Genomic DNA, 224,729 nt, shown 5'->3' on the forward strand with positions numbered 1-224,729 from the left:
ACCGTGTACCGAAAAAAAAAAAAAAACACAAACAAAATTAAACAATATGTTGTTTAGGCATATACGTAATTTTTTAGATTATTTATTTATTTATTTTTGGCTGCACCGGGTCTTAGTTGCAGCAGGTGGGATCTTCATTGCGGCATGCAGGCGGGATCTAGTTCCCCGACCAGGGATCAAATCCGGGCCCCTGTATTGGGAGCACGGAGTCTTACCCACTGGACCACCAGGGAAGTCCCTATAATTTTTTTAAAGCAAGGAAATTATAAATACAAAATTCAAAATAATGGTTAGGAAGAGATGGGGTAATAGATAATGTTCTAACTCAGATTGGATGATGACTTCATGAGTGTTCATTATATTTTCATTCTTTATAATTTATATGTAGTGTTTTATATGTATTAAATATGAACTTAAAATATTTTTTAAATAAGGAAAAAGCAGTAGAAAGGGTGATAGAAGCATGGAGAAATGAGCTGTTTACTTCTTCCTAGAAGAGAGGAGAAGTTAAGGAGAATTTCATCTAGTAGGTGTGTCAGGGGTCCCCAGGTTCAGTAATTCACTAGAAGGTCTCACAGAACTCAGAGCATAACTGCACTCACAGCTATGATATATTATAGCCAAAAGATACAAATAAAAATCAGCGAAGGGAAAGGGGGCATGGGGCAAAGTCCAAAGGAAACCAGGCACAAGCATCCAAGAGTCCCTTCCCAGTGGAGTCACACAGGATATAATTAATTCCTCCAGCATGACTATAATACCACTTGTGAAGTGTTGTCTACCAGGGAAACTTGCCAGAGCCTAGAAATCCAGGGTTTTTATCAGGGGTTAGTCGTGTAGGCACTCTCTGCCTACCATGTACCAAAATTTCAGGCTCCCATAAGGAAAGAAGGTGTTTAGCATAAACCATATTGCTAGCACAGTTTAGGCTCAGTGATCCACTCCTATATGTTAGGGTAGCTAGGAACCCTCCTGAAATCCAAATTCCCAGATGCTAGCCAAAGCCCAACCTTGAAAGCAGGACTTTCAAAGGATAGCACTCTCAGTCCTGCTTTATCAACTTTTTTCTGCATAGTAAGTAATACTGTTGCTGATATTTGAGGTGAAACTTCAAGAAGTATGTCAAATGGACAAGGTAATATGGTGGAAGGGCATTAAAGGTAAAGGTAGGAGACGAGCTCGCGAAATGGCCGCAGCCAGTCAAGGAAACTTTGAGGGAAAATTTGAGTCACTGGATCTTGCAGAACTTGCTAAAAAGCAGCCATGGTGGCGCAAGCTGTTTGGGCAGGAATCTGGGCCTTCAGCTGAAAAGTATAGCGTGGCAACCCAGCTGTTAATTGGAGGTGTCACTGGATGGTGCACTGGTTTCATATTCCAGAAGGTTGGAAGGTTGGCTGCCACAGCTCTGGGAGGTGGATTTTTCCTGCTTCAGCTTGCAAACCATACTGGCTACATCAAAGTGGACTGGAAGCGGGTAGAGCGGGACATGAAGAAAGCCAAGGAGCAGCTGAAGGTCCGCAAGGGCAGCCAGACACCTGCGGAGGTCAAAAGTAAAGCAGACGAGGTGGTGTCGTTTGTGAAGAAGAATGTTCTAGTGACTGGTGGATTTTTCGGAGGCTTTCTGCTTGGTATGGCATCCTAAAGAGGATGACTTCACTTCCTTATTCCTGGTTTTTCCAGCCAGCGGCCTCTTCACTCCGTCATAGGATAGCAAAGCCTCTCCTCTTCGTCCTCCTCTCCCTCGCCTTCCTCCCTGCCGTGGCGTATCTGAATGGCTTCTGTAGGCATCTGTTGGTACAAGTGGATAATGGCCCCACCATGACCTTGATGGCAAAGCGGCAACGGAAGAGACAGTAGACATTAACTCTTCTCCCACCACACTCCCCCCTTGACTAATCTCTAGGTCAGCAAGAATATTCCTTTGTCCCCTATGGAAGATACTTACCAGAACGTGGTACAAGATGGCTCACCGTGGAGTGTGAGTGGACCCTCAGAGGTTGTCCCAAACTTGATTAGGAAAAGAAATAGCAAGCATATAAGATACCTTACTATGTCCTGCCTGGAAAGGAACTGAATACATTTGCCTGTAAGCATGAAGAAAAAAAAAAAAAAGGTAAAGGTAAAGAGGTATGAAAAGATGCCCCAGTCGGGGAACAAACCACAGCGCTGAGGTCCTTTCAATATGGGTGGAGCACAAGGCACTTGGGAAAATATCAGAAGAAGGAAGTGGAGAGGGAAAGAGTCAGACTATAATGGGCCTCTTACACCACAGTGGGACATTTTAACTTTGTCCTGCAAGCGATGGGGAGTCATTAAAGTACTGTAGGTGAGGGAGTATAGTACAACGCCTGACTGAAACAGACTGCTTGTGTCCTCCCAAAATTAAGATGCTGAAATCCTAAACCCCACTGTGATGGTATTAAGAGGTGGGCCTGGGCTTCCCTGGTGGTGCAGTTGTTGAGTCTGCCTGCCGATGCAGGGGACACGGGTTCGTGCCCCGGTCCGGGAGGATCCCACATGCCACAGAGCTGCTGGGCCCATGAGCCATGGCTGCTGAGCCTGTGCGTCCCGAGCCTGTGCTCCGCAACAGGAGAGGCCACAACAGTGAGAGGCCCGTGTACCGCAAAAAAAAAAAAAAAGAGGTGGGCCCTTTGGGAGGTGAATAGGTGATGCGGGCGATACCCTCATTCATGGGATTAGTGCCCTTATAAAAGAGACCCTAAGAGAGCTCCCTCACCCTCTCTAACGTGTGAGGATGGAGGGAGATGGCTATCTATGAACCAGGAAAAAGGTCCCCACCAGATACCAGAGCTGCCAGCACTTCAATCTTGGACATTCCAGCCTCCAGAACTATGAGAAATAAATGTTTGTTATTTAATCTACTCAATCTATGGTATTTTGTTATAGCAGCCTAAATGGATTAAGACACTGGCACAAAATGTAGTAGGTCCTAAGTAAATCCTGTTGATTTCATGTGACTTAAACTACTATGCCAGTTCAATATCTATACAGATTTCTTGGCAATTCTTCAGCAGAGATGGTGGAACTTCATCGATCATTTTAGGCCACTCTAGATTTCCTTAGATACATTAAACTAGACTACATCACTCTGATCCATAATCAAATGCACAGACTATTAACTGAAACTGGTTCTAGGAATTGTGGGATCTAAAACTGGTTCTAAAAAAGCAGGATTTAGGGGGCTTCCCTGGTGGTGCAGTGTGGTTAAGAATCCGCCTGCCAATGTAGGGGACACGGGTTCCAGCCCTGGTCTGAGAAGATCCCACATGCCGCAGAGCAACTAAGCCCATGCACCAAAACTACTGAGACTGCACTCTAGAGCCTGCGAGCCACAAGCTTGTGCTCCGCGACAAAGAAAGGCCACCGCAATGAGAAGCTCGCACATTGCAACAAAGAGTAGCCCCCACTCACCACAATTAGAGAAAGCCCGCATGCAGCAACGAAGACCCAACACAGACAAAAATAAATAAATATTTTATTTATAAATTTTTTTTTAAAAAGCAGGATTTAGGTGATAGGGTCTTCACCAAGATGGAGACTAAAACGTAGTATCAATTTGTTAAATTACCAGGAAAATGTAGCTTTCAGAATAAACTGGTAACAACTACCATTTATTATGTGCCAGGCAAGGTGATAAGTAGTTTATAGAGATTGTTTTCGTTAATCTTCACAACCACCATTTAAGATGGGTATCATTTTCTCATTTACAGATGAAGAAACAGAGTCACAAATGTAAAATAATTTACCTACGGTCACAGAGGTCATGGGTGCAGAATGGAGCAGTTGATGTCAAGCTGAGTACCTCACAGCTTTAACTGACTGCCTGTTTTTTTTCTCAGAGATTATTGGGGTTAATCCCCATCCTGCTTGCCTCAGACATCATCCGGGTCCAGAACATCATAGCCATCCGTTGCACCTCATATGGCTCTGAATATCCACCCCTCCTTCCCCAAGGCAACTTGGCAGGGCCTAAAATGGTTGAAATCCCTAGACTGCCACTAGAGTGATGAGAAGAAGCAGTCTTATCTGTTTACCCTAAATTGCCATACAGATATGCTCATTTTTAAAGTGGGCTATTACATAGAAAAAGTTGGGAAGCTCTACTTGAATCCAGTCTAATCCTCCTCCTCTCAAAATCCTCTGGAAATCCCAATCTATGATCAGCAAACTCCACTATACCCTCAATCTGTCCTTGGAAAGTCACTTTATTAAAACTTGGCATCCCCTGAAGACACTGCTTCCCTGTATGCAGCCCTGAAGACACTGTAATAAAAATGACCTAGCCTGAGAAATAGACTAGAATTGTAGCAAAGATGTACCCCCGCAGAGTGAAGGCAAGTCGTTTTCTACAGGCAACTGTTTTCCACAATTTCCCTGAGGAGCACCCATGCTATTTTGGATTAATCTCAGGTTCGAATCGAATAACACTTGTTCATATCCTGTTAGTAAAACCTAATCTATGGCCACTTGTAACAGCTGGAGATGTGTTTGCAGAGATGAGAAGTAGAAAGCATCATATGGGGTAACCCAGAAACCATCATGATCCCCACAACTGTGGCTTCTTTGTCCCACCCTATGCACACTAGCCTTGGTTGTTGTATTACTCATGTTTTGTTTTGTTTTGTTTTAATTTTCTGTTTTATTTTATGATGCTTTGACATCTTGGGACCTTGCAGACCAGGATGGAACTGCCCCTCTCAGGGTTTGCTAATTCCTAGAGATAGAAAACCAACTGCCTTCAAGCACACCTTTCATATGCAAACCAACCAATCCAAACCAGTATCCCTAACCACCTCCTTTATGGACTCTCATACACCAAACCAATATTCTCACTACCCTAAATCACCCTAGGGCCAGGTACCAGAAAACCAGGGACCACTCCTATGGCCCAGAGCACTGTTGAAATTATTCAAACTAGTCAACCCAACCTCTTACCTTGCCTCACCCATTCCTTCCTGGGGAAACCACAATAAAGGCTCTGGGCAATGCTCTCCCCTCACACCTTCTGCCTCCTGACCAACCTTGGTGCTTCCCCATATGGCCCTGCATGGGCCTCTTGGGAACTGCACATAATAAAACTTTCAATGGCATTGAACTCCTGTGTCATCACTCAGTCACCTCTATAAATTAAGTCCTGGGCACAATCAAAACACTTGTCACTTCCATTACAGCAGTTAACATATACTCTCTGATATCATGTATAAGTAGATACTTTCATCTCCAGAATTTAATCTCCCTGAGAGTAGGAACCATATTTTACTAAAAAGCTCTGTAGGACTTGCCTGGTGGCGCAATGGTCAAGAATCCGCCTGCCAATGCAGGGGACACGGGTTCGAGCCCTGGTCTGCAAAGATCCCACATGCCAAGGAGCAACCACACCCGTGTGCCACAACTACTGAGCCTGTGCTCTAGAGCCCACAAGCCACAACTACTGAGCCCACATGCCACAACTACTGAGCCCACGTGCTGCAACTACTGAGCCCATGTACTGCAACTACTGAACCTGCGCCTAGAACAAGAGAAGCCACCACAACGAGAAGCCCGCGCACCGCTACGAAGAGCAGCCCCAGCTCATCGCAACTAGAGAAAAGCCTGCGCACAGCAAAGAAGACCCAACACAGCCAAAAAAAAAAAAAAAGGAATATAAAAAAATAAATAAAATTTTAAAAATAAATAACAAATAAAAAGCTCTGTAGTGTGGGTTTGCATGCCCAAGAACACACACACAATCACTGTTTATTCAACTGAAATGTTTGCTGAACTGTGGCCAATTTCTGTCCCTTCACAAAGCCATTTCCCTGGGATTGTTCTTCTCCCATAGCAACAATACACAGTAGAACATGTTGAGAAGTGGTTCTCATTTTCCACAGGGAAGAAATACAAAAGCCCCACAAATACAAGGCATCACCTGCACTGCTGGATCCCAATAAGGAGTCCAGGCCTGGATCAATATTAGAAGCATTTACTCAAAGCAGAAAAATGGTGACACAGGCTGTTCAGACACTCAGTGCTGAAGCTCAGGACTCTGCCTCAGTGACACAGGGGACAAATCGTGACAGCATTCATTGGAGAATAAATGGAAGTTATTTTGAGCATCTAATTGGATTGGGAGTGGGGAAATGGGGATTATTTATTATTATTTCCAATAATGTATAGCATCTTAAGTATCCCATTCTCAAGATTTGCTCCACTGTGCTTAAAAAATACATATGCTTGAGTGCTTAAAAAATACATATGCTTGAGTTCTGGGACTTTGACAAAAACGCCCTCTATCCCTTGGTATTTCTACCTGAACAATTCATGCTATGCAAATATGAGTAACTAGAAATCTTCTTTAAGATAAATAAGTAACATATAGTCATCGGTTTTTAGGCTGGTCATCTGGTATTGGCAAAAAGACATGGATTTGCAGTCTGAAGACTGGTGTGTTCAAGCACACCAGTGACTGGGCTCTGTCACTAACTAGCTGTGTGACCCTGATAAAAACCTTCACCTCTCTGTCTTTATCGTCAAATAAGAATCTATCATAAGAGACCCACCCTGAGGATTAAACGTTATAATGTATGTTAAAGGTGCTTCATAAACTATAAAGCACTCACAAACATCAGTCATCTATTGCATTGGAAGCTCCAGAGCCTGGCATGAGGCCTGACACAGAGCTGGTCCTCAGTATTTGTAGTCTAAATGAGTAAATACCACTGATGAGCTGTGTGATCTCAGGCAAGAAAAATCTCTCTCCTCCTCCTCTGATACCACTGTCCCCCTTGTTCACTGGACTACAGCCATACTGTCCTTTTTCCTGTTCCTCCTATACAGCAAGCTCAGTCCTGCCTCAGAGCCTCTGCTATTTCCTCTGCCTGGAACACTCTTCCCCAGCTCTTTGCATGGCCATCCCCTTCTCATCAGTCAGGTCTTAGGTCAAATGTCATTTCTTCAGAGGCTTTCTCTTACCACCCTGACTAATGTTCCTCCCCTATCATTCACCCAATATATATTCCTGTTTTATTTTCTCCTCCTGTTGACTTGTTTATTACACTCTCCTTCACTAAAATAAAAAATACTCTACTAGAGATTCTCTGTCTGTCTTGTTTACCACTGTATTCCAATGCCTAAGACAACATCTAGCTCATAGAAAACTCTCAACAAGTGTTTGAATAAATGAGGTTGGAATAACTTAATATCAAAAGTTTCATTCACTCAACAAATGTTTTGTATGTACCTATGAGGATTCAGGCTCTATTTCAATGTGCTGGGGATTCAGCTGAGAACAAAACAGACAAAAATTCCTGTTTTCTTGGAGCTTGCCTTCCAGTGGGGAAACAAACAATAAACAAGATAAAAAGCGAAGTACATACTATATCTGATAATAAGTGTTAAGGAGAAAAAAATAAATAAAGCAGTAAAGGAGGATATGAAGTGTGTTTGGAGGGGCATACAGAAATGCGAGACTGAGCCATGAAGCTATATGGGAGAAATACATTCCAGAAGGCCAGGGTAACTGGGACAGGAATGAAGGGATTGGAGGCTAACAAAATAGAGGATGACGTCAGGGAGGTTAAGAGAAGTCAGATTGTATAGGGCCCTGTTGGCTAACCCAAGGACTTTCTCTTTTACAAAGAGTAAGATAGGGGACCTCCCTGGTGGCGCAGTGGTTAAGAATCCACCTGCTAATGCAGGGTACATGGGTTCGATCCCTGGTCCAGGGAGATCCCACATGCCACAAAGCAACTAAGCCCTTGTGCCACAACTACTGAGCCGGCGCTCTAGAGCTGGCGAGGCACAACTACTGAGCCCACATGCCACAACTACTGAAGCCCACACGCCTAGAGCCCATTCTCCACAACAAGAGAAGCCACCGAGGGCTTCCCTGGTGGCGCAGTGGTTAAGAATCCACCTGCCAATGCAGGGGACACGGGTCCACGCCCTGGTCCTGGAAGATCCCACATGCCGCGGAGCAACTAAGCCTGTGCGCCACAACTACTGAGCCTGCACTCTACAGCCCACGAGCCACAACTACTGAAGCCCATGTGCCTAGAGCCCGTGCTCCGCAACGAGAGACCACCTCAATGAGAAGCCCACACACCGCAACGAAGAGTAGCCCCCCGCTCGCCACAACTAGAGAAAGCCCACGTGCAGCAACAAAGACCCAACGCAGCCAACAATAAATAAATTTAAAAAAAAAGAGTAAGATGGTAAAGTTTTGGAGAATCTGAGCACCGGGGTGTCATGATATGGCCTGTTATAAGAGGATCGCTGGAGCCGCTGTTTTGGGAATACCTTAAGGGTAAGCGAAGAGACCAGTAAGGATGCTACAATAACCACGCCAAGACATAGTGGCTCCAGAAGACTGGGGAAGGAGCAGGTGCGGGGTTGGAAGATTAAATTTTGGCTTTTGACAGTTACTTTGGAGTGAAGTTTAGGGGGAAGTCTAGGCTGGGGGTCAGCAGCTGGAATTCAAAAGGCAACAAATGTTGCCCTGCTAGTGAAATGAAGAAGATATTCCCACATAACAGAGCCTTCATGCGAAAGAAATGAGGTGTCAAATGCTGACCGGAGCAAGGTGAAAACCCTGAGCCAAGGCCTGCACGAGCCTGTCCCGGAGGGAGGGGTATGCGGTGGAACCGGCGACCGACTTCCGAATCCACTGCACAAGCTCCGAAGTCCCAGCAGCGTCGACGAGAAAGAACGGCAAGGGTCAGAACAGCAACGCAGCCTGCAGTACTCAAACCTCGCGAGATTTGTTGGCCGGGCAAAGCTATCCTCCCACCCACATCTCGCGAGACCAAGGTTCATGAGCGGCTATAGCCGGTTAGGGTTTGTGGAGAAGATGGAGTATTCCGCGTTGGGCACCGCGGACGCCGCGGACAGCGGCGCGGCCCGGGCGTACAACAACTCGGAGGAGCGGGAGGGCCGGGAACCCGACGGGCTGCGCTTCGACCGCGAGAGGGCGCGCCGCCTCTGGGAAGCAGTGTCCGGGGCCCAACCAGTGGGGAGGGAGGAAGGTGAGTCCGGGGACTTCAGAGGCAGGAAGACACTTGCCCGCCTGCTCCTTTCGCGGAGAGTGGCGGAAGCGCGGGGCGGGGACGCGGACCAACCCCCGGGTCTACGGTCACACCCTCTGGCGCCCGGCCCGCCCCCTGGCGTGATGCGCCCCGGTACTCCCTGACTTGTGCACCTCACCAAGAGCTGGGCGCGTTGTGCCAGCTCCCCTAAAAATCCTGGCTGTACGCCACAAGAAGCGCGCGCAAATGGTCAAGGGCCTTCTCACGCTGTGGCCGCGTGGTTCTTTACCCCGCTTTCCTCACCCGCGAGAGCTTACTTCTTCCTAAACTTGAGGACTGGAATCCTCCGGGCGTGCCGTCCACGCCGTTTCGGAGACCCTCAGAACCCTCCCCGCCAGGCTCGTAACCCCTTCACCATCCCAGTCTCCAGGTTCCCCCACCCCTAGTGTCTCTTGCCTCCCTTCTCTCATGCCCCACACTTCCGAGGGCTCTAGAAGGCCTTCTCCATACCTCAGTGTTCCTCCTGAACTTGGAGACTGAGCCCTGGCTTACCCCTGTTTCTTGGTGTCACCTGTTTCCACCACTTGAATCCCTTTTCTAATGTGGGAACCAGAAGCCCGAGAGCCTGGCCGGGTATACTATGGCTCCAGCTTGTATCCCACGCTTGACCCAAGGTTGTGGAGAACAGGATATACAAGTCTGTCTAGCGGGGCACTTCTGGGCTGAAGCTTCCCAGCTTGTTCTGCACTTGACCTAGCCCTGGGTAAGATGGAGATAGAAAGAGGAGGATGGAAAGAGCTGCTCTGACCCCGTTTTGTGACCCCCTTCACAGTCCTTAGCAGAGCTAGCTGCTTAACTCTAACCCAGAAGTACACAAACTGGACTTTTGTGCTAATCCTGTCAGGTAATCTGCAGGGAAATCAGATTTCTCTAAAGGTTTGTTTGCTTGCTGAGCAGACTAATCTTGGAAAGTTAATATGTTGCTTGTGAACTGATTGTCCTGGGATAAAATGGAATTTTTGACCACATCCAAGGAAGATATGTTTAAATTTGGGGTGGTATACATACCTATACCCTGATGTATACTTCTCCAATTTAAAAACTAGTCTAGTCTGACTCCTAAATTAGTAAGAGGCTCCTATCCCCCTCACCCTCATACTTTCAAACTTGTTTGGCACAAAGTTGCCTCTCCTCCACCCTCCACCGCCTGCAATTTTCCTTTCATTAATTTGACCAACATTCACTGACGCCTGCTCTGTTCCCAGGATTGGCTGGGCATCAGAGCTACAGAGTTGAGAATAATACTGGCCTTGCCCTGGAGGGGCTTGTAGTCTAATCCAGGAAGCAGACACCAAGACAGTTGCAGTATAATGTAGTGGGTGCAGTGAAGTGGGAAGTCTAAGAGTTGAGGGTACACAAAGAGGAAGCGGCCTTTGTCCTCAGGGGATACAGAAGGCATGCCTTGGACATTGAAGCAGAGAACACAGCAGCTGTGCTCTGGAAAGTGAACTGTTTATGTGTGTATGAATGCCCACAGTCATTTAGAACCCAGTTCACTTCCCTGCTCTCCTCACTTTGTCCAATAATTTATTTGAGGTCTAGGTAGATACCTATAACACCAAGTCCTACTCACCTTGGTTTTTTATTATCTCTTAGTTATAATTTTTGTTTTCTCATTGAGTTGTAATTTACATGCCATAAAATTCACCCATTGTAACTGTAAAATTCAATTAATTGTAGTAAAAGTATAGAGTTGTATAGCCCTAGTCCAGTTTAGAATATTTCCATCACTCCAATTTGTGCTCCTTTACATTAAATCCCCACTCTTACCTCCTGCCCTCGGCAACCACAAATCTGTTTTCTGTCTCTATAAATTTGCCTTTTCTGGACCTTTCAGTAAATGGAATCCTATAATATATAGTCTTTTTCATTTGGCTTCTCTCACTCAGCATGTTTTTGAGGTTCAGCCAAATTGTAGTGTGTATTAATACGTCATTCCTTTTTATTGCTAAATAGAAATCCATTGTATAAATCTTGCTTTCTTTATTCTCTAATAATCTCTGCCTTTTTTTTTTTTTTTTTTTTTGCGGTATGTGGGCCTCTCACTGTTGTGGCCTCTCCCGTTGCGGAGCACAGGCTCCAGACGCGCAGGCTCAGCAGCCGTGGCTCACAGGCCTAGCCGCTCCGCGGCATGTGGCATCTTCCCAGACTGGGGCACGAACCCTGCATCGGCAGGCGGACTCTCAACCACTGCGCCACCAGGGAAGCCCAATCTCTGCCTTTTGAGTGGGCTGTTTAAACTATTGACATTTAATTTAGTTGTTGATATGGCTAGACTTACTGTCCCTACTTCATGACCCTATGAAAATCAGCCCTCTATGTCACATTCTAGATCTCTCAGCCTCTGCCCCATACCCCTTCTGATTGTCTGTCTACAATATGGATACAAAATAAATCCTGCCAATCAGATGCCTTCTCGTAAGATTTGGAAGGCAGAAATGCAGTGAAGATCATATTTCTACAGCTATTGTTACTGTCAAGAAAGGTTGTGGAACTATAAGATCTTCTTACATAAGTGTTCCAGCATCCATTCTCCAGCTTCATATGTTAAGAGGCATGTTCAATGACAATGGAAGCTTCTTACTTCCAGCACGGCTGCAGTGGAGGCCTCAGAGATTATAGCTCACCTGTTGGAACAGTTATGTATTGTTCCTAGAGACATTTCTGGAAGGCTCAACCTAGTACCTTCAGCCTTTCCAATGATTTTCTAAGCACCTAATTTCCTGTATCAAACCTGTCCCCTCTGGTAATTGGTAATTGGATTAGAGTTGTATGTGGATATCTGGGAAACAGGGATTCACATTCAGGCCACCTTCTCAGAATTCTGATAATTCATATAAGTTCTTTTTCCCTCTGTGGACCTTAGCTTCCTCCAACCTCATGAATCTCTCACAGATTTTGTGAGTCAGGAATTCAAGAAAGGTTTGGCTGGACAGTTCTGACTCAAGGTCTCTTATGCAGTTGCAGTCAGGTAGTGGCTAGAGTTGAAACAGCAGTGGGATGGAACTCCTGGAGGCTGGCCGGGCATCTCTTTTTTCACATAGTCTCAGGGTCTCTCCATGTGATTTCATGCATGGAATAGTTAAGGCTTCCTCACAGCTTGGAAGAAAATCACTTACATGGTAACTGAAGACTTTAAGAGCAAATATTCCCAATTTGGTTCATTTTTATAATTTCTGTCTTCCATGTGTCTATATGTTGCTTAGTAGTCAACCAGTGATTCAGTGAACACCTGGAGCCAGTAAAGGCCTCGGTTGGATCTGTAGGTAGGTAGGAAATTACATTCAAAGTTCAGGCCATTTTAAAGTCAGCCCTGGCTTTTACTTTCTGTCAGGGCCTTTTGCATCTCTTCTGTGCATGTGTACAACCTCAGAGTTGGCCAGGAGTATGTGGCTAACTTGGGCCCTCTTAGGTCCCCACTGCCACACAGTCTCAGCCACAAACATGACACAGCAAAGGCTATAGTAGAGCCTTTGGCCTGTCCTCCTCACCTACCTCTGAGACCATCACTTCCACCAATATTATCACTAGATAGGGGCGTTGCCCACCACTCCAAATCAAGTGATTTCCTCTTCCACAGGGAAGCTATTGGTTCTCACATCCTACCTCTTCCTGGTAGAACCTCTGCACTGACTGAGTGTGGGAGGGGATGAGAGCAGTCCCACATTCCCGCTCTTCTCACCCGAAGTTCAGCAGATGTACAAGCATAAGTGCTTCCCAGATTGTTAAGTGCCTTTGGTCAATTTCCAGGGTACTGAAGGGATTGTTTTTGTCAGTTTTGTTCAATGTTTTAGTTGCCTTGGGTGAAGAGGATCTCCTCACTCTGCTATAGCCAAAGTCCCACCTCATACTCATTTTATATTCAACTACACTTCCTCTGCCTGACTTCTAAATTTGGAGGATCCAAGACTCAGTCCCAGGAGTCTCAATTTGTATCCCCAGCTCTGACCTTTCCCTCAAGCTCTAGGCCTGAATCTCTAGCTGACTACTTGATATCTCTACCCATGTATGTGATAGACCACTCATGTTTAATATAGCCAAAGGAAACGTCTTTAATTTCTCCTCCAAGGCTGTCTTCCTCCAGTTCTCATCTGTTAGTTTCTCAAATTCAAAACCTAGGAGTTATCCTTGAATGCTCTCCTACTTCACCCCCTACATCCAATCGAAGAAATTGGATGTCAGATCTACTTCTAGAACATAATTCCAAATCCATCCACTTTTCTCATCTCCATTGACAACCTGCCTAGTCCACATTTCTATCATCTGTTGCCTAGAAGACTGCAACAGCCTCTTCCCTGTTCTTCCTGTTTCCATTCCTATTCCCATACAATCTGCTGACACAACGAATAGACTAATCTTTTCAAAACATAAGCCATATCTTGTCACCTCTCATTACACTAAGAATAAAATCTGTAGTTCATACCATGGTTTATGAGGCCTTATACTCATTCCACATGATCTGGTAGGCCTCAAACTCTCTCCAACTTTATTTCCTACCACTATTCTCTCATTCACCATACTCTATCCACACTGTCCTTCTCTTCATTCCTTGCATATGCCAAACTCACCCCTGCCTCAGAGACTTGACAGTGTCTCAGGCTGGAACAGTTTCCCCCAGACCTCTTGTGGCTAACACCTCCCTAGCATGGTCTTCACTGACTATACTGCCCCAACATTCTCTACCACTTACTTTGCTTGCTTGTTTTCATAATATTTCTCACTCTCTGTCACTATCTTGCTTATTTATTTACTTTGTACTCTCTCTTATTTGTTGACATGGCCCCAGCACTAAACCCATTGCTGGCACGTAGAAGGCATTCTGAATACATAATTGTGAACTGTGTGAATGTATTCTCTGAGGCCAAAGAGGTGTGTTTCATTTATTCAGCAGGTATTCACCAAGCCCCTCCTGTGGGTTAGGGATTTTATTTTTAATTTATTTTATTGAAGTATAGTTGATTTACAATGTGTTAATTTCTGCTGTATAGCAAAGTGATTCAGTTTCATATATATTCATACATATACATGTATATTCTTTTTCATATTCTTTTCTATTATGGTTTATCACAGAATATTAAATATACTTCCCTGTGCTATACAGTAGGACCTTGTTGTTTAATCCATTCTATATATGATAGTTTGCATCTACTAATCCCAAACTCCCAATCCATCCCTCTCCCACCTCCCCCTTGGCAATGATGAGTCTGTTCTCTATGTCTGTGGGTCTGTTTCTGTTTTGTAGATAAGTTCATTTGTGTCATATGTTAGATTCCACATATAAGTGATATATGGTGTTTGTCTTTCTCTTTCTGACTTCACTTAGTATGATAATCTCTAGGTCCATCTGTGTTGCTGCAAATTACATTATTTCATTCTTTTTTATGGCTGAGTAGTATTCCATTGTATATATGTACCACATCTTCTTTATCCATTCATCTATCAATGAACATTTAGGTTGTTTCCATGTCATGGCTATTGTGAATAGTGCTGCTATGAACATAGGGGTGCATGTATCTTTTTGAATTATAGTTTTGGCTGGATATATGCCCAGGAGTGGGATTGCTGGATCATATGGCAACTCTATTTTTAGTTTTTTGAGGAACCTCCATACTGTTTTCCACAGTGGCTGCACCAATTTACATTCCCACCAACAGCATAGGAGGGTTCCCTTTTCTCCATACCGTCTCCAGCATTTGTTATTTGTAGACTTTTTAATGATGGCCATTCTGGGTCAGGCATTTTATTAGATACTGGGTATACAAAGTCATAAGTGACATGGTCCTTGCCCTGTTTAGTCTTTGGGAGTCAGATTCTGAATATCCTTGAAAGGAAACCCCGTTTCCTTTAATAAAACAAAATCCATCATCTCCATGCGAGGAGAGAATGGCTGGATCCTGACTCCTGGGTAGCATTTTCCCTTTATGGGCTTTGCATTCTGAGGAGCCTCTCACCCTCCCTTTTAAAGCTCTGGCCCAGATGTGTTCACAGACCCACTTCTGTTGATTTCTCTGAGCATGGCTGAGGCAGCCACAGTCTTTCACAAAAATTACCAAACACTGTAGGAGAAAAATAGGGAAATAAACAAAAGACCCTCAGGGTCAGAAATATAGCCAGACAACAGCCCTTCTTCCCAAAAAGGCTGGCATAAATAAATAAGCTTTATATCTTGTGGAGTAGGGAGAGGCACCTTAAAAGTTCCCCCCCAAGAACCTCCCTCCAGAGAATCTTGCCCACTTTTTGGTCCAGAGTAGAAGATAAAACACATGAATTTGCCGTCCCCTCACATTTTCAAGATTCTACCCCTGCCTCAGATTGTCGATGTCATGATAGAACTCATGCCTTGTGTGAGATTTTACTCCCTCCTCAAAAAGTAAAGCTTTGTTTTCCAGGCCCAACAATTAAGCACAGGTTAATACTATAGATTCCTATGGTGTGGAACTTGTGTGACACATTAGGTAATTTTTTTTTTGGCTGCATTGGGTCTTTGTTGCTATGAGCAGGCTTTCTCTGGTTGCAGCGAGTGGTGGCTACTCTTCGTTGCAGTGCACGGGCTTCTCATTGCGGTAACTTCTCTTGTTGCGCAACACAGGCTCTAAGCATGCAGGCTTCAGTAGTTGTGGCTCGTGGGCTCAGTAGTTGGGGTGCACGGGCTTAGTTGCTCCGTGGCATGTGGGATCTTCCCGGACCAGGGCTCAAACCTGTGTCCCGTGCACTGGCAGGTGGATTCTTAACCACTGCGCCACCAGGGAAGTCCCTTCTCACTGTTCTTGATCTGATTTTGAAATATCTAAAATTGCCTAACGGAATTCCATTTTGGCTGGCTCAGCTTTAACCTTGTTCCCAGAAGCATCTTTTCCCTTCCCGTCTTCCTCCACATGAAAGCGAAGGTTCTCCAGCAGGATGACAGACCCAGCAGCTAGGTCAGCACAAGCTTTCTAGTCCTTCAAGAACAAAACATCCTTGCCCAGCAGAGATTTGAGTTCTACAGCAACTGGCTGCAGGGAGTACTTGTCAGGCATGGGGACACCATCAGTCCAGCCCAGATGGCTCATAAGAACAACTGACTTGGCTCCAGTGTCCAAGCAGAATTTGATGCTTGGAACGGCAGCCTTGACCCTCTGGTTGTTTGTTATCTTGTTGTTCTTCCTAGGAACATTGAAGTCCACTCTCATGATGACCCGCTACCCCTTCACGTCCAGCTTGTCCAGAGTCAGCTTGTTAGAAAGTGACATCTTGGCAATTCAGTGGCAACAAGAGGCCGGGGGAAGAGACTGGGGCAGTGACAGCAGCAGAGACTGCGTTTGCCACTCTCTTAATGTTCTTTTTAGAGAGAACTGCAAGCCTCTCACACCAGTATCTGGCTAGAATTGTTTCATTTTTATTGTATTTATTTTTATTGGTATTTACTTAAGTTTATAATTTAAAGATTCCTTTTTAAAAGAATTTACTTAGTAAAGAAAGTTGGCATAGGGACTTCCCTGGTGGTCCAGTAGCCAAGACTCCACACTTCCACTGCAGGGGGCTTGGGTTCCATCCCTGGTCGGGGAACTAAGATCCCACATGCCATGTGGCACAGCCAAGAATAACTAAATAAATAATAATCATCATTTAGAAAGAAAGTTGGCGTACATAAAAGTATAAAGTAAGTTACAGGTGAGGTGGCACGAGAATATAGCGTGAGTCATGAAAGCAGTAGGGGAGGGGTGGCTGAGGTTTGCCGATTTAATAGTATGGCATTCCATTACTCAGTTCATGCGTTTGAGGCAGGGTTCAAAGACAGTGCTGTTGAGGCAGGTTTTTAACTCAAAGATTTTTTATTTTCCTCTCTGTAGTGGAACACATGATCCAGAAGAACCAGTGTCTCTTCACCAGCACCCAGTGTAAGGTTTGCTGCGCCTTGCTAATTTCTGAGTCCCAGAAGCTGGCACACTACCAGGTATGCCCTTGTACCTTTAGTACTGCTTTATTTTTCCAGACCCAGTGTCAAACCCCCACTTCTCCCTGGCTTGTGCAGTGAATTCCTTTTTAGCCACCCAGGTGTTGCCTCCATGCATGTTGGCTGTGACTTGAAGATTGACTTAATTTTTCTGAGTCTCATTTCTTCCATCCAAATCAGGATCATTATACTTACATGTTCCCATGCAGCTTGGTACAGTAGAAAGTACATGCTTTGGCTTTAAATAGACCTGTGTTTGAATCACATCTCTGCTACTCATCTTGGGCAAGAAACCTCACTATCTTCAGCCTCAGTTTCCTCATCTGTAAGATTGAGATGATGATAATTTTCTCATAAATTATTGTGAAGATTAGATTTGACAGCATTAAAGTACTTTATACAGAGTAGGAACTCAATAAACTAGGTTTCTTCCCCCACCCTCTCCTCCTCAAAAGTGTCTGTGAGGATGAATCAGATGAAAATCTAGTGTTTTTGAGTGCCTTAGATATGAAATGGCATTTAGCTATCTTTGATCTTTTTCCTGGGTTCTTGCAGAGCAAAAAACATGCCAACAAAGTGAAGAGATACCTAGCAATCCATGGAATGGAGACATTAAAGGGGGATACGAAGAAGCTAGACTCAGATCAGGTAATACAGCTGCCATGTTGAGACTGCTCACTTCCTGATGAAGCCAGCAGGCAGGTTGGTGTGGTGGAAAGAACATGGGCTTTGAGTCAGACTGACTTGGCTTCAAATCCTGGCCCTGTCCTGTGATTTGGGCAAGTCTTATTACTTCTCTGAGCCTTGATTTCTTCTTCTATAATAATGAGGATGCTAATGTCAACTACCTTTCAGGATTTTTCCAAACTAAAATGAAAGAAGGTTTATTAAAGCACCCAACACAGAGCCTGGCACATAGGGGCTCAGTAAATGGAGCCATTGTCAGTGGTTTGTTAGAGTAGGACAGCTGTCCATTCCCTACTCAAGAAGAGAAAGTGGAAGAAAGCCAGGTTGCTTGCTTTCTTGAGATCTGGGGGAAAGAGCTGAGTTCAATACTTGAATATTTGGAATAAACAAGTGGAATAAACACTTTTCCAGCATGTTTGCTTTTTGCCTTAGAAATACTGTGAGAATTATGCTGAAACAACCCCCGTCCCTCAGGTGTACCATTATTTTTGTTCCATAGCAGGCTGTGCAAATGTCATGGAATGAAAAGTCAGCAGACTAGGGCCCAATACTAGCTCTACAACTTAACTGGTTGGGTGACTTTGGACAGGTCACTTAACCTCTCTGTACTTCACCCATAAAATGGAGATAATAGTTCCTACCTCTTAAGGGTATTGTGAGGTAAAATTCCAATTCCTAGTGGATGCTCAGTGAGTAAGAGCTCACACTACAAACTGTGCCTCCCTGTCATAGGGACCACAGGTTTGGAAGGGCCTTGCTTATCCCTTCTCCAAATTCACTGGCTCATCCCCTGGTTGCCCTTCTTGTGATTTAGAATCCAGAAAGACAAGATCAACTCTGTGACCCTGGGCAAGTCACTTCACCTCTTTATATATCTGATCCTTCTACTCTCGGAGTGGCCCAGTAGTTCTAATGAGATCATGGGCCCCTCCCCGTCCAACAAAGAGTTATCCAGCCCAAAATGACAATAGTACCAAGGTTGAAAAATGCTATATTAGAATGAATACTGTATTCAGAAATCAGACATAAGAGAGAGGCTGGGAACTCTTAATATAGACTTGAAGTACATTGTTTTCTAGCCTAATCATAATCATGAAATAAAACCCAATGATCTGCTTGTTCATCGAACCCTGAACATCTGCTGTGTGCCAGACTCCAGCAGAGTGCTAAGGATAGGAAACAAAGATGAATCCAACAGTCTTTGCCCAAATTTTGCACTTTAGTTCACAGAAAAGTCTCCTAAGCTGTGACACTGTCAGTTTAGGGTGACAAGCGAGTGGTATGATAGAGGTCTATTTAATGCACTCCAGGAGTACAGAAGAAGAACAAGATTAGTTCTTCCTTCCTGGAATAATCACACTAAGTGGCTTGATAATTGTTTACTGAGTAATTTTCTTGAGTAAAAGTCTCTCAGAAGAGGTAATATTTAATCTGGGCCTTGAAGGCTAAGCAGACATATGCCAGGCAGTAAAGAAAGGAAGATCATTCTAGGCAGCAGGAATGGCCCAAGTAAAACAAGGAAGTAGCAGAGAACAAAACGGGGAATGGTGAGTAGAGCATGGGATGAAGTAGCTGGAAAAGAATCCAGAAAGGTAGGTTGGGGTTAGTGTGTGAAGGGGGCCTTGAATGCTCATTCTCCTATGGGCAGTGGGGAACCAGTGAAGATTTTCTGGCCGGGCAGTGGCGTGATCAGACCTGTGTTCTTTCTCCTAACCAGAAGAGCAGCAGAAGCAAAGACAAGAACCAGTGCTGCCCCATCTGTAACATGACCTTTTCCTCCCCTGTCGTGGCCCAGTCGCACTACCTGGGGAAGACCCACGCAAAGAACTTAAAGCTGAAGCAGCAATCCACTAAGGTGGAAGGTACTGGTTTTCCTGAGTGGTGCTATGTATCGGGACCCCTCCCGTCCTCAAGGCACCAATGCCAGGTGCTCCCAGAAATGCTCACTGGGGCCACAGACTTGAAGAGGTTGAACTGCTTTTGAGAGCCCTTAAAAATATCAAAGTAGACCCAGCTTCAGTGAAATGCATCCTCGGAGTTGTACTCACCTAACCTCCCTTTCTTTGGTTACATCAGTTTTTCTCTATAGAAGCTTCTTAGCCCTGAGCTTTTGTCCTTAAAAATAATTATAAGTCAGGAGTGCCAAAGTCCTCCAGGTTATGCACACCAGGAGAGCATTCTATCTCCTGCCTCTCTCACTTAGATTTTTCCCTCCTAGCATTCACCTGCCCTGTTGCCGTGCATTCCAAGTTAAAAAGCTATGCCCTGCTCACTTTAATCCTCAAAGCTGCCTGTTCTCCTCAAGACAGGGACTTGCCTTTCGAAGCTGAATACTTCAGTGCTGCCACTACTGCCCAGCAAACTGTATTTGCAACTGCCATGAATTCATTCCCAGTGCAGTGACTTCTAAAATAGCCCCCTTTATCTTGTCGCCACTGGGGCTCAGCCTTCACTTTCATCTCATTAACTAATGACTTTCTGGGATTTTAAACCTCTGCTAACTGCAGTTAGTCAAAACTGAAAGTTCTTTGATCTTTATTTTATTTTTTTCTTGGTAATTTTTGCTTCTGTCTTTATTTTGGACCAAGAAGTAGACTATACTATCTATAATACTTGTCCTTTTTTGAATTGCTGTATTATAAAAACAAGACAGTGATGTTTTGGAAGACTTTGAAGAGAGGGTAAAAAAATCACTCATAATTATACTCTCTTATTACACCCCAATCTAGTATTCCTGCTATGAAACGAGATAAAGTCATGGATGCCCAAGTTTAAATCCTGCCACTGCTATTTACCATCTGTATGAATGAACTTCTTTGTGCCTGAGTTTTCTCACCTATAAAATATTGATAATACTACTTCATAGGTTTTGAGGATGAAATAAGGTATACAAGGAACCTAGGATGTAATAAATGCTCAGTAAAGGACAATTCTCTTTTTTTTTGGCCAAGTGGCCTGCAGGATCTTAGTTCCCCGACCAGGGATTGAACCCTGGCCCTGGTAGTGAAAGTGCCAAGTCCTAATCACTGGACTGCCAGGGAATTCCCGACAGTTCCTATTGTTAGTATTATCACCATCATCAAGATAGCCAGTGAATGGAATCCCCACATAAAATGCAGTAGTTGATCAGGCATCCACCACCTGGAGCATGTCACTGGCTTTGCTTATGGTTTGTTCATCATTAAGTTATACTAGTACTAATTGCTTTTGTTTAAAGTCAGTGTTGGTACCATTTATGGTACCAAAAAGATTAAACATTAGACCAAGGGAAATTAGCTTAAGAACAGAACTTTATATGGTCACTTATCTTTAGGTTTATATGAGCTTAACTTTCTATAAATGGGAAAATTCCCTGGAATATGCCCGGTCCAAAGATTCCATATTCAAGGGTTTATGTTTTGTATTTACTTTTGGCCCTTGCCACATAACAGGTATGTTTTTATATAGTTATAATCATAGTGCATGTACCATTTGTATCCTGCTTTAACTTTTAATTTTGTAGTTTAAGCACATTTCCATGTTATTACATGAGTTTATAACTATATTTCTGAAATTAAACATTTTTCTAATGTAAAAGTAATACAAGCATGTTGTAGAAAATATGGAAAATATAGATAAATGGAAAGAAAAATACTCATAATTTTACCATTCAAAGATAACCACTGTTAACATTTTGGAGTACTGTTTCTCCTATAATCTTTTGTTATGTGTATGTGTGTATATCTGTGCGTATATGTGTTTTATGTATGTCTAGATTATGTATATAAACGTAAAATACTTTAACCTTATTGTTTTTATAAAAACAACGCATACTCATTATTGTTATTTCTAGTTCAAACAATGCAAAAGGTACAAAGAGGAAAGTAAAATACCACCCAAATCCTGCCACCAAGAGAGAAACACTGTTAATATGTTGGTAACATTTCAAAATACCAGTATACACATATAGATTGCACGTTATGTCTTTTAATAATGACATGATCGTATCATGTGTATAATTTTCTTTTATGCTCTTTTCACTTAATATAACATTTGTATTTCCCCATGTTATTAAAAACTTTTTCATAAACATTTTTAATGACAATATCCCATCACAGCACATTTATTTAACCAGTCCTCTAATGGTGAACATTTACGTTTTCCCCCCTCTCCTTTATTAATGTTTGTAAATAACACTACAGCAAACATTCCTGTAGAATTCTCTTTCCATATTTCAAGTTGTTTCCTGAGAGAAGACTCCTGTAGCTCTCATTTTTACTGGATGTCTATTAAGTGGTTCCTCCAACTTTACTTAACCATTCACCTTTGATGCTTCTCTTCATTATCTTTTAAAGAAAGACCCTTATGTTTCAGTGGTCATGATTATTTCTTTTCTGATATCAAGAATCTACATTCATTGTAGAAAAGTTGGAAAAGACTGAAAAGCACACTTTTACTCAATGCTTTTGGTCTTTTTTCCACACATCACCAGTATGGTTTTTGTTGTTTTACAGAAACGAGGACATAAGAACCAGTTTGCTGTATAACCTGCTTTTTTTTTTTTTAACTCAACACCACATACTGAATATTTTCTAATATTATTGAATATTCTACAACATGTACCTTACTTTTCCAGTGACTTGCTGAAACAATGGCTAAGGAAAATCAAATAGCCAGGGAAATTGAGATTTCCTATACTGGAAAACCATTGTGGGAAAAGCCAGCAAGTTACTTCTGGCTTTTTGAAAATCCTCAAAACTTCCCGCATTGAAGTAGTACAGAGATGAAAGAACATCTGTCAGTGAGTGCTGCTGAGCCCCACCTCTCCTCCACCATTGGTGGGGGTTCTAGACCACATTTTTAAAGCAGTGGTTACTAGATTGACACCATTCCAGCCACGTGGACTCATTAGTGAGTCATGACATCCACTTTATAAAGCAGCAGTGCAGCCTGCAGTCAGCATCAGGACATTTGTTGGCCCACGGGAGGCTTACATACATGCCCATACCAGGCTCTGATTAACTGAATTCATGGACCACAGCCAGGGATGTTTTCTGAAGGTGAACACATGGACTGTAGCCTTCAGATCTCCCTGCCACGCTCTGGCAGCCTGGCATAGAGGAGAGGGCATGGTCTTTAGGGTCACACAGGCCTGTATTCACTCATTAGCTGGGTGATCTTGGGTAAGTCATTTCACCCATCTGAGCCTCGGTTTTTCTCTGTATTGTGGCAAAATGACACCTACCTCATGGCATAGTTCTGAGGACCAAAAGAGAAAATATATATACAAATCTCATAACTAAATGTCAATGTCATCCTCCGCTCCCCCACTCAGCCTAGAAGGCAGTGTAGCCTAAAAGGCCCCCCTAGTATAGTGCCTTTTCTAAATGACCCTCCAGGCCCTCAGGCCCTCAGTTTCTACATCTGTGCATTGACTTCCAAATCTATAACTGGATACTTTGAGGATGGGAGTTAAACACCCAAACTTCTTGTCCCATTTGCTGTGAAGTTCTGGGGAATTCTGAGGGATGAGAAGATTGCAAGCATGTACGTATCTAATCTGTTGTAATTTGGCAACTTGATAGTAGAAGTGCAGATCCCTCTCTGAATATAAGAAAAGCAGGATTCATGTGCCTGAAGTAGTTAAAGCTGCCGAACAAAGTAGGTGGTCTTTGGGCTCCCCATATCTTCTCAATTAGAGAAGATTTTCACTGTGTGATTCACACAGGCAGTGCCACGCCTGCAGGTGTGATTAACTAGTGACCCAGCCTTTCTTTGCATTCAGCATACGCGAAAACCTGGCACCTTCTGGGTTTTTTCATTGTTTCTGTTTGAACTCTCTCACCGCAGCTCTGTCGAAACGCCTTACAAACCCTTTCCTTGTGGCCTCCACCTTAGCCTTGCACCAGAATAGAGAGATGATAGACCCAGACAAGTTCTGCAGCCTCTGCCACGCGACTTTCAATGACCCTGTCATGGCTCAGCAACATTATATGGGCAAGAAACACAGGAAACAGGAGACCAAGCTCAAACTTATGGCACACTACGGGCGGCTGGCCGACCCTGCTGTCACTGACTCATCAGGTAAGGGGCTCAGCTCACACCCAGAGCTAGATCGGGGCTTGACTGCTGGGGTTCCCTGGACCACCAAGGCTATGCTTTTCCTCCTTAGGTCTTCTGAAGCAGGCATTGCAAACTCAAATGCCTGCAGAGGCTGGACAGGAAATTTCAATATGTGAAAGAGCCAGTAGGGGATATGATCAGCTGAGGGTATGTGCCTCTCCTAGACAGCTCCAGCCAGTTGTTACCATATCTTCCAGTTTTTCAAAAGAATCTAGAAGCCAGATTTGAATAAGAATTCTCCTGATTTTTAAATGTGCAACTAAATTTTTAAAAGTTTAAACCGTATGTGAGTCAAACCTGCCTGCAAGCCAGATTTGGGGCAAGGGCCACCAATCTGCAACCTCTGATTTAAACTCCCTGTCATCCACATTTCTTGTGTGAGGGCCTCAGCAGCCTCTGCCAGATTTTATAATGTCCTCAGAATCCCTCGTCTCCCAGCAGCTAAGGCCCACCTGTGTCCCTGGGATAGAGTGGTGAAGGAGACCACTCTGACTCAGAACATTAGCTACTGCCCTGACCTCCAGATACCAGTCAGCATCACAGGAGTGAGCATTCATAAAAAGTTAGGAGCCCTTCCCATCACAGTAACTACTCACAGCTTATAGTAAGGGTGGGGAGGGGGAGGTTATTATTTTCTCTTTCAGTCAGCAAATATTTATTGAAAACCTGCTGCATTCCCTCATTGGGGTATAGTAGTGACCAAATCTGATACAGTCTCTGTCTTGTGGAGCCCACTTAAGCATTGGTGTGAGTCCCCAGGGCTTCTTCCCCAGGCCATGGAGATGCAGCACCAGACAGAGAGCACCATGGCATCCAGGTGCAAGGAAGCTCTTGCTCAGAGCCATCTGTGCTCTTCCCACAATCCTGGAGAGGTGAACACCCAGATGCCATAGATGTTCCAGACCACATATGGGCAAGGGGAACAATCATGCCTCTCTAACAACCCCCCAAACCCCAAAGCACCATACAACACAGGCCGTCCTTGGGCAATACTGACTGATGAGAAGGTGCAAAGTAGTGGCTATGCAGCAAGGGGGAGATTCCTTTAGCAGGGTGCCAAGGATCGCCTTTCCAAAGCCTTTGAAAGACCCTCTTTTAGAAACCTCTTCAAAATCAGAAAAGAATGACTAATATTTATTTACTGGTCCTACATATAGGTAGTGCCTTTCCCTTTAACAGGATCAATTCCATATGCTGAGGCATCTGGAAACTTCAGAACCAAGCTCCTCAGAGCCCTGCTTCACGACATAGCATCCAGCTAGCACAAACCAGTGTTCTTTTGCCGCTAACCCTCTTTTGCTCCAGTTCCTGCCCCAGCTTTACTTGGTCCTGCCCTGGTCGTTCCCTCATTATCTCTTTTCCACTGGCAGGACTGAGGCACCGCAGTGTTTCAGGCTGCTTATCTTAACTTGTATCCATTCTTTTCTTTTATCTCGAGCCAAAGCCTCCTTCTTGTATTTACCCTCCTCCATTTGTCTAAGCTAAATTACCATATTTAATCCTAGAACTGTATCCTGGATCCTTTTTTCTGGCTTAAATCATTTGACTTCATTACAGATCAACTAAATTCTTTCATGAAAATCTAGGTGGGGGGAAGGGGTATCACATCCTACTTTGATATTAATATATACATTATAATTTGATCCCCACAGCATTCCTATAAAATAGTTGTGATTTTCCCACTTTACAAATAAAGACGATGAGACTCAGAGTGACTTGCTCAGGTCATACAGCTGATATGACCTGATGTTAATAAGTGACAGCATCAGTAGGGGTCTGTAGCTCTGTCTGGTTCCAAAACGTACACTCCTTCTCCCTGCCTTCAGTTCTGAGTGTACTTTGCTGTAGGCTCTCTAAGTCCTGGATGTCAGCAGAGACACTGAGCTCTCTCTGACCCCGTTCTTACAGAGGTGGGATGTTGACCTAGGGTATGCAAGCAGTGACTTCTGCTGACAGGGGTTCTGCCCTAGCAAAGGATTTAGGTTGTTAGCAGCTTGGCTTTTCCCTGCTGGCTTCAGTCGACGCTTGTTCATTTGTTCTTTCAGACAGTCAGTCATCCTGCACTTACCAATGGCTGCTGTAGTCCAGGCCTTAGGCTAGATGCTCTCACACTTAATTACCTGACTTAATCCACACAACAACTCTGTTGTGCACATTTGATTATCACCATTTCACAAATGAGGACATTAGGATCAGAAAGATGAAATGATTTGTTCTGGGTCCCACACTAGGCTGTGGCAGCCAGCATTGAAACCCAAGTCAGGGTTCTGTGTTAGGTACAGAGAATAGTTTCCATGGGGCTCCTGGCAAGTGTCTCATGACAAGTATGGGTCAAATGTGAGATGTATCTGATCCAGAGTGTCCAGATCTCTCCCACCAGGGGTGGCTGCAGCATCTACCAAGCAGATTAAACAAGACTTGGAGTTTGCTTTATACTCCAAGCTCACCTTCCTCTCATTCTCTCAAGAATGTCAAAACTAAAACCTGCGTATCATTCAGGTAGCCAAATCCTTCCAGCCGCCAGAGCTCTCAGCATCCCCTCTGGGTTACATAAACAAGACAGGTATTGTCCATATTCTTGTGGAGCTTAGAGTCTAGCAGAAAAAAACAGGCATTGAGCAATGAACTACAAGTGTGGCAAGCTTTAGAAAAGGAAACAGACAGGATGCTATGAAGATAACTTAAGATGGGGGACCAGGGGCAAGAGAGATAGTGTGGGGCAACATGCTGCTGGGGAGATGAGCAAGTATCTAGTCATGGCATTGTGGGTCATGTTAGAGATTTGGACCTTTATCCTAAGAGCATTGGGAAGCTACTCACAGCTTCAGCATTATTAGATCATTCTAGCTACAAAGTGGAGAATGGCTTGCAATTAGGGAGGAAGGGTAGTGGAGAGAGACCAGCAGTGAGAATATTGCAATAATTCATACTGGAGAATATGGGAGGCTGGACTAAGATAGCAGTGGTAGAGGTAGACAGGAATAGATAGATTCAAGAGGTATGTAGGAAGTAGAATTGGCCATCCAGTGTGGGAGATGAAGGAAAGGGAACAGGCAAGGATGGTGCCCAGGTTTAGTCTGAAGCCATTAGGTGAATAACCAGGTTTTGGCAGCTTGAGTTTAAGATGCCCACGAGATATCAAAGTAGAGATGTTCAAGAGTCAATTGGATATATAGGTCTAGGCCTAAAAGAGAGGTCTGGGTTAGAGATATTGCCATTTTGGTAGGTCAGAAACTGTTAAATATTGGTAGTTTCATATGTTTTAAACTAATAAGTGGTCATTGAAGTCAGAGAAATGAAAGAGATCCCTTAGAGTTCAGAGAGAAAGGAGCAAAGGATCTAAGATTGAGCCCCCTGAAAATTCTGGCACATGCTACAAACCTGGATGAATCTTGAGGACATTCTGCACAGTGAAATAAGCCAGTCACAAAAAGACAAATCCTCTATGATTTCATTTGTATGAGATATCAAGAGTAATCACACTCATAGAAACAGAAAGAATGTGGTTTGCCAGGGATTAGGGGGAGGGAGAAATGGGGAGTCTAATGGGTGTAGGTTTTTAGTTTTACAAAATGACAGAGCTCTGGAGATTGGTTACACGACAATGTGAAGATACTTAACATGATGAAAACACAAATTTCTCTAACCCAGAACTGTCCTTTACAATTACTGAATTGTACACTTAAAATGGATTAGATGGTAAATTTTCTGTTATTTGTATTCTACCACAATTTAAAATAATAAAAAGAAATTTAAAGAGAGAAAGAAAGAAAACCAAGATTGAGCCCTCTGGAACTGCCAGTATTAAATGGTGGAGGTCAAACATGAGACAGCAAAAGAAACTGAGAAGGAGCCACCAGAGAAGAAAAATCAAGAGTGCGGCATGCTGAAAGCCAAGGACGGGGAGACTTTGAAGAAGGAAGGAGTCACCAATTCTGTCAGGTGCTGTTGAGAGGTCAAATATGAAGAGGCCACATAAGCATTCATTTTGTCCATTAAATTCAGATACAGGGAAGCCTCCATTGGCCTCAGAAAGACTGCGTGTGTGTGCGTGTGTGTGTGTGTGTGTGTGTGTGTGTGTGTGTGTGTGTGTGTGTAGGGGGATAGGTTGCAAAGTAATTGAGAGACAAGGAAATGGAGAAGTAGTTGTAGACAGGGCTTTCAAAAGTCTTGGCAGTAAAGGGGAGGAGATACAGGTGCTTTTCCAAATAAACCAGATGTTTAAAAATCAACTCTAGTGACTTATACTTCATAAAATCACAGGGGTAAACCAGAGTATCAAACATGTAAAATGAAAATGGATTAGTGTGGGTACTGGACAAAGCTGGTTTTTTAGAAGCACCAATGAATTATTCACTTGCCCCAAATGATGATTTGAATCTAGCTTACGGATCAGTAAACTGTGTGCTGAGATGTACCTCGCATAGGAGAGTCCGGAGACCTGTGGTGCAGAGGGAAAAATGGGAGCTTCACAGACCAGAGGGCAGATCCCAGCTCTGACCCCAGGTCAACCACTTAACCTCCCTGAGCCTGTTTCCTGCTCTGAAAAATGGAGCTAATCACCTATCTTGCAGCACTATTGTAAAAATCCAAGGGCATAAGTATCCAGAATTTTGGCATGGTGCTTGGTTGCTTAATAGATGGTAAGAGTGGGCTGTTGTAATCTGGGCATCAGTGACCCCACACCAGCTTCAGGTTCAACTCTGGACTTTGTGGGGAGGGTGATCCTGCTAGTCCATTATGCATCTTTTCCCTGTTAGTATTGAACCATTAATTCTGGCCTTCAGTGTCTAAAAAAAGACCTGAATTCTGATTGCAGTAATTTTCCCCTTAAATGCTTTAAAGGGATGTGTCTTCCAGGAAATACCTGAAGATACAAGAGAAACAGATGTAGCTGGGAATGTCTGCTAGTTTATTGGATTAGAGGAGATCGTTGGTGTTCTCAGTAGCTGCAGCTGCCATGGAAGGCTGGTTGAAAGATACTCTCCACTTCTTTGCCAGCATCACTCATGGAACTCGTAAGAGTGATGATAAGCCAAAAGTTCACATTTATTGGATACTTACTAGGTCCCAGTTGCTTTTATTTGAATCATTACAATAACCTTATGAGGTTGATACTAGTATTAACCTCATTTTATAGGTAAGGAACCTAAGTCTCAGAGAAGCCCCACTTTTACAAATGAGGAAACCAAATCCCAGAGAGATTAAGTAACTGGCCTGTGGTCCTACAAGTAAGAAATGATAGAGCTGGGATTTGAACCTAGATGATCTCACTCCAGAGCTGTGAGACTTTAGGATGGCAGATGATTCAAAAGGTGTCAGAGGGGGGGCTTCCCTCGTGGCGCAGTGGTTAGGAATCTGCCTGCTAATGCAGGGGACATGGGTTCAAGCCCTGGCCGGGGAGGATCCTACATGCCGCAGAGCAACTAAACCCATGCGCCACAACTACTGAGCCTGCGCTCTAGAGCCCGTGAGCCACAACTACGGAAGCCTGCGCGCCTAGAGCCCACGCTCCGCAACAAGAGCAACAAAGAGTAGACCCTGCTCGCCGCAACTAGAGAAAGCCCACGTGCAGCAACAAACACCCAATGCAGCCAAAAAGAAATACATTTTTTTTACAAAAAAAAAGGTGTCAGAGGACTCTTGAAGTCATGTGTACGGTTGCCTGTCTCGTGCAGCTAGCACCTGGCATGCTGAATAAGTACAGCCTTGGCAGTCAGCCAAGCCTGCTTGCCATTTACTAACTCTGTGTTCTTGGACATGTAACCATGCCTTATTTTCCTCATCTATAAGAGAATAATGATAATCGTTTTCACAGAATCATTATGAGCGCCAATGAAAATTATATGAAGTGCATGGCCTATATCAGGCACTTGGTAAACAATGGCTGCTTTTTATTGTAAGTATGATGGTTGTGGTATAGTTGGTTTATTGTTGAGTAAAGCTGAGGATCAGAAAGGGAAGGGATTTTGCCAAGATCACGTGAATGCAGAGCCAGGAGTCCAGCCCCATATCTTGGTTCCTGGCCCATGCTGTCTCTGCTAGACCATGTGAAGAAAGGCCACTTTGTCACTGGAGCAGCCCTGGTAGTGAGACAGGGTGTCTGTGAGCCCCACGGTAGAGAGAGAGAGAGATTGATTTTGCTAACAGGCCTCATAAATTACTGTTACTGCAAGCCCAAAGAGAGTGGCACCTTCCCAGAGATCTCTTAGCTAAAGGCATCCTTAATGAGGCTACTTAGCACAGTCAAGGTGGAAAAGACAGTTACACCAAATGTCACCTCTTTGTTCTAGCAATCTTTTATTTACTCAACAGACAGCTACTCTGGACCAGGCTCTGCTGGGACTGAGGGCACAGAGGGGAACGAGAAGGTTCCCAGCCCCAGGCATACATGTGCCCCCTGAGCATTGGGGCCACTGGGATTCTTATCAGGGCCAATCACCTAACCTCACCCCACCCATCCATCCTCAGAAGGGCATTTGCACATACTGTCGAAAGCAGCAGTCCCCAGGTCCCTTCTTATTGGATAACTAAGCATCTTGACTTTTATGTGTGTTTCAGCCGGGAAGGGCTACGCCTGCAAGACATGTAAGATAGTGCTGAACTCCATAGAACAGTACCAAGCTCATGTCAGCGGCTTCAAACACAAGAACCAGTGAGTAATCATACTTTGAAATTCAAGAGCCTGCAGCAGGAGCTCAGGGCTTTGGAAGCAGAACAAAGCCAAGGTACTCCTTGGCTAAAAGGGAATCCTGGCAGTCTTTTCTGCCAGTCAACAGAAGCTCAATACGTTAACAGAAAGTTCTTCTCCCATCAGCTTCTCCCCAGCCTTTAGACCTGTTGGGCTGAAGGTTTTAGTAGAGAAACATAAACAATTCCCTTGGTGGTCTCCTAGATTTTTTGGCTGTCAGCAGTCTGACTAGGGAAGCTCTCCTACCCCCACTCACCACTGGCCTGAAGACCTTAGTCTTCACTGCCATCAATTATTTGGCAAGAGCTCCCTCTACTGGTTATTACCAAATATGACCAGGTTCTTTCATCAAATATTGAACACCCTCTGAGCGGTAGCCAAGACAGACCCAGTCCCTACTCTTGTAACCTAACATTCTGATGGGAGGAGACAAACAGCAAGCATATAAACAACCAATAATTACAAATTGTGATAAGTTCTTTGAAGGGACGAGATTAGCAGAGTCATCTGTTCATGATAATCTTGAAAATGACTAACGTTCTTTGTTTGAGCTCCTGGTCTGTTGCAGGCCACATGCCAAGCAAATTCTCTCAGGTAATCCTCACAACAATCCTGGGAAGAAGGGGTTATTACTCTGATTTTACAGATATGGCAACCACCGTTCAGAGTGGTATTATGAGGCAGAGCCATAGTTCACAGTGAGGCTTGTCTGCCTCACAGCATGCTGCTCCAGGGCGTCATGCTGACAAGGGGGTTGTGGCGCCAGATGATATAAACAGGTGAGGTCCTGCCGGGGAGGGCCCACATGGTTCTGTCCCTGCCTCTCAGAAGGGAACTGTGCAGTGTGGGCAGTGTGCCACAACATAACCTTCTGAGATAGGAATTATCCCCGTTTTACAGATGAGGAAACAGTTTCAGTCAGGCAAGTCTGCTAAAATGATTGCTTTGACTTTGGCGATTGGTTCTGCATTGCTTACAGAGCCGAATGAATAAAAGTGGTAGATGTACAGAGTGTTGGGGTCAGAATATCCCTGGTCCTCTCTGCTCTGCCTGAAGTCTCCTCTCCCACACTGCAGCTTTATTGATAGATATGTCTTTAACTGGGAGGACTCGAGGTTCCTCTGAGATATGGACTTAAGACAAGCCCTAGAAACCTGGCCTGCATCTCACTCCTGTTTCAGCATACCTCCCTTGCAGCTTGGCTGGTGGCAATTTTGTCAGATAACGTGGAACCAGTCAGAGCCCTACCCTGGGACTACCCAGACTTGAAAATGCTAGTGTTGTTTACTGTTTTCTTCCTACACTTCCCAGCTGTTTGACCTTAGGTGAGTCAGTAAACCTCTTTGAGTCTCCAATTCCTTTTCTGTAAGATTATAGTACAATTTGTTGGACACCTAATTCAAGCTCATTAATTTGCACCAGCAGCTCCAAATTAGGACCCCACACACACACTTTACAACCCAAGGAAACCGAATGTCAGGTAGATTAAGTAACTTTGCCCAAAATCTCATAGTTACTTGGAGTCAGACCCAGGATTCAAACCTCTGACTTCAAAGCCTATTCATTTTGCTCTGCTGTTTCCGAATGGAGCTCATTATCCTCACCTTATGGGATGACATAAGGGTTAGAGATAATATATGTGAAGTTCTAGTCCTGATAAGGGGAGCTGTTAGAGATAAGCTTTCACTCATTCAACAAAGATTTATTGTGTATCTATTATGTGCCAAGCCCTGTTTTGAGCACTGGGGCTACAGTAGGAACCAAGACCAGTGCTGTTCCCTGATCCTTTGGATCCCCCTCTGGTGGTAGAAGCAGATCCTAAACAAATCCATAAACACATAAGACACTATCAGGTGGTGCTAGTGGGATAGTGATAGAAGAGCCACTTTACATTTCATTCCATGTGTTGGGGAGAACGGTCATTCTGTACCGTCCAGGTCACGTAGGGCCCTGTAGGCAGAATAAATGATTTGGTATAGAGGAAACACATAGGCTGCAGTCCTGAATCTACCACACTTAAAAAAAGCTTACTGTGAGCAGGTCACTTATACTTTCTGAACTTTAGTTTCCTCATATGTAAAATGGGGGTGCTGGTCCCCCCCTTGCAGAATTAGCATGAGAATGAAATAGGATACTGGAAGCAAGACACCCGGCCTTGTGCCTATCATGCAGTGGCCCTCAGTAAAGGAGAGCTGCCTTGCTTATTACTCCATGCCCTGGAAGAGCTGTACTACCGTTGGAATAAGCTACCTGGAATACCATCACAACCACTACAAACTAACCCTGTGCCTTTGTTCCTTCTCAAATTACAGGTCACCAAAAACAATGGCATCACCTCTGGGCCAGATTCCCATGCAAAGGCAACCCATTCATAAAGACTCAGCCACCTTGGAAAACTAGAGGTGTTTCTGTCCAGCACTCCAGGTTGAACCAGCCATGAGCCAACTTTCTGGGACTATGGTCAGCCCTTGGCTCCTTCTTCCTCCTTTCTTACACCTGGAGAATACACAGGCCTGAGGCAGGAGTAGACCACAGAGAGCGTCTGATTGGTCCAGGCAAATCCACCCCTGCTCCTCCCCTTTTTGGAATGGGCCCTGTAGGTCAGGATGAGGGAAGCAGAGATCTTGACAGGACTTGGGGTCTCCCAGAATGGTAGTTTGGAGGATGGCCTTTCCCCTTCCCCAGCTCCTCTGGGCTATATGTCCTGAGGCCCCAGGCCTGTCTTTCCTTTGCAGGTCAGTTTTGGACCAGTCCCTGCAGCTGAAGAACTGAGCTCTCCCTGGGCTCTAGGTATCTCCAGTGAAACCTGGAGCTTTCACGCCAGACCTTGGCCTAGGCAGGAAAGGGCAGATGGAAGTGGCTGCCGCATGGAAACTTGGAGTTAATATGACACTCCCTCTCCCCCAAAAGAGTGCAAGCTTTCCTGAGCCTGGGATCAGATGCTGGCCAGTTGTACAGATTTCTGCCGACTGTGAAGTCTCCTCCTAGAGCAATGACACAGTCCTGGCAGAGCATTGCTATTCCTCTTACCCCCCATTCTCCACAGTTCCTGAATGGTGCTAAGAATCTGCAGCAAGTGAGGACAAGCTAGAGCCGAAAGAGGCCTCAGTACCCAGTGGGATGGGTACTGGAAACCTTCAATAGAGGCCTTTCCCCTCCTCCATCAGAGGTGCTCTGACACAGGGTCATGTGGGAAGGTCCCCACATGCAAATTTCCTTGATGGTTTTGTACCCTTAAAAGGAAACTGCCTTGTGCCAGCCAGCTCAGAGGTTAATTGCTGCCCTTCAGCCCTGCTAGCCCTCTCCTTCCCCTTGTGCAGCAGACCATGTGCCCAGGTTGCTGTGGTGCTAGTCCTCCCCCATCATCCCCCAGGAGATTCTGGGGACCGAGGAGCAGGATGGGCCCCTAAGGGAAGAAAAGAGCTAGTGTAAGTTTCTGCAGTGAGGAAACAGACTTTTCCCTGACCCCACACCTAGATTTCTCTAACACTGCTGTGTTTTATGGCCTGGGACTTCACTGGGAGTGGACTTTACCTTGTAGCTTTCAAACAGGAATTCCAGGGAGAGTTACCATCTGAGGTCCCTCTTCACTGGGTCAAAGAAGCCTGCAGCTGCTCTCGTGATCTCCTCCCCACACTTCCTGTCCCTGCGCCTGTAAATGCCTTTATGTATCGTGTGTGGGCGGGGGCGCGGTGCTTATGCTCTATCTCTTGGTCACTGAAGCATCTAAATAAACAATTTCTCCAATGAGCCAGACTGCAACTTAACAGACCTGGGATTTGGATCTAGTATGTGTGTCTTTACCTTTACCCTCACCCTGCTCAGACTTCCCAGCACCCTAAATACTGATTTGAAGACTTGGGACAGAGACAGGCATCCAGTTGCTTGGCAGCTCTGTAGAAAACTTGCAGATGCCCTAAATTCAATACAAGCTCACCTGCTCATCCACCTCCCCCCTGTCCTGGAGGGCCTCATAGAGGTCTTTAGAAGGTTTAAGCTGGGAGTCTACTTTGTTCGAGATGCTCATGTGGCTGCTGTGTGGAGAAGGAATGCAGGGGAGCAGGAAAGGAGACAGACATACAGGGAGGCCAGAATGGCAGCTGTATCCAGGATGGCTCTCTCCAGGCTAACTCCTTCAGGACAGAGACCTAGCCTCATTCATCTCCATTCCTCTAATGTACAGAGTGGTGTGTCACACAGTTTGTTGAATGAAAGAATGAATGAGGATGCATAAGAAGAGATGACCTTTTCCCGCTCAGCTAATACATAACAGTAGGTTTGTTCCATGGGACTTATCATAGCCCTGGTGATTCTTGGAAGAACCTTTTCCATGACCCAGAAATGAGCTGGGAAAGGAGTGCATGTGATGGAATCAGAAGCCCTTTGTACAACGTTTGTTCCAGACAGCCAAATTTGAGGAAGGTGCCCAGGCAGCCTCAGCTCCCATCCTTCACTCAGCCAGCCGTTCTTGGGCACCTGCTCTTCGCCAGCTGGGAAAGACCCTACACAGCTCCCAGCTTCCAAAGCCTAGACTGCCTTAGCAATTTCCCCAGAGTCCTTCTACCCCACCCAAGATGTCACAATCAGCCCCGTCTACCAGGCAAGGAAGTGAAGGACAGAGAGGTGAGTGAACCGCCATACTATGAGCCCTTGACATGCAGGACCTCTTAGTCTAAATTTTTTTTTCTTTTTTTTTTTTGGCCACGCTTCCCATGGCATGTGGGATCTTAGTTCCCCGACGGGGATCGAACCTGCACCCCCCGCACTGGAAGGGCGTAGTCGTAACCACTGGACAGCCAGGGAAGTCCCAGGACCTCTTAGTCTGGATTCAGGAGTCCCTGCCAGCTGTGTGCCCAGCCCTGTTGGCCTGGGGATGCAGGAATGAACACTCTCTTGCCCTTGGGGAGCTGATACACTGTTAAAGATGATTATGGCAATAATTAGAGGGTTATACAGGGTGCTGTGGGAATGCATAAGATGCAGGCACTAACTTAGCCAAGGGTATGAAAAAACTGAAGAAGTTGGGAAACTAGCATTTGATCTGTATAACAGCATTTTGAGCTAGGTGATGACATTCCATTTTATAGGAAAGGAACAAAGCTCAAAGAGGTATACTGATTTGCCCAAGGTCTTGCTGCTAAGAAGCAACAACATAGTGGAATCTGGTTCTCTAGATTCCTAGTCAAGAGCCCTTTACAGACAAGGACAGAGTACTTCCCACATGACCCCTGGGCCTGCCTCACTCATCTGGCATGGCCATGGTCTCACAGAGCAAGTAGCCACTCGGCAGGGGCAGCAGCAGAACCCACAAAACAGATTGGACAGGGCTCAATGGTTATTCTATATTCCAAGCCCCACACACACCTCTCATTATTTTACCCAAGATTCCTGGTATATTAGACTCTAGTTATAACTGTAAGAAACTTAGGACTATCCTGGTGGCGCAGTGGTTAAGAATCTGCCTGTCAATGCAAGGGACACTGGTTCGAGCCCTGGTCCAGGAACATCCCACATGCTGCAGAGCAGCTAAGCCCGTGCGCCGCAACTACTGAGCCTGCGCTCTAGAGCCCAGGAGCCACAACTACTGAGCCCGCGCACCACAACTACTGAAGCCCACATGCCTAGAACCCTTGCTCCGCAACAAGAGAAGCCACTGCAATGAGAAGCCCGTGCACCGCAACGAAGAGTAGCCCCCACTCGCTGCAACTAGAGAAAGCCCACGTGCAGCAACAAAGACCCAACATAGCCAAAAATAAATAAAAGAAAAAAAAGATAAACTCTAAAACAAAAAACATATACCAAAAAATAGGCCAAAAGCAGAGCACCAAAACTCAAAGAATATAGAAGAAGAAATATAGTGAATATAACAGAATCTAATAAAATTCAACTCAAAGCTATATATAAGAGACTGTGTTATAATAAAGTGATCCAGAATGGCTGAAAATGAATGGTCTAGAAGATAATGGTAATCACCTAAATCTGAATCTCTCCGCATATCATCCCAGAAAAAACCACAAGACCAACAAGGACCAGAAATAACACCATCTATGACCAATGTCTTCAGCATTATTAGGAGACAAAACACCACAAACTTCAAATGACCAGTGAGCAGAGAAATAAACAACAAATTCTAACAGAGCTCCCACTGCTGCTGCAAGTCTGTGAGTACACAGAACAGAGAAAGGGAAGGCTTAAGAGACTGCATGAAAAATAAGAAAAAGAGATGAAAAATTTAAAGCACAGACAAAATCATCTTCAGAATTAGAATGTCCCACACCAAGTAGCCCCCACTCGCCGCAACTAGAGAAAGCCCGCGCATAGCAATGAAGACCCAACGCAGCCAAAAAAATTTTTTAATTAAAAAAAAAACTTAAAAGCAGTTACCTAAAAAAGGAAATTTACTGATTCACCTAATGAAAAATCCTTGTACAGGGACGGCTTAGATTCAGGTTCTGACACCATCATCAGGAGGAATTTAATCTCACTCTGCTTTCCTGTGTGGCCTCTTTCCTGGGCAGACTTTCTCCAGAAGGTGGAGATGGCCACTGGCAGCTTCCGGTTTATATCCTGATAGATTGGTAACTGCAGTGGAAAGAACATCTTTCTCTTGGTTCCAACAAAAAATTCTGGAATTGACTCATTAGCTGGTTTGGATCTGTTCCCATCCCTAAACCAATCGCTGCAGCTAGGGGAAATGGTGCTCTGATTTGGGGCCTGGGAAGGAGTATCCTCCACCTAAAACACATTGAGTGAAAGAGGGAGAGATGTGCATCCCTAAAAGAAGAAAGTGTGGAGCTCCTTCTGTACTAGGGGAGAAGAGTGGGTGTGGGTGGGAAAAAATAACTGTTGTCAGCCGTACTCAGTGATTATCTTGACCATTTCTTTAATTTTTTGAGATACAGCATACATTCAGTAATGTGAGGCAATTTTTCGAGTACAGTTTGATGAGTATAGTGTATACACCTGGGCAGTCGCCCTCCAGATCAAGATATAAAACATTGTCAGTTCCACAAAAGGTTGCCTTGTTTCCCTTCCTAGTCAGTATCCCACAGAAATAAACACTGTCTTGACCTCTATCACCATAGATTAGTTTTGCTTGCTCTTGAATTTTATAAAAAGGGACTCATACATACATCCACTTTTGCTCAATATTATGTCTGTGAGATTCATCCATGTTGTGTGTATCAGAAGTTCATTTTTTTTTTTAAAGTTCATTTCAGGGACTTCCCTGGTGGCACAGTGGTTAAGAATCTGTCTGCCAATGAAGGGACACGGGTTTGATCCCTGGTCCGGGAAGATCCCACATGCCGTGGAGCAACTAAGGCCGTGTGCCCCAACTACTGAGCCTGCGCTCTAGAGCCCGTGAGCCACAGCTACTGAGCCACGTGCCACAACTACTGAAGCCCACGTGCCTAGAGCCCGTGCTCCGCGACAAGAGAAGCCACCACAACGAGAAGCCCACACAGCACAATGAAGAGTAGCCCCCGCTGGCCGCAACTAGGGAAAGCCCACGCGCAGCAATGAAGACCCAGCGCAGCCAAAAAAAAGAAATAAAAAAGTTCATTTCTTTCATGCTGTATAGTGTGCCATTATATGAATATACCACAATTTATCCACTCTACTGTTAATGGACAATTAGGTTGTTTCTAGTTTTGAACTATTATAAATAAAGTAAAAAATTTTGTATGCGTCATTTGGTGTGCATGTGCACGCATATACCCTGGAGTGGAATTGCTGCATCATAGGGTAGGTATGTGTTTAGCTGGACTAGATAATGCTGAATACTTTTCCGAAGTGGTTCTACCAACTTACATTTCCACCTGCAATGTAGGAGAGTTTGTGCTCCACATCCTTGTCAGCTCTCGGTATTGTTGATCTTTCTAATTTTGACCATTCTGGTGGCACCCAGGAATTTGAATCCAAGGGTCTTGTCTTCATATCAGGGCTCCTCTTACTCTGAGCACCCCTGAGATCAGGTTTGAATTTCTGTAGGCTGGAATGTTCTCCAGTGTGGCCCAAGACCCACAATACACAATCCAGAAGGTAAACATCAGAGGAAGCTCCTGCCCATGGTTCTGTGTCCAAGGGAGTTCTCACAGAGGGAAAGGCATCAGCCCTGGAGAGGCAGCCCAGTGCAGTGGCAAAGAACTCAGGCTCTGGAATGGGGCAGCCAAGGTTCAGACCCCAGCTCTGCCACTGCTGGGCTGTGTGATCTTGGTTAGTTGATCTGTGCCTCGGGGTAAAACATTAGTACTTACCTACCTTATAGGGTTACTGAGAGAATTAAAAGAATAGGTACATATGAAACAATTATAGTGACACATGAGAGATGCTATGTAAATGATGACTACTGTTTCTGTCATTGGCCTGGGAAGGTAAGTCTATAGGCAGATGTCATCTGGCTCAGCCCCCTGTATTAAGACTCAGTGATTTATGAAATGCCAGAACCTAATTCAGTCTGATTGAGGGAGGAAAAAAGGCAACATGTTGACCAAAGGCAGTTCTTCCCTGGGCTCCAGCAAGAAGTCATCTTCCACTGATACGGAACTTCAACTTATCTCAGGCACCCCAGGTGCTGCAGCCAATGACACCTGAGGAGAAGATGAAATGGAATCGTGCAGGTAAAGCTCTTAGCTCAGAGCTGGATGCACAGCAAGTGTTGGCAAGCAACTGCCCCTCAATGTGTATGTACCCATATAGCTGCCAGGAGGAATGTCATGGAGGACACTGGTCTGGGATTCTGGATCCCTGGGCATTGGTCTGAGCCCTGTCACCAGCTTCATGTGACCTGAGGCCTAGGTATTTTCTTGTGAACTAAAAATTGGAAGAAATCACAGTTCTCAGCCAAAGTCCTAAAGAGGTGGTGATGGGCAGGGGTTCTTCCCAGAGATGGTAAAGAAGAAAGACCTTCCCTCATAGCAGCCCCTGTCAAATGAGCTGCTCCAACCCCTAACCAGGCCTTCTGATGGGCAGTCAATAGTGTCAAAAGAATAGGAAAAAAATTTCTCCCTCTCACCATCTGTCCACCTAACAACCTCACCTACTCTGCCCTGTGCCAAGCCCATATTACAGAGAGGGCAGACACGGCCCTGCTCTGGCACTCCCAGTCTCGTTGTCCTCCATTAATGCCTCTTCGTCCATCCAGGAGCTTCAAAACCCTGAAGAAACCTTATGGTTCTGTAAATGGGTCAACTCTATAGTGCAATGACCCCACCAGCCACTAGGTGGAGAAAGCTCCTTTTTTTGGTGGGACAAAGTAAACCAGCCTCAGGACCCTACGGTTTGTTTGTTTGTTTGTTTGTTTATTTTATTTTGGCTGCATTGAGTCTTTGTTGCTGCGCACGGGCTTTCTCTAGTTGCAGAGAGCGGGGGCTACTCTTCGTTGTGGTGCGCAGGCTTCTCACCGTCGTGGCTTCTTTTGTTGTGGTGCACGGGCTCTAGGCATGCAGGCTTCAGTAGTTGTGGCACGTGGGCTTAGTAGTTGTGGCTTGCGGGCTCTAGAGCTTAGGCTCAGTAGTTGTGGCACACGGGCTTAGTTGCTCCACGGCATGTGGGATCTTCCCGTGCTAGGGCTCAAACCTGTGTCCCCTGCATTGGCAGGCGCATTCTTAACCACTGCACCATCAGGGAAGCCCCAGGACCTGCTGTTTGAATTAATGCCAAAGAGCATAGGATGACTTTTCCTGAGCCCCTGTATTTGATATTTCATTTAGCTCTCAAGACTACTTGGAAAGGTTCAATTTAACAGGAGAAACTCAGAGGCAAAGTCTTGCAAAGCTTACACAACTAAGACATGGCATGGCGAGATAATGACCCCCCATGCTCCCAAGTCTTAGCATAACTTACCAGGTGTCCCTCTGGAAGATACCTCTGAGGACTGTAATTTAGTCACCTGCCCGGGAGTACACCTGATGTCTAGCCAGTTTATCAGCATTTCTTTTACTCTTTTCACTTGAGTAATATCTCTGCTCCATTCTTAGACCCTGTGGTTCTGAGAGACTAAAACTACGCCCTGTTTGCAGGGATGAACCTGTGGCCCAGACCTGGGCAATCAGAATCATAAGTCTGGAGCTGTTAGTAGCCATCTTTGCCAACACATAAGGATAGTCTGCCTGATAATTAAGTCAGCACAGAGGAAAACAGAGCTGAGAGATGAGAAGAGACTGATTTTTAATGAGCACCTGGATCCAACCATGCCTGAAGCTAATACTCTTGGGACTTTTTAGTTATGGGTCAGTCAGTTTAAATTGACTTTCTATCATTACAACCAAGAGTTCTGCCTAATACACGCTCCAGCTCCCCTTATCAACCTAGAGATTTCTACTCATCCTGAGAAGCTTTTTCAACTCACCCCAAGGCTGAGTTGGCTGCCCTTCTGTGCTCCCAGATGCCCTGTGCCCCCTCTAGCATTACTTTTAATATTCTGTGTTATGGTCTGTTTAATTCCCTGTCTCCTCTTTTAAACCAGAAACCCTCTGAGGTCAGGAACTGGGTCTTATGCATTACCCTGGGTCCCTGGTGCTCAGCATAGGACTGTGATTATCTTAATAACTGCTTGCTGATTGAGTAAATTAATGGATAAGTGAATAAAAGTGCATATGGGTTGGTGTGGACCATTGCTGGAATTTTCCACAAATATATATATATATTTTTTTGGCTGTGCTGGGTCTTGCTTGTGGCATGTGGTATCCAGTTCCCTGACCAGGGATCGAACCTGGGCCCCCTGCACTGGGAGCACAGAGACTTAGCTACTGGACACCAGGCAAGTCCCTACACAAAGACTTCTTGAAGGAGCTGAGTCTCTAGTGATTATCAGGGTCAAAGGAACCAGGCTGCTGGGTGGGAAGAAAGTGAAAGGACACAGAAGTTACGGGGTATAGTAGATTGTTTCCATAATGGTCTCTCATGATTCTTTGCCTCCCTGGGTCTGTGCCCTTTTGCAATGTGACTTTGTCACTCTAGGCATCAACAGGGGAGTCCATTTCCCAACCCCTTGAATCTAAGCTGGCCTCGAGACTTGCTTTGCTCAGAGAATGCAGTAATGTGACATTGTGCAACTTTCAAGGCTAGGACTTCGGCCTTGCAGCTTCCACTCCTGCCACCGTGCAAAGAATTCTGGGCTAGACTGTATGGAAGTGAGAGACCACGTGGAGAGAGAAGCCAGCAGTCTGTTCCACATATATGAAGGAGACCATCTTAGACTGTCCAGTCTAAGTGGAGTCACCAGCATAGGCGATCTCAGGAGGTACCAGCAGAACTGCCAGGCTGAGTCCAGCTAATCCACAGACTCATGAGGAATAATAGTGTTTTAAATCACTAAGTTTGGGGATGGTTTATTGCACAGTAAAGGATCACAGAATCACCAAGTATCCATACCTTGTTTTGCCCTCCTCTATCTATTTATCTGTCTTCCTATAATAGGATTTTCCTGGAGGAGCCTCACCCTCAGCTCCTGTGGTCTGGGTGGGGATGACCTCTACCCTCCTGGCTTCTGCTAGAAGCTTTGGGAAAGAGTTGCCAAATAGGAGGGTCTTGAGCCCAGAGCTGTTGGTAACCTTCTTTGTCACCTCTTGGGGAGCATCTGCTGGAGAAAGGAGCCCTCAGGAAGAAAAGAGAAGAGAGAATGAGTCATGATCTAGCTGTTCCTGAAGACTGTCCACCCCTGGACTTTAAAATGCAAAAGCCAATCAATTCACTATTTTGCTTAAGCCCATTAGAGTTGGGATATCTGTAACTTGCACCTGAGGGCCAGGAAGTTGGATAGGAGCTGAGCAGTTCCTGGCAGAGGGCTGTTAGGGTAGGAGAGAGGTCTCTGGAGCGTATGGGAAAGGGAATTTATTTTTCCTCAGTGCCTGCTATAGGCCAGGATCCTGGAATGAGACACAATCCCTGTCCTAGAGGACCTAATGGGTACAAGTGACTCATTACAATTGTGGTAAAATGCTGGGAAGGAAAATGCCCATACAGCCAGAGCATGTAATAGGGGGACTGAGCCTGGACTGGGGGTGGGGCAAGGGAGATCTCCCTGAGGAAGTGACATTCACGCTGAGACTGGAAGGTTTGAATAGGAATTAGGCTGTGGGTGACAGGGGAGAGGTGCCGGGGAGGGGTACGTGATGTTCCAGGCAGAGGGAACAGCATGGGCCAAGGCACTGAGGCAAGAAGACGCTTGTCACCTTGAAGGAGGGAGAGTGTGTCACCAGGTGAGGGGAGAGACTAGCAGGAGCCACGTCCCTGAGGATGTATCCAGATTTTCAGCAGAAAGCAGCAAAAATAAACTCTAGCTAGTTTAAGTTCAAGGAACAACCAAGAGCACTAAAGAACTGGGCTCGGGCTATATAAACAGCATCCTGCCCGTATCACATCACAGAACAGGTACAGAGAGGACAACGTTGTCCCCACCAGTACTAAGCACTGGACACTGCTGCCTGTGTCCCTAGTCCAGCTAGCTCAGACATGGGACAAGATTTCACTGCCCTGTGCCCAGGAGCTCAGTCTTGTCACCACAGCCCCCACCAGAGAACATTCCTCCTGGGGCTCCCAAGCCCCACTTGTGGGTATCACTGGCTCTCTGGAGCGGATGGCGCAAATTGGCAGAACGTGGGCCTTAGCTGGAAGAGAAACTGGGGGAATAGCTAGCAATTTCTGCTCCTGTTCTAAGAGGTGAACTCTGCCACAGAAAATGGGGGTATTGCCCAAACCTTAGAAAAGGGTTCAGATGACAAACACCAGAGTAAGATCTGATCTTATGGTGGTTCTAAAATATGTCCATGCTTTTTTTAAAATAGTCCTCTCTTCAGGAAGTCAAGTTCAATTTCCTCTCCCCCACCCCAAGTGGGCTATAATTAGTGACTAACTTCTGACAATTAGAATAACGTAGGAATGACGGAGTATGACTCTGAGAGTAAATCATAAAAGACATCAGTCAGTCTTTCTTGGATCATCAGCTCTGAAGAAAAACAGCTGACATGTCCTGAGGACACTCAAGCAGCCCTGTGGAAAGGCTCACATGGAAAGAAGTGAAGGGCTCCTGCCAACAGTCAGCCAAATGTTTGTTATTTTAAGCCATTAAGTTTGGGGTTAATTTGTTATGCAGTCACAGATAATTAATACAGGTCTTCATTCTAAAAGTAATGGGAAACCATTGAAAGGTTTTAAACAAATTGGAGCAGTGACATGAATTTGCTGACATGTAAACAGATGAGTAGTATGGCCGAAGAGCCAACAGAGGATGGTGGAGACACAAAAGGGAGAGGAGAAATTTCTACTGAGGAGGATATTTATTAGGAACCTCTTATTTATAAAGAGTTTTGAGGAAAAAGAAGTCAAATTAGGGACAAATTAGGGACTGGTGGCGCAGTGGTTAAGAATCACCTGCCAATGCAGGGGACACGTGTTTGATCCCTGGTCCGGGAAGCTCCTGCATGCGGCGGAGCAACAAAGCCCATACGCCCCAACTACTGAGTCCACGTGCCTCAACTACTGAAGCCCACATGCCTAGAGCCCATGCTCTGCAACAAGAGAAGCCACCACAATGAGAACCACATGCACCACAACAAGGAGTGGCCCCTGCTCGCCACAACTAGAGAAAGCCTGTGTACAGTAACGAAGACCCAACGCAGCCAAAAATAAATAAATAAAAGTAAATAAAATTTTTTTAAAAGTCAAATTAACTTAAGAAAAAAGTATTTGGCTCACATAAATGAAATGCTCAAAGAGGTAATGGCTTCAGGCATGGCTGGATCCAGGCATACTTCATCTTTTGGCCCTCTTGTTTCCTCTGTTGGCTTCACTCACAGCCAGGCTTACTCAAACAGCTCTAGGCTTCCATATCCATACTTCAGTAACCTCTGAGAGTGTTAGTTTCCCATTACTTCCAATAAAAGGCCCAGATTGGCTCTTACTGGCCCTGTTTGAGTCGCATGCATGCTCACCCCAACCCAGTCACAATAGGCTGGGATGGAATATTCTCATTGTCCAGGTCCAGGGGCACATGCCCATCACAGGAGCCAGCAAGAAGTGTTGGCTCTACCCAAACATCTCATGAATTCAGAGTAAGAGAGGGCCAGGACCTCGAAGAAAATTAAGAGGCTGTTTCCAAAGAGAAGAAAAGGGTTTAAATGTCCAGATCAGCATGGTCAGGAAATGTCTCAGAGAAGAAGGAATGCTTGAGAGGAGTTCAGAAAGCTGAATGGCAGGCATCTGGTGGGATAGCTGGAGGGAGGGAAGGAGGGACAAGAAGGACTCAGGAAGGACAATCCCAGCAACAAGAACAGCAAGTGCAAAGGCACCAAGGTGTGAAAAATCGGACCTGTTCAAGAGGGCTTGCCTGGAGCTCAGTGCAGCTGGAAAACAGAGAGGGGAGATGGGACAGGAGAGAGCAGTAGACACCAGTTTTGAAGGGTCCTGAGTGCCAGGCTGAGGAGCTGGGGATGCCAGTGGGTGTTGGGGAGAGAGTAGTTGAAGCTGAGGAGTGACTTGGTTAGGTCTGTGTTTTAAATAAGTCATTGTGGGGCTGATGAGGAAATTGGTGATACAGAGGCTATTATGTGCTTGCCCAATGCTCAAGCACTCCTTTTTAATAGACCCAGGTTTTGGGGGCTTCACTGGTGTGCAGTGGTTAAGAATCGCCTGCCAATGCAGGGGACACAGGTTCGAGCCCTGGTCCGGGAAGATCGCACATGCCACGAAGTAACTAAGCCCATGCGCCACAACTACTGAGCCCACGTGCCACGACTGAAGCCAGTGCACCTAGAGCCTGTGCTCCGCAACAAGAGAAGCCACCACAATGAGAAGCCCGCATACCGCAACAAAGAGTAGCCCCCACTCGCCGCAACTAGAGAAAGCCAGCGTGCAGCAATGAAGATCCCAATGCAGCAAAAACTAAATAAAATAAAATTTAAAAAAAATATTAAAAAAATAAAATAGACCCAGGTTTTGTTAGGGGAAACAATGTGTCCACCAGAATGAATGTATGTACTTCCCAGCCTCCTTTGCAGCTAGCCATGGCCATGTGTCACTGTCTGGTCAAAGAGATAACATCAGAAGTTTCTTGGTGCAGATTCAACTCTTTGGGTCTTCTTCCTTCCTCCTGCCTGAACACAAATGTGATGGAAGGAGTTGAAGGTACCATTTTGCAACCATGAGGGAAAAGTCTAGAGAATTGAAGAGACCAAAATCCTAATGACTTCAGAACCACCTTCACCCACCTCCAGACTTGGGGCTAAGTGGGGGATGAATAAACCCTCATTTTGTTTAAGCCCTTGTCATTTAGGTTTTCTATTATTTGTGTCGAAACAAAATCCTACATGGTCTAGGTGGTAATCAGGCAAGGTAGGAAAGAGTGAGGGTCCCTCTGGGACTTGTTTCCTAATTCCCTTCAGACCACCAACCCTCTAACCCTTCCTGCCCAGACTCTGCCACTTTCCAGCTATCCTGGCCTCCTCTTTTCTCCAAACAAATGTTCATTCCAAGACCTAGAGGGTGTACACCCAAGTCTATAAAGACCTGAGTCTGGCAAACCATGAAAACTCCCAGACACTCCATGTCCTAATAAGCCAGGACACAGGCTCACAGTATCTGAGACCAGGAATGAGGGACCAGGGGTGCTGCTGAGATTCGGGGAAGTAGCAGGACTAGCCCAGAGAGAGCCTCAGATCCCTCGTAGCCCATTCCCCTCCATCGCACTTGGTCCAAGGGGGCCTTCCTGAGAGCACTCCCAGACTGCCAACATCAAGGGCAGGCTCCCTGCTTCCACCACCAAGGGCCTGGGCAGCCTGCAATTCCTGGCTTTGCTGTCTCCAGAGTAGAAATTGGATGTAGATTCTCCCACTGGGTGGGGAATGAGGAGATATGAGGGCTGGAGGAGAGGTCACCTTCACAGTCCCTCCCTTTTGGTCACAGGAGTGTATTTCCCATACCTTGGAGCGGGTCCTATCTAGGCCCATAGCTGCTAGTATTAGTATCGGCTACTCTTTCCTGAATACGGGCTGTGTGCATGACAGTTTAGACACATCCTTATCACACTGAGTCCTCACATAAGAGCTGTTACTCCCATTTTATGGAAAATGAAACTGAGGCTTAATGTTAAGTGACTTATCCAAGGTCACAAAGGTTTCAGCATTCAAACCCTCATCTGTCTGGCTCTAACACCCAGCCGTTCACCACTCAGTTTCTCTCAGTGTCACCTCCATTTTGCAAGCCACGCCAGACCTCCCCAGAGCCTGTGGGAGAAACCAGAAGAGAAAAGGGTTGGAAAAAATGGCAAAGTAATAATAATTGTCAATTCTGAGTAGCAACTGTATGCTATTACCCTGTGTGCTTTTTCTGTATTTTAAAACGTCCTCAAAATAAAATTTGTTTTAAAAGAAAGAAATGAAGGAAAGAAGGGGTCAGAGGCTGGGGCCAGGCCTGTGCTGGAGTGGGGCCTGGTCAGGGGCTCAGGGCAGCCCTTCTGCACAAGAGCCCCAGTGTTCACTGGGCCCGGCTGCCATCCAAGAACAACAAGGTCGGCACCAGGCAGTGTCTACCCCCTCCCCACGACTCTGCTCCTAGGCAGGTGGGGGGTGGGGCCTGGCCTCAGGAGTCCCTCCTGGCCCAGCCTTGCAATCCAGGATTCCAGAGCCTGCCAACCCCTGCCTTGTGCCTGGTACTTCATAAGTGCCCCATCAATACTTGGCCAAATGGGCAGAGGGAGCAACACCCAGACCTATCACCCACAAACACACTCACCTTCAGGTGAATCTCCACCTTTCTGGGCCACAGTTAAGGATGGGGACAGAAAGTGGGCTGATGTGTTAGCACCAACCAGCCCAGCTCTGCAGAGAGTCACCCTGAGCTCTCCCTCCCCTTTTTGTTCCCAAAAGAGTAGGGTTCAAGTCTCACTTCCATTGTTCACTTGCTATGTGACTTAGGGCAAGTCATTCCATCTGCCTGAGCTTCTGTTTTCTCACCAGCAAAAGGGAGCTAAGGATTCCTACTCCCATTTGGCTTGAGGGAAGGATCAAAGATACAATGAATGGATAACACCTAGCCTAGCCTGTTTCCTGGCATACAGTGGGAACTCAGCCAAGGTGAGGACTTCTTCCTTACTTCCTGTTCTGGTGAAACCCATTCTCTTAATTCATTCATTTCCTCCAAAACCCCTGAGGAAAAAGAAGTAGGGGGACTTCCCTAGTGGCGCAGTGGTTAAGAATCCTCCTGCCAATGCAGGGGACACGGTTCGAGCCTTGGTCTGGGAAGATCCCACATGCTGCAGAGCAAGTAAGCCCGTGTGCCACAACTATTGAGCCTGCGCTCTAGAGCCCACAAGGCACAACTACTGAAGCCTGTGCACCTAGAGCCCATGCTCCACAAGAAGTGAAGCCACCACAATGAGAAGCCCGCACACTGCAACAAAGAGTAGCCCCCACTTGTCACAACTAGAGAAAGCCCGTGCACAGCAACAAAGACCCAACACAGCCAAAAATAAATTAATTAATTTAAAAAAAGAGGAAGTAGGGGTGAGCCCAATTTTCTGGATAAAGAAACTGAGGCAGAGACAGTTAAAGACAGGATCACAGGATGGCAGGCTGCTGGGCCTCTGTTAGGAGTGTGGTGTGTGTGTGTGTGTGTGTGTGTGTGTGTTTGAAAGTCTTTGAGAGAGATTGCAAATGTAACTGGTGATAGATTGTTTGCAAGAGAGTGAGACCATGAAAGCAAGACAGGTTTGGATGTTTCTCCCAGACCCCCTCCGCATGTCTCCTTCTGTTCTCTGTTTACTTATCTATCTTTCCCCATTACAATGTCAGCCCCTTTATCCCGGAGACTTAGAACAGTGTATGCCGTATAATGAACCTTCAATAAACGTTTGGTAAATGAGTGAATGAATGAATGAATGACCTTGTGAGAGACGGTCAAACTCTGCAGAGGGTCAGAGTGAGAGGTTGTGTGTTTGGGAGGGGGTCTGGACAAATGTGTGCAGATGCGGGGGGTAGGGGCAGGATTGTCAGTCTAAAGGACTTGGGCATCTCAGGGGACAGAGATTGCACAACTTGGACTATGGAAGCCTTATTTTACTTTTGGCTCAGGTAAACCTGGGAAGTGCCTGGAAGCTGAATGAAAGCTATGTGGCTGCTCACCCCATCCCGCCAATAACCACATTCACTGAGGAGCCAGCAGAGGACCAGCGGTGGGGAGCTGAGTCTCTCCAGGAGTCTGGGAGGTCTGGTGAGGCCCTCTCTGGGCAGGAGGCTCCCACTTGCTGGGCATCCCCAGTGCCAGGAGCCTCATCTTTCCAGGGTGCTCCAGTAAGGAAGGAGGGGAATCAGGACAGTTTTTAAAAGATAACAAACTATTTTCTTGGAACTCTGCTCAGTATTCTGTAATAATCTAAATGGGAAAAAAATTTGAAAAAGAATCAATACATGTATATGTATAACTGAGTCACTTTGCTGTACACTTGAAACTAACACAACTTTGTTAATCAACTATGTTCCAATATAAAGTAAAAATAAATAAAATAAAATAAAAAATAGGGCTTCCCTGGTGGCACAGTGGTTGAGAGTCCGCCTACCGATGCAGGGGACACTGGTTCATGCCCTAGTCCGGGAAGATCCCACATGCCGCGGAGCGGCTGGGCCCGTGAGCCATAGCCTCTGAGCCTGCGCGTCCGGAGCCTGTGCTCTGCAACGGGAGAGGCCACAACAGTGAGAGGCCCGCGTACCGCAAAAAAAAAAATAAATAAATAAATAAAATAAAAACTAAAAAGATAACCAACTATTTTCTGATTTATCTTTGGGAGGAGACCATTATTTTGTTTGAGAAGGAAAAGGAAAAATATAACTTTAATGGGCCTTTTAGTTATGCAAAGGAAAAGCCTCTATCTTATTGGGAGTAAGGGCAGAGAGGGCTAGACTTCTCCGCATAACAAAGGAAAAGGAAGATGCTTCCCCTAGGGCAGTGTCTCCACCAGCCAGAGCACTGACCAGGAGGCGTGCAAGAGACCCCAGTTGAATGAAGGGTTTCCTTTCTCCTCCAGAAGCCTTCAGAGGAGCACGGGGCTTGGACTTAATGTGAGGGTTGGGTAGAGGTCAACGGTCGGCTAACCTAGGACATGCTCAGCAGAGATGTGGGTGCAGGTGAGACAGACCTGAGCCTAGAGGACCGCGGTAGAGCTATTCCGGGTGCACCTATTGTGTACCAGGCACTTGAGATATAATGGTATGGCCTGCAAGCAGTTCCTGCCTTCTATTTACAGAATTAACTGTTTAGTTACAATTTTGGAACATGTGATGAGGAATTAACAAGTCCTAAATAATCACAGCTAACATTACAAAGCAAGTGCTATATGTCAGGTAGTGTTCTAAAGGCTTACACATAAGAACATGTCTACTTTATTTTTTCTTTTTATTGAGGTATAGTTGCTATACAATCGAATATATATATATATATATATATATATATATATATATATATATATGCCACATCTTTTTTATCCATTCATCTGCTGATGGATGATGCTTAGGTTGCTTCCATATCTTGGCAATTGTAAATAATGCTGCTATGAACATTGGGGTGCATGTACCTTTTCAAATTAGTATTTTCATTTTTTTCCATATACACCCAGGAGTAGAATTGCTGGGTCATATGGTAGTTCTATTTTTAGTTTTTTGAGAAATCTCCATACTGTTTTCCACAGTGGCTGCACCAATTTACATTCTCACCAACAGTGTGTGAGGGGAACATGTCTACTTTTTGCAACCACTTCTTGAGGATGATACTATCATTATACCTGTTTTACTGATGAGAAAACGAAGACACGGGCATGGAGTAACTTGACAAGGCCACGTGTGATGGTGCTGAGATTTGAGTCCTGCAATTAGTGATCTGAATCACTTCACTCTCTGCTTCTTTCCCCATGCTCACAGGAGAGAAGACGTGGAAGAGGAACTGGCAAGTTAAGAGGGCTTCTCTGGGGACATGAGCTGAGACCTAAGAATGAGGTGGAACTATCCAGACCTAGAGCGGAAAGCTCATCCCAGGAAGCGGAACCACATGTGCAAGGCCCAGAGGTAGGGTGGGAGCAAGGAAGAAGTGAATGAAGGCTTCATCTGGAGGCGTGGGCGTGACCAGGTCATGCTAAGAATCTCTATAGGAAACTATTGGGAAGTTTTAAAGAGATGGTTGTGGTCAGTACAGCCAGATTTGTATTTTAAATATCACTCTGAAGGTTGTGAGGAGAACGGATGGGGGTGGGGGCAGAGGGGGTGGTCTTATGACCATTGCGCAGAAGACAGAGGAGCCAGGTTAAGCCAAGGTCTGCGGAGGTGGCAGCTCTGGACTGCTGGGTCTTGTTCCCTGGGAGGTGAAAAGCAGGGGATGGAGCGATGGACTAAAACTTGGAAGCCAGGCCTGGGTGGGGCAAAAGAGGCGGAGTCTGAAGGGGTGTGCCAGCCGGGATTGGGCTGGCCTCCTAGGGTGCTCGGCGCATTTGGGTTTGAGGAGTGGCCTCCAGGTGAGCGAGACGCTGTGCCACCCGCTGTCAGGAGCTGATCTAGGCCAGGCGGGACCAGAGATGGGCGGGGCGCTGGGCCTTTGCAGGCCAAGCAGCTGTCAGGATAGAGCTGGTCCAGGAGGGGCGGGGCCCGAAGTAGGTGAAACCCGAGGTGGGCGGGGCGTTGGGCCGCCCGCGGCCACGCCGCTGTCGCGGGTGCATTCCTGGCTCTCTGGCCGGGGGCTGAGCAGCTCCAGAGCGGAGTCTTCGGTCTCCCTGGGCGCGGGGGTAGGGGCTGGCGGGAGCTGGGACCGGGGCCACGGAGGACCCAGGTGAGTCGGAACCTTGTGCCGGGAGCGGGGCCATCTAGAGGTTCGAGGTGAGCCGGGACCCTGTGCAGGCCCAGGCCGCGCTCTCAGCCGCCAGGGGGCGAGCGGCGGCGGGGCTCCGGGAGCTGACCCCTCCCAGCACTGGGAACCTGGGCGTCCGCTCGGCGAGGGGGTGAAGGGGACGGTAAATCAGTAACCCAAAGCGCACACAAGGGCCTTTTGTCCCGCTCCGTCCAAAGAGCACCCTGGCCGCGGAGCTGGTTACTCATTGCCCACCGGGGCGGGGGCGGGCCAGCTGTCCCTGCAGCTCCCTTCAGGACCCGCTGACAGGCACTTCCCCTCAAGGTGGCCGGGTAGGGCTGGAGGAGGAAGAGCGCGCTGGTCCCTCTGCTGCTGGACCGTGTGCGCGCCCCGAATAGAAATGAGCAAGTTGAGACTCCGAGAGGTGCAGTCATTTGCCCAGGCTCCCCAAGCGCTTGAGTGCGAGAGGCTGGAGAACGCAGGACTACTTGATGCCAGGGTCAGGCCCTTCGACCCCACGTGCAGGGCAGTCAGTCGGTCAGCTGCGGGCAGGTGACCCGACTAAGGTTCTGAGGTCAGGGTAGCCTGGGGGTGGGAATAAAATCCCTGGGCCTCTCACTCCACTCCCAACCCAGAGAACTGCCCTCCCTGCAGAGCAGAGCGGAGTGAGGGGATTTCACAGAGACGGGGCAATGGAAACCGGGGGTGGGCACAGAGACAGTGGCATCTGAACCAGCTGGAGAAGTGGGGGCAGAGAGGTATGGGCAAGAGAGAAGACATGCCCGGTTTGGAAAGCCAGTGGCTTCCCAGTGCTGAAGAAGCTGACTGTGCAGCCAATGAGATTGACAAAGGCAGGGAGGGAGGCCTTGGATGCTGGATAAACAGTGTGGACTGGATCCATTAAGGGCTTGTAAGCACACAGGCAGCCATTAAGGGCTTGTAAGCTGGTGGGTGTTGGGCGGTGGGGGGCGGAACATGGCAGACTTGTAACTTTTAAAACACTGCTGGAGAACCCGGGGAGACGTTTGCAAAGGCCCAAGCTAGAGATGACCATAGCGTGCTCTGGGTTCAGGCAGGGAAGGTGAGATGGACTAGAGGGAGATTGGACAGGTTGTGCTCCAGCTGTAGGGGCAACCCAGGGAAGAAGCAGTTCAAAGAGGGAGATAATGGCTTTGGCCAGGACAGGCTAAGTGTCCCCTGCCTCAGAACCAGAGCTGGACAGGGGGGCAGTGGCTGAGGAGAGAGTGTGCAGTGGAATTCCCGGGCAAGGTGGATCCAGAGACACCAGTGCCACCTGACTGTTACCCTGCCCCAGGTGACAGCCAGTAAGCCCCTGGGACTACACTAGTCACCCTCTTCCCCTGCCAGCTGAGGCTCAGTTTTGAGTGTTCCTTTCAGAGGATAGAGACATCGTTGGTGGCATTTGGAGGAGGGTAACTAGATGGGGTGGGAGTGTACATCACACCTGACAGGAACAGCACCCGCAGCGAAGGTGACTGGCCGAGAGCTGAACAAGGGTGACAGTCATGGGGACGGGGAAGGGGAAGAAAACATTCCAACATTCTGTGTGCCCAGCCCTACATACATTCTCTTTTCTCCTCAAAGCAGTCCTGTGAGGACAGCAGCCCAGAGAAGGACAGGGACTTGCAAGTTGGTAAGAGTCAGGATTTGAAGTTGACTCTGTCAGACACTGGAGTCTACATTCTTTACAAGAGCTTGTGTGCCTCTGACGGAGCTGTGGTGACACAAAAAAACAGAGGTAACCCCAGAATGCAATTCTGGTTCAGAATGAGGAAGAGCTTTTGCTTGCCGTAGAATGTACTGCCTTGTTAGTAGTGAGCACCCTGCCACTGCAGGTATCCAAAGCTGGTCATGGAAATGTCAGCAATGCTGTAAGGAGTGGGGGTCAGATCAGATAACATCCAGATGCTGAAGTTTGGCCTTGTATTATAATTCAGATTTTTTTTCAGTAATAAATTCATTTATTCAGCAAAAAATAAATTATGTGTGCTGAGAGAGAGCAGAATACGTGTCTCCATTCTCTGCTTCCTTCCAAGGAAAGAATCCCAAGCCTGCCCTTTTTGTGAACTTGTGCCGGGGTCTCAGCAGGACCCAAGGAGAGCAGGAAGCCCAGCCCCGGCTCCGCACCACACAGCCTACCGTGGGGAGGCCTTGGGCTCTGACAACAGCAGAGCTGGTTCTAGTCTCTGCCCTGACGCTGCCTAGCAGGGGCTTGAACAAGTTGGCATTTCTTGTCTCAGTTTCCTCATCTGCAAGATAGCGGCGTAGCGCCAACAAAGGTGCACGTCTAGCAGGAGTTCTTCGCCCTTTCTGTTTCAGGAAGGCAGTCAGTGGGAGGCCCAGCCTGGGTCCCTGCGAGCAGCAGGAAGGAGATGTGGCTGCTGTTGGCCCTGTTGGGGTCCTGCTGGGGGCACCTGGGGCTCCAGCTTTGTCCCTTGAGGCCTCTGAGGAAGCGGAGCTGGGTATGGCCTCTAACATGGGAGAGGGTGGCAGGGGTGGGAAGAGTGGGCATCAGGAGGGGGCTGCTGGCTGAGCAAGGCTGGAGAGGATCCTGGCCCAGGCTCTGAGGAGGTGGCAGCAGGGCAGGACCAACCACTGAGACTCAGTGTCTGGCTCCCAGCAAGCATCCACCTATCTCTGTGTCCACAAGAGAGACTGGACTTGCAGGGTGCAGGGCCCTGAGGTGGGCCGCAGAGCTGGTGGTGAGCCCCTTGGCTGTGTGTGTGTGTGTGTGTGTGTGTGTGTGTGTGTGTGTGTGTGTGTTCTGTGCACTGGGTGTGTGGCTTGGGAGGCCCAGCCAGCATGTGTGGTGTATGCACTGTGAGTGTGATGTGCCCCAGAGGTGTAGGCGTGTGCCCTATATGTGGCACCTGTAGCATGTGCCTTGTGTGTGTATGTGTCTCTTGGGACAGTGGCATGTCCTGTCCAGCATGTGTGCCATGCACCATGTGTGTGATATGCACCAGAGGCATGGCATTTGCCCTGCACATACCGTCTGTGGTTGTGCATGTGGTTGTGTGTATGTGGAAGAGCAACGGTGTCCAGCATGTGTCGAGGGGTTGCTCCTGCCATGAGTGTGCAGCAAGTTCTCTGTATGCAGGGGGCTGACTCAGCTCACTGACCTCTGCCCTCGGCCCACAGAGCCCTGCCTGGCCCCCAGCCCAGAGCAGCAAGAGCAGGAGCTGACTGTGGCGCTTGGGCAGCCTGTGCGGTTATGCTGTGGGTGGGCTGAGCGCAGTGGCCACTGGTACAAGGAGGGCAGTCGCCTGGCACCTGCTGGCCGGGTACGAGGCTGGAGAGGCCGCTTGGAGATCGCCAGCTTCCTACCCGAAGACGCTGGCCGATACCTCTGCCTGACACGAGGCTCCATGCTTGTCTTGCACAATGTCACCTTGGTTGTGGATGGTAAGGGGGTCTGGCAGTGGCTAAGGGGTCCCTGGGGAGAGAAACTCTGTCCTGGGCCTCAAATGCCTCCCTCTGTCCCTGACATAGACTCCATGACCTCCAGCAATGGTGATGAGGATCCCAAGACCCACAGAGGCCCCTCGAATGAGCACGTTTACCCCCAGCAAGGTCAGTGTGACTCCTCAAGGACTCATTCCCCTGTCTTCCAGCTGGTCACTGAGAAGAGATCTGTGTGTAAACAGGTGGTCCTCCTGAGGGCACTGAGTTCTCCCTTCCCCTCCCCGCCAGCACCCTACTGGACACACCCCCAGCGCATGGAGAAGAAACTGCATGCAGTGCCTGCCGGGAACACCATCAAGTTCCGCTGTCCAGCTGCAGGCAACCCCATGCCCACCATCCGCTGGCTCAAGGATGGACAGGACTTCTATGGGGAGCATCGCATTGGAGGCATTCGGGTGAGTCTCCGGGTTCCTCCACCGGTCCCCTCAAGTCAAACCCACAGTTCTTTCTCTACTGAGAAAGGCAGCTGCAGGGCCCCAGAAGGAGCACTAGACTGTGGACTTGGACAGCTCTGGTTCAAGTTCCCACTCTGCCACTCTCTGGCAAGTGACTTAACCTCCCGACCTTAGCAACTCCATGTGTAAAGTGGGAAGGATCACTGACCAGCAGGTATTAATATGTTTTAGCAGCTCATTCTCATAAGACCCTACAGGGTCAGTTCCAGGCTGTAGTCTCAGAGGAAGCTGAGACTCAGAGAGGGCAAAAACTGGTTCAAGGTGGCACAGCTCAGAAGAAGTAGAGCTAAAACTCAAGGACTTGAACTCACGGCTCAGATACTTCTTGGGGCCTTCTCCTTTGTTCCAAGGTCCCTAGCCTTGGCGTGGCCTCCCCAGGGCCTAGAGAGCTTGAGAAGACCCCCGCGGGCAGAATATAGCCTCCTCATGCTCTGGTCCCCTGGATGGGCATGGTTCGGTGGCCCCTCATGGACACTTCTCCTGCTCCCAGCTGCGCCACCAGCACTGGAGCCTGGTGATGGAAAGCGTGGTGCCCTCGGACCGTGGCACATACACCTGCCTTGTGGAGAACTCTTTGGGCAGCATCCGCTACAGCTATCTGCTGGACGTGCTGGGTGAGCGGGCGGGCGGGCAGGCGGGCAAGGCGGTGTCAGGGTGGGAGCCCTGACCCTGCCCTCAGGTGGGACCCAGTCTGGCAGGCAAGATGGACTTTTAGATGACTCACTTAAGCTACTCAAATTATCCAGGTGGGTCCAAGAGAAGCACAGGGGATAATGTGGGCTTGGAGGAGCAGGGTTGGGCTGAGGAGAAACATGGGAAAGACATCCAGGCAGAGGGCACAGGCTGAGTAAAAGCCCTAGGCATAAAGAACACAATGCATTTGTGGGGACGTGTATGCCTAGAGTGTGGCATTTAAGCAGAGAGCCAGGCCTGGAGGGTTTTTGAGTGCTAGGCTGAGAAGTTGTCCTTGACCCCAAAGGCAATGGGGAGCCATGGAAGGTTTAAACAGTGTAAGAAGGGGATGAACAAGGTCTGAGCTGAGTATCAGGAAGGTCCTTCCCTTGAGCTGGTGGGGGGAGGCTGGAGGCAGGTGACCAGGGTGCTTCTGTGGGTGCCTGGTCAGGGCTGACGGCCCGGCCCCGCCCCAGAGCGGTCCCCGCACCGGCCCATCCTGCAGGCGGGGCTCCCAGCCAACACCACAGCTGTAGTGGGCAGCGACGTGGAGCTGCTCTGCAAGGTGTACAGCGACGCCCAGCCCCACATCCAGTGGCTGAAGCACATTGTCATCAACGGCAGCAGCTTCGGTGCCGATGGCTTCCCCTATGTGCAAGTCTTAAAGGTCCAGTCCCTGCCAGCACCTGACTCTACCATTATCCCACGGGTGGTAGGGAGTGGTCCCCAGCTCCCTTCCTGGCCGCAGTGTGGCCCCAGGCCCTTCTGTGACCCCTGAATGTGTCCCCCTTCCCCAGACAGCAGACATCAATAGCTCAGAGGTGGAGGTCCTATACCTTCGGAATGTGTCTGCTGAGGATGCAGGCGAGTACACCTGCCTGGCGGGCAATTCCATCGGCCTTTCCTACCAGTCAGCCTGGCTCACAGTGCTGACAGGTGAGCTCCCGAGGGGGCCAGGAGAGGCTGCGGGATTCTGCTGTGGTTCCACAGTGGGCTGTGACCTGTTGGGTAGATAGTCTTCCTTGGCCTGTGGGGTCTGGATTTGGGATGAGGTGTGTGGATTTGTGTGTTTGATTCTGCTTGTAGCAGTCCCTCTATGCGTGTCCACATGTGACTGTCCGTGTGACTCTCTGGGGTGTTGGTATGAGGGACGGGGTGTAAATGCAGTTTTCTCGGTGTGTGTCCCTATGTATGTTGGGAGCTATGAGGGCCTCAGTTAGAGGGAATGGGGCCAGCCATCTGATCACTGACTGGTCAGTTTCTGTCTGTCTGTATGTCTCCCTGTGGGCAGAGGAGGATCTCATGTGGTCGGCAACAGCGCCTGAGGCCAGGTACACGGACATCATCCTGTACACATCAGGCTCTCTGGCTTTGATGGTGCTCCTGCTTCTGGCCGGGCTGTATCGCAGGCAGGTGATCCTCGGCCGGCACCCCCGGCAGCCTGCCACTGTGCAGAAATTGTCCCGCTTCCCTCTGGCCCGACAGGTACCAACCATGCTGTCCCCCACCTCTGTGTCCCCGTAGTGAGGCTCTGGGCCTGCTTTCCTGCCTCAGCTTGGCTTCAGCCGACAGACCAAGTCTCTCACTTTGCAGTTCTCCCTGGAGTCAGGCTCCTCGGCCAAGTCAAGCTCATCCCTGGTGCAGGGTGTCCGTCTCTCCTCCAGCGGCCCCCCCTTGCTTGCGGGCCTCGTGAATCTAGACCTACCTCTCGACCCACTGTGGGAGTTCCCCCGGGACAGGTATGCGGTGCTGAGTGAGGGTGGGGATCAGACTCTGGGCAGGAATGATGCCCTGAGGGCTGAGGCCTCATCTCTCTCATCTCCAGGCTGGTGCTGGGAAAGCCCCTGGGCGAGGGCTGCTTCGGGCAGGTGGTGTGTGCAGAGGCCTTTGGTATGGACCCCGTCCGGCCTGACCAAGCCAGCACTGTGGCCGTCAAGATGCTTAAGGGTGAGTATGGCAGCCTAGGGGAGATCCAGTGGCCTTGGGAGTAACAGACGGGGCTCTCAGTGCTAGCAGGTGAGCACTGAGGGCCAAGAGAGGCCACGCAATCCCACCCGAGGGCCTGGGGCCCAACTCTGCTACTGATCCTGGCAAGTCATTTCTGAGCTTCGGTTTCCTTACGTGTCACGTGGAGTAAATAATAGTCCCTGCCTCCCAGCCCAAGGTTTGTGGGAAGTGCCTGGTGCCTAAAGTCTTAACCATTGGGATGATGATGACTACAAGGGTTTAGGGTGATGGGTTTGATACCCCGTGTCAGCCTTGGCCTCAAATAACCTTGTCAGCCTTGAAGGCCTCCACCTCATTCCCCCGCGATTCCCCTGCAAATTGCACCCTCAGCCTCCCCCGGGCCCTGTCGCCCTGAGTTCACCACTGTCTCGGAGAACAGCCCAGGCAGCAACCCCAAGGGGCTCAGAGCACACCTGGGACCCACCATCGGGGCCTCTTGCTGCTGTTCCCCAGCCCCCTCTTCAAGAGCAGCCCAAACTGCTGTTCTGCTTCCCCCGGCCCCTCCTCTCTGCACAGCTGGGGCCACCTGGCACTTTCTGGGAGGCAGGGATTGAGAAATGTGCATTGTGAGGTCTGGTGGGGAGAGTATGTCATTGGCCCAGGGCCACAGGTCAGCCCCAGGGGCTCAGCCCCTGGTCCTTAGCCTTCTCAAAAGAAGCTGGAGCAGTGTCTTCCTGGCCTCCCCGTCTGCACCCCACTGGCAGCTCCCTGAATTCCCAGGCCAGATGGACGCCAGGCCTTGGTCAGACAGACCTCAGGTCTCCAGCCCACTTCCCGCCCCCAGGAGTTCTCACCCCATTCAGGGAGTAACACCAAGCCCTCCAGACAGAGCTTCCTTCCTGTTCAGAGCTCTTCCCTCTCTCTCCTGTTTCCTGGTCCCACTCACTGGCAGGCCTACCACTTTTTTCTTTTTTTAATTAATTAATTAATTTTTTGGCTGTGTTGGGTCTTCGTTTCTGTGCGAGGGCTCTCTCCAGTTGCGGCAAGCGGGGGCCACTGTTCATCGCAGTGCGCGGGCCTCTCACTGTCGCGGCCTCTCCCGTTGCGGAGCACAGGCTCCAGACGCGCAGGCTCAGTAGTTGTGGCTCACGGGCTTAGTTGCTTCGCGGCATGTGGGATCTTCCCAGACCAGAGCTCAAACCTGTGTCCCCTGCATTGGCAGGCAGATTCCCAACCACTGCACCACCAGGGAAGCCCAGGCCTACCACTTTTAGATCCTTGATCTTGTTGCATCCTTGCAACTGCTATGGGAGTAGGGCACGATCCATTGTCCCGTTTCATACAAGATAATCCTGAGGTTCAGAGAGGTTAAGAGCTTGTTTCAAGGCCACACAGCCTAGCAGGAATTCAGGCCCAGACCTTCCTGACTCATGAGTCCAGGGCTCCGTGTCCTGTCCCCAACCCAAAGTCTCGCTTACGTAGTCACCCTGGCTGTCATCCTTACAGACAATGCCTCCGACAAGGATTTGGCAGACCTGGTCTCTGAGATGGAGGTGATGAAGCTGATTGGCCGACACAAGAACATTATCAACCTGCTGGGTGTCTGCACCCAGGAAGGTGGGGTGGGGCAGGGCTAGGGACGGGGACGGTTGGGATGCAGAGTCACAGCCTCAGTAGCTTCCCTGTCCCCCCTCGCCTCTGTAGGGCCCCTGTACGTGATTGTGGAGTGTGCCGCCAAGGGAAACCTGCGGGAGTTCCTGCGGGCCCGCCGCCCCCCAGGCCCTGACCTCACCCCTGACGGGCCTCGGAGCAGCGAGGGGCCACTCTCCTTCCCTGCCCTGGTCTCCTGCGCCTACCAGGTGGCCCGGGGCATGCAGTACCTGGAATCGCGGAAGGTACAGGCAGCGGGCAGCACTCTGGACCACTCCAACTGCCCCATCCCCACACTTTCATGCCCTGCATTAGATGCCCCAACTTCTCCCTCCCCTTTTTCATTAGCCTGTGTCCCTGAGTCCTTCTGTAACCCTTCAGTCCTTCTGTACACAGTTGAAACTGCATATCCCCATTCCTTCCTCACATACTCCCTACCACACAGGTAGGAAGAGGCAGTGCAGGAGAGAGGGTGTGGGCCCTGAAGTTAGTTGGCTTAGGTTTCCTCTCTGTGACTCTTGACTTCCTCTTCTGTAAAATGGGTGGATGATCCCTACCCCGAGGGTTACTGTGAGGTCCTGTGTGCCCAGCTTCCTGCTCTGTCCTCATAAACCTAAGACCCCTGCCCTGCCCCCAGTGCATCCACCGGGATCTGGCTGCCCGCAATGTGCTGGTGACCGAGGACAATGTGATGAAGATCGCTGACTTTGGGCTGGCCCGCGGCATCCACCACATTGACTACTACAAGAAAACTAGCAACGTAAGGGAGGCAGGGCAGAACTCAGTAGGGGCGGGGCACCGGGACCTGTGGGACTTAGCAGCAATGTGCCCTCTTCTCCCCTCCAGGGCCGCCTGCCTGTCAAGTGGATGGCACCTGAGGCCTTGTTTGACAGAGTCTACACACACCAGAGTGACGTGTGGGTCCTAGAAGCTGGGGCCCGGGGGTGTCTGCAGGCGATCACAGAAAGGGCAAAGCTCTTGCCCCGGGTCGCACAGCCCTGGGACCTGAATGGGACTAGACTCTAAAAGAAACCCTAATCCTGACCCCCATGGTGGATCATAGCTGTGGGCTCCCCCATCCTAGTCCCAGGGGTAGGGAGTGAAGCTGTGCCCTGCTGAGCCTGGGTTCTGCCTCCAGGTGGTCATTTGGGATCCTGCTGTGGGAGATCTTTACCCTCGGGGGCTCCCCGTACCCTGGCATCCCAGTGGAGGAGCTGTTCTCGCTGCTACGAGAGGGGCATCGGATGGACCGGCCCCCACACTGCCCCCCAGAGCTGTGAGGCCTCACCCCACTCTCCCGCGCTTTCCAGTCCTTACCCTCTGCCCTGACCTTGACCTCAGGGCCTGGCCATAGAGAGTGGTTAGCACTAACACTGTCACCACCTCCTCCTCAGCCCAGCAGGGAGGTCCTGGCCTGGTACCCTTCCACTGAATGGCCTCACTTACCCCACATCAAACCCTACCCCTTCCTCACACCCCCCCAACCCAGGGCCATGAGGTCCCCGCTCACCCAGGCCTGAGGCTCCTTCTGACCCTCCCCCACACCTCTCCCAGGTACGGGCTGATGCGTGAGTGCTGGCACGCAGCACCCTCTCAGAGGCCCACTTTCAAGCAGCTGGTGGAGGCACTGGACAAGGTCCTGCTGGCCGTCTCTGAGGAGGTACTGTGCCCCTATTGTCCCATGACCCCCCTGTGCCCACTGCCCTCTGGGCCTTGTCCCACCTGACCACCAGGGCTGACCAGCACTGTTCCCCATAGTACCTCGACCTCCGCCTCACCTTTGGACCCTACTCCCCTGCTGGCGGGGACGCCAGCAGCACCTGCTCCTCCAGCGACTCTGTCTTCAGCCACGACCCCCTGCCCCTGGGGCCCAGCCCCTTCTCCTTCCCTGGGGTGCAGACATGAGAGTGGCACAAAGTTGTATGGGCAGGCCGGCCGTCAGCCTTGGGCCTCCTGGCTGAGCTGCAAGCTGGTGGTGCTTGACCTTGGCACCCCCAGGCCCTGACCTAAAGGTACTGTCCCAGATCTCTGGTTCTGCTTTGGGGAAGTCTGTATTTGGTCCTGGGGTCCCCAGTTGAGACTCCTGCTCTGGCCTCTGGGTCTCAAGCCAGAGTTCAACCCCAGTCTCAAGGCCTTGCCCTTGCCTTGGAGTCATGGCCCCAGTGTTCTAATGGCTTGTTAAGGTTCTGCTTGGCCTCCTGGGCCTGGGCACTCGGTCCTTGTTCCAGGGCTTTGGTTGGTCCTGGCTGTAGGGCTGTCCTAAATCTCCCCACTTCCCTACACCAAGAAAGGTCTTGGGCCTCTGAAGCCCATGTCCCCAGACCTCCCCTGCCTCCCCTCTGCTGCTTATCCCAGCATCTCGGCGGAAGGAGCACTGGCCCCTTTGCTAGCTGAGAGGCTGGAAGCCTGCCAAAACACAGAAGCAAATGGCCTTTTATAAATTATTTTTTTTTTGCAATAAACCACTGTGTGCCTGCCTGGTGACTTCCCTGCAGCGGGTGGAGGGGGAACAGGGTGGAGAGATCCCCGAGCTGGGAGTTTTGCCTGGGTGACACAGACTGAGAGCTCCATGCCCGGCCCTGGGTTTACATCCACCTCCAGCTGCGTCAGGGTGGACCTAGGAGCCTGTGTGAACCTCTGTCTTAGTCTGTCTGTCTTACCAGCACCATCTTGTATATGTGATAGTGTGAACGAGTGCTAACGGGCAGAGGAGTCCACACGGCACCATCCACTTGGCAGGACTCCTGTACCCTCTGCATATGCGTATGTGTGTGCGTACCCTGGGACTGTCCCCAAGGGAGCTGGCAGCACCCCTCCCCCATCTGCTCAGCATTAACCAAGCTGACCGTTAACACAGCGTGAAAGCCTGAAACTCAGCTTCGAGGCTGCTGCCCGCTCCCACGCTCTGCGGCTCAGGCTGGGGGCTTGTGGGGGCTGTGCCCGCCCCGCCCCACCCTGGCCAGTCTCCCAGGCAACAGCTGGTTGCCGCCTGGCTGGGCTGCAGCTGTCTCTGCCTGCCTGGTCCTCGCCTGGGGAGGCCATCATGGCCCTGTTCTCAAACACCCTCTGGGGGGTGGAGGGATCAGCTTCCCAGGGCTCTGAGCCTGGAACCCTCTCCAGCTCCATCCCAGTGGTTACTGCTGCTCTTCAGCCCCTGAATCACAAGGAAGAGGTAGGTACCAGACCCAGTGCCTGGTGCTCTCTTCTGCCCTGCCCTGCTGGAACAGGGATGCTCACCAGGACACATCATTTGTGGAAGCTGCCTGGATTGCCCCCATGGCCTCTCAGCGGGTGGTGGCTGAAAGTACATACAGGGTCAGAAGGGACTGGATATAAGGATTTGGGACTGGGGCCGTCCTGGAAGACTAAGCAGCAGCTCATGGCCATGCTTCTCTTCCTACTCCAGGTCTCCTGACACACCCATTGTGCCCTCTTTGCTTCACTGTGTCCCAAATTGAACTACTCATTTTCCCCCCAAAACTGTACCTCCTCCAGGATGCCCCATCTCAGAGGAAGCACCAGGCCTAAACCCAGGGAGTCATCCCTGACCACTTCCTTTCCTTTAAGAGCCCTGTTCCCTAATGGATGGAGAGAACACTGGACTTGGAGCCAGGAAGTTCAAAGCCTGCCACTTCCAGTGTCCCAAGGCCAGTGCTCTCACTTCTTTGATTGTCACTTTCTTTGCCTATATGAATGGGGTGCTCCTGCCTTGCCTACCTCCCAGGGCTTAGGGTTTAGGATGAAATAGGTCTTGGATGAGCACATGTTTAGGGAAGGACGCCCTGAAGAGTTCACATGGGTCATGCCAAGTGTTTCGCTAAGAAAAGGTGCTTGGGGCTTCCCTGGTGATGCAGTGGTTAAGAATCCACCTGCCAATGCAGGGGACACGGGTCTGAGCCCTGGCCCTGGAAGATCCCACATGCCGCGGAGCAGCTAAGCCCGTGCACCACAACTACTGAAGCCCTTGTGCCTAGAGCCCATGCTCTGCAACAAGAGAAGCCACCGCAATGAGAAGCCCGTGCACGGCAACGGAGACCCAACACAGCCAAAAATAATTAAATTAATTAATTAATTTAAAAAAACCAAACAGGTGCTTGGCCTTTGCGGCGGCCCTGAGTGTCCCCCTCCCCGCCCAAGGTCTCCTCCATCCCCTTCCCTCCCATTCCCTTGCAGGTGGCTCTACAGGCAGCTTCCAAAAGCAGCTCTTGGCTTATGCTCCCCCTGCACTCAAGAACCCCCTCTGGCTCCCTGGAGTCCCCCAAACTTTCTGACTGAGCCCCAGTCCCCACTGGGGTCACTGGCCAGTGACTGTGTTCTTCACCAGCCTAGCCCATCACAGGAGAGGCAGATCCCTCACAGCCTGCCTGGGGAGGAAAAAGGTTGGGAGGCTACAGCAGTGTGTAAGGTCAAGAGGGTGACAAATGAGAACCCCCACTTTCCACTTTCCCAGTGTGAGCCCACTGCTGTGCAAGGCTCAGCCACCCACCACTCTCCCTCACCACAGCCTCGCCAGATAAAGATTTGTATCCCCAATTTAATGGTAGAGAAACAGGATGTGATGGGCACAGGGTCACAAGGGTTAGGGTCTAAGGAAGGAGATGAGTTGATCTCCCCACCCCAGGTTCCCGGCAGGTCCTGTATACATGGGAGATTCATCAGAGTGACAGGAGCAGCTGCCGCCTGGTAGATCCTGGGGTCCAAGAGGGGCTCAGCTGCCCACCCTGTGCCCCCTCCCTGCTAGCATCCCTGGCAGGCACGTGCTTACTGGGGCCTTTCCACATTCCTCACAGCCCATGTCAGAATGAGACAGATGCTACTAATTCCCCCGTGCAAGCTTTGCCGCTCCATCTCCCCTCCCCCAGGCCTGCTCTGGGCATCATGGCAGCATGTGGAGCCTGACCCCCTTGGTCTGCCTGGGTTCTAAGCAGCTTCCTAGCTAGTGACACCCGCCTCAGGAGCCTTTCCGAAAAGCACTGGGTCACCTCCGGACTCTACCACTTGCTGGCTGCTTGTGTCACTCAAGGCTCTGGTGGGAGCAACAGATAGACAGCCACTCAGATGTCAGAAGCCAGAGCCAAGGGGCAAGAGGCTGCTGGGAGGGAATCAGCGCCTGGGAGGGAGGGGCAAGATGGCCACAGTGTGTGTGTGTTGCTGTGACTGAAGTTACCCTCTCTGAGCCTGCAACACAGGAATGACAACATGCCTTGAGGAGTGGTTGTAAATGTTCAGTCAAAAATGGCTGTTGCACGGGGATTAGGAGGGAATGGCCCCCAGGCCTGGGTTGCCATGATCTCATGCCCTTTCCGTGGTAGCGCTTCCCAGGAAGGCATTCTTGTCCCCATTGCCCAGATGAGGACACTGAGGCTCAGGAGGAAGTGACTGGCCCAAGGTTACATGGGGGCAAATGGGAGAGTTGGTGCTTGGGACCAGGTGCCTATCCCACTGCGAGGATCATTCCCAGAGCCCTGGTGGCCCAGCCGTTCTGAGGACCAGGAGAAGCTCTGGATTTCCATGGAGAAGAGGATACCTGTTAATGGAATATCCATGCACACTGGTGGATGGTCATTCGTGACACCCAAGCACAGAGTTGCTTGGTCCAGCACTTTGTGCCCCAGCCCTATGGCCTCCATCCCTGCCACCTCAGGGGCCTCACATGGGCTGTTCCTTCTGGGGGACACTCCTCTTCACCCCCTCACCTGGCTAAGCCCCACGTGCCCTTTAGATCTCACTTAAACCTCATTTCTGGGGTCAGCCTCCCAAGGGCCCCTTCCAAGTTGGGCGCCCCCTTCATGCTGAGCCCTCCTATTCAGAGGCTCTCATTGCTATAGAGAAGGATGCCCACAAGAGTCTCCTCCCCACAAAGTGTGATCCCCGGGAAGCAACCACTGTTTTGGTAGGTTTTTTTGTTTTTGTGTTTTTAGAATAAATTTATTCACTTTATTTATTTTTGCCCGCGTTGGGTCTTCGTTGCTGTGCACGGGCTTTCTCTAGTTGCGGCGAGCGGGGGCTACTCTTTGTTGCAGTGCTTAGGATTCCCATTGCAGTGGCTTCTCTTGTTGGGAGCACGGGCTCTAGGCGCGCGGGCTTCAGTAGTTGTGGCACGCAGGCTCAGTAGTTGTGGCTCGCAGGCTCTAGAGCGCAGGCTCAGTAGTTGTGGTGCACAGACTTAGTTGCTCCGCGGCATGTCGGATCTGCCCGGACCAGGCCTCGAACCTGTGTCCCCTGCATTGACAGGCGATTCTTAACCACTGAACCACCAGGGAAGCCCGCTTTGGTAGTTTTTTAATCAGTAGTTCTAAAATTTTAGCATGTATCAGAATTACCTGGAGAGGTTGGATTGCTGGGTCCCACCCCAGAATTTTGTATTTGGTAGGTTTGAGGTAAAGCCTGGAAATCTGCATTTCTAACAAGTTCCCAGGGGATGCAGATGCTGGGCTGGGGCCACACTTTGAGAACCACTTTTTTTTTTTTTTTTCCGTACACGGGCCTCTCACTGTTGTGGCCTCTCCCGTTGCGGAACACAGGCTCCGGAGGATGCGCAGGCTCAGCGGCCATGGCTCACGGGCCCAGCCGCTCCGCGGCATGTGGGATCCTCCCAGACCAGGGCACAAACCCATGTCCCCTGCATCGGCAGGTGGACTCTCAACCACTGCGCCACCAGGGAAGCCCTGAGAACCACTTTTTAAAGAGGCATTCCGTGTTCATGGTTTAAATAATTGAAACAAAAACTTCAATGGCACAAAAAGTTTTCAATGAAAAACTACCCCCTTGTACCTACTCTCTCTCTCTCTCTCTCTCTCTCTCTCTCTCTCTCTCTCTCTCTCTCTGCTCCCCAGGGAAAACTGCCCCCATTTTCCAAGTCGTCTTGCATTGCCCCCCTTCCCCTGCCCATGTTCATGTAGCCCTTGATCCAGGTTAGCGGTTACTGTCCTTGCCCTCCCAACTCCCACTCAGGGCAGCACCAGGCAGAAGTGAGGCAAAGTAAAGAGTTGAAGAAAGGGAGGGATGGAGGAGACCCACTCTCAGGTACAGACACAGGTGTGCGCTGCCACTGCCCGCCCCTTCCCACACTCCGGAACCCTAACTGGGAGCCCCCCTCCCACCCTGCCACCTGCTATTGGATTTAGCCTAATCCCAGAGTATGTGTGTGAGGCAGCTGCAGCTCTCTCTGGGGGGAGAGGGCCCCCCTCCAGAGGAAATCGCCTTTTATTCTCTTGCTACCGAAATCTGACCTTCATCGGCACCTGGGCCCCGAGGCTGGGGCCTGTCCGCAAGAAGTGGCTAAGGAGATGGCGTGAAATTGTCAACAGCTGAACTCACCCTGCCTCTCCCTGCTTCCTCTCCTACCCAGTCGCAGCTCACATGCCACAGCACCAGCCCCTTCCAGGCCCCCTAGTGCCAACCTCATGTTCTTGTGCTGGTACTTGGGGCCCAGCCTGACCTGGCCCTACTGATCGCACCCGCTGACCCTGCAGCATATGGCTGTAGGCTTCTCGCAGCTTTTGAACCTCTAGACCATCCTTGTTCCCTTCAGGGCTTGGCTCAGCTATCACCTCCTCCAGGAAGCCCACGCTAATCTCACAGCACTGCCTAGGCATTCTGCCTCTATGCACAACTGGAATGACCCATTTATGGCTCTCTCTGTCTCACTCAGGGCAGGGGCCTCATGGGCTCCCCCTTTAAGTCAGGTCCAGTGCAGGGCAGGCCCACAAAGTTTTGTCAAACGACTGAATGACCTGGTAAGGGCGATGACAAGGCTCCTGGTCAGGGAGGCCCTTTCCTTTACCAGCTGAGACCCCTAGGAAATCAGGTTCCGGGAGAGGAGGGTTGGCTCAAAAGGCTGAGATGGCCAGACCCATATTGGACAGCACAGCTCTACAACCTTGTAAAAGGGGTAGCCCTTGGATCCTGGGGGACTGAGATTATTATAATTGCTGGGGGACCCACTGCATGTGCTGAGGAAAGCTTCACCTCACATAGCTGAGCTTCTGCCTCTATGGTGTGGCCCCTTCCAAGCCACCCCCTGAAGGCAGACAGGCTAGAAATAAATGATGGACAGCATGGAATTCTCTAGAGCAGCACTGTTCAGGAGAACCGTCTGCAGTGATGGAAATATTCTCTATCTGTGCTGTCCACTATGGTAGCCACTGGCCACGCATGGCTATTGAGCACTTGAAATGTGGCTTGTGTGACTGAGGGATTATTTTATTGCAATTAATTTAAATATAAGTTTAAGGAGCTGTGTATTGACAGGACAGCTCTAGAGCCTTCACAAAGGGGCTCTAAGTGTTCTGATGGGGAATTTGCTCTCCGTTACACTACTGAGGGGAAAATTCAAGATGAGGCAGGGCACGCAAGTCCCTGTGAAACACGTACCTGCAGTTGTAGGGATGCAATCGCTTGGGAAGGGTGGGCAGGTGGTCACCATGGCTGCTTCTGGGGAGGGGAACTAGGTGGCTGGGGTCAAGGAGGGAGGAGACCTTTGTTTCTTTTGATTTTTGTACCTGATACGTGTATTATTTATCTACAAAAATTGAAATTTGAAATTTTTTTGAAAAAAAAAAAAAGCGGTAATTCCCTGGCAGTCCTGTGGTTAGGATTCTGTGCTTTCACTGCTGTGGGCCCAGTTTCGATCCCTGGTTGGGGAACTAAGATCCTGCAAGTTGCACGGTGTAGCCAGAAAAATAAATTAATTAAAAGAAAAGAAAAGTAAAAATACCAGAGGAGAAAAGTATCCCCTCTGAGTACACACCAGTTTCCAAGGCTGCCTGGCCCAAACCTCAGGCTGCCCCAGAGCCAGTTTCAGAGTTTCCAGGGCCCAACACCCTCCTACACAGCCACACTGTCCTCCTGCCACTTCACACACCAGCCCAGGCTGAACCCAGGCCCACGGGACGAAGCCTGAACTGACCCCTGCCCACTCCCCAAACTCCTCGCATACCCCTCCCCCATCGATTCTCCACCTCCAGTGACCTTCTTTCTGTTTTTCCACCACCCCAAGTTCATGAGAACCTCCGGGCCTTTTACTTGCGGGTCTCTGCTTGGAATGCTAGTCCACTGGTGTTTCTGGCTAGCTGTCAGAACAAAGGTCATCAGGACTTCCCTGGTGGTCCAGTGGTAAAGAATCAGCCGTCCAATGCAGGGGACGCAGGTTCGATCCCTGGTCAGGAAACTAAGATCTCACATGCCGTGGGGCAACTAAGCCTGCGCACCACAACTACTGAGCTCTTGAGCCTCAACTGGAGAGCCTGTGTGCCACAGCTACAGAGCCCACATGCCCTGGAGCCTGTGTGCTACAGCTAGAGAAGAGAAAACCTGCATGCCACAACTAGAGAGTAGCCTGCATGCCTCAACGAAGAGCTTGCACACCGCAACGAAATATTCCACATGCCTCATCGAAGATCCTGCGTGCCGCAACTAAGACCCGACACAGCCAAAAATAAATAAATAATAAACAAATTTTTTTTTAAAAGTCAAACACAAAAAAGTGATATAGGGCTTCCCTGGTGGCGCAGTGGTTGAGAATCCGCCTGCCGATGCAGGGGACACGGGTTCGAGCCCTGGTCCAGGAAGATCCCACATGCTGCAGAGCAACTAAGCCCATGCACCACAACTACGGAGCCTGCGCTCTAGAGCCTGAGAGCCACAACTACTGAGCCCGCGTGCCGCAGCTACTGAAGCTTGCGTGCCTAGAGCTCGTGCTTCGCAACAAGAGAAGCCACCGCAGTGAGAAGCCCGTACACTGCAACGAAGAGTAGCCCGGCTCGCCTCAACCAGAGAAAGCCCACGTGCAGCAACAAAGACCCAATGCAGCCAAAAATAAATAAAATAAAAATAAATATTTTTAAAAGTGATATAAATTATTAAAGAAAAAAAGAATGAAAGTCATCTCCTAAGAGTGGACTCTCCTGACCGCTCTGGCCAAAGTACCCACCCCGTTATTCCATATTTTAGCCCCTTGTTTGTTTTCTTCTGTAATTATCTTATTTGCTCACTCTTTACTGGCTGCCACCTCACTAGAAGACGGGCTCTGAGAAGCCGAGGGACTGTCCCATTCACAGTTGTACCTGAATGTCGACAACGGGGCCTGGCGCATGGTAAGTGCTCCCTAAATGTTCACAGAATGAATACCTGTTGAATGAATTTCTCAGATTCAAAATTTAAATTCCAGGCTGGTGAGCTGATCTCAAAGAGGCTTCCCAGCCCCTTTAGGAGCTAAGACAGTGCCCCCCAAAGTACACACATAGTCTTGGACCACAGTGATGAGCCCTACAGTGTCCACCGAGGGATGGTCGACCCTCCTCTCACCCTCTGATGTGGGGCTGGGAACCCCAAGAGGGCTCAGAACCATCACTGCCCTTACAGCACCTAGGCTCAGGGTGTCTGCCTATAAGCCAGCATTCTCCCACACTGTGTCAGGACAGCATGGGGCACCTAAGGAGGGCCTGCAAATCCACAAGGAAAAGACACCTCAAAATACTACAGGGACTTCTCAGGTGGTCCAGAGGTTAAGACTCTGTGCTTCCACTGACCGGGTTCGATCCCTGGTCAGAGAACTAAGATCCCAGCAGCCACACGGTGTGGCCAAAAATTAAAAAAAAAAAAAAAAATTTTTATGGTGAGGGTATGATGAGGTGATTGAATGACAAGGAAATCAGAGGTTAGCAAGCTTATGAAGAGACCCTGAAACTCAAGAATTATGCAAGAGATGCTCTCATTTTGCACTTATCAGACTGGTAAAAGTTAGCAAGCTAAAGAATGCCAGGTGTTGACAGGGATATGGGGGGCCCACCTGGACTGTGGGTGCAGCTATCCCAGAGCCACCTGGGAGCTTTCAGCTAATTATATAAACGAATGTTCTATGATCTAGCAATTTTTCCCTGAATATATACCACCCCCTTCCCCAAATCCTCACACAGGACCACATGGGGAAGTTTGGAGGAGGGATTGGAGGCAATCTGGAGTCCATCACTGGGAGATGGATGCATTACATGTGCAGAAGACCCAGTGGATGCGCAGCCATGTGAAGGGACCTCAGAAGCCAGTGCTGAGTGGAATTCCAGGGTAAGAAATGTAGTGAGCTCGAAAGCATAAAGCCATTTGCACAAAAGAAATGATGACACAGAGAACACACATGTTACAAGAACACACACAAAACCATTAGCAAGGCTGCCTGGGGCGCAGGGAGATAAGAGTGGGGAATGAGGCCCAAAGGGAATTGAAAAGCAAACAAAGGAATGAAGCCCGGAAATGAAGCCCAGGAGCAATGTACGCCCAGGGCAGGGGTCAGTGATGCTTTCCAGAGGAGGTGACGTGGGTGACCAAGCTGAAGAAGAAACCACAGAAGAGGGCTGGAAGGCACAGTAAATCAACAAACGTTTATTGAGCACCTACTATATACCAGGTGCCATTCTAGTCAGTGGTTATACCCTGTGATGAAGACAAGCCCCTGCCCTGAGGAGCTGGAAATCTAGAGGTGGGGACAGACATTAAATAAACACCCATGGGCTTCCCTGGTGGCACAGTGGTTGAGAGTCCGCCTGCCAATGCAGGGGACACGGGTTCGTGCCTCGGTCCGGGAAGATCCCACATGCCGCGGAGTGGCTAGGCCCTTGAGCCATGGCCGCTGAGCCTGTGTGTCTGGAGCCTGTGCTCCGCAACGGAAGAGGCCACAACAGTGAGAGGCCCGCGTACCGAAGAAAACAAAAAAAAACACCCAGGAAAGCGTTGACTATAATTAACACAGACTCTGAAGATCGATTGGCTGCAGCTGTGAATGTCTACCATGGGGACTGATCCTGGTCCGACCCAGGGAAGGGCTCCATGAGGAAGTGTTATGTGAGTTGAGGGAGGGGAGCATTTGGCCTTGTGATAACTGTACAGAAAAGCACTCCAGGCAGAGGGAACTGTCGGCACAGAGGTTTGGAGGCAGGCAAGAGTGGGGAGAATCTGAGCCACTCCAGTTCAGCCAAGGGACAGAGCACAGACAGAGTGAGGGAGGACATGCTGCCGGATGAGGCCACACCACAGAGTGCCTTGCAGGCTTCGGATTTCACTCCCAGAGGAGTGTAGAGACCAGAGAGTGAGGGGCTGCTAGCGCAGATGTGGGGAGATGGGCGAGTGGACTTTTTTAGTTCCTGGTTAGAGCTGGAAACTGGGACAGCACCCCCAAAGGACACACGTGGTCTCCCAAGGTGACGGAAGTAATGAGTCCCAGAGCATCCACAGAGGGACTGTCCATTTCCCCTCCCATCCTCTGGCCTGGGACCAGCACCATCCTGCACAGCCACATTGCAGGCCCCCATGGTGGCCAGGCTATGGGAAGAAGTGGAAATTGAAGGATGTCTTTAGAATAAGAGGGCTTGCTAACGGTGGCGGGGGTGGGGGGAGAGGAAGGTGGTCAAGAACTTGGAGGTTCTTGGGCAATGGCCAGGAGCTGGGTGAACAGGCTGGGTCCCTGTGAGTGTTTCAGGGGCCTGACAATGGGCTGCATGGAGGAGGGTGAGGCACACAATGGTGAAAATCTAAGTCAGACTAATGTAACCTGCTTGACCCTGAAAAAAATCAAACGGGAGCCAGTACCACCCCAACTCTCCTGTCCTGTGACTTGCATCCCAACCACCCCTTGGGCCCTTGGCCTCCTCCTCTCCTTTCCTCACTCACCTCTTCTTTCCTCTTTGGTCTCTGCACCCTGGGAGGGGTCTCCAGAGCAGGGAACAGGGTGGAGGGGACATGCTGTGGTGATGGTGCCACCTCCTGGAGGCCACAAGAAGTGTAGCATCCCACTTCAGCCTCGTGTTGGGTGTGGCTGGGGCCTTGGGCTGTACCCATAGAGGTTTCAGGTGGGGATCCTGGGAAAAGATGACTTTCCTTGCTGGTGATCACGTCATTCCTGGAGGACTGTTCAGTTCTGGGTGCTCCATTTTTCAGAGCAGTGCTGATATGCCCTCTCTACCCTACCCAGGGGAACCGCTGTAACCGTCCCTGCTCAAAACCCTCCCACTGCCCTCGGAACTGGGGTAAGGATTTGACCCTGGCCTTAGGCATGCCTTGTTCCTATTAGCTTCAATCCCTACCTGTTCCCCTCCCCCAACACATGCAGCTCCATCCCTTTACACAGGTTGTTCTCTCTTCCCTACCGGTTTTCCAAACTCTACTCCTCTTTCAGGTCTCAAACTCTCCATTCCTCTCCCCACCCACTAGAACTTCCAGCACCTCCACATTAACTACGCAAAGAGAGGAGGGAAGAGTGTTTCAGTCTATGGGAACAGCATTTGCAAAGGTCTAAGGTGGCTTCAAGGAGATGGGAAGGGCCAGAGACCAGAGAACGTGACAGAGCTGGTAGGGCTATAGCAACTGACCACACATGGCTCACGGGCAGTGGTGAGGGGCTGAGTCCCCAGCGAGCAGTGGGAGGACAAGATCTTCAGCAGCAAAGGACATGATCAGATGTGTGTTTGGAAAGGTCAACACGAGGTTGCCCAGTGAGAAAGGCACTGGAAAGCCTAGAGTGGGTGTTAGGAGAACAGGTAGGGGTACATAGGTGATAGCTGATGGGAGCTTGGTCCCCTGAGCCCCTACTTTTTGCTGGCCGGGTCCTGAGTTGGGGCTCCCAGTCATTGATTCCAGCCTCCCTAATGGGACCCCGACTTACCCCAGTTGTGTTCCATACCAGCTCTGACTGCCAGCTGTGATACCCTCCCCACTTCTCATCCCTGGTGTTATGTCCCCAAACACTGCCTGTCCCCTGGAGCCAGCACCTGTGCCTTGTGGGGGCTGCCATCTCATTTAGAGGAAGACAGGATGCTTGAGCTCAAAGTTGGGAAGTCAGTAGTGAGCAACAGAGGTGGGATTTGAAGTGAGGTCTGTCTGCCTTCTCCACCATACTAGGTGTCCTAGCAGTTATAGGCAGGGCTTTGTCACCTGATGGCTGTGCGACTTTGGGTGGATCACTTTACCTTTCTCTGCTTTGGTGTCCTCTTCTATAAAATAGGGGCAATCATAGCAAACTGCCCAGCAGGATTTGTGAAGAGTATATGGAAAAAATGCCCATAAGGGGTCCAGCACCAGACACACAGTAGGTGATCAATACATGGCTGCTGTTCGCGTGAATACAGTCCCAGGAACTTAACATGCTTACTGGGGAAATGTACTTCAGGGTCCCGAATCAGGGGGAGGACAAAGGGAGCTCAGGAGAGATGGGAAGGGAGGAGAAAACAGAGGGATCATCTCGAGTCAGGTCTGGAGCTAGATGGCCCTGATTTCCAAGCACAGGGCAGGTGTCAAGGGTACCAGCTCTGAAAAGGCTTGAATGACACAGTGCAGAACCACCAAAAGTTCTACAGTTAGAAAAGGCACAGCCAGTGTCCTAAACCTGGGTGGGATGATTTCTCCTCCACAGGTGATAGCACTGACACTGGAGGCCTGACGGAGCCTAGACAGCAGAGCACTGGCAGCAGGGAGCAAATTCTCAGGTTTCAGAAAGCCCAAGTCTAGGTAGCCCTTTTCAGGCCGAAGAATCTCCCTCATGTAATTTCCCATCTCGTCACACGGTGGCGATAGTGCACCACTGGGAAAATCATCTTTACCTGCTGTCTCTGGGCCAAAACAATAGCTAAGTACCAATGCCTGCTAGGTGCCTCTAAGAGCTCTGGGAAAATCCCTACAAATCTCTATGAGGTAGAGTCTATTCATATCTCCAACTTACAGGTAGAAATGTAGGCTCACAGAAGTCCAGTAGGACCCATATGATCACCCGACCAGGATTTGAACTCTGGTCTGTATGTCTCCCAGTCTGCCTGCAGCAGTTGCCTGTCCTAGGATGGCAGCTCCTGGTTCTCTCTCTTGCCCCGTCACTGAGCAGTGCTGCCTTTGTGGAGTAGACTGCCCTGGGAGTAGAATATTAGACAGGACAAGGAGGACTTTCACTTCAGCTCTTTCTTGTTTACCTTGTTTACCTCACTTATGTAGCTTTTGCATTGAAGGTGAGGTGATGGGACAGTTCCCATTCCTGGCATAGAGAGGAGCTAGGCTGAGGGATGAGGCAACTAACACTGAGCACCTCCTCTGTGCCAGGCACCATGCCAACATTCATTCCTACATGAATTCAGCACACAGTAATGAAGAACCCACTGTGTGCTGGTCACAGGTGACACAGTACTCCCAAGCTTTTGGCACACAGCAGTAAATACTTACATATTTATTTTATATGTAAAGATATGTTTTTAAATATTTATACTGTAAATGAGCCCTCAGCTTAACAAATATTTATTGAATGAAACACCTGCCTTCAGCCTTAGGTACCAGTGAGACATTCAGGTAGCAAGTTTGGAGCTGAAGGACAAATCCAAGCTAGAGGCTGAGGCTCAGAAATTACTGGCATTTAGGAGATGCCAGTGACCAGATGGGATCCCTCAGGGAGTCTGGGTAAACAATCAGCAAAGACAGGGAAAAGGGGAGGCATGCCCATGATGGGGCGGCACAGAGGGCTTGGGAAAGAGGTAGGAAGGGACCAGACAAGAGTGGGAGCTCCAGGAAATCTTGTCGGTTCCAAAAGGGTCAACAGAGTCAAATGCTGCAAAGTGGAGCAACAAAGATTATGAAATACCACCGGTTGTGGCCAGAGTGGGACTGCTGGTGATCTGAAGCCAGACTTAAGTGGGATGAGGAGGGAGATGAGAAAGGGAGGCCAGGGTCAGTGGAGGCAAAAAAAAAAAGGCAGAGTCTGGCTGTAGAGGCGTTGAAATCTTTCTCTTAACAGGGGAAGAGACTACACGGTTTGTGGGCGGCCAGGAAGGAGCAAAAAGACAGGAAGGCTTGGAGCTCCAGGGTAGCAAAAGGAGAAAGATGCACAAAAGCGGGAGGAAGCATTAGGGCGGGACCCAAAGCCCAAGAGGAAGGCTGGTCCAGTCCTCTTTTCTATCTCTGAGCGATGGGGCAGGGCTAGGGGCAAATTCTGATAAATAGGCGTAAAAGGCAACCGCCGGCTGGAACTAGGTTACGCCAGACATTGAAAGCCTTTCCCCAGCGCGGCCCCACGCATGATACAACCTTTTCTGAGGCTCCACGCAGGCAGAGCAGATCGCCCAGCCCACCTCCTGGCCTCTGGTGATTGGCCCGCGGGAGACACCTGACCGAGCCGGCCAATCAGAGGCGCTCTCCCAGGAACGAGGCCCCCACGTGTGGGGCAGAGCGGAAGATGAGCTGTTGTGGGACCCCGGGGCTGTGCGGGTGGCGTGGGTACAGCCATTCTCAGCCCCTGCGGAACTCATAAGTTGAGGCCCGGCCTCCCCCAACTCCGCCCGGTTCCTGCCTATCCGGCTGCTACGACCCCAAGTCCTTTTTGCTAAATCTCCTTCTCTCCTGCCAGCTACTGCGGCTAAGCCGCGGTATGGTCATCCCTGTACCACTGCCTTGACTGGTCCAAAGTGGTGATTTGGCGGAAGACAGACCCAAGTTCCAGTCATCGTGTGACCTACGACAGGTGTTTAACATTGCTGACGCTCATCTGTAAAATGGGATTCTTAATGCCTACTGAGGTGTTTTTGTGAGGATTGTAAAGCCCAGTGCCTGTACACCGTGAGCTCCCAAAAACATTGGTTATATTTTTTATGATTGTTGATATTCCTACCTTTCAGGAATTCACAATCCTCATTACACATGACCTTGTGTTAAGGTTATTTTTTATTCCTCTTCTCTTATTAGAATGTAAACTGCTTGTCCATGGGAATGTGCCTGTATGCCTTTTTAGTCTTCCAACTCCATTATCCCTTCACTTGGTCTGACAAGGGTAAATTTAACCTACAGAAACAGTAGCGGGACAAAGTATACAAAATCATGGAATATATAGCACGGAAAATCTCAGCAGTTAGCTGGGGATATTCATAATGCAACAGTGATGTACTGGAAAAAAAAATCTTAGAAAACTGCCAAGTACCAGCTCTGTGAGCTCAGGCAGATCTTGACCTCTGCACCTCGTGAGAAAAATAATCATGACTGTAACAACTGCAGGACTCGCCATGTGCTAGACACTATTTGAAGCTCATATTAACATTTCAACAACATCACTTGACAGAGGACACACAGGCACAGAGAGGTTCTATTACTTAAGTTCACACAGCTATTAAAGCGGTAGAGCAGCGGTTCAAGCGAGGCTTCTGGGCCAGAGGCTGTACCCATAACTTCACTGTGTGCTACCTCTCAGGCACCAGCACAGGCAGCTGGCACACTGAAGACCCACTACACAGAACTATGGAGAGGGCTAGGGCTAACAGGGCAAAGTTTTCTGCATCCAGGAACCAAAGGAGGCCAGTATGGCTGAAGGGTGTAGAGGCAGGGGAACAGAGTAGACAATGAGGCTGGACTTGCAGGCAGGTTCACATCTTGCACAGTGTTCTAGGCCACAGTGAGGAGCTGGTGTCAGCACAGTGGAAGCATGTGACTAGGTGTTCCGAGGGCATTTCAGACCCCTTGTTGCCACAGACCCGAGATGCAGAAGGCAGCAAGGGCCTCTCTCTTACTGTTAGCTTCAGTCCCTGCCCAGCCTGGAGATCCAGGGCCTATCATATCCCTAAGTCACCTGGCTGTCCTCCAGGGTCCCCTCCCTGGGCAGGGCTAGAGATGCCACCACCTTGAGGCCCCCTCAACTCCTCCCCTCTGGTCTCTTAATTGCCTTAGGCTCATTAATATGACTAATTAGATAGACCTTCTGAAATCACCTGCATCCTCCCATTGGCTACTATACAAACCCTGAGATGCCCTATTATTTAAGGCCTCTGCAAGTATCCCTGGGGCTTATTATGAACTCTAGACACATCAACTGACTCTCCAGGCAAGGGGCCCAGGTTTTGTGGGAGCAGGGAAGCGCTTTTGTTGACTGTCATACCTTAGTTGTTCATCTCATTGGTTCTGTCTTATCACTGACTCCTCTGGAAACTCCCTGGCATTCTCCTCAGGAAATGTTGCCTGTGGTCAGGGGCCCTGTGCTATGGCTTCCCTCCTGCCTCCGCCAGCCTGGGGCCCAAGGCCAACTTCACATGCACCCTCTCTAGCACTTCCCCCCTTGACCTTTCATCTGATAACCTTTTCACCCTAGAACCCTGGAGGGGATCCAATCATGAGTGGAGGGTGCCCACTGGTTAGGCCCAAGATGGGCTCCAGCCCCAAGGTCACTCAGCTGTCCTCAGCTTCCTTGAGCCTGCAGCCCCTCCCTTCCCCTTCACTTCCTATCTCTGGAGAAAACAGAGGTACTGGGTGGGACCTCTCTCAATTTCCTTCCCTTCCCACTTAAAACATAGCTGAGGCCCCTTGCCTTTCCCTACATGTCCTCTGCTCTGTGGTCCATCCATCCACCTATGACCCCATTCATACACCCTGCACCCCCTTGACCTCAGTGACTTCTCATTATTGTACCCTCAACTTTCCCCTCTCAACTGGCTTCTTCCCAAAAGCATTGTACTTATTAGAGGATGTATTCATTCAATCCACAAATATTTATCAAGCATCTACTCTGCACCAGGCCTTGTTCTGGGCATTGGGAACAGAGCAGTGAACAAGTCCTAACTTCTTGGTACTTCCATTCTAGACAGTGAGAAAGATGGAGGTGTGGACCAAAAAAAAAATCAGGCAATTAAGACTTTGTAAGTTGGGGGGAGGGATATATTGGGGGTTTGGGATTAACATGTACACACTGCTATATTTAAAATAAAATGCCTCTCCATAAAAAAAAAGAAAAGACTTTGTAGTACTGGCATAAAGATAGATCTATTGATCAATGGAATAGATTGAGAAATAAAAAAGAAACCCATGCTTCTATGGTCAATTGATTTTTCGACAAGGGTGCCAAGACCATTATTCAAGAGGAAAAGATGGTCTCTTAAAAAAATGGTGCTGGAACAAGTGGATATCCACATGCAAAAGAATGAAGTTTGATCCCTACCTCACACTATAGTAAAGTAACTCAAAATAGACCAAAGTCCTAAATATAAGGGCTAAAACTACAAAAGTTTAAGGAGAAAGCATAGGGATAAATTTTCATGACCTGGGTTAAGCAATGCTTTCTAAGATATTACCAAAAAGCACAGCAACAAAAGAAAAAAATAGATAAATTGGACTTCATCAAAATTAAAAGCCTTTGTATTTCAAAGGATACTATCAAGAAAGTGAAAACGGGGCTTCCCTGGTGGCGCAGTGGTTGGGGGTCCGCCTGCCGATGCAGGGGACACGGGTTCGTGCCCCGGTCCGGGGAGATTCCCACGTGCCGCGGAGCGGCTGGGCCCGTGAGCCATGGCCGCTGAGCCTGCGCGTCCGGAGCCTGTGCTCCGCAACAGGAGAGGCCACAGCGGTGAGAGGCCCGCGTACCGCAAAAAAAAAGAAAAGAAAAGAAAGTGAAAACACAACCTACAGAATGGGAAAAAATATTTGTAAATCTTATATCCAAAAAGGACTTGTATCCAGAATACGTAAAGCATCCTTATAACTCAACAACCAAAAAAGACATTACCCAATTTAAAAAATGTAAAAAAAAAAAAAAAAAAAAGTGCAAAGAGGGGACTTCCCTGGTGATCCAGTGGTTAAGAATCCGCCTTCCAGTGCGAGGGATGCGGGTTTGATCCCTAATCAGGGAACTAAGATCCCACATGCCGCAACTACTGAGCACACAGGCCACTAGAGAGAAGCCTGCGCACCGCAATGAGGAGCCTGCGCTCTGCAGTGGAGGATCCCACAAGCCGCAAAAAAGATCCCACATGCTGCAACCAAGACCCAACACAACCAAAATTTTTTTTAAAATGTGTTCTCTTTTTTTTTGCGGTACGCGGGCCTCTCACTGCTGTGGCCTCTCCCGCCGCGGAGCACAGGCTCCGGACGCGCAGGCCCAGCGGGCCCATGGGCCCAGCCGCTCCGCGGCATGTGGGATCCCCCCGGACCAGGGCACGAACCCGTGTCCCCTGCATCGGCAGGCGGACTCTCAACCACTGCGCCACCAAGGAAGCCCTAAATGGGTTCTCTTTAAAAAATAATAATAAAAGATCAAAAAATGTGCAAAGAATCTGGATAGACATGTCTTTTTAAAAAATAATTTATATTTTTTGGCTGCGGTTGGGTCTTTGCTGCTGCACGCGGGCTTTCTCTAGTTGCAGCAAGCAGGGCCTACTCTTCCTTGCGGTGCACATGCTTCTCATTGTGGCAGCTTCTCTCGTTGTGGAGCTCTGGCTCTAGGTGCGCGGGCTTCAGTAGCTGTGATGCGTGGGCTCAGTAGTTGTGGCCCACCGGCTTGGTTGCTCAGCGGCATGTGGGATATTCCTGGACCGGGGCTCGATCCTGTGTCCCCTGCATTGGCAGGCAAGTTCTTAACCACTGCGCCACCAAGGAAGTCCCTGGATAGACATGTCTTAAAAGGAGATATACAAATGGCCAATAAACACAAGAAAATGTGCTCAACATCACTAGTTGTTAGGGAAATGCACACTGACTGCTAATGGGTACAAGGGTTCTCTTTAAATGATGAAAATGCTCTGGAATTAGATAGTGGTGATGGCTGCACAACTTTGTGAGTATATTAGAAACCACTGGGGAATTCTCTGGCAGTCCAGTGGTTAGGACTCTGTCCATGAAAAAATTTGTACACAAATGTTCATAGCAACATTGTTCATAGTAGCCCCAAAGTGAAATCATCACTGATAAACAAAACATCAACTGATAAATGAAATGTATATCCATAGAATACAGTATTATTCAGCGATAAAAAGGAATGCAGTACTGCTACATGCCACAACATGGATGAGTCTGGAAAACATCATGCTCAGTGAAGGAAACCAGACATAAAAGACCACATACTGTATGATTCCATGTATATGACATATCCAAAACAGGCAGACCTGTAGAGACAGAGAGTAGATGAGTGGTTGTTAGGGCCTGGGGGGAGGGAGGGAATGGGGAATGACTGACTGCTAATGGGTACAAGGTTTTTCTTTAAGTGATGCAAATGCTCTGGAATTAGATAGTGGTGATGGCTGCACAACTTTGTGAGTATATTAGAAACCACTGGGGAATTCCCTGGCGGTCCAATGGTTAGGACTCTGCCCTCTCACTGCTAAGGGGCTGGGATTTACTCCCTGGTCTGGGAACTAAGATCCCACAAATGCAAGGTGTGGCCCAAAAAAATTTTTTTTTTAGTTAATTTAAAAAAAAAAAGAAAGAAACCACTGGATTGTACATTTAATTTTATTTTTAAAATTTTATTTTTTGGCTGCACCACATGGCTTGTGGGATCTTAGTTCCCCGACCAGGGATTGAACCCCAGCCCCCTGCAGTGGAAGCTCAGAGTCCTAACCACTGAATCGCCAGGGAATTCCCAGATTGTACACTTTAGAAGGGTGAAGTTCATGGTATATGAATTATATCTCAATAAAAAGAAAATAAAGAAATAAGTAGGGAAAAATCAGATCATTTCAGAGAATGGTAATTGCTATAAGTTACCTCGACAGGAAGATGTAATAGAGTGACCTTGGGTCAATTAGCGGTCCTCAAGGTGAGGGAGAAGCCAGGTGAGCCTGTCTGAAGAGGGACTCTTGAACTGATAGATGGAAAGAGCCCTGGCAGAGCTGGGAGCAGAATCTTCCAGACATAGGAACACAGGCCCTGAGGTGGAATGGTTTACACAAGACCAAGTCCCTTCTGCCTTTAAAAAAAGCCCTCCCTCCTAGCCCCTCTCCAACAGTTGCTGCCTCCTGTTCTACACAGAAACATATTTTCCAGTCATGGTTTTTGCCTAAGGTCTTCACCTGGGGGATGTGAAGACTTTCTAGATTGTTCCAAGCATAGTTGGAGTTAAGGGTACAAATTCCCAGACCTTTAACTTCCATCTGAACTCCTTGATCTGCCTGAGAAAACACCTCTCTCTAGTTCTTTCAGATGGCTTCCCACTCATGAGAGAAAAGCCACATCTCACCCAGATGAATTTCCCTGAATGGGCACCTCTGGAGAGGAAGGTGCTGGAGAGCCCTCAGAGCTTCCCAAGGACTGACTTCACCCAGTAAACTCAGGGCAAGGCTTTGGCCTTGTCTGTCAGTCCTAGAATTAGAACCCAGCAGGGCTGTCATGGGGAGACATATTAACATGCTGGTTTTAATTGAGAAGTGGAGTCAAATCTTTTCCGATTGAAAGTCAGAGTGCTGCTTCAGCAACACATATACTAAAATTGGAACACCACAGAGAAGATTAGCCCGGCCTTTGTGCAAGGATGATATGCAAATTCATAAAGCATTCCATATTCTTATATTAAAAAAAAAGTCAGTCAGTTGGCTGAGGGATTTGATGATGGGGCCTGGTTTTGGCATTTCAGACACATGAGAGACGTTTTCTATAAATTGATAGAGTTGAATCTACAGCCCCAAGGTTTTGATTAAGATATACTTAAAGCACACATATAGTACACCAAAAATTATATTATTTAAATATATGACTTAAAATTAGATATCGACTTTCAAAGATGAGTGGGTATATACATATTCTCTTAAAATTATTTTCTTATAAATTTATTTACTTATTTATTTTTGGCTGCATTGGGTCTCTGTTGCTGCGTGCAGGCTTTCTCTAGTTGCAGCGAATGGGGGCTACTCTTCGTTGCGGTCTGTGGGCTTCTCGTTGCGGTGTCTTCTCTTGTTGTGGAGCATGGGCTCTAAGCATGCGGGCTTCAGTGGTTGTGGCACATGGGCTCAGTTGTTGTGGCGCACGGGCTTTGCTGCTCCGCGGCATGTGGGATCTTCCCCGACCAGGGCTCGAACCCGTGTCCCCTGCATTGGCAGGCAGATTCTCAACCACTGTGCCACCAGGGAAGCCCCTCTTGAAATTCTTTAAAGGGGTACTTGATCAAAAAATTTGGAAGACTGGGCAGTCCAGTGGTTAAGACTCCGCACTTCCGCTGCAGGGGACCCAGGTTTGATCCCTGGTTGGGGAACTAAGATCCTTCATGCTGCTCCACATGGCCAAAAAAGGAAAAAAATTGGAAGACCATCCACTTTACTAAACCCTTACCCCAGAGTCTCATCCCTGCCTTTATATTACCTGACCTCCTTTTAGTATTTATTGAATGACTACTGGGTATAAATTCTGAGCCACCCCATCACTTGCCAGAGCAGGACCTTTTATAAGCCACTGCTTCTTTCTCAGCCTCTGTTTTCATCTGTAAAATAGGATAATATCCTCTTTTTGCAGGGAGAAGATGGGTGGTTGGGTGTAAAATGGTAACCCTTAGGCAGGCAGAAGGTAGAGCCACTCTCCTGGCCACAGGCTACAGACCTCCCCCTTCCTCTGACTGCATCCCCCCAGAACCCAGCATTCTTCAACTTCCCCTTCTTCCCCTGGGAATCAGTATGTTCAGAAGTGCTCCTCTGGAGGCTAAGGGTACATCTGAAAAATCAAGTGCCCAGAGAAGGAGAGGTTTGGGGTTGGGGAGGGAAGACTGACCTGTTGGGCTGGGAAGCCTGGTGGCATCTGAAGGAGGTGTCTTGTGAGCAGCTGCTCTGTGTAGGCCCTGCCTACATTCACATATTTAATCTGCACAACCACCCCATTTGTGAGGCTCAGGGAGAGGATGGGACTTGCTGGTAAGTGGCCCCGGCTGCAATTTGAACCGACATCTATCTAACTCCAGATCCTATAGGCTCTCTTACACTTTCTGAAAGTGTTGTCTGGCACAGAGACTTGTGTGTTCCCCAAACATCCCTGAATCCTTTTAGGGATGGTTTTACACAATCATTTAGTCCACAATTTGAGCTATAATTCTTCTGTCTTTTGGAGACACAGACTTAGAGAAGAGGGGAGGGGATAGATGAAGCATTAGGAAATGTTTTCCCAGCACTTACCCTGATCCTCACAGTCCTGGGCTTGGTCACTGGAGGTCAGAGAAGCATATGCGCTCTGTCTTGTATAAGGGGCTCACCAACTGGCTGGGACCAGAAATGTAAAGCCAATAGTTACTGCAGGGGCTCATTCAGGGAAAAATGACTGCCTGTAAGGGTGGAATCAGGGGAGACTGCCAGGAGGAGGAATCTTCTAAACTGGGCCCTGAAGGATGAGTAGGAGTTTGCATGACAGGGGAAAAGGCAGAGTGACCAGCATGAGTGCAGGCTGGATGGGATGTGGCCTGTCCTGGCACAGTGAGTATACTGGGCAGCTGGGGAAGTGATGAGGGCAGGAGGGCAGGGATTAGTGGCCACTACACACAGGGCTTTCAAAAAACAATGTCTGAGAGACAGAACAGTTGAAGGTGAAAATTTGAGTCCCTGGGGTGGGGGCTAGGGCTGGGGCTAGAGGGTCAGATTAGCTGACATTTTGGGTAGGAAGGAAACTACTAGAGGGTTGCATGGCTTCAAATGTGGCCAAACCTTCCTCGATCTTAAGTTCCTGATCCAGTTCTGGGGAAACCACTCGGTGAGAGAGAAAGAAAACAATTCTTGGACCCATCACAGGGATGGTTGTGGTGTTCACCAGATTAGTTTGGGACTAATCACCAAAGGCCTCCAAACCTGGCTGTTTCATCAGAAAGCAGATGAAGAGCTTGCACTGGGAGTTGGGGTTGGGAGTTTGACTTTGAATAGGTCACGCTTCCTATCTGGAATATGGGGCTAACAAGAGTGCCCATCTCAGGATTAAATGAGAGAGTGTCTTACAGAGTAGCTGGCACAGAAGAGAAGTCACACTGTTACTATAACCTAACAGTCCTAGCATATCCTAAGGTAAGGCCCTTGTGTTTCTAGAGGAGGTATCAATCTCTTCTGGACACTGCTGGCAGAGTGAGCTCTCAACTGCACAAGTGAGATTCTTAACCTGCTTCTTAACCTTCCATGGCTCCCTGCTGCCTTCCAGATAAAGCCTGAATTCTTTAACTCGACCAAGAAAGCCCTCCACTGTCAGGCCCCTGTGGCTTTCCCCATCTTCATCTGAGGCCTCTTATTGCACTTATCACCTCTACTGCTCCCGCCATGCACTACCCTCTGGTCACACTGAACTGTGGTCAATTCCTCCAAAGCAAGGTATTTCTCTGGGCTCTTCTGCTGGAATCTCTAGCTCATCCCCTTCTTTCCAAACTATTCCTGTGAGTCCTTCTGGACTCCCTCTGGATGTCACTTCTGTGGAAGCCCTTCCCTGACTGTCCCTGAGGCCACCCCAGCTCCCCCAGCAGCTCTCTGGCTTCTCTCTCAGTACTCAGCTCTCTACCTTGTTACTTATTCTCTGCCTTTCCCACAAGGCTCTGAGGGGGAGCTCAATAATTATCTGCTGAATTAATGAATGAAAGGGGGGGCAGTTGTAAGAAAAAAGAAGTACACTGGTGGAATGTCTCGACGGGTATCTCTTTCAGCAGGTTAGGAGTAACAGTAATTTACAGATGAAGAAACTGAGGCTAAGGTAATCTCACTTTGCCTGCCACTCAAATTCCTGAGCACCTGTGGGCAAGACACTGTGCTGGGCCTTCTCACAGACAGTATCTGTAAGGTGTGCTGGCTAAGAGCAAGGGATTTGAGGCTGATCACACCAGATGACAGGACGCTGAGACCTTGCAGAAGGGCTTAATCTTTTGGACCTCATTTCTTCACAGGGCTGCTAAAGGGTTAAAGGAACTCATGCGTGTCAAGTGCCCAGCATGGTGTCCAGTACACAGCATAGACTCAGAGAGTATTATTGATGCTAATCTCTGTCTTAAGGATGGGAGGCGCAGGCCCAGAAAATTTCCCTGTGCTGAGACAGGGAGGGCCAGCCACAGCCAGCCCTATCCCTTCTTCCCCCACTTCAGAAGCCAGTGTCCTTGTGAGAATATTGGGTCCTGTGGGTTCCCTCAGCCCAGATCTGGCACACGTGAGGTGCTTGGCCAGTGCCTGCTGGATGGGGAGGCTCCAGTAGGGGCTGCTGTGAATGAGACTTCTGCAGCCATATTCCACTCTAAGAGGCAGGAAGGGACACCTGAGTCATTCCAGGAAAGTCCAAGAGATTTTCTCTGGGATTCCAGTCTTTTCCCCGAGACCATCAGTAAGCTGTTCATCCCCAGCTGCCTGTCCCCCTTTAGCCCCTACTCCTATTCCGTGGGGCCTGGGAGGTTGGAGAGCGGGGTTCCTATATGGCAGGGATGTGTAGAGGTCAGCCCTGGGGGGAACCACTGTCCCGGCCCCTCTTCACACCTTAGCACCTTTATTTAACTGTTTCTTCCTAAGGCCTGGGGCTTCCTAAGGCAGGCATCTCATCCTTTGTTTACCCAGCACCCAGCAATACTGCCTGGAATGCAGGAAATGGTTACTGAATGAAGCGGTGAAACACATTTCAGCATTCATCAAGTGCTTAGTCTGTATAGGCCCCTAACACTTACTTTCACCTTGCAGGATCCTCACAGCCACCCTGTGCATTGGAAACCACACGTGAGGAAACTGAGGCCTGGGGCTGTTAATCGACTGGCTCAAGGCCATACAGTGGCAGCTCACAGGCCCTCAGGATGGTCGTGGGAAAGTAAAGTGTTGAGAGTAACCTTAATGAATTGGGGCAACTGGCAGGGGGTAACTGTCAGTCAGAAATGATTGGCTCAAATTATTAGGTGTGAAGAAGGAACCAGTCAGAGCTCCCCCACTGAACTGCCTAGAAGGGATTAGCAGGAGTCACTCCTTAGTAGAACAAAGGGCAGGTCCCTGTAGGGCAGTACCCTGGGGTGTAGACCCAGCTCTTCTCTGGCTGGTCCTAGCACACAGAACACTGCCAACCTGATTTCGCACCTGGGAACAGTCAGGGTACCTCATCTCTTCAACAGAAGGAGGCCCTCTGCGGTCACAGTGCTCCCCTCATCACTCTGGTTCCAGGGGGCGCCTTCCTTCAAGACAGCCTGCTGCTCTCTTGGCAGGGACTGCATCCCAGCACTTAGGTGTGGTAAGGACCTGTTGTGTATCTCCTTGGCTGGCCTGTGGGCCTTGGAGGACAGGAGGCTAAGGGTATCCTGAGCTCCAAGCCAACTGGGGCCAGTTTTGGGGTGAAGGTTGGGGAAGGCCGAAGGATGAAATTTAGAGAGCTCCGCGCCAAAGCCAAAACCGCGCAGAGCAACGCCAAAAGTGGCCTTTCTCCCAGGTGGTCTCACGGTTAACAGATAGAAGGATGGCGGGTAAACACTCCACTGGGGCAATAATTATGCACATTTACTAAGCCCTGGGAGGAATGGTAGTCACGTGGCTCTCGAGGGCGGCGCCCTCAGCTTTGAGATGGAGTTAACTCTAATCACAGAAGGCTTTCTGGAGGAGGCGGAATTTTTATGGCGGTCGATTGTGGTTTTCTCTGAACGGCGAGGATGAGTTTAGCACTCTAGGGACCAGATAGGTCCCGAGGTGAGCTTTTTGTCGGGGAGCAAGCCTGGGGCGGGGGTCGGAGTTGGATCGGGTTAGGGGAAGGACCTGGGGGGGTCGGCGTCGCGGGGTCAGGTTGTTTGCGTTCCCCCGCTTGCCTTCACGTTGTCTTTTGTGATTGGACGCGCTGCAGCCGCGCTAGGCCGGTGCTACGGGGCCCCGGGCACTGGGTGCAGGCCTCGAGGTGCCTGGCGCCCGAGAGCAGAGCGCCCCAGGCCAGGGATTAGGCCAGCAGGCTTGGCGGGGCCCGCCCGGCGGTCCGCCCTCCCAGCGCTGTTCTGCCGGGGTCCCGATGCTCAGCCCGCGGGGGTGAGGCGCGCGCTCCCCGGGGAGCAGGGTTGCTGAGCAGGCGGCCTGCGCCGGGCGGAGGTGGCACGAGAGGGCCATCTGCCTGGGTGCAGAGAACTGCAGCGTCCGCGGTGCGAAGCGCGACCCCTCCGGGCCCCCAGCTCGCGTCCACTGCCCCGCGCGCACTCACCTACTGACGCCCGCCCGCGCCCCCGGCCCAAGTCCCAGTGCCAGGCCCAGACCCGGACTAGGCGCGGGAGGCGGTGCAGGGATTGATTAGTGGACCCCTCCCCCAGCACTCCCCTCGCCCCGCCCGAGGCTGCGAGGACCCCTGGGCCCGGGGGTGGTGAGGGAGCTTCGTCCCAGCGGTGCCCGGGCTGGGGACTCGATCTCACTGGGCGGGGGCCGCACCGCGGCAGGCCGAGGTGCGGGCGCGCTGTCAGACTGCTGCCCGGCTCGGGTGCGGGCGGGGGGGGGGGGCGGTGGGCTCAGCGCGGGGGTCGCCCGGCCTCATCCCCCCCTGCCGAGGCCACGGCTGGGCGGGCAGTGCCCGGGCCGGTAACCCGACCCGACCCAGCTCCCGGGAGCCGCTCACCCCGCACGGCCGGGCAGGGGGAGGGAGAGGAATGGGGGGGAGGGGGAAGGGAAGGGGTGGTGGGTGAGGGGCTGTGGGGACCGCAGGGCCGAGTCCCCGGCCTGTCTGCGCTGCTCTAGGGTGGCTGCCTTTGGTGCCTGGACGAGCCAGCCCCCTGCCTCGCGGGCGTCGGGCCTGCGGCAGAAGGGAGCCCTGGGGCTGTACAGGCTTGGCTCGGGGAGGCAGACCCGAGCTGCTGCCTCCATTTTGTTTCCTGCTCAGCTTGGTCTGTAGTGGTGGTGGTGTGGGCTTGGGGTGCGGCCGGGCAGGGGGTTCACCTGCGGCCGCGCCTGCTCGGGGTTTGAGGCCTCGAAGACCCCAGCCCCAGCCCCCAGGTGAGCCCCGCGGTAGGAGGGGGGTTGCCTTGGCCTCGGGCCGAGCGGAGCGGGCTGAGGGCAGGTGCCCAGTGGATGGGGAACCAGGGCTGTAACCTAAGATGGAGGCCGGGACTGACGCGGGCCCGAGCGGGGCTGGCGGGGCGGTCGGACAGGCCTCAGCCCGGCCAGGTGCCGCCGGGGCTGGGGCTCGAGACCGGTAGGGTGCTGGAACCGTGTGCAGCCCGGGGCCGGCGCAGCTCCCTGAGGTAGGTGAGGGGATCGGAGTGCCACCCACGACGCCCGCAGGCCCCGACACTCCGGTGAGGCGCGCGAGGCCCCTGGGGAGCTCGCCTCAGGCCCCGCCCGGGCAGCCGGGCCGGCCCGTAGGCCCGGGCCGCGAGCTGGCGCGCAGGGGGAGGAGAGGGGGCGGCAGCGGCGGCTCCGCTGATTGGGCGGCGCGCTCGCGAGCCCGACTTCACCCGCCCTGAACCCCGAAGAGTGAGGCAAAGGAGCGCGCGCCGTGGGGGAAGGGGTGCGCGCGCACTCGGGGCCCCAGCCGCACGCGGGCCGGCGCGAGGCGCTCGGTCGCTCGCGCCGCCGCGGGGGCGCGCGCGGTGGGGGTGTGAGGAGGAGGAGGCGGCGGCGGAATAGGCCGGGGCAGGTCGCCTTCGCTGCCTTCTACCCTGAAGAGAGACGCGGGGGGAGGGGGGTGCGGTGAGCGGCTCCGCGCTCTCCCCACCGCTCCGCTCGCGCCCCAGTGTAATGAGGGTCACCCCCTCCCCCCAGCCGGCCCGGGAGGGGGCACGGGGCACGGTAACTAGTGCGCTGGGGTGGGCGGCGGGCAGGAGCGAGCGGAGGGGGGAGGCGGGCGGGCGGGGAAGATGGTGGTGGCCGTGAGGTGAGGGGCGCGGGGGAGGGCCGGGCGCGGCACAGGGTTGGTGGCCGGCGGCGTTGCAGCCGCAGGCCCCCTCCCCCTCCATCACTACCAGCCGGGCTCAGGCCTAGCCGGCCGGGACGCCGCGAACTTCCTCCCCGCGCGGCCAGTGCCCCGCCGGCCTCCCGCGCGCACCTCGGCCTCCGCCTCCCTTCAGGTAGCCGGCTGGGGGGCACGGGGCCGGCTGCCCTCCTGCAGCAAACTTTGCTTGTTGCTGAATATTGATGAGTGAGATCGGCTCTTCCAGGAGGTGCTGCCGGCGCTGCGGGAAGGAGCGCGGCCCGGGCAGGCGGCGGCGGCGTCGGCAGCAGCCATGTTTGTCAAGCTGTAGCAGCTGCTGCTGCCCTGACTCGGCTTCACTGGCTGCCTCCGTTTCTCCCCTTGCCGCGTTCCAGTCTCTGGGCCCTGCAGCCGTGGACCGAGCAGGCCTGCAGTCAGAAAGGCGAGCTTCGGGGTGCACCCGCTTCGGCCGACTCGCCTGCGGCCAGAGCACGGCCGCTGCAAAGGCTCCGGCGCCGGCTGGGGCGCAGGGTGCAGCGCTATTGTGACCGCTGCGCCCGAGCGAGCCAGAAAGGATGGGGGGGATAACCTTTTTGTGCAGCGTCCCGGAGCCCCCCTCGAACCCTACAGCCCCCTCCCTTCGGGAGATCCGGCCACAGGACCCCCAGCGGGGGAATGGAAGGACTATTGCTGTTTGAGATTTGGAAATTTCTACTGCCAAAGGGATTTTAATTTTAGATCAGCCCAACTGTCCACCAGTCTGCAGTGCAGAAAAAAGGGACGGCTGTTTCCATGTGGCAAGATCTGCCTATCTCCGGGAAGATGGAGTTTGCGGAGTCTCTCCGAGGCCATTTTTCCATCGTCAGCTGGGGAACTTTTTCCGCCCATGGAAGTGCAGTAGAACTAGGCTTCGAGGCCACTAGGCCTCTTGAAGTGGCTGCCATTTTGAAGATAAGAGTCAAATGGCTTATTAACTCAGATTAATTGCTGTGTTTTTGGATTCCAGGTTGATGCTGGCCCAGGATGGATCAGACCTGTGAACTACCTAGAAGAAATTGTCTGCTGCCCTTTTCCAATCCAGTGAATTTAGATGCCCCTGAAGACAAGGACAGCCCTTTCGGTAATGGTCAATCCAATTTTTCTGAGCCACTTAATGGGTGTACTATGCAGTTATCGACTGCCAGTGGAACATCCCAAAATGCTTATGGACAAGATTCTCCATCTTGTTACATTCCACTGCGGAGACTACAGGATTTGGCCTCCATGATCAATGTAGAGTATTTAAATGGGTCTGCTGATGGATCAGAATCCTTTCAAGACCCTGAAAAAAGTGATTCAAGAGCTCAGTCGCCAATTGTTTGCACTTCCTTGAGTCCTGGTGGTCCAACAGCACTTGCTATGAAACAGGAACCCTCTTGTAATAACTCCCCTGAACTCCAGGTAAAAGTAACAAAGACTATCAAGAATGGCTTTCTGCACTTTGAGAATTTTACTTGTGTGGACGATGCAGATGTAGATTCTGAAATGGACCCAGAACAGCCAGTCACAGAGGATGAGAGTATAGAGGAGATCTTTGAGGAAACTCAGACCAATGCCACCTGCAATTATGAGCCTAAATCAGAGAATGGTGTAGACGTGGCCATGGGAAATGAACAAGACAGCACACCAGACAGTAGACACGGTGCAGTCAAATCGCCATTCTTGCCATTAGCTCCTCAAACTGAAACACAGAAAAATAAGCAAAGAAATGAAGTGGACGGCAGCAATGAAAAAGCAGCCCTTCTCCCAGCCCCCCTTTCACTAGGAGATACAACCATTACCATAGAAGAGCAATTAAACTCGATAAATTTATCTTTTCAGGATGATCCAGACTCCAGTACCAGTACATTAGGAAACATGCTAGAATTACCTGGAACTTCATCATCATCTACTTCACAGGAATTGCCATTTGTAAGCAGTTTTTGGTACAACTTAAATATATACATAAATGTATATATACAGGCAACTTAAAGGGAAACTATAAAAACCAGTTATAACTAATTGATTTTTTGTTGTTTATCAGTTCACAGATGAAAGCTTATTGCTAACGATAAGCTCTTTGGGGAAATTTTACTTTGATTTAAAAAATCATCTTCTATTCTATGAGTTTGGTTCTTTTTTGATTTTTCCCAATTAACTCTCCATTGAGGACTGGCTAAGAGTTAAACTTTAAGGGCATTTGATTGAGTTCAGATTTAAATGTTCAAGGTGGAGGTATACATTTGTTTAGCTTTTTCTTTTTTAAGTGAGCCTGGCTTTGGCTTGCTGGTATCATGAGTACAGGTGAACCAGTTAATTACCTGGAGTCCTGTTTCTGCGTAAGGCATGGCTTATATTTTTAGTTGATGGGGTGACTTTTGCTGCAGGTTGAAGTGCATTTGGGGTAAACATTCAGAGTAGCTAAGATGAGAAGGCCTTCTTGGACATCAGTCAGAATTTGAATTGGGCTGATTTTCCTGAACTACCTGTTGTACAGCATCCTATGCTTCAGGTACCTGCCACCATTAAAACCTTTCCAAGTTTTAAATTTTGAAGTGTATATAAATGTGTGGTATGGGTGTATGTGTATAGAAATGGAAAAAAATGTAATTTGAGTTACTCATTAATGCTACATACTGTTGTTAGATTGTGGTAAATGATAAAGTTTTTTTAAAAGTTTGATCTTACGCAGAATATTTGGACTATTCCTAGTTAGCTAAATGGTCAGTTTGACTTCTCTTAGCTTCAGTTTAATCACCTTTAAAATCTGATTGTTTTAACTTGATTGTTAAAAGATACCTTTCACTTTAAATATTTGATTCTGATTTTGTTTCTGTCCAGACACATTGTCATGGTCACCTGTAATGTCACCAAACAGGATCCCATTTCCTCCCAACATACTGCTGAAATACTATGTAAAGATTTAATCAGAGAAAATTTTATGGTGTGTGATGATAGTTATGAGTGCATTAAACATTCATTTTACTGTATAGCCCTGCTGTTCTTTAAAGTTAGAATGTGGGTGTGTCACTTTTGTTTCTGTTGATTCATATCTTAAATATGCTTTAGTACTCCTTGATTTCTTAGCTTGCAGTTGCAGATTTAAAAAATTTGTTTTGGTAGTAATCTAGAGTCTTTATTGTCCGAGGTATTTTTCAGGGTAGATAGGCTGTATTGGCAGCCTATTGGCAGCTCAGACAAATCCTTCTTCGTGGGTTCATGTTGAAATTTATTTTACATGTATATAGTTTTGTCTTTTGAACTACATAAAAAAACTTAGATCTGAAGGTGGAGATACATATTTCTCTAGAAGCATACAAATATAAATCTATCAAAGAAGTGTCAGTGGAGTATAGGTTCTATTAAAAACAGTTGAAAATACTGGAGCCTATAGAAAGTATGTTATGCATCTAAAATGAGAGTTAACAAACTTGTATAAATGTAGAAAAACTTTTTTCAGGTAGAAAATCTAAATTGCTTAAAGATTATGGCCTTGAAGAAGCAAGTATCTTTATTGTTTTTTTGCCGCCCCCCCCCCCCCCCAGCTCTGCTGCTCGTGGCTTGCGAGAGCTTAGTTCCCGGACCGGGGACTGAACCCGGGCCACGGCAGTGAAAGCGCCAAGTCCTAACCACTGGACCGCCAGTTGTAGATGAAATCTGTTGCTTTGATTTTCGCTTTTGATGTGTGTGTATATATATATTTTTTGCCTTTGATATTTTTTAACTGAGGATTTAAAGCGAAATCAATCTCAAAATGCAAATGTAGTTGAACAATAAACCACACACTTGATGTTTTGAGACTATCCACAGTTGATTGGTTGATGCAGCAGGTATAGAGTGCTTACTCTGTGTTAGATCCTGTGTTCAGGGCTAGAAATTAGAAAATCTTTTGCAAATGCTATTTGGTTTTTTTTTCTGTCTGTAATATTGTGATAGAATGAGATTCTCCTGGCGAGATTAAGAGTAGTTATTAGGGTTTTAAGCCCTCTGTCTGGAATTAGGGAAAGACACATAGTTCAGCATCATATTGCCAGTTGTTTTGTACAACTAGCTATCAGCAGACTTTTTGCCTCCTGCCATAAACGAGCAGCCTCTTCAGTTTACCTTCATGTTCCTCAGTTTTTTCTGTGTACAGTGATGTGAAATGGTTGTCATTACAGTTAATAATCCTGACCTGGTGCTTTTATATTTAATTGGGTTGATACTGTTTAATTTCTGCCTATGTACATATACAATGTACAGTGCTTTGTACATTGTAGATACTTGAAAAAAATCTTCAAGGAAGGTTGGTCCCCAGAGCTCCAAGTTAAAGCAGTCAATAACTTACAGTTTATTAAGTGCTTTGGTCTGTATTATCTTATTGGGTCTTCATAGCCTTGTAGTAAAAACAGATGTCATAGAAGACATAGATCAACCTTCAAGGCACTTGATGTTATTGGAGACAAGACTGAAACCCTTGAAACCATAGAATTATCTGAGTACTCTTGGTTTTCTTTAGTGACTTTTGAAGGTCTCTGACACTCTTGCCTGGGCCTGAAGTGACTCATGGTTTTCTCACTAGGCTCATTGCAGCAGTTGTTTGTTTGCTACTCTTCCTCACTTAGATATTTTATGGAGATAAATATGAATAGAGTTAATTTATGCTATGGTGGTATTCATGAATTTGGGGATCCTCAAAGTTCTTAGGATGTAGCCAGCCTCCAGGATGGTCTGACATACATTTTATATTAGTGATCCTCTTTATCTAAAGAAGACTGCTAAAAATGAATACACTCAAAATGAGGACTAAAATTTCATAAGTAAATAAGGAGAAAAAGGTTTATTTAGGATTTTATATTGAAAAGTAAAATTAAGAATTATAAAAGTAAGTTTTATTTATTTATTTTTGAAAAGACACATAGATATTTTTTAAATATTATTTTTTATTTATTTATTTTTGGCTGCCTTGGGGCTTCGTTGCTGCGCGGGCTTTCTCTAGTTGCTGTGAGCAGGGACTACTCTTCTGGTGGTGTGCGGGCTTCTTATTGCGGTGGCTTCTCTTGTTGCGGAGCACGGGCTCTAGGCACATGAGCTTCAGTAGTTGTGGCACATGGGCTCAGTAGTTGTGGCTCGCGGGCTCTAGAGCGCAGGCTCAGTTGTGGCGCATGGGCTTAGTTTCTCTGCAGCATGTGGTATCTTCGTGGACCAGGGCTGGAACCCGTGTCCCCTGCATTGGCAGGCAGATTCCCAACCACTGCGCCAGCGGGGAAGTCCTTAAAAGTAAGTTTTAAACCTTTATCAAAATTTTGATTATGGGACTTCCCAGGTGGTCCAGTGGCTAAGACTCCGTGCTCCCAATGCAGGGAGCCTGGGTTTGATCCCTGACTAGATCTCACATGCTGCAACTAAGAGCCCGCACACGGCAACGAAGATCCCACATGCCGCAACTAAGACCTGGTGCAGCCAAATAAATAAATACTAAAAAAAAATTTTTTTTATTATCATGGCAACTATTTGTTATAATAAGGCAGGAATCAAATAGATTTTTAAAAATTTTGTCCAGCAAAATTGTACCATAGGAGATGGCATACTTTATTTTGCTTCATTTTCTCATTATGATCATAAGGAGGATAAATTTTAAAAAATATTTAAGGACTTAATCATTTTTACTGAGGTTTTTGTTTTAAGAATATCCATTATGGAAAATTTCAGGTGTATACCGAAAAAGAGAAAATAGTTGAATTTCCATGTACTCCTCACTTAGCTTCCAGAGTTACTGATATTGGGACTTCTCTGGTGGATCAGTGGTTAAGACTCCGTGCTTCCGCTGCAGGGGGTACAGGTTCGATCCCTGGTTGAGGAAGTTACACATCCCGAGAGGTGCAGCTACTCCCCTCCCCCTGCAATAAAAGAGAATCACTGATATTTTGCCAGTCTTGTTCTATCCTCTCTCCACTGTGTCATTCACTAGCATTTCTTAACCCTTTGATGTTCATATCACTCTTTGAAGTTCCTGTCCTGTATCCTTATCAGTTGTCACTTGTTTACTGGTTGACCTAGATCAACTTTTCCTTGCCTGTAATTGGGGTGATTCTTCTTTATTATTTACATTGACTTTAAGGAACACTGCATCTTTTTGCCAGATTTGTTTGCAATTTTACCTAGTAATTGACTTGCAATGTAATACTAGTTAGTGCTTCTTTAGGTAGTGATAGACACTGTATCGTACATGGGATGGATGTTTGTATAGAGACTTTTTCTTGGCCACTTAAAAATAGATATCTTGGGACTTCCCTGGCGGTCCAGTGGTTAAGAATCTGAGCTTCCACTGTAGGGGGCATGGGTTCGATCCCTGGTTGGGGAACTGAGATCCCGTATGCTGCGTGGTGCGGCCCAAAAAAAAAAGGTATCTTGGTGTTGTAACAATATCCACCCGGTACAATCTTGGAGATCCAGAAAATACTCACAAACCACTCCCTGTACTAAGTTCTGTGCTATGGATGTTTACATGGTTAAGGAGATCAGTGGAGAGATGAATGAAACTTAGGGCTTCAAGGAAGAAGTGGGACTTGAATTGATCTTGACTGGGTTAGGTTTGGTTAGGTTTAGAAGGGTACTTCGGATAAAGAGAACTAAATTGAACATACTATTTTCAGAAGGTTGGGTAGGATGGGTGTCCTCAGGTAATAAGGCCTAGAAATCCAGACTGTGGCATTTGGTATTGATGTGATAGGAACTGGGGTCCAGTGAGCAATTTCAGCTGAGAAGTGATTCAATGAAATCTGTGTTTGGAAAACTTTGGCTAGTAGAGAGTAGAGGCAATGTTAGGATGTAGGAGTCTGTTGCAGTAGTAATTAAAAATTAGAATTGATCAGAGTCAGTAGTAAGAAAGGGGGTAAGTCCAAAAGATTATTTCAGAGAAGGGAAAATTGGCAGCCCTTTTAGGGTTGCCTGGATTGGAGGCAAAATTGGAGCCTGGATTTAAGGAATGAAGGAAAGAGATAAGTGCAGACGATGTCCACGGCTTGTCGTGTTGGTGCCTGAGACAAAAATGATTCCTCAGGGGTTTTCTCCTCTTCCCTTCTCATCATCCCAGCAGTTCTCTACTCCCTCCTTTTCTGTCTCCACACGTCTCAGTTTCTGCTCCTTATCTGACTCTGTCCTTGCTGGAGGCCCTGGTTTTATTCATGACTCTTTCCTCTTTCCCTCTGGGATCTTTATTCTCAACCTTCACAGCATCACTTTTTCTGCCTAAAAACAGAATGACATCTTCCTATTCTAAAGGAATCTTCCTTTATCCTGTAACCTCTCCGATTATCTTTCCTCTTTACTGGTGAATTTCTTGAAAAAGTTGTCTACTTTGTTTACGTCTCCTTAAGCTCTGTGAATTGGCTTCTGTACTCTGTTGAAACTGTTCTTTTCAGAGTCACAAATGACACCTCCATACTTATCCTACTAGATGTGCAGCATTTTGACCACGACTCCTTTTACGACTGCTTGTTCTCTTTTCTTCCTCTTTCCTTCATTCTCTGTAGCCTCATCTGCTTTCATTGATTCACTTTACTGCTTCTCTACTGTGTGAAAACTCTCTTAATCTGACTTCTGAGCTTCAGACCAAGAAACTCAAACTGCCACCCGAGTTTCTCTTCCATCTGTATCATACTCACTTTTTTTTTTTAAAGCTTTTAAAAAATTATTGACATTGCTTTTTTATTTTTATTTGTTTATTCATCTATTTATTTGGCTGCGTTGGGGCTTCTTTGCTGAGTGTGGGCTTTCTCCAGTTGTGGCAATCGGGGGCTCCTCTTTGTTGCGGTGCGTGGGCTTCTCGTTGCGGTGGCTTCTCTTGTTGTGGAGCACGGGCTCTGGGTGTGCGGGCTTCAGTAGTTGTGGTATGCGGGCTCTAGAGTGCAGGCTGAGTAGTTGTGGCGCAGGGGCTTAGTTGCTTCGCAGCACGTGGGATCTTCCTGGACCAGGGCTCGAACCCATGTGCCGTGCATTGGCAGACGGATTCTTAACCACTGCGCCACCAGGGAAGTCCCCATACTTACTTACTTTTGACCCTATCTCTTTTATTGCCAAACATGCTTTTCCTTCTGTCTTAATGATGGCATCATCCTCCATTTCTTCTCGAGGCTGGAAACCTTGGAGTCACTTATTTGTTTATATGATTCAAAATGCATTTGAGTGCCTCCTCTGTGCTAGGCACTGCTAGTATTAAAAAAGGGAAAGACGTAGACTTGCTTTTAAGGAACTTTACTGTGGAAAACAAATGTAGACAATGACAATAACACGTGGTCTGATAGGTGTTATAGGTACTATGGGAGTGTGGAGGAAGGCATGCCTGGAGTAATCTGGAAGAACTTCATAGAGGGTTATATATAATTTGAGCAGAGACATGCCAGTAAGTAAGAAGGAATAGCATATGCAAGTGGCAAGAAATTCTTTGATAGGAATCTGAGAGGAGTGGGGTTGTCAGGAGATAAAGTGTAAATATAGGCCTTGTATTCCATGCTGTAGGGTTGAATTTTTATGCTATTTCCATTCTACTATGATGTCTTTATTACTGGTCTTCATATAGTTCTTCTCTCCAGTCTGTCTGGAGAGACAGACAAAATTACCTCTGACCTCCAAAATGAGAAAACTAGGTCTCTGGTTAAAGCTTTATCTTCAGTGCCTCACTCCTCTCCCCATTTGCCTAACAAATAAGCCCAAATTCAGTGTCCTCTTTGATAGGACCTCATCCCGACTTTCCCAAATCTCATATGCTACACCCAGGGAATCCTGGCTGGGTTCAGCCAGGCTGAACTGTTAGCCTTTGTCTCCCTGATGTGATTCATCTTTTTGCATCTTAACAATGTGTAGCATGGTGCCTTCTTTGTAGTAGACACTCATATATTTATGGAGTAAAAGAATGAATGGTGGGGCTTGCCTGGTGGCGCAGTGGTTGGGGGTCCGCCTGCTGATGCAGGGGACATGGGTTTGTGCCCTGGTCCGGGAGGATCCCACGTGCCGCGAAGCGGCTGGGCCCGTGAGCCATGGCCGCTGAGCCTGCGCGTCCGGAGCCTGTGCTCCGCAACGGGAGAGGCCACAGCAGTGAGAGGCCCGCGTACCGCAAAAAAAAAAAAAAAAAAAGAATGAATGGTGCTATTCCAGAGATACAAGTTGGGAATGGGAGTAAATTTTAGGTAGGAAGGTGATGAGTAGACTGTGAATGCTCATCCTCAATGTACCAAATTTCAAAACTTCAGTGATTTTTTTGACTTTATCTCCTCATGCATTTAATTTCTAAGGGCTTTGAATTTGTGCTCCCTGTATCTCAAGCATTCATTTTTCTCTCCATTCTCACATTTAATCTCTTAATTAAGGATATTAAATCATAATAGTTTTAACTTGGATAGATCCCTTGAGAATGTACTGTGCTACCTGTTTAGTAGAAGCCCCTTTAATCTCTCTGAGGCCCAGTTCCTCATCTCTAAATTGGGCGAATACTGTGTAGCCTACACGTTTGAAAGGATGCAACAAGATAATTTATCTGAAGTAGGTGCTCGGTAAGTGATGCCTATTATTATTATATGCCAAGAGCCAAATGGACATTTGGAAGAGTTAGTTGTGAATTTTGAGAAACGTATCTTTGCACTTTTGCTTTTTTCTCTATTCTTCTAAACTGTTCTTCCTTAATTGGTAAGATAAAGGCATTAAGTATTTTTTCTGTTTTTGTTTAATAATCAGGAGAATTTGATCCATTTTTTTGTTTGGTAATCAGGAGAATTTGATTTGGGCCATAGGATCAGTATCTCTCTGCACTCCAGCTATTAAGCAGTTTAACTTTATTACTTGTTGCTTTTTGCCGGTTGTCTTTTGTCATGGATATAAATGTTTCATTTCCACCCCCTGGTTTTCAGGAGAGCCCACCTCTTTTCTGGTGGTGGGTTTGATTTTCACTGAATGATCATTTCTGAAACTTTTTTAATGATCTCAAAATGTAGCCTTCTGAAGAAATTGCTATGAATATTTTTAGTTAGAAAAGTAATATAAATTCATGGTAAAAGTGAAAAATGGAACATTAAAACAAAAAGGAACTTTATTTCTGTCACCCTTCATATGCTCCCTCTTTTTTTTTTTGGGCGGGGGGGCCCACACTGTGCAGTTTGTGGGATCCCAGTTCCCTGACCAGGGATTGAACCCCAGCCCTCTGCAGTGAAAGCACAGAGTCCTAACCACTGGACCACCGGGGAATTCCCAGTTGTCACTCATTTTCATTCTTTATATTTTATTAGAATTTTCTTTGTGTTTATGTACCTTTTTTATCTTTTGGTAACATGAATGGCCTGATAAACATATTTTTGAATACCTAATGCGTTGAGGATATCCATTCATATGAGCATGTAGGTAGATCTCCATTTTTTTTTATTATTGAAATTTTTATTGAAATCACTGTAAGTTCACATGCTGTTGTTAGTTGTTAGAAATAATACAGAGAGATCTCATGTATGTTTTGCTTGATTTTGCAATGATAATGTTTTGCAAAAACATCTAATATCACAACCAGGATATTGACATTGGTATAATCCACCAATCTTATTCAGGTGTCCCAGTTTATGTTTTTCATATTTTTTTTTTAAAGAAAATTCTATAGTTCTATAAGGACATATTCCAGATGTCCCTGGTTTTACTTGTACTTGTTTGTGTGTATGTACTATGTTAAGTTCTCTGCATTTTTATCGCCTGCGTGGGTTTGTACGTGCACTACCACACTCAAGATGTTGAACACTTTTAATGCCACAAGGATATCTTCTGTGGCCCTTTTATATCACACCCATCTTCTTCCTGGCAGTTCCTCCTCCAACTTTTGCCAACTACTAACCTGTCCTTTGTTTCTAAAATTTTGTCATTTCAAAAATGTCCGTAAGTGGAATCATGCAGTATATATATAGCCTTTTGGGATTGGGGTTTTTTCATTTAAAATTCCCTGGAGAGTCATCCAAGTTATTGAGTATATCAATATTTTTTTTTTTTTTTTTTTGCGGTACGCGGGCCTCTCACTGTTGTGGCCTCTCCCGTTGCGGAGCACAGGCCCCGGACGCGCAGGCCCAGCGGCCATGGCCCATGGGTCCAGCCGCTCCGCGGCATGTGGGATCTTCCCGGACCGGGGCACGAACCCGCGTCCCCTGCATCGGCAGGCGGACTCTCAACCACTGCGCCACCAGGGAAGCCCTATATCAATATTTTATACCTTTTTATTACTAAGTAGTATTCCGTGATACGTATCTACCACAGTTTGTTTAACCATTCACCTGTTGAAGGACATCTGGGTTTATTCTAGATTTTGGCTATTAGAAGTAAAAGTACTGTGAACATTCATATACAGGTTTTGTGTGAACATAAATTTTCATTTCTCTGGGATAAATGCCCAAGAGTACCATTGCTGAATCATATGGTACTGCATGTTTACTTTTATAAGAAACTGCCAAGCTGATTTCCAGAGTAACTGTACTATTTACATTCTCACCAGTAGTGTATGAGTGATCCAGTTTCTCTTCCTCCTCACCATCATTTAGTGTTTTCACTATTTCTGTTTTAACCTTTGGTTTTTTTTTTTTCTTTTTTCTTCGCGGTACGCGGGCCTCTCACTGCTATGGCCTCTCCCATTGCGGAGCACAGGCTCCAGACGCGCAGGCTCAGCAGCCATGGCTCACGGGCCCAGCCGCTCCGCGGCATGTGGGTTCTTCCCGGACCGGGGCACGAGCCTGTGTCCCCTGCATCGGCAGGCGGACTCTCAACCACTGCGCCACTAGAGAAACCCTGTTTTAACCATTTTGGTAGTTATGTAATGATATCTCATTATGGTTTTTGTTTTTAATTTATTTATTTTACTTTCTTTTTTGGCTGTGTTGGGTCTTCGTTGCTGCACACAGGCTTTCTTTAGTTGCAGTGAGCGGGGGCTTCTCTTACTGCGGAACACAGGCTCTAGGCATGCGGGCTTCAGTAGTTGTGGCTTGCGGGCTCTAGAGCGCAGGCTCAGTAGTTGTGGTGCACAGGCTTAACTGCTCTGCGGCATGTGGGATCTTCCCGGACCAGGGCTCAAACCCGTGTCCCCTGCATTGGCAGGCAGATTCTTAACCACTGTGCCACCAGGGAAGCCCTCATTATGGTTTTTATTTGCATTTCCCTGATAGCTAATGATGTTGAACATCTTTTGTTTTTGTTTTTGCTGTACGCGGGCCTCTCACTGTTGTGGCCTCTCCCATTGCGGAGCACAGGCTCTGGACGCGCAGGCTCAGCGGACATGGCTCACAGGCCCAGCCACTCCGTGGCATGTGGGATCTTCCCGGACCGGGGCACGAACCCCCGTGTCCCCTGCATTGGCAGGCGGACTCTCAACCACTGCGCCACCCGGGAAACCCTGAACATCTTTTTGTGTGTTTATTTCCCATCTGTATATCCTCTTTGGTGAAATATATTCATGTCTTTTGCCCATTTTCTAATTGGATTGTTTGATTTTAATTGTTGAGTTTTGAGAGTTCTTTATGTATTCTAGATGATCTACATTCTTTATAATACCTGTACACAAGTCATAATTTTTAAGTATTGTTTCTACTTTTAGATAACTTATTAAAGAAACAGTAAAATCATACAGACTTGTGGGTTCCCCTTAATAAATTGGAACAGATTTTGGTGTTCGTTACTGTTCTTAGGTGAAATTACTTTATTAAGGCCTCTAAAGTTCTTTTTACATGTCCAGTGACCTTACATAAAATATCAATACCATAGTACTGTGTTAAAGATTGCTGGAAGGATAAAATCCATTTTGGAGGATGAACAATTATATTTACACATTAGATTAAATTGAAAATAATTACTGGTGATATGATGTTTCCCCATATACCAGGCAGAATCTGAAGATAGTCTTTCTTTGTAAATTACTGAGGGTATATTCCTCTTGGCATCTCTAATTTCTCTTGATGCGGTAATTGGAGCTGTTGGGGATCCCTGGTGAAAGTCGGCAATGTTCAAGTTTTATCTATACCCAGTAAAAATAATAGACATCAATGCCATGCTACTTGTTATTGGAATTTTATATCCAAAGGCATTTTTTAAACATTTCAGTTGGTTCAATGGACAATGTATTGAATCTAATCAGCATATGAAGAAAAAACACTTCCATCATGCCAAGATCTGTAAAGAATTGCAGAGCAGTTGTTGAGAGGTAATACAGTTCTACATTTGAAGTGCTTCCTTTTTTTTTAAACATAGTAGAGCTTTGAGGCAGAAGTGTTATAGTGCAGGTAATTAAACCACTGAAATTAGTTCTTTGGTGGAGCAGATATTAGAGTTTTAAGTAAAGTCTTGGTAGGTACCTTATTAATTTCATAGTAATGTCTGTGGAATTATTTCCTAAGGATAAACTGCTGGTAGGGGAATTATCAGGGCAATGGGTTAAATGTTTTGTCTCAGATGTACCTACTTCTTCATGGCTTTCCAAAAGGAGTGTACCATTTCACACAGTTCTAAATAGTGTATATACGAGTACAGCACTTTCCTCCCTTTGATAGCATGCCAGCTTTGATAGCATTGATGTTTTAAGTTTTTTACTTCATTAAATAGGTGTATACTTCTACCGCAAGTTTGATTTAATTAATACAATTTTATTGTTGAAAATTATTTCTTTGCTTCTTGTTTGTATTTCTCCTGTGGCCTTTGCTGTCCATATCCTTTGCTGACTTATCTGTCTGGATTGTAGTGTTTTATAGCAATTATCCTTTTATCTTACAGACATAAATATTTCTTCTCAGTATGTTTTTCATTTTAGTTAATTTTCTATAGTTGTAGAGTCGAAGTTTCATTTTTCATGTATCCACATCTGTTTGGAGTAGTTTCTTTTATCGATTCGAAGCGTCTATATTTTGAATAAACCAACTTTACACACTTGTAAAAATTTGAAGAAATTCTGTCTGCTACAGCCTTAAATTGATCTAATAGGGATTTTATTTTAATATCCAGCACTGTGCTGATGATAATTTTTATAGAGTCTTTAATTTTCTTTTTGAAAACAAATTCGTATAGCTGTGCAAGGAATGTTTCCCTTTGTATTAGTTATCTTTTTTAAAAAAATATTTATTTATTTGGCGGAGCTGGGTCTTAGTTGCGGCACGCAGGATTTTTCTAGTTGTGGCATGCAGGCTCTTAGTTGCGGCATGTGAGATCTAGTTCCCTGACTAGGGATCGAACCCAGGCCCCCTGCATTGGGAGTGCGGAGTCTTAACCACTGGACCACCAGGGAAATCCTGTATTAGTTATCTGTTCTGCCTAACAAATTACCCTCAAACTGAGCAGTCTAAAATAATAAACATTTCTCTCACACAGGGTTAGGAATCAGGGAGTGGTTTAGCTGGATGGTTCTGGCTCAGTCTCTCACGAGATTACAAGCAAGATGTCCATCACTGCTGCAGTCATCTGAAGGCTGTAGGGTCCTTGTCCAGTATGGCTCACTCATATGGCTGTTGGCTGAAGGAGGCCTCAGTTCCTTGGTATGCGTGCCTCTCCATAGGGCTGCTCACAGTATGTAGCTGGCTTCCCCCAGAGTGAGTTGTCCAAGAGAGGAGAGACCTAGCAAGGAGATCCAAGGAGATACAATGTGGGAGGGGAATACCCTGAAGTGTGGATCACTGGGGGCCATCTAGGGCAACTGGTTACCACGCCCACCCAATAAGAAGTAAGTAGTTTTAATTAAAGGAGAAAGCTTAAGTATACAAAGTAGTGACACTTTAAAAAACGTATTTATTTATTTATTTTTGGCTGCTCTGGGTCTTAGTTGCGGCATGCGTGATCTTCGTTGTGGCATGCAGGAACTTTAGTTGTGGCATGAGGACTCTTACTTGCGGCATTTGAACTCTTAGTCGTGGAATGCATGTGGGATCTAGTTCCCTGACCAGGGATTGAACCTGGGCCCCTTGCATTGGGAGCATGGAATCTTACCCACTGGACCACCAGGGAAGCCCCATTAACTTTTTTTTTTTTTTTTTTTTTTTTGCGGTTCGCGGGCCTCTCACTGTTGTGGCCTCTCCCATTGTGGAGCACAGGCTCCGGACGCGCAGGCTCAGTGGCCATGGCTCACGGGCCTAGCTGCTTCGCGGCATGTGGGATCTTCCCGGACCGGGGCATGAACCCGTGTCCCCTGCATTGGCAGGCGGACTCTCAACCACTGTGCCACCAGGGAAGCCCGCCCCATTAACTTTTTATTTTTATTTTATTTTTAAAATAAATTTATTTATTTATTTTTTGGCTGCATTGGGTCTTCGTTGCTGTGTGCAGGCTTTCTCTAGTTGCAGGGAGTGGGGGCTACTCTTTGTTGCGGTGCGCAGGCTTCTCATTGCAGTGGCTTCTCCTGTTGTGGAGCACAGGCTCTAGGCGTGTGGGCTTCAGTAGTTGTGGCTCACGGGCTCTAGAGCTCAGTCTCAGTAGTTGTGGCTCATGGGCCTAGTTGCTCCGCGGCATGTGGGATCTTCCTGGACCAGGGCTCGAACCTGTGTCCCCTGCATTGGCAGGTGGATTCTTAATCACTGTGCCACCAGGGAAGTCCCCCCATTAACTTTTTAAAAAATTAATTAATTAATTATTATTTTTTGGCTGCGTTGGGTCTTTGTAATTGTGCGTGGGCTTTCTCTAGTTGTGGTGATCAGTGGCAGCTCTTCATGCAGTGTGTGGGCTTCTCGTTACGGTGGCTTCTTTTGTTGCGGAGCATGTGCTCTAGGTGCGTGGGCTTCGGTAGTTGTGGCATGCGGGCTCAGTAGTTGTGGTGCACAGGCTTAGTTGCTCTGCGGCATGTAGAATCTTCCATCCCCTGCATTGGCAGGCAGATTCTTAACCACTGCGCCACCAGGGAAGTCCTATTTTTAATTCTTTTTTTTTTTTTTTTTTTTTTTTGGCGGTACGCGGGCCTCTCACTGTTGGGGCCTCTCCCGTTGTGGAGCACAGGCTCCGGATGCGCAGGCTTAGCGGCCATGGCTCATGGGCCCAGCCGCTCCGCGGCATGTGGGATCCTCCCGGACCGGGGCACGAACCCGTGTCCCCTGCATTGGCAGGCGGACTCTCAACCACTGCGCCACCAGGGAAGCCCCTATATTTAATTTTGATAAAGTATACATAGCATAAAATTTACCATTCTAACTGTTTTTATTTTTTGGCCATGCGATGTGGCTTGCGGAATCTCAGATCCCCGACCAGGGATTGAACACAGGGCCATGGCAGTGAAAGTCCGGCATCCTGACCACTAGGCCACCAGGGAGCTCTCCATCCTAACTATTTTGATGTGTACAGTTAAATAACATTAAGTGTGTTCACATTTCGTGCGACTATTCTCCAGAACTCTTTCCATCTTAGAAAACTTACCAATTGAACAACTTGCCACTTTCCCCTTCCTCCCAGCCCCTGGTAACCACCATTCTGCTTTCTGTCTCTGAATTTGACTGCTCTGAATACCTCACGTAGAATTATACAGTATTTATCTTTTTTGTGATTGCCTTATTTTACTTAATGTAATGTCCTCAAGAGTTCACCCATGTTGTAGCCTGTGTCAGAATTTTCTTTCTTTTTAAAGATTTTCTGCTGTATACCGCATTTTCTTTATCCATTTATCAGTCAATGGCCACCTTTTGGCTATTGTGAATAATGCTGATATGAACATAGGTGTACAAATACTTCTTCTGGATTCAGTGGGGATTCTTCTTTTTTTGGGGGGCGCATCATGCAGCTTGTGGGATCTTAGTTTCCCACCCAGGGATTGAGTCTGTGCCCTCAGCAGTGAATGTGGAGTCCCAACCCCACGGGACTGTTTAACATTTTGAGGAACGGCCAGACTGTTTTTGCACAGTGGCTGTACCCTCTTACAGTTGTGATTTCTTCATATTCTTGCCAACATTTGCTTTTCTTTTTTTTTTTTTAAGCCATCCTGTTGAGTGTTACATGTTATCTCATTGTGGTTTTGATTTATATTTCCCTGATGATGTTGAGCATCCATTTATGTGCTTTTTGGACATTTGCATAGCTACTTTGGAGTCTGTTGTAAATCCTTTGCATATTTTTTAAAAATTGGGCTCTTTTTATTGTTGAATTATAGTTCCTTATATATTCTGGATTAAGTCCCTTATCAGATATGATTTACAAATATTTTCTTCCATTCTGTGGGTTTTTTCATTTTCTTGATGGTATCCTTGAAGCACAAAATTTTTTTTGTTTTCTTGTTTTTTAAATGTTTTTGTATTTGGCCATGCCATGCAGCTTGTGGGATCCTAGTACCCTGTTCAGGGATCGAACCCTGGCCCTCAGCAGTGAAAGCACAGAGTCCACTGGACCGCCAGGGACATTCCAAAGGTTTTTAATCTTGATGAAGTCCAATATATCTATTTTTTTTATTTGCCTTGTGGTGTCATATCTAAGAAACCATTGCCTAATTCAAGATGAAGAAGATTTACTCCTATGTTTTCTGCTAAAAGTTATGTTCTTACCTCTTACACTTAGGTCTTTGATGCATTTTGAATTTTTGTACATGATGTGAGGTAGGGGCCAAACATCTTTTGCATGTGGGTACCCAGTTGTTCCCAGCACCATTTGTTGAAAAGACTGTTCTTTCCCTATTGAATGGTCTTGGCACCCTTGTTGAGAACAGATACAGATTTATCTCTGGGCTCTTAGTTCTGTTATGTTGATTTATATGTCCTTTTTTTTTTTTTTAAGATTTATTTATTTATTTTGCTACATCGAGTCTTAGTTGTGGCACGTGAGGTCTTTATTGTTGCGTGCAGAATCTTTTTTTTAAAATAAATATTTATTTGTTTGTTTATTGTTGGCTGTGTTGGGTCTTCGTTGCTGCGTGCAGTCTTTCTCTAGTTGTGGCGAGTGGGGGCTACTCTTTGTTGCCGCGTATGGACTTCTTATTGCGGTGGCTTCTCTTGTTGTTGAGCACGGGCTCTAGGCATGTGGGTTTCAGTAGTTGTGGCACGTGGACTCAGTAGTTGTGGCTCGCGGGCTCTAGAGAGCAGGCTCAGTAGTTGGGGTGCACGGCCTTAGTTGCTCCACGGCATGTGGGATCTTCCCGGACCAGGGCTTGAACCCATGTCCCCTGCATTGGCAGGTGGATTCTTAACCACTGCGCCACCAGGGAAACCCTGGCAGGCGGATTCATAACCACTGTGCCACCAGGGAAGTCCCTGTCATTTTAATTATAATGTGTCTTGGTATAGATTTGTTTGGGTTCATCTTGTTTGGGACCCTCTGTGTTTCTTGTACCTGGATGTTTCCTTCTTGAGGTTTGGGAAGTGTTCAGCCATAATTTCTTCAGATATACTTTTGTTCCCCTTTTCTCTTCTCTTTCTGGAATCTCTGTTATGTTTAGATTAGCACGCTTTATATTATCATAGGTTTCTTATATTGCTTTCAGTTTTTTTATCTGGCTTTCTGTCTGCTGTTCTGATTGGGTGATTTCCATTATTCTGTCTTCTGCATTATTCAATCTGCTGTTTATTGTCTTTAGCTCAGGTTTATCCAGCAAGTGAGTTTTCTAATTTTTCTTGGCTCCTCTTTATAGTTTCTAGTTCCTTTTTACAGTAATCTACATTTCTATTGATAGCCTTTCTTTTTTTACAGTAATCTACATTTCTATTGATAGCCTTTCTTTTTTTTTATTTTCCTGCGGTACGCAGGCCTCTCACTGTTGTGGCCTCTCCCGTTGCGGAGCACAGGCTCCGGACGCGCAGGCTCAGTGGCCATGGCTCACGGGCCCAGCCGCTCTGCGGCATGTGGGATCTTCCCGGACCGGGGCACGAACCCGTGTCCCCTGCATTGGCAAGCGGACTCTCAAACCACTGCGCCACCAGGGAAGCCCTCATTACCTCTTTTTTGAACTCGGTGTCTATTAGACTGAAGAGATCTGTTTCATTGTTCCTTCTTTCAGGAGAATGCTCTTATCTTTTAATTGGTAGTGGTTCTTTTGCTTCTACATTTTACTTATATTTCTCTTACTCTTTGAGTTTAGGAAAACAGTTGTCTGCTGTGGTCTTAGAGGGGTATTTTTATGTGGGAGTGTCCCTGTGTAGCCTGCATAGGTTTAGTATTTTTTGGTGTGAGGGCTGTTTTTAGTATGGATGCCTGCCACCTCTTTCCTCAGTGTGTGCTGGCCGATATACCCTTGATAGGGGGTGTAACTGGTGTTGTGGTGACCAGAGCCCACACTGGAAGTTGAGCGGGGCCTCCTCTTTGCTCTGTGTTTGTCACAGCCCTGTTAGGGGCAGAATCTGCTCCTTAGTTTTTGGAGTAGAAGGTCCCAGATCCGTTTCTAAGCTGCTGTGTGAGATCGGCAGGATTGGAGCGCTTCCACTGGGAGAGGAGCCACTGAGTATTCCTCCACTGGAGCTGTCCACCAGGGAGCGCGCTCTGTGGTGTCACCTGAAACCCATTGTGTGGGCTCACAAAGTACACTGTTGTTGGCACTGTCCTTGTTCCCGGCTCAACTTTAGGAATGCTGGCCATAGGCCCTGGTGACCCTCAGGTGCTGTGTTTACAAAGCCACCAGCACAGATCCACCAGCTCAGATCCAGTGAAGTCAGGTACCAGGACTGGAGTAGTCGCGCCATGTGAACTATGGAAGCAGCCCGGACCCCGGCCCAGCCTCCGCGTGCATACTCCCGCACAGCCCACAGCTGCTAAGGCCAGACCTGTCCCAGCCTCCGGGGCACCCGTTGTCTACTCATGTCCCACAGGCTCCAAGTTTACAAAGCCAGCAGCCTTGCCCTTTTCTTTTTTTTTTTTAACATCTTTATTGGGGTATAATTGCTTTACAGTGGTGTGTTAGTTTCTGCTTTTTAACAAAGTGAATCAACTATACATATACATATATCCCCATATCTCCTCCCTCTTGCGTCTCCCTCCCATCCTCCCTATCCCACCCCTCTAGGTGGTCACAAAGCACCCATATGATCTCCCTGTGCTATGTGGCTGCTTCCCACTAGCTATCTATCCTTGCCCTTTTCTTTCTTTCTTTTTTAAAAATAAATTTATTTATTTATTTTTGGCTGCGTTGGGTCTTTGTTGCTGCACGCGGGCTTTCTCTATTTGTGGTGAGCAGGGGCTACTCTTTGTTGTAGTGCACGGGCTTCTCATTGTGGTGGCTTCTCGCAGAGCACGGGCTCTAGGCGTGTGGGCTTAAGTAGTTGCGGCATGCGGGCTCAGTAGTTGTGGCACATAGGCTCAGTAGTTGTGGCTCACGGGCTCTAGAGCACCTCAGTAGTTGTGGCGCACAGGCTTAGTAGCTCTGTGGCATGTGGGATCTTCCCGGACCAGGGCTCGAACCCGTGTCCCCTGCGTTGGCAGGCGGATTCTTAACAACTGCGCCACCAGGGAAGCCCCTCTTTGCCCTTTTCTTGATTAAGCATTTGCTTGGTTGTTCCAGACCTTTTTAGTAGTTTCCCCAGTTCTCATAGTTTTTTGTGTAGTTCTTTGTGATAGTTTTTCCCTTGTTCATCTGCTATTTTTGTGGAGGTACTGGCCCTTGAAGTTCCCTATTCCCTCATTTCTTCTGATGTCACTCGAGACACGTTTGACTGTTAGAACCTTTCCTCAAAATATTTTTGGAGTTTATTTTTTGTAATAGTCTTCAGACCTTGTTTTTATTAGGGAAAATCAAGTAAGGATTGAATCTGGTGAAGAAGTTAAACTAATAGATCGCAGTTTAGGTTCTACATGTGGTTTGGAATTAACATGAAAGGTTTTTATCATGTAATATGTAGAATTGACTTGTTAATGGTAGTTTTTGACAAACTGCAGATAAATCTGGCCACCACCTGTGTTCGTAACAGCCCTTGAGCCAAGAATAGTTTTTATGTTTTTGAATGGATGAGACAAAATCAAAAGGAAGATATTTTATAACGTGTTAAACTAATATGAAATTCAAATCTCAGTGACCATGTATGAAGGTCTTTTGGAATAGTTGGGAAAAAGACTATGAAATATTTACTGTTTGGCCCTTAACAGAAAAAGTTTATCGCTCTACTGTGTATATTATCCTAAGAGTTATTAAATGGTCTTGTAAGGACAATACTTGTTTACAAGTTCTGGTGTGTATGTCAAAGTATTATTTTGTTCATAAGCACATCTCATATTTTAAGTTTTAATGAATGAAAACAGTAATTCATTAGTTAAATTAACTACAAATACAACTTTTCTGGTTAATCGGAAGGATGTTTATAGGTAGTCTGATATTCATATTGTCATTTGGTTAGCATTTCTTCTTACTCTCTTAATACTTTTCCTTGGTTTTCAGAAACGTGGATAAAAAGTTCTGTGTTCCCACAATACTGTTACAGCATTTTTCATAATATGTTTTGATTATTGTTCTGTCCTGTATCCCCGAGTAAACTTACAACTTCAAGCTTGGGATTGTGTTGTCTTTATTTTGTATCCTTGAGTCCTACTACAGTTTCTCATAAGTAGGTAAGCAACAAATATTTTTAGGAGGAAAGAATGAGTATTGTTAGAGAAATATCTAGGTCATTTCTCATCTTGATCCTCCTGCAGAGAGGAAAGCTAGATTTATACTTTAGAGATATAAATTAAAATAAGTAGGGACTTGCCAGAGACTGAGTCAGTTGTAGGAAATTATTATACATTCAAGGCACCAATAGCCAAAACGGTTATTTGGTTTTTAACTCATCAGTGTATAGCTTGTACATATTTATTATTTTATTGATTTTGTTTTTGGGCTGTGTCATCAACTATATGGTCACAAAAGATGAAGATTAGTTTTCTGTGGTGAGTAGAAAGATAATTTGAATGCATGTATGTTACAGAAAGTAATAGCATTTAAAAAATCTCATTCAGGGGTAATTCTTGGAAGGGCAAATAATCTTAAAGCTTTGACAATAATATGTAGTATATCATTTAAAACCACGTGGAAAAGGATATTTTGTATGTCATTTAAAATAATAGGCAGGGTAAAGTTTTAAAAAATTAATCTCCAGAATGGCAAGTGATATATCCTGTCTGCATTTTACAGTAAAGCTTATTTGCGATGTGAACATTCAAATTAGAAAATTCTACTTTTTCTTCATTTCAGTGTCTTCAAACTCAGTGTTTTGAAATTGAAGTGTTAAAAACTAAAGTATTCTTTTAGTTTTTATCATTGCAAATCCAGAACACTGTCTGCATTTACCTGAAATGTTTAAAATAGGTTTTGTCATTACTTTTCCTGATTAGTACAGTATAAATCTAAAAGGATTGTCTTGGAAGAGCATATAACAACTTAAAAATTTTTTTTAATGTTTATTTTGCAAAAAGTCCTCTGGTGATGAGCTCAGGATTCTTTAACTCCAGAACTTAGTCCAGAGCCCAGGCCCAACTTTTTGCAACTTTTTGCAAGATGGTGGGTACCCAAACTTTGGGGATCAGTCAGAATTGAGCTTGACAATTAATGGTGTCACATTGGAAATTTTGTTTTGGGTTTCTCTGTAGTAAATGGAGGTAATACCCACCTATTAGCATTTTTTGTAATTCCATTTATATTATATGTAAAAAGACTTGGCACATGGTTGAAGGTTCTCAGAAATGTTTTTTCCTGTAAACCTGAGATTCAACTTGGTCCCAATTTTTAAAATGTCAAGATTTTTCTTTAAAAATTCAAATACTAGCCCACAAACATTGGGTTTTCAAGTTATGAATGTTACCTATTAGCTCAACATACTTACTTGACTCAGTAGACCTAAGACCTTTGGGCTCTTCCTTCATCATTCAAATTGGTGTTTGAGCCTATTTGTTCACCAGAAACTTTGGATACACAATTTCCATAAATCCAGCAGGTTTAACTTTGAGAATCTAAGAAATGTGCATAAAGTGTGAAACTTGTTTTCTGTTCCCTTCATATTTGTATCAGGAGCCTCTTAGCAGATGCTATGGCTTTCTTTTCTCAACTGCTCTTTGTATTTTGTTATTCCTATTTCTTTGTGGGAGTCAAACCATACACCACTGAAGGAGATTAGTTAAATTTCTGGAATATTCCTAGTAGACTACTGGCAACTGGAGGAGAAAGTGCACACTGGCTATGATTTTTAAATATGTGTGACACTTCAGCAGATGCTTTGCACCTTTGTGCATTCAGACTTTCCCTTTGCATTGCATGCTCTGTTTTCCCACCTACATATAATTACGACTTAAAGTTGCTTTATGTTGCAAGGACTGAAGTGGAAGATAAAAACTTTTACAGTATCTCATTATTTTTTAAATCTTTCACTTATTCGTTCATTGTTCAACAAATATTGAGCATTAACAGTGTGCCAGACAGTATTTTAAGCACTGGGAATAAAGTGACCCTCATGGATCTTCGAGTCCTGTGGGGAAGACAAACAATTAACAAGATATTCCACAATACTTATGTAACAGCAGTTAAACTGAGGATTAGGAAGAAGAGAAGTAGGGAATTCCCTGGTACTCCAGTGGTTAGGACTCCGAGTTTTCACTCCCAGGGGCCCTGGTTCGATCCCTGGTTGGGGAGCTAAGATCCCTCAAGCCGCACCACGGGGGCGGGGGAGAGGAAGAGGAGAAGTGTAGGGAACTCGTAGCATGCATCCTGTGGAGACTTGATCTAGTTTGGTGCTCAGGGAGTCTTCCTTAAGAAAGTGATGTGAAGACTGGGAATCCAAAGTTAACTGGGACATAAAAGGGGCTGGGAGTGTGGTGATGAGAGTAGGAGAGAGGAATTCTTTTTCTTGGCATGTGCTAATATCTTTTTATTTTTTAAATTTTTATCGAAATATAGTTGATTTATAATGTGCTTCAGATGCACAGCAAAGTGATTCAGTTATACATGTATTCTTTTTTTAGATTCTTTTCCATTATAGATTATTACAAGATAGTTCCCTGTGCTTGTTGGTTATCTATTTTATATGTAGTAGTGTATGTATTTTAATTCCATACTCCTAATTTATCCCCACCTCCCTTTCCCCTTTAGTAACCATAAGTTTGTTTTCTATGTCTGAGTCTGTTTCTGTTTTGTAAATAAGTTCATTTGTATCCTTTTTTTTTTAGATTCCACATATACAGGACATCATATGATTGTCTTTCTCTGCCTGACTTCACTAGTATAATAATCTCTAGGTCCATCCATGTTGCTGCAAATGGCATTATTTCATTCTTTTTTATAGGGGAGAAAGGAATCGAAAGAGCATGTTAGGCAGAGGAACCAGCTTGAGTAAAGCCTACAGTAGTTTCAGTAATTGTGCGAAGTCTGTGAGCTTGTGATTGAATCCTGGACATCCTGAGGGTCTGCCATTCAGGTTTCCTTTCTTTTTTTCTTCTTCTTCTTCTTTATTTAAATTCAGTATTAGATTGTGCATTCACACTGACTAGGGTGAGAGGAAACTCTTTATACGAATGCCCAGATTTTCCTCTCTGCTCTAATTATACTCTCTCTCAAGATGTCTTCCAAAGAAATATTTATTTCAGTTAAGATTTTAGAGCCATTCTTTTTTGTTTCCTGCTTGAAAATGGCATTACTTATTACATTTGTAACACTTACATGTTTTATTTTTTAAAAGATATTAAAATTTTTATTTATTTATTTTGTCTGATCTGGGTCTTCATGGCGGCACGTGGGATCTTTAGTTGCAACATGTGAACTCTTAGTTGCGGCATGTCGGATCTAGTTCCCTGACCAGGGGTCGAACTCAGGCCCCCTGCATTGGGAGTGTGGAATCTTAGCCACTGGACCACCAGGGAAGTCCCTAAAGATTTTATTTTTTGATGTGGACCATTTTTATAAATTTATTTATTTATTATTTTGCGGTACGCGGGCCTGTCACTGTTGTGGCCTCTCCCGTTGCGGAGCACAGGCTCTGGATGCGCAGGCTCAGCGGCCATGGCTCACGGGCCCAGCCGCTCTGCGGCATGTGGGATATTCCCAGACCGGGGCACTAACCCGTGTCCCCTGCATTGTCAGGTGGACTCTCAACCACTGCGCTACCAGGGAAGCCCTATAAATTTATTTTTATATATTTATTTTTGGCTGCATTGAGTCTTTGTTGCTGCACGCAGGCTTTCTCTAGCTGCGGCAAGTGGGGGCTACTCTTCGTTGTGGTGTGCAGGCTTCTTTATCCATTTGTCTGTTGTTGGGCATTTAGGTTGCTTCCATGTAGTGGCTGTTGTAAATAGTGCGCAATGAACATTTGGGTGCATGTTGTTGTAAATAGTGCGCAATGAACATTTGGGTGCATGTGTCTTTTTTTTTTTTCCGTGTGTCTTTTTGAATTATGGTTTTCCCTGGGTATATGCCCAGTAGTGGGATTGCTGGGTCATATGGTAATTCTATTTTTAGTTTTTTAAGGGACCTCCATACTGTTCTCCTTAGTTGGCTGTATCAATTTACATTCCTACCAGAACTGCAAGAGGGTTCCCTTTTCTCCACACCCTCTCCAGCATTCGTTGTTTGCAGATTTTCTGATGATGCCCATTCTAACTGGTGTGAGGTGATACCTCATTGTAGTTTTGATTTGCATTTCTCTAATAATTAGTGATGTCGAGCAGCTTTTCATGTGCTTCTTGGCCATCTGTATGTCTTTGGATAAATGTCTATTTAGGTCTTCTGCCCATTTTTGGATTGGGTTGTTTGTTTTTTTAATATTGAGCTGCATGAGCTGATTTTATATTTTGGAGATTAATCCTTTGTCTGTTGATTCATTTGCAAATATTTTCTCCCATTCTGAGGGTTGTCATTTCTTCTTGTTTGTAGTTTCCTTTGCTTTGCAAAAGTTTTCAAGTTTCATTAGGTCCCATTTGTTTATTTTTGTTTTTATTTCCGTTACTCTAGGAGGTGGATCAAAAAAGATCTTGCTGTGATTTCCGTCAGAGGGTTTTTCTATGTTTTCCTCTAACAGTTTTATAGTGTCTGGTCTTACATTTAGGTCTCTAATCCATTTTGAGTTTATTTTTGTGTATGGTGTTAGGGAGTGTTCTAATTTCATTCTTTTACATGTAGCTGTCCAGTTTTCCCAGCACCACTTACTGAAGAGACTGTCTTTTCTCCATTGTATATCCTTGCCTCCTTTGTCATAGATTAGTTGACCATAGGTGCATGGGTTTATCTCTAGGCTTTCTATCCTGTTCCATTGATTTATATTTCTGTTTTTTGCCAGTACTATATTGTTTTGATTACTGTAGCTTTGTAGTTATACTCTGAAGTCAGGGAGTCTGATTCCTCCAGCTCTGTTTTTTTCCCTCAAGACTGCTTTGGCTATTCGGGGTCTTTTGTGTCTCCTACAAATTTTAAGCTTTTTTGTTCTAGTTGTGTATAAAATGCCATTGGTAATTTGATAGGGATTGCATTGAATCTGTAGATTGCTTTGGGTAGTACAGTCATTTTCACAATATTGATTCTTCCAATCCAAGAACATGGTATATCTCTCCATCTGTTGGTATCATCTTTCATTTCTTTCATCAGTGTCTTTTTTTTTTTTTAATTTTATTTATTTTTATTTTTGGCTGACTTGGGTCTTTTGTTGCTGCACACGGGCTTTCTCTAGTTGCGGTGAGCGGGGGCTACTCTTCGTTGCAGTGCGCGGGCTTCTCATTGCGGTGACTTTCTTGTTGTGGAGCATGGGCTCTAGGCGCATGGGCTTCAGTAGTTGAGGTATGTGGGCTTCAGTAGTTGTGGCACTTGGGCTCAGTAGTTGTGACTCGCAGGCTCAGTAGTTGTGGCGCACGGGCTTAGTTGCTCCACGGCATGTGGAATCTTCCCAGAGCAGGGCTCGAACCCATGTCCCCTGCATTAGCAAGCGGATTCTTAACCACCGCGCCACCAGGGAAGCCCTCATCAGTGTCTTATAGTTTTCTGCATACAGGTCTTTTGTCGCTCTAGGTAGGGTTTATTCCTAGGTATTTTATTCTTTTTGTTGCAGTGGTAAATGGGAGTGTTTCCTTAATTTCTCTTTCAGATTTTTCATCATTAGTGTATAGGAATGCAAGAGGTTTCTGTGCATTAATTTTGTATCCTGCAACTTTACCAGATTCATAGATTAGCTCTAGAAGTTTTCTGGTGGCATCTTTAGGATTCTCTATGTATGGTATCATGTCATCTGGAAACAGTGACAGTTTTACTTCTTTTCCAATTTGTATTCCTTTTATTTCCTTTTCTTCTGAGTGCCGTGGCTAGGACTTCCAAAACTATGTTGAATAATAGTGATGAGAGTGGACATCCTTGTCTTGTTCCTGATCTTACAGGAAATGCTTTCAGTTTTTCACCATTGAGAATCATGTTTGCCGTGGGTTTGTCATATATGGCCTTTATTATGTTGAGGTAGGTTCCCTCTTTGCCTAGTTTCTGGAGAGTTTTTATCATAAATGGGTGTCGAATTCTGTCAAAAGCTTTTTCTGCATCTATTTAGATGATCATATGGGTTTTATCCTTCAATTTGTTAATATGGTGTATCACATTGATTTATTTGCATATATTGAAGAATCCTTGCATCCCTGGGATAAATCCCACTTTATCATGGTGTTATGATCCTTTTAATGTGCTGTTGGATTCTGTTTGCTAGTATTTTGTTGAGGATTTTTGCATCTATATTCATCAGTGATATTGGTCTGTAATTTTCTTTTTTTGTAGTATCTTTGGTTTTGGTATCAAGGTGATGGTGGTCTCATAGAATGAGTTTGGGAGTGTTCCTTCCTCTGCAATTTTTTGGAAGAGTTTGAGAAGGATGGGTGTTAGCTCTTCTCTAAATGTTTGATAGAATTCACCTGTGAAGCCATCTGGTCCTGGACTTTTGTTTGTTGGAAGATCTTTAATCACAGTTTCAATTTCAGTACTTGTGATTGGTCTGTTCATATTTTCTATTTCTTCGTGGTTCGGTCTGGAAGGTTATACCTTTCTAAGAACTTGTCCATTTCTTCCAGGTTGTCCATTTTATTGGCATAGAGTTGCTTGTAGTAGTCTCTTAGGATGCTTCGTATTTCTGCAGTGCCTGTTGTAACTTCTTTTTTTTAAAATTTATTTATTTTATTTATTTATTCTTTCTGGCTGTTTCAGGTCTTTATTGCCATGTGCAGGCTTTTCTCTGGTTGTGGCGAGTGGGGGCTTCTCGTTGTGGTAGCTTCTCTTGTTGCGGAGCATGGGCTCTAAGTGCGCGGGCTTCAGTAGTTGTGGCTCGTGGGTTCTAGAGCATAGGCTCAGTAGTTTTGGCGCACAGGCTTAGTTGCTCCATGGCATGTGGGATCTTCCCGGACCAGAGCTTGAACCTGTGTCCCTTTCATTGGCAGGCAGATTCTTAACCACTGCGCCACCAGGGAATCCTGTAACTTCTCCTTTTTCATTTCTAATTTTACTGATTTGAGTCCTCTCCCTCTTTTTCTTGATGATTCTGGCTAATGGTTTATCGATTTTGTTTATCTTCTCAAAGAGCCAGCATTTCTTTTTATTGACTTTTGCTCTTGTTTTCTTTGTTTCTATTTCATTTATTTCTGCTCTGATCTTTATGATTTCTTTCCTTCTGCTAACTTTGGGTTTTGTTTGTTCTTCTTTCTCTAGTTCCTTTAGGTGTAATGTTAGATTGTTTATTTCAGATTTTTCTTGTTTCTTGAGGTAAGCGTGTATTGCTATAAACTTCTTCCCTCTTAGAACTGCTTTTGCTGTATCCCATAGGTTTTGGATCATCGTGTCTTCGTTGTCATTTGTCTGTAGGTATTTTTTGATTTCCTCTTTGATTTCTTCAGTGATCTCTTGGTTATTTAGTAACGTATTGTTTAGTCTCCATGTGTTTGTGTTTTTTTTTGTTTTTTTCCTTTTAATTGACATCTAATCTCATAGTGTTGTGGTCCGAAAAGATGCTTGATATGATTTCAATTTTCTTAAATTTACTGAGGCTTGATTTGTGACCCAAGATATGATGTATCCTGGAGAATGTTCTATGTGCACTTGAGAAGATAGTCTGCTGTTTTTGGGTGGAATGTCCTATAAATATCAATTAAATCTATCTGGTCTGTTGTGTCATTTAAAGCTTGTGTTTCCTTATTAATTTTCTGTTTGGATGATCTGTCCATTGGTGTAAGTGAGGAGTTAAAGTCCCCCACTATTATTATGTTACTGTCGATTTCCTGTTTTATAGCTGTTAGCAGTTGCCTTATGTATTGTGGTGCTCCTATGTTGGGTGCATGTATATTTGTAATTGTTATATCTTCTTCTTGGATTGATCCCTTGATCATTACGTAGTGTCCTTCCTTGTCTCTTGTAGCATTCTTTATTTTAAACTCTATTTTATCTGGTATGAATATTGCTACTCCAGCTTTCTTTTGATTTCCATTTGCATGGAATATCTTTTTCCATCCTCTCACTTTCAGTCTGTGTGTCCCTACATCTGAAGTGGGTCTCTTGTAGACAGCATATATATGGGTCTTGTTTTTGTATCCATTATAGCAAGCCTGTGTCTTTTTTTTTTAAGCCTGTGTATTTTGGTTGGAGCATTTAATCCTTTCACATTTAAGATAATTATCAATATGTATGTTCCTATTACCATTTTCTTTATTGTTATGGGTTTGTTTTTGTAGGTCCTTTTCTTCTCTTGTGTTTCCCACTTAGAGAAGTTCCTTTAGCATTTGTTGTAGAGCTGATTCGGTGGCGCTGAATTCTCTTAGCTTTTGCTTGTCTGTAAAGCTTTTGATTTCTCTGTCAAATCTGAATGGGATCCTTGCCGGGTAGAGTAATCTTGGTTGTAGGTTCTTCCCTTTCATCACTTTAAATAAATCATGCCACTACCTTCTGGCTTGTAGAGTTTCTGCTGAGAAATCAGCTCTTAACCTTATGGGAGTTCCCTTGTATGTTATTTGTCGTTTTTCCGTTGTTTCTTTCAATAATTTTTCTTTGTCTTTGATTTTTGTCAATTTGATTACTGTGTGTCTTGGCGTGTTTCTCCTTGTATTTATCCTGCCTCGGACTCTCTGTGCTTTCCTTTCCCATGTTAGGGAAGTTTTCGACTATAATCTCTTCAAATATTTTCTCTGGTCCTTTCTCTCTCTCTTCTCCTTCTGGGACCCCTATAATGTGAATGTTGTTGCGTTTAATGTTGTCCCAGAGGTCTCTTAGGCTGTCTTCATTTCTTTTCATTCTTTTTTCTTTATTCTGTTCCATGGCAGAGAATTCCACCATTATGTCTTCCAGATCACTTATCCTTTCTTCTGCCTCAGATATTCTGCTATTGATTCCTTCTAGTGTATTTTTCATTTCAGTTATTGTATTGTTCATCTCTGTTTGTTTGTTCTTTAATTCTTCTAGGTCTTTGTTAAACATTTCTTGCATCTTCTTGGTCTTTCCCTCCATTCTTTTTCCCAGGTCCTGGATCATCTTCACTATCATTATTCTGAATTCTTTTAGTGGAAGGTTTCCTATCTCCCCTTCATTTAGTTGTTTTCTGGGGTTTTATCTTGTTCCTTCATCTGGTACATAGCCCTCTGCCTTTTCATCTTGTCTGTGTTTCTGTGAATGTGGTTTTTGTTCCACAGGCTGCAGGACTGTAGTTCTTCTTTCTTCTGCTGTCTGCCCTCTGGTGGATGAGGCTATCTTAGGAGGCTTGTCCCCCTGCTGTTTTTAAATATAAAAAGATTTTAATAACTGGATTTTAAAAAAAAATTATTTTATATTGGAGTGGAGTTGATAAACGATGTTGTGAGTCAGTTATACATATATATGTATCTATTCTTTTTCAAATTCTTTTCCCATTTAGGTTATTACAGAGCACTGAGCAGAGTTCCCTGTGCTATATAGTGGGTCCTTGTTGGTAATCTATTTCTTTTTTTTTTTTTCTGCACTGCATGGCTTATGGTATCTTAGTTCCCAGACCAGGGATTGAACCTGGGCCCTCAGCAGTGAGATCAGAGTTCTAACCACTGGACTGCCAGGGAATTCCCTATCTATTTTATTTATTTATTTATTTTTTATTTTTTATTTTTTTTTTGCAGTACGCGGGCCTCTCACTGTTGTGGCCTCTCCCGTTGCAGAGCACAGGCTCCAGACGCGCAGGCCCAGTGGCCATTGCTCACGGGCCCAGCCACTCCGCAGCATGTGGGATCTTCCCGGACCGGGGCATGAACCCGTGTCCCCTGCATCGGCAGGCGGACTCTCAACCACTGCGCCACCAGGGAAGCCCCTATTTTATTTTTAAAAAAATATTTATTTGGCTGCACCGGGTCTTAGTTGCAGCACGCGGGCTCTCTCGTTGAGGTGCGTGGGCTCAGTAGTTGCAGCACTCAGGCTTAGTTGCCCCGTGGCATGTGGGATCTTAGTTCCCCGACCAGGGCTCGAACCCACGTCCCCTGCGTTGGAAGGAAGATTCTTTTTTTTTTTTTTTTTTTTTTTGTGGTACGCGGGCCTCTCACTGTTGTGGCCTCTCCCGTCGCGGAGCACTGGCTCAGCGGCCATGGCTCACGGGCCCAGCCGTTCCGCGGCATGTGGAATCTTCCCGGACTGGGGCACGAACCTGTGTCCCCTGCATCGGCAGGTGACTCACAACCACTGCGCCACCAGGGAAGCCTGGAAGGCAGATTCTTTACCACTGGACCACCAGGGAAGTCCCTTGGACTTGGTTTTGTGTTTTTTACTTTTAAGCTTCAAATGAAATCTCATACAGAACACCAGTATAGAACAGAAAAAAGATGGAGCTGCTTTAATTCGGGATAGAGAGCAGGCAGGTTTTCTTCTCACTCTCTTGGGCAGCACCTGAGGGGACTCTCCAGGACACTCTTTCTGAGGAACACAATGGAAACTACCTTTGGCATGGAGTTTCTTTCTTCTTCTTTTTAAAATATTTATTTATTTATTTATTTGGCGGTGTCCAGACTTAGTTGCAGCACATGGGGTCTTCGTTGCAGCGTGCAGGCTTCTCTCTAGTTGTGGCAGAGTGCATGGGCTCAGTAGTTGCAGCACGAGGGCTCTCTAGATGTGGTGTAAGGGCTTAGTTGCCTCTGCGGCATGTGCGATCTTAGTTCCCATACCATGGATTGAACCTGCGTCCCCTGCATTGGAAGGCAGATTCTTAACCCCTCGACCACCAGGGAAGTCCCTGGGATGGAGTTTGAAGAGAAGGATTTTGAGCAGTCCAGAGGGAGAGATCACCTAAACCAATAAATGTAAAATACGTTGTTAGAGGGGGCGAAAAGTTGGTGTCACATGTGGAGGAGGCAAGGGGGAAGGAAGGCACTTACCTGTGTTTGGGCTGTCATGAAATTATTTCTGTTCTTTAGTCTAGTAGTAGATAATTAATGTTAATTAAAAGTTTCTTTGGAGATACATACTGAAATATTATGAATGGTGTCTGGGGATTTGCTTCAAAATAATCCAGGTATGAAGTCTGTAGGTCACCACAGCCTGTACCAAAATTCTTGCATCCTGGGCCTCTCCATTGTATGAGAGGGATGGGGTTGTATGATACTAAGACTGGAAAGACAGCATGGCTTTAGGGAAAAGAGACTAGAATAGAAGGCCAGATGTTCTAGTCTTTTTGTTCTCTTGAGAAAAATCACTTAGGTGTGGCAAAGAGTTGTGTTTTTTTTTTTTTTTGGTAAGGTACATGTAAAGTTTAGAGTAAAAATTGCTTTTTTTTAATTGCAAAAGACTATATACAAATTGTTTTACTGTGTTTTCTGAAAGTATCTGTGTTTTCTACATGAGCTAACTCTAGACTTAAGTTTAGTATTATCCGTTGGTGACTTGCCTTTTAACAGCATTGATTAGTTTTGACCCAGGTAAAGAAGTACAATAAGGAGCATAGAGGTATGTGATGTGTCTGTTTTTTTTGAAGAGACAGGTATCTTCTGTTAATTGAATTATGCGGTAAAGGTGTTGTGAGGAACATTTGCCTCATGAGAGTTTATGAGCAGAACTCCCTTATTGAATGAAGAGAGTAAGGTCACTAATTGTGTTGAGGTTAAGTACAGTTACCAATACTAAAGGCTGATGTTTTTATTTATTTTTCTGTGTTGTGACCTAGTGTAAAGAGCACAGGCGATTGAACAGAGCACAGACATGGCTCTGTTTGGCATTTGGCCAGCTCACTTCCCATTTCTGAGCCTCAGATTCTACACCTATAACAAGGAGATAGTAATTAATACCTGCCTCATTGTCAGTATGAGGTTTAAAAGAAAAACAAAATATATAAATATTCTTAGCAGTTTCTGGTACTTGGGGTATCAGATAAATGCTTCCTTTTTCCTGTGTGACTGTTGAAATTAGTCAGTTACCTCTTGCTTGTGTCAGGATACCTCTTTTTTTATTATCCTGTCTTACCTCTTCTCTCCCCAGAAACAAACTCACTCAGGCCTGTAATTACAATAAAATACTAACTAGCTATATGATGCATTTGTTTTCAACCCTGGCTGTTCATCAGAATCACCTGTGGAGCTTTTTTAAAAACTTAGATGCCGAGAGCCTCCCCCCATACGTACTGAATCAGAATCTCCAGGCCTGTGGATGGGTAGGAGGTTCTGTATTTTATAACTCCTCAGGTGATTCTGATGTACAGCCGGGGTTGAGAACCATTGGTCTGCTTCCTCTAGCACTCAGAAACAAATCCCTGAAAGGCTCAGACTAAAGCCGAAGTCAGAGGAAAAATAAGCCCCAGGTCATACCCAACAGTTATATGATGTAATGATAAATGAGAATTGCTGGGTGCATAGTAGATTCTCAAACATTGAAAGAAAAATTTATGGCCAGAAAGACTATGCAGAGTAAAATTGATTTTTGTTGGAGTGATTTGGCACTAGATTTTCTATTGTAGGGAAAATGCCTATGGTCATTGTTTTGAAATTCTCCAGATTAAGAGCCCAAGGATAGCCCCAAACTAATGTTTAAATCATTCAGTTCCAGTATAACATACAGGCATAGCTGCATACAACAGTTTCTTTTGTTGTGTCAGGCTGGAGAGTATAGCTCTCCTCCCTGCTTTAATTTAAGCCTTCTAGGGTTGTAGAGGGCTGCACCCTTTCAGGCCTGTGTTCTGCACTGTCACCAACCCTGTTTTATTGTGGGTCTGAAAATTCTTATGGCATAAAGCCAAAGGCCTGGGCTAGCAGGAAAGCCTTGGCCTGCATGTTTCTGTTCTACCTCTTGCGCAGGCTGCCCTCTGTGAGCAGCTTCATGCTACATACAGGCTGGGCTTTCACTAATAGTCTCCTTAGCCTCAACCTTACCGTGTGGTCCTCAGTACACCAGTTTCCATGACTAACCTAGCAGCTGCTCTGCTTTCCAGCTTTCATTGGACCAATTCCCTGCTTTTACGCTGTCCTTTTCCAAGACTTCAGTGATTCCCTTTGATCTATTGTCCATGCTTTCTCTTTGATATATTGTTCCTGGATCTAGCCAATAAGCAAGGGTCATTTCTTACTCAGTAACAATTAAGTTTTACACAATAGTCTTTAGTCTTTTGCCTTAGCCTGCTGCAGGCTAAAATTGTAATGCTGCCAGAAACCATTTATCTAACTACTTGTTGCTAGATTTTCTTACGTCAGTCTCAGATCCCCCTTTCTTCTCAGTGCAAGTTAATAGACCTAGCTCTGACTCCCATCTACCAGGTAGAGAGGATTGGTGGGAGGAGACTTCAGATACCCTAGTTCACTCTTTTGTTCTGTGGTTGGTGTGGTGGAGTAGGGATCAGAAGATGCTGGCCTCTAATCCCTGCCTTTTCTTGAAGGCTTCTAGACTTCTGACAGGGTCACTCTGAACCTCTGTTGCCTTGTCTGCCGTAAATATGGGATAATAAAATCTGTGCTGCCTGCCTTACTTGGTTGTTTTTGAGATTCATATGATATAATGGATGTTAAAAGATCTTTGACAACTAGAATACACACATGTATTTATTAGGCTGTGTGGCTGTGAGTGAGGTGGGAGTAATGCAAATGCTTAACATAGTATTTTACTTTTTATACTATTCTGGAGTTGAATATTTCCTTTGCAGTTTTGGTTTGAGACTGGGAAAGGAAATCACAATTCTTGTAAGGTAGAAGAATTGTAATCACTGACTAAAAATAGCTATCATTTATTTACTTAAAATATTTATTTATTTATTTATGGCTGTGTCAGGTCTTAGTTGCGGCACTCGGAATCTTTCGTTGTGGCACGCAGGCTTCTCTCTAGTTGAGGTACACGGGCTATGTAGCTGTGGCACGTGAGCTTGGTTGCCCTGTGGCATGTGGGGTCTTAGTTCCCCAACCAGGGGTTGAACCCGTGTCCCCTGCATTGAAAGGCAGATTCTTAGCCACTGGACCACCATAGCTATCATTTATTTTTGATAACTTGTACTCAATTAAAAATAGAGTTGTTCAGTTGAAACAGCCTGCTACAAAATTGGAGGCATTATTATACTACTTTCACAGGCAGAGAAACAAGCTCATAGAGGTAAAGTAACTGTCCAGAGTCTCACAGGTGGTTTAAGAGCGTAGCAGAAATTAAGCCCATGCATTTCTCTATTCTGGCAGTGTGTATAATTCCTCATTTAATTGTAAGCAAATGTAATGTATATAAGGGATTAAGACTTTAAAGACTTAGTGAATTACAAATGCACAGAATAGTATAGATATTTATCTTCTTTTTTTTTTTGCGGTACACGGGCCTCTCACTGCTATGGCCTCTCCTGTTGCGGAGCACAGACCCCGGATGCGCAGGCTCAGCGGCCATGGCTCACGGGCCCAGCCGATCTGCGGCATGTGGGATCTTCCCGGACCGGGGCACAAACCCACGTCCCCTGCATCGGCAGGTGGACTCAACCACTGCACCACCAGGGAAGCCCAGATATTTATCTTCTTACCCTGCTTTATCTCATAGTCTTAGACAAGTCATTTGGTCCCTCTGTCTTTCACATTCTGTTTGGGAATAGTTTATCCCTCAGAGAGGACGTTCATTTTTAATGTTATAATACCATATAGATGATGTAACAGCATTGGAATTGTGTTACTATTTAAATATTTTTAGGTCAGTTATTTGGAAATTGAAATACTTTTGTAAACATAGTGTTAAATGGAGGTTAAGTGCCTGTGCTGCCATATTAATCCTTAAAGTAGTTTAAATGTACCTTTTCAAAGAAATACAGTGAATAATGTTACAGCAGCTGCTTTTTGAGTTGTAACTATGTGTTAGGCGCTTTATAACTTTATGAAGTATGATTTCAGAGAGCCTAGGTTTTTAACCATTACACTGTGCTCTTAAAATGATACCTTTATACTAATTAACATAAAAAATAAATAGAGCCCTTAAATGTTGCAACTTAGGGTAGAATCAGGTTTGAATAGAGGAGGAAGAACAAGTTTCTGATATCAGGGTTTTGAAATAATGTAAGTTAACACTTATAGTGCTAACACATTACCAGCTACTGGTACTTAACATATTAATAATGTTTACATAGGAGGCTTCCCTGGTGGCACAGCGGTTGAGAGTCTGCCTGCCAATGCAGGGGACACGGGTTCGAGCCGTGGTCGGGGAGGATCCCACATGCCACGGAGCAACTAAGCCCGTGTGCAACAACTGCTGAAGCCCGTGCGCCTAGAGCCTGTGCTCTGCAGCAACAGAAGCCACTGCAATGAGAGGCTCGCGTGGCACAGTGAGGAATGGCCCCCGCTCGCCGCAACTAGAGAAAGCCTGTGCGCAACAACGAAGACCCAACGCAGCCAAAAATAAATAAATAAATAAAATAATGTTTACATATTAGCTTATTCAATACTTCCAGTAGCCCTGTGAAGTAGGCATTATTAATTGTCCCCATTTTACAGATGATACAAATGAGGCACAGAGACAAAGCACTTTCAGATATTTTTCAAGGCAGGCAGTTCAGAGGATTATAATGCTTATTTCTTGGGCTTCCCTGGTGGTGCAGTGGTTGAGAGTCCGCCTGCCGATGCAGGGGACACGGATTCGTGCCCCGGTACGGGAAGATCCCACATGCCGCGGAGCGGCTGGGCCCGTGAGCCATGGCCGCTGAGCCTGCGCGTCCAGAGCCTGTGCTCCGCAACGGGAGAGGCCACAACAGTGAGAGGCCTGTGTGCAGCAAAAAAAAAAAAAAGCTTATTTCTTTGGTTCACTTTTCTCACTGTGGTAGGAAATTCTGTCTTGCTGCATTTCTATACATTTTTATTTTTCCCTTCAAAGGAAATGTGTGTTAAAATTTACTTTAAAATATTATGCAAGATATACTAAAAACCATGAAATTGGATACTTTAAAGGGGTTAAAAAGGTGGTTTTGTGATATGTGAGTTTTATCTCATTTTTAAAAAACTATGCACATAATACATGTTCAGTGTACAAAAATTAGAAAATGTAGATAAGCCAAAAATCACTTGACAGTATCCACAGATCCATTTATCATTCCGACCTCTATCCTTCCAGACATTTTTTGTGTATGTTTGTGTATGAAAATGTATCTGTAAGATTTGAGATTGTATTACATGCCTTTTCCCTTAGTATATATGTATAAAGTTTTGGTATAGCATTCAAATGTATAGGTGTTCTGTAACTAGCGAAGTCTGTGTCCAACATCTAGATTATTTTCGTTTCTTCCATCATTTAAAAAGTGAAGAGATTAAGTTACATTTAAAGTACAGTTTTTCTAAAGTATGCCATGTTCTCTCAAATCATTTCTGAGGTATTTTTTCTTTTCTTTTTTTTAAATTGAAGTATAGTTGCTTGTTTCTGAGATTTTAGTCACTGCCCTCCGTGGCTGAAGAAAAGGCTCTTGGCAAACCAGAAAATGTGTTGACAGCTGCAGAACAGCTACAGTGACTTTGCTTGTGTGAATAGATTTTTTAAAGTTAGTTAATGTGTGTGTGTGAGTTTTTTTTCTTGGCCCCGCTGTGCAGCTTGTGGAATCTTATTAGTTTCCCGACTAGGGATTGAACCCGGGCCCTGGCAGTGACAGCCCCGAGTCCTAACCACTGGACCGCCGGGGAATTCTCTTAAGTTAGTTGTTCTTGATAGGGGAATATTGGATTTCCAAGATATTTGGGGGGATGTGAGTTATATTTAAATATTTTAGAAATTCATATGTAAAGTATAGAATCCTGGGTAAAGAAAATTCTGGTTTATCTTCTGGGAATAGACTGGTGCAATGTTAAAAGCATTTTTTTTTTAAACTTTAATTTTTATTTATTTATTTTATTTTTGGCTGTGTTGGGTCTCCATTTCTGTGCGAGGGCTTTCTCTAGTTGCAGCAAGTGGGGTCCACTCTTCATCGCGGTGCGTGGGCCTCTCACTGTCGCGGCCTCTCTTGTTGTGGAGCGCAGGCTCAGTAGTTGTGGCTCACGGGCCTAGTTGCTCCGTGGCATGTGGGATCTTCCCAGACCAGGGCTTGAACCCGTGTCCCCTGCATTGGCAGGCAGATTCCCAACCACTGCGCCACCAGGAAAGCCCTAAAAGCATTTTTATTGGAGTCAGGTTTGAATCCCTGCATTGATATTTTAGTACTAGTTTTGTGAACCTGGGCAAATGACTTAATTTCTGCCTCAGTTTTTGCATGCATGATATGGAGAAAAACACACTCCTACTCTATTCTTAGAAGCTACTGTGACATCAGAGATAATTCAGTATTAAGTGTTGAGCAGAGTGCCTGAGTTTTATTGTGACCAAATGTAGCTGGCTAGATCACTATACTTAGTACAGTTATTTTACTTAGCAGTTACTCAGTGTGTGATGTGGTTGAGATGCACTTTTAACCCTCTTCAATTCTGACTTGAATGAAATACTGTTGTGAGACTGGGTTGGAGAGTTATTTTGTTTTGTTTTTTTTAAACTATCTTTGAAGAGGGCTGGGGACCCTAGAATGATTTTGAGCACTCACACATGACTATGAATGCTTCAATCGAAAATAATTGAAAATAGCTGTGGGGGGGGGCTTCCTTGGAGGTGCAGTGGTTAAGAATCTGCCTGCCAATGCAAGGGACACGGGTTCAAGCCCTGGCCCGGGAAGGTCCCACATGCCGCGGAGCAACTAAGCCTGTGTACCACAACTACTGAGCCTGTGCTCAAGAGCCCGCAAGTCACAACTACTGAGCCCACGTGCCACAACTACTGAAGCCTGTGTGCCTAGAGCCCGTGCTCCGCAACAGGAGAAGCCACAACAATGAGAAGCCCGCGCACTGCAATGAAGAGTAGCCCGGGCTCACCACAACTAGAGAAAGCCCGCACACAGCAACGAAGACCCAACACAGCCAAAAATAAAAACAAACAAACAAACAAAAATTTAAAAAAATAAAAAGAAAATAGCTGGGGATGTTTCTAACACACAGTAATAAAACATTAAAAGTGGGTTCCATTTTCACTTGTGCTTAGAAAGGTTGAAGGCAGAGCCAAGGGAGGCAGAGAGGAAGGTTGGTCTGTGACCCTTCCCTAGAAGCTAGGGTTAACTCCATAGCTTTCATGAAACCAGATTTGTTAGCGTACCCAGTTTCTGAATAGACTAACAGCAGTTCATGACACCATGACGGATAAATGTTGGGGAAAGAGACACTTCCATTGTACCAGAATATTTGTTTTGAATAGTCAAAGTGTGCCCCCTTTCCAAAACCTGGATATGTGGGAGATTAACTGGTAATCTGAAAGTTGCTTAGAGAACTATAGCTTTTTTTTTTTTTTGCGGTACGCGGGCCTCTCACTGTTGTGGCCTCTCCCGTTGCAGAGCACAGGCTCCGGACGTGTAGGCTCAGCGGCCGAAGCTCACGGGCCCAGCCGCTCCGCGGCATGTGGGATCTTCCTGGACCAGGGCACGAACCCGTGTTCCCTGCATTGGCAGGCGGACTCTCAACCACTAAGCCACCAGGGAAGCCCTTTTTTTTTTTTTTTTTTTTAAGAACTATAGCTTTGAAATATAATACTCTGTGACTAAATTCTGATGTTATCCTTGTCCCAAATTTAGTGCCCATTCCCAAGCCAGGGAGTTTTGGGGAATATGTTGGCCAAGCAATTCTAGCAGAGCTTAGAAAGAATCCTTACCTGTTTCTACCCCTCAGGACTTAGTCCTCAGGCACCTCACTTTAGAAGAAATTAATTAATTAATTAATTTATATTTTTGGCTGCGTTAGGTCTTTATTGCTGTGCACAGGCTTTCTCTAGTTGTGGCGAGCCGGGGCTCCTCTTTGTTGCAGCGCACAGGCTTCTCGTTGCAGTGGCTTTCCTTGTTCTGGAGCACGGGCTCTAGGCACACAGGCTTCAGTAGTTGTGGAGCGCAGGCTCAGTAGTTGTGGCGCACGGGCTTAGTTGCTCCGCGGCATGTGGGGTCTTCACAGACCAGGGATTGAACCCGTGTCCCCTGCACTGGCAGGTGGATTCTTAACCACTGTGCCACCAGGGAAGTCCCTGTACTCACTTTCTTGATCTTTTGTCATCAAGACTCCGCAAAGTTCTCTCTGTAGTCTGGATCTTCAGAACTCCAGAATCATATATACGTTGGCTTTCTTGACTTTTTCATTAGGTTGTGAAATTGGAGTGTTATACTTGTTCAAAACCAGATTCTGGATGTACTTCCCCAAACCTGCTTTTCCTGTAGTCTTCTCCATTTTAATAAATGGGAACTCCATCATTGTAGTATTTGAGTCATAAAGGAATGATTCTTGATTTCTCTGTTTCTGTAGCATACACATCCAATCCATCAGCAAATTTCACTGGCTCTTCCTGCTTCGTGCCCCCCCTCCCCCAATCCCAGCTAGGTTCACATAACTATTACATCTCATCTGGAGTGGTCTCTCTGCTTTTCACCCTAGCACCCTAAGGCTGTTTTTACCATGGCAGTCAGAGTGATCCTTTTAAAATATCAGCCCTTCAAAGACTTCTATCTCACTCACAGTAGAAGGGCATACTAGGACATGACTTGGGCTTCCCTGGCGCAGTGGTTGAGAATCTGCCTGCTAATGCAGGGGACATGGGTTCGAGCCCTGGTCTGGGAAGATCCCACATGCCACGGAGCAACTAGGCCCGTGAGCCACAACTACTGAGCCTGCGTGTCTGGAGCCTGTGCTCCACAACAAGACAGGCTGCGATGGTGAAGAGGCCCGCGCACCGTGATGAAGAGTGGCCCCCGCTTGCCGCAACTTGAGAAAGCCCTCACACAGAAATGAAGACCCAACACAGCCAGAAATAAATAAATAAATAAATAAACAAACAAACAAAAGATTACTATTAAAAAAAAAAAGACATGTCTTCCTCTCCCTGAATCATTTCTTTGACTTTATTTCTTCCTATTTTGTAGGTCACATTGACTTTCTTTTCTTTTTTTTTTTAAATTAATTAGTTAATTATTGGCTGAGTTGGGTCTTTGTTGCTGGGTGTGGGCTTTCTCTTGTTGCGGCGAGTGGGGGCTACTCTTCGTTGCGGTGCACGGGCTTCTCATTGCAGTGGCCTCTCGTTGCAGAACACGGGCTCTAGGCGTGTGGGCTTTAGTAGTTGTGGCTCGCGGGCTCTAGAGTGCAGGCTCAGTTGTTGTGATGCACAGGCGTAGTCGCTCCACGGCATGTGGGGTCTTCTGGACCAGGGCTCGAACCCGTGTACCCTGCATTGACAGGCGGATTCTTAACCACTGCGCCACCAGGGAAGCCCGATTCTTCATTATTGATGTATAGAAATTCAACTGATTTTTGTGTGTTGGCTTTGTATCTTCATACTTTGCTGAATTCATACATTAGTTCTATAAGGTTTGTGTGTGTGTGTGTGTGTGTGTGTGTGTGTGTGTGTAATTTTTAGGATTTTCTACATATAAGACCTGTGAATAGAGATATTTTTACTTTTTCCTTTCCAATTTTGTTGCCTCTTATTTCTTGTGTAGTTGCTCTGGCTAGAACATCCAGTAGTATGTTGAATAGAAGTGGAGAAAGCTGGCATCCTTGCTGTGTTCCTGATCTTAGAGGGAAAACTTTCAGTCTTTCACCATTCAGCAGTATGCTCTCTGGATTTTTCATATATGGCTTTTATTATGTTTAGGTTGTTTTCTTCTTCTTTTTTCCTTTTTTAAAATATTTATTTATTTATTTATGGCTGCATTGGGTCTTCGTTGCTGTGCATGGGTTTTCTCTAGCTGCGGCGAGCGGCTGCTACTCTTTGTTGTGCTGCACAGGCTTCTCATTGCGGTGGCTTCTGTTGTTGAGGAGCATGGGCTCCAGGCACGCAGGTATCAGTAGTTGGGGCAGGCGGGCTCAGTAGTTGCGGCTCGAGGGCTCTAGAGCGCAGGCTCAGTAGTTGTGGCACACGGGCTTAATTGCTCCGAGGCACATGGGATCTTCCTGGACCGGGATTCAAACCCGTGTCCCCTGCATTGGCAGGCAGATTCTTAACCACTGCGCCACCAGAGAAGTCCCAGGTAGTTTTCTTCTAATCCTAGTTTGTTGAGTATTTTTTTTTATCATGAATGAGCATTGAATTTTATTAAATGCCTTTTCTGCATCAGTGGTGATGATCATGTGATTTTTATCCTTCATCCTGTGAATGTGGTGTATTAAATTTATCTATTTTCATATGTTGAACAGTCCTGTGTTACAGTAATAAATCCCACTTGGTCATGGTGTTTTGTTTTGGTTGTTTTTTATTAATTGAGATATAATGACATAATAGCATTATATTAGTTTCAGCTGTTCAAAACAATGATTGATATTTATATTATGGTTTTTTAATATGATGTTCAACTTGTTTTGCTGAATTTTGTTGAGGATTTTTGCATCAGTGTTTATAAAGGATACTGGTCTAGGACTTCCTTGGTGGCTCAGTGGTTAAGAATCCGCCTGCCAGTGCAGGGGACATGGGCTCAAGCCCTGGTCCGGGAAGATCCCACATGCCGCGGAGCAGCTAAGCCAGTGTGCCTCAACTACTGAGCCTGCACTCCGGAGCCCGCAAGCTGCAACTACTGAAGCCTGAATGCCTGGAGCCTGTGCTCTGCAGCAAAGGCCACCGCAATGAGAAGCCTGCGCACTGCAACGAGCAGTAGCCCCCACTCACTGCAGCTAGAGAAAGCCTGCGCGCAGCAATGAAGACCCAACATAGCCAAAAACAAATAAATAAATAAAAATAACTTATAAAAAAGGATATTGGTCTGTAGCTTTTTCTTTGTCTGACTTTGGTATCAGTAATGCTGTCCTCAAACAATAAGTTAGAGAGTTTATTCCTCTTTAGTTTTTTTCCAAGAGTTTGAGAAGGAGTGGTGTTAGTTCTTCTTTAAATGTTTGGTACAATTTACCAGGGAAGCCACTGGGTCCAGGGCATTTTTTTTTTTTTTTTGCCACGCCTCACGGCATGCGGGACCATAGTTTCCAGACCAAGGATTTAACCCGCGCCCCCTGCATTAGAAGCGCAGAACCTTAACCACTGGACCGCCAGGGAAGTCCCTACAGGGCTTTTCTTTGTGGGGAGATTTTTTGATTGCTCACAACTGATTCAGTCTCCTTACTAGTTATAGGTCTATTCACATATTCTGTTTCTATGTCATTTAGTCTTGGTAGGTTTTGTGTTTTTAGGACTTCGTCTGTTTCATCTGAGTTATCCTATTTGTTGGTGTACAACTGTTGCTACTGCTCTCATAATCCTTTTTATTTCCATAGGATCAGTACTTATGTCCCCACTTTTGTTACTTCCTTCCGTGTGTTACTGTTGACATGTTATTTCTTTTTCATCCTCTTTCAGTCCCTTTTTTGAATTTGATCTGAAGTGTGTCTTCTAGACAGTGTAGTTGTATAATATTTTTTAATCTCTTCTGTCAATTTCTGCCTTTGAATTTTAAATCCATATACATTTTATGTAAATAGTGATAAGGTAGGATTGATATCTGTCATTTTGCTCTTTGTTTTTTATGTCTTGTATTTTTGTTCCTCTAATCCTTTGTTACTGCCTTCTTTTGTGTTAAACATTTTCTAGTGTAACAATTTTTTTTAAATTTTGTATTTTTTTAAAATTTGGTTTTTGGCTACACCCCGCAGACATACGGGATCTTAGTTCCCTGACCAGGGATTTAGCACCAATATGTTTCATCCAACTGGACATACAGAGATACTAGGGAAACCTGTTCTGAAATGTGCCCATCCGGCCAGTCTAAGCTCAGATGACATTTGTTCACTCTAGTCTTCCCTGATATTCTCCAAGTGCCTTAAGATCAGGAATTCATCTTTGTGTTTCTTGTTGAGCTTTGTATGCAGGTGTTTAGTTGAATTATGGGCTTTACAAGGAGTTATTTTGGGGTCTTTCTTTCCCATGTGAGATTTTTAAGCTCTTCTGAAGAGAAGAGTCATATTCCTTTTTTTTCCACCTTTAATTTTCCCTTGTTGTTATTTTCTCTATTTTCATGTTTGGAAGCCTCACTTTGGTCTGGACTTCTTGCCTGTTTCTAATTTTTTATATACTAAGGTCACTTGGATTTGGATGTTGCTGTTCATTAATAATATGTATTTGTGTAGACATTTTTCCCCAATAAGTTTGTATATATTGTTTTATTTGATCATCCTGGTAAATGAATTAAATAGTAAGGAGGAAATTAATGTCTCAGGTTTATGAAAATCTTTACCCATGATACCTTTAATTTAATGAAACTATTTTTTATTTGTGTTTCTCAGTGACTTTTTTTTATCATAGTTTTGGCATAGTTTCTAAATAGTTGGTATATCATATGTGTGGCTGTGTATTACATTTTCAGTATTCCTTAACTTCATCTGCACTTTGCATATTTCATGGAGTTTTCAGCATAATTTGTTTAACAGGTCCCTTGTTGGATGTTAACTTTTTTTAAAAAACTGAAGTATAGGTAATTTACAATGTTATGTTTCTGGTGTACAGCGAAGTGATACAATTATACACAAACACATTCTTTTTCTGATTATTTTCTAATTTAGTTTATTACAAGGTATTGAATATAGTTCCCTGTGCTATACAGTATGACCTTGTTTATCTATGTTATATACAGTAGTTTGTATCTGCTAATCACAAACTTCTAATTTATCCACCCCCTCTTTCCCCTCTGGTAACTGTAAGTTTGTTTTCTGTGTCTGTGAGTCTGTTTCTGTTTTGTAAATAAGTTCATTTGTATCACTTTTTAGATTCCACATATAAGTGATATCATATGATATTTGTCTTTCTCTAGGTCCATCCAGGTTGCTGCAAATGGCATTACTTCATTCTTTTTTGTGGCTGCATGGAATTCCATTTTATATGTATACCACATCTTTATCCATTCATCTGTCGACGGACATTTAGGTTGCTTCCATGTCTTGGCTATTGTAAATAGTGCTGCATTGAACACTGAGGTGCATATATCTTTTGAAATTGGAGTTTTTTCTGGATATTTGCCCAGGAGTGGGATTGCTGGATCATATGGCAACTCTATTTGTAGTTTTTTGAGAAACCTTCATAGTGTTTTCCATAGTGGCTGTACCAATTTACATTCCCACCAACAGTGTAGGAGGGTTGTTCCCTTTTCTCCACACCTCTCCAGCATTCATTATTTGTAGACTATTTATTTATTTATTTATGGCTACATTGGGTCTTTGTTGCTGCATGCAGGCTTTCTCTAGTTGCAGTGAGTGGTGGCTTCTCTTTGTTGCAGTGCATGGGCTTCTCATTGTGGTGGCTTCTCTTTGTTGTGGAGCACAGGCTCTAGGTGTGTGAGCTTTAGTAGTTGTGGCTCCCGGGTTCTATAGCGCAGGCTCAGTAGTTGTGGCACATGGGCTTAGTTGCTCTGTGGCATGTGGGATCTTCCTAGACCAGGGCTCGAACCTGTGTCCCCTGCATTGGCAGGCGGATTATTATTATTATTATTTATGTAGAATCTGATCCATTCTTTTTTTTTCTTCCAATTTTTATTTTTATTTATTTATTTTTGGTTGCATTGGGTCTTCATTGCTGTGTGTGGGCTTTCTCTACTTGTGGCAAGTGGGGGCTGCTCTTCCTTGTGGTACGCAGGCTTCTCGTTGCGGTGGTTATTCTTGTTGTGGAGGTGCAGAGCATGGGCCCTAGGCATGTGAGCTTCAGTAGTTGTGGCACGCGAGCTCAGTGGTTGTGGCTCGCGGGTTCTAGAGTGCAGCCTCTGTAGTTGTGGCGCACGGGCTTAGTTGCTCTGCGGCATGTGGGATCTTCCCGGACCAGGGATCGAACCCTTGTCTCCTGCATTGGCAGGCGGATTGTTAACCACTGCACCACCAGGGAAGTCCCTGTAGACTTTTTAATGATGGCCATTCTGACTGGTGTGAGATGGTACGTCGTTGTAGTTTTGATTTGCATTTCTCTAATAATTAGTGATGTTCAGCATTTTTTCATGTGCCTGTTGGCCATCTGTATGTCTTTGGAGAAATGTCTTTTTAGATCTTCTGCCCATTTTTTGATTGGGTTGTTTGTTTTTTGTCATTGAGTTGTAGGAGCTGTTTGTATATTTTGTAATATAGAGTCACATTGTTTGCAAATATTTTCTCTCATTCCATATGTTGTCTAGGATGTTAACTTTTTGTTGTCATAAATAACTGCTTTAGATATCTTTTTACAGTTCTTTTACTTTTCTGGATTATTTCCTTTGGGTTAAAATATTAGGAGTAGAATTAATAGTTATTTTCATTTTCATTGTTCGTGGTAGAGCAAGTGTTTCTTTCCTGGTTTTATTATGTCTTAGGGTGCTGATGCTGAGTTAACTGACTTGTTTAAGGTGACACAATTTGTGATAGAGTCAGAAGACAGCTCATTACTGCTTTGTGTGCTTCTGTGGCTTCTGGCTTTAAGCAGTGCCACTCATGGTCTTTCTTATCCATCTGTTATTGAAGCCTTGTGTTTTTTGGCTTTACTTCCTGATCACTGATATATTCTTGATATATTACTACTACAATCACTTTGTAGTAGTAATATATGGCAAAGACAGAACCAGTATCATGTTATAGATTGATGATGGCTGAATTTGTCATAAAGCATGTAATAATCATGGGGTTTTATTGTTATTGGGTTAGTAGTTGAGAGTTTGGGATCCTGAGTTGGACTGCCCAGGTTTGAATCCTGTCTCTGCTACCTACTACATAACTATATGACTATAGGCATATAGTAACATAGGAGTAATAATATAGTATCTACCTTAAGAGGATTAAAGGAGGAACAGTGCCTGGTATATAGCAGACATCAAGTAAATGGTAGTATATTTAAAGTCGTTTAGGACTCAGATAAATAAGCAAGTCGATATTTATCAATGATTGCCAAATAAATGATTACAAATCAGATTATATCAGAAATTTATGGGAACCTACTCAAATTGTAGTTTTCAGTACAGGGGCATGTAAAAGAGTTTTCTATCCCATCTTGGTATCATGGTTTTAAAGTTTCAAAGCCAACTAGCTCTGAAGTAATTTTTTTTCTGATAACTTACAGAATGATAGCAGGCAAAAATGGCCCCTTGGGGCTTGCTTTTCAAAAAAAATGTTTTAAAAGTTGTAGTTTCTGTCTCATTTCCGAGTAACTCTATATACGTGAAGAACTAATGACACTATTTTCAATAAGGGTATTCTGTGAGATTTACTTCTCTCTGAATGCACAGTCTTAAAGTTGAATGATAACTTATAAATCATTGAATTGAGCCCAATACTTTGATATCCTTGAACCCCAGGTATTACTCATCATTTTTATTTGAATGATTTCAGTCAATTCATTCAGCATATTCTTTATTGGACACTTAATATGTACTAGGTGGGTACTGTTTTAGGCATTAAGGAGGGACGACTGAGTCTGTGGGAGGAACTCACCAAGCCTTTTTTAGGACATAGCATTTATAGAAAATCATAATATTTGTATGCCCCCTTGGAGTAAATGGAGTAGGTTGTCCTTTGTCCAAGTACCTTAGGTGCTGCTCTTAGCTACCCAGAAACAGCTCAGCACATGTGAACTCCTTTGTGTGGTTTATGGCTGCTGGGGGAGCTCAGTCCTACTAAACACAAAGCCATCTTCCTCTCAGGGCAGGAGACCTCTGTACTGTTGATGCGGTGTTAAAGGCATGGGTATAGGTTTAGAGCTGAGATGGAAGCATTTGGATTGCAGATTAATTAGGTATTATTTTTGGAGAAAAGATGCAGCCAGGGTCTCTGCATTGGATATGTCCAGGGAGCTTGATTCATATTGTGTTGTGCTTGAATGGTATCCCTTGGAGTTGGGCAGTGTACTGTTCTGGATGCAGCCTCTCTTGCATGTCCTGGGAGAAATATGTCAGTTGTGCTGACATTGCCAGAATCTAGCCTGTAGCTTTCAGGATTATTTCAGTAGGCCATTATTGTAAATTAATTAATAAGAATGTCTGTGTTTGAGAAGAATGTAGAGTATCACCTGCAGAAGGGACCACAGTCTCCCCTTCCCCCAGTTTATTGAGATAAAGTTGGCATATGTAGTGGTATCAGAGTCTCTTGACATTGTTAAATTTCTTCCACCCCCCACCCCCCACCCCTGTTGTGTTGTGATCCAAGGACTTGGGCAAAGATATCTTTTCCTTGGGATGATTCTGTTTATCTATTATTTCAGTTTTTAGCTCTTTAAAAATTTGAAATAGCTTATTTATTTTCCTAGAATGTAGGTAGTTTACTTATGTAAAGCAAATGTAAATTGAGAGCTACTACTGACTTTATAAAGTGCTGTGTTATAAATAGTTAAGACAGTAATTTTTAATTGTACTCATTTTGTAATTGTGGTTAAGCTGGAGTGTTTTCATCTAGTATTCATTGGTAATGCTTTCTCAGAAGGCTAGTGGAAAGATGATATGTTGTTTCAAAAGGTTCTGATTTTTATTGATGCCCCATGTTTTGTCTGTCTCAAGTGTCAGCCCAAGAAAAAGGCTACGCCACTGAAGTATGAAGTTGGAGATCTCATCTGGGCAAAATTCAAGAGACGCCCTTGGTGGCCCTGCAGGATTTGTTCTGATCCGTTGATTAACACACACTCAAAAATGAAAGGTAATACTTGCAGTTGATTATACATGATAAAATACAGTATGGAATTATCAACTTGCAGTTTCCGTTAGTAATAATTCATTCTTACCTTTGAGCATTTTGTTAATGAATTGTTATTATGTATTTTATCTTTTCTGGATTTTTTTTAAGGTTTGTTTTATTTTACTCTATGATTTAAAAATTCTCAATTATTCTATCTGTAGATGCCAGAAAATGTTAGGCTTATTAGCTAAAGTCTACATTGTCCAGAATCACTTTTCAGTATATTTATGTTTTTCTACTTCAGTATTCAGGCTTGTATCATTTTTGTTAGTTTTAAAGCTGAAACAGTTATAAAGATTGCTTATAAGTCATTTTGAATTTTAAAGTCTTGATTTAGACTATTCTCTATAGTTACTAAAGTTTGTTACTTATTTGGTTGTTCTGTATGAATCTTACGTGTCTTAACTTTAAAATGGTATAAGATAAGGGCTCAAACTTCATTTTGAGCTCCCTTTTTTCTGTTAAGATAGTTTGTGATTTTATTGTAGTTTTTTTTTTTTTTTTTTTTTTTTTTTTGCCGTACGCGGGCCTCTCACTGTTGTGGCCTCTCCCGTTGCGGAGCACGGGCTCCGGACGAGCAGGCTCAGCGGCCATGGCTCACGGGCCCAGCCGTGCTCCGCGGCATATGGGATCTTCCCGGACCGGGACACGAACCTGTGTCCCCTGCATCGGCAGGCGGACTCTCAACCACTGCGCCACCAGGGAAGCCCTATTGTAGTTTTAATATATGTGTTTTAGGTTTTAAATTGGTTATATACGTGCAAGATTAAAAAAATCTCTGGTCTGCCCCACTCTTTACCTCTCCTTTCAAAAAGTAACCAGCTGTTATTAATGTTTCTTTCTAGACTTCCTTTATGTAAATCCAACTATATAGTTTCATCTCCCTACCACCTTTGATTTAATTTAACGTAAACATAGCATATTGTATGTATGTTCTACAGGTTTTTTTGGGGGGGGGGTGGTTAAAAATTTTATTTATTTAATTAATTTTTATTTTTGGCTGTGTTGGCTCTTCATTGCTGTGCACGGGCTTTCTCTAGTTGTGGTGGGTGGGGGCTATTCTTTGTTGCGGTGTGCGGGCTTCTCATTGCGGTGGCTTCTATTGTTGCGGAGCACGGGCTCTAGGTGCGTGGGCTTAAGTAGTGGTGGCTGACGGGCTCTAGAGCGCAGGCTCAGTAGTTGTGGCACACGGGCTTAGTTGCTCCACGGCATATGGGATCTTCCCGGACCAGGGCTCGAACCCGTGTCCCCTGCATTGGCAGGCGGATTCTTAACCACTGTGCCACCAGGGAAGCCCCTGTTCTACAGTTTTTTCACTTCTTTCACTTTTTGGAGACTTTTCCATTGAAAACTTTTTTTTTTTTAAACAGCTCTATAATTTTCCTCTTTTTGAATATGGTGTACTTTATATAACCATTCCCCTGTTGATGGATATTTAGGTTGTTTCTAATCTTGTGTTAGAAAGATTACACGTAAAATACATACGTATACACATACCCATGTGTGTTTGTGTTCGTACAAAACAGTGCTCTAAATAATAACTGTGTTTCATGTATTCATGTCTATCTGTAGGATAACTTGCCTAAAGTAGTATGTTGGATTTTACTTTATATTTTGAATATTAATAGTGAAGTGCCCGAAGACCTTTATAGTTCACTGTTTAAAGAAAATGATATCAAACTTTGTGACCTGTTTGGACATTTAAATTCTACTAGTAGACAATTCTTTTAGTCCTCCCCCTCTACCCTTCCTATGCCTGTGAGACTGATGGTTTCTTACTCATTGTGATATTCTTTATATGCACTAGTTGGGTCTATGCCATTTGTTCAATAAGTAATAAGTACATTCTATAGGTACTATGCTAGGTATTGGGATCCAGTAATTGGCAAAACATTTTGCTTCCCTTTGTGTATAATTAGAGTCCAGGTAAAGGGTGAAGGTACCAGCAAGTAATCAGACAAATAGTTAACTGAGAGGTGTGTTCAAGGCAAAATATTGATGTACAGTCACTGATATTAGTGGGGGTACCTAACCTGGACTTTTGGTTCAGGGGTAGTCAGGGCCAGTTTTGCTAGTAAAATTATCTTTGATCTGAGACCTGATAGGACAAGTAGGAATTAACCAGGGAAAAAAGATGGTTCCAAGCACAGAAAGTAGTATATGTTCAATCCCTGAAAGGGCTGCCGCCCATAGACTGATGGAAGGTGGTACAATATGAGGCTGGAGAAATAGATATGGGTCAAATCATGCAGCATTTTGTAGACTTCATTAACAATTTTGTATTTTTTCCTAAGAACAATAGGATACCATTAAAGAGCTATGAGCAGAGGGAGATGTGATCTGATTTGTGTTTTTTAAAGTTCACTCTGAGTGCAGTGTGGAAAATGATTTGGAGAGGGACACAAATCAGAGGAGATAATCAAAAGGGTCATTGCAGGGATTATGGTGAGATTATAGTTGTATAATCTGTACAGGGAATGAAGAACTATTTAGGAGATAAAATCTATATGATTTGCTAATGGACAGATAATGAGGAGTGAGGGAGAATGAAGCCTAAGGTTTCTATACCTCAGGCTGGTTCCCAAGTTTTTAGCTTTACCAGTACATACATAGTGTTCTCATTTACTGAGAGCACTGGAACATATATAACTTGGAGGTGACATCTGCTTGTTGATATTAGTCAAAGCCATGGGTAGGGCGTGGATGAGATGGCCTTGGGATAAAACATACGGTGAGATAAAAGGTGGCTCCGAGCAAGCCAACATTTGAGGTCTGTAAGGAGGAGACTTGAGTGTGCAAAAGAGATGGGGGAAAATCAGAGATGGAAGAGAAATACCAGGAGAACATGGTATTGATAGTGACTAGAGTGTTGCTGTTGTTGTTGTTGTTTGCTGCTGCGTGAGGCATGTGGGATCTTAGTTCCCTGACCAGGGATGGAGCCCACGCCCCCTGCAGTGGCAGTGTGGAGTTTTAACCACTGGACCACCAGGGAATTCCCTAATAATTGTTTTTAAAAAGATTCTTCTTAACTTGGTTTATTAGAGCATAGAATTAGTGTGGCTCTTTATAGTACTGAAGGGAACTAATATTTGAATAAACCTATTGTCCTAAAATTCCTACCCATGACTCTGTCTTCCTGACACCTTCCCTTCATAACCACTCTTGGAGGAATCATCAACTTTCTCCACTTCCAGATGGCCACTCGTTTCTGAACGCACTGAAATTTCTCATTCTCTCCTTTTATTCCACTAACCTTGTTCTAAGCAGAGTCATTAGTGACCTGGTAATACAGTGGATACTAGTTTTTAATTTTTTGGTTGTCTGGTGCAGGAAAATTCTTCCTCGTAGTAACTATCTATCTTGTTCTTGACTTTCATGTTCTCTTCTCCTCCTTCTCCTTCTCCTTCTTTTCATCCTTATTAACTCTTGAGTTTTAACTGTCATCAGTAAACTGAATTCATATCCACAGTGCTAGTGTTTCCCCAGGCTTCAAATCTGCATCCCAACTCTATACCTGAAGCTTTCACCAGGAGGTCCTTCAGGCAGTTAAAGTCCGCTTGTTTAAAACTGACCTAATTATTTTCCTCCTCAAACCAGTACTTTCTCTTTCATTTCCTGCCTTAGTGAATAAATTACTGCCACTTAGTCACTTAAACCAAATACCAAGTAGTTACCCTTTCTTCCTTCTTGTGTCCTATACCATTAAGTCTTTTTCCTTTTTTTAAAACAGCTTTATTGAGATGTAATTCATATAGCATACAATTCACCCCTTTAAAGTATACAATTAAGTGGTTTTGGTAAGTCACAGAGTTGTGTAACCAGTAAATTTTAGAACATTTTCACCACCCCAAAAAGAACCCCATGGGGACTTCCCTGGTGGTCCAGTGGGTAAGACTCCATTGCTCCCAATGCAGGGGGCTGGGATCGATCCCTGGTGGGGGAACTAGATCCTGCATGCATGCCACAACTAAGAAGTCCGCATGCCACAACTAAAATAGCCCACGTGCCACAATTATGAGCTGCATACCACAACAAAGATCCTGAGTGCTGAAACTAAGACCCGGCGCAGCCAGATAAATAAATAAATATTTTTTAAAAAAAAAAGAGGAGGAAGAAAAGAAAACCCATGTCCTTTACCTACCTTCCCCCTAATCTTTTTTACCTCCCGTACCCCTTTGCCCTAAGCGACCAGTAGTCGACTTTCTGTCTCTATAGATTTGCCTATTCTGGATATTTAATATAAATGGAATCATATAATATGTCCTTTGTGACTACTTTTTTTACTCAACATAATGTTTTTAAGATCTATCCATGTATCAGTGCTGCATTCCTTTTTTTTTTTTTTTTTGGCTGCGTTGGGTCTTAGTTTTGGCACATAGGATCTTCCTTGAGGCACACGGGATCTGTTGTTGCAGCAGCGTGAGGGCTTCTCTCTAGTTGTGGCCTGCGGGTTTTTCTCTCTCTAGTTGTGGTGTGCGGGCTCCAGGGTGCATGGGCTCCATAGCTGTGGTGTGCAGGGTACAGAGCACATGGGCTCTCCATTGTATGAAATATTATACATGTTTTATTTATAAATTTATCATTTGATGGGCATTTGGACTGTTTCCACTTTTTAGCTATTATGAACAGTGCTGCTGAGAGTATTCATGTATAAGTGTTTATGTGGACATATACTCCCTATCTTTTGGGTTTATACCCAGGAGTGGACTTGCTGGCTCTAATGGTAACTCTGTTTGACTTTTTGAGAGACACACACACACACACACACACACACACACACACACACACACTCACTCACTCATACTCTCCGCCCTGGCCGCACCAGCTTGTGGGATCTTACTTAGTTCCCCAACCGGGGGTGGAATCTGGACCCTGGCAGTGAGAGTGCCGAGTCCTAACCACTGGGCCACTAGGGAATTCCCTGACTTCTTTTTTTTTTTAATTTTTATTTATTTATTTTTGGCTGTGTTGGGTCTTCGTTGCTGCACATAGGCTTTCTCTAGTTGTGGTGAGTGGGGGCTACTCTTCCTTGCGGTGCACAGGTTTCTCATTGCCATGGTTTCTCTTGTTGCAGAGCACGAGCTCTAGGTGCACAGGCTCTAGAGCGCAGGCTCAGTAGTTGTGGTGCACGGCCTTAGTTGCTCCGCGGCATGTGGGATCTTCCTGGACCAGGGCTCAACCTGTGTCCCCTGCATTGGCAGGTGGATTCTTAACCACTGTGACACCAGGGAAGCCCCCTGACTTTTTTTTTTAATTTAAATTTTTAATATAAATTTCAGGTGTACAGCACCACAAGTCTAATTACCATCCATCACCATAGTCTCCCCCGTTCACCCATTTTGCCCATCCCCCTTCCCCTCTGGTAATCATTAATCTGATCTCTGTATATATGAGTTTTTGTTTTATTTTGTTTGTTCACTTGTTATGATTTTTAGATACTACATATGAGTGAAAACATATAGTATTTATCTTTTCTCTGTCCGATTTATTTCACTTGGCAAAATACCTTCAAGGTCCATCAGTATCGCAAATGGCAGGATTTCATCCTTTTGTGGCTGAGTAATACTCCATTGTGTATATATACCATATCTTCTTTATCCGTTCATCCGTCAGTGGATACTTAGGTTGTTTCCATATCTTGGCTGTTATAAATAACGCTTCAGTGAACATAGGGGTGCATATATATATATGTATATATATATATATATATATTTTTTTTAATTAATTAATTTTGGGCTGTGTTGGGTCTTTGTTGCTGCACATGGGCTTTCTCTAGTTGTGGTGCATGGGCTTCTCATTGCAGTGGCTTCTTTTGTTGCAGAGCACGGGCTCTAGGCACATGGGCTTCAGTAGTTGTGGTGCGTGGGCTCAGTAGTTGTGGCATGTGGGCTCTAGAGCGTAGGCTCAGTAGTTGTGGTGCATGGGCTTAGTTGTTCCACGGCATGTGGGATCTTCCTGGACCAGGGCTTGAACCTGTGTCCCCTGCATTGGCAGGTGGATTCTTAACCACTGCACCACCAGGGAAGCTGACATATCTTTTTGAATTAGGGTTTTTGTGTTCTTCAGATAAATACCTGGGAGTGGAAGAGCTAGGTCTGCCAGACTGTTTTGAAAAGCTACTGTACCATTTTACATTCTCATCAGCACTGGATGAGGGTTTTAATCTCTCTATATCCTTACTACCAATTGTTATCTGACATTTTTTTGTGGTAAAAAATATATGTAACATAATTTTATCATATTATCCATTTTTAAGTTTATAGTTTAGTGGCATTAAGTAAATTAACATTTTTGTGCAATTATTACCACTATCCATCTCCAGAACTTTTTCATATTCCGAAACTGAAACTCTGTTAACAATTTAACAATAACCTTCAGTCCCTGGTAAATGTTGTATTACGTGTATCATTCATTTGCAAGACTCAATAATTCCATTGATGTATAATGTTCAATAATGTTCCATTTTGTTCATGCTTTCATCCTCCAGTGGACATTTGGGTTGCTTTCACCTTTTGGCTATTGTGAATAATGCTGCTGTAAACATTGGTGTTCAAGTATCTTTTCTATCTGACTTTTTTTTTACATTTAATTTAATTTAATTTAATTATTATTATTTTTTAACATCTTTATTGGAATATAATTGCTCTACAATGGTGTGCTGGTTTCTGTTTTATCACAAAGTGAATCAGCTACACATATACATATGTTCCCATATCTCTTCCCTCTTGCGTCTCCCACCCTCCCTATCCCACCCCTCTAGGTGGTCATATTCTATCTGACTTTTAATTAATATCTAGTCCTTTTGATTTGTCTTCTTAAAAAAATCTTTCATATTTTGTTCTTTTAATTCCCATTGCTACCACCTTAGTTTAGGTTTTAGTCATCTTGAGTATATACTATTTTGGTAATCTCTGGTCTCCTGAGTTTCCTCTCTGTTTCCTGTTAAATGTGTTATTCAGAGGTCAAGGAGATTTATCTTTCTAAGATGGAAAACTGAGCCTGTGGTTCCACAGTTTAAATGAGGTTCAGGGCCAACAGGATAATGGTCAAACTGTTAACATGGAGGGTCTTAGTGTGGCACATGGGATCTCAGTTCCCTGACCAGGGATTGAACCTGTGCCCCCTGTGTTGGAAGCGCAGTTTTTTTTTTTTTTACATCTTTATTAGAGTATAATTGCTTTACAATGGTGTGCTAGTTTCTGCTTTATAACAAAGTGAATCAGTTATACATATACATATGTTCCCATATCTCTTCCCTCTTGTGTCTAGAAGCGCAGTCTTAACCACCGACCACCAGGGAAGTCCCAGTGGTCAAACTCTTAACATGGTATCCAAGCTGTTCAGGTCTGGCCACTGCTTACCTGCTTAGTTTCCCTTTCCTTCCACTTTATGATTTAGTGTTCTGAACTACTTGCAGTTCCTAGCTATTTCATTCGTTTTATTCATTCATGTCTTTGAGGGTTCTGGACCCTTATATAGGAATTCTCCCCTCAACAAACTGTTTACCTTTAAATTTTCTGCTCAGGTGTCCCATTTGTCCTCCAGTTAATGATTTTTCACTTTGAAAAAAGTGAATGTTAACAACTGAGTGTCCATCGATAGATGAATAGGTAATGAAAATGTGGTATATATACATAATTGAATATTATTCAGCCATACCAAAGAACGAAACCTTGCTATTTGTGACAACGTGGATGTACCTGGTGGGCATTTTACTAAGTGAAATAAATCAGAGAACATATAAATACTGTATGATCTTACTTATATGTGCAATCTAAAAAAACCAAAATTGAAAAAACAAAACCAAGTTCATGGATACTGAGAACAGACTGGAGGAGCAAAATGGGTGAAGGGGGTCAAAAGTTATAAACTTCCATTTATAAAAGAAATAAGTCACATGGATGTAATGTACAGCATGGCAACTATAGTTAATACTGTATTGTATATTTGAAAGTTGCTAAGAGAGTAGATCTTAAAAGATCTCATCACAAGAAAATATCTTTTTATAACTACGTGTGGTGACGGGTGTTGACTAGACATTGTGGGGGTCATTTTGCAATATATATAAATACCGAATCATTATGTTGTATACCTGAAACTAATGTTATCCGTCAGTTATATCTCAATTTTAAAAAATGCCATCACCAATAGATACTATCAAATGGTAAAATGTAGTGTACTCAAGACATACTTGAAAAATTTTTAAAAAAATGAATGGTCATGTTATCGCAATTAGCATGCTGTTTTACTGTAATCTCTTTATACTGTACATCTCTTACCCACCAGGCAATGAGTTCTTTTCAGTCCTCTGTATAGTGCTGGGACGTCATAAATGTTCAGTCTGTGTTAGTTGAATTTACTTATTTATGGGAGAATGATTTACTTTTCAGACTGACTTTAAGAACCTGTGTGTGTGTGTGTGTGTGTGTGTGTGTGTGTGTGTGTGTGTGTGTATACACATACACACATTTAATCCCCCTTTATAGGTGGTTTCTATTGAAGTGTTTAATTTAGTAGGTAGAGACTAAGGAGTTCAGGTTTTTTTGTTTGTTTTTTTTTACAGAACTTGTTTTTAAAATGTACAATACAAAATTTTACCAGGTTGTAATTCAGTGTGAGTTAAAGTGAATTTTTATATAAAATGATTTCCTTTTCTAAATAGAGACAAATCATTACACCTGTGTAGCCCTGACTATATTTCTTTTGTGACATTTTTTACTGGTATGAAAGATGGTAAGTGTGTAGAAGATAACATATACTAGGTAAATTTGATTATAATCTTTTCTGGATGAGATTTGTATTTTTATTTTTGGTAATTGTATGCATAGAACTTTGGACAGCCAAGAAACTATAGAATAAGTGGATTTTTGGTGGGGAGGGGGCTGTTGAGATTTCCTTTTTTAAAAAAAATTTCTGTAGTTTGAAATATCAAGTTTCACTTTCTCTGCAAAACCAGTGTTTCACTCTGAATTTTCTCTGTCTGAAGTCGTTGGATTTATTATTCTGTCTATAAAATGGAGATTATACTACTTATTTTTTAGAGTTCATTGTTGTGAAGAATACATGCAAAGCACCTAGTATAGTACCTTGCCCAGAGTAGCTATGTCATAAATGTTAGCACATCATACGTGGCATGGTGTTGAAACATTTCTTCCTCCTTGTATTTTAGCATAATGTTTTAAGAGTTTATTTGGTGGTTAGTTCTTGTTGATTATTATATTTGTGATGCTGTGGCTTATCATATGCCTTTTGTGATTTCTGGTAATGAGGGTATACAATTTTATAGATTAATGGTAGAAAAAACTTAGTTATATTAATTTGTTATATGATTAGCTAATCAACCTCCAACTGGTTTGGAATATATAGCATATCATCAGACCAAACCATTAAATTCTTTCATTACACTCTTAACCATTTTCTTGTCACATAAATTGAAAATTGAAAATTTACCTTCTATCTGACCTACTTCAGAGTTTCCTGTTCTGTAGGTTTTTTAGCTTGTTGAGTTTTTATTTTAGTTTAGTTTTAAGTGAAAAGAGGCTTCTTTGGCCACTGCTATGTGGCTGTTCTCTTGATGATGAATATCAATTTTTTAAAGCAATGACACTGTGGTTTTTATTTTTATCTAGTTTCCAACCGGAGGCCCTATCGACAGTACTACGTGGAGGCTTTTGGAGATCCTTCTGAGAGAGCCTGGGTGGCTGGAAAAGCAATCGTCATGTTTGAAGGCAGACATCAATTTGAAGAGCTACCTGTCCTTAGGAGAAGAGGGAAGCAGAAAGAAAAAGGATATAGGCATAAGGTATTAAAAAAAAAAAAAGCCTCTCAAATTATCTTCTTGGGGGTAGGTAGGGAGGGTTTACAGGATCAATCAAAGGAAGAAGTATTATATTTTTGGAATATAAGTTATTTCCTTTGGTAGTAGGATGTTGGTGAGAAAATTGGCAGAAAGCAAGTTTTTTTGCAGGGATGAGATGGGGCTAGCCTTCCAAATATTTATACTCAATTTTTTGAGAAATGATTTCAGTTAACTTCTGCCATGTCACTTAGATGTGATAGTAAAAAAAAGGCATGATCAGTCATCTTTGGTTATATCTGATGTAAGAAGAAAATGATCATCAAAATGAAATATTCTACTTTTCACTCTCTGGATTAATTATTTCTCTTAAAAATGAGAAAGATAAGACTTTAAACATTTTTGTTTTGTTTGTTGTTTTGGTTTTTGTGTGTGGTGTTAAGGCTTAAGCAGTTTCAAACCTGGTTATATTTTAATAAAGAACGTGATGTTCTTGTTTCATTTACGTGATGTGTTAAAGTTTTGGCTGTTTCTTTTGATACTCCTTTATAGTCTATTCTAGAAGAGGAAATAGTTCCTCTTAGATTTGTGTTTCAGACTTTTAGACTATTTTATAAGAATCACAGTTAGGATAATTTTTAGTCAGTATGCAGTCCCTGCTATTTCCAACTGGAGTTCCTTCCTCTGTAAAACTAATGTAATAATATGTACCTTGTCAAACTGTTGTGAGGATTAGAAATAAATGCTTTATATGTCATACGTCTGATGCTCTGAAACAACTAGTGTGTGCTATTGCTGGATAGAATAGAAGAGGATAACTTTATCCTTTCTAATACTTTGGGTGGTTGGTGGTGGGGAGGTGTCAGAATTTTTGTGTCAAGCCTTTAACTATGTAGATTAACCAACCCCCTTTTCAGAGGAGTTCTCTAGGGCTTTCAGGTTCTGGAAAATTGATTTACTATGGTCATAGTTAGAAAGTCAATGGGTGTGTGTTTGTGTGTAAAGTAAACCAGATGATCAGTTTATTGCTTTATAAGAGGAGGCTTCCTGTCTAGTGGCCTTAATTTTTACATGGTCAGCAGAACATGACCTTTCACAAGTATTAAAGTGTTTGTGAACACTAACTGATAGAACCTTGACTGATATTTACTGTATGAAGCCAGGGAGGGAAATAAGAGTCTTGAAAATTAGGTATATTTCACAGAGCCTCAATGTCCTTATGCTGTGAGGAATCAAGAAAAGAGCATATGTAACTTGTCATACATCCAGGGTGTATTGATGTCTCTGGACTACATGTTTAAGCCCAGGACACTGCTTGGTTATAATCCAGATTTAAAAGAAAATTAATTAATTAATTATTTTGCTGCGTTGGGTCTTTGTTGCTGTGCGCGGGCTTTCTCTAGTTGTGGCGAGTGGGGGCTCCTCTTCGTTGCGGTATGCGGGCTTCTCATTGTGGTGGTTTCTTTTGTTGCAGAGCACAGGCTCTAGGTCCACGGGCTTCAGTAGTTGTGGCGTGCGGGCTTAGTAGTTGTGGCACATGGGCTTAGTTGCTCCGCGGCATGGGGGATCTTCCAGAACCAGGGATCGAACCCCTATCCCCTGCATTGGCAGGCGGATTCTTAACCACTGCACCACCAGGGAAGTCCTTATAATCCAGATTGTATGTAACATGTATAGAAGAATCTTGATTAGCCAAGGACCTGGTGATAACCAGAGTTCCAAATTTCATTTCTTCTAGGGCAGGTCTGCCTTACTCATTTCTCCAGTCCTAGTTTTTCCACATGCATCTCCTTTCTTCAGCCTTTTGCTTTCTCTTTTATGTAACTGAGCAAGTGCTTGGCCTTCATAAGTCAGGAAGGAAATCTTTATTCTAAGGTTGGAGGGGTAAGTAGGAGTGGTCTGGTTATTCCTTGATTTAGTAATATAATGTTGATTAGTAATGTAATGTTGTAGTCTAATTTATGGTGCCCTCTTTTGTGCTTTTAATGGTAAGGGGAGTGGAGGGTTTATGGGATCAATCTTTCTCCAGTGATAGATCTTAGTGGTAGAAGTTAGTGTTGAGGAATCCCCATTAGCTAAGTTCTGGGTGAACTGTGGGTGTTAACCACCTGGCAGTCCCATAAAAGAGCCTTGAAGAAGCACAAGGCTTGGAAAAGCTTCTGATTTGAGAGGTGTTCACTGATCATCTGCCTGTTTCCCCTTCTATTTCTTAGACTAGTGATAATCTTTTTCTCTTTAAATTTAAGGTTCCTCAGAAAATTTTGAGTAAATGGGAAGCCAGTGTTGGTCTTGCTGAGCAGTACGATGTTCCCAAAGGGTCGAAGAACCGAAAGTGTGTCACCAGTTCACTCAAGTTGGACAGTGAGGAGGATATGCCGTTTGAGGACTGTACAAATGACCCTGAATCAGAACATGACCTGTTGCTTAATGGCTGCTTGAAATCTCTGGCTTTTGACTCTGAACATTCTGCAGATGAGAAGGAAAAACCTTGTGCTAAGTCTCTAGCCAGAAAGAGCTCTGATAATCCAAAAAGGACTAGTGTGAAAAAGGGCCACATGCAATTTGAAGCACATAAGGAAGAACGGAGGGGAAAGATTCCAGAGAACCTTGGCCTAAACTTTATTTCTGGGGATGTATCTGATAAGCAGGCCTCTAATGAACTCTCCCGGATAGCAAACAGCCTCACAGGGCCCAGCTCTGCCCCAGGAAGTTTCCTATTTTCTTCTTGTGCAAAAAACACTGCAAAGAAAGAATTTGAGACTTCAAATTGTGACTCTTTACTGGGCTTGTCTGAGGGTGCCTTGCTCTCTAAACGTTCTGGGGAGAAGAAGAAACTCCAGCGAGGTCTGGTGTGTAGTTCAAAAGTGCAGCTCTGCTATATTGGAGCAGGTGATGAAGAAAAGCGAAGTGATTCCATTAGTATCTGTACCACTTCTGATGATGATGGAAGCAGTGATCTGGATCCCGTAGATCATAGTTCAGAGTCTGATAACAGTGTCCTTGAAATTGCAGATGCTTTCGATAGAACAGAGAACATGTTACCTGTGCAGAAAAATGAAAAGGTAAAGTATTCTAGGTATCCTGCCACGAACACTAAGGTAAAAGCAAAGCAGAAGACCCTCATTACTAACTCACACACAGACCACTTGATGGATTGTACCAAGACAGTAGAGCCTGGAACTGAGACGTCTCAGGTTAATCTCTCTGATCTTAAAGTATCAACTCTTGTCCGAAAACCCCAATCAGATTTTAGAAATGATGGTCTTTCTCCAAAATTTAACACACCATCAAGTATTTCCAGTGAGAACTCAATAATAAAAGGTGGGGCTACAAATCAAGCTCTGTTACATTCGAAAAGCAAACAGCCCAAGATCCGAAGTATCAAGTGCAAACATAAAGAAAACCCAGTTGTAGTAGAACCGCCTGTTGCAGATGAGGACTGCAGTTTGAAATGCTGCTCTTCTGATACCAAAGGCTCTCCTTTGGCCAGCATTTCCAAAAGTGGGAAAGTGGATGGGCTAAAACTACTGAGCAACATGCATGAGAAAACCAGGGATTCGAGTGACATAGAAACAGCAGTGGTGAAACACGTTCTGTCAGAGTTGAAAGAACTCTCTTATAGATCCTTAAGTGAAGATGTCAGTGACTCCGGAATGTCAAAGCCATCAAAACCATTACTTTTTTCTTCTGCCTCTGGTCAGAATCATATACCTATTGAACCAGACTACAAATTCAGTACATTACTAATGATGTTGAAAGATATGCATGATAGTAAGACCAAGGAGCAACGGTTAATGACTGCTCAGAACTTGGTCTCTTATCGGAGTCCTGGTCTTGGGGACTGTTCTACCAGTAGTCCTGTGGGGGCTTCTAAGGTCTTGGTTTCAGGAGGTTCCACTCACAATTCAGAAAAAAATGGAGATGGCACTCAGGATCCAGTCCGTCCTAGCCCTAGTGGGGGTGACTCTGCACTGTCTGGGGAGCTATCTACCTCCCTATCTGGCTTGGTGTCCGATAAAAGAGACCTCCCTGCTTCTGGCAAAAATCGTTCAAACTGTATTACTAGGCGCAACTGTGGTCGATCAAAGCCATCCAAATTACGAGATGGTTTTTCAACCCAGATGGGAAAGAACACAGTGAACCGTAAAGCCTTAAAGACAGAGCGCAAAAGAAAACTGAACCAGCTTCCAGCTGTGACTCTTGAGGCTGCACTGCAGGGAGACAGAGAGAGTAGGGGTTCAGAGAATAGCTCCTCCAGAGGTGAGGCAGAAGACCCTGGTAAAGAAGAACCCCTTCAATTAATGGGCCATTTAACAAGTGAAGATGGTACCCATTTTTCCAGTGTTAATTTTGATAATAAAGTCAACCAGTCTGACCCTGATAAAGTTCCTGAAAAAGACCCCTCTTTTGAAAACAGAAAAGGGACAGAGCTGGAGTCTGAAATGATTAGTGAGAATGATGAACCCACTAGTGTAAATCAAGTGGTGCCTAAAAAGCGGTGGCAGCGTTTAAACCAAAGGCGCACTAAACCTCGTAAGCGCACTAACAGATTTAGGGAGAAAGAAAACTCTGAGGGTGCCTTTGGGGTCTTGCTTCCTGCTGACCCTGTAAAGAAGGGAGATGAGTTCCCAGAACAGAGACCTCCTCCTTCGACGAACATACTAGAGGATGCACTGACAGATCCAAATCATGCCGACTGCTTAGATTCAGCTGGGCCACGGTTGAAAGTTTGTGATAAATCCAGTGCCAGCAATGAAGAGGTGGAAAAGGAGCCAGGAATTCCCAGTTTGACCCCTCAGCCTGAGCTCCCTGAACCAGGTAAGGACTCCTGACTGTGAAAGAAAGGGACTAGAGGAAGTGATAATGATACCCTTCTGAAGTTGGTCTGTTTTCATGGAAGGCCTAAGTCTAAGTTGGGAGGGAAGGATTATCACTTGAAGAGAAGAAAGGACTTTATGTAGAAGGATCTGAATTTTGAGGACCAGGTTTCCATATACTTTCAGAAATTGTTTTACCAAGAAGCTCTTTTTTCTTTTGCTTTTAGTAAGTCTCAAGAACATTTTGTTCCTGCTCCCCATTTCCTACCTTTTTCAATCTGTGAACTTTTGGGGACTCAATTTGGTATTGTAAGTATTTGAGAGGCTCTGAGCCTAAGACTAAAATCTAGTTAGTTTACAGAAAGCAAATAGATTTTAATGAACGTCAGGCTGTCTTGGACTACAACTTAAGGAAGGTCCTCCTGTTATGTAGACAAAGGGGATGTGCTTTTGAAAAAATGTAAGTGTTCTGTAGTACTTATTTGAAGGCCTTAGATGTCTTGCATCCCTTCTGGAATGGGGTTTGAGAATAAATTTTTAAAAATCTGAAGTACCAGGGTATCCTTCCTTAGCAGCAGAGGGAAAACAGCAGGAGTCTTTCAAAATATAATATTATACAATATTGTTATTGAGGATAAAACTGCCTTTCCTTAAACATAAGTTTTCAATGTTGTTTACCATAGTAGATTCTAACAGCTTTATTGAAACATAATTCACTGACCATAAAATTCACCTGTTGAAAGTTTATATACTTCAGTGGTTTTTTAGTATACTCAGAGACTTGTGCATCCATAAACATGATTAATTTTGGAACATTTGCATCACCCCAAAAAGAAACCTTGTACCCTTTATCAATCTCCCTTCATTTCTCCCCAATCTATAGATTTGCCTGTTCTGTACATTTCATGTAAATGGAATCATACAATATGTGGTACTTTGTTTTTTTTTTACTTAGCATGTGTATCAACGCTTTATTTTTATTGTGGTAAAAAACACATGAATTCACCCTCTGAACAAGTTTAAAGTGTATATTACAGTATTAACTGTATGCACATTGTTGTATGACACCATTTATTGAAGAGGCTATCTTTTCCGCATTGTAAAGTCTTAGCACCCTTGTCAAAGATAATTTGACCATACATGTAAGGGTTTGTTTCTGGGCCCTCTGTTTTGTTCCATTATCTATGTTTGTCTTCATGGTAATATCATATTGTTTTTTTTTGTTTTTAATTACACTTATTTATTTATTTTTTTGGCTGTGTTGGGTCTTTGTTGCTGCACGCAGGCTTTTCTCTAGTTGCGGCGAGCAGGGGCTACTCTTCGTTGCGGTGCATGGGCTTCTCATTGGGTGGCTTCTCTTGTTGCAGAGCACGGGCTCTAGGCACATAGGCTTCAGTAGTTGTGGCACTTGGGCTCAGTAGTTGTGGCTCGCTGGCTCTAGAGTGCAGGCTCAGTAGTTGTGGCACACGGGCTTAGTTGCTCCACGGCATGTGGGATCTTCCCAGACCAGGGCTCGAACCTGTGTCCCCTGCATTGGCAGGTGGATTCTTAACCACTGTGCCACCAGGGAAGTCCTATCACATTGTTTTGATTACTGTAGCTTTGTAACATGTTTTGAAAACACAGTGTGTGAGTCCTCCATCTTTGTTCTTTGTCAAGATTATTTTGACTATTTGGGGTCCTTTGAGATTTCGTGTGAATTTTAGGATGTCTTTTTTCTATTTCTGCAAAACATGCCATTGGGATTTTGATAGAGCAGTGAATCTGAAGATCGCTTGAGTAGTATGGACATTTTGTTAATGTTAAGTCTTTGAATCCATGAACACAGGATGTCTTTCCATTTATTTGTGTTTTTAATTTCTTTCAGCAATATTTTATAGTTTAAGTATCCAACTCTTTCACTTCCTTGGTTAAGTTTATTCCTAAGTGTTTTTGTTCTTTTTTATGCTATTAAAAGTGGGATTGTTTTCTTAATTTCCTTTTTGAATTGTTCATTATTAGTGTGTAGAAACAACTGATTTTTAAAATTTATTTATTTATTTATTTATTTATTTATTTATGGCTGTGTTGGGTCTCCGTTGCTGTGCGTGGGCTGTCTCTAGTTGCGGTGAGCAGGGGCCACTCTTCGTTGAGGTACGCGGGCTTCTCATTGCACTGGTTTCTCTTGTTGCAGAGCATGGGCTCTAGGTGCGTGGGCTTCAGTAGTTGTGACATGTGGGCTCAGTAGTTGTGGCTCATGGGCTCTAGAGTACATGCTCAGTAGTTGGGGAGGATGGGCTTAGTTGCTCCGCAGCATGTGGAATCTTTCCAGACCAGGGCTCAAACCTGTGTCCCCTGCATTGGCAGGCAGATTTTTAACCACTGTGGAAGTCCCACAAGTGATTTTTGAATGTTGATTTTTTTACTGAATCCATTTATTATTCTTACAGCTTTTTTGTGGAATCTTCAGGGTTTTCTTTACATTAGGTCATGCCATCTCTGAACAGAGATCATTTTACTTTTCCCTTTCCAATTTGGATGCCTTTTATTTCTAATTCTTGCCTAATTGGACTTCTAGTATTGTGTTAAATAGAAGTGTCAAGAATGGGCATTCTAGCCTGTTCCTTATCTTAGAGAAAAAGCTTTCAGTCTTTCACCATGGACTGTCGTGTTAGCTGTGGGATTTTCATAAATGACCTTTATTTTAGATTATTTCCTTCTGTTCCTCGTTGAGTGTTTTTTATCAGGAAAATGTGTTGAATTTAGTCAAGCCTTTTCTTCATCAATTGAGATGGTCATGTGATTTTCTTCCTTCTTTTAATGTGTTGTATTACATTTATTGATTTTTGTATGTTGAACCATCCTTCCATCCCAGGAATGAGTCCCACTTGGTCATGGTGTATAATCCTTTTAAAGTGCTGCTGTTGAATTCAGTTTGCTAATTTGGTGAGAATTTTTGTGTAAGTGTTCATAAGGGATATTGGTATGTCTTTTTTTTTTAATTTTTTTTATTAACATGTATTTGTCTGGCTCCCCCCTCTTCCATTTTTTGGAAGAGTTTGAGAAGGCTCGGCATTAATTCTTATTTAAATGCTTGGTAGAATTCTCTAGTGGAGGCATCTGATCCTGGGGCTCTTCTTTCTTGGGAAGTTTTTGATGACTGATTTAATCTCCTTACTACAGGTTTTCTATTTCTTCATGATTGAGTCTGGGTGGATTGCATGTTTCTAGAAATTTATCCAACTCTTGTAGGTTATCCAATTTGTTTGCGTATAATTGTTCATAGTAGACTCTTAAAATTCTGTTTCTGTGGCTTCCATTGAAATGTCTTCTCTAATTTCTGGTTTTCATTATTTGTGTCTCCCTCGCTCTCTCCATCTAGCTAAAGGCTTGTCAATTTTGTTGATTTTTAAAAAACAAACTTAGTTTTGTTTGTATTTTTAAAAAATTCTCTATTTTGTTTATTTCTGCTCTAATATTTATTACTTCTTTCCCTTTGCAAATAAACTTTGTGCTTATTCTTTTTCTTATTCCTTGAGTGTAAAGTTAGGTTGTTGATTTGAGGTCTTTTTTCTTTATGTATGCACTTCGTGCTGTAAACTTCCCTTTTAGTACTTCTTTTTGCTACATCCCGTAAGTTTTAGTATATTGTGTTATTGTTTCCATTTATCTCAGAGTATGTTCTGATTTGAGGGAGGAGATTTCTTCTCTGACCAATTTGTTGTTCAAGAGTGTTAATTTCCGCATATTTGTGAATTTTTTATTTCCCAACTGCTCTTCATTTTTAATTTCAGTCCATTGTGATTGGAAAAGATAACTTGGTATGATTTCAGTATTTTTAAATTTGTTAAGACTTGTTTTGTGATCTATTATGTGATCTGTCTTGGAAAATGTTCCCTGTGTGTTTGAGAACAATGTGTATTCTGCTGCTATAAGGTTGAGTGTTCTGTATTTGCCTGTTAGGTCAGATTGGTCTACAGTGATGTTCAAGTTCTGTGTTTTTCATATTGATCTTCTGTCTGGTCGTTCTCTTCATTATTGAAAGCAGAATATTAAACTCTTTTTAAAGTTTAATATTTTTAATATTAAATATTTTAAAATATTTTAAATATTTTAAAATATTTTATATTTAAATATTTTAAAGTTTAATTTTAAAGTTTAAATATTTTTAAAGTTTAATATTTTTAAGCTCTTTTTATTTATTTATTTTGGTTATGCCAGGTCTTAGTTGTGGCTCACGGGCTCCTTAGTTGTGGCATGGGAACTCTTAGGTGTGGCATGGGAACTCTTATTTGCAGCATGCATATTGGATCTAGTTCCCTGACCAGGGATCGAACCTGGGCCCCCTGTGTTGGGAGCGTGGAGTCTTAGCCACTGTTTCACCAGAGAAGTCCCTAAACTCTACTGTTATTGTTTTACTGTCTGTTTCTTCTTTCATTTCTGTTACTGTTTGCTTCATATATTTGTGTGTTCTGATGTTACATACATATTTATTTTTGATTGTTTATGATTGTTATCTTTTAAAATATATTTATAATTGTTTATTTTCCTGGTAAATTGATTCTTTTATCATTATATAATGTCCTTATTTGCCTCTAGAGATAGTATTGGCTCAAGTCTATTTTTTCCATGCTATTCTTTCTGCTCTCGTTTGCATGTAATATCCTTCATCCTTTTGGTTTCAGTCTACTAGATGTCTTTACATCTAAGGTGATGTTATCTTGTAGAAAGAATATAGTTGCATCTTGTTTTTTTCAGTCCATTTAGCCACGCTATGTCTTTTGATTGAGCATTTTAACCCATTTACATTCAAATAAATTATTGACAGGGATGGACTTATTGCCATTTTAATTGTTTTCTGTTTTGCAGCTAATTTGTCCCTCTATCTCTCTTGCAGCCCTCCTTTGTATTTCTTTGATATTTTTATATTGATATACTTTGATTTCTTTCTGATGTTATCTTCTGTAGGCATTTTCTTTGTGCTTACCATGGGGCTTACATAAAACATTTTATAGTTACAGCAAACTGTTTGGAGCTGGTAACAATGTAACTTCAATTGTGTACAAAAACTCTACTCTTGGGGCTTCCCTGGTGGCGCAGTGGTTGAGGGTCTGCCTACTGATGCAGGGGAGATGGGTTCATGTCCCTGTCCGGGAAGATCCCACATGCCGCGGAGCGGCTGGGCCCGTGATCCATGGCCGCTGAGGCTGCGTGTCCAGAGCTTGTGCTCCGCAACGGGAGAGGCCAGAACAGTGAGAGGCCCATGTACCGCAAAAAACCAAAAAACTCTTTTACATCTTCCCATTCACACTTGGTTATTGATGTCACAAATTATGTGTATTCATTAACATAGTTTTATAATTATAGTTATTTCTTATGTTTTTGTCTTTTAAATTCAATATCAGACATAAAAGTGCTTTATATGCCACCATTATAGTATTAAAGTATTGTATTGGTCTATATATTTACCTTTATCAGCTATTTTTATTTTATATGCCTTGGTGTTGCTGCCTAATGGCCTTTTTTTTTTTTTTTTGTGGTTCGCGGGCCTCTCACTGCTGTGGCCTCTGCCATTGCGGAGCACAGGCTCTGGACATGCAGGCCCAGCGGCTATGGCCAATGGGCCTAGCCATTCCGCGCCATGTGGGATCCTCCCGGACCGGGGCACGAACCTGTGTCCCCTGCATCGGCAGGCGGACTCTCAACCACTGTGCCACCAGGGAAGCCCTAAATTATAGCACTTTGAATATATCATGCCACTGTCTTCTGGCCTGTAAGGTTTCCACTGATAATCTAATGTGAGTTCCCTTGTCCTTGACTAGTTGCTTTTCTCACTTCTTTCAAGATTCTCTCATTGTCTTGGTCTTTTGATAGTTTGATTATAATGTGTCCCACTGTGGACCTCTTTGAGTTCATTCTGGCTGGAGATATTCAGCTTCTGATATGGGATGGCCCATTTCCTTTTTCAGATTTGGGAAAATTTTGACCATAATTTATTCAAATTCTCTCCTCCTTTTGGAACTCTCTTAATGTGTGTATTGGTTTGCTTCATTTCTTTTTCTTTTTTCTTCTCTGACTTGATAATTTCAAATGACTTGTGTTTGAGTTTGCTGATTCTGTCCTATGCTTAAGTCTGTTGTTTAATCTATTGAATTTTTCAATTCAGTTATTATGTCCTTAACTCCAGAATTTCTGTTTGGTTCCTTTTTATAGTTTCTGTCTTGTTGATACTCTCAGTTCATGTTACTGTTTTCATGGTTTCTTTTAGTTTTCCGTGTTTTCTTGTAGATCATTGAGCTTCCTTAATACAATTATTTTGAATTCTTTCCCATAATTCATAGATCTCTGTTAGTTTCTGGAGATTTATTTTGATCCTTTGGGCCATGTTTCCTAGTTTCTTCATGTACTTCATGAGTTTTTTTCCCCTGAGTTTTTTGGGTTTTGTCTTTGTTTTTGGCTGTGCCACGCAGCATGTAGGGATCTTAGTTCAACCAGGGATTGAACTCGTGCCCCCTGTAGTAGAAGCTCGCAGTCTCAACCACTGGACCACCAGGGAAGTCCCCTTCCCCTGAGTTTTGTGAGTTTGACACTGGCTTCCTACAGGGGAAGACTCACCAATCAGCTTGGCTAGAGATTCTGGGGACCTCTGGAACCTTTTTTGGAGGATGGGCTTCTCTGGGCCTGTGTGTGTAATTTCCTAATTAGAAAGGTTTGTCCATTTCTTTTTCAGGAGCTCGTAATCTCTTGCTTCTTCTAGTGTTTTTCTGCAGTACGGAAGGTTAGCCGTTGCTACTGCAACAAGCTTTCTCACTCTCTTTAATTCTCAGTGGTGCCTAGGTATCTGGAGCATGTTGGCTCTCTGTCAGCTCCCAGAAGCAGGCAAAACAGATACTAGTCCCTTGGGCAGTTTTCTAAAAATCTGGATTGCCAAATGCTCCCTTCTTTCCCTCCCTTTGTAGAGAGAAGCCAAGAGTTGAGTGCCTTCTCCCAATCTTACCAAGCCCTGCTGGCCTCCATCTGTGTCACTACAGGCCCTCTGGTTCCACAACATGCTGCCCAGTCTTTCATTTGTTTTCAGTGCCCCCAGGAGTCCAAACTGTGTGGCTTCTGTTTGTGCTCCCAGTCAGGTTAGACAGAAACTGGCCCCTTGGGAAGCCCTATGAAAAGCTGGAATTTTGAACATCGGCACCTCCATTCCCCAGCTTTGAGGGGGAGCTCAGCTGTGCTTGCTTTCTGAGTGGCAATCTCAGATAAAGTGAATTGGCTCTTGTAATCCATTTCAGTGCTATTGTTCTTGGCTTTGCACTTGCCCTGGGGTATTGTAACTTCTTAACTGATTTGTAGAGTACTCCTAAAGGTATTTTGATGCATATATTGTTAGTTTGGTATCTCTGTGAGGGAAATAATGTGGGGACTTTCTATTCTGCCAGCTTGCTGTTGTCTGCTCTTGCTTCATGCCTTTTTAATGCCAGATAATATTCCAGTGTACAAATAAACCATGTTTTATTTATTCTTTCATCAACTGATCAACATTTGGATTGTTTTTACTTTTTGGCCTTTATGAATAATGCTGTTATGAACATTCATGTGCAGTGTTTTGTGTGGAAGTGTTTTTATTTTTACTGTATACCTAGGAGTGGAATTCCTGGGTCATTTGGTAATTATATGTATAAGTTTTGAGGAGCTGCCAGAATGTTCAGTAGTTGTGGCACGTGGGCTCTGTAGTTGTGGTGCTCGTGCTTAGTTGCCCCACGGCATGTGGTCTTCCCAGACCAGGGATCAAACCCGTGCCCCCTGCATTGGCAGGCGGATTCTTAATCACCGCGCCACCAGGGTAGTCCCCTTTGCTTGTTTTTGTTTTGTGTTTTTGCTTGTTTGTTTTTGTTTTGTTTTTTTGCGTAGTGGGCCTCTCACTGTTGTGGTCTGTGCCGTTGTGGAGCACAGGCTCCGGACGTGCAGGCTCAGCGGCCATGGCTCACGGGCCCAGCCGCTCCGCGGCATGTGGGATCTTCCCAGACCAGGGCACGAACCCGCATCCCTTGCATCGGCAGGCGGACGCTCAACCACTGCGCCACCAGGGAAGCCCTGCTTGTTTTTTAATTGGGCTATTTGTCTTTTTATTACTGAATTGTAAGAATTCTTTACATGGTCTAGATATAAGTCCATTCTTAGATATGATTTGCATATACTTTCTCCTGTGGGTTTACCTTTTATATTCTTGATTATATATTTTGAAGCACAAAAGTTCTTAATTTTGATGAAGTCTGGTTTGTCTGTTTTTTCTTTGATTCCTGTGCTTTTGGTGTCATACCTAGGTACCCATTGCCTAATCCAGTTGTCTAAGCACCATTTGTAGAAAAGGGAATTCTTTCACCATTGAATGGTCATGGCACCCTGTTTGAAAATCTTTTGACCATAAATGTGATGGTTTATTTCTGGGCTCTCAGTTATTTTTTATTGATATGTATGTGTGTCTTTATGCCAGTACCACAAAGTCTTAATCTTTGTAGTAATTAATTATTGTAGCTTTGAAATCAGAAAGTGCAAGTCCTCCAACTTTATCTTTTTTCAAGATTGTTTCGGTCAAGATTGTTTCGGCTTTGCATTTCTGTATTTATTTTAGGAGTTTCTTATCTTTTCTGCCAAAAAGCCAGCTGGAATTTAGATAGGGGTTGTGCTGAATCTGTAGGTCAGTTTGGGCAGTGTTGGCACTGTAACAATGTTAAATTTTCCAAACTATGAACAAGGGATGGCTCTTCATTAATTTAGGCTGTCTTTGATCTCTTTCAACAATGTGTTGTACTTTTCAGTGTAGAAGTCTTGCACTTCTTTTGTTCATTTTATTCCTAAGTATTTAAACCTTTTTCAATGCTATTATAAATAAAATTGGTCTCTTAATTTCATTTTTGGATTTCCCATTGCTAGTATATGGAAATACAGTTGATTTTTATATATTGATCTTATGTGTTGCAACCTTGCTGAACTCATATTTTAGCTCTAATCATTTTATTGTGGATTCCTTAGGATTTTCTATGTGCATGATCATGCCATCAGCCAAAAGAGATAGTTTTACTTCATCCTTTCTAATCTGGATGCCTTTTATTTCTTTTTCTTGCCTGATTGCCCTAGCTAGATCCTTCAGTGCATTGTTGAGGGTAAGTAGAGTGAACAGACATCCTTGTGTTGCTCCTGATCTTAGGGGGAAAGCAGCTGGTTTTTAACCATTTAACTATGGTATTAACTGTGATTTTGATAGGTGGCCTTTCAGGTTGAGAAAGTTCCCTTCTGTACCTAGTTTGTTTAGTTTTTCAGATGTTTTTTCTATGCCTATTGAGATGATTATTCCTGTTTGTTCTGTTAACATGAATATATTAATTTACAGTTTTCTTTCGGGGGCTTGAATTTTCCTGGCCCATCAGACTACAAATCCACAGGAGGACCAGTCACAATTTCTCAAGGACTTGTTCTCACTCCTGCTCCCCTTTTACTTTGTGCTGAGGCACCTTTCCTTGTGGTCTCCTGGGGGTTGCGACATGGTTTACTTCTGTTTCACCGTAACTCTTCTGCCTCCTAACAGGATGGCCAAAAAACTTCTGCCTCCTAACAGGATGGCCAAAAAGCCCTCAGGACAAAGTCAATTTTAGGGCTCTACTTGTTTCCCTGGGTTATTACTTTCCATTAGTTTTTTTTTTTTTTTTTTTTTTTGCTGTACGCGGGCCTCTCACTGTTGTGGCCTCTCCCGTTGCTGAGCACAGGCTGGCTCCGGACGCGCAGGCCCAGCGGCCATGGCTCGTGGGCCCAGCCGCTCCGCGGCATGTGGGATCTTCCTGGACCGGGGCACGAACCTGCGCCCCGCGGACTCTCAACCACTGCGCCACCAGGGGATCCCTCCATTAGTTTTTGGTTTGTAGTTCTTTACAATTTTGTCAGTTTTTTGCTTCTTTTAAGGTGGTTTTTAATTTTTTTTAAATAAATAAATTTATTTATTTATTTATGGCTGCATTGGGTCTTCGTTGCTGCGCGCGGGCTTTCTCTAGTTGTGGTGAGCAGGGGCTAATATTCGTTGTGGTGTGCTGGCTTCTCATTGCAGTGGCTTCTCTTGTTGTGGAGCACGGGGTCTAGGTGCATGGGCTTCAGTAGTTGTGGCACACAGACTCTTTAGTTGTGGCTCACGGGCTCTAGAGCACAGGCTCAGTAGTTGTGGTGCACGGGCTTAGTTGATCCACGGCATGTGAGATCTTCCTGGATCAGGGCTCGAACCCGTGTCCCCTGCATTGGCAGGCAGATTCTTAACCACTGCACCACGAGGAAGTCCTTAAGGTGGTTTTTTAAAGACTTTATACAGCATTTTTATTTGCTTTCAACAGGAAATTTGGGCTGAGTAACTTGCCATTATTATGAAGAATTGTTTGGGTTTTTGCCTTTTTTCCCCCCTTAAGTTCTTTTGCCTCTGAGGTCCCAGAACTAGGGGAGTAGAGGTATGACAGGGGCTAATAAGATGTATGGGCAGAGTGATGTTGCTGTTAGTACTCTCGTTTTGTGGGAAACATCACTGTTTTGAAGAAAAGAAGAAAACTTACTCAAGGTATAATTTACATACCACAAAATTCACACACTTTAAGTGTTCAACAAATGGTTTTCAGTATATTTACTGAGTTCTGCATCCACCCCCATAAATCAGTTTTAGAATATTACACCACTCCCATAAGATTACACTATCTCACTTATAGTTAGTCCCAGGCAACCACTAGTCTACTCTCTATCTCTGTAGATTTGCTTTTTCTGGGTGTTTCATATTAATGTAACCATACAATGTGTGATCTTTTGTGTCTTGGTCTTTTCAGTTAGCATAATGTGTCTGTGGTTGATTTATATCATGGCACGTGGCTGTATCTTGTTCTTTATGACCATGTGGCCAGCACCGTATGGTTTGGTACCCATGTCCCAGATGTCATACTTCTTATTCCCAGGGTGCTCCTCACTTTGCACATCCTACCTTGTACTTTGGGACTCCCATGCCAAGCATGCCTTGTGCCTTCGATACCCCATGTCCTGTGCATCCTGTGCCTGGGCACCCCACCTTTCTCTGTACCCTGTGCCAGAAAATCCCACATCCAGGGTGCCCCATGCCTAGAACACCCCACTTTCTGGCTCCCTGTGTCTTCAGGACCCTATATTCTCTGCACCTAGCACCTTGGGCACCCTGGCCTCAGACATGGATGGCTCTGCTTACCTGTCCCCTGCTCCCCAACCCTTGCCTGCCTTTAGTTGCGCCCAATGTCTTGGGCTCCCATGCTTTGACTACCCTGGGTGTGCACTCCTCCACCCTTAACTGTCCCCAGTGCTCTGAATCCTTTACCTCAGGCCTAGTGCCCTTGGTCCTGGGTATCCTGTGTCAGGCTGTTTAGTTCCTGTGTGCTGGGCCAGACCCTGTAACATATATGAGGTAAGGCAAGAACTAGAGGTGGGGAATTTTATTTTTATATATATACACACACGTGTGTGTGTGTGTGTGTGTGTGTGTGTGTGTGTGTAGAGGGCGGGGAGAGGGAGAGAGAGAGGGAGTTTTTATTGTTGAATAGTATTCCAGTGTGTGGTTATACCACATGTTACTTATCCACTTATCAGTTGGTGAACATTTGGGGTTGATTCAGCTTTTTGGATATTTTATTATTTTAACTGGTATGTGTCCACTCTAGTCTAAAGCTATTGCTAGACTTGTCCTATATGAACAATTCATCTCCATTCTGCACAGTAGGTCCTGGTTCTGTGCTTGGAATTGATGTGTATTTGCCAAGAAAGTTAGTGGTGGTGTATTTTAGCTCCTGTTCGGTTTCATGTTTGCTGCGTACCATGTATTGAGGTTTGAATGATCTGCTCCTCGTTCCATTGGCTTTTGCAATTTTCTAGCTTTTAATAGTCCCTTCCAGTATCAAAAAGGCCATGTTCTTCTTTTGTTTCTGATATTCCTTACCTTAGCTTGGCAACCACTTTATGTAGTCTCCATAGTTTTGCCTTTTCCAGAATGTCATATAGTTGGAATCCTACAGTATGTAAACTTTTAGATTGGCTTTTTTTTTTTTTTTTTTTTTTTTCCGGTACACGGGCCTCTCACTGTTGTGGCCTCTCCCGTTGCGGAGCACAGGCTCAGGACGCGCAGGCTCAGTGGCCATGGCTCACGGGCCCAGCCACTCGGCAGCATGTGGGATTTTCCCGGACCGGGGCACGAACCTGTGTCTGCTGCATCGGCAGGCGGACCCCCAACCACTGCGCCACCAGGGAAGCCCTAGATTGACTTTTTACACTTGGTTATATGCATTTAAGGTTCCTTCATGTCTTTTCATGACTTGATAGCTCATTTCTTTTCAGTGCTGAATAATAATCTATTGTCTGAATGTACCGGAGTGTATTTATCCATTCACCTACATCTTGGTTACTTCCAAGTTTTGACAGTTTTGAGTAAAGCTGCTATAAAAATCCATGTTCAGGTTTTTATGTGGTTCTAAGTTTTCACCTCCTTTTACATTAACTTGAAATAAACTGAATGATGTGTTACTACTGTTTACTAATGTGAAATTACAGCAGTTGGAATTAGTAAAAAATTCTTTTCCACATCTTGTCCTAATGAAGGTTTTATGGCTTGTTTCCATATGTGCTAGGGAGTAAGAGCCTTTGCCAAGCTTGCTGAGCCTGTGACCTTTCCTTTTTGGTCTCTACTTTTGTGTTTCTTTTATTGAGAGAACACCAGTATTGCCACATTCAAATGAGGCAGGAATAGCTTTCTCTGAGGTCATCGTATGATGAAATGTTCCTGCCCTCTTGAGTAGATTGTATCCTGCGTTCTGTAGGCATTAGGCTCTGTTCCCAAAGAGTTTACAGTATAGTAAAATGATTATAGCATGTTAAGTATATTAAAACTGGGATGAAGTTTTATAGGGAAATTAATAATAGATATTTGTTTCACTATTAATTCAAGGAAAAATGGCATGATACTTTGATATTTTGATCATAAAACATGACAAGAGTTGTTTTTTTGTTTGTTTTTTGTTGTTTTAAGAAAGTATCCAAAATTCTATATTCTCTTTTATCTTTTCTGTCTTTGGCATACATGGCATACATTTTTTTTAATGTTATTGAGATAATGGTATACATATTATTAATTATATATTTTTGATGTTTCTAATGTGAAACTCACTATAACCATGATATAAAGTATATGCAAAATGCTTTTGAAATTCATGTGGTAGTGCTGATTAGGTAAATATTCTATCATCTATTCATCCAATATTCTGCATAGTCCAGAGAGATGTTATTTAAAATGTTAATTCATTGTGTTTTTTATGAATTTACCTGATTTAGAATCCATATTTTAATGTTAGCTTTGTAACTGTAGGACACTAGTTGCAGTTTAATTTTGTTAACATTGGATAGGCTGTGTGTGTGTGGATAGAGCAACAAGTCTCCTTTCTCCCAAATTTTGCATAGGATAAACCATAGCAAATAGCCATAGTGTTTTTGTGAGTTTCCTATTTCTGTACCTTTGGAAGCACAGAGATAGTTGCATGAAAACGTTGGGTTTCCCTCAAACTTTTTGGTTAATACTGAACTTGTCTCTCCTCTTTTAGCTGTGCGGTCAGAGAAGAAACGCCTTAGGAAGCCAAGCAAGTGGCTTCTGGAATATACAGAAGAATATGATCAGATATTTGCTCCTAAGAAAAAACAAAAGAAGGTACAGGAACAGGTGCACAAGGTACATTCCACCATTTCAACAACCTTTCATCAGTTCTTTTAGGATACTGCAATTTTCCCTTCAATATCATATTTTATCTTCATGGGACAATAATTTCCTTAACTGGGATCTTGTTTTTCAGGGTTTTTTTTTTCCAGCTTCTGGCACAGTACTTAGCCTGTACTAGTTATACAGGAAATGTATAAATGAGTTTATGTACTATGTGTGTATAGTGTGTGTATATATAGTATATTTTCCCCCTTTGCTTTCAAAATGTATTTGACTTAGGAATATTGTTATGATAAAATGTTTAGTAAAAAATATAGGGTATTAAAAAGAATAGTATGATCCTAATTCTATAAACAAATGTTATAATACCTTATATGCTTTATTTTTAAATTGTTTCTTTAAACTCAAAGTATTTTAAAGTAAGTTAGAGATATTTTGACTCCACGTCCCTAAATAACATGCACCTCTAAGAAACAACATTTTTCTTCACAACCAATTTATCATGGTCATATCTATTAAGGTCAGTTTATCTATTAACAAATCCATGTTCAGATTTCCCCAGTTATTTCATAACCTTTACATTTAATTTATCCAAACCAAGATCCAGTCTAGGACTACACATTATATCTGGCTGTTACATTTCTTAAATTACCTTAAATCCAGGACAGTCCCCCCTTTTCATGACCGTATGTAAGCAATGAGAGCAACACATTTAGAGTATCTGCCTTCTTGATTTGTGTGATTGCGTCTGTGTTCCCTTTTAGGTAGTAGTTAATAAGTAACAATTTGATACATTCAAGTTAAACATTTTTGGCTAGATTACATGGTAGGTGTCATGTTGTATGATATTGGAAGGTATTTAACCTTCAATAGTTCACCGCGGTGACTAACTGATTTCTCTTTTCAGTTATGTTTTACCTCTTTTGATCAAGCAGCAGTATATGTATAATTACTTTGGCTCCAAGAGAATGTCTTGTTCCCCATCAGCCATTTCCCTGATGTTTTTAAAAAAATATCAATTGTAGATCCTTTTCTATATGAATAATTTCATTTGGGGTTACAAAATGAAGATTTTCAGATTTTATTATTTCTTCTACTTAAATTATCTGTCAATCTGTCATTTTATAGTACTGAAATACATGAAAGGCATGTATTGCTTTCCCATTAATTTACCAACTCAACTTTGGAAGTTTATTATTAGCTGCTTTTATCGATGATATATTAGGGAATCTTTTTTTTTCTTTAATTTATTTATTTTTTTTGCGGTACGTGGGCCTCTCACTGTTGTGGCTTCTCCTGCTGCGGAGCACAGGCTCTGGACGCACAGGCTCAGCAGCCGTGGCTCACGGGCCCAGCTGCTCCGTGGCATGTGGGATCTTCCCGGACTGAGGCACGAACCTGCGTCCCCTGTGTCGGCAGGCGGACCCCCAACCACTGCGCCACCAGGGAAGCCCTTTTTCTTTTTTTTAGATTATCACTATGGCTTTAATGAATTTTTATAGCTTCAGTGTATCTCAATCCAATGACATTTTTACCCTTTAAAAAAATTATAGTAAAATATATGTAACATAAAATTTACAACTTTAGCCATTTTTTAGTGTACAGTTCTGTGGCATTCAGTACACCCACATCGTTATGCAACCACTACCATTATCACCACTACCCATTATCTTCAGAAATTTTTCATGGCCCCAAACTGAAACTCTGTGTCTATTAAAAAATAACTTCCCACTTCCCCATACCTTTAGCCCCTGACAACCACCATTCTGTTTTCTGTCTCTATGAATTTTACTATTCTAGGTACCTCATATAAGTGGAATCATACAATGTTTGTCCTTTTTTGTCTGGCTTATTTCAGTCAGTGTAATGTTGTCTTCAAGTTTCATCCATTTGTAGCACGTGTCAGAATTTCATTCCTTTATAAGTACATTATTCTTTCTGACACTTAAATTATAATGACTTTGGTCTATGGATTCCACGTTTATCTTTTGCCCATAGGTAAGTTCTCGCCGTGAAGAGGAAAACCTTTTAGCCCGGTGTCGATCTAGTGCTCAGAACAAACAGGTGGATGAGAATTCTTTGATATCAACCAAAGAAGAGCCTCCAGTTCTTGAAAGGGAGGCTCCGTTTTTGGAAGGGCCCTTGGCTCAGTCAGAACTTGGAGGTGGACATGCTGAGTTGCCACAGCTGACCTTGTCTGTGCCTGTGGCTCCGGAAGTCTCTCCACGGCCTGCCCTTGAGTCTGAGGAATTGCTAGTTAAAACACCAGGTAAGATGGGGATGGGTCTCAGTATATAAGTGGGTATAATTAGAGGAAGCAGGAGATTTTAGTATGTTTTGATGGAAAGCCAGTAGTGTATTTCTGTACAGCAAACTACCCACTTTGATTCTGGGAAATCCCTAATACTGGCTAATTGGATATAGTTAATGACCATTAATTGGTGTACTGTCAGGAAGACATATTTTTAAAAAACTACTTTCTTTCAGTGTTATTGCTCTTCATGATTATTGATCAACCACAGTGTGAATCAACACCCAGGATAACAGGGTTTGGGGGAGGGGCACTGCATACTAGTGAAGTAAACACATAAAAATTATACTTCAGATACTGACTTTACCAATCTTTGTGTTACTTGGGAAGCTGTTTAACCTCTGAACTTGTTTCCTCGATGTATAAAATGGAGACTGTGATGCAATGTATAAAGAAATTTACCTGACACATAGCAAGCAGCTGAGTGTGAATACTCCCTTGAAGTTAATTACCAATTTCTTTTCACTTCATCATTCTGTATAAACATGTCACCTGGTGAGAATTGGATCTAAACAGCATACTGTCTCTAATTCACCTTCTGACTTTTTTTTTTTTTTTTAATATTGGAGTAACCTTCTGACTTGAGTATTGTAGTCAGCCAAGGAAAATTTTGGATGTAACTTTTTTTTTTGTGTGTGTGGTATGTGGGCCTCTCACTGTTGTGGCCTCTCCCATTGTGGAGCACAGGCTCCAGATGCGCAGGCTCAGCGGCCATGGCTCACGGGCCCAGCAGCTCCGCGGCATGTGGGATCTTCCCAGACCGGGGCACGAACCCGTGTCCCTGCATCGGCAGGCAGACTCTCAACCACTGCGCCACCAGGGAAGCCCTGGATGTAACTTTTTTACATTCCCAACAGTAGCTTGTGATGTTATTCTTTAAAAAGGGATCCCAATTGTGCATAATCAAATAAGGTGGAATCAAAAAGAATAATAAAGATAGTTACCACCTCATTGCCCATTATGTGCCAAACTGTGTTATTAGGCTCTTTTATATAATTCCTAAGAGCAGTCCTACAAAGTAAACAAGTGTCTTTTACTTATTTAGGAACAGAACAAGAATTCTAAGCCTGGTCTATTTATGCCCAGAATTCAGGCTCTACTTTACCTCACTTCTCCTTTTGTTCTTACCACCAGTTGATTACTCTAAAGGGAGTTTTGCCCTTTTGATTTCTCCTTAGTTCATTTGTGATTTTTAAAAAATGTATCAACATATATGGTTTTTAGTAAGTGTGTATACACACACACACACACACACACACTCTGACATAAGAACATCCTCACATTAGTTTGTGTCTGTATTGAGAAATATTTTCTTGTTTTATGTTAACTAGTATTTTAGAATAAATAAATGTTTACCTTGTCCCTCCCCACAAGATGGTGAGAAAAATATTAAAAATGACTAATTTTTTATATTTTGAGAAAAATATTTAAAAATGACTAATATATATATATATATATATATATATATAGGTTTTTAAAAAATTAGCTTGTGCCCAGTTTCTAAATCATCTAATGAAAAGATACATGCATTTCAGGAAATTATGAAAGTAAGCGTCAGAGAAAACCAACTAAGAAACTTCTTGAATCCAATGATTTAGACCCTGGATTTATGCCCAAGAAAGGGGAACTTGGCCTTACTAAAAAGGTATGTTATTTTAGTCAATTCTAAAATAGGGTGTAATCCAGGAAATAGGGGATTTTAAAAACAAATCTTTTAGTAATACTTATGACATCAGTGCACATATACATAGAAATTATAGAATGTCAGAGTACACTTGGTGATCTGAGAGATCCTACATTAAGAGGCTGTTTTGCATTTGTACGGAAAATGTGTATCACTTGATTTTAGATTTTCTTTTCAAGTGAAAATGAAAAAAGCTTTAAAGTTGAGTAAAGTTTGTGTTTGTTGTAATTTCTTTTCTGGGCTCGAAACCTCTTACCTGATTTCTACTTCACTCCTGTCTCTACAAGCCACTAACCTACTCTTATGCCATTGCCCTGTCTGCATAATACCTCAGAAAAGACCTAGCTCAGCTATAATCCAGGCAGAAACACTTGATCTTCAGTTTTGCAAACTTGGTTTCCATTAGCCAAGAAGGCATCATTAAATTGTAGTTGGAAATAGAAAATGATTTTCTAATTCTATAATGGATGATAACTGGATATTGATTCCTTAGGATACATCCTGCTCTCTTTGTATTTGAGGAGTAACTCAGTGTATATGTTACAAATTCAGTTGTAAGTTGCACAGATTTCCTATTTTAAAAAATGCTTTTTCTTTAAAGAAAAAATGCAGATTGTAATCAAATCATAAATAGAGTTTTTGGAATTCTTTCCTTAGCTGTAGCAAACTTCTATCCTTTAATCCTATATTAAGGCTCCTAGTTTTTGTTAGTCACACATCTGTAAATGTAAAATTTAATTTATTTGTGTTTTTATACCTTATTTAAAGAGTCACATTATGTACTTTAGTTCCTTTGTTCTTCTCAAAGCAGTTTTATGACATGGACTTTTTGGTGGTTCTTAGACTCATCTCCTGCCCTCTGAACTCTCTCTGCAGTTTGTGCAACCTTCAGTGACAATGTGTCTCAAACTCACTATCCTCTCATTGTACCCCACACTCTAGTAAGGCTGTGGTCATCTTCTGCAGTGCTTTCTCTCCTGGATTTATATTATTCAAATCTTAGCCACTGCGCAAGATTGTTGGCAGAGGTAGATGGAAAGGGCCAGGGAAACTGGGATTCAGTTGCACGTTTTGAGCGTGGAAGTGACGTTTGCAATCAGGTGATAAATTTAATGGTATTGTACAGGGTGAGTCATGGGAGGCTGTTGTCTTACTGCTAGAGGTGAGGTGCTGCAATTGTCATTGTGAAAGTAAGAATTCAGGCGAGTTAAGTGAATGACACCCCCTCCCCCCGCCTTTATGGAGCTATAATTGGCATATATAAGGTAATGATTTGAAGGAATAAGATGAATTTTGAATCCTCAATGTTTTTGAGACTGGGTTACTTTAAAAATAGTGTTAATTTGTTTTTTAATAACTGTAAATGGAGTATAACCTTTAAAATTGTATAATTTGTATGACCTTGCTCTGCCAAGTGCAGTTTTCTAATCTGAAATTTAACTTGTCGTGTTTGTGGGTTAATTTTTTCCCTAAGGGGATAAAAAGCATGATTTAGTTGATAATTTTAATTTGTATAGGCGAAAGTGTCCCAGAACTCTTTGAGATTTAATTTACACCAATAAAATGCACAGATCTTAATTGTTCTGTTTGATGGCTCTAGACAGTTGTATATATACCATGTTAAGTACCACCCAAACTAAGTATGCTCTATATCTGTCACCCCTGGAAGTTTTCTTGTTCCCCTTTTCACTCAACTCCCCATTCTCATCTCTTTAAGAGGCAAAATTTTCTAACTTCCGTTACTGTAGATTAGTTTTGCTTGCTCGTGAATGTCGTATATGTTGTTTTGTTTTTGTTAACTGGCTTCTTTTATTCAACACATGTATTTGAGATACATCCACAAGGATGGTATTTCAGTAGTAGTTCAAGTACAATTTGCTTGTCCTTTCTCCTGTTGATGCACATTTGCATTTTTTCATTTGAGGGCTATTAATCATAAGGCTGGTATGAATATTCTGAGTCTGTTTGTGTACATATATTTTCATTTTTCTTGGTGGTGTAAATACTTAGGGGTGGGATTGCTGGCTCATGAATATATCCCTTTTAAAGAAATTGCCAAACACTTCTCCAAAGTGGTTGTACAACTTCACGTTCCCGCCAGTGGTATATCAGAGTTCAGTTGCTCCACATCTTTAATAGCATTTGGATTGTCAGTCATTTTAAGTTTAGCCATTCTAGTGGATATGAAATGATATCTAATCATGTTTTTAATTTGTATTCCCTAATGATTATTGATTTTGAGCCCCTTAGTATGTGCTTACTGGCCATTCCTATATCTTATCTAACGACTGTTCCAGCACAGTTATATTTTTGATTGGGCTGTTCATTGTTTTTATGGTTGCTTTTTTAGGAGTGCCTTTGTATTTGGAATACAAGTCTTTTGTCAGAGATATGCGCTTTAAATATTTTTTCCCAGTCTGATGCTTGCCTATTCATTTCCTTAGTCTTTCATGAGAAAGAATTTTTAAAAGTTTGTTTTTTCTTTTATTTCTATTTTGTGTCTATTTCAAGAAATGTTTGCCTACCATATCAACACAGAGATGTACTTTCTGTGTTTTCTTTTAGGAGTTTTATGGTTTTGACTTATATACAGTTCTTCATTTTTTGAGATGGAGTTTTGAAGTGGATGTCCAATTGTTTTAGCACCATTAGTTAAAAATCTCTGTTAGCTATCCAGTTCTCTGTCTCTCATATTTTTGGTCTCTTTAAGCATTAGATATAATTAATAACTGTCACTGTTGAATTTCAGCTTTTTTTGGTAGGGAGATAGGCATCATATTTGGTGCTAGAACAAGAGAAAACCAGAGTTATTGGTGATTGGCTAGACCTGGACCCTGGAGAAAAGTGACCTCTTTTCTGTTTTAGAAGTGAGTTCTGCTATCTGACCTAGTCACCTTCACAGTTAAGGTCCTGCTTACTGTGAGGTATATTTTGCCATCAGGTTGAAACCATGATTCAGCTCCATCTTGGGACTACACCATGGGTTACCAGGCAAGCCACACCTTGTCTTTGGATGGATCAATCAGTGGGTTAGAGAAAGAGGGATTGTCTGTTGAGGTAGTGGTAACTTAAGAGTGCACAGACTTAATGCATATCCTACCAGATTATGCATAAAGTAAGTTACTGGCATCTTTGACATGTCCTCCAAGGCACTTACAGAGTTCTGTGGGTTTTTAAAAAAATATATTTTATTATTATCATTATTTTTCAGCCGCGCCTCGCGGCACACGGGATCTTAATAAAGCACAGAGTCTTAATCACTGGACCACCAGGGAGGTCCCTTTTTTTATTCTAAGCAGAGCAGATGGAATTTTATTCATGTAGTGTAGTGTGGGGGGGGGTGTGTGTGTGCGTGCATGTGCATGCTGTTATTTCTATTTTAACTTATAAAATTGTTGACATCAGAAATGAAAATTTTTTTCTGTATCACTCTGTAGTTTTGGGAACATTCTGATTGTTTTTGCATCACAGCTTTTGGGTGAATGTTAAACAGTGAAGTATAAATTGGTTATGTAAGTAATATAGATGGTAGTTTTCTTTAAATTATGCAGTCTATTTTGTGGGTTTGTCTACTAGTGTTTTGTTCCATTTAACTAGGTACCTAACATTTGCTCCTTCATTTTATTTGACTTCATAAGACTGATCTACACTGAACATGAGGAACATTCTTATGATTTATTAATGTATATAATAAGTGTTCAGAAATTCACAGCTGCATTTTATCTTGTTTTAACCTCAGACTTGGGAACTTCATAGCAAGAATAGCATCCATTATATTGACTTTTGTGGCCACTAAATTTTGTTTTACAGTCATGATGAAGAATATTATTCTTGTAGGAGAAGACATTTTCTTGGAATAGAACTAATTCATACAAGCATTAGTAGTAGGGGAATAAAATGTGTAGTGAGTTACTCTTGACGTTTAAGGTTTTTCTTGTTGTTTTTTTGTTTTTGGCCATGCCACGTGGCTTGTGGAATCCTAGTTAGTTCCTTGACCAGGGGCCCTTGGCAGTGAAAGCGCGGAGTCCCAACCGCTGGACCACCAGGGAATTCCCAATGTTAAGTGTTTTGTTTGTAGTTTCAGTGTTGCTTTAATTTATATTAATCTGCAGCAACTTAAATTAGAAAGACTTTCCATGATTCAGAGCTTTTTAATATTTAGAATTCATCAAGTAAGTAAGTCTGTGTAAAATCCAGTGGCTGTAAGTATAACATTAAGAAGGAAGATTTTAAATACATGGTGGTGTGGAACAGAATTGAGCTGGTGGGTCTATAAGCACATACTTTTTCTCTTTCTCTCCCACTTTAATCAGAGCAGTGTTCTATATCTGCTTTATATATTGGGAGTCTCTGAGTAAGCCATTGGGAGTCTCTGAGTAAGCCAGTCGTTGTCCGTAGTCCCCCCACCGGAGTATGTGGTTGGTGGTTTTGAGTTGTAGAGCATGAAAAAAACCCAAATCTGATGCTTTTCCCCACAAAGTTTCTGTTCAACCCTTTACTTTTATACTGTTCCTTTAATTGTTAAAAACAGCCAAGATTCTGTATCTGTGGCAATAGACAGTTCAGCTTTTGGCACATAGTATAAAGGGTTTGTTTTCTATTCCTTTGTAAAACATGATGCATTTTACTTATTTGTAGTGTTATGAAGCTGGTCACTTGGAGAATGACATTACTGAATCATGTGCTGCATCTCGTTCTAAAGAGTTTGGTGGAGGTGAGTGTTTTTGAGATTTAAGAACTGTATTGCAAAAATAAGTGTGAAGTACCCTGTCAGTTAACGAGAAAAGTTACTAAGCAGGACTAGTAAGGTTGCAAGTTCTAAGACATGTTTGCCCAATATATGCTTCCTAAAACTGCATATGACACTAGAAAATTGTATCGATTCATTTCCAACTTGATACTGAAGTTAGTTAAATGGAATTAGAATTAGTGTTAAGGAAATGTTGGGAACAATAAAGAAAAATCAGCTCCTTAATTTTCTTATTAGATAATTCTCCATACTGCATCATTACTTTCTTGGCTTTGATTCCTATAGGACAGAAAATAACAGAATTTGAGTTGAGGGGGAAATTGCAAATCATCTTAGACAAGTCTTTCATAGTCTTACTTTCTTATATCACACCTGTGACCTTTGGTCAATGAACATATGCTTGAAAAAGAGAGCTTACATTTGAGCCTAGTCTATTATGGCTGCTTTCAAAGGCCTTAGGAATCTTCTAGATTAAATTGGAATCTGTTTCCTGGAACCTCTGCTTGGTCATCTTATTTCTGCCCACAGCAGGAATGGGCAGCCCTTCATTCAATAACAGATAAAATAATCATAGTTTAAGTATCTACTCTACCAGTTTCTTTGCGTAAGGACTGTTACCTCTGATGAATCTAAAGCATTACAACGAATTAGGATATTATTCATATTATCCCTGTCTTGTAGAATAAGCACGAAGATGAAAGAGATTGGAAGGGTTGGGGAACTATATCCAGACATGACCAAATTTATTGCCACACTACTGTCTCATTATCCACCCTGTGTTTCTCCATACCAATTCTTTCTATCCCTTTGATCATTTTGTCTGCCTATGCCATTTATTGATTGGTGTCATTCCTGAAATATTAGCTTAGATTTGAGCACGCTGCATCAGATATGATCTATCAGCAAAGGATATTAGGGGAGATTATATTTTATGTGGTCTTAAATGTACACTTCTTTGAATGTGATCTGTGATTATTAAGTTTTTTAGCAAGTGAATTAAACGGTATGTTAACTTATTTTAACCCTGTATGCAATTATAATATAGGTTGGTCAACTTGTTTGCTTGATTTAAAAAAAAAAAAAACTGCTTTCAAAATAATATCAGCTCTTTCCCTATACATTTGTACTTTAGTTTTCTGTAAAACCTACAACCTGCACTTTATCCTCTGTAAATTTCATCTAAATGTTTCAACTTGTGAGAATTTTGAAGCTTTATTCTGCCATCATATTAACTCTTCCCTTTTAGTCTTAGGCTGTCAGCAGCTTTGATAGCAGAGCTTCTCCATCTCGATCAGGCAGATCAAGAAGAGAGCCCTAAAGCAGTCTTCCAAAGTATTTGATACCTAGCTTAAATATCCTGGAACATTTTACAAAATATCTCTTTAAAGATTCCTCTTAATGTTTCTATAACAAAGAGTTGAATTATGTATAATAAAAAATGAGTGAGAGAATAAATTCCATTTTCTAAATATGTCAAGATTAGGCATTCATATTCAGGGTTATAGTACCGCTGCATGAATATCCTTGTTTTTAATTAAAAAAAAAAACCCGTTTGTTTATTTATTTTTGGCTGTGTTGGGTCTTCGTTGCTGCCCGTGGGCTTTCTCTAGTTGTGGTAAGCAGGGGCTGTTCTTCCTTGTGGTGCGCAGGCTTCTCATCGCGGTGGCTTCTCTTGTTGCGGAGCATGAGCTCTAGGCGCATGGGTTCAGTAGTTGTGGCTCACAGGCTCAGTAGTTGTGGCTCATGGGCTCTACAGCACAGGCTCAGTAGTTGTGGCGCACGGGCTTAGTTGCTCCGCGGCATGTGGGATCTTCCTGGACCAGGGCTCAAACCCGTGTCCCCTGCATTTGCAGACAGATTCTTAAAACACTGCGCCACCAGGGAAGTCCCTGCATGAATATCCTTTTGGCCAAAAATGTATTGGTTGGGGGAGCGAGGTATTTTTCTCTCCTTGTATAAGTCAGATCTTATGTATTTCATGTTTTTGTCTTAATCCTTAAATCATAGAGTGATATAATTTATTGTCTTTAATCTTGGAGGCCAGGTTTTAGTATCTTTTCCTGACTACTAAATGCATTTCCTCCCCGTCTGTAGGATATTAAAGTCCTTTGTGGAACTAGAAAGTCTTTCATTTCAATCATATAAAATGAAATTGCTTTAATAACCTGTATGTTTACTATTTAATCCATATGAGGCAGAATTTATATATATGTAGCCATTTCCCCAACTAGTTATATACTAATGGGTAAGTCTTTTTTTTTTTCCCTCTGCCCTTGTTTTCCTCATCTACAAAGTTGGAGAATTAAAATTAAGGTTGGTGTTTACTCTAACATTCCATAATTCTGTGAGGTCCCTTTAGTTGAGGATAGGAGTTCTTGGACATGCATGTGATCAGCCAGCAGGTAACACCTGTTTTCCTGTCCTAGGCACCACCAAGCTGTTTGATAAACCAAGGAAGCGAAAACGACAGAGACATGCTACAGCCAAGGTGCATTGTAAAAAAGTGAAAAATGACAACTCATCAAAAGAAACTCCAAGCTCCGAGGTATTATGCAGTTCTTCATCTTTTGACCTTCCAAAGCGAAGCTGCTTTTCACAGTAGAGGCCACATCCCTTTTCCCTTTGAGTTTACCTAAAAATAGTATTCTGTTGAAACAGCTAGTAGTGATAAGGAATCCTGGAGAAAAAGATGAATCTGATTCTAGTAGAAATAAGTCAAAGCACTATGGCAGCTGTAGGTGTGACCTTTTTAAAAGATCACACCCCATGCTCTAGGTGTCAGGTGAAATACATAACTGTTTCATCATGAAGTAAACTTGTTCTAAAACCAGAGAGCACAATATCAAGTAACTATATAATCCAGATGAACTTGGTATTGCCCTTTAAAAGTTGAGACTGCAGTTAGGGGAAAAACTCATTTGCTTATTTATTGAGACCACCAACTGCTTAATTTTAGAGTAATGTTTGTAAACAGCGACTTTTAGGAAACAGATTTAAAGCCATTTTCTTGAAGAGCATCAGTGCAGCCATTGATGCTATCCCTAGCTTTCCAACTCAGGTTAAAAGAGAATTAGAAAAAGTCAGGTCAGCATCACATATTATGATGCAGAGTGTTTCTTTCCAGGACAATTTGAATAGAATGCCCAAGGGGGGCATTATTTAGGAAACACTGATCTTGGAAGGACAAATAAGTAATCAAATAAACTTAAGAATGTTTTCTCTCCCTTAGTGAAACCTTAAAATGGAACAGCTCAAAAAGTTCCAGTGGAACAGCCTCAGAGCAGTTAGTGGCAGGGCATGAGGCGCCCACTACCCGCCCAATCACAGCAGGGTTAGAACTAACATTGCATGCAGTCCGCCCACGTGATTGGCTGAACATCTGTAAGTGCTTAATGGCTAGACAAATAGCAGCCCAGAGGGAGGGGGTCAGATGGAGGAGACATCAATAATATAGATGTGGGGCGTTATTTTTTCTCTGCAAGGGAGAACTGATGACACACAGGACAGCTGCAAGCCCCAAGGAGACCATTGAGGAGGGTGTAGAAAATGACCACGGAATGCCTGTATCTAAAAAACTGCAGGGTGAACGAGGAGGAGGAGCTGCACTCAAGGAGAATGTTTGTCAGGTAGAGAATGTTTGCCCACTTGCATTTGAATTGCATGCTTATCTTTTAAGAGAAGTCCTCTCCCATCTCTTGATGACCTAGTCGTGGTTAGAGTAAAAATTCTCTTGGATGATTCCAGTGGAATCACTTACTTTAAGGATTTAACTCTTCTCTCTTCCCACAAAAAAAGAAGAGAAATATTTAGTGTTGCCCGTGGGTAGATGCCCTGAAGTAGGTCTGAGATGGAAGGGGTGAATCTGTGGTTGCTCAGCCAAAGATAATTTTCCTGCACCTCTCATGGTGTGAGAATGTTTGGGTTTCTAAGGAATTTTTCAAGGAGAATTTTCACATAGATTGTTGGGTTTCTGTGTGTGTGTGTGTGTGTGTGTGTGTGTGTGTGTGTGTGTGTTTTGTTTTCGTTGTTCTTTTTTTCTGCTTTAAAGTACTGACTTTAGAGAACCTACCACCTGTATTTTTCTATTTATTTAATAAACATTTATACAGTGTTTTTTTTTTACTGTGTCAAGTGTTTTTCCATTCACTTTGTAAATATTACATCATTTAGTTATCATAACAATCTCATAAGATAGAGGATCATTATTATCCTTGTTTTATAGATAAGAAAATTGAGGTACAGGGAGGTTAAATAGCTTGCTTGTAGTCACTCAGTGAAGCCAGTATTCAAACCCAGGCAATCTGGGTTTTGAGTCTTAACCACTATGTTGTCTTGCTTCTCTGTGAAATGTGCCTCCACTTTAATGTCAAATGCCTTTATCTTACTTGGGAGTAGAGTCAGTTAAATGGATGCATTGGTTATATTCTCTTTTCATGGTCTTGATTTAACCTTGTAAATACTTAAAAACTGGCATATAAAAAGTTGAAAATATTAGTTTTTTTTTTCTAATTGAAACTGCTAAAAAATAAAATTTCCCCAGGCCTAGAATATTATTATGGCCAGTATAATTTCAACTCAGTTTCTTTGTCTGTTCATTTCACTGCTATATAAAGAAGGTTGATTATATTCAGACCTGCTCCCAAACAGTGTTACTCCTCAGAGACTGTTAAGCCCACAAAGATTGTCATATAAGTAAGGTATTGTAACCCATGGTCCTGGTTTGTTTGGATCAGTCTTTGTTTAAATCTGTTGTGCTTGTATAATTTATTAATAGCACCTCCTTTCATGCTCAAGTGTCCTAGTTTGAAGGATGAATTACATGGTCATCCCAATTAAAGGGTTAGTCTGTAACATTTGGTTAATTTGAAAAATTTATTCCTCAGTACATACTGTAATTGAAGTTTTCCTGTTTTAAGTGATGAAGGCGAATTTGTTTATCGTGCAGGAAAGCTGATGTTGCTGGCACTCTGAATATACAAAACAAAACATGTAACATTTATGGCATTTGTCAATTTTTGGTCATGAATAGTAGATCATGGGAGAGCCAAACATGAAAGACTAGCTCAGAATCCCTTGGGGTCCACTCTTAATCCCTGGCTGCCTCTGGCCTTTTATTCCCAAAGCTCTCCTACTCGTCTGCTTATTTAAGCTTTGATGTTAAGTGGCCAAGACCTGTTCTGTTTCTTTGGGTTCTTGAGGATATTAGACTTGCCTGGCCATCTTTCCCCCTTTCTTGTCTTACAGAATAAGTATAAGAGTTTGTTCATTTTTCTCATTTTTCTGCTAATCACTATGGGGAAACAAGTCAGGATATTAGAGGGGTGAAAAGTAACAAATGTTGGGAATGTGCAGAGTTTTCATAAATCATACAACGTTTTCAAAAGCAACAGATCCCGATCTTTATTTCCTAAGGCTGTATCATCATTGACACCCTGTTTTAGTGAGATTGTCTCAGAAAGGTGATCTCTCTGATTTTAATATGGTTCTAGGTGTATCTCAGGGATTGTTCAAATCTTAATCAGGGCCCTTCTGGACTGTTACGACCCAAGTCCCAGCTGGCCAGTATCTCTTGCTTGAACCATTGCAGTAACCTGTTTGATTATCTCTGCTTTTCCTCTCACCTTTTTACTCTTGAAATTTTTCTTGTAGCAGTCATAGGGATCTATTTTTAGATGAATACCTGATTTCAGCCTTCCCTTGGTACAGCGCTCATTATAATGGCACACCTTTGCAATTAGAATAAAATCTGAAACTCTGTACCGTAATCTGTAAGGCCACACAGTCAGGCCCTTGCTTGCCTTTTTCTTACTTCATTTCTACCACTTCTAACTTTTGTTCACTTTTGTCCAGTGACACTGGCTTTCATTGTGATTCATAGGAATGCCATGATTTTTCCTGTCTGTGGGCTTTCTGTACTTTCTGCCTTCTTGGTCCCTTCTTCAGATCATGTGGCTGACTTGTCATTCAGAGCCTAGTCTAAGAAGTCATTCCTAATCACCCAATCCAAAGTTGTTGTTTGAGGGCTCTACCCAAATACTTACATTTTCTGATATCTTTTGTTTGTTTAATTATTTACTTATATCTTTGTATCCTTAGAATATAAGAATGATGGGAGCCAGGGACCTGTGGTACCTGGCATAGAGGAGGTAATCATCAAATACTAGCTGAATGAATGGTGGGATTTTTTGTTTCTGGCAAAGCTGCTTCTTAACTTTTGCTTTAACGAAGACCTTCTGCTTGGGATTTTTAAAAATCTTTTTCTATAGACAGATCTGTTTTCTTTCTCTTAACAGAACTGTGAGAAACTGGGTGAGCTGCTATTATGTGAGGCTCAGTGCTGTGGGGCTTTCCACCTGGAGTGCCTTGGATTAACTGAAATGCCCAGAGGAAAATTTATCTGCAATGAATGTCGCACAGGTAAAGTAGTTAGAGAAAGGTCTTCTTCCAAGGAAGGTTTGAGTTTTAAGTTTTTTAGGAAAAAATCATTTATTGGAGACACTTTTTTTTGTGGCAATACTGGGCTAATTCCTACAGACATAGAGATAGGTGCTCTGTGGTCTTTGCCTTCAAAAAAACTCAAGTGAATAATGAATGTATAGTATAATACAGTGCAAAACATGTTGTTGTGAATGTTAAAGTGCTGTGTGAATGAAGATGCACCAGTGCTACAGAGGAAGATATCTGAGTTTGGTTTTAAGAGAGAAATAGAAATTGGTGTGTGGAGGGGAAGGATAGAAGGTGTAATAAAGTAAGTATGAAATATTTGGGGAACAGGAAGCATATAGGTCAGTGTGTTTGGAGTTTAAGATATTTTAGGGAAGAGGTGAGGCATAGGTAGTGATGAGGAGGACTTCTGGGTTACTGATGATATTTTATGTTTCTTGATCTGAGTGTTGATCAAGAAATGTGTTCACTTCATGATTATTTGTGAACTTATAATGTGTGCACTTTTCTGTGTATATTATACATCAGTAAAACTGCTTAGCAAAAAGAAGAGAGCTATTTTGTGAGAGTTACAATATACGGATTGGGTCAGAAACTAGGAGTGGTCAGATGAGACCAGCCTGTAAAGCACCTCACAGCTGTGCTCTCTCAAGGAGATTGCTCTTTTTTCAGCATTATGAATGGATGTTACAGTATGAAAGTAGTAAAGAAATTAGGGTTGACAGTAAAGATTTTATGCTCGTAAGTCATTAAAAACCGTAGGTGTGCATGATGCTGCCCAAAGAGAAAGCGTCTGTAGAGTGAGAAGAGGGCTAATGACACTATTGGGGGATATCCACTTAAAATGGGCTACTGGAGGGTGAGGAGGAGCTACTCAAGAAGGAATGTCTGTGAAGCCGTGGGGATGGGGTGTCATCAGCAGAGGCAGATGGGGCAAACAGACCAAAGAGGTTCTAGAGTGAAAAGGGGATCTATTGTATTTGGCAGTGAGAGAGTGCCTTACTAATCCAAACTGAAAGATGAATGGGTAGCAGTATACACTATTTCTTACAGAAGCTTGACTTCAGTGGAAAAGGGAGCAGTAGCTGAAGGGAGGATGTTAGAGGGTCAGGAGGAAGAACATCTTGAGTAGGATGAAGGTTAAGAATTGTGTAGGGAAATAAATTTCCGTAACAGGAGGGGGAATAATTGGAGTACAGTCACAGAGACAGGAGAGGATAATCTTGAAGAGATAAAAAGATTAAAAGGGAATGTACCATGTAATTGTGAGGGAGATGAACACTGAGGTTTTTCCTTGGCTTGGTGAGAATGGTGGAAAAAAACTGTTTATAACCTGAAGGGAAGAGTGTAGGCTTAGACTAGCCCCTGTGGGAAATAAGAGGTGAAATTAACTTGTGTCTGTAAATAGATGGCCATGTCAGATTGAGTTATTTCATCTTTCTGCTACCACTTTCAGCAGTGTAGGTACAAAAGCTGGAAGACAAGATAGTTGTGGGGGTTATTTTGCCTTCTACACACGTTGGGCTTTTGATCATTATGTGCCATACGGTGTCCCGGCCTTGTAATTAAAATTTAGAAACAAATTTTAGATACGTGCATATCTCTATTGCCTTAATTTTCTTAGAAAGATCTTCTTCTTTTTTTAAAAATTTTTTTTAACTTCTTATTTCATATTTGAGTATAGCTGATTAACAATGTTGTGTTATATCAGTTGTACAGCAAAGTGATTCAGTTATACATATATCTATTCTTTTTCAAATTTTAAATATAGCAGTGAGTACAGTGTCAATCCCAAGCTCCCTAACTATCCCTCCCCGCAACTCTTCCCTCCTGGTAACCATAAGTTCCTTCTCTAAGTCTGTTTCTGTTTTGTAAATAAGTTCATTTGTATCTTTTTTTTTAGATTCCGCATATAAGCGATATCATATGATATTTGTCTTTCTCTGTCTGACTTACTTCACTCAGTATGACAATTTCTAGGTCCATCCATGTTGCTGCAAATGGCATTTCATTCTTTTCCATTGTATATATGTACCACATCTTCTTTATCCATGCTTCTGTTGATGGACATTTAGGATGCTTCCATGTCTTGGCTATCACTGCTAGTGCTGCAGTGAAGATTGGGGTGCATGTATACTTTCAGACCATGTTTTCTCCAGACAAATGCCCAGGAGTGGGATTGCAGGATGATATGGTGGTTCTAGTTTTAGTTTTTAAGGAACCTTCGTACTGTTCTCCATACTGGCTGTACCAATTTACATTCCCACCAACAGTGTAGGAGGGCTCCCTTCTCTCCACACCCTCTCCAGTATTTATTGTTTGTGGATTTTTTTGATGATAACCATTTAGAGAGATCTTCCTGCCTTTTGTACTAGCGATCCAGTTTTGCTAGTCTCATCTTTATTATGATGTGGTATTCTCTGAACCAGGCTAATCTAAGGCAGAACTACTTTTTAAAAAAAATCAACTTAATTGAAGAGTAATTTGCCTACTATAAATGTACCCCTTTTAATGTATATTTTGATAGGTTTTGATAAAATGTATACACCCACACGAGAAAGTTCCTTTGTGATCAGACCCAGTCAGTCTTTTTTGCACTTCACCCCTTCACCCCCATCACCAATTTCAGGTTAAACAGTGATCTGCTTTCTGTTCAGAGCACATTAGATTTGCCTTTTGTTTAGAGTTTGTGTCTGGCTCAGCATGTTTTTGAGACTCATCTGTGTTGATGTGTGTATCAGTAATTCATTTTCTTTCTTAAAACAGCTTTATTGAGGTGTAATTGATGTACAGTAAACTACACAAAGTGTACACTTTGACATTTTGGTGTGTGTTTGTGTACATACACCTTTGAAACCATCACTCAGCATAGTTACTTTGAGATTAAACAACATTGTTGCAGGTATTGAGAATTCATTCTTTTTATTGCCAAGTGGTGTTCCATTGTATGGATATAAGAGTTTATCCACTCATCTATTGATGTACATTTGGATAGTTCTCAGGTTTGGCTGTTATAAATAAAGCACTGTGTATCCTTTGTATGGATACACTTTCTTTTCTGTTGTGTAAATATCTAACAGCAGAATGGCTGCATATGGTAGGCTTAACTTTTCAAGGAACATGCAAAGTGTTTGTACCATTTTATATTCCCATCAGTAGTGTGTGAGAGCTTTAATTCTGCCACATCTTCGTCAGCATTTGGTATTGTCAGTCTTGTTAATTTTAGCCATTCTGACAGATGTGTAGTGGTATTTTATTGTGGTTTTAATGTGCATTTCACTAATGATGAATGATGTTGCACATCTTTTTATGTGCTTATTTTTCTGTCTTCTTTGAGGAAGAGTGTTCAAATTTTTTTTTAATTTGGGGTTTTTTTCTCCCTATAAATTTATTTATTTATGGCTGTGTTGGGTCTTCGTTGCTGTGCGTGGGCTTTCTCTAGTTGGCGAGCGGGGGCTACTCACTCTTCATTGCAGTGTGCGGGCTTCTCATTGTGGTGTTTTCTCTTGTTGCGGAGCGCAAGCTCTAGGCGCGCGGGCTTCAGTAGTTGTGGCACGCAGGCTCTAGAGTGTAGGCTCAGTAGTTTTGGTGCATGGGCTTAGTTGCTCCGCGGCATGTGGGATCTTCCCGGACCAGCGCTCAAACCCGTGTCCCCCGCAGTGGCAGGCGCCTTCTTAACCACTGCACCACCAGGGAAGTCCTGGGTTGTTCTCTTACTGTTGAGTTTTAAGAGTTCTTTATATGTATTCTGGCTACAGGTCCTTTATCAGATATACACTTTCCAAATTATTCTCCCAATCTGTGGCTTGTTTTCTAATTTTCTCAATGGTATCCTTTGAAGAGCAGAAGTTTTTAATTTTGAAGAAGTCTAGTTTATCAGAATTTTTTAATGGACTTTGGTTAACAAATCTTGCTTAACCCAATGTCATGAAGATTTTGTTTTCTGCTGAAAACTTTTTAATTTTTGTTTCACATTTAGGTCTGTGATCTATATTGAATTAAGTTTTATATGTTATGTGAGGTAAAGAGAGGTTATTATTTTTGAGGGTAGAAAATTTTACCCTAGTTTTAGTAAAGATGTATAGAGTAAGAATAAAGGAGTCATTTACTATTTCTTCTGGGTCACCCTGTTTTCCTATAGTAGGATGACCATACCATAATTTAGGCTACTCCAGTTAAGTATTGGCTGCCAGTTATTCAGTATCAGGCAGTAGATTGCTTCTTTTCAAATACTTATTTAAAATTTTTTTCTAAAATTATTATTAGTTGGTGATCTCACTGTTTATAAAGATGAGGTGAATTATTTTACTGTGTTCCTATTTCCAGCAGCTGCCAAAGGCAGGATTCGTGTTCAGGTCTGTCTGTCCCTCAAGCCTGGGCTCTTTCCCTTACATTGTTTTGCTTCCCAGCGAGAGGTAGAATTTTTTTTTTCTCTTAAACTTTTTATTACAGAAACCCTCAGACATATACAGAAGTAGAGAGAACAGTATAAAGAATCTCAACATATTCATCACTTAGCTTCAGTAGTTATCAACTTCTTGCTTCATTTTACTCATATAGTTCAAAATATATGTAACTAGCATATTTTTTTAACTTTAAAAATATATATCCATTGTATACAGTGACTCCTATGTGTCATCAACTACCCAGTCCCACTTTCAAATTTTCCCACTTTGTCTCAAAATATATTGTTTTATAGTGTTTTGAATCAAGATCCAAATAATGTCCCTGTATTGTATTTTTTAATTAAAAAATTAATCTCTTAATCTTCTCTTAATCTACAACAGTACTATTCCCCTCACCCAATTATTTTTGTTTTTTTTTACAACAAAAATATGTTTTATTTAACCCAATATATTCAAAATATGTCAGCATATATAATTAATGTGAAAATGACTGAAATTTGTTACATTCTTTTTTATGTGCTAGGTCTTCAAACTCCAACGTGTATTGACACTGACTACACATCTCAATTTAGACTAATGCCATTTTAAGTGCTCAGTATCCAAATGTGGTTTCCCTACTGGGCCTGTGCTAAATCAAACCTTACTTGTCACCCCTACATGACAAACCTCATTGCTGGATCCCAATAACTGCACATATTTGTGGGACCCCTCACCCAATTTTTTAATGTTCTTTGTTTCTTGAGACAATGGTCATTTGTCTGCCAAGTTGTCTACATCCTAATTTGGCTGATTGCATCTTGAGGTGTCCCTTTAACTTGTTCCTCTGTCCTCTGTATTTCATGGAAACTTGTAGTTAGATCTAGAGGCTGGATCAGGTCAAATCAATTTTCCTTTCGCAAGAATACTTTGTGGGGATATGTACTTCCTATAGCATCACATCAGCAAGCATGTATTAAATTTTCCCCCTTAATAGTGGTATTAAGATTGTTCAGTAAGTTTGTGTTGTCATCCTGATCAGTCTGTTATAATGTTCTTCACTATGATATTGTGATTTTTAATAAATATATATTTGGTCTTTGTCCAGTTTCTGGCACAGAGCTCCTGAAACCCTTGAAGTTTCCTAAGTGATGAGGGCTATAAAGATGTGTCTTTTTTTATGTTAATGAGAGATGACTTTTGGAACTAGCTAAGGATGGGAGCTGGTTGTCAGGAGAACCAAGCATGTGATTAGAGGGTTCCATCTCCCCCTGACCTTTTTGGAGGGGAGAGTGCTGGAGGTTGGGTTAGTCCTCAATTGCCAGTGATTTAATCAGTCGTGCCTTTGTAATGTGGCCTCCATTAAAACCCAAAAGGATGGGGTTTGGAGAGCTTCTGGGTTGGTGAACACATGGAGATTAGGGGAGAGTGGCGTGCTTGGAGAGGCCCTGGAAGCTCTGAGCCCTTTCCCCATACCTTACTCTATGCATTTCTTTTAACTAGCTGTTCCTGAACTACATCATTTTTTAGTAAACTGATGATCTAGTAAGTAAAGTGTTTCTCTGAGTTCTGTGACCCACTCTTGCAAGTTAATTGAACCCAACCTCTGATTTATAGCCAGTTGGTCAGAAGTACAGATGACAGCCTTGACTTAGAACTGGTAAGGGTTGGGGTGGGAGGCAGTCTTGTAGGACTGAACCCTTACTTAATCTGTGGGATCTGATATTATCTCCAAGTAGATGGTGTCAGAATTGAGTTGAATTGTAGGATACCAGCTGGTATCAGAGAATTGCTCTGTGGTGTGGGCACCCTCCACCCCCACCCCATGTTGGAATTTGGTGCAGAATTGTGTACTCACTAACTTTTCATCTAATGGTTTAGCATTGAGTGAATTCTTGAGTTAGTATTAATGTGTTTCTTCCTGTTTCCTAGGAATACATACCTGTTTTGTATGCAAGCAGAGTGGGGAAGATGTTAAAAGGTGCCTTCTGCCCTTATGTGGAAAGTTTTACCATGAAGAGTGTGTCCAGAAATATCCACCCACTGTCTTGCAGAACAAGGGTTTCCGGTGTTCCCTCCACATATGTATAACCTGCCATGCTGCTAATCCAGCCAGTGTTTCTGCATCTAAAGGTATGGGTTTCTTGTGTAGACCAGTCTAATTATAGAACCTCAGTCTCATTGGCAATGGATGTTTCAGATGCTATCTGGCATATCTCTTCATAGCCTCTAGCTTTTGTCAGAGTACCAGCATATTATGTGAGAGATAAGAGAGTAATGGACAAATTTAGTAGTCACCACATTTTTACATGTGCTTTATGGAACCCCCGGCATTATGTGGTAGTTTTAAATATTTGGAATTCATGTGACATTTAGTTTGAAAAGGTGTTCTGCTGGACATCTTGTTTTGTTTTGTTCTGTTCTGCGCTGCGCCATGTGGCTTGTGCGATCTTAGTTCTCCAAACAGGGATTGAACCCGCGCCCTCTGCAGTGAAAGCACAGCATCCTAACCACTGGACCGCCAGGGACTTTCCTCTGCTGGATGTCTTCCTTCATCAGAATAAAGTGTATTCTTCTTCTGTGGGCCCTTATATGTATGGTTATCAGATGTGATATCATTCAGACATGCTTATAGGGCAGAATTGAGGTTTTTGTTTTGTGCTGATTTATTTTTTAAAATGGAAATTCCTATCCAGAAAATTTTTTCCTGCTTCATGGTTAGCTTGAGAGCTGAGGTTTCCAAAACTATTATGTGGGTGCAGATAAACTCAAGTTTCTAAATCCATTCCCAGTGGGAAAACAATCATTTCTTTCTTTTTTTTTTTTTTTTAATAAATTTATTGATTTTTTTTTTTTTTTGGATGCATTGGGTCTTTGTTGCTGCGCGCAGGCTTTCTCTAGTTGCTGCGAGCGGGGGCTACTCTTCCTTGCGGTGCGCAGGCTTCTCATTGCAGTGGCTTCTCTTGTGGAGCATGGGGTGTAGGCGCGTGGGCTAAGTAGTTGTGGCTCACGGGCTCTCGAGTGCAGGCTCAGTAGTTGTGTGCGGGGGCTTAGTTGCTCCGCAGCATGTGGGATCTTCCTGGACCAGGGTTCGAACCCGTGTCCCCTGTATTGGCAGGCGGATTCTATCTATCTATCTATTTCTGCGTTGGGTCTTTGTTGCTGTGTGTGGGCTTTCTCTAGTTATGGCGAGTGGGCGCTGCTCTTCATTGTGGTGCAAGGGCGCTTCTCATTGTGGGGACTTCTCTTACTGTGGAGCACAGGCTCTAGGCGCATGCAGGCTTCAGTAGTTGTGGCACGCAGGCTCAGTAGTTGTGGCATGTGGGCTCTAGAGAGCAGGCTCAGTAGTTGTGGCTCACAGGCTTAGTTGCTCTGTGGCAAGAGGGGTCTTCCGGGACCAAGGCTTGACCTTGTGTCCCCTGCATTGGCAGGCAGATTCTTAACCACTGCGCCACTAGGGAAGCCCCAATCATTTCTTTCTGCTCAGTACTAGTGGGTCTCTTACTGATTTCTTTGAAAGCCAAATATTGTATCTCTACTATTAAATGCTTGTATGCCCAAAGAGCCCACTTCTCCCAAAGGGGATTTGGCAGGAAAAATGTGGCAGTGTTGACTTTTCTTTTAATCAGACTGGCGATATCTTCTGTAAGGTGATTTCCTGGCACTATAGATCTTGTCAGTCTTAAGTACAGTAACATGCTTGATCAAAATTGCAGCTTAACTGTCAACTACCTTCTCCTTTTCAGCTGCTATTGTAGGTAGCATTGGGGTGGTTTGGTAGTGGTTTTTAGTTTGTGAAGTATGTTAGAGGATATATCTCATGGGGGGGTGGAGGTAGAGAGGTTCATTCATTCACCTAAAAGGCTTTAAGAATCACAGAGTACCAGCCAAGGAAAGCAAGCATTAGTGTTTCTCCCATCTGGTCTTTTAATCTGATTGTACACACACACCAACCCCCACCGTTTCGTCTGCAGCTGATTGTTTTCCAGTCAGGACAGTGGTTTGAGTAGGGCTTATTTTTTTTTTTTGAGTAGGGCTTATTCTTGTTGAGGTAGACTCACTTACTGTTGTGGGATCGGACTCCTTAAGGGCATTTATCATATAGTTCCCATCTGAGCTTTTCTTGGGGAATTGGGTGTTTAAGGTCTCTTGATCTAGTAGTGCTTCCATTTGTTTGTGGCATTTTCCCAGTGCTAGCAAATAAACTTGAATAACTCACATCGTTTTTATATTTAACCCCTTTTTCTTTTGTCTCTCCCTGGTTTTTCTCTTATTTTTAGGTCGACTGATGCGCTGTGTCCGCTGCCCAGTGGCATACCATGCCAATGACTTTTGCCTGGCTGCTGGGTCAAAGATCCTTGCATCCAATAGCATCATCTGCCCTAATCACTTTACCCCCAGACGTGGCTGCCGAAATCATGAGCATGTTAATGTTAGCTGGTGTTTTGTATGCTCAGAAGGTAAGACATGACTTCCTGATGTATGAATAGTCTAAAAAGAGATGAATGCAGTATTTTAATTGAAACAAAAGTATAGTTTTGTTCACATTGCCATTAGAAGAAATACTGGGAAGTGATGTCCTTAATTATTGATAACATAACAGTACAGTGGTTTTGTTCCCCAATAGAGAGTGTTTTATTTTTGTTATTTTGAATAATGACTTAATTTTAACAAAATGATAAACAATTGAAGCAACTTAAAGAAAAGAGAAAGGAAACAAAATTGTTTTTAGAAAATGGGGGAATGTGGTCAGATGGTACAAACTTCCAGTTATAAGATGAATAAATTTGGGGGATGTAATACACAGCATGGTGACTATAGTTAACAATACTGTATTGTATATTTGAAAGTTGCTGTGAGAGTAGATCTTCTAAGTTCTCTCTCTCTCTCTCTCTCTCTCTCTCTCTCTCTCTCTCTCTGTCTCACTCTGTCTCTCTCACACACACACACACACCTTAAAATTTTAACTGTGTGAGTTGTTGAATATGTTACCTAATCTTATTGTGGTGATCACTTCACAGTATATACACATATCAAGTACATACATATTGTACACTTTAAGTTTACACAATATTATATGTTAATGATATCTCAATAAAACTGGGGAAAAAAGTAAAAAATAAACTGGAGGCGCAGTGGTTGAGAGTCCGCCTGCCGATGGAGGGGACACGGGTTCGTGCCCCAGTCCAGGAAGATCCCACATTCCGCGGAGCGGCTGGGCCCGTGAGCCATGGCCGCTGAGCCTGTGCGTCCGGAGCCTGTGCTCCGCAATGGGAGAGGCCACAACAGTGAGAGGCCCACGTACCGCAAAAAACAAAAAATAAACTGGAGGTAAAAAAATAAAATAAGAAAGAAATTTTAAAAACCTTAAATAACCCCAAGTCCTACAATCAGAAAAAACCATTGCTTAATATTAAGTGATAATACTCCAGACATATGTGCATATAAGCAGATAGAAAGGGTAGATATCTGGATAGGGACAAGTCTAGAAGATGCTGTTATCAGGTAATTGTGTGTGGTTTTTCTAAAATCAATTTTATATTAGTTTAAAGGGAATAAACAAGGTGAAAGTAAAAGAATTTATGAACTTCTGTTAAATATTTTCTCACTGTAAGGGATAATAGTTCCTACAAGGTCTTCAGTGGAGGACAAATAAATTTTATGTCTTTATCTGTATCTCCCCCCTCTCCAACCCCTACTTAAAACATACTTCTCCTAATTTAGAGCAACGTCAATATTATCCTTCTTAAACATTTTCTTTCCTTCCATTCCTCACAGCCTGATTTTTGCTATTTTGTTAAGTGGAGGATTTAGTACTCCACCAGTCTATTTACTGGGGTGCTTGTAGTTCTAAATTCTGTATTTAAATTTTTCTTTTGGTTGGCCGAACTTCTGAGAAACACCCACAGGTCCTACATTTCTCCGCTTGAGACTGTTCTTCATTTGCCTCTGTTCTAGAAGCACACATTGGGTTACTATAAGATCTTAGACTGCTTGTTCTTTTTCCAAAACTTTTGTGGACATTGCTCCCCTGTTTTATAGTGTTGAGGGTGGCACCAGTTCTCTTATACAGTTTTTTCATTTCCTCTTCAAATTGACTAAATTTTGTTGATTAGTAATTTAGGGGAAACAATTTCCTTGACTTCTCTGTTTTTTAAGATCTACTTATTGGTGATGCAATTTCACAAAAATTTGGCTGGTTATGAACATTCTGAAGGACTAATTTTAAAAAGAGTCAACATGTGTAATTGAATTAGCATCCCTTTTGAGAAATTGGGATATACTAAATAGTGCTAAAGCCATAAAAGAAGTTTTATGACTCCTTTATATGATTGAAAATGGTCAATAGGGACTTTTTTGTTGTTGCTGTTGTTGCTCTTAAGATTTATGTAACATGACTAGAGTTTGCATCAGGACATAGTTGTAATCCTCAAACTAGTTCTAATATAGAATAAATAAAATAGAGTATTAAGTGCAATCGTGTGGGTGGAATTTTGATATAGTTAGGGATGTTTAGGGATGTTTTAGTGCACAAAGTACTATGCTGTTTTTGGTTTTAGATATGTTAGCTTTGTGATTCTCCTGTATCATACATTCTTTTTTGCTTTTATAATATCTGTTCCTTATAAAACTGTGGTGAACACTGCTGCCTGTTTATCATTATACCACCTGTCTTTTGTTTAGAAGAAAGTTAAAGACAATTTTGATATTTAATAGCATTTAAATACAACATTCTATAATTCTGCTCTTAGAATGAAAATAGATGTCTGGGAGGCTGAAATGTAGGCTCTAAAAATTTTACATGTTTTGTGAAGATGGGGAGATGAAACAGTTTCAGCATTAGACTGTTTTTCATTCCATAGTGGAATGAGATGTTTTCAGAGTAGAGGTTCCTTTGTATTGGCAGTCCTAACTTGTGGCATAATAGTGGATACTCATAATGAAAACTTAGTCCCCAAGAAAACTTAGTAGCTGCAGCAGTGGCTCTCAGATCTTGATCTTTGGGAAGTGGAGAAGATCCAGAGACCCTTTCAGGAGCCTCCATGAGATAATTCTTTTCATAATAATACCAAGATGTTACTTGCCTTTTTTCTTTGTTGACATTTGCACAGATGGTGCAAAGCCAATAGTGAGTAAAACTGCTAGCACCTTAGTGCAAATCAGGGTGATGGCCCTAAACTGTACAAGTAATAGCAGTCATTGAATTCTGTGTCACCACACACTTGCAATAAAAACTTGGACATTTCACATAACTATGTCCTCGATTTTAAAAAGTAAGTAAAATGTATTAAATCTCAACTGTCATGTGAACATTGTTTTAATATTCAGTGTGATAAAATGGGAAGTATACATAAAGCAGTTCTGTTGCATACTGTTGGTTATCTTAAGTTAAAGCACTCATGCAATTGAGTTGCAGTCTGAACTGGCTGCCTTGTTCATGGAACACCATTTTTAGTCTTAAACATTACTAAAAATGTAAATCAACTATACTCCAATAAAAATAAATTAATTTTAAAAATTACTAAAAAACTATGGCTCTTCATACTTGGATATTTGTCAGACATTTCTTGAAAATGGATAAAAAGGAGCCTGTCAATTCAAGGAAAAACAACTGGCAAATTGTTGCCAATGATAAAATTTGAGTTCTTAAGTGAAAATTAGAATTTTGGAAAACTGTCATCTACCCACCCTGAGCTTAACTGCTTCCTAGTATTTACTGATGAACTCATGGGGATATTAATAAATGTGACATTTTAGTATTACATAACGAAATAGATCAACATTTGGAAGATTACCACTCAGCAAACCAATATTTTCCATGTGAACAATGCATGATGTTAAAAACCATGCATATGTAAAAGATCCATTCAAAGTGCAAGACAGATTAAAGAATTTTAATGTAATCGTTACATTAGTAGCTATTAGTAACATATCAATAGTATATTGATGCAGTTTCAGATTAGACACTGCAACTAAGGTTTACCCTGTGAAGTTTTAGTGTATAGTATCAAAGAATATGTAGTTATTGAACAGGTTATTAAAATACTCCATTTTCCACCTGTTTATCTGTGAGAGACCAGATTTTCTTCATATACATCAACCAGACAACATTTTACAACAGATTTAAGTAAAAATATTTGCAAAAATGTTAGCAAAAAAATATGATCGTCACCAACACTGGTCAGAATGGCCATCATCAAAAAGTCTGCAAATAACAAGTACTGAAGAGGGTGTGGAGAAAAGGGAACCCTCCTACACTGTTGGTAGGAATGTAAATTGGTGCAGCCACTATGGAGAACAGTATAGAGGTTCCTTAAAAAAACTAAAAATAGGGCTTCCCTGGTGGCACAGTGGTTGAGAGTCCGCCTGCCGATGCCAGGGAAGTGGGTTCATGCCCTGGTCCGGGAGGATCCCACATGCCGCGGAGTGGCTGGGCCCGTGAGCCATGGCCGCTGAGCCTGTGCATCCAGGGCCTGTGCTCTGCAATGGCACAGGCCACAGCAGTGAGAGGCCTGAGTACCGCAAAAAAAAAAAAAACTAAAAAAACTAAAAATAAAGTTACCATATGATCCAGCAATCCCACTCTTGGGCACATGTCTAAAAAAGATGAAAATTCTAATTCAAAAAGATACATGCACCCCAGTGTTCATAGCACCATTTACAATAGCCAAGATATGGAAACAACTTAAGTGTCCATTGACAGATGAATGGAGAAGGAAGATGTGGTGTGTGTGTGTGTATATATATATATATATATATATATATATATATATATATATATTTACACGTGCACGCACACACACACAGTGGAATATTACTCAGCCATATAAAAGAATGAATAATGCCATTTGCAGCAACATGGATAGACCTAGAGATAGATTATCATACTAAGTGAAGTCAGTCAGTCAGAGAAAGACAAATATCATATGATATCACTAATATGGGGAGTCTAAAAAAAATGATACAAATGAGCCTATTTACAAAACAAATAGACTCACAGACATAGAAAACAATCTTATGGTTACCAAAGGGAAAAGGGAGGGAAGGGATAAATTGGGAATTTTGGATTAACAGGTACACATATATGAAATAGATAAACAGGCTCCTACTGTTGTTCATTTTGGAACATTATAGTTATTTCCAAAATGTTCATTTTGGAAAATAGTTATTCATAAAAATGTGATTTATGTTAACATAATAGATTTATTGTTACTTTTAAATGAATTAATCAGTATTTTTAGCCCATAAACACAAAAGCTCGGGGCTTACCTGGTGGCACAGTGATTGAGAGTCCGCCTGCCGATGCAGGGGACAAGGGTTCGTGCCCCGGTCCGGGAGGATCCCACGTGCCGCGGAGCGGCTGAGCCCGTGAGCCATGGCCGCTGAGCCTGCGCGTCCGGAGCCTGTGCTCAGCAGCAGGAGAGGCCACGGCAGTGAGAGGCCCGCGTACCGCAAAACAACAAAAAAAACAAAAGCTCTCTTGGAATCTCCTTATTTTTCAAAACTATAAAGTGTTCGTGAGGCCAAAAAGCCTAAGAACTGTTGATCCCACTATCTAGGATTATCTTGCTGTTACAAGACAAGGAAAGAGTAGAGTCTTGGGACATTTGTTTGTTCACATATAGGAGAAAACCGAAGGTGGTCATCCGAGTGTTATGGTAATAGTTTGGTAAATCGCTAATTGGAAATAATCGTTTCCTAGAATTCAAGAACATGTTTAAACTCTTATTTTCTCTTACTGTCTTCTACCAAATGTCACCTTTTCATCTTTTGGTTTCTTATGATGGTTCATGTGGTTTTCCCTCTTTTCGTCTTCCTGTCTTTCTCCTATATGTTTCCTTTACTCCCACCAGACAGACCCTTCTGCCTGCCTCCCACTCATCACCCAGACTAATCCTGTCAATTTCTTTCTTCATATTCTCCCTTAGCTCATCCCATTATGTCCTTCCCTGCAAAATTGTTGTGCTTGCCACCATTGACCGTTCTTCACTGGTTATTCTTCTGTCCAGATTTCTTTTCATGCCTTCTTTGAAGGCCTAATTCAAATGCCTTATTGTACATGACATATTTCTAGTTGTCATGAATGTCAGCTTAGTAAAAGGAAGATTTTTCTACCAAGGCCATGTAGTTGGCAAATTGTTATTAATCAAATTTTGACTCAGCAGATAACTAAGCATAGAGAGGAATGTTGTAGAAGGTATCCCATTATTGGGGCAGTCACTTATGTGACTCTGTGTCACTCTATGTCCCATGCAAAGATTGTTTACCTCATCCACAAAATGCACAAAAATAGCAAAATATGACTTTGAAAGCATAGAGTACAGGCTATATGTATTGAGTAAACAAGTTCTTGGAACTTGTAGCAACAGACCTTCTTCCCAAATGAAACCTCACTCTGAATCTGAGGTGTACAATCTCCAACACAGGTAAAAGGAGAGCTTCTCTAGTTGAAGCAGGAGTTGGGTCTCAAAAGCACATCCCTGTCCCCAACAAAACAAAACAAACAGAGGCTGTTTAAACACCGCAAAGCTTGTTTTAAGAGCCTACTCTTGATTATTGAGAAAAAGAAAAGGCACTGTAGAAATCGTTTAAGGATGGGGTGTCAGAAAATTAAGTTTTTCGTAGGTTTTTATGAGGAAAGAGAAGCACAGTGAAACCAAGAAGATAGACATGAGTATATACCTTGCTTATGACTTTATCCCTCACTGTCTCTTCAGGATGAAACTTGAAATTACGTGCTTGAGTCTAGCATGTTTGAAGCATGCTCATTTCTGGCATAAATAAGGCATTTATTGTATTCCTTAAATGTGAAACCTCTTTACCTGAAATTCTTTATTATCTGCAACCATGAGGATTTCAGATTCAGATATGTAAATTGAGGCACTTTGGGTAAAAATCTTTTAAGAAGTGGAAATTCATCATCACTGCAATATATGTAATTAATCTGGTATCCGAAAACTTGGATGGAGAGGGTAGATCTTATACCTAACTGAAGTTTAGGCTACAAAGAACATTAGTACCTGTGATTTTTGTCACCAGTAAATTTTGTTGTACATATCTTGAAGTCTTGTTTCCAATTATTACTACTGCTACATATTCTTATTTGTGCATTACAAGGAAACATATATAACTCTTAATCTCTTGTAACATTCTGATCATTTTAATATAATCTATGTTCTTTTGTGTATTATGTTTATGCATTTATAAATGTTATTCTGCAGAGGGCCTTTAGGTGTTGTGAGAGTGCCAAACAAAAAAGATTAAAATGTAATTTCAAAAGAGGGAAGGAACTGGCCTTGTGGAGACTACTTATGTGTCAGACACTACTAGGCAATTTATTTAGCTTAGTTAGTTCTCAAACAGGTGTGATTATTTATTGTTCATTGTAGAAAATACCTTACCGCTGAAGAAATTAAAACTCAGCAAAGAAAGAGAATTCCCCAAAGTCATATGATCTTAGAGCTCAAGTCTGACATCAGTTAAAGCTTGTGCTCTTTATACTCTGGCATTGTGTATCATTGATATTCTCTTTATAGTGTGTTGTCTCTTAATGAAGAGGAAGAAGTGTGGGGTGTGTGTGTGTGTACATATATGACTTTTAGAGGTTTACTTCTGCCCTCATTGCCCTAACCTAATTTTGCCAATAAGGGTAAAATCTGACAAACCCCCAGGGGTGTGGTTCAAGTACATTGGAGAGGGAATACTCTTGCAGAAAAGTCTTTCTGAATAATTAAATTACTAAGCCCTTGGCTGGGAGATAAATAATTGGTTAGGAGCTGAGCAAGAGCTGTTTCAGCTGGGTCCTTATATGCAGCCTTGTGATGCTAGTGCCAGATTTTTTGATTCCCACAGGAGGCAGCCTTCTGTGCTGTGATTCTTGCCCTGCTGCTTTTCATCGTGAATGCCTGAACATTGATATCCCTGAAGGAAACTGGTATTGCAATGACTGTAAGGCAGGCAAAAAGCCACATTACAGGGAAATTGTCTGGGTAAAAGTTGGACGATACAGGTAAGTAAGCATGAAGGAGACTGGCACTTATTTCTTTTACCAGCCTCTGTTTCTTGTGCTTAACTGTTTTTTAAAAATGGTCTGATTAAACAAGGTTCACCCCCTCCCCCATTAATTTTCCATTATAGAAGAAAAAGACTTTGCTTTATGTTTTGCAATTATAGGAATAATATATGTCCTCTGTAGGAACTTTATGAATTAAAACAAACCCATAATCTCACAAACAAGGAAGAGACATCGCTAACATTTTGGCATATTTACTTGCAGACACACCAGTACATGCACCTTCAACATAATTAATTAGCCTTATCGTTCCTTGTACCCAGTTTTGTTTCTTGCTTTTTCTTTTTAAAATTATTTTTATTGGATATGGAATGTACAAAAAATATTATAACATGCTTGATTTTAAAGAAACACTTGTGTATGTACCTCCCAGTTAAAAAAAATAGTACTTTACTGGCACCTTGTACTGCATTTTATGTTTTTTATTTCTTTGCCTGGTTATATAGGTTTACCACATGTGTGTTTTGTTCTGTATGTTTTAGATCTTTATATAAAGGAATTGTTGCTGTATTTTCCTGCAGCTTGCTTTTTTCATTCACTGTTACGCTCCTGAGATGTATTATGGTTAGTGCAGTGCTCTAGCTCATTCGTACTTCACTGTTCTACAGTGTTCCTTTATATAGTCATACAGTGTGGTGTAGTTATTTATCCATTCTCACATTCACGTTTGGACTATCAATATTTTATCAGTGTTTCATGATGTACATGCATGGGAGCTTTTCTAGGCCATTCTCAGGATAGAATAGCAGGGTCAGGGTTTCCAGCTTTAATAGCTAATGCCAAATTGTCTTCCTAAAAGTCGTTGTAGTAGTTTCCTTCTCAAAGGCCAATTTGTATTTCATTGTATAGTGTTTGTCGTTCCCTTACTGTTGAACATTTAAAATTTTTCCAGGTTTTCATTCTTACAGATAATACTTCAATGGACATTATAGTCATAAAGTTTTGTTCATATCTCTAATTATTTCCTTTTATAGATTCCTTGAAGTAGAACAACAGTCTAAGGGAGTGTGTGTGTGTATATTTGAGCATGTGCGTGAGAGTGGGCATCTTCAGCCTTCTGGCACATACTGCTTGTTTCTTCTCTAGTTAGATTGTAAGAATGCTCTGGGTTGGACATTAATGTGGGTTAGAGAGACATTGCTTTTCCTCATTCCTGTCCCAAAAGTAGGATTCTTTTTCATTCCTTGCAGCCTTCTAGAGGTTTCCTTCCTTCTTTTCACCTTTCCCAGGTGGTGGCCAGCTGAGATCTGCCATCCTCGAGCTGTACCTTCCAATATTGACAAGATGAGACATGATGTGGGCGAGTTCCCTGTGCTCTTCTTTGGGTCTAATGACTATCTGTGGACTCACCAGGCCCGAGTCTTTCCCTACATGGAGGGGGATGTGAGCAGCAAGGATAAGATGGGCAAAGGAGTGGACGGTACATATAAAAAAGGTAACTTTATCTATCCTTTTTGTTTCTCAGGCCAACACAGACCTCTGTTGCCCACGTATCTGCTATCTGTTAGAATTGTATGTTTTAGAATTCATATATGCTCCGTTAGCAGCTATGTTCTGCCTTCCGGGGCAGTATGTGGCTGTGGCTACAGGATTTTACAGAGAAGTTGACCCATGTAGTTCATTAGTTTTGAACCTAACCTTTACTTAACTAGAATTTCCTTAAGGGAAGTTCCTTATCTTACCAATTCTGTTTTGTCAGTGTCTCATCAGGTGGGTACCAGAACTTTGGAACTGTTTTGTAGAATAAACACTACAGTTTGCAAGGCAAGGGCTAGAATATCTAGCAGAGCCACATTTGTTCCAAAGAGGTGTTTGTTTGTTTGTTTAGTTTGTTGAGAAGAAATAAAATTCACCCAAAATTATAGAGCAACATAAGATGGTAAAGGCGCAAAGAGGTTTTTGTAAGCTGGCCTAACAGTGAAGGAGAGAGGGGGTATTTGAGGCCAGGAGGGGTTGACAGCATTCTCTCTGCCAATATAACGAGTAAGGGTTGCTTTGAGAATTCAATGAGATAATACAAAAATCATCCTGAAGGGCATATAGTTGGTATCCCATCAATGATAATTAGCTTCTTCCTTTAGCTGTCCTTTGAAAGGCAATACAGGTATCGCTTGTTATTTGAATATATTTGGACATTGAAGTATAAGATTTTGTTTGCATGGTGAGGTGAAGAGGGGATTTTTAAGCAAGTGAAACTTCCTGGTGAGGTGCCATAAAATTCTAAGCAGGTGAAACTTCCTGGATGGGGAATGAGAATGATGTCCATAAGGAAAAAGTTCAACAGAGGTTTTGTTGCCCTCATGTTATTTCAGGAGTCCTCACTTACCTGTTGACAGTGTGCTTTCTGTGCAGATATGCACTATCAGTACTAATACTACAGGAGTTTGGGTCTTGAGTCTTATAGTCTCAGGTGGTCAGGGACCAAATGACCACCATCTTTGCACAGAGCTGGCCACCGTCAAGGCTGGGGACGAAAGTGGAGTGTAGGCAATATCGTAAGTCTGAGCCTGCTGAAGCTCTGCAATTCTGCTCTTTCTGTACCTTGACCTTAGGCTGGCCTCTGCCTTCAAGGAACACACAGTTTTGTGGGGGAATTGGACACAGATACAGGTAGTCAAAATGCCATTCTTTTAGAGTGCTGTGGCAGAAGTGTGCATGGTATGCTGTGGGAGCAGACCAAGAGGAAGCAAAACAGTGCTGGGGAGCAAAGTTTGGAAGTCATGGATGGCTTCTTTCTTAAGTGATACTCTGAAGAAGAACTATAATAATGGTTACCAGTTGTTGATTGCCAAGACCCGTTCAAAGTTTGTTTTCTGCTTTAAGTCTTTGCAGCAACCCTATAAGTTAGATGCCATTATCTTTATCTTATAGATGAGGAAATTGAGGCACATAAAAATTAAATTTGGGGAATTCCCTGGTGGTCCAGTGGTTAGGGCTCCGTGCTTGCACTGCCAGGGGCCCGGGTTCAGTCCCTAGTCAGGAAACTAAGATCCTGAAAGCTGCGTGGCGTGGCCAAAAGAAAAAAAAGGTTAAATTTGTTGCACAAGGTTCCAGTGCCAGTAAGTGATAGAGAAAGGTTTCAAACTCTAGTATAGTTGGGCTCCAGAATCCAAACTCTTAACCCCTACACTGACTGTGAGGAAGTTAACAACTTAAATGTTGTAACAAAAAGACAGCCTATGTGAAAGCACACATTGAGTCGAACGTGATGAGTTAGTGACCTCCAAGTATTTGCTGTGGTTTAAGCACGGGGTTGGGGGAACACTGGACTGTTTTACTGAAAAGGTGGCTAAGTTACATGGTCAGAGCAGATTTTAGAAATCTCAATCTGACTAGAATGTCAGGACCCTAGAAAGTGAGAGGTTGTAGCCAGGAATGTCAGCGAGATGGCTGTTTTAGTAATTTCAGGCAGAGATAATGAGACTGTCACAGAGAATAGCGCATGGAGTCGAGAGGATGATGGGTACTAGATAGACATTAAGTAGATAAACTAGGTAGGACGTGCTGAATAATAGGATGAATGAAGGAGGGAACAACTCCAGGCAACATCAAGTCTGCTAGATGGTGACAAGGAAATGGAGAAAGGGGTGTGGATTAGAGGGGAGATTTTCTTTAAAGAACTGGCAGAGCTTGGGGAAAACTACAGAGAGGAAAGTGGGAAAATTTGGAATTCTTTAAAGAGTTTTTAACCTGAGTCAAGAATAATGAATTAAAATTTTGTTTTAAGTGGAGAAGAATGAGATTAAGATTTTTTTCAGACTTTTCAGACACTACAATCTTTTAAACATATGAAAGTTCAGGACTTGAATGCAGATTAGCTGCAAAGATCTATCTTTGTTTTAGGCTAATAACTGATATTTACAGAATGAGCTTTAGGAGAAGAGTAGGATAGGTGCTCTAGACAACAGGGAAGAAGGAAAGGAAAACTTCAAATTTTAATTTCTTCCAAAGGAACACAGCATGTTACCTGGACACCTAGGAGGCACATTATTTGTGGAAGCAGAAAACTCAGAACTGAGGAAAAAGGCATAAAGGCAGTGACTTTGCTGAGCAGATGCAGTCTAGTTGTTGTTAGGAGATGTTATATGTGGGCTTTTTCAAATTATTTAGCTTTGTTTTTTGTTTTAAGTTTTCCTCTGACACTGGTAGTCTGTATAGTGCCATTTAATGATGGATTATGTTTTATTTTAATGCCATATATGAACACTCTGGGGACTATAACTTACTAGAAAATAGAAATCATATATATGTCTTAGATTTTTGTCTAAAACGTGAATTTTCTCCAACTTAAAAGGGGGAAAAAGCGAAATAAGTAACACTACCCAGAGATAAAGTGACTGTGCTGTATGTTTTCTTAGCTCTTCAGGAAGCTGCAGCAAGGTTTGAGGAGTTAAAGGCCCAAAAAGAGCTAAGACAGCTGCAGGAAGATCGAAAGAATGACAAGAAGCCACCGCCTTATAAACATATAAAGGTGAGAAAAGACCTCAGGAGAGACCCTGTAATAACAGCTTGCCTGCTTCCCGCTCTGTTCATGAGGAGAACTGGAAGCGCAAGCACAGTTGCTTTTAGGTAGAGGTATGAGCTTGAAAGAAGATAAGAAAAAACTGCCAGAGCACCATTTCTAGCACATTGTGTACACTTTATAAAATTAGTTGTGTGTTGATACAGTGTTGTTCCTGTTGCTTTCGAAAGTCTTTTCATAAAGTGGATTGGAATAGATTCTGTTCACGGTCAACACCTTGTGGTTTGAAAGGGAAAAAAGAGCCTTGATAAAAAATGATAAATGGCCCTGAGATAGTGTGAATAATACACATGGTAAGTCTTCTCGTAATGGCTAATAGTAAAGATATTTTAGGTGGCCAGTATGACTAGGATTCCCAAGGTCACAAGAATACATGTTAAGTGTACCTGATGCTAGTGTACCTGGTAAAACAGTCATCATCATTTCTCATCTGGGTCCAGTAGACCCTTTATATTTTTATATTGTTAAGTCATTTTTATAAATACTTTACAGAAGTAAAAATAAAGGAATAGTGAGGAAAAAACTTATTCGGAATTTTAGTAAGTATTTACTGAAACCTCTTTTCTAAAAATGTTTTAATCAAGTTAGTTTTGGTGCTCAAATATCAGACCACAAATATATATATATATTGTCATTAGAAAAGCATTATTTGTGCACTCATTGATTTTTTTTTTTTTTGAGTTTCTGAAGTCTGAGATTTTCACTTAGAGATCAATTTTTAGAGTCTAGTGTGTTAAGTATGTCCCAAATATTCCATGGGACATACTTAAACTAAAAAACAATTTGTTTTTTATCTGACATTCAAATTCAGTTTGGTATCCTGGATTTTTACTTGCTAAATCTAGCAACCCTACTAAAAGTAGACTGAAAGATGTTATCTCCAGTCTTTTATACTTTCTGGAAAGATGATGTAGTACTTTGGGTAATGCAGTGCAGAAACTAAACTGTGACTGTTTCACTGTTGCATCATGTTTTTATGATTCTTTTTTATGATTTGTCTTTTTTAGCATAGTTGGCAATCATTGATGAGTAACAAAGAGTGATGATGAGTTAGTAAAGAATTATGAGATATAGGAAAAGTAAGAACACTAAAACTCCATAATAAAGATTAGATTTATAAAAGTCTAATGGACCTGCCTAGTAGTTGCAATATAGAATGAGTTTTTTTAATAAGTAAAGTTTCTTCTTGATTTTTGAAAGACCTCGGAGAAAGTGTCATAAAATATAAAATATCAATCCTTACGAATAGTTAAAACTGTTGGGAAAAAACAAAACAAAACCTAAAATTGGGTCTAAATGGACCCTGATGGTTAACTGAGAGTTAAATGGAGTTACTATGCATGGAGACATAACACTGAGGTGTAGTTCATCCTCAGAAAAAGGGAAAGTAATTTGTTTCCACAGTTGTAGATGTCACATATAGCAGAAGTTAGGCCCTTCAGGGTAGCCCGTCAACCGTATTGAACCTGTATATTGAGAAACCAACTAACGTCCCATACATGATCTAATCACAGAATTTAGACACCAACTTCTTTCCTCCACCTTTAAAACAAAAACGTATTTCCAGGAAAAAGATTTAGAATAGGAGTTGGCAAACTATGGTCCATGGGCCAAATCTGGCCTACTATGTATGGTTGGGAAAATTTGTTTTTTACAGACTATTTCCTGACACATGAAGATTTTATAAAATTCAAATATTAGTGTCCATAATTAAAGCTTTATTGACACACAGCTATGCTTATTCATTTACATATTGTCTATTGCTGCTTTCGAGCTATAGTGGCAGAGTTGAGCAACATGCACCAGAGATCTATGGCTTGCATAAGATAAAATATTTACTGTCTGGCCCTTTACAGAAAAAGTTTGTCAATCCCTGATCTAGAGCAAGTGTAAATACTACAATTACATATCTGTGTTGTTCTTAACTTAACCATGTGTGGGGTTTTGTTTTTGCTTTATGTTGTGTTAGGCAAGAAACTTATTTGGGATTAATAACAGGTTAGATCATATGTCAAGGAGGAATGATTGAAACATACCTTTATAGAGAGAAAAGGAGTAGGATGAAACTTTTTTTGGATGGCAGTGTGTCAGTCAGGTAAAGGTATTCACCTTGAATCAGAGGTGAATATTCAGATGCCTTATGTAGGACCTGTAGTCTCAGGTGATTGAGCTCAGCCCTTGTTTATGCCTTAGAATTTGCCTTACTCAGTAGGTTTGTGACTTCCAGTTGCATATGGTGAGGGTGTTCCTCCATTAACAAGTTAATACTGTTTATCAGTATTTTAAAGAAGCTGGGAAGAGATCTGGCAGTGAGACTTACGTCATTTTAAGTTGTTCTGGAGAACGTTTGAGGGCAGTATACTTCTACAAACAGATTATTCCCCACAACAGTCTTACAAGTAAAAGTGACTTGTCAAAATCATGCAGTTCCTGAGGAGTCAAATTTTATGTATAGGATGGGTTTTTGAAGACTCATGGTTTGACTGTTCCCACTGAAATAATATCAAGTAGGGGAGACTCATTTTTATTTTATTTTATTGAAGTATAGTTGATTTACAATGTTGTGTTAATTTCTGCCATACAGCAAAATGAGTCAGTTATACACATATATATATTCTTTTTAATTATGGTTTTATCACAGGATATTGAATACAGTTCCCTGTGCCATACAGTAGGACCTTGTTATTATCCACTCTATATATAATAGTTTGCATCTGCTAACCCCAAACTCCCACTCCCCAGCGCCCCCCACATACTCCCTCCCTCCCTCCCTCCCTCCCTCCCTCCCTCTCTCCCTCTCTCCCTCTCTCTCTCCCTCTCCCTCTCCCTCTCCCTCTCCCTCCCTCCTTCCCTCTCCCTCCCCATCTCTCTCCCTCTCTCTCTCCCCCTCTCCCTCCCTCCCCAATTAGGGGAGACCATTCTTATAGTGCACAAATCCATCTCTGTTGTGGAACATCTATTTTTTTTTTTCTCCACATTGTTGTTAGTATTTGTGAAAATTCTAATGGCTTCAGAATCACAGAAATTGTTTGACCTCTATGTTTTACCACACTGGATTTTCACGGTGGTTTTCAGTACTAGCACCACTAAAAATGAATGCCTGGGTGACATTGCTATAGTCTATTAAAAAGATTTCAAGTTATGATAGTCAATAGTAAAATACATCTTCACAAACAGGACTCTGATTGCTCAGAGACCTTTTCATGTTAAATATCAGTTGAGAATGGTGATTTTTTTTTTTTTTAATGTAGCAGCTAAAGTGGCGCCACCATGTGGCAATAGCAGAAACTCATTTTACAATTTACTTGGCTTACCAGCCTTGAAATTATGACTTTTTTTAAGAGATGAATTTTTAAAATTTGTGGTATTTACATTTTGCGTATCAAGTGAGGCTTTATTTTTATGTCAAATTGCCTAAATCTTTATTTCCTCCAGGTTTTTTTTTTTTTGGTTTTTGTTTTTTTGCTGTACGCGGGCCTCTCACTGTTGTGGCCTCTCCTGTTGTGGAGCACAGGCCCCGGACACACAGGCTCAGCGGCCCTGGCTCACGGGCCTAGCCGCTCCACAGCATGTGGGATCTTCCCGGACCGGGGCACAAACCCGTGTCCCCTGCATCAGCAGGCGAACTCTCAACCACTGCGCCACCAGGGAAGCCCTCCTCCAGTTTTTTAATTGTGGTAAAATACAGATAACATAAAAATTTTGATCTTAACCATATTTAAGTATACAGTTCAGTGGTATTAAATGCATTCATAACGTTTTGCAACCGTTGCCACCATCCATCTTTAGAACTCTTTACATTTTGTAAAACTGAAATCTATGCCCCAATAAACAGTAGCTTCCCATTTTCCCCTCCTCTCAGCCCCTGGCAACTATTATTCTGCTTTCTGTCTCTTTGTATCTAAGTAGAATCAGTATTTGTCTGTTTTGACTGGCTTATTTCATTTAACATAATATCCTCCGGGTTCATCCATGTTGTATATCGTGTGTCAAAATTTCCTTCCTTTTTAGGCTGAATGAGATTCCATTATTTTTACCACATTTTGCTTAAATTCGTCGGTGGACACTTGTGTTGTTGCCACATTTAAGTTATTGTGAATAATTCTGCTAAATCTTGATAATTCAGAATCATGTAAAATGTGGCATGTGACTTTAAAGGAAAGAAATCTGCCTTTCATAGGTCCTAAATTGTCTTGTGTTGACTTGCCTACTATACTATAGTATGTGTTTCTACTCCAGGTGAACCGTCCTATTGGCAGGGTACAGATCTTCACTGCAGACTTGTCTGAAATTCCCCGTTGCAACTGTAAAGCTACTGATGAGAACCCCTGTGGGATAGACTCCGAGTGCATCAACCGCATGCTGCTCTATGAGTGTCACCCCACAGTATGTCCTGCTGGAGGGCGCTGCCAAAACCAGTGCTTTACTAAGCGCCAGTATCCAGAGGTTGAAATTTTTCGCACATTACAGAGGGGCTGGGGTCTCCGGACAAAAACAGATATCAAAAAGGTGAAGAAACCTATTCTTAATTTTCAGATTTTTTTTCTTTGCAGTTGCTTAATATGAGTAATTGTTCTTGATGAATATGATAAAATTGATCATGGAGGAAAATAATATTGTGTGAGGATTAACCTTATTTTTATGTCTTGCCAATCCTTCCAGAAATTAGAGGCTTGAAAATAGATGGTCTCCTTTATTTCTAAAGTTCAAGTATTGATCATGTTCACTATGTATGAGGATGATAAAAATGAGGGAAATTCATAGAGATACTGTGGCCTTGTTTGCTCGTTTGCGGAAATCCTGGAACCTGTAGTTAGGATAGTGAGAGCATGATACAGAGGTGTTAATCACCAACTAATAAAATAAAATCTATTTTTACTGAGAGAAAAATAGGTTTGGGTTCATGGAACATGCAGGAGAAAAGGATTAGGTCTTCTCTAATGAAAATGCAGTAACATCTTCAACTTGAAACTTGGAAGGACCTGCAGGTTTCTAATAAATAGATGGTATTGTACAGTCTTTGAGTAGAATAAATTATATTTGACATTTTAATAGAACAAACCTTACTCTGGTTATACCTTCTGAAGAATTTTATTGAAGTTTGTTTCTAGGAAAGGAAGTGAATATGGGGTGGTCTATTTTAGTCATTTGCTAAGGAACTATTATATATTGCCTGTGTGTCAGGCATGTTGCTGTGTGATGCAGTGCTCAGTAAGAGAGACATGGTCCATGCTTTCATACAGTTTACATTCTAGATGCGGAGAGACATTGAACAAGTAATCACCCAATGTGGAAACACAAAGGGTTCTGGAGGCATGTGGCAAAGGGCCTGAAACTAGCTTGTCTCTGAGAATTTTAATTTTGTTGTTGTTGTTGTTGCGCTGTCTTAGTTGCAGCAGGCAGGCTCCTTAGTTGCAGCTCAAGGGCTCCTTAGTTGTGTCACATGGGCTCCTTAGTTGTGTCATGTGAACTCTTAGTTGCGGCATGCATGTGGGATCTAGTTCCCTGACCAGGGATCGAACCCGGGCCCCCTGCATTGGGAGTGTGGAGTCTTAACCACTGCACCACCAGGGAAGTCCCTGAGAATGTTTTAAATTGAGGCTTGAAACATAAGTAATTGTTGGCTTAGGCTGGTTGAGTGTTCAAGCATTTCAGGTAGAGGGGACAGCATGAGAGAAAGCCAGTATGACTATTGTATAGTGAGTCAGGAGGACAGTGATGTGAAATGTGGAAGGGCAGTAGGCAGGGCATGCTCCAAGGAAAAAGAGGATAGTTTAGTGAAATTGACTTTTAGGTTCTTGGACAGGTAAAGGGATCAACTATCCATATCACCATTATGGTGGAGATTTAGTTTACTTACTTTCATTTTGGTTGATCTTAAGGTGTATCCCAAGTTTTCTGCTGTTGGCTGTGGTAGGAGTGGGGAGATGGTTCATATTTTCAAATAGTTGAAGAATCATATTTATATTATGTGGTTTCTTGAATAAACCTTTGTTAAAGTGACTAGTTAAATGTGCATGAATTGCTTTGGAGAATCTGTTGTTTTCATTAATTTTTAAAAATAAGGTATACCTGTGAACACAGTTATGCTTTTTGTCACTTAAGTCAAGAGCTATTTCTTGTTCCAGGGTGAATTTGTCAATGAATATGTGGGTGAGCTAATAGATGAAGAAGAGTGCAGAGCTCGAATCCGTTATGCCCAAGAACACGATATCACTAATTTCTATATGCTCACTTTAGACAAAGTAAGTAATGAAAAGTGTTATTTCCACTGTTACAAGATTGTGAATTAGTGTTGTCCCAGCTATAGTGTTCATAGGCATGTCATACACTGTCCAAAACAGTGTCTTTCCCCCATATTCATAGGGATTGCTTGATCAGGGTCCTGGAGTTAGGTAAGGTTGCTCATTTCTAGCTGTACATCCATGGCAAAAGGCAATACAGCTGCTTTTAGCATTATTTTTCAGTGTCCAACGTAAGTGATTATGTCTTTTAGTGTTTTTCCTGTAAGATTAAAACTTGAAGCCAGAAAAATAAATAATAATTCTTTTATTTTACAGATTGAGACACTGATTTGTTCGTATTTAATTAGTGCATTGAGAAGGTCATATAAATTGACTATAGAACTCAGCTTACAAACCCAAGTCAGCTCTCCAATTATTGGAATTTCTGATGAGTTACATGTCACTGGTGTCTAGAATTATATTTGGGATTTCTTTTTTTGTATGTGTGTGTTTCCAACATGTTTTATTTATTTATTTTAATTTTTTTTTAAATATTTTATAGAAGTATATTTCGTTTACAATGTTGTATTAATTTCTGCTGTATAGCAAAGTGATTCAGTTATACATATTCTTTTGCATTATGGTTTATCACTGGATATTGAATATAGTTCCCTGTGCTATACAGTAGGACCTTGTTGTTTATGGGATTTATTTCTAATTCCAGCATCCTAATGTGTTTCGTTTCTGTGTATACTGAGATTCCTCTTTGTACCTGAGTATTACGTTCTGCTAGGTTCCTCTCCCCCACCCTCCTTTAACTTTTATAATAGACCTTTCTTGGTGTGAAACTTTGTATTTACCGAGTTGTACTTTTATGGATTGTGAGATTCTCACCTCAAGATACTCTTGATCTTCATTCGGGATGGGGTCTTGATGTCATTATTAAAATCTTAGGTGATTTCTGATGTGTAGCCAGGGTTCAGGACTACCTAATTTAGAGAATGGAACAAGCTACTATTTCTAGGATGGTGGTCCTCAAACTTTAGCATATATCATAATCACCTAGTGGGCTTAACACAGATTGCTGGGCCTCAGAGTTTCTGCTTTAGTATATCTGGAGTGCAACCCAAGAATTTGCATTTCTAATGGATTCCGAGGTGGTGATACTAGTGCTGGTCAAGGGACTACACTCTGAGACCACCCCTCTGGAAGAATCAAACTTTACAAATAGAAACTCTAGCTTATTTATTATCACTCTAATTTTAATCAATAATAGTAGAGGTCTGCTGAACAACATCTCTTGGAATTCTAGGATCGTATTATTGATGCTGGTCCCAAAGGAAACTATGCTCGATTCATGAATCATTGCTGCCAGCCCAACTGTGAAACACAGAAGTGGTCTGTGAATGGAGATACCCGTGTTGGCCTTTTTGCCTTGAGTGACATTAAAGCAGGTAAGAATCATTTAAGGATTCTGGAGCTAGGAATGGGATTTCAGTTTTTATTATCTAAAAATCCCATATGTTCTATAATCCAAAATGAGGTTGCAAATTCCCAAGGATACATAAAAGACTTTCCAGGTGGTACTTAGCATGTACCAGGTATTTTTTTTGTTGGTGGTGGTATGGTAAAATACATGTTACATAAAATTTACCATTTCAGCCATTTTTAAGTGTATGGTTCAGTGGCATTAAGTCCATTCACATTGTTGTTCAACCATCACCACCATCTATCTCCAGAACTTTTTATCTTCTCCAACTGAAGATACCCATTAAACCAATAACTCCCTCATTTCCCCCCTCCCCGAGCCCCGGGCAACCACCATTTTATCTTCTGTCTCTGTGATTTTTTTAGCTACTCTGGGAATCTCATGCAAGTGCAGTCATACAATATTTATTTTGTTGTGGCTAGCTCATTTTTACTTAGCATGATGTCTTCAAGGTTTGGGCATGGATGTTTGGGTTTTTTTTGTTTTTTTCTGGCCGTGCCACACGGCTTGTGGGATCTTAGTTCCCCGACCAGGGATTGAACCAGGGGCCACCACAGTGAAAGCACCAAGTCCTAACCACTGGACCACCAGGAAATTTCCTGGATGGTTTTAAAGGAATAAATTTCCAGACCTTTTCCATAGCTTTTATATGAACTCCTTAAAAATTGGTCTGCCTTAAGACTTTCCCTGGTGGCACAGTGGTTAAGAATTCGCCTGCCAATGCAGGGAACACGGGTTCGATCCCTGGTCCGGGAAGATCCCACGTGCCGCGGAGCAACTAGGCCCGTGTGTCACAACTACTGAACCCGCGTGCCACAACTACTGAAGCCCGCGTGCCTACAGCCTGTTCTCCGCAACAAGAGAAGCCACCGCAATGAGAAGCCCGTGCACTGCAACGAAGAGTAGCCCCCGCTTGCCGCACCTAGAGGAGGCCTGTGCACAGCAATGAAGACCCCATGCAGCCAGAAATAAATAAATTTATTTTTAAAAAAAATTGGTCTGCCTTAGAAAGTGTTAGCAGTCCAGGTCTCCTTTTACAGTTGCCCTTCATCCACTTTATAAACCAAATATCCACCTCTTACCCATCTGAATTTTATGGTTTATGAGCCCAAGGCTAAGAAAAACAAAAATCCTCACCTCTTGGGTCTCAAAGAACTGGACATTTGGAGAATGCACAGCTATGTTGTGGCCTGCCTAGATGCCTATTACGTCTCTGAGAATTCAGAGTGTAGAAGTGAGGTAGTTGTAATCAGCACAATATTAAGATGTTTATTTGAATTGAAAGTAAACCTGATAGGGCTAAGAGGTTTGAAAGTAAAGTTATATGATGGATATTTTCCATCAATTAAAGGAGCTTAAAATTTAGTGTCAAGGTTTTGATGAAAAAGTTGTAAGCATATCGTATATACATATACATATGACACCCTCTAAATTGCATGATTTTTAAAAATACTTAGACTTGTATAAGTTTGAATGTATGAGGACGTATATAATTTTTCAAAATAAGTTTTGCAGGAGTACTAGCAAAGCATTTTCAGGATCACTCTCCTAACTCAAAATGAGATCAGACTGGCCTGGGTAGTTTGTAATTGACAGTACCGTAGTCCAATGACTTTCAAAGCAGAAATCCCATATGAGCATTCTGCTTTGCCCAGTCAGTGTCGTTTACCTCAGCAAACACTAATCAAGATAAAGTAATTAAAGAGCAATTTTGTCAGCTTTTTGTCTGTTGCCTTTTCTTTTTTTCAATCTGTGGATAACACCCAACACCCCCCGTCCCCCCCCCCCCCAATATATCTGTTTCTCTATAATTTAATTATACTGCTGCCCAGGAGTCTTTTAGGCTCTTTAGAATTTTAAAGGCTCTGACAGTTTTCATATTTTAAAAGTTGAGCCACTGTTTTGCATTGCTTCACATAAAGTGTTTAATGATGAAAGTAACAATGCTTGAGCATCACTGTGCACTGTGCTCTATTGGAGTAAATGATAGTGATTTTTAAAATCAGTAAGTTGTATCAAATTTTTGGAATGGATGGCTTCAGAGTAAATTGGGTAGATTTCTGCTTTGTAACAGGAATTATCAAGTGAGTGTGTAAGAGCTACCATTTTTCCAATTCCAGACACTGTTCCAAGCATATTGTCTCATTTAATCCTTACAAAAGTACTGTAAAGTATTTGGTAGCATTATCTATGTTACTTGGATTCTTGGATCTGATATATCTCTCATTCTTTTCTCCATTTTTCTCTCTAACCACACTGGGGGAGGGAGGGACAGTGTTCCTCTGTATTAATTACTCAAATGCTAGCCATGTGACTTCAGTTCTTATCTCTGTCCTGACTGCTTTTAGTACCACACTTCTACTTTGAACTTTAGTCTGTGTCCGTGGGGATGGCCTCTTCTACCATGTCTAGCCACAAATTTCTCTTCTCCCATATTCATTCAGCTCAGGTAGAATGGTGTGGGAATTGACAGACCTTATTTTTGTCCTCCCAGTCTGCAAGGGTGGGATGGGGGAATTGAGACAGAATGTGCTCATTGCCATGCAGAGTGCCCATAGGAGCTTCAGCCTTGCGAATGGAATCAGAACTTTAAGCTTGCTCTCCTCCTTACACATCCAACCTCATGGGCTCTTCACATACCTGTTACTTTCTGTCTTCAATGTGTCATACTCACTCCTTGTTTATCTCTTCTCCAGTGCCATTTGCCATCCCCCAGATTGCAGATTATTGTATTTTGGACTGTTTTCTAGAATGGCTTTCCTGTATGCACACTGATGATACCTTCTGATTTATCTCCTTGTGTGGTTTTGTTTACATAGTGGATGCTGAGTGAGCAGCAAGTTATGCCAAGTATGTGGTTGAGTTGCACTGTAAGCACATTAAATATATGAAAATTCAGCTATATTTTTAAATAAGACTAGTGTGAATAGAATTACCCATCATTCAGTACAATAAGTTCACAGTGGGGAGGGGAGATGTGACCCTGCTGTTACCTTGGTCAGTCTTGGTTCCTACAGGCTCCTCACAATGTGAGCCTCTTACCAGGCCACAAGTGATTCTAGCATTTGTACCATATGAACTCCTAAATATAAGCCAGCTGCTTTATAATTTGCTCAACCAAATTAAAAAATAATTGTTTCCAATATTAGATGAAAAACTGTATATATTAATTAGTCTCACTGATAGAAGATTTGTCATTCTGCAAAGGGAAATCTTCCTAAATTTTGACAATTTTGACTGAACAATTATCACTTTGTATATTAACGGTAAGCCATGACCCCCACCCAGAGATAACCTCTTTGTATGTCTGTATAAAATTCTTCTATTTGTTAGGCTTTCCCTAACATGCTTTGAGTTTGAATGTGTGATTTATTTGCTCTCAGTTTTGATGAAATGCACTTGTGACAGAAAGGGGACTTTTTATACCTTAAATTTGTACATCTCCTATTAAAGTTTACAAATTTCTGCTATGTACATTATGTCATTCTCAGTAAGCTTGTGAGATTGTTATCTGCATTTAATAAATGGACTCTTCGGCTCAAATAAGCCAGCTAGATTGTGGTGTAACTGGGATGTATAGCCAGGGCTTAGGTCTTGTGGTCTAGAGTTCTCTGGTATTATTCTGTATTGACATGTCTCTCTCCCTTGAGTGCTGCCTGGTAAGATGTACTCACCTTGGCACAGATGACAGGTTTCCTTCATACTTGCTTTCCCAGTGCCTGGCACATCAGTGCACAATAAATTGCTGTTTGTCTGTTTTTGGTAATGAATTAATATATTTTGAATCTGAATGGTTAGAAAAAAATAAAAAACAATTTGGGATTAACACATCTATAGTAAAAGTTATTTTAAATATTACTTGTTGGGACTTCCCTGGAGGTCCAGTGGTTAAGACTTCGCCTTCCAGTGCAAGGGGTGCATGTTCGATCCCTGGTCGGGGAGCTAAGATCCCACATGCCTCGCAGCCAGGAAACCAAAATGTAAAATGGAAGCAATATTATAACAAATTCAATAAAGACTTTAAAAATGGTCCACATCAAAAAAATCTTAAAAAAAAATTATTTGTTAAGTCATATAAGTTTTTCTGTTATTAAGTTATATTAGCTCATTAATAATGTTATATGATTAGGATTTATTAGTATGTTAATAATACAGTGTGATTAGAGTTAATCCTTTTAATCCTCTTTTAAAAATTAATCTGTTCTCTTGGAAGTCTGCCTTTTGTGATTAATAGAGAAATAATGTAATTAAAGCCATAGATATTAATATTTTCATGGTCTTTTATGCAGGCACTGAACTTACCTTCAACTACAACCTAGAATGTCTTGGGAATGGAAAGACTGTTTGCAAATGTGGAGCTCCGAACTGCAGTGGCTTTTTGGGTGTAAGGCCAAAGGTACCTTTTAAACGTAAAGCTGTAAAATAGGAACCTGTAGATTACTTCCCATGTCTTTTATTGGTCTTAGTTGATCTTACATTTCCTAAGAAAGATTCTCAGTCTCTGTCTCTCTTTTTGCCTTTTTAAAGATATCAAAGAATCTGATATTGAATTTAAGATTCTAAATGTACTATAAGACTGTAGATAAACATAGGACTTTTTTTTTTTTTTTTTTAAGGACCCTTAATCTTAACCATGTACCAGTATAAACTTTGTTGTATCTTACTTCCTGGTTTTTTATGTGTACTTTAACTGAATTATAATTCTATAACTGTTAAGAATTGTTTATAATTCTTAAATATTATACATTTTTTCCTTGCTGTTACATAATTTTCATAACCATCATTTTTAGTGACTGTTTAAATTTTTATATAATGGATGAACCATAATAGATGAACATCTGGATGCTTCCAGATTTCTCTGTCGTAAGTAACAGCATGCTGAAAATTGAAATTTAATTTTGATGCAAAGTAGACTACACCGTGACTCCAATTGGGTATTTCCCATTATGCTTGTTTGATTGTGAAGTCAACATTAAGAACTGAAAAATGCAAATTAGCATGGAAACCACTAGCTAAAGAGGGTAATCATTTTGAGCTATAATAAATGAAGAACACCCAGTGATTATTCTTTTATTTATTAAATAAGAAAGTTTATATTGGATTTTGTATTTTGTTTAGTTAGTTGGTTAAATGGTCTTGTTCCTTAAGATGTGCGGTTGACTTAGTCCCTATAAATTAAAATAGTAACAGAGTTTAATGGTGTTAGGTGCACTAGGGATGTCAGTTTCTATATCTTTAGGGTCTGTGTAGCATTTCACACATGAATCAGTGAAAGGGAAATTCGGGAGCAGAAGTTTAGAAATGGGAGGAGATCACTGTGGGCTGGCAATAAATTGGATTGGTCCTGGATGTTCCTAGGCCGAGATAAATAATGCGATGAAAACCATGCATTTTGATGACCAAGTGTGGTCTGCAGGGAGCACAGAGTAGACCTGCGGGCTGCACCAGGATCTATCTTGGGGAGTGGTGGACATGAACCTAAACTGACTTAGGTAAAGATGCATAGCTTGTCAAGAGCAAGGGCCACAAATTAGTTTTCTGTGTCTTCCTAGCACATGGCTCATACTAAGTGCTCAGTGAAGGTTTGTTGAATAAGTTAAGAAATGTGTGTGACACACACACCCAGAGAAGTCTTCCTTAGTTTTTGAAATTAGACAAACATAAGAATAAAAATAAAACTTACTGTTAAAGGATGACCTTTAATACCAGTCTTGTGTGTCAACAGAAAGCACATTTCTCTCTTAATTCGCTCAAGTGGTAGGAGTAGTTGATACCAGATAAAATTCGTGCTACCATTTATTGGGTACCTATGATATGCCCAGTGCTTTTCCTGCATTTTCTCTTAACTTCACAGTAGTCTATGAGGACTGTGTCTTCCCAGAGGAGAGTCTGAAGCTCAGAGAGGATAGTTAACCTGGTCAAGATCATACAACTAATGTGTCAACAATATTTGACCTCTAGAATCAACCCATTGCCACAGAGGAAAAGTCAAAGAAATTCAAGAAGAAGCAACAGGGGAAGCGCAGGACCCAGGGTGAAATCACAAAGGAGCGAGAGGATGAGTGTTTCAGCTGTGGGGATGCTGGCCAGCTCGTCTCCTGTAAGAAGCCAGGCTGCCCCAAAGTTTACCATGCAGACTGTCTCAATCTAACCAAGCGACCAGCAGGTTGGTGCCAAAATCCATTTAGAGTTCTCCTTGTTCTCTGCCAGAATTCTCAGAGCCCTTTGGTCTTCCCATGCATAGTGTTGAGAGGTGTCAAAATAAATGACAACAAAGGCTTAGAATCCTAGGTTATAGAGAAGGGAACAGAAACTCACTCGCTCTGTCAAGCATTTTATGTTATTTTATCCTCCCAGCAACCCATAGAGAGGGGTGGGAGTGAGAGGAGTTTGTCCCCAAATTAGGTTTCTTTCAATATGTGGTTGCCAGGGTAATGAAATAATAGAAACTAAGGTAGTGTAGGGGCAAGGCCATAACCCTGACCCCAGTGCCAGGAAATGGAAATGGGGAATTGTTTCAGAAGCAATTACTCAGGGCCGTAGCTGGCACAGGTTGTGATAGAACTGATCTTGCCTATGAGCCAGGAGTGAGCTCTAGCATAGTTTACTTGGAAGGAGCTGGGATGGAACACTGTCCATGGCAGAGATTCGGGTATCATGAAATGAGGGTAAAAGAGAGCAGCTTGGGTTGGCTTTGGGTCTTTCCTGCTGATTCTGTGTGGACAACACAGGTAAAGTTTGTGCTAGTTTCCAGACTTAACATTGAGCAAAGGTAAATCTGCTTCCATTTTTCACCTTTGTGTATCTGCTCCCTGTTCCTAGTAATGACCAAATAAGCAGTTTAATTGGCTGAGATTTTCCCCATAGAGTTGAATATTTAAAGGCTGTACAGGACAAGTGGAGTTTGTAAAAATATGAAAGTAATATCTTCACATTCCATCTACGGGGAGCTTTGGGTTTTGTTTTATTGTTGTTGCTTTTCTCCTTGTTGGAAATAGTTGTAGAAATCAGGGTTTACTCCTGCTTGGGTTTTTTTTGTTGTTTTTTTACTCCTGCTTGGGTTTTAATTGATGCTCAGTTGCTACTTGATAGTTGGCTGTTATTTTTATGCATTTTGCAGAAAGTAAAGCTGAGATCCTGGGGGAGGGGAGGTGGGCAAGTGGCATGAGCTCTCTGCAGAAGGCAGCAGTTTGAAATCACTCCTTTGACTTAGTTCCAGAGCCATGACCCATCTCATATGCATGTCTTGTTTTCCTAAGCCTTTGTTTCACACCTGTGTTTTCAGGGAAATGGGAGTGTCCTTGGCATCAGTGTGACATCTGCGGAAAGGAAGCAGCCTCCTTCTGTGAGATGTGTCCCAGCTCCTTTTGTAAGCAGCATCGGGAAGGGATGCTCTTCATCTCCAAACTGGATGGGCGTCTGTCTTGTACTGAGCACGATCCCTGTGGGCCCAACCCTCTGGAACCTGGGGAGATCCGTGAGTATGTACCTCCTACAGTACCGCTGCCTCCAGGCCCAGGCACTCACCTGGCAGAGCAATCATCAGGAGTAGCTGCTCAGGGGCCCAAGATGTCGGACAAGCCATCTGCTGACACCAACCAGATGCTGTCGCTGTCCAGAAAAGCTCTGGCAGGGACTTGTCAGAGGCCACCGCTGCCTGAAAGGCCTCCTGATAGAACTGACTCCAGGCCCCAGCCTGTAGATAGGGTCAGGGACCTTGCTGGGTCAGGGACCAAACCCCAATCCTTGGTATCCAGCCAGAAGCCATTGGACAGGCCACCTGCAATGGCAGGACCAAGACCCCAACTATCTGACAAACCCTCTCCAGTGACCGGCCCAAGCTCCTCACCCTCAGTCAGGTCACAACCACTGGAAAGACCTCTGGGGACAGCTGACCCAAGGCTGGATAAATCCATAGGTGCTGCCAGCCCAAGGCCCCAGTCACTGGAGAAAACCCCTGTCCCTACTGGCCTGAGACTTCCGCAGCCAGACAAACTGCTAGTCACCAGCGGTCCCAAACCCCAGACTTCAGACAGGCCCCCCGAAAAATCCCATGCCTCTTTGTCCCAGAGACTCCCACCTCCTGACAAAGTACTATCAGCTGTGGTCCAGACCCTGGTAGCTAAAGAAAAAGCACTGAGGCCTGTGGACCAGAATACTCAGTCAAAAAATAGAGCTGCTTTGGTGATGGATCTCATAGACCTAACTCCTCGCCAGAAGGAACGGGGAGCTTCTCCCCATGAGATCACACCACAGGTTGATGAGAAGATGCCAGTGTTGGAGTCGAGCTCGTGGCCTGCCAGCAAAGGTCTGGGACAGATGTCACGAGCCATTGAGAGAGGCATTGTGTCAGATCCTGTCCTTCAGCCACCGGGCAAAGCAGCGGCCCCTTCAGAGCACTCCTGGCAAGCTGTTAAATCACTCACCCAGGCCAGACTTCTTTCTCAGCCCCCTGCCAAGGCTTTTTTGTATGAGCCAGCAACTCAGGCCTCAGGAAGAGCACCTGCAGGGGCTGAGCAGACCCCAGGGCCTCCCAGCCAAGCACCAGGCCTGGTGAAGCAGGTGAAGCAGATGGCCGGAGGCCAGCAACTACCTGGACTTGCTGCCAAGAGTGGGCAGTCCTTCAGGCCTCTTGGGAAGGCCCCATCCTCCCTCTCCACTGAAGAGAAGAAGTTGGCAACCACAGAGCAGAGTCCCTGGGCCTTGGGCAAGGCCTCACCAGGGCCAGGGCTCTGGCCCATGGTGGCTGGACAGACACTGGCACAGTCTTGCTGGTCCTCTGGGAGCACACAGACATTGGCACAGACTTGCTGGTCTCTTGGAAGAGGGCAAGACCCTAAATCAGAGCAAAATACCCTTCCAGCTCTTAACCAGGCTCCTTCCAGTCACAAGTGTGCAGAGTCAGAACAGAAATAATACCAGTAAATGCCACATGACCAGACCAGCTGCCCCCAGGGTTCTTGGGGAAGGGAAAAATCTTATTTTTCCCTCTTAAAAAACAGACCCCAACACTTTTCCACTGATATTCTCTCCTTATATCCCAACATTCAGAACTCTTGCGACATTAGCCAGTCGGGGCTTGTGGTTGTGTGAACCATGTATGGAAATCCAAGTGGGCCCCAGCCAAGGAGACAGACAGACTCGGGTCTCTTTCCCCCAACCTTTGCTCATGGTGAACTTGAAATAAAAAGTCCACTCTGGAGTCAAGCATGGGATTCAATTCCACTGGTCAGGTTGAAGGTAGAGGGGCTCTCAAAGCTATTTCTCTAGCCCTACCAAGCCCCACTGAGGGTACCTGATGAACCCTTGGGAGGAACTGATACCCATTCAAATCGGTGGTGATTTCTTGAACATTCATGTGTGCTAGGCCTGGTGCTAGTCACTGGCAGGAGATACAGAGATAAATAAGACCTGATCCCTGTGAGCCTAACATGCTTGCCTGGGTTCCCAGGTTATTTTTAAAGAACCTTTGACCAGGAAATAACAGGAAGTTTGAGGGGCCCTGGGGCTCCAGGCTTATTTTGTCATGTCCTTTGTGGCCCCAAAAGTGGTTGTTTTGAGTGTCTCCTGGTCAGGTGTGCCTGTGTGTATGTGCATGCGTGTACACTCATGCAGAGGTCTCCTCTATAGGCAGGTAGGGCCTGTTGGCTGGGCAGCCTCTGCTGCTTCTGTCTGGGCTCTGGAGAGTCTAAAGATCTGTCCTTGGTGGAGCAGTTGGTTGGGGGGCTGGGCTCTGTGAGGACACAGCTTTCCCTCAGTGTAAGAAGGCAATTGGCAAGCTTACCTTTCTTTTCTACAGATTTTCCTCCTTTTACATCAACCCACCCCATGCCTGTCCCCCAAACACTCAGGTGCTTTCAGATTTCAGAGTCTCGGGCAGTAGACCTAGGGAATCTCTGGCAAGCTCTGGGCTAGATCCACCACCAGCTCAGGGAGAGTGCCAGATCCTGGCAAGAAATTACTTCTCTCCTGATCCTTTGCCCTCCTACCTGAATGGAGGGAGTCTTCTTCACTAGTGGATTCTACCACCCTCTTCCTGAGAAATGCTGTGCTCTGTATTGAGAGCACCTGCCTGCTGACTTAGCTCAAAGGCAAGCCAGAAACCTTCCCCATGACTGGCAAGATGTGGCGTTTAGAGCAATGTCCAGTCCAAGAGATGACTCCTCATAACTGCTGATTATCTGTTACTGCTGCCCTGAGCTGGGGCCCAAGGGCTGGGAAATCTGTTGGTGCTACCCTGCCCTACCATTCACCCAGCTCACTGACTGCCAACAGGAAGTGCTGTTTGGCCAGTTCCTTCCCATTCACCCACCCCCTCTTTGTCCCTAGACCAAACATGTTTACCTCTCTGCTTTGCCAACTTAGCCAGCAGCTTTAGCCAACAGGCCATCTCCTGGCCCCAAGGTCTCCTGGCCATTTCTGTCTCAGTTATGGCTTTTACACCCTCAACAGGATTCTGTATTCTGTCCCAATTTCCTCCTCCTGAGTTTCTATTGAGGTTACTCCCATACTTCTAAGGAGGGAACAACTGTTGTTATAGAAGCATTTGCGCTTTATATAAAGATTTAAAAAAGAATTTGCTTTTATTTCCCAAAGTCTGTCTCTAGGGTTGAGACATTTGAACTCAGGCAGAGGCATGAGGCTGGGCAGGGCTGCCCTGAGTTTAGGGGCCTATTCTTGCATCTCACTTAGACCTCGGACTCTCCTCTGTAAATTCCACCTGCCTAGTTCTCCCCTTTCATCCTGTCTCTCTTCCCACATCATCAGAGAGGAAAAGCTCTTTGTTTTAGAGGAAGAGAAAACAAAGCATCTTATTTTCTTTTAAAAAAATTTTAAATCATGGAAAAGATATTTTTAAAGAAATCCACCCAGAACATTAAAGTTCATTATATTAAGTATTTATCATGTGTGAGAATAATAAGTATATAACTGCAGCTAGTAGGTCCCTTTCCCTATTCTCTTAGGTTGTATGAGTAGGATTTGCTTGGTGCCAGTCCTGTGCCCTTTTTTTCTCCTGTCATCTGTAGTTGTGATCAGAAAAAGATACCCGCACTGCGCTGTCAGAATCTCTTTCCACTGTGTTGTGTGTTAAATTACCGTAGCTCTTTGTTTCATGAAATAAACTGTGAATTTTGTTGGGGGGTGGGGTGTGCAGGCTATGTAAAATTTTTAAGTGGAGAAGTTTGATCCTGAAGGAGCTTCTCTTAGGTAGGCTTTGGTAGGTAATTGACTTGACAGCCACTCTAGATATGTCTCACAGGACAGGAAGGAGTGAGGGAAAGGTGGGCCACTTTGTGGTTTTGTTTCAGTTTTTTCCATTCTCCCATTCACTGGAAAGCTTCCTTCCAGACCTGCGTAGGAAACAACTTCTGAAGCTGTTTATTTAAACGGATGGACAGCCAGCCTGGCTTTCATGAGGGCCATTGTAAGACTCTCTTAGGTTGTTTGGAAATTAGATGTTCAACTCTCAGGCCCACTGATAGCATTTGATACTAGATTGTTAACATCATGAAAGCAGTCACTATACAATTAGAAGCAGAGTCGGAAGGACTTTTGGGAAGTGAGACTCTTGCATGACTCTTTGGGGGGGGTGACCTTGCCATCCTTAGGGGATTCTCCTGGAACCTATACTGAGACCTTTTCTCCAGGGGGTGTGACTTGGCAGTTAAAAGGAAATCTTTACTCTTAGAAACTCCTGATCTTTGTGTAGGATGCTATTTTGGCATTTGGCCAAGTGCTTGTAAATCAGGATCTCAATAGAGCGTCTGCCTCTAAGCCAGTTCCCCAGGAAGCCTTTCTGAGGGGGAAGCCATAGCTTCCATAGGTAGTTAGAGAACTAATACCTATCCTAGCCCTGTTAAGTCAGAAAAAATTATGGAAACTGTTGAAATTTGAATTCAAAGCCTCATTTGCTTCTCTACTGGAGCAAACCCATTCTAATAGCAAAATAGTTGTCACTGCTACAAAAGCATCCAAGTTTTTAAATGTCTGCTTCCCCCTGAAGTTACTGAGTTTGAAGTGATTTAAATCACTGTGTCGATCCTCTTCTGAACAACTATCAAATCTACATCTTTAGCATTGATGAAAATAATTATTCTATTCTTTACATCCTCCACCCCACACTACAGTCAGGGCATGAAGTGCATCAGCGATCCTTTTCCAGGCTTGGCAGCGTCTACTCACAGGAGCTGGACTCCCAGGTTGCCTCGTGAGAACAGAGTGGCAGGAAGGAAGTCTGGTCCTGGCAGCTTCCCCTGTGGAGAAGAATCAGGAGAGCACTAAATGTGGATGGATTTTTTTTTTTTTTTCCCCCCCATCAGCTCCTATAAAGCAGGTTTTCTCCTAAGGCTTTTTTGGGAGACACTGTCATCCTCTTGGGGTCTGTCAGGAGGTCAGAGTAGCCCAGTGTCCTCACTTCTCTGAGATCATGGCAGGAAAGGAGCTGCCACAAGCCCCTTTTCCTGCTGAATAATGTTTGGGCTGTTCCATGTGTTAGACATTCCAGATCATTTAGAGCTGGGTAGCTGCTGCACGAGACTTTCCTTGGCTGTGGACAGTTAGCTCTCAGCTGAGCTTCTTAGAGTTAGTGCAGCAGGGCCAGAGGTTGCTGTAGTATAAATTGAAAAAAGGAATAGGTAATTGCTTTGTACACACACAAAAAATGCAATGATGGTGCTAATTTCCTGGTATAAATAAGCACTGCCAAGAGTTGAGGGACTGGTGACTTGAGAAACCCAGATTCCTGTTTGGGAAGAAGAGATCTTATGTAGTTTCCTTGAGGCTTTATTAGAGGAGGGGAAGGTAGAGCCATGGTGAATCTTGCATCTGACCCTGAAATAGTCCAGTGCAGTCCAGAGGTGGAAGAGATGCTGTTTCCAGATGAGGGTGGCCATTGAGTTTCTCAGGGCTGGTGTCACCTTGTCCATAGCCTCTGTCCACACTGCCTGAACAGGTTGGTAGAGAGCTCCAAGTGTGGGGTCTCCCTCAGCTACCTTCTGCCCCTCTCTACCTCTTCCACTCTCATGGGAGCACCTCTATTGCTTATGAAGATTTAAGGGTAATATTTCTTAAGGAAGTGGAAAGAGTTTATTTTAATTAGAAATCCACAGCCTGGGGAGAAATGTTTCCTATCAACATAAGCGAAAATAGCACATGTTAAACTCATATGGTCCCTTTTCTAGAGCTACTTTCCCATGACTCTCAAAACATCAGGCTGTTGAGGGCTTCAGGTGTAACACCCTGGAAATCGAGCAAAGCTTTTTGGACAGGAGGTGAGCCTAGGGAGTTAGGAGCAGAAATGAGTGGTTCTGGTGCTTTAGACTTCCAGGGTAGGGGCAGAGAACAGGTGGTCTCTAGGTCTGAGGTGGGTGCTGCCTGTGTGTGCATGTAGGTGAGAGTGTTGAAGACGGGCGAGTGCAGCACACAGGAGCTCATGGAAGAGCAGCTAAGTCTTGGCAAAAAAAGCTGACAATAGAGATCTATCTTTATATTTTTAAGAAAGGGGCAGAGGGGGTGTCAGCTGAGGTCCATCACTTTTTTTGCCCCCCTTCACCCCAATAGATTGTCAGTGATAAGTGGAACTCTTAGTGAAAAAGAGGGGAGCCCTGTGCTAGGAGTCCCCATAAACATGTACTGTAATTCTTTGTATATAGAAAAAAATTACTGTAAAGTAAAGTTTAACTTTACTCTTATGGCCCTTGCCCTGTGTTTTGTTTTGTTGTCCGTGGGGAGATGTAGCCTAACAGGAGGGAGGATGGGTTTGGGGTGAGAGCAGAAGTCAGCCCCTGAGGTAGTTCCCAGGGACACGGAACTGAGCCCTTCCTCCAAGCACCTCATGGGAGTGGTGTGGGTTTCCTCCCAGTAGCCACAGCTGTCAGAATGTCTTTCTGATGCTTTTGGGAGTGGCTGGCATCAGTTTCAGTCCCTACACAGGAAGCCTCCATCACCCACGAAGGAAGGGTATTTTGAGGTTTTTAAAAAGGAAGTGGAACCAAAGCACTTTCTGAGTGTGAGTCTAGACATTTTGGCCAAGTTTTTAGTTTTTTAGAGCAGGTGCCGGGCACTGCAGAGGACTCGGCCTAGGCCTAAAATGGTAAAGTGAGGCAAAGGGGCTGAGCATCCCATAACAGAAAAGGCTTCCATATGCTTCCTTTTGGTTGAAGGGTTGGTCCTGTCTACAGTAACATCTGATTCTTCAGAAATATCTGGACGTCCAAGGCCCAAAAATACACTTTCAGGAACCCCTGGGAATCTGCTTCCCTTCTGACTTAGTCCTGAACTTTCTACCCCAGGGAAGAGTGTGGGAAGACAAGCATTTAGTCCTACAGTTACTTTTCACTCATGATCTTCAAGTCCTGAACTAGGTAGTGGTCACTTCATTTTACAGATGAGAAACACAGGCCAAGTTTAAGTCCCTTTTCTGAGTAGCTGAGTTGGATCCCAATCTGGATCCATAAAACCTTTCTAAGTCTT

The 224,729-nt window shown here is 43.7% G+C and overlaps 5 protein-coding genes and 1 non-coding gene across 12 annotated transcripts in view; 5 read left to right on the forward strand and 1 right to left on the reverse strand.

Annotated features, from left to right (window-relative positions):
- The window catches only part of UIMC1 (ubiquitin interaction motif containing 1), a 191,398-nt gene extending 182,699 nt beyond the window's left edge, over positions 1-8,699 (reverse strand). Inside the window, exon 1 of the mRNA XM_065873423.1 lies at positions 8,573-8,699. The gene's annotated coding sequence lies outside the window, so the exon portion shown is untranslated. The remainder of the gene's footprint in view (positions 1-8,572) is intronic.
- Positions 1,177-1,662, forward strand: LOC136121231 (FUN14 domain-containing protein 2). The gene has a single exon (XM_065875070.1). The coding sequence runs from the start codon at positions 1,187-1,189 to the stop codon at positions 1,640-1,642; it is 456 nt and encodes a 151-aa protein (XP_065731142.1). The 5' UTR covers positions 1,177-1,186; the 3' UTR covers positions 1,643-1,662.
- Positions 8,700-8,814: 115 nt separating the features above from the next.
- On the forward strand, positions 8,815-34,255 carry ZNF346 (zinc finger protein 346). Of its 6 annotated transcripts, none has more exons than XM_065874308.1 (7): positions 8,815-9,023; positions 16,916-17,019; positions 17,575-17,667; positions 19,424-19,568; positions 23,584-23,769; positions 30,370-30,463; positions 32,812-34,255. In XM_065874308.1, the coding sequence occupies exons 1-7, from the start codon at positions 8,849-8,851 to the stop codon at positions 32,897-32,899; spliced, it is 885 nt and encodes a 294-aa protein (XP_065730380.1). In that variant the 5' UTR covers positions 8,815-8,848; the 3' UTR covers positions 32,900-34,255. The 6 variants fall into 6 exon arrangements, with proteins under 6 accessions (XP_065730380.1, XP_065730379.1, XP_065730382.1 ...); XM_065874307.1 differs by having other exon boundaries at positions 8,849-9,023; positions 23,536-23,769; positions 32,812-32,899; XM_065874310.1 differs by lacking the exon at positions 23,584-23,769 and having other exon boundaries at positions 8,849-9,023; positions 32,812-32,899.
- A 16,943-nt stretch (positions 34,256-51,198) lies between these two features.
- On the forward strand, positions 51,199-61,994 carry FGFR4 (fibroblast growth factor receptor 4). Its single transcript, XM_065875318.1, has 18 exons — positions 51,199-51,304; positions 53,663-53,805; positions 54,485-54,748; positions 54,836-54,916; positions 55,037-55,203; positions 55,754-55,877; positions 56,412-56,602; positions 56,733-56,871; positions 57,227-57,420; positions 57,529-57,674; positions 57,761-57,882; positions 59,389-59,499; positions 59,587-59,777; positions 60,170-60,292; positions 60,379-60,449; positions 60,671-60,808; positions 61,087-61,192; positions 61,291-61,994. Exons 3-18 carry the CDS (start codon positions 54,712-54,714, stop codon positions 61,435-61,437), a joined length of 2,088 nt encoding a protein of 695 aa, XP_065731390.1. The 5' UTR covers positions 51,199-51,304; positions 53,663-53,805; positions 54,485-54,711; the 3' UTR covers positions 61,438-61,994.
- Positions 61,995-81,701: 19,707 nt separating this feature from the next.
- On the forward strand, positions 81,702-81,807 carry LOC136121733 (U6 spliceosomal RNA). Its single transcript, XR_010655755.1, has one exon. It is a non-coding gene; the product is annotated as a U6 spliceosomal RNA (small nuclear RNA).
- An 8,295-nt stretch (positions 81,808-90,102) lies between these two features.
- On the forward strand, positions 90,103-219,459 carry NSD1 (nuclear receptor binding SET domain protein 1). Of its 2 annotated transcripts, none has more exons than XM_065874821.1 (23): positions 90,103-90,519; positions 90,940-91,029; positions 137,874-138,009; positions 147,678-147,850; positions 150,091-152,662; positions 166,266-166,390; positions 168,377-168,647; positions 170,225-170,334; positions 175,012-175,087; positions 177,550-177,668; positions 178,606-178,749; positions 181,417-181,540; positions 187,882-188,082; positions 190,230-190,409; positions 197,803-197,959; positions 199,252-199,457; positions 202,381-202,493; positions 206,784-207,053; positions 208,673-208,789; positions 210,081-210,222; positions 214,547-214,653; positions 216,219-216,423; positions 217,543-219,459. In XM_065874821.1, exons 1-23 carry the CDS (start codon positions 90,103-90,105, stop codon positions 219,171-219,173), a joined length of 7,686 nt encoding a protein of 2,561 aa, XP_065730893.1. In that variant the 3' UTR covers positions 219,174-219,459. The 2 variants fall into 2 exon arrangements, with proteins under 2 accessions (XP_065730893.1, XP_065730894.1); XM_065874822.1 differs by having other exon boundaries at positions 90,170-90,199.
- Positions 219,460-224,729: the final 5,270 nt, after the last annotated feature.

Source organism: Phocoena phocoena, chromosome 3 (assembly GCF_963924675.1).
Source record: "Phocoena phocoena chromosome 3, mPhoPho1.1, whole genome shotgun sequence".
In the NCBI taxonomy this organism is placed as follows: Eukaryota; Metazoa; Chordata; class Mammalia; order Artiodactyla; family Phocoenidae; genus Phocoena; species Phocoena phocoena.

What these genes read in the sequence shown, in the direction of transcription:
- LOC136121231 (XM_065875070.1), top strand. Translation starts at nt 1,187, where the DNA reads ATGGCCGCAGCCAGTCAAGGAAACTTTGAGGGAAAATTTGAGTCACTG.
- ZNF346 (XM_065874307.1), top strand. Translation starts at nt 8,849, where the DNA reads ATGGAGTATTCCGCGTTGGGCACCGCGGACGCCGCGGACAGCGGCGCG. An exon ending in GCAATCCACTAAGGTGGAAG is followed by an intron (nt 19,569 to 23,535) that starts GTACTGGTTTTC and finishes CTCTCACCGCAG; the next exon opens with CTCTGTCGAAACGCCTTACA. An exon ending in TGCTGTCACTGACTCATCAG is followed by an intron (nt 23,770 to 30,369) that starts GTAAGGGGCTCA and finishes TGTGTGTTTCAG; the next exon opens with CCGGGAAGGGCTACGCCTGC.
- FGFR4 (XM_065875318.1), top strand. Translation starts at nt 54,712, where the DNA reads ATGCTTGTCTTGCACAATGTCACCTTGGTTGTGGATG. An exon ending in GCACGTTTACCCCCAGCAAG is followed by an intron (nt 54,917 to 55,036) that starts GTCAGTGTGACT and finishes CCTCCCCGCCAG; the next exon opens with CACCCTACTGGACACACCCC. An exon ending in TGGGAGTTCCCCCGGGACAG is followed by an intron (nt 57,675 to 57,760) that starts GTATGCGGTGCT and finishes TCTCATCTCCAG; the next exon opens with GCTGGTGCTGGGAAAGCCCC.
- NSD1 (XM_065874821.1), top strand. Translation starts at nt 90,103, where the DNA reads ATGGATCAGACCTGTGAACTACCTAGAAGAAATTGTCTGCTGCCCTTT. An exon ending in CTTCACAGGAATTGCCATTT is followed by an intron (nt 91,030 to 137,873) that starts GTAAGCAGTTTT and finishes GTCTGTCTCAAG; the next exon opens with TGTCAGCCCAAGAAAAAGGC. An exon ending in CTTGAGTGACATTAAAGCAG is followed by an intron (nt 210,223 to 214,546) that starts GTAAGAATCATT and finishes TCTTTTATGCAG; the next exon opens with GCACTGAACTTACCTTCAAC.